Source organism: Diospyros lotus, chromosome 11 (assembly GCF_014633365.1).
Source record: "Diospyros lotus cultivar Yz01 chromosome 11, ASM1463336v1, whole genome shotgun sequence".
NCBI classification, from domain to species: Eukaryota; Viridiplantae; Streptophyta; class Magnoliopsida; order Ericales; family Ebenaceae; genus Diospyros; species Diospyros lotus.
The window spans coordinates 4,219,614-4,507,971 of NC_068348.1; the positions used below are offsets into that span (position 1 = coordinate 4,219,614).

A 288,358-nucleotide genomic window follows, 5' to 3' on the forward strand; every position below is an offset into this window, starting at 1 on the left:
ATTAACTTCAACACTAAAGACTCATGCATAGTGATAATTAATAGACTTCTTAATTGTAGATTCCCTCCAAATACTACATAATGTTAAGATTAACATGGAATTTTGAACAATACAAATCACAAATCACAAATCATATTAGCATGCACAATCAAGCATATTTTATATATAATTATGGCATACCTTAAGCCATTGATTGAAGATAAAATTATGTTATTTAAGAATTTGAATATTCTTATTTATTTTAATCCTCCACGTACGTCACCAATTTGATAAGGGTTTGATGTTCTCACTTTTAATTATCTCTTTTATATTTGCTCTAATAAGTGATGGTATGGTACGAATTTAGGTTGATAAAATAGATAAAGTGCCAATGTTGTGTTTCATATTGTACTTGTTGGTTTCACCATGTCAACTAAGTTATGGAACACAACTATATCAATTATTTTCATTCACCACCATCTCATGAAACTTCTCCATGTGAAGATGGTGTTCAAACTTCATTTCATCATTACTCCGCCAGGGGATATTATTCACTGCCAGTCCCAAGTCCGGATAAAGAAGGAGGGTTGCGTTAGGTAATTGACAGTCAACGTAAAACCTAGTCGGATCCAAATATGAACTCTAGACAAACTATCTATTGGGATGTAATCCACATAGAAATCTAGAATTCATGTAGCCAACCCCACATAGTGGGACAACGGCTAGATATGTTGTTGTTGTTGTTGTAAAACAGATAAAGTACCCTTTATATATGTAAATGCTTAAGTAATGGATATGGGCGATGTTATTCTGAATTGAATTCACTATAGATACTATCTAGTGGTTAAAATTTTGTAATTAAATGCATGCATGTACCTTGATATTTAAAACTATATATGCAAAATAGAAGATTTTTTTTCAAAAATAATAGCATTTAAATAAATTATCAAATACTATTAATTCCAAATTATTTTTCAATGTTCTAGCCTTCGGGTACTAGCCAAAACCCTATCTTGAAAAGGAAAGTTTGAGCATCAAAAAATACTCATGAGAAAGGTCCGATTAAAGTGATGAGAATAAGGTCCTTTACTATATGTTATTTTGATATATATATATATATTATTCAATTATGTAAATAAACATACATTAAAAAATCTAAATCAAAAATATTCTCACAAACTATAAATCTAATCTAGTCATGATCTCTACCGTCTCTTGTACTTGCCATCAATAATCTAAGGTGGTATCTTTTTATTACCTAATATATTGTAGTTTAAAACATAACAACTATTGCTTTTTAGTTTTTTCTTGCACCAACTATTTCTTTGTTATTAAATTATTGTGATGTTATTTAAAATATAAATATGAAATTATTATAATGTTATATATCAAGTATATGAATATCGACCGACTACCTATTATCTTATAAGTATAGAGATAAAGGGTTAAATAAAATATTTTTAAAATACAAATTTAAATACAAGGAAAATAATAGAAATGTGGCTAGAATAATCCCTTACCCATACCCCCTCATTATCATCCTTACTAACTAAAATTTAGATATCGATATAGTTAGCTATTTGCATTCTTTCTTTTAGTTGAAAGATTTAATAGTCCTTTGGATAATAGTTTGGGATTAGCGGTATTTTGAGAATTTTCTACAAAAAAAATTTAAAATAAAACTTACATTCCCAATATGAGATTTTTTATTAGATTATTACTTTTTAGAACAATGTACAACTGTTCCATGAATAAGTAATTTTTTTTGGGTACAAAATAAGTAACCTTTTAACAAAATGTAAAAAACCCTAAGATAAAGGAATCTGCCTCAATTTTTATAAATTACAATAATATTTTTTGAAATTAAAAATTAAAATATTTTTCTCACACAGTTAAATAACTATTGTTAAATCTTTTAAAAAATCCCAAAATATCCCTTCTATCTCAAATTTATCTTTCTCTTTTCTTCCCTCCATATCTTGCGACATTTTTTGGAATATTCCATCCCTCTCCCTTTATTCCTTTATTTCTCTCAAGCCATACAAAAACTCAATTATCATTGAGTTCGACCCAACCATCCATCTCTTTCTTTAAAAATAAAAAAAAGTTAATTAAAAAAAAAACTAGTAATGGCTAGTAGCTATATAAATAACCCTTGTGATGTTGGGGTTCAACCGTCAACCACCATTTTTCTTATTTTTCAACTTTTTTAAAAATTATAAGATGAGAGTATGAATAGTTAAAATTCGTAAGGGTGGTCAGTGGTATTAGTTAAAACTAACGAATTTGTGCAAAATATTTTATGATGCATTGGTAATAGGCCACATGTTTCCTATGGTTGAATCCTTGGCATACATTTGGCATTATGTCTTGGCGGGGTGTTTGTCTTGTCTACCTCTATTTCTATAGCCCTGGGACTACCTCATGAATTAAGGGTTAGTGTCATTAGAGTAACGCTACTTGCAGAATAATGTTACTTATATATTTAAGTTGATATCTTATTAATTCTTCATTTAAATTATTTAAATTATTTAAATGAAGAATGTATTAGTAATTCATTCAAGTATTTATATTTATTGCTTGAATGAATTATCAATACACTTCTCATTAAAATTATTTAAGTGAGGGATATATTAATACAATAAATCTATTTGAAAAGAATTTATCCAGATAGAATTATTTTTTTTATCATCATTTCAATTATTGATATTAGGATAATTATATCATTTATTATTTTATTTACCAATAATACCCTTTTCAGTCACACCTCAAAATTTTATTCTCTCTTCTTTGTTAATTTAAAATTTAAATTTTATTCTCTCATCTTATTTAATGAATTTTTAAAATCCCAAGAGTCACAATGACTTTCTCTAAGAAGCTATTATGTGCTTATTCTTCTTTTAAGTCAAAATTTCATTCTCTCTCTCTTCCTTGTTAATTTACAAATTTAAATTTCAGTCACTCACTTTATTTAATGAATTTTTAGAATATCAATATTAACAATAACCTTCTCCAAAAAGCTATTATGTGCTTCTTCTTCGTCCAAGTCCAACCTATATGCATAAAAAAAAAAAAAGGTATTGTTGGGTTGAATTATGATTTTGTATAACTTTACAAAATCATATTCTTTTTACAACAACATATTTAGTCTTTATCTCATTAAATATATTTTTTTAAATTAAAAATATATTATTCAAAATCATCTAAACCAGAATGAACTCATTTTGTAACTTTAAAATTTTTTTGGCAAGCATAGTTTGTCTTGCTATTTTTAAAAAATCATTTTGTGGTTTTGTTTCAATTTTTAAGTTATGAAATGAAAATCAAATTATAAATCATAATATTATAATATTTATTTTTAATAAAAAATATATTCATATATCCATCATAATATAATTATATTTCTTTTTTTTTATCATTCATACAAAACATAAAATTTTATGTATTTTGTAATTATCTTATGTGTAAATAATTAAATATATTTTTATGTTATTTTTATTTATATTATGTTGTTCACCAAATATAAATTTTATACTTTAATTTAAATTCATAAGCAATCAAGATATATCAATTCTTATTCTTAATAAATTACATTATAGTAAATTACATTTTAGGGGCATATCTGTAGCGCCCGTAAATGGCAATTTAATTTAATTTTGGAATAATTGGATTTAAAAGAAATATTAAAATAAATTGTAGCGATTAAATAAAAATAATAATAATAATAGTAAGTAGAAGAATAATAAGATTTAACTATAATTAATATATATGAGTTTAGGAGTGTATAAGGATTAAGAGGTTAAATATATATATATATATATATATAGGTTATAGGAAGAAATTGGTGGCAGCGTGAGGTTCTGGAATGGTCAATTAAATAGCAAGCAAGCTCAAATTATTATCTAAGACTAAATAAATGGACTAAATTAAATGAAGATGCAGCCAGCGCAGGTGGCACGCGGGCGTGTGAAGGCGGGTGCAGATGCGGGTTCGAGTCGCAGGAGGGGGGTTGCGCATGCGAGGCTGAAAATTGGCTTACTTTTTAATCAGCCAATTAAAGTTCAAAACGGCATCGTTTCGAAGGAGGTGGTGGCCTCCCCCAGCGGCCTGCCGCGCGCTGCCACGTGGCGCCCCACTCCCTCGCTTCTTTTTAGCCGATTTCGGGCGTGAATTCGAGCAGTACAAAAAATACATCAGCGTGCGCGAGGAAATTTTGAGAGATTTTGGCTTCTAAAATCGGATTAAACTCTCTTTAATCCCTGATTTAATTATTCAGGTATGTAGAGCAACTAGTAATTAATAATCTCTGTGGTTGAAATTTTATTTGGAGCTCAATTTTATTAATTTTGTCAATAACTAGAATATTACAGTTTGTATAACGTTGACCGCGTTTGGTCAAATTGAGTCTAAGGCTATCTTCGGAAAGGCAAGTTCTCTATACCCTCGTTGTCGATTCTTTCGTTATCAATTTATTTGACCTCCCTTCGTTGGATTTGGCTGTTAATAAATTATAAAATTTAAACGGTGTGTTTAATAATTTAATTTATTAACCTGATTTCGAGGGTATTATTTGTTGGTTGCCTACGGGGGTTTGTATCACCCCCAATCCTATGAGAATGATGTTGTACTCACCCAGGGCTAGGTTCTTAGCTGTCAGGTATTATTATGAATTTTCAGTTATTTATTGGCTAGAGCGGTTGGGCAGTGGGGGCAAGGGTTAGCCGTTTGGTGACGGTGAGACTGTTGTATGGTCTATTTTAGGCCGTCAGATGGTCTCTCCTGGTCACTAATCACTGACCGGTGTCAGACACTGCTGATTAGCTCTGCCGTTATGTGATTATAGCATGCCTGGTTTTATTTTATTTTATTTTTGTCGTATGGTTTGGTATGCACATGGGTACGGGCAACATGATGGGATTATCATGATTTGGTTATGCTTGATCACGGACATTTTAGATTAGTCAGGTTGCATCCAGCACGGGCATATGCATCGCGTGTGATTTACTACGTGGGCGGAGCATGGCCTGATGCCTAGATGTATGGGCGCCTTGTATCACGTTGATGCTCATTACGCCTTGCATTTTATATGCATTGCATGATTACTAGTAGTTATTAGTTCTCGGACGGGAGTACCGTTTCGAGGGAGCCTTTGGCCCGGTTGTCGGGAGTACCGACGGATACGGGTGACAGGAGTACCGACTCGGGATTGCGAGCGCAGGATCTACTGAGATACCCTCACCTGAGACCACGTGTCCCAAGAATACCATTCGGGTCTGCCAAAACTCACATTTCGAAAACTTGGCATACAACTGCTCCTCTCTGAACTTCTGCAGAACCACGCTCAGATGCGCCTCGTGTATCTCAGGGCTCGATGAGTAAATTAGGATGTCGTCAATGAAAACTATGACAAGAGAATCCAAATATTCCTTGAATACCCTATTCATCAGATCCATAAATACTGCAGGTGCATTGGTCAGCCCAAATGGCATGACCACAAACTCGTAATGGCCGTAACGTGTACGAAATGCGGTCTTCGCAATGTCCTCATCTCTGACTCGCACTTGATGATAACCTGACCGCAAATCTATCTTGGAAAACATCGATGCACATCGCAACTGATCCAGTAAGTCATCCACACGAGGTAAGGGGTACTTATTCTTAATTGTTACCTGATTAAGCTGTCGGTAGTCTATACACAGTCGCATAGACCTATCTTTCTTACGCACAAATAATACTGGAGCCCCCCATGGCGATGTGCTCGGTCGAATAAACCCCCTCTCCAAAAGATCTTGCAACTGCACCTTGAGTTCTTTTAATTCATTAGCAGCCATACGGTAAGGAGTCTTGGAAATAGGCTACGTACCTGGTATCAGATCGACTGCAACAGGATATGGAGCTTGACGCGATTATGGCTGATATAGAGAGATTTGGTCCATTGGGGTACAGCTAGAGGGATGATGGCTTGCTATTGTTCCGTGGGCGGATTTGTGTGCCGAGTGACAGTGATATCAGGCAGAGGATCCTAGAGGGAGCTCATCATTCTCCCTATACTATCCACCCAGGGGCGACGAAGATGTATCAGGGCTTACGGCGTTAATATTGGTGGAGCGGCATGAAGAGGAACGTAGCAGAGTTTGTATCCCGATGTTTAGTGTGCCAGCAAGTCAAAACTGAGCACCAGAGGCTCGCGGGATTGTTACGACCTTTATCTATGCCGGAGTGGAAATGAGAGCGCATAGCTATGGATTTTGTCTTAGGATTGCCACGATCTAGTCGGGGATTCGATTCGATATGGGTGATTATCGACCGATTGACTAAATCAGCGCACTTCCTACCTGTCAAGAAGACCTATCCTATTCATCGACTGGCCATGTTATACATTGACGAGGTGGTGAGACTACACGGAGTCCCAGCTAGGATTGTGTCAAATAGGGATCCTCGATTTACCTCACGATTTTGGGAGGCGTTACAGAGTGCTATGGGGATCTAATTGACTTTCAGTACAGCCTTCCACCCTCAGACTGACGGGCAGTCGGAACGGACCATACGGACTTTGGAGGACATGCTCCGTGCCTGTGTACTGGATTTCTATGAGAGCTGGGATGACCATTTGTCGCTAGTGGAGTTTGCCTACAATAATAGCTTCCAGGCTAGTATTGGGATGGCACCTTTTGAGGCGCTGTACGGGCGACCGTGTAGATCACCGCTTTGTTGGATCGAGATTGGGGAGCGAGCATTGCTTGGACCGGAGTTGGTAGAGCAGACATCAGAGAAGATCCAATTGATTCGGGCTAGGATGAAGGCAGCTCAGGACCTTCAGAAGAGTTACGCAGACAGACGACGCTGGGATTTGGAGTTTAAGGTGGGTGATCATGTTTTTCTTCGGGTTATGCCGATGAGGGGTGTTTGACGCTTTGGAGTATCTGGCAAGTTGAGTCCTTGTTTTGTGGGACCGTTTGAGATATTTGAGCGAGTCGGACCATTGGCTTACCGGTTAGCCTTACCCTCTCAGTTAGCCCACGTACATGATGTCTTTCACGTTTCTATGCTTCGCAAGTACGTGGCAGATCCCGGGCATGTTATTGACTACCATCCGCTCGTGGTGCAAGAGGATACATTATATACCGAGTTGCCTGCTAGCATTGTGGATCAGAAAGAGAAAGTGCTCCGTAACTGTACGATTCCCTATGTGAAGGTCTAGTGGCAGCGACATACCCCTGAGGAGGCTACTTGGGAGCTAGAGGAGAACATGAGGTGACTTCACCCTCAGTTATTTTCCTAGCCAGATACGAATTTCGGAGACAAAATTCTTTTAAGGGGGAGGATTTATAGCGCCCGTAAATGGCAATTTAATTTAATTTTGGGATAATTGAATTTAAAAGAAATATTAAAATAAATTGTAGCGATTAAATAAAAATAATAATAATAGTAAGTAGAAGAATAATAAGATTTAACTATAATTAATATATATGAGTTTAGGAGTGTATAAGGATTAAGAGGTTAAATATATATATATATATATATAGGTTATAGGAAGAAATTGGTGGCAGCGTGAGGTTCTGGAATGGTCAATTAAATAGCAAGCAAGCTCAAGTTATTACGTAAGACTAAATAAATGGACTAAATTAAATGAAGATGCAGCCAGCGCAGGTGGCAGGCGGGCGTGTGAAGGCGGGCGCAGATGCGGGTTCGAGTTGCAGGGGGGAGTTGCGCATGCGAGGCTGGAAATTGGCTTATTTTTTTATCAGCCAATTAAAGTTCACAACGGCATCGTTTCGAAGGAGGTGGTGGCCTCCCCCAGCGGCCTGCCGCGCGCTGCCACGTGGCGCCCCACTCCCTTGCTTCTTTTTAGCCGATTTCGGGCGTGAATTCGAGCAGTACTAACAGTAAAATTTTACAGAAAATACAGCAGCGTGCGCGAGGAAATTTTGAGAGATTTTGGGTTCAAAAATTGGATTAAACTCCGTTTAATCCCTGATTTAATTATCCAGGTATGTAGAGCAATTAGTAATTAATAATCTTTGTGATTGAAATTTTATTTGGAGCCCAATTTTATTAATTTTGTCAATAACTGGAATATTACAGTTTGTATAACGTTGACCGCGTTTGGTCAAATTGAGCCTAAGGCTATCTTCGGAAATGCAAGTTCTCTATACCCTCGTTGTCGATTCTTTCATTATCAATTTATTTGACCTCCCTTCGTTGGATTTGGCTGTTAATAAATTATGAAATTTAAACGGTGTGTTTAATAATTTAATTTATTAAACTGGTTTCGAGGGTATTATTCGTTGGTTGCCTACGGGGGTTTGTATCACCCCCAATCCTATGAGAATGATGTTGTACTCACCTGGGGCTAGATTCTTAGCTGTCGGGTATTATTATGAATTTTCGGTTATTTATTGGCTAGAGCGGTTGAGCAGTGGGAGCAAGGGTTAGCCGTTTGGTGACTGTGAGACTGTTGTATGGTCTATTTTAGGCCGTCAGATAGTCTCTCCTGGTCACTAACCACTGACCAGTGTCAGACACTGCTGACTAGCTCTGCCGTTATGTGATTATAGCATGCCTGATTATATTTTATTTTATTTTTGTCGCATAGTTTGGTATGCACATGGGTACGGGCAGCATGATGGGATCATTATGATTTGGTTATGCTTGATCATGGACATTTTAGATTGGTCAGGTTGCATCCAGCACAGGCATATGCATCGCGTGTGATTTACTACGTAGGCGGAGCATGGCCTGATGCCTGGATGTATGGGCGCCTTGTATCATGTTGATGCTCATTACGCCTTGCATTTTATATGCATTGCATGGTTACTAGTAGTTATTAGTTCTCGGACGGGAGTACCATTCCGAGAGAGCCTTTGGCTCGGCTGTAGGGAGTACCGGCAGGGATACGGGTGACGGGAGTACCGACCTGAGACAGTGCGCACAGGTTTGTGGTGATTTATGTTGCCTTTCAGGGTAGCGGCAGGTTGGTATGGGACTTGGGTGCCAAGTGTTTTATGTGGACCCCAAGGACTGGTATATGTTTTATTATGCGGCACTGTTGCGTTGTTGCGTCACATGACTTGTGTGTACATGTGGGTTTATATTTGGGATGATCTCCTCTTCTGTTTCATTTACAGCCTTCCTTTTCACATAAACTTACTGAGTCTTGCGACTCACCTTACTTTCCATCATTTCAGGCAAGGGTAAAGCTAAAGTCGAGGGCGAGGACCGCGTCACCTAGCATCCAGCAGTGTCGGTAGGGTGTACAGTTAGCTGTCCCCGTTTTCTCTGATGTTTTGTTAGGAGTTCTGACTCTCATTTTTGACTGTGCCCGGTTGTCCCTGGTATCTTTTATTTATTGGCACAGGTGTCTGTATATTTTTATATACTCCTTGACTGTTGTTCCAGCAGGGTACTTATGGGCGTGCATGTATATTGTTTTGTTTCCGCTATTGTATTTATCGTATGTATGCATGCCAGGGTATTTTTGTTTTGTGTTTCTTTCTCTTCTCTTATGTAGGTGCTCTCGTTCGGATTGACCGAGCGGTTGAGATATCCGGGCGGGGGTGCTTACAATATCAGTCCCTAAAGTATTATTTGTTACTAATATGTCATTATGAAATGTTGTTGTAACTTATAATTTAGTTATTAATTTATTGTTTTAAGCGATTGGGCCACTGTGAGATATAATTTTTTGAGTATTTTTAATTATTTAAATTAATATTTTGATTTATTTATATATTATGAATATAATTATATCATTTTTTATAGTCGTAAAATGATTTATGAGCTGTTTTTTATCTAGATCTATCAAGTAGTTATTACATAGAATTATGTCGAAACGAAAAAGGTGTAGTATTGATTTGATCAAATTTATAGATTTTTTGCATGATCAAGTAGTAATTACATAGAATTATGTTTAATTGACAATAATCTAGTACTTATTATATAGATTTATGTGAAATTACAAAGGAACTAGTAGTAGTTTTATTGAATTTGTACATATTTGATCATTTATTCAACCTATGTGTTATTTGTACTTAGATGATTTATGTGTTATTTTCTAACAATTGATTTTGTCCACCAAACTTAAAGTTTATATTTATTATAAATTTTATACTTTAATTTATATTCATAAACAACCAAGATATATCAATTATATACAAGCAACCACAATATATCAACTCTTATTTTTAATAGATTACATTATAAGTTTGATATGTTATATAATATGGATAGTATTAATTACAAATAATATACATTATTAAATTTATCATTTATTGTCTAACCGAACTCAAAATTTAAAAGTCCCTCCTAACCAAATTGCATGCAATGGGAATCGAACGATGGTCAACAAACAATAGTCAAGTGATACTTACACCAAACACAAGCCTTATTATTGTCCTTTTTATTCATTATTTATAATAATAATTTATTCCATTTTTCACTATACAACTCCTTATTTTACTGTTAATCAATTTTCATAACTAATTTTTTTGCTTTGGTGCAGCTTTAATGTGTTGGATAATAATTTTAGGGGGGAGTTTTAGGAGGGAAGCATATAAGTGGAAAATGTTTAATATGTGTTTTGAATTTTTTATAAGGTTAAAATTATCTTTTTATTTTATTAAATATCATTAAAATATTATAAAATAATAAAAAATAAGTATTAAATGACTTTCTATTTGAACAAATTTTAATTATTTAACAAATTTCATTTTAATAATTGATTAATAGAGTGCCAATATAGATGTCAATCTGAATATACAAATAACATTAGTCAATGTGATTATTTATGGTTTGGCGACTTTATTTGTGATGGCTCATGACTTAGTGGTGTGGCTGTTTTGGTATGGCAGTGGCCTTTCATTCTGTCTCATGTCTTTCTTTTTTGGCTTATGATTACAGAGCGAATAGCTATTGATGATAGTTTGATTACATTTTTTTTTTTTTTAATTATGCGCCATCACTCGTGTCTCTCGCCGAATCCGTTCTTAGGTCATCACGAGGGAAATAAATTGAGGAATATGTCCAAATAGTCCGGGTTTGAGGCTGCGTCTACTAACACTTACCAATGACTATCCCCCCAAAAAAATTACTTCTTTCAAGAATCAATCCCACACTAATAACTTTTAGTATGACTGCATCTTTACAACCCCTCATTTACCACTTGGCTGTGCCCCTAGCGGTGTTTGATTACATTTCTTCCTCAGCCTAAACATGTGTTCATAATTTCATTGCTTAGTTGAGTAATTACCTCTATTTTGGATACACTCCCCAATTGGTAGATATTTCTTGTATTTCAAAATTCTATCAAGAATAGGACTCTAGTTAACAAATGATGACTCTTGGAATCTTGCTTGAAGTTGTAGATATTCTAATCGTTCTGTATTTGTTTAGTTTCGATGGAGATATGCCTTGGTGTGGTCTTTTGGCCAATTTTTGTATCTTAATATCTTTTAAGATATTATCACTTTAAAAAAAATACAATAAAGAGAAAAAAAAAATGATCTCATGAACTTAGCTTATCCCATTGGGTTTCTCCTCTTTGTCACGGGAAAACCCATTGTAGACCTATGATGTAGGAAAATATATAGAGCGCTATGTTTTAACGTTTTTGGAACGTTTTTATTTTTAAAATGTCAAAAAAGATTCAAAAAAATGTTTTATAATATTAAAAAAATATCATAAATATAATTTTAGTTTAGAAACGCTTTTTCATTCTCAAAAAGGTTAGAGATGGAAAGACTTTCATCTCAAAAATTTTAACATTTCTTATTTTAGAATAATAATTTTTGCACGACTCTCAGTGCTCGTACCTTCAATTACGTTAGGAGAGATAAATTACAGATTGAGTCTTTGACCCTTGCATAGGGCGAGAATCAAACTTGCAACCCACTGAATTGACACTAATATATTATTCATCCGATCCCTCGACCTATACTAATATTTTTTGTTTTCATTTGCATGCAACTTAGTTACAGGCCATTTCGGGAGGGCAATGCTGAGAAGGGAAATGGATGTTATTTGAAGAGTGCGATTTTGTTCACCCCCTTAACAGTTGTTAAGGGGGTGAATAAAACCCTTGCTACTTTGAGGGTTAAAAATCACTTTCTTCTAGCGGAGTTTAGAGTTTAGTAAAAAGGGCAGCCTTAAATATTACCCCCTCACTAAGTGGAGTCTTCAGGGTCTCTCTTTCTCTCTCAACCTCCACCCCTCTATTAGTATTTTTCTCTCTCTCTCCAACAGCAACACCGACGTCGATCCTCCGGCGTCTCTCTCTCCACCGTTACTATCTCTCTCCACCACGTCTCCTCTCCATCCATGACGTCTCTTTGTTCTTGCCTTTTCCTGCCTTTCGTTCAACTATCGTTGTCATCGCTTCCTCCCAATCCAGAGTTCGCTGTCGACATCTGCCACCATCACCACCTTCAGCGATGTCTCTCTGTTCTTGCCCTTTATCATGAGCTCACATCACATGTATTCTCTATTCTTGCCCTTTATCATAAGTAGTGGAAGAGTGTATCCATATGTAATTTTGTGTTTGAATGTATTTTATGTGGCTTTTGTTTCTGTAAAAGAGATTATACTTCCTACTGTGAGAAGAATGTAATTATGTTTAATTTAATTTGATTTGAATTATGTTTAATTTGACTTTTCTATATATTTTGATTTGCCATCTCTATAGAGCTTGAATATTAATAGTTCATCAAAATGCTTGAAATTTTTGTTTGCATGTATAAAGTGAAAATCCATAGTTATGAGTTATGACCATAAATTGTAGTTCTGAATATAAATTATGCATTGTTGAATTTGGCTTAATAGAAAAAATTACGTATGTAACTTGGTTGTTCTTAATTAACTATAAAAAAATTGAAATCCTATTCAGCATTTTAGTTTACAACTAAGAACATTGATTCAATTGGTTTATTAGTACAATGGAAAATGCTACTTGTACAAATAAGTGGGTTACCAAAAAGAATGACCGAATGTGTCAAATCATAAAAATGCCCTCACCCAATTTATAGATTCACCACCCTTGTTCTTGGTTGTCTCCTCTTTTCTCAGCCATGGTCACCTTCAGCAAGCTCCGCCCACCTTGCATCGCCTTATCGTCGCCTCACGACATTCCTCGCCGCCTTCACGTTACCTTTCGACGCGCCTCGTTTCTTTCATCTCACCTTGCGTCACCTTGTGATACACCTTGCCGACCGTTGATGCATCATGTCATCGTCCCGTTACAGCCCCTCATGCTATCACTGCTACATCCTGTCATCGCCTCGCTATAGCACCTTACGCTGACCGCCGCTGCACCATCTCGTCACCTCGTCGCTGCTGCCTCTGGATGAAGCCCAAACTTTATCCTGGATGAAGCCTGGTTACACTTAATTCGTGGATTATGCCCGATCAAGGTTCATGATGAAATTCGAATAGGATAAAGTCCAGGCAAAGAAGTTCAACCTTCATCATCAAATGAAGTCCGATTCGGTCATTGAATTTATATATATTCTAGGTACATGTAGCACTTCTTTTCTGTTTGACAAATTTTTTGGTTATTACGATGAAATATGATATGTACCCTTAAAATTTTTAATTAATATTTATTTAATAAGCATCAACTAGTTAAGTAGATCTTTTAAATATTTAATAGCAATAAAGTTATACGTTATTTTATAACATATATATGTGTATATATATAACTTACAACAATAACTCTGTAATAGGAAATATGATGTTACAATTAAGACCCCAACCATATAAAACAAAAAAAATATAGAGGAAGTAGAGGTTTTTGTTTTTTTGATAATTATTGAGAGAATAGCTAGGGAGAAAATTGGAAGTTGGAAGTTAGAAGCCTCTTGATCAAGCCTCAGAAGAGGCGACGACGGTGGATCAAGCCTCAGAAGAGGCGGCGACGGTGGCAAATGTCAACAACTGTCGCAGGATTGAGAGGAAGCGATGGCGACGATAGTAGAATGCGAGGCAGGAAGCGGTGAGAACAGAGAGACGTCGCGGATGGAGAGGAGACGCGGTGGAGAGAGAGAGACGCCGTTGCTGGGGGGATGCCGGAGAACCGACGTCGGTGCTGCAGCTGGCGAAGACGACGGTGCTGCTGCTGGTGAGAGAGATAGAGAGAGAGAGAGAGAAACACTAATAGAGGGGGTGGAGGTTGACAGAGAAAGAGACCCAAAAGACTCCACTGTGGGGTTATACTACAAGGCCAAACAGCCTTACAAAAAGGCTTACAGAAGATGGTCGAAAAGACCAAAACACCCTCGCCCAAAATACAAATTTTCAATGGATGCCACTTTCAGCCCTCGCCTCTCTGCTCTTCTCCTTCTCCCATGGCCGCCGACAGCCGACTGTCGCGCCTCGCCTCATATCGCCGCACCGCCTCGCCGCCAGCATTGTCTCGTCGCCCATCGTTGGATGCAGCGATGGGCGGTGAGGCGAGGCGTTGCGAGGCGATGATGCTGGCAACGAGGCGCGGCAGTCGGCGGTCGGCGACCATGGGAGAAGGAGAAGAGCAGAGAGGCGAAGGCTGAGCAGGGGCAATTTTGTCTTTTTATCCTTTTTCGAAAACCCCGTCGATCATTTTCTTTGACTTTTAAGACTTATCCCTCCACCGGGGGAAGTGATTTTTAACCCTTAAAGCTAGGAGGGTTATGTTCACCCCGTCTGGGTGGGGGAACAAAATCGCACTCCTATTTGGAGAAGTAAATATACCGTGCTTCTGTTAATTGCGTAAAATGATTGGTCAAAGCACAATTGAGCTGCCAATTGACCTAGTTGTTAGTTTTGCTAGAACCTTGTATCGTCTCTGAATTGAGCTGCCGAAGATACCTCGAGGGAAGAGAGAGAGAGAGAGATGGGCGGAGCGCAGGCGATGAAGAGAATACCCCTCATCAAGTTTCCCCAGAGACACCCAAAAACCTCCGGTTCGTTCTTTCTGTTCCTCGTCCCCGTACATGTTCGTGCATATATCTAGGTGCCTTGATCTGGGTTTTTTTATATGTTTTCTTGCTGAAGTGGTTTATATAATCTGATTATTGTTTGCTTTCTTCCTTTTTTTGTTTCAAAGACCAATCTGTGAATGCAGTATTATGTTTGTAGGTCTTGCATATATTTTGAGATTGGCTTTGAATACAATCAAAATCATGTATTTATAGGTTAAACTCAATTTATTTAAGGTGTTAATGTAATTGTCTAACTGATGGGGGCAGATGAGGATTAAGCAAAAGGAGAAGAGTCTTGAAAGCAATCCAGTTTTTGAGCTTGCTGGTTTATTTTGCATTCTTCATCTACATGAGGGATTTTGTTCCATAATTTAGCGTTTGCATTTCTGTCCGTGATCAACTTCTGCAGTTATTTTGGAACTTATCGTCTGCTCTTTTATTTATTTATTTTTGGCTATGAAAGGAACTCTTTGGGTGTGCACTAGATAAACTCACTAGTTATGTGCAATAGTTAACTAATCATGGTTACTGGTAAGCACAAGGGATCTGGGTATGGGTTCAACCCCAGGGAGATTTGAACCCTGGTCACAGAAGCGGCCACCATAGCCTCTTACCACCAGGCCAACAAGAAGCACAAGCCTTAATTCCACCAGGAGGATCCGCTAACATCAATGCTTCTTGTAGTTTTCTAGACATAAAACTCTTTGATGTGTTAAGCTATTATTCTTTGAAAATGCCATCAGGGGGTACTGTGATTTTCTATATAAGGACGTGCTGATTTTCTCTAGAAGGGCGTGCATGGATATGATTTGATTAACAGAGAATAGAAGTTTGCACTTATTTTGCTTTATTTTTCTGAATTTTGGTTCACGAGACTTCTGTTAACTGGTGCTAGTATCATTAGGTGTTCATAGAAATGGCAAGGAGGTCCCTTTGAGAAAATACATTTGTCTTCTGGATGTAAGAACTTCTATGCATTTGTAGCTAACTGTAGTGACTAACTGACTATAGAATATGACAGGCCAAGCACAAGTATGAAGGTGGTTGTAGTTTGATACAAAGTACTGGAAGTTCATTGGCATGGTGCTGTCAGACGGCAACTCTCTGGAATTCGGTGAAGAATTCTAGGGAATTATAAAAGAATGATAGAAACAGGGGGACAAAGAAGGAGAGATTGAGGGAGAGTTGAGAAAAGAGGGAAACAGTAATGAGAGAGAGAATGGTAGAATGATTCAATTCAATATTCTCGATAGTTCCTTACATGTTCTCGGGTCCTTTATATATAGGATCCCACAAATACATTCCCGCCACCAAGCTTATTTACATATGTACCCCCTTCTAGAATTAGCTAACCGCTTCCCTAACTGCCCACACGTGTATGCTAGGCCCCCTTTACATAGTATATTCTACTTTTACATATTAAGGCTGTGACAGGTGCTTTGACGATCATTCAAATAACAAGTGAAGCTTTCAATGTGAATATTATTTATCTCATTGATAACATTTTTTCTATTTAGATAGTTTATTTGCATGCCTGTTTGCACACAGAGTCAGGTGCTTTAATTTATATGTTGAATTCCTAATGCCACCTAACTGTTGAGATAAGGTTTCTGCAGGTTCCATATCCCAACCTCAAACAACAAATACAACTGACCAGGCCCAGCATTTTTCATTTTCAAAATTTGCCAGTTCAAGCATGCCCCCAGGAGGAAGAGCTTCTCTGCAGCCCAAACGAACACCCGTCTCTGAAGATGAGATTGAGACTATTTTGGTACATAGGACCTCCTCACCATCTTCCTTTGAAATTTATGCATTTGATTATGTAACTATTACCTCTATTACATTATGTGCTTTTGTCATTGGATTTCGATCTTGTTCTTGATTTGCTGATATTTATACTACTCCTAGAAGTTAGAACCATCAGCATTTTTTAGGTGCTTTCAGATTTTTGTTGCACCAAAACTGTCCATAACAATTTCTAAATTTACCATTCTAACAAATTCAACATCTATTAGTTGTAAGGAGAAAAATAATAAAACACACGTAAAACTTCCCACATCTAACTACCTCAATAATTTGAACAACTTCAAAAGGACCCTCATTTTCTCCTCCCACTCATTCATGCTTACATCTGATGAGATTTTAGCACTGAATGCTTGATTTATGAGATGGCTAATTTAATTCAAAACATGACAAATACTGTTCTAGGAGAGCAAATAGGAAAAGTTTGGAACTAAAAAGAGTCATAATCGTGGTTTGAGGAGGTGCAAGAAAAGAATTACAACCTATAAAACTTGCTACAATAATTTATCTACATGCCTTAATGAGAAAATTTTGAAGATATAAATTTTGGCAAAAATAGAAGTAAAGAAGGTTGTCGATATGTTAAGGTCAAAGGCTTATAAAAAATTGTACAACTAACTTGACTAAAACAACTTATCAAGCCTTAATCCCCTAGTTGGTGTCGCTACATAAATTTTAGCTCGCTAACCATTTTTAACTATGGTCATATCTACAAGGATCTTATAACTCCTACCATACCTACAGTTTCCCACAGTTTTTCTTAATCTCCCTCTATCTCTTTTGCTAGTTACTTGTTCCATTTCGTTCACTCTCCTTAGAGGAGCTCTATCCATCTTCTTCTTACATCACCAAACCATCTTGATCTTATCTCACTCATCTTGTCTTCAATAAGAGCCAAGAACCACTTTGATCTGATTACAAATAATTTTATGTAAAAATAACAACAACTAGGCTTTGAAACTATAGGCAAAGACACCTTGCCCCTTTGGATTATTCTCTATTTATAACATCATAATTTACAACTCAAGAATCTTAAACAAAAGGAAAAAATACAAAAAGGAAAGGATATACAAGAATCATCCTAATTACAACTCATATACAGTCACGATTTTTTAGATCTAATTGCTTTGTTGTCTTCCTTAATTGCCTCCATAGAATCTGTCATTTACAGTCTTGCATCACAAAGGTTAACATTTCCATAATAGCCATTTACAACTGTAATAGCTATCTTGCCACCCTCTTTTACCCGAGATTCCAACACTTACCCTCAAGATGATGTATGAATGTCCTCCGTACCCATCTTGGATATCATAGTCATGAGGTCCTTGCTGTGTAAAGCTTTGGTGAAGATGCCTTGATTGAACAAATGAGATGCATAGTTGTCCATTAACTAGTTTCTCCTTTATGAAGTGTCTATCAATCTCAATGTGTTTAGTCTTATTATGTTGAACAGGATTGTTAGCAATGCTGATTGTAGCTTTACTATAACTATATAGTAAAAGTGGCTCCTTTTGAGGCAATCTTAGCTCTGTCATAACCTTATTCACCTATAATAATTCACATACGCCTAGAGCCATTTCCCTATACTTAGCTTCAGCACTTGACCTAGTCACCACCGATTGTTTCTTACTCCTCCATGTGACCAGGTTACCTCCAACAAAAGTGCAGTAATCTGAGGTTGATCTTCTATCATCTAGGGATCCAACCCAATCTATATTTGTGTATCCCTTTACATTCAGATGGTTATGGTTAAAAAACAGTAAACCCTTCCCTGTAGCTATTTTCAAATACATTAAAATCCTATAAACAATCTCCATATGAATTGACTTAGGGTTCTTCTTAAATTGGCTTACAACCCCTACTGCATATGCAATATTTGGCCTTGTATGGGACAAGTATATCAGTTTCCCGACTAGTCTTTGATACCTGCCCTTGTCAGCCTTTTCTTCTTCATCAGCTCTAAATCTGTGATTTACTTTAATGGGTGAATCTACAAGCTTACATCCTAGCATACTTGTTTCCGTCAATAAATCTAAAACATATTTTCTTTGGGAAATCAAATGCCTTTATCTGATCTGGCTACTTCAATTCCAAAAAGTACCTTAGCTGCCCAAGATCCTTAATCTCAAATTCTTCCCCTAAGTTTTCCTTCAATTGGCATATTCTTTCATGGTCATTCCTTGTCACCACTATGTCATCAACATAAACAATAAAAATAGTTAGCTTGTGTTCCTTTCTTTTAAAGAACATTGGTGTGATCGGCATTACTTTGCTGGTAACCAAGTCTTATTACAGCCCTGCTAAATGTAACATCTCGGTATTTTGGAGTAAATTTCTGTATTTGAAATGATTTATTTACAATATATGGAATATTTGTGGTTTGGGTAAATTAATGGATGATATTAAATTTATTGTATTTTTGAATGGGGAAGTAATTGGAAGTTAATGAAATTTTTGGGGGTCTAAGTGTGATTTCTGAAATTGAGTGCCGAGATTAGAATAAAATTAATTGGCGCACATATAATAGTGAGGATGCTTGTAGGTGAAGCGGTCACGCGTGCACGCATAGGTGCTTGGGCAGCTAGAGGACACAGGTTCGATCCATAGGGCAAGCAGACGCATAATTTTGCTGGAATTAATTTTCCAATTGAAGGCTGGTAGAAACATCGCCATTTGGTGCTCCACTTGGAGGCCATGTTGTTGCTTCAGGTGCCTCAACTCCATAAAGTCTCGTTTCTTCTAGAGTTGCCAATCATGTGGATAATATTTCTCGTTGAAGACTTATTTGAATTGGTTCCAGCTAATTGGATGTGAAGCAGTAGCATGGCCTCCAAGTGGCGCGCCAAACGGCGTTGTTTCTGCCTACCTTCAGTTGCAAAATTAATTCCAGCAAAATCGCGCATCCACTTGCCCCATGGATTGAACCCACGTCCTCTAGCCGCCCAGGCACCTATGCGCGCATGCGTGACCGCTTCACCTGCAAGCATCCTCACTATTATATGTGCGCCAATTAATTTTATTCTAATCCCGGCTCCCAGTTTCGGAAATCACACTTAGACCCCCAAAAAATCCATTAACTTCCAATTACTTCTCCATTCAAAAATAAAATAAATTTAATATCATGCATTAATTTACTCAAACCACGAATATTCCATATATCATAAATAAATCATTTCGAATACAGAAATTTACTCCAAAATACCGGGATTTTACACTAAACCCTATCAAACCATGCTTTGGGGGATTGCTTAAGACCATATAGGGCTTTCTGTTACTATCACAACCTCAGCCTGACAATAAGAATTCCTCCTAATCCGGTGGGGATTGAGAAGCGATTCAGAGAAGTAGAATAGAGAAATTGAGAGAGAAAGAGAATTAGAGGGAGAGAGAATAAAGAATGGAAGGAGAAAAAATAGAATTATGATATTCTAATTCATTGTTTTCCATCATGTGAATGGAGCGGATATATAGGCCGTTTGAAGGAGATATTCTCCTGTCAGAGGTGGGCCCACACCTGGTATAATTCTAACAAACTATATTCCTTTTGCCTCCCATACACATGGTCCAACCTTACTCTAATATCGCTAATACAAAAATAAACGAAATAAGTAAATGCATAGCCCACTAACTGTTACTGGAATAAGATAAATGCAGAATTTAATATGGGACAGAATTAAGGTGTTGAATAACGGATCATTTCGTGACAGTAACTTGCAAACTCTCCCTTGCTTCTCCGAATTGTTGAAACTTGATGGGATTTCCATGTATACCTCTTCTTCCAACTCTCCATGTAGAAATGCATTCTTTACATCCAATTGATGTAAGTCCCAGTCTAGAATAGCTACACATGATAGAGGAATTCGTATTGTGTTCATTTTTGCTATCGGGGTAAAAGTTTTTTTATAGTCCACTCCATGGGTTTGAGTAAACCCCTTAGCCACTAGCCTTGCCTTGTTTTTTTCAATTGTTCCATCTGCCTTATACTTAATAGTGAAAACCCACTTACGGCCAACTGGTTTCTTATCAGATGGTAGTTCAGTGATTTCCCACGTGTTATTTTTCATTAAGGCTCTCATTTCCTTATCCATAGCAAGTTTCCAGCGTGGTTTACTGATAGCATGCTTCCAATCTGTGGATACTGTTACAAATTCTAAAAAGGATAGAAAATTCTTATAGGTGGTAGACAGAGAATCATAAGTACCAGATTTGGAGATAGGATGTTGTGTACAACTCCTAACTCATTTTCTAATAGCTATAGGAAGGTACAAATCAAAGAGTTTAAATGAAGAGTTAGAAATAGGTTTAGCTTCAGAAATTGTGGCATCAAGATTAGCAAGATCAAGGTTAGTTATTGGAAATTGGAAGTTGTTCAGATTCAATAGAGTGTTTACCTAGATCAGTGAAGTCCTAGGAATCAAGACCTTCTTGGCTAGGTAGACTTTGTTGATGGGCTTGTTTCCTCCGGAAATAAGTTAAACACTTCCCATTCCCAGGTCTGTTTGGTCTTTATTGTTGATCAACATTTCCTGAATCTTCCTCCTGCCTGGGTTTATCAAAATTAGCTGAATTATAAGAACCGTCAGCAACCTCTCCTCCTTTTGCCCTCAAATCATCAATAGTTTCTCCACTTTCTGGCCTCAAATCAACAACAGTATTAGTCTACTGCACGAACACCTCTTCCTGTACCTTGGGACTGATATTCTCCCCCTGAAGAGGTGAGATGTTGGACTGAAAATAAGCCTCATCCTCTCTAAATGCGGCATCCATACTGACAAAGAACTTTCGAGTAGGTGGATGGTAGCACTTGTACCATTTCTGTGTAGTAGAATACCCAATGAATATACATTTGAGAGCTCGAGAGTCTAATTTGTTGATTGTAGGAAAGTGGTTTCGTACATAGTAGGTGCAGCTAAACACCTTGGGAGGGATAGTCTAGGAAGAAATTCTTATTAAAGGTTCCAAAGGAAGAAACTCCTATTAAAAGTTCCAAAGGTGTTTTGAAATTGAGAGTTGTAAGTGGCATCTTATTGATTAAATAGGCAATAGTAAGAACTTCATCACCCCATTAAATTTTGGGAACATGCATGGCAAAGAGCATAGACTTGGCAACCTCCAAAAGATGTTTGTTTTTCCTTTCTGCTACACTATTTTGAGCAGGGGTATCAACACAGCTGGTTTGATTTATGATTCATTGATCTCAAAGGTAGTCTTGGAAAGTAGCATCCTTATATTCTAAACTATTATCACTTCTAAGAACCTGGATTGTATTGAACTGAATAGTTACCATCTTGTGAAGTGACTTGAAACAATGACCAGCCTCACTTTTATGTGTCATAAGATAAACCCAAGTTGTTCGACTAAAACAATCTATAAAGGTAATGAACCACTTGTATCCAACAATTGTTTTAACCCTACTAGGTCCCCAAACATCTGAATGGACAATCATGAAGGCTTAGACTCCTTTTATTAAGTGTAGGGTAAGTACTTCTTGTGTGTTTACCGAACTCACAAGATTCACAAAATATACTGGTATTACTACATTGTTTACTCATACTGGGAATAATCTTCCTATCATTGAAAAAGAAGGATGACCTAATCTTTGATGCCATTGCATTAGCTCCTTCTCTACTGATGTTAGTTGGTTAACCTTTACGATTTGATCTTCAGGCTGAGAGAATGATTTATTGTCTATCAAGTATAAGCCATCAACCAGTCTACCAGAGCCAATCGTTTTCCCTGTGCTCACCTCCTAGAAAACACAATGGGTAGGAAAAAAGGTAATTTTACAGTTTAGGGAATTTGTGATAGAACTTACAAATAACAAGTTGTTTGCAAAATTAGGAACATGGAGGACATATGACAGGTTGAGGTTTTTGTTGCAATTAATAGTCCCTTTTCTAGAAATATGAGAGAGTACCATCTGCAATTCTAACATTTTTCCTGTCGGAACATGGGTTGTAGGTCAAGTAGGAATTAGATAAATCAGTCATGTGGGCTGAAGCGCCAGAATCTATGATCCAAGTTGGTTGTTCTGCAAAATTTGAGGAATAGAATGCTATAACTATACCTTGAGTAGGAGCACTACCAGCTGTATCTACTTGGGCATAGTATGATGTAGAAGGGGTATTTGAGTCCATCTTCATTTTATTCTTCAACTGCTGTATGAAAACTAGTTCTTCCCTTGAGAGACTAGCCTTTTCAGGTTCTGGTTGTAGCCCCCCATCAGTTTGGATAACTTCTGACAAATGACCTTGAAGATGTCCCTCCTGCCTTTTATCCTTTCCCTTAGTAGGTCTACCATGCTGTTGAAAAAAAATAATAAAGGAAGGTATTGCTGAAGCAATAGTAAAGCCTCAATGTTATGTTAAACAAATGGACAGAAAAAAGAAAATGTGAGAAGAAGAAAACCAAAACTAGAAGAAAGATAACTTCTTCTTATTGAATCGAAAGCTCACATTAAAACTCACACACTTCTACAAAAGATAGAAATGAAGTCCTATTTATACAGAACTTAAATACATAACATCCATCAAATAAAAACTGAAAAGCTATAAGTAAAACTTTAAATATGGGATGTTTTGCATTCCAAATTTGAAGGCCAAACTTCAGTTGCAGATGGAGAATATAATAGTGGAGACATAAATGAAAAACATAAAATTAAACCAACTTTAATTAGAGAAAAATATCACAAATCTCAACACTCCTCCTTGAGATTTTTCTTTGTCAAACCCAACTTGTTGCGTAAAAATTCAAATTGTCCACACGGTAGAGCTTTTGTGAGGATGTCAGCAAGTTGAAATTCTAAATTACAATGAGTGAGCTTAATCTCACCTTCTTTCTCTGCTTCCCTCAACAAATGAAATTTGACTTTAATGTGTTTTGTTTTACCATGCTGTATTGGATTGGAGGCGATATCAATAGTAGACTTGTTATCACAAAACAATTTTGTAGGCTCCTTTTGTTCATATCCTAAATCACCAAGCAATTTGTGAGGCCATATTGCTTGATTTGCAACACCTGTTGCTGCTGAAGTATATTTAGCTTCAGCGGTGAATTGAGCCACAACTTCCTGCTTCTTTGAGTTCCAAGAGAAAACCCCAGTGCCAAGAGAAAAAAATATAACTTGAAATGCTTTTAGAATCATCAACACAACGAGCGCAATCATTATCAGCATATCCAATCAATTTCAAGTCACCAATGGACTCAAACCAAATTCCAAAATCAGGAGTACCCTTTAAGTTTCTAAGCACCCTTTTAGCAATACCAAAATGAACTTCACTAGGAGAATTCATATATCTTTAGAGCATACTTGCAGCAAACATTAACCCAGCTTGGATGCCGTCAAATACAGCAAACTTCCTACCAAACTTCTAAAATTTGTAGGATTTGAGAGTTTCTCACCATCATTTTTAGAGACTTTTAAATTCAAAGCTAGTGGAGTGGAAACTGCTTTGCATGTGTCCATCTTGAAATTTTTCAGAATGTCTTGGGCATACTTCTTTTGAGAAATGAAAATACCATTTTCTTCTTGATGAATCTCCATGCCAAGAAAATAATGCATGTAACCTAGATCTGGCATCTCAAACATCTTTTCCATCTCAACTTTAAATTTTTGTAGCATTTGATGACCATTCCCAGTTACAAGCATATCATCAACATAAAGAGAGAGAATGAGTTGCTTAGAATTATCACCAACCTTCATGTAGAGAGTAGTTTCACTCATACTCCTCCTGAATCCTTGATGAATCAAGTAAGAATCAATTTTGTTGTACCAAACTTGTTGTGCTTGCTTCAATCCATAGAGAGCTTTTTTCATATGATACACTTTGTCTTCTTTGCCTTCTTCTATGAACCCTTAAAGTTGGCTTACATAGATCTCCTCCTCAAGATTAGCATTCAAAAAACTTGATTTGACATCCAAGTGGAATATTTTTCACCCCAACTGTGCAGCTAAAGCAATAATCAACCTTACGGTATCATGCTGTGCAACCGGCGCAAATATGTCTCCATAATCAACTCCAGGCTGTTGTGCATACCCTTTTACCACCAATCTCGCTTCGTATTTATTGATAGAGCCATCAGAATTATACTTCACCCTGAACACCCATTCCACACCAATGATGTTCTTGCCTTGAGGTTGCTCTACAAGCTCCCATGTATCATTTTTATTGATCATCTCCATTTTAGCTTCCATAGTAGCAATCCAGTCGGCAGATTGTGAAGCTTCATAATAGCTGTTAGATTCAACAACAAGATTGCATCTTTCATATACATCAGCAAATGATCATACCTTATAATTTGGACCGTCTCCAGTGGCTTCAACTAAGGCATCATCATCAAAGGGAGGATCTTGGATACTAGAACCACTAGAATCAATTGAGTCAAAAGAAGACTCAACTAATTCCAAACCTTCACTGTTGGTGGGGGAATCTCTCACAACTTTTTGTTGTTCAAAATCCCAATAAGAGTCTTCGTCGATGATGACATCATGACGCAAGATAACTTCTTCGGTTTTCATATAAAAAATTTATACCCCTTGGAATTATGAGCAGAACCAATAAAGATTCATTTGATTGCCTTCTCGTCAAGTTTGGACCTCTTCACAGAAGGAACAAAAGAATAACAAATAGATTCAAAAATCTTCAGGTTTTTAACATAAGGTTTTATACCTAACTAAGCTTCATAAGGAGTCTTGCCCTCTACTGCCTTTGTGGGAAGGGTAGTCTGTGTCGTGACCCAAGATTCCATAAAAGAGCATTATAGTAATAGACTTAGCAAGTTGTTATGAGATATTTTGTAACGTTGTTACAGCACATGGATGCTGTTATTTTTGTTAGAGGAAGCCTATAAAAGGCTGTTGGTAGGAAAAGGGAAGAGGTTGTTGAATGAATAAAAATCTTATTTCTATCTCTCTCTCTCTCTCTTAATTCTCCTTCCCTTCTCCCGTCTCTCCCTCTCGTTCTTCTTTCCCCTCTCTTCTGTTCTTTTGTTTCTTCCCTCTTCTTCTTTTGATTTTTCCCCCTCATTCTTCTCACCCCCCCCCCCCCCCCAAACCAAGCAATTCTTGGTTCTAAACCTATCAGATCCTTCTGATTTCCGATCTAATCCTAGAGTAAACCCTAGGATCATGACAAATGGTATTAAAGCAGTCGATCTTCGGTTGTGGATTTGATTCCAGTTGAAGGCGACTACTGTGGTGAGTGATTTTCCTTGGCAATTGCGGTAAGGCAGATTTCGGCGGCGTGTGGATTTGATTCTAGTTGATTGGAACTTTCAGACGAGCAAGCAAGCCCAACCCAGATGGTGAGAAGCGATTCTGGGTGAGGCAAAGCCTTGCGAACAGACAATGCTTGCGATTGGTGAGGGAGTCCGTCAAATGCGTTCTCGAAAGCTCGTGGCCTACCATTTGCGCATCATCTGGCAAAGTCAAGTAGCAGTGTCGGAGGCGAGTCAGGTTGCTTAAGACGAGGACGAGACTCACTTTAGAGGCGACTTTGAAGTACGGTAACAGAACCGACCTCGGCCATCCAAGCAAGCTTAGGGAATGACAGCAGTGACGCGAGTTGGTCAAATGATTGGAGTGGGTGACCAGAGGGTGACACGAACGGCCAAGAGGTCGCGATTTGGACTTGGGAGTGTCGTGACCGTCCAAGGCAAGCGTAAGCCCGTTGGAGGTGAAGCGGATGGCACAGACCGTTATGACCCAGACCGGTAAGCTTCCTATAGGTGTGGTTGTGACAGTTTTGATCGAGAATTCCGTTCGGAATTCTGTGGGTGTGGCTGTTGGATTGAAAGGCACGGTGGTGCTGCAATTTTTTGGGTTGAGAAGCAATTTTGACCGTTCGGGTGAAGCAAGCTGCCCACCCTGATCGGAAGGAGATTCCGACCATTATAGAAGAATCAACCCAGAGAGAACCGAGCCCATAACCAGCGACTGAAGCAACGAGCAAGGTAGGTTGTTCTAACTGATCCTTGATGGAATTCCTTAGTCTCGTCTGACAGCGAGTAGTGATTTTCGTTGGTGATTTGGAGGCGACTACTAAGAGGAAGATGGCCATTGATTCTTGTGGTTAGATTTTGATTGCGATTTTCGGCTGGGAGTTGGATGCTTTAGGAGACAGATCAAGTCACAAGAGTCTTGGTTCAGATTGTGGAGGAAAAGCAGAAGTTGAACGCTTTGTGGTAGTCATTTATAGAAACAGAATTCAGTGTTGAAGCGCTGGTGACTTTGGAAGCTGCGAGTAAGGCTTAAGGTGACTTGTTCGTGGCTTCGGTGAAGGGATTGAGCAGCGAATCAGTGAAGAGGAATTTCGCAGATGGTAATTCCAATAAAAAATCTAAGCTGTAAGTAAGGGGAAATAAGAGGCAAATTTTGGCTGTGAATTATTGTTGACCTCTTTCGAATGCCTTGGCTATTGAATTGTGTTGAGGCTGTGAGCAAAGGGAAACCAAGGTTAATTTTGGCTTTGAATTTTGGTTTAACTTGTTTGAAGAAGGGCAGTATGTATTGGTCTTCCAAGTGTCATGTCTGTGAGATGTTGACCATGGGAAGCAGGGCGCACATGAAACAAAAGGGGTCTTAATTGCAACCGAATGATGCTGCATTTTCAGTGGCTAATTTTCAAGCAAGAGAGCAGCCTCAATTGCAGCGAAACAGTGCTGCATTTTCAGTGGGGAGTCCTACTCGTGAAGCTAGGGGCGACAGTGCATACATGAAGCAGAATGCTTCACTTTCAGCTAGAATGGAACCTTAATGGCAGGCAAAGAAGGCTGCATTTTTAGTTGGCAGCAACAAGGGACAGAAGAAGGTGATCAACCAAGTTGACAAGGAAACAAGAAGTGTAATACATGAAGAGTGCAAGGAATTCGGTCGAATGTTTCGTGAAAAGTTGCAAGAGTTTGCAATGATACTATCTAAGGAGTATCATTACAATTTTCCTGCCGATTACTTTGATGACTATCATGAAAGTTTTAACAAGGAGGAGTTTCTTAAAATAGAGAAGCCAAAGGAGAAGACAAGAATGTGGGAAACTGATTCATCATTGACTTTTGAGTATGTGCTTGGGTATTTTGAATTAGGCAGCAATATCAAGAAGGATGTTGGCAGCATCAGAGATGATATTGGTGATGGATTACATCTTTCAAGAGGAACCTATAATGAACAGATTGATAGGGCGGCCAATGCAGAGGGATCATATGATATTTGCTGAAAAAGAAGTCCAAATAGAGGGGACTTGTAGCCAACAAAAGGGAAAAGAAGTTGTTGAATTACTTGCAGGGAATCAAGAGATCATAACTGAAACTGCAATCATCATTAAGGATGTTCTAGATGATAATCGAGGAGGTCCAAACCAAGAAATGATTGGGGAAGTCAATCAAAAAACAATACTGATGGGAGCCAGCAAGAAATTGGGAGACTTGGACATGAATTCGACCACAGTTGCTTTGCAACAATGGAAAGAGCTAATACCTCATCAGAACTGGCAGTTAAAAAATGAAGGATTATTGAAGGAAGAGGAAGCGGAGGATTTAGTTGATAAGCAAGCTATAAATCGTGTGGGAAAAGATGGAAAGGATGAAGTATATATGGCAGCCGCTGAGAAATCATTGGCAGGGATTAAAGTGGCAGCGGATTCTAATTCTAAGACTCACAAAGAACCTAGGACTGCGTATCCAAGGCAAGTCTACAGTTTCCCAATGCTGTATGTACAGGGTGTGGTGGATATTGCTGAAATAGAGAAAGACCATGGGATGAATGGGAATAGAGTAGAGGTTGCTATGGAGGTAGGTATGTCATCCTTCCTTGTATTGGATAGGGGGATTGAGTGTAATTGGACAGCCATTGCAGGACTTGGGTGTATCGAACTTGAACTTGATAAAGTTTCTTCCGCTAGAGTCTTGCGCCAACTTAGTTTTGAAATTAATCTTGAGAACCTACAAACGAAAAAGAAGAAGCCTAGAAGAAAAAAGAAGGAAAGAGGCATGACAGGGATTGAGAAAGCTAGAATTGGTTAGTAGCAGTGACCAATTGTTGAAGTTCTTGGGGACAAGAACTCTCTCAATGGGAGAGGAATTGTCATGACCCAAAATTCCATAAAAGGGCATTATAGTAATAGACTTAGCAAGTTGTTAGGAGATATTTTGTAATACTGTTATTTTTGTTAGAGGAAGCTTATAAAAGGTTGTTGGTAGAAAAAGGGAAGAGGTTGTTGAATAAATGAAAATCTTATTTCTATCTCTCTCGTTCTCTTAATTCTCCTTTTCCTCTCCCGTCTCTCCCTCTCGTTCTTCTTTCCCCTCTCGTCTGTTCTTCTGTTTCTTCCCCCTTCTTCTTCTGATTTTTCCCCCTCATTCTTCTCATTTCCTCCCCCAAACCAGGCAATTCTTGATTCTAAACCTATCAGATCCTTCCGATTTCCGATCTAATCCTAAAGTAAACCCTAGGATCATGATAGTCTGTTGAGCAAGTAAATAGCAGTACAAACAGCTTCTGCCCAGAAATTCTTTGGCAATTTCTTTTCAAAGAGTAAACATCTCGCCATCTCCATCACATTTCTATTCTTCCTTTCATATACACTATTTTGCTGTGGTATGTAGACAATGGACAGTTGGTGCTGAATTCCGAAATCTTCACAAAAACTTGTCAAATTCCTTGGAAGTATATTCCTTCCCATTATCAGATCTCAAAGTTTTGATCTTGCAACCACTTTAAGTTTCAACCAAATTCACAAACTTCTTAAAGATGTAAAAAACTTAAGCTTTCTCGCTCAAAAAATAAATCATAGTCATCCTTGTCAAATCATCAATAAAAAGGATGAAATATTTATTGTTGCCAAAAGAAGTGATATGCATAGGACCACAAACATCAGTGTGCACCAATTCAAGCTTCTCCTTAGCTCTCAAACCACCACCTTTTGGAAAAGGTAGCTTGTGCATCTTCCCTTCTTGGCAACTTTCCCAAATCTGGCCAAAGGAATCAAAACCAGGAAAATCTTCAACCATGTTAGAAGAACGCAAAATTTTCAAAGTTTTGTTGTTGTAGTGTCCAAAGCATTGATGACACTTTTTGCTTTCTTCAACTTTGGCATTTAGAGCATGATGACATAAAGAGTCGCCATTCAAAAAGAATGTGTTGTCAACCATATTGACCCTTGCAATCTCTGCTCCTTGTGGGTCATAAATAGTACAAACATGATCTTTGAAAAACACAGAAAGTTTGCTATGCATCAACTAAGCAATACCAAGCAAGTTTTGAGATAATCTCAGAACAAATAAAATATTAGAGATTTTCTTTTCACCTTGCTTAGTATGCATAATGACATTACCTTTACCTTCAGCTAGTACCATCTCTCCATGTCCAAGGACCACCTTTGTCCTTATAGATTTGTCAATCTAGCTAAAAAGACTGCTATCTTTAGCCATGTGGGTGGTGCAGCCGCTATCAATAAGCGATGAGTTTATATATGTTTCAACAACATGAGAAGCCATAAACAAGAAAGCTATTTCTTTCTTTTGATCATCTGCACGATTTGCTTGTTGTGGGGGTTGTTGGGATGTTTGGTTTTGCTTGTCACAACAAAACCTTTTAGTATGACCATTCTTATCACAATAATCACAATGGTAGACTTGCTTGTTTTTGGACCAACAATTTTTCTCAGCATGATTGGTCTTTTTGCAAAAACGACAAGGAGGAAATTTTCCCCTCCTTGATGCTCCTCCTTTTCCCTTGCTCCCCTGATCTTCGGTTGCCTTTTTATCATCCCTTGCAACAGGTTTCTTGCCTTTGAATTTGGCATTAAAGGCACCTTCAACATGCTCCTTATTACGGATTGCATCCCTTTGCTCTTGGGCTTGTAATTTGCTTATTAACTCAGCTATAGAGAAAGTAGTCAAGTCACAGGACTGCTCTATGGTTGAGATCTTCGACTCAAATCTGTCAGGGACACTTATCATTATTTTTTCCACAACCCTTTGATTTGAAAAATCTTCACCAGCTAATCTGATTTGGTTCACAATAGTCATCACTTTGGTAGTGTACTCCTTCACAGAGTCTGAATCCTTCATCTTTAGCATTTCAAACTCTCTTTTGAGAGTTATTAATTTAACAGCCTTCACCCTTGTGCTTCCTTCAAACTCCTCTTTCAACTTATCCCAAGCTTTCTTGGCCGTGTCACATTCAATAATCCTTGTAAAAATGGGATCTGATAAAGCAACATGAATACAAGAGGGCTTCTTTGACTTCTCCTCCTCATGCTATCTTATTTGATTCAAGGTTGGATTTGCTCCCAATGGTGGAGGATCAACATCATTCAAACGGATTCCCAAAGGCCAAGTGCTTTGAGATAGGATTGCATTTTAATAACCCAAAATTGGTAGTTGTCACCATTAAATTGTGGGGAGGTGGAAACACCAAAATTAGAAGACATGTTGTAAAGTATAAAATTGGAATTCTCTTCTCTCAAACAAAATCACAGCCTTTTAGGCTCTGATACCACTGTTGAAAAAAAATAATAAAGGAAGGTATTGTGGAAGCAATAGTAAAGCCTCAATGTTATGTTAAACAAAGAGAAAAAAAAAAAAAAAGAAAATGTAAGAAGAAGAAAACTAGAACTAGAAGAAAGATAACTTCTTCTTATTGAATTGAAAGCTCACGTTAAAACTCACATTTCTACAAAAGATAGAAATGAAGTCCTATTTATACAAGACTCAAATACATAACATCTATCAAATAAAAACTAAAAAGCTATAAATAAAACTTTAAATGCTTAATGTTTTGCATTCCAAATTTGAATGCCAAACTTCAGTTGTAGATGGAGAATATAACAATGGAGACATAAATGAAAAACAGAAAATTAAACCAACTTTAATTAAAGAAAAATATCACAAATCTCAACACATATAAAGACCAGCAAGTCTCCTTTGTATGCCTAGGTTTTTCACAATATTCACACCTTAGCTGATTCTTATTGATACTTCCATGGTTGGTAGGGGTTCTATCAAGTGATGGTTTAACCATCATGGCTGATATGTTTGTTGCAGCAAGCTAGAGCATAACACTCATTCTGCTCTCTTCTTGATGAACATAGGAATAAGCTTGCTTCAAGGTAGGAAAAGGCTCCCTTCCTAATATCTGAACCCTTATTTGATCAAACTCTATATTTGACCCAACTAAAAAATCAAATGCCCTCTCTTTATCAATCATTTTTTTGGATCTTAGAGGCATCAATAGAACATTCCATGTGGAAATCTTGATAATAATCCAACTCTTGCCATAAACTGTTTAATTCAACATAGTATTGAGAAATTGATCACTCACCTTGTTTAGTTTCATGTACCTTTTTCTGGATCTTGTAAATTTGTACATCATGTCCGACTTGAGAGTAGGTTTGTGATGCAGCATTCTAGATCTTCCTTCTTGTATCTAGTAGTAGATACCCCTTGGCAATGTTTAGCTGCATTGAATTTGTGAAATTAGGAGCATTGGAAATCACTCGTTCTTGCCAATTTACAGTCACACGCACACACTAATTTGATCCCAAAATAGAAAATACAAGAAGAACATAATTAAAGTAAGAGAAGAAACATGCAAACCATATGAGTACACAAGGATATATCTTGGTTCAGATCATCAATGATGATCCTACATCTAGCCTCTTGTTCTGAGAGCCAATTCACTAGAATCTTAAATGAAATCAGTACAAGAATCCCTCTCACGCGAGTATAATCACAACTAAGATTACAAAGGCTAATTGCTTCTAGGCTTTTCTCTCAATTTCACATCACTTGTAAAATGTAGAATGAATGATGCCAAGCGACTGCTCTATGCCTTATATTTATAAGCATTTGGGTGGACAATAGAAGGATTATAAAAAACTACACAATGTCTAATATACCCCTCATATATTAAGTTACCTTTAAACTCAAATTAACTATAACACACTACCGCTTGAATCAATTTGACTTCACTAACTTCTTCTAGGCTAGACTCGATGCAAACACATAACAATTCTCCACCATTTGCATGAGTGTCGTCTGAAACAGATTCCACAACCTGCTCTCCTTTAGGACCTACTTACAAGACCTGATCATTCACACTCATTCACACACAAAAACCTGGAAAAGCCTTAAACAATGATGCAATTTAGATTTAGGGATTGTTTTAGTGAATATATCAGCTGCATTTTCTTCACTTGCAACCGTAATCAGATCTATTTCCTTCTTTTCAAGTACTTATCTGATAAAATGGTACCTTACATCAATATGTTTTGTTCTCTCTTGGTGGGCTTGATTCTCAGCTAGGTGTGGCACTTTAGCTATCACACATTAGGACAACCTTAACATCTTTCCCTAGTAATTCACTCACTAATCCTTTCAACCATAGAGCCTCTTTTATAGCTTCAGTAATAGCTATATACTCGGTCTCGGTGGTTGAAAGAGCCACCACAGATTACAAATTTGTTTTCCAATTAATAGTTGAGTTTCATAGCTTGAAAACATACCCTGTAGATGACCTTTTGTTTAAATTTGCTACATAATCAGCATCTATGAATTCTAGAATGTTAGGCTCTTCTACAATTGCTCCACCATAAACTTAAGCCATATTGATTGTTCCTTTAAGATATCTGAAAATCCACTTTACAGCAGCCCAATGATCCTTTCTTGGATTAGCAAGCCCATAAACTATTGAAGGTTTGTTAAGGACTATGACATCATTAGCAAGCCCTTAATTGAATTGTTGAAGAAGGAAGGGTTTCATTGGGGTAAGGAGGCTAAGGTAGCTTTTGAAAGATGACTAAAGAGGGCCACGTGTGAGGTCCCCACATTAAGCCTTCTGGATTTCAACCAACCTTTTGTGTTGGAGACTGATGCAAGTAACTAAGGGGTGGGGGCAGTACTGATGCAAGGGGGCAGACCCTTAGCTTTTATTAGTCAAGCATTGACCCCTAAACACTTGGTCCTTGGTGTGTATGAAAAGAAACTCCTGGTTGTCCTAGTAGCGGTAGAGAAGTTGAGGCATTATTTGGAAAGGGGTAAATTCATTATCTGGACTAACCACGAAAGCCTAAAGTTTCTATTGCAGCAGAAACTTCATACACACCTCCAGAGGAAAGGTATGTCAAAGCTAATGGGTCTTGATTATGTTATTTAGTACAAGAAAAGGTATGAGAACAAAGCAGTTGATGCCCTCTCACGATGCATGGAAGAAGGGACTTCAGCTGCCATGACTTCCTTTACTCCTGAGTGGTACCTGGAAGTGACATCAAGCTATGGGAAGGGGGATTGGACAAAGGAGCTCATGGAGCAATTAACCATTGATCCAACTAGCAGGCCTGGCTATACATTAAGGAATGGGCTGCTAAGGTACAAGGAGAGATTGGTGATTGGAGATGATGAGTCACTCAAGAAGAAGGTGTTGGTAGCCCTACATGACTCCCCTGTTGGGGGACACTTGGGGGTCCAGAATACATTTGGTAGGATCAAACAATTGTTTTATTGGCTAGGATTAAGGAAGGAAGTGAGGGTGAAGAGCTGTGACATTTGCAACAGGTGTAAACATGAAAATGTTCACCCCCGAGTTTGTTGCAATCCTTACCCATCCCTGATTAGGCATAGACCAATATCAGCATGGACTTTGTGGAGGGTTTACCTAAGTCAGAAAGCAAAGATTGCATTCTGGTGGTAGTGGACAGACTAACAAAGTACGCTCACTTTTTAAGCCTAGCTCATCCCCTCATCGCTCGAGAGGTAGTAAGGGTGTTTCTAGACCAAGTGGGAAAATTATATGGGCCGCCTTAGGTAATTGTTTCTGACAGGGACAATTTTTACAAGCCTACTTTGGAAGGAGCTAATGAAGTCCCTAGGAACCCAACTACATATGACTTCTTCTTACCATTTGTGAAATGGATGGACAGACATAACAGATCAATCAATGCTTGGAGATTTATCTCAGTGTGTGCTTAGTGCATTCCACATGGTGGCACAAATGGCTACCCTTAGCACAATAGTGGTACAACACCAACCACCATACCGCTTTGAAGATGACCCATTTTGAGGCACTTTTCGGGTATAAGCCACCACTGTTACCCATCAATGGGAACCATAACCTGATGGCCATTGTAGACAATTACTTGGCTCGGAGATAGCAAGTAGTACAGACCTTAAAGGAGTTGGCTAATGCACAAAATCAGATGAAACAGTATGCAGATAAGAAAAGGAACGAGTAGTCTTTTCGATGGGGGATAAGATGTATTTGAAGCTGAGGGAAGCCCAATTGAAGGCTCTATCACCCCGGACAATGACCAAGTTCAGCTCAAAATTTTATGGTTCTTATGAGATAATAGCTCAGGTGGGCAAGGCTTCTTATAGACTACAATTACCAGAAGGCTCTTACATCCATTCCGTATTTTGTGTGTCCCTCCTTAAGCCTTCTTCAGGCAGTAACCATGTCAGTTCTGATCTACCCCTAGTAGCTCAAGTCCAACAAGTGTCTGAATCTATAGCCATTGTGGGCAAAAGAGTTATCTACAAGCATAAAATACCTATCACATAGGTGCTCGTCCGTTGGTCTAACCTCCACCTTGAAAACAACACATGGGAGTATTTGCTCCATCTATTGATGGAGTTTCCTAAGGCATAAGGCAATTGGATTACTCTGAACCTTCTTGAGGACAAGAAAGGCTCTCATGGGGGGCGCGGGGGGGGGGGGGCGAAATTGTCACATGATCGAAGGAGGGACTTAGGCGTGGGAAAGAGTCATGGTATTTTTGTAATAAAAGGGGAAGGGTGGTTATGGATAGGAGGATGTAGAAGATATGACAGTTAGAAAGAAGGATGTAGAAGCTTGTAATTCAAATGTCGACGCCAATCCACAAAGGATTGGTATATAAGCTAGTAGCCGCGGACCTTAGCAGTAGGATTGAATACAATTGAATTCATTTTCCCTCTCAACTTTCTCTCTCTTGTTCTTCTCTCTCTGCATCCTTCTACTTTGCCAATCCAGCACAATTTCCACTGAATTGCGAGCGAATTATCCTTGTCAGAATTGGATTCTGACATTCCAGTCCTTCAAAATCTTCTCAAAATTTTGGACTATATATATAAGTTGGTTAAAGTAAGAGAAAAAGGAAAAAATAATGAAGTGATTGGACTAAAATGAAAAAACTAAAAGGTATTGTTAAATGAGGTGGCAATCAATGAGAGATGAAAGGAGTATTTCTCAAAACTATTCAATGAATGTGGAGAAACAAGTATTACTTTTGGACATCTTAATAATTTTGAAAAATATAAGAATCATATATTCTGTAGACATATTTATCAAAAACAAAAATGAAGCAAGTCATCAAGAAAATGAAAAATAATGAAGTGATTGGGGCGGATAATATTCCAATAGAAGCATAATAATGCATGAGAGAAGAAGTCATTTTATGTTTAATGAAATTATTCAATATGATTAACGAATGGAGAAAAAATAGTGTAATATCTATTTACAAGAACAAATGAGATGTTCACAATTGCGACAAAGGGATCAAACCAATTAGCCAAATTATGAAACTTTGGAACAGCTTGATTATTAAGAAAATAAACCAAGGTATTTGTTTGAAAATTAATTTGTGGCTTCATGCCAAGTAAGTCAACATAAAAGGTACATATTTGTTGAGGTGTCTAATGGAAAGGTCTAGATATATATACGTATATAAAAGATTTAAAAGTGATATTTATAGATTAAAAATAATTATGATGAATCCCCAACCCCTCCCCAATCACCACGCAAGCAAACAAAAAGAATTTTATGGAGGGTTTTAGAGAATGAGATAGTTTGAATTGCTTATGTAGTAGTTACTAAAAATGTGTATCATGAAGCAACAATATGTGTTGGATTTGTAGAAAAGATATTGAGGTTTTTCCAAGTATAATTGGACTGCCTCAAGGATTTGCATGGAGTGCTTATTTCTTTGTCCTAGTGAAGGATGAACTCTTTAAGCGTATGCAAGAAGAGGTGCCTTGGTGATATTATTTGTAGATGTTGTTGTCTTGGTGAATGAGATCAAAGAAAGCGTGAATACTAAGTTCACCTCAGAATCTAAAGGCTTCTAGTTGAGTAATAAAAAACCAAATAGATGACATGTTAATTTAGCAAAAATAAGTGTCAATGTTGCTATCATGAGAGTTGAAGGTTAAGTCATCTCAATGAAAGAAAAGTTCAACTATCTTTGCTCAATTATTCAAAAGTTAAGGCATGATTGTTAAGAACGAGGAGTGTTGTCAATGTTTTATGCAAGTAAAATTCTTTCAAAGCTAAAAGAAGGTTTATCAGATGACTATAAGACCAACTCTATTATATGGTACATGATATTGGGAAATAAAGGGCCAACTTGTGCAAATATGAGCATAAATGAAATGAGAATATTATGGTAAATGTGCTCCCATTCCAGAAAAAACATAATTAAACTGAGGTTATTTGCCAAAAGGTCAACAACATAAGCTCCTAAAGATAGTTTGGTCATAGAACAACATATCAAGCCATAGTCCTATAATGTGTGGTCAGCAACATTAATTCTAGCTCTTTCCAGACATTGTTATCTATGGGATATCTTCTGGGAGGTCGTTATAACTCTTGAGAAACAGACCAATAGATGGTCATGTGAAGAGTGTGTGAAATGCAAGAAGTTGGTAGTGAAAGAGGTAATGGCATTCCAAGACAAACATGGTGAAAAGCTGTTAGGGATGACATGGATTATATTGGATGTGGAGAGGATATGATCATAGATAAAGATAATTAATGAGTTAGAATCCACATTGTCAACTTGACCTAGTTGTAATAAGGCTTAATGTGCTGTTGTGTTTCCACTTACCATTCCTTTGCTTCTATTTGTGACTAGCAATTGAATAGACTGATTAATATTTTGCTTGACAATACAATTACTTTAATCTATGTGAGGAATTTAGGTTTAAAAAAAGGAGCAACATTGTTCTTGCAAGATTTGCATACAAAAGCAAGCATTTCACTTCCCTTTTTTTTTTTCGTTCTCTTCTATCTTTCCTTGGAAAAAGTCTATGGGAATTTTTTCATTGATTTTAATGCTTCAATTTTCTTATGGTGAAATGAAATCCTTCTCTATGTGTTAACTACGAATGTGGTGTATGAACGGTATTTTCACCTTTCTTTGCAAGTTTGGCTTCCCAATATGATTTCTTTTGATTGATGGGTGTTTAAAATCATATATTCATTTGAGTGATATGCCATCAGAATTCATGGCCTGAATGTGTACCTGTATACTCTACTACAGTCTTCAATACTCAAGGATTATAATTTGATTTCATCTAACTTCCTTTCTTTCTCATGATAAGATGAGTGACATTTATATTGTTTAACTGTCCTTTAGAGATTGGAATTTCTGTTCAAGGGTCTTGCTTAATCTGCAATTTTTTTTTAGATATCATTGAGTATACCGAGTGTATAATTCAACCACATTTGTGGACTGATCATCTGACATGTGTCACTTAGAACACATAATGAGTCTATAATGGCGGAAGCATCAAATTAGCATTTCAATATCGAACTAAAGGAAAATATGAAATTTGCTCTATATGTAAATTGATCGCAACTAACCCACCTGTTACCCAGCAAAGCTAAGTTGAACTCTAGAGCTAGCCTTAAAACTCAGAGATCTTGGTTTTTATTGGTTCACCTTGGGATTATTAACTTGTACGGGTCGGCAAAAAGAAAGGGGAAGAAAACAAAGAAAATGAACAAGGTTGAATGAGCTATGTCTTACCATGAATGGTGGATGGTGGGAGCCGCTGAGGATTCTATTCTTCACTTTGAGCAAATTTACCACAAAATTCTGCATTCTTTGGTGGTGATTTATTGGAATGTAAATCTAGCAATTCTTTTCACAACATGTTGCCTCAAAAGAATATGTACGTGTGTGTATATATTTTGTATATATTGATTGATTGATTCCTATTATCTGTATATTTGTATCTTGCAGTTGGGTGGCTCAAACTGATTCTTACATGGAGCGGCTTGAAGCGAGAACAGTGCTTGATAATTTTTGGTTTCCTTATCCGATTTTTCTTGTTTTGGTTGATTTCATCAAATACTGAAAGTCTAGAGAATAACTGATTTACTTAGCTGAAAAAAAGAAAAGAAAAAGTCCAGACAAGAACTGTTGTATTGCACAAGGATTATGACTAACTGTTACCTTAACTGCCCGAACCGCTTAAAAGGAAAGGAAATTGAAATATTGTATCACAATTGGCTTCCCCAACTTACATATAATTGTTGAAGTATTGAAACATTGAAATATTACTATTATCTGTTGCCCATCCAAGTTTATTGTTGAAGACAGTATTTCTTTATCTTGGATATAATTCTACTTCTAGAGATTTTTTACTTGTTTGTTAGCTGCTCTTTAATTGTCTATTCTTTATCTGAATGAAACATGGAGTTGTCTTTATCAGATGGGGGCATATATTATTATGGCCATTTTGTGTGTTTCTGTAGCTGTTTTGAGGAGCTTTTGGTGTTGTATTTCTTCCTACTTGCTGATTTGTTAATTCAGGGAGCATATTAAATCTAGAAGGATCGATGGATCAAGCAGAATTGCTATTTTAAGATGGTTTTGGGATTGCGAGAAGAAAATCCATAGACAAATATGTTATAGGCGTGTAAATGAAATAAAGAAAATATATAGCAAAAAGAGAAGACGAAAACAGCTTTAGGGGAAGCTTTTAAATGTGAAATAGAATATGATAGCCTTATAGAACTAAGATGTGTTTTAAATATTTAAATGGGTAAATAGGCAACCTATTGCCAAATCTTTCTCTATGAGGAGATCTTAAGGAAGCCTATACTGGGTTAAAAGACGTTTAACAACGTCTACACGGGCATGGCACAGTAATAAAACATTAGAAGGATAAATTAGAGCATTAGAGATTCGAATCTTTGTGGAGATAGGGTTATGGTGTATTTTATCATCTTTTTGGAAGTTCTATTCCCGTGACATAAAAGGAGGGTCATGGGGAGAATAGTCGTTTCTTAAAAATTCATTCCGAGTGTATATAGGTTGTGATCGTATCTAGATTTACTCAAAGAGGAATGCTACTCTCTCCAAAATTAGTCATGGACTAGTCAAGTGAACCTCGAAACTTGAGTTATAAAAAAAAAATAAAAGTCATTTAACAATTAATTATTCACAAAGTTAATAGTAAATTTAAGGTGTATTTTTTCAATTATCCCGCTTTAAATCTATAAATAATATTACCAAATCCTTTTAATTCATGTTCCTATAGGTGCCTCTGGCAAAAGTATACCATTGTTAAGTTGTTAACCTAGTAGTCTTCAAAGAGTATCATACTTTTGAGGGGTTGTTTAGTTACAAAGATGTTTTTCGATTTTCTATTGTCAGTTTTCTAATTCAGCTCCATTTTTTATCAAAAATTTGAAAAACTGTTCAATTGTTAAATATTAAGAATATATTTTCATCTTGAAAATTGGAAGAAAAAAAAAAACAAACAGCTATATAAAACATGTTTTTAACTGTTATACAATGTAATATATAGTTATTAATAATATTATCATAATATTAAGATATTAGTAATTGGATTATTATTATTATTATAGGATTAATATGATTGATATAATATTCAGGATATTGGTAATAGTATACTTTTTATTATATAATTTATTAGTAGCATTATTTTGTTAATTAAAAATAAATTAGATTGATAATATTATTAATTAGGATTACCATACAACATTCATAATTTTATTAATATATGGTATTAATGATAGTAATAAATGATGATATTATTTATAGTTTTTATTATTTTTTAAAAATTAGAAATTTTATAATAGTAATATTGTTGTTATTAATATTTTGACTGCTTATTATTAGAAAATATACTATTTACTGATATTTTAATTATTTATAATACTCATTTTATATTAATATTGTTGCTATTGATATTTTGACTATTTACTTATACTTTTTATCATATTAACATTTTTGGTATCATTAATACCATAATATTTATTTATTAGTAATCAATTTTAAAATTCTACTGTTGTAGTGTAATTCACATTTTTATTACTATATTGATATTATTATTATAATTACAATTGAAGTACCTAAGAAAATGGGCCCAAGTCTAGAATAAGCCCAATAAAGCAAGCCCAAAGAAAAAGGCTAAGGGTCTTCTCGAGTGTCTCTCTCAAGTCCTATAAATATTGTCTTTGAGAGGGACCCTTTGAGTTATAGATCATCAATAATGTGTTAACTCACTTCTCAAGTTCGACTAAAAATTTGGTACAGATGAATTCAAAAGATATAGATATTATTTCATATATTGATATTCAACCTTTATAAATAAGAAGTAATCTATCGAATTGATGTAAAAACTTTTACATAAGATACTTGAATATTTATTTGTCTTTCGACATAAACTAATTTAAGTATTGGAGAGATCGCACAGGAGACAATCCGTGTCCCTGGCTATATTTTATTTTATAAATCTTCATGAGACTAAAGATTAAAGACAAATACTCTCTCACAACTATAAATTTATTTTTATATCTCGACAACAATAAAAATTAATATTGATTTTTATCAATATAAAAAAAATTGTTGAAAATTGTTTTTCATTTTGTTGAAAATTAGTGAAGAAAATTTAAAAAACAATTTTGAGTAGTTTTCTAACTTCAGTCTAAATTTTGAAAATTATAAAATTGATTTTTTTTTATTTCCCACTTTATGGAATTTTTATCTTTCAACATGTTCTCTAACTTTTGTTCTTTTATGATGTAAGTTCTCAAAAAATTAAAATTATTTTCCACAAACTACATCGCAATATCCACTTTAATATCAATTGATAATAATCCTATTCAAAATTATGAATTATGAATTTTAGATAAAATTATTACAAATTTTATTAATTTATGAAAATAATTTATCAAATTTATTTGTTGGTATAATATTTTTAATTTTTTATTTAAATTTAGGCTTGAACTTACTCTAAATCCCATTTGGGCCTAATTAAAGGGTTAAATTCGGGCTGGCTCCAACTAGCCCATTGCCCTTTACTATTCTGGGCTTCCCATGGCCCATTGCCCACTTTTGACTCGATTTAGGTCCAAATTGAACCTATTTTTTTCTACCACGAACCACTTGTCTTGAGTATTATATATACCTGTTTCCTCTTAAATTGTCTTTCTCAACCTTATTTGTCTCAAAAATTTCCCAAATTTTTCCATAACCCTTTGGATACTTTGAAAGGATTTAGTGTATGTTTAATATTATTGTTGTTGTAATCGAAATATAATAATAAAATTTTTAGTTAGAAATTGTCTTTTTGTTTTTTAGAGTTTACAAGATAGAAGATAGTCAAGGGTGTAAGGTGTCTCTTGTGTGAGTCTTCTAATGCTTAAGTCAGTTTAGTCAAAAGAGTATATAATGAATTTCTAAAAAAATTTTGACATACTTGAATAAGAGAAGTTACCTTTTATTTAGAGAGGTGATGATAACACATGGCAAAATTTTCATTCCTTTCGAAGTTTTGAATTTAATCTATCAATCTTTTTTGCTCCAACTTTCCTGACAAAACTTCGAAGGTTAGTTGGGAAGTTCCAATTAAGAATGCATGTGAAGGGATCTTTCTGAAGACATTCAGGCCTCCTAGAGTACACTATTAATGCTTAGGAACAATATTTTAAAAATCAGACCGAATAGCGAATCGGTTTATTAATTGAGTCACGGGTCAATTGGTCTAATCGGTTAAATCAGAGTGATCTGACCAGATGATATGGAGGCATCAAATCCTCTCTACCTGCAAGTCATGTGGAGGCATCAAATCATCTTTCCCCTTTTCATAATGTATATATCCTGCAAGTCATGTGGAGGCAACCCTATATTTTCTCCACACAGTATTTACAGTGAAGGCATCTCTTCCAGCTCTCACTCTTGGCCAATTCTCTCACCATCAAATGCTCTTTCCCCCTTTCATCTTTGTTCAATCCCTGAAACTCCTCGCACACGATCTCATCGTGCCAAGGCACGTAGCACTACGTGCAGAACAATCTATGGCAAATTGGACACTCTGATTGCTTTATCATTGCCCCCTCATCGTTCACCCACATTGTAGAACAGTCACGAGCAATAGAACTTCTCAAAGGTCGGAATCACAAATTCGCACAACTACTCATCCCAATGCGCTGCCATTTCTGCAAACACCCTTGGTTGGCACTCGTCGAGTTCCAGCATGTTACTGCACACCAGGCTTGTTTTATACCCTGCAATAAAAACTAGGGTCAACCCAGTTTCAATTCTGATTCGATTTGCTGGGTTACCCTGATTTTGACCGGTTTAAATGAAAGTCAATAATATATATATATATATATAATCGGATTAGATGGCAAACCGGTTCTTGATTTAACTGATCGAACCGGCTGTCCAATTTTTAAAACATTGCTTAGGAAAGAGAGTTATTGGAGGGTCTGGGAGACTTTTTTTGAAAGGTCCCCAATCCTCTGTGGCTTTCTCTTTTGTCCTTTAAACTCTTTTGGACTTGCTTTTTTGAGCTTATTTTTAATTATATTTTTAAAGTACAATTATTTCTTACAAAAATTATAAAAAAATGATGTTTAGTTAAAGTAAAAACTAAGAAGCCCTATGTTTAAAATAAAAAACACATCATTGTCAAAAGTAAATGTCTATATAAAGTGGAAAAGAGTTATTTAATATGCATTTAATAGCACTTTAACTTTTTAGTTCTCAATTTTAATTTTCATAAGAAATGGGTTATTTAATAGTGCTTCAAGTTATTCATTATCACTTTCTATTGATTTTTTTATTTAAAAAATATTATTTGGTGTTTTTGAATTATTTAATTTATTTTTTATTTTATGTAATTTTTTATATTTGTATGAAAAAATATTTTTTATATATGAAAATTTTCATAAAAATATAGGTATATAATTTTTATTAAAATTATTTTATATCATAACAAATGAGATTTTAATTTAAAATATTTGTTCCAAATACTTATTCAATATACTAGTGTTTTTTTTAATTAATTTTGCATATCTATAGTATGATGATAGATTGTTAATCAAATTATTGGTTACTTTTAACATTAATAAATACAATATCAAACTTCGACACCAAACATGATTTTTATCGATACTATTTTTATGAACACAATATAGTAATACCAAATAAGCCGTTAAAATAACTTATGTTTCTCTTCATGTTGCAACCTATCTACGAAATCTTGTAACTATGATAGTCCATAAAACCAAGCTCGTTTAGGACCAAAACAATGACATATGGGTCTATTGGCTCTATTAGGTGAAAACCTAATTTTACCCTTGCTTTGAAAGAAATAAGGCCTCGCTCAACTCGTCCATGTCGAGTAATTTGAGTTAAACAAACTCTCTCAAATAAGATTAATCAAACTTTTTGGAGTCGACGCGATTGGCTTTGGTTAAATGGGTTTGACCATTCTAGGATCAACAACCCCAACTTATTTAAGGAGTGTGTATAACTTAATAGTTTGCGTAATTTATACAATTTCAATTATATAACAATTAGTAATCACCAATAAGAAAAGTAAGAAATATACCAACAACAATAATTTCTTTTTTTTTTAATTTTTGGTTGGGAGTGTGGTAAACAAAGTTGATGATATTTTAATTATTTTAAAGATTTTATTCTAAATCATTAAACAAAATTGTGAATTTTGTATCTTCACAATGAACTAAAATTCTTAGTTTTTTGTGACTAAAGAAAAAACACAAAATATAAAAAACTTGGTTTTTGCAGTTAGTCAGTTTAGTGGTTTATTAATAGTCAAAACCCAAAGCAAATGACTTTAAGAGATTTTTAAAATTGTCAAACTATAATTGACTATTTCTTTTGCGATATGACAATTTGATAGTTTAGGTTGGTTTTGTTGGGTTAGTTTGAACGGTTTAAATTTTTTGGCAAAATACATATTTCACTCTTTGTATTTGTATTTGTTTTTTTCATTTAGATACTTGAACTTTTTGTTATTTTAATTATACTCATAAACTATGTTTAATTTATTATCCTCAACAAATTTATTGAGGTATGTAATTAACTTGAAATTACATAATTAAGAGATATAATTAAAATAACAAAAAGTTCAGAGGTACAATTGAGTCGAAATTATATAATTTAGGAGTGTAATTGAAATAATAAAAAATTTGAGTGTCTAAATAAAAAAAAACATACAAATACAAGGATTAAAATATGTATTTGATCATTTTTTCTTGCTCGTTTTTAGCTCATTCCATCTGGGTAATAAATGCCTCATCCTCTAGGCACTTTTCCTCAAGCATAACCTAGACCTCTTTTAAGGCAACTATCTGGCCCTCGTAAGAATTCTTGTCATTTATTAACTCTTCAATCTTCTCCGACACCATCTCTGGTTTGGTAGCACAATTCTAGTTGCCTCCTATAACAAAAACAAATGAAATGTTATAACATAAAAGTAAAAAATTAAAAGCAATTTAAGAAAATAGGGTTACTTGACAATAAAGACAAATGATCTTACTAAAAAGAAATAGTTTATCAAAGGTTCTAGTACTAAGGGCCAAAGCATTGAAATGCTTACTAACTCGAAGTACTCTACTAAAAGAAAGACAAACTCACTATAATAAGAATAAAGAGGTACAAATGTAGAAAAAAAGAAAAAGAAAAAATATATATAAAGCAAATGAATCCCACAAGTGTACTTCACTATCACTCCATATAAAGGTATTATTATTCAAAAGGATTTGTAAGAAAGGTTTCTTGGTTGGAGAATCAAGTATCCAATGCTTTTCTATAATGGAGAATGCTTACCTATATATGAAAAGAAGGTGTGGCATGGACAATGTCACACATGTATGATTTCTTAGAGGATACACAGTGTGACAATGGTTTGTCATAGTGGTTAAGCCTTTCATTTTCTAACAAATTGGTGTAATGAACTAACTTAAGCCATGAATGATGCTTGAAAAGAACTTGTTGGGTTCAACCAATCCCCTTCACTTGAGATACACATATGTTGTAAACTCATATTCTACTTGAAGGATAAGCCAAGAAAACCCAACACTTGGCAACCTATGAGACAAAGAAAAATAGGTTGATTTGGCTTTACAAGAGGCCATGACAAATATAACACCTAAGGATGGCATTGCATACAATTATTTATTTAAACAAATATCATATTTCTATACATGTCTCTTGTTAAACCATTATATGCGAGCAAATATAAAGATTCAATAAGAGACCATAACCTAAGATGGTCTTACAGGAGTTCTAGGTCTAAAGACAAGTTCCATAAGATACCCATATACTCGCTACACTCAAAGTTATCACATGTGCTCATGTACACACAAAATTACGAATAAATGCAATCTATGTTATGATGTTTTGCTTTTGATATGATTTTGATAATAAAAATAATTATATTTTGATGAAAAAATTATTTTATTAATAGTTAGTGCTCCAAATTATTTTTATATATTTTATTAAGTATCAAAATGAAAATTAATTTTATTAATAAGCAAATCTAATGCCAAAATATTGAGCCAACTTCCTCTATTTAATTAGCAATTAATTTTTTAAAATTAAAAAAAATATTTTGAATAAATATACAAATTTTAATACCTAATTATTTTAAGATTAATTTATAAAATATTTTTGTATGTATTTTCAAAAATGTTATTTTCACTAAAATTATTTTTCAAGTAATTTTAAAATACATAAAGATTTATTTTTTAAAAAAAAATCGACGTTACAGTACCTGCAAACAATAACCATGAATAGTAAATTCAACCGTTGTAAATAGTAAATTCGACCTTTGTGAATAGTAAATTCGATATTTGTGAACAATAATGTTATAGTATTTTTTGAATGCTTATAAATAGCTCCAAACTCATTTTGGAGATCATTGAATTTCACATCCAAAGCACTACAAAGCTCTCAAACACTCTTAAACTAATTTTTAAGCATTCTAAGGCTCTCGAAATTTCATCATCAATCTATCAAAGAGTCACAAGGTAAGAGGATAAAGGCATTTCAAGTATATTCTAAATTTTCTCCATCAAAGGTTAAAAATTTATATATTTATATTTTATTGTCTTAAATATTTGTACTTAATTGTTCTATTTATTTCTCTCTCACAAAGGCTTTACATTAATATTGTATTAAATTGTTATCAAGTCTTGTAATTATTTTAAGAGATTCTATATCTAAGAGATTTATCTCTTAGAATTTATTTGTTGTATAATCTCTTGTATTTACCTTGCTCATATAGCTAAAAGGAATATATTACTTATAGGATGATTGTTATTCCTAATTTGTTAGTAGAGGGTTTGCTTGTTTAACCGAAATGTTGTAAATTCCTAACTTATTGCTAAAGAGCCTATTTGGAGAAGCAGAAGAATTAGAGTGGATTAGACTTGAGTTAAACTGAATCACGATAAATTACTTTTATCTTTCTCTTGCTTTTGTTCTTGTTTTATTTATTGTACCAAGAAATTCCTTATTTGCTTTAGAATCTCATTTTTCATCAAAAATGATTTCAAATTCAATCAAATTTTTAAATAATCCAATTCACCCCTTTGAGTTATGGGCCATTGCTATATAATTATAACATATTAAAGATATAAGCTCCAATGTCTAGTGCACACTACAAAACCCTTGACATATTACAACAAAAGTCTTTTATGTTTAGTGTGACCTATCCCTTTGGCATCTTGTGGACATGGATGCATAAGTCCTTGATGTCTATAATGGCCACGCCCCAAGCATGTTGTGAACACACAAAAGTTCAAACCCCTAATGTTCCCCTTAGCTTAACCCTTAGCTTCTTGCGAATATGAAGACATAAGTCCTTGATGTTTTATCACTACTTGGCCCTTTGCATCATGCATGCATGAATGAATGTATAAATTTGATGTTTCAGTGTTACCTGGCCCTTAACATCCTGTAGGCATGAAGATATAAGTCCCTAATCCTTAATGGGCATAGCACAACCCTCAACATGTTATGCGCATGAAGAAATAAGTCCCTGATGTTCTAGTGTGGTCTAGCACTTGGTACCTTGTAATATGAAGACATAAGTTTTAGATGTTTCCCCCAAGCATTTTGTGGGGATGAAGACATATGCCCTCCATATTTTGACATAACCTACCCTTACACATCATGTGGGCATGAAGGCACGAGAGACTAATGTTTAGCATGCACAACCCTACCCTTGGCATGTCGCTAGCATGAAGACTTATGTACTCAATATTTGCACAACCTAACCCCCAACATCCCATGAGCATAAGTAGAGACCTGTCCATAGTCCAACAAGGGACATAAGTCCTTAATGTCCATTACATGCCTATTGGCATAAAGACATAAGTTTTTTATGTCTAGAGTGTATAACACAACCCCAATATCTAATATTCACGAAGACATTAAGTTTTTTATGTTTTGGCGTAGATTAACCTCCAACATTATATAAACATGAAGATACGTGTCTTTATTATTTTAGTGTTACTTAATTCCCAACATTTTGTGATCATAAAAACATAAGGTCCTTACATTTGATGCACACAAAATAACCCCTTACATAAATAAATATGAAAAACATAAGTTCTTAAAGTTATAGCCTAGATTATAGTACTGTATAACATGAAAACATAAAGTGAAGGGTCGAGAGGCACTCTAGCCAAAAAAAAAAAAAAAAAACCATGCCTTTCCCAATCTCCTCGATGAAATATACACAAACATGAAATACTTGTAATTCATCTAGTTAAGTCACATAAAGACAACATGAAAATTTTATATTCTAAAATACGTGTTATGGAAATATTCTATAAAATATAAAATAAAAGAACGAATGAAAGGGAAAAAGAGCATCATCCATCCATCTAGGTTGTCTATTTACTAGGGCATAAAAAAATTTGTTATAAGTTGTCTATTTATTAAGGTGTCAAACCTAGTAATAACTTTATTAAAAGATAAAATATTTATAATATAAAATAATTTTTCTCGTAAGTATAAATACAATTTGTTTTAAGAAGTTAAGACTGTGTTCTCTTTACTTTTTAATTTTTAGTTTTGAGTTTTGAATTTATTTTCAATTTTCTGTTTTGATAGTTTATTTTTAAAAAATTGAAAACGTGTTCTCTTTGTTATTTTGAAAAACTATTTTTCAAAACAAAAAATTAAAAAACGCATTCTTTTTGAAATTTTGAAAATGTTTTTTTAATGATATTTTATTCAATAAATTTGACTATTCAGTAAATTATAAATATTTAATGTTAATATATTATTAAAAATATATATACATTTTAAAGTTAATGAATTTTGTAATATTTTTTTCCATTATAATAATAAAATATGAATACATAAATGTGTTTTGAGTTTAGAGTTTGTTTGGATAAAAACACTCAAAATAACTTTTTGTTATTTTGAGTTGTCTTTATAATTTTTTTTTATTTTCAAAAATGTATTTTTAAAAACAGTAAAGAGAACGTATTTTCATTATTTTAAAAAATTAAAAATTAAAAATGACTTGAAAACAGTAAAGAGAACGCAATTTAAATTTTTGCCAAGACACGTGAATATAGAAAAAGACGAGTAAAGAGTAAAACGGATTTTTTACTTTTTAACACCCTTGTAAATATTAAGGTCATTAATTATTTTTTTTTCCACGACAATAAGGTTTGTTTGGTATTGTTACAATGTGAAAGTGATATTAATGAAAACAATGTTTAGTAAGTAAGTGTAATGTTGTGTTTATTTATATTAAAAATGAATAATAAGCATTTAATTAGTATTCCAGTATTATACAATTTTTACTAAATTTTATTTTTTAAAAAGAAATGTAATTTAACTGTAGCAAAAACGTGCTTTGCTACCAAACGCCGTACAAACATCCAAAACGAAATATATGTGAAATTGAAAATCCACAAATTCAGCAATATGGGAGTGGGATTGACGACACTGTATCCAATCCCATTTAAAAGAATGAAGTAACCCACCAAAACCGTAATTAGGGCAACCGCCGAGGGGCACACTTGTCATTTCATCATCGGCTATCCGTATACGAATCCCATCTTAATTTCGAAGCAACGATGGGTCGCCTCCGATTTCTCTCTATCGACTCCTCCAAAAATTTCCAGGTCTCATCGCGATTTCCTCTCTCTCTCTCTCTCTCTTCTCTCTCTCTGCGCTGTCTGTTTTCTGTGTCTGTAGTTCAACATCCTTCGTAGACTCACTCGTCGTTGATCGCGCTTGAACTTACCGATCGGATCGGAACTGTCGGATTGTCGGTGACATCATCGGCGGCGGTTTTCAGGTTCCGGCGGGGTACTTGACCGGCGGCATCTGTTGGCGGCGAAGTCTGTTTGATTGTTCTCGTTTTGAGGTCGAGGTTGCGAACTAGGGTTTTGGATTTCCGGTTTTTGGTTTTTGGAATTCGTTCTGGTTGTAGCAGTTATGCCTCGGAGTTCGCGGCACAAATCGCACAAGCAGAGCAAGCACAGTTCCAGGGACGCCAGAGAGCACTCGGACTCGGACTCGGATGTGAAGATGAAGGATAGGAGCGGGAAAGAGGAGGGTTCAGTTAGGGTTTCTAGGGATTCGGGCTCCAGTGAGAAGCGGAAGCTGTCGTTGGTTGAGGATCCGTCTGGTTACCATAATGGCGATTCGCCTGAGGAATACGAGGGTTCGAAGCGGCGCAAAGAGAAGATCGATGTTGGTGTGGCGTCAGATAGGTGGAATGGCGGTGGGGATGGTGTGGCGGTGGAAAAGGAAATTAAAGGGGAGAGTTCAAGGATTGACGGAGAGAAAACCTCAAAGTCGAAAGCCTTGGGTGATTCAAAGAGCAAAAGTAGTAGAAGGCACGATGGTGCGAGCGAGAAGAAAGACGAGAGTGTGGATATAGTGGTGGAGAAAGAGGAGGGTAAGAATTCCGGCAGAGTGGATTCGAAGCGGAAGTCTGAAAAAGATTCTGGGCGAAAAGAGGGTCAACAGTACAAGGATTCGAAGGAGGCAAGCAAGGAACGTGAGAGGAAGATTCAGGACATCAAACAAGAATCTCATTCAGTGGATATTGGTGAAGAGCGACAAGTCAAGCGTGGTAGAGAAAATACTGGTAAGGTAACAACTAGTTGTATTTTCAATATATGTTTTTCAAGTTGACATTTCCGTGGTAAGTCTTCTGGTTTGCTGAAGTTGGATAGCAACTGAAATGCTCTTCATATGAAGTTGGGAAGACCAAAAACTTTACACATAATTTAAGAATCCAGTAACAGGGTTTTTTTGTTGGTCTATGAGAAGATATGGGTAGAGGAAGAGAATGCATCAAGAATTTACTCTCAACTGGGCATCTACCACGGGTAAAACCGTGTATTTGAGAAATTCTAATTTGTTTTATGATTCTCCATGATGCACGCACATGTGATGCAATTTCTGATACTCGAGTGTGAAAAATCTGGAGGAGACCCATGAGTTCATGGGCAATATTGATTTTTACTATATGAGGTAACAATTTTGCTAGGCCAAAAATTTTATTTATCTATAGAAGAACTGCCTTCCAATTGACGGAAGTTAGTTCTAGTAATGAAGGATCTTCTGATGGTAAATTGGTTCTAGCATGGTTGTAGTTGTCTTCAGAACTCAAGAGGTGTACTCTGACACAGTTAAATATAAGAGAAGAAAGAAGATAAACGTGAAAAAGTTGAGCTCATTGAATGCATGACATGGTTCCTCTCACAAGTAGTTCTTTTTTTTTTTTCTTTTCTTTTCAAGCATTATGTAGAACCAGCTTTATGTTCATGTTTTTCCCTTTCTGCAGTTACCTTTTTCTTTAGTATTTATTCAGCTATTAGGATCTTTATTTCCTTGTTGGATTCTGTAAAAGAATATCCTAATTGTGTCATAAGTAGTATATATAAATTGGTCTTGAATTTAGTGATTTATATTTTCATTAACTATATTTGACAAGTTGGCAAGTTTGAAATGGTGGGAGGGTCATATGATTTAAGTTTGGGTCAATGTGGTAAGATGGAGGTTATACTCAATTGTTGGATTCCCTGCTTAAGTTTATGCATTTTATCCCAGTATATTTAATTTCATTTGCACATTAAAAGGTTTCATGTTTTTAAGGCTGCATCATTTCTTAATATTAGATTAGTTGCATTGCTAGACAACTGATACTGTCTCAAGCTTGTAGCAGCTTTAAATATCTATACTCTAACAAGCTGCTTTTTCTCCTTCCCTACTTTTCATTCACAGTTGTTATTGCTAATGATGGCTATCTGCAAGTCTAAGTCATGTTATGTGATTGCTTTATTGCATGCTACATATTGTACTGCTAATATTATTCAAAATTAAGATTTTATCAAGCTACTTTGCTCCAAAGTTTTGGTGTTTATATTGCTGTTTGGTTTACAGTACAAGATGATGTTGTTGTGGTTTGGTTGTCTGTAATATTTTTGCTAATCAATCATCTGATTTTGTTTCCTTTCTTAGAATGGCATATACAAGATGAATTACGAAATCCTGAGTTGGAGAAGGAACTTGAGAAACGGATGAGGAGGAGAAGAGATGGCTCTAGTGACAAGGATAAATGTCAAGATGATGTAAAAGAAAGTGAAGATAGGAGACTATCTTCACGGGGTGAGCGTTCCAAGGATGGAAGACACAAGGATGAGAAGCATAAGGATGGAAGATCTGGTGATAAGCATCGTGAAGATGGTGATAGAGCTAATAGACAGAGAGATGATAAGTACCGGGATGATACTGAGACAGATAGTAGACACAGGGATGGTGATAGAGATAATAGACACAGGGAGGACAAATACCGAGAAGATGGTGAGAGAGATAATAGGCGCAGGGATGACAAGTACCGTGAAGATGGTGACAGAGATAATAGGCGCAGGGATGACAAGTACCGTGGAGATGGTGACAGAGATGCTAGGCACAGGAATGACAAGTACCGAGAAGACAGTGACAAAGGTAATAGGCACAAGGAGGATAAGTATCGAGAAGATGGTGATAGAGACAATAGACACAGAGATGATAAATACCATAAAGATGGTGAGAGGGATTATAGACACAGGGATGATAAATATCATGAAGATGGTGACAGGGATGATAGACTGAGAGAACTTAGCTATCTTGAAGATGGCAACAGTGATGGTAGTAGGAGGCCAGAGAAGAATAGGGAAGATGTCAGCAATGATAGTAGACACAGGGAAGGGAAGCAAAAAGATGATGGTGAAAAAAATAAGAGATTCCGGGATGTCAAGTATCGGGATGAACGGTCCTCAAGAGATCATGGAAGTGATAAGTCTGATATCAAAAGTTTGAGGGAGGAAAGTAATGATGCACAATTTCATCAGATGAAATCAAATAACCGTGATGCTAGTCCAATTTTTGATGATCGGGGTACCAGATACAAAGATGACAAAGGGAGGAGAAGAACAAGTGATAAAGATGACCACAGTGATATTAGATCCCGGAGTACCAAAGAGCAACATCTTGACTCTGAAAAGAAATCTATGAGCACTGCTAGAGTAGAGTCAGTCAGTGATAGGGGAAGGTCTTACTCTCGAAATGTTGATGTGGAAATTGCTCAAAACCACAGCAGACGACGGAGTTCCCCTAGCTCTAGTTCTCATACTGCAAAAGAACATTACAGGTATTTTTTACTCACTCCTGTAACACTGAAAATGTATCAACTGTGAGTTTGTTTTGTACCACCCTACCAAATATATATTGTTTTGTAGGTATGGGTGATAATGGTGGTTTAATTTTTTCTGTACAGCTTTTCTTTCTCTTTTGGTCTTTGTTAAACCCTGCTTGCTTGCGTTTTGATTCATTTGAAGACAGAACAATGTTCATATCATTTTATTTTTCTGAGGGCAACCCTCTGAACATGACATTCACTTGTTTCCTGAAATTGTGCTATTATTAGACAATTTTCTTGAAAACAAACACATTCTTCGGGTTGATTCTAGCAACCAAAACAGTGAATGGTTCAATAAACCCAACCAAACCGTGAATATCATAGCCAAAACATGAACATGGTTCAGAGTGCTCCCCTATGAACATGATACATTTCATAGCCAAAACATGAAAAAGGACTATTAAAAAAAACTTATCTTTGTATTTCCCATCCTTGTTCCTGCTGATGTGTTGGGAGTGTTTGCACACACAGTACAGTTCAATTGTCCTATGGCAATCCTTGGGTAATCATTTGTCCTCTGGAGACCTGGATTTGCCATATGCTGTTTTGGATGAAGCTCTTTCATGTAGTTGAGCCATTTACATAATTTAGATTTGACATTAGAGTAATTGAGAAGCTACTTATTTAATTTTTTCTTGTTGCTACTATTTTTTTTCTTTGGGGGGTGGGTATCAGCTATGTTTGATGAAGGATATACTTTGGCTGGCATTTTGATAGCTGTGTGGCACTCACAACCCAGCGATCCCCCCCACCCATGTTGCAAGAGTGTTTGCACATAATTCGTGAATTATTACTTAATGACCTTCCTTGGTCACACAGTGACCTTGATACTTGGATTGACTATATTGTGCTTTGTAGAAGCTCTCTTGAATACTTGAGGCATTTATGTGAAATCGATTTTTACTTAACAGTCACAATTAAGCTATGTATTTGGTTAAGGAGGGGAGGGGTTTGGCAAACTTTCATGATGTCAGGGTAGTTAGTTTTAGTATGATGTTTGGTGAAAATGCCTTTAACTTCTGTAGAAGTTTGTGTATATATGTATACCATATTGGGGTTCAATGAGTTGTGTGGACAAGCATAATGCCCAAGTCATTCTCTTTTTTGTTGTTAATTATTTTTTGGTGTTTGTCTTGCAGGCACTCAAAGCATGAAGAATCCAAATATAGGGAGTATGCACATGAGGAGAGAGATAGACATAATGGAAATAAAGAATATACTGGTGCTGCTGGAGCAACTGAGAAGGCTTCTCTACCTCGCTCAATTGAGAAACCCTTTCAAAAAGATGATGGCCATTTGGTTGAGTTCTCTGCTGAGAGGCGTTCAAGGGATGATGCTCGAACTTCACCATTGCCGATGGTTGATAAATCACCATCTTCAACGAGTACTGACCGGAGATATTTGAAGCGATCTAATGTTCGCAGAAGTCTTGATATTGAGGACTCCGGCCAGAGGAGTGGTGGTTCAATGGATGCGAAGGACTATTCTGGTAGGGATGGCAGGGGAAGTCGTGAGTTGCCTATGGATACCCTTCCAGGAGATGAGCTATCTCAAGCAGATGGAGACACTTTGTCTGTCTCTTCTCCTTTTAGTAGAACTGGTCACTTGTCTGGCAGGTCCCTTCTACCTCCTCCACCCCCTTTCAGGATGGACAGTCCTCATGGTTTGGGCTCTTTGGATGATGACAATAGAGGTAAGTCAGGCAATCGTCATAGGAGGATTGGTGATCCAAACATTGGAAGATCTCATGGAAGTGCTTGGAGAGGTGTCCCAAATTGGCCACCTCCCATGGCAAATGGTTTCCTACCATTTCAACATGGTCCGCCTCCTGTAGGTTATCATCCGGTTATGCCACAATTTCCTGCTCCAATTTTTCCTGTTAGAGGCTCGATGGAACTAAACCAATCCGGGGTTCCTTACCATGTCCATGATGGTGACAGATTTTCTGGCCGTGGGCATTCACTTGGTTGGCGGAATCCAGTGGATGATCCACGCCCTCCAATTCATGGATGGGATCCAAACAATGCTGTTTTTGGGGATGAATCTCACATTTATCGGAGGCTGGATTGGGATCATAATAGAAGTGGTGGGCAGGTATGGGAGACCAGTGGAGACATGTGGAAGGGGAAAAGTGGTGGTGTGAGCCCTGAGTTGCCAGCTGCAACTCAGAAAGAGGATTATCCAGCTCGTAGACTGGGAGATGAAGTTTGGCCTAGGAAAGAACAGCAAGAACTGAATGATAATGAACAACTCGGTGTTCAAGTTGAGAGTATTGATATTAACAGGTCTGGTGATGCTCTTGAAAGGAATACTCCTGAAGCTCCCAAAACTATTCCTGATGAGAGACCTAACCTTCCAAGAAAAGATGACACACTTACTTCAACTTTTTATCTTTCCATGCTTGACATTTCAGCAGATCTTACGCATCCTGAGTTGTATGGCCAGTATACAAAGTTGATTGGCATGGATCAGAACACAAATACCGAGGATGATGATTCCAAATTTTTACTTGTAGAGGTAGAATTGATTACTCTTTTAACTAGTATTCATTTCATTTCTAGCTGATAATTAATTTCTGTTAGTTGTCTAGTTCTAATAAGGTTCTATGTTCCATGTGACAGGAGTCTGTAGATGCCACAATGAAGATCTCAAATGAAACTTCAAGGGCTTCACTTTTTCCTATGACAAATGATTCTGTTTTGCAGGTATATCTTTATTGATGGTCTTGTAAAATGTTTTGAAATGAGAAGTCCAAGATGCTAAGTTGCCAATTGTGTTTGAAAATAAAGGGAGTACTAGATGTGTAAACTAATTCATAGCAGTCATTCTCTGTGTTACTGTTGCTGGATGATTCAGTTTGGTAGTGCTTGTAATATTATATTGATGAGAGAAGTGCTGGTATTATTAATATGTTATCATTCATACTTAGTAGAAAACATGATGCTGTTTTACTCATCTGTACATTGTAGATGTGTTGGCCTTGAGCAACTTTCTTGTCAAATAGAATAAACAAAACGCTTGAGTGATTTCTTATCATCCTAACAAATAATGTTTTCCTTCTTGAGTATGCTAATAACTTCCGACCAAAAATATTGTTTATACGGTACTGTTAGGTTTCAGGGTGTTAATAATTATAAACTCGTGGTCAATATGTTTGTCCTTGAATAGTCCTAAATTTCTAGTAGTCCTATCTTGGAGCTTATGTCTTGGGATTGAATAATGGAGTATGGTTTGGAAATGACCATTTTTATATATTAGAAGATTAAATCTTTGGGTGACTCGGCGGATTTATGAGTACCACCACCTCTAGTGCACTTCTTTCAGATGAAAGTTAACTCCTAATGGCAGTCTCTCCATTGGCCAAAAAGTAGGTGTGTGACTAGCAAACATAGGTACTTGTGCATGTACATGGTCTGTTGGTTTTTGTCCTTGTTTTGTGAGTTTGTGTGGGTTTCAACATTCAACTTCTTATATTTGCTGCTGAATTACTTCAGGCTGTTGAACTTATTTTTTTGATGTTCTAAAAGATATAAAATCTTTAATTTGCTCTTCTTTGGTTGGATCTCAACTTCAAACAAAGTAACAAGTAGGATGTTTCTCTGGTTGAAAAAAGCTAACTTCATGATTATGATTGACTTGCAGAAAGCAATGTTCCTGTACAAGAAGACAAGGGAAGATGTCACGGCTGTACATGGAGATAAAGTAGCATTTCCTAATGTGGAGAAAATCACGTCTTCTCTGACATTATTGGTTCAGGAGGGAGTTGGTTCAGATAATGACAAAATAGGGAAGGTGGTACCATCTTCGGATCAACAAGAAGCAGAAGGTGTAGTTTCAGCTTTAAACAAAGTGAAAATAGAAGACTCTCCTGCAATCACCGGTGAGAAGATAGATATACCAGTTTTGGGTGACGGCCAGGAGGAACCACCAGACTCATCAATTGCGGCTCTAAATGAAGTGAAACTTCCAATGGATTCAGTGTCAAAGCAGGAGGGGACACTGGATTATGCTGTTGAAAACAACGCATCGTCCCCAAAAGCTGTAGAAAGCCAAAATGTCCATTCACCTATTAAGGTTGAAGATATGCACGGGGCAACTGCAGCTGAAGGTGCCACTGACAATGAGACACAGAAGCTGCATGAGGGTAAATGCGGTACCCTGGTTTTTCCTGATTTGTCTACTACTACTGGGTCATGTGAGGCAGTAATGATGCCGGAGTCGATTGAGTCTGGGTCAGTAAATTTAAGTCGGATACATCAATCTCCTGAAAGTACACATTGAGACAATTTATTTTCCATGAGTTTTTGAAATGCCTCTCTTATTTGAAATAATGCTTTCTATCATTTTATCTACTTGCATACTGCTTTATCTTAACTCATCAAATATAGTCTCCATCACCTTTCATGTGATTTCCTTTTCGAGATGGATGAGGTGGTGATTGGGGTTCCTGGGACAGGGCTATGTTCAGCCTTTTCCCTTCTTAGAAAACAATACGTGCAAGTCTCTGCTGACTATTTTGGCTGTGAGGTTTATACCACGAGTATTGCAGGTAACCTTTTCTTCTCGAACTTCGCAGTTTTTGAGCTATTGCTTGGTTACCAATTTTGAACTTGATGTGGCTTCTAAGAAGTTTGCATTTATGCATTTATCTTTTTGCAGGCTCTTTAGAAAATGTTGTTTTAGTTCATGTTGGAGGGGCTGGGAGATGTCCACAGTTAGGTATGCCCCTTTCATATTAATCAACTCAGGAAATTACAACAACATTCTCTATAAAAGCTATCAGTAACTCTTATACCAATATTATTAACTAAAACGTCAAATTGCAGCATTTTCAAGATTTATTCTTTTAATTGGGAATGAATACATGAATTTTCCTTCACCAACCATGTCTCCTTTTTATGTTCCTATTTTTTACAATTCCTATTTATTTCACGTCATACCCAATAGCTTGTTACCAAGTTTTCTATGGTCTTCTGCTTACTTATTTAATAAATTTCTTCTATCTATTAGCACTTTCACAATGCTTCATTGATTTTTTGCATGTTTGAACTATTTTAAAACCCCCGTGTCGCTTGTCATGTTTTTGATAAGCACATTTCAAACTTTATTATAGCTAATCTTATTTTTAATTTTTTTATTTTCTTTTTTGCATGGCCTTACCTTATTTCTGCACATCCTAGTGTAACAGCCCAGTATTCTGCATGAATAACAGAGCAAGTGTTGCAGTCATTTATAAAATTTACCTACTAGCTTTAAGGGGATTTTATTTATTATACACGAAATATTAGAAGTGTACTTTATTTTAACCTTGGAACATCCTGAATAATCTTTTGGTCTTTCTGGGTAATATCACACATCATCCATGTTGTTTTTATTGAATTTACCTTCCACATGATCGGTTCTAAACCCAGACCATCTGTTTTTAGTACCCTCCTGTGTAATATGAAGGCACCGATGTATTATGAGATGCCTTTATATTGAACAGAATACTACTCCGGTGAGTTTGGGTACCATATAATTTTCATACCAACATTCGTACGGTTTTCGAAGCATAATAATTCTGAAGTGTTTTTTCACATCTTTTATGCAAGTCTTTGTCTCTTTATCATGGAAGCGATGCTATTTTTAGATAATGTTCACAGGCCCACCTCTTCTTAATGTCCGGTCCAATCTTTTCTAAAAGGAATTCACAATAATTTTATCATTTTTTATTATATATATATATATATACATATTTGATTTTATGATGATTACATGAAAGAAAAAAAATTCAAAAAAAAAGAAAAATTCTAAACCTTGGCACATGTTTTTGCTGCAAGTAGGGGTGGATAAATGCTCAGTTCGGTTATAAAATTAATTAAAATGTATTAACTGATTAAATCGAATTTGAGGAGTACAATTAAATTAAATTGATTGATTAATGTAAAAAATTAAATTAATAGATAATTTAAAAATTCAAACTAAAATTGTATAAATTGAATCGTGTGGATTAAATTAAAAAATATAAAAAATTTTGAAGAAAAGCAAGGATGAGCAAAAGTTTGGTTAAATCAAATTAATCAAATCGAACCGATAAATTCGATCAATTTGGTTCGATTTGTTAAAAGGAGCTGTTTGATTCAATTTGGTTATATCTTTTCTTAAAAAATGGTTATTCGGTTCGGTTTGGTTATTTTGGTAAAAATAGTCAAAAAATTAAATCAGATCGCGTAGAAATAAACCCCCTCGAGGCGACTTGAAATGTGCCCTCGACGCAACACCCCATGTCTGGTCTACTATCTTCTCTAGTTCTCTTCGTTCTTCTCTCTATCTGTCTTTCTCTTGTCATTTTGTTGTCCTCTTTAAGTTTTCATGGATCTGACTGGCGGCACTATCTCCTCATCTCTTCGTCCCTTCTCTCTTCCTCTACTATTTCTCACCGTCGCCGATGGCGAAAACAAAGACGAAGGCTCTTCGAGAATTCGTAGATCAGGCATTGGCCGGTGGCCAGTATCTTTATGGAGGCTACCAAGTTTATAACATGGCTACCCCGGCCAAGCTAAAGGCTAAATACACATTTTAGTATTGGGATTTGTAAGTTTTTTTATTTAGATATTTAAATATTTTATTATATTAATTATATTTTTAAACTATATAATTTTAATTTAATTACACTTTAAAACTTTTCATTTGATTCAATTATATTCTTAAATTATGAAAAATTATTTATCTAGTTGTATAATTAATTTGAAATTGTATAATTTAGAGATATAATTAAAATAATAAAATATTTAAATAAAAAAAGGTATAAATAAAGAGGTTAAAATATAGATTTGGTAAAGCTAAAGGATGATTCTTAATTGATGAATGGTGAGCAACGAGTAACAACCCCATCATCTAAACCCACCCGGGGGGTCCCTTGTGATTTGACCTGGGCTTTGGTGGAAGGGATAAAAGGGTTAATAAAATGATTATTTATTTATTTATTTATTTTATTATTTTGGGTATTAAGTTAGATTTAATGTCTTTTGTGTTAATCATTTTTTTATAACTCTGACTCATCGGTGACGTTTTTTATTTTTTATTTTTACTCAATTCCGTTAAATCTTCTGTAATTTTAATTTTAAATGCATTTGTAAAATCTTTTTGAATTTTTAATAAAATATTTAACTTATTTTTTGCTATTTGAATATAAAAAAGATTAAAGTGATTTTTGGCGACGATGGGCGTTTGGTGAATGGTGATGAATGATGATGATGATAATGGATTTAGGCCCACCATGAATGGATAAGAAGCGAGGCTTCCTTGGCTCTTGCTTTCTACTTTCTAAATTAGTTCAAGTATTTTTGTGGCTTCAGTTGAATTCAAGTGTTTTATTAAATAATAATAATAATAATAATAATAATAATAATTGAAACTTATTATTATAATTTGAATGATTTATATAAATATTTTTATATAATTAAACCTCATTATTATTTTATCTGAATTCCAAAGAGAATCGTAATGGCTATAAGGTTATAATAATAAATAGGATAAATTATAATAACTAGTCCTAACATTTACCTTAACTATTAAATACTATTTATGTTTTAAAAATAATATTAAAAATTATGACTAATGATATATCGTATTCTCATTAGATCAGGTGTGTATAAACTATTTGTTTTTAAATAAATTATATTTATATTTATATTGATATTTATATTTACAAAATTTAATTCTAAACCAAAAATATATATTTGATTGATGCATTCAAAAATATTGAAAATAAGTTTATAACTTACAAAAAATATAAACTTATTTATAAAAATATTTTGTAAATGTTTTTCTATAAACCATGTTTGCATATATAAGTATTATATATTTATGAAATATTGTATCCATATATATATATTTAAATTAAAAAAATAAGAACAAAGCTCATCGGGAGTTCAACCCCCACCTATCTGTTACAATAACACTTTATGGATGGCTATAGTGGTAAAAATAGATAGTGGACATGTCTAAGATCTCGGATTTAAAGTTTTTTAAAATTATTATATGAAAATTATATCATGATTTACCTACCTAAGGTGTGGGTTAAGATGAAGTCCATCTCTCCTAAAAACTAGTTGAGCAAAACTTAAGATACCCTAATTTAATCAAAACTATTTGTTACCCCAAATTAATCAAAACTATTTGTTACTACTGGAACAAAATTAAAAAAAAAAAATAGAAGATAAGGGTATTTTGGTTATTGTAAAAAAATTAATTGATATTAATTAATGATAAAAATATTTAATGCAATAAAATATATAAATTTGAGGGAGATTATCGTAATTGTCCTTGGAACTGTCCAAACGTAACAACTTAGGGTAATTCTATTTGCAACCATATAATTTGCTCTTTGTAACCATTCTAACTAAAATATTTAATTTTACTATTTGCAGCCACACTTATTCCTTTTTGCAACCATTTACATGCCAAATATACCCTCCACACACTCAACCCTCAAAAACTACACCCACGCGCATCAAACCCTATTCTTCTCCTCCTCCTTCTCCTCTCCTTCTTCTTCTTCTTCTGTGACAGTGCCACCAACTTAGCCTCGCCCACTTTGTTTGCCTCATCCAGCCTGTTGGAGTCCCCCAAATTGCATAAATAGGTAAACATTTTGATTTATATTGTTTATTGTTCATTTTGATTTGGCAGAGTTGGGCGTTTGAGGGATGGGTTCCCCCGAACTGGGTTTGTCGGGGGAAAATTTTTCCCCCGAACTGGGTTGTTCGGGAGAAAATTTCCCCCAAACAACGCTGTTCGGGAGAAATCTTTTCTCCCGAACATCGTTGTTCGGGGGGAAAAATCCCCATGTTCGGGGAAAAAATTTCCCCCGAACAGCGATGTTCCCGAACAACAGGGTTCGGGGGAGCCCCAACCCCCGAAACTCGTTGTTTGGGGAAAAATTTTTCCCCCGAAGAACGATGTTCGGGGGGGGTGCGAGTTCCCCCGAACCTATTGTTTGAGTAACCCCAACCCCTGAAACTTGCTTAATTAATTTTTTTAATTAATTTTGTGTTTTAGAAAAATATTAATAATTTGTGTGTTATATTGTATAGATATGGTACGCGGCAGAAGAAATAAAGAAGAACGAGCTCTTTCTTCTTCCTCTCGACAGCGTCCCACTGCATCGAGGAGAAGGAGAAGAGTAGAGGGTACTAGTGAGCCACTAGATGTATCAGAAGCAATAGATCCATCTCTTTCAGAGCCACATGCCTCACCATCTGTTGCCATTGCTACTGAGGCTAGTCAGCAAAAGCAACCATCCGATCACGATGATATTTCTGTTGGACCATTACCTGGAGGCCCCGAGGATCCATCCATTCTGAAAAGCTTTAAAAATCATGTTGCGTTTGCAATATAGTCAGGAGAGGTAAGTTATATTATTTTTTTGTTACACCAATGTTATTATTATAATTGAAATAATTAAGTGATTTTTTATTTTAACAAGAAAGAGGTGTATTAAAATGTAGAAGTCATGGATTAAAAATTCTCAAATGGCCATTAAATAATCAACGTGTTCGTGATATCGTTATGGCCTCTAGTTTATCACATTTGATAGATTGCACGTATCGTTTTATAATCCTACGATTGTGTCAGCATTTACAGAAAGATGGCAGCCAAAGACGAATACATTTCATTTACCATTTGGAGAGCTGAGTATAACATTATATGATGTGTCATCTATTTTGAAGATTCCAGTCACTGGAAGGCCCGTATCTATCCCTTATCATTTGAGTGGTAACGAAGCTCGTGATTTATTATCTAGTTTACTTGGGATTTCAATAGATATAGCAGCCCAACAGATAGCAGAAAATAGAGGACCATTTGTAAAGTTAGATTGGTTAAGAAAAACATTCATGCATGTACCAGATTCAGCTTCCAACGAAGAAATCCAACATGTCAATAGAGCATATCTGTTATTTTTATTAGGCTGTAGCTTATTTGTAGGTAAGAGCAGTACATTAATTCCAGTGGCCTATTTGACATTGTTGGATGATTTGAGTATGATTGGTAGTTATGCATGGGGAGCTGCATGCCTAGCATATTTATATAGACAGCTTGGCATTGCGAGTAGACGAGAGGTGAAGAGCATCAGTGGATATCTTACTTTACTTAAGGTAATTATTTTAATTTCATAACTCTATATTATGTATGTACATATATTTAACATATATTAATAATTATTTATATGAAATTTATAGGCATGGGTATATGAACATTTTCAATTTAGTAGAAATAAATACAATTTGTTATATAGTGATGAACAACCACGGGCTCTTCGTTAGTTACCTGTTCGTGATAATGATACTTTACAATCTGTGAGGGAGCAGATTGATGATTTATCACCAGACGAGGTATTTTATTTTCGTGTTATGATTTTATAAATTAATTAATATATTTTAAAATTAATGTTTACATTAAAAAAACAATTGCAGGTAATTTGGATGCCGTATTGGAGGGCTCGTGCACATCACCCATTACCAGAGATTACATTTTTCTCGGGTTGTTTGAAATGTGGAAGTATTATCGAACCATACCATCCTGAGAGGGTATTACGACAGTTTGGGTATGTACAAACTATTCCTCCACCTCCATTATCACCTATTGAAGCTAAGCGGGGTGCAGGTACGGCATCATATCGAGTAATTTATGCATTTATTGACGATAGTTGGAATCGGTGGGATATTCATTTATTACCACCACATCGACGCGGTAGACCTTGTGAATTTCCGTGGCACTTTACATATGAATACTTACCGTGGTATGGATCTATTACTCATGCTAGAGCTGGCAATTTTGGACACGACCCGATTACACGACACGACACGACACGGAGTTAAGCGGGTTAGGGTTGGGGTTAATCGAGTTCGTGTCATAAACGGGTCAACCCGTTTATGACACGATTATTTTCGTGTCTTAGGCGGGTCAACCCGTCTAACCCGTTTAGACACGAAATGACACGTTTAATTAAACGTGTTAACGGGTTGACCCGAACACGTTAACACGATTATATACGAAATGGCACGTTTAATTAAAAGGGTTAGTGGGTTGATCTAACACGTTAACACGATTATACACGAAATAACACGTTTAAAATTAAATAACATGTTTAACAGGTGACACAACACGACCCATTTAAATTAAACGGGTTAAACAGGTTAACAGGTGACACGACACGACACGACACGTTTAGTTAAACGGGTTAAACGGGTCGTGTCGTGTTACACGTTTAATAAACGTGTCGTGTTCGGGTTTAAGGAATTTGACACGATTATTAAACGGGTCGTGTTCGGGTTAGCTTGACACGTGTTATACGTGTGTCTCGACACGACACGATTACGACCCGCCAACACGAATTGCCACCCCTAACTCATGCATTGATACAAAATCCTGAACGTAGATCAGGGTTCGATAGAGGTGGCCAAGATCTACTTAGTCTTGCTGAAGCAGTAAGATTTTAAGTTTATGTTTAAGTTATTATTGAATATAGTTTATTTAAATCAAAAACATTGATATTTTTTTTTCCAGCGTAATGATGTTGCATTACGGGCTCTCAACTTACCATGTCAAGTGTTGAACCCGTATCCTCAGATGCATGGAGAGAGACGTGTATCCACGTAAACCGTATTCTATCATCTTCTACAAGCTTCAATCCATCGCCCCCGTGTGATGCTGCCGGACCCTCCACATCTCGTACTTCTCAACCCCCCAATCAAGATGAGCAAGACTAATTCAAGCATGATGAGTACGTCTAATTCAAGCACTAGTAGGATGGAACATTGAATCAATTAATTATTTTTATTAGTACTTTTATTGGCTGTATTTCTAAAATAGATCAAGTTATTTAAGTGATTTGTAATAATATTTTATTGTTAGTTTTAATTTAATGTCATTTATTTAATTTTTCTTTCTCTTTTATATTTAACTAAACAAATTAAATTTTAAGCGGTTGAAGATAAAAAAACAAAAGAAAATATGAATTTTGATGTAACTTTTAAAAAAATTTAAGAAAACTCAAATTAAAACAACTAAAAAAAATTATAAATATAAATGTTGATTTAACTTTTAAAATTACTAAAATTAAAGGAACTAAACAAATTAAAAGTAAAGAAATATAAATTTAATATAATGTATCTTAAGAAATATAAATTTAATATACTTAAAAATGCTGGCAGAGAGGTATCGACGTGCAGCCTTCGGGAATCACTCAAATTCCAGAATCTCTCGCTTCGGTGATTGGGGATGGCCCTGAATCTTTAACTTCGAGATTTTCAAATACTTTTGAATTTATGAGTTCGGTGATTGAGAATTTTCCCGAACCCTCGAGTTCGGAATTTACAAATCCTCCCGAATCTCTAGATTCAGTGATTGAGGATGACCCCGAACTTAGAGGTTCGGGAATGCTGCGGGTTCCCGAATCACAGGATTCGGATATATCGACTCCCCCCGAATATTGAAGTTCGGAGAGTTTTAATTTAATTTTTGTTAAAATTAAGCAATGGAAAAGAAATTAAAACAAAATGAATATAAATTTTGATGTAATTTCAAAAAAATTAAATAAACTAAATTAAAGCAACTGAAAAAAAAAAATAACTAAACAAATATTAATTTTGATATAACTTTAAAAAAAACTTAACAAATTAAAATATTAAAATTAAAGAAATATAAATAAAATATTAAAAACCTAAATTTAAGCAACTGAAACATATCAATTGTACTTGCATACAAATCACATTTTATAAAAACATGACATATTTAATACACAATAACAACTATAACTAATACAATTATAATTTTATAAAAATAAAACTTGATAAACAAATTACCACATAATTTTCTTATCCATCACTTAAATCAATAACATTACATTCATATTTTTGTCAACCATCACTTAAATCAATAATATCTTTAGTTGCCATATTTTTGTCAATCATAGACAAAAATGCTTCAATTCTAGCTATATATGGTGTTTCCCATTCTCGTGCACTATCAGCTCGATATCTATGCCACTTGAGAGTACAACAGGAGGTATTGGCGAATTTGGTTTAAGAAACACCTGAAAAATAATAATATGTATTATTAATAACAATTTAATAACTATATAATAATCCAAATACACAACATAATAACAAATAAGAATACCTAAACAAAATGACAATCATTCACAAAACCAATACTAATAATTCTGTGTTGTAGTGATGGAGAAGGTACTGATCTCAGCGGAAGATAGGTAAGACATTGAAGTTTAGACAAATGGATCAAGACCACATTATACTTTGAGGCGATCAAATGTCCCATGTCAGGTAATGTCATCCAGTGCTGGGGAGGTGCAACAGACTCAAAGCAAGAGAGTGCATGCATTAACTCATCTACACGCATATTAAATCCATATAATTGTGAATACTCAGCACGAAAAACATGTAACTCTTCAATCAGGTTAAGACGAATATCTCCCTAATTTTGCTCACTCATGCCGAGTAATGCCGCAATGGCACGAAACCCACAATGTTCATCACAATCTACATTCACAATATTGTGTATGAAATATTGTACGTTTGGTGGAAAAGAATCATCATAACCTCGCAATCTATATTTCACATTCACACGAGATTTTGAATGCTTACATTCCTTCCCTATCTTACTTGAACTCTGTATTACTGGGGTTGTATTATCATGAGAAGACTGTACTATTTCAAAATAAGATGGATCACGCTTGGTAGAACTATCAAAGTGATATTTTTTCTTTGAGGATGGCTTACCTTTTGTTTTAACTTTAACACTTGGCGCCATCAATGAAGTTGTAGCAGGATCAACTAATTCTCTCAACTTTTGTTTCAATACCAATTTACCTGCCTCTGTTTCTAATTGAAACTTCTTATATATGGTATCTATCTCTGGCTCAATCATCAGTAGAGATGAGATATCTTCATCACAAGTAGTCTGCATCAAATGTAACTTTCTCCAATGAGAATGCACAACTGATAAGGGAATTGGTCGTCCTTAAATGATGAACTCTGCAATTTCATGTACACAAGGCAAACCATGTGTACTTCTTATCACACATCCACATGAAATCTTATCCACCCCAATTTTCTAAGCTATCTATGTTTCCTTTAACACCATATTCATTGCATTTCTAGAGATAATACCTCGTAATTCTCTGAAAATTTCTGGTTTGAAATTATGTTGCACCAATGTTAAGCTCTTCTCAAACGATCCTTTGATCTCAGTATGCTATAACTCAATAAGAGAGTTGATGATTGTCCATGATGACTCAAAATCACCTTGAGATGATCCAAGATGTCTTTTCAGCTTCGCATGCGCACTCTCAGCCCTTGAACAAAATCATATTGATATATCAGATATCATAATTTTTGAGTATATTATAATATAAATAATAAGTAAAGATATATAAGATCTGAGTTTTATAAATAGTACCTGTTAGTAGTAACATTCCCAAAATGCATTATCTTATTTGTCCACGCTACAACAAACTTTTCCTTATAATTATTCAACCATGCATTTCTCACATAATCAAGTGCATTGTCATATATATGATACTCAACTGTTAAGTCATGAAGCCGACGTTCATATTCATTTTCAGTTGAGGCAAACATAACAAGCTGCCAACCTAATATAAACTTCTCCCATGTCTCTTTTCTATCGAAGAACTTCTTACAATTAGCGAGTACATTTTTTGATATATGCCACCTGCACAATAAAGTGGTAGCATTTGGAAACACTTTATGTATTGCATTTATCAATGCTAATTCTCTGTCCGTAACAACTACTCTCGGAAATATATTAGATCCCATCAAACTCTGTAATCTTTCCATTGCCCATGTATAGTTATCCTCGTATTCATGATCCATGAATGCAAATGCAACAGGAAAAGTTAATTCAGTGGATGTTACACCAACAATCTGAAGCATTGGATATCTGTACCTATTAGTTTTGTATGTACAATCCATTATTAAAACATGGGGGAATACCTTTAATAACTCTATAGCCATCGGATGAGCCCAAAATAAATCTGTAATACAATCTGTTGATCTCTCACATCTATGCCATTCCACATAATTACATTCTCCTAATTTCTTCATCAACTGTTGCATTTGTGATCGACCACCTTTCTCTATAAGTCTATATCTTTGACGTGCATTATATATAGTTTTGATAGTAGTTACGTTTCTATGGTCCTGTGCCTTTATAGCCATCAAAATATTTCTAGGCTTCACAAGATTATTAGACATTGTATTCAATATTTTTTTCTCTTCTTCTGTAAGCCGCCCTGCATATGAATGACCCTCAAGTTGAGTTGATGGTGCATGATTGTGAAATCCACATGTAATCTTCAACTTCCATTTTTCGTCTAAAACTTTGAGGCCAACTAATTGAAATGGACAATCACATTTCTTTGAACCCATACACTTACGTTTTAATTCTTCCCCTGATTCTTCTCTCTTTTTTGATGGTCTATATTTTCCACCTCTTTCGCAAGCAAAACGAACTCTAAATGGCCTTCCGGGACCTCTATATTCAGAACCCTTTATCACGATAACAATTCCATTTTCTTTTCCAACTTGTCTAACCCATCCAATAAGTTCTTCTTTATTGCTAAACAACTGATAAAAAAATAGAATTCAAATATTGTTCAAATAATAATGAAATAAAAATTTAATAAAAATATATGATACCTCATTGGTAGTAAATGGTTCAATAGCATCAAATGACTGTTGAAATGAAAAAAAAAGTATGTAAATAGAAAACATAAATAATTTAGAAACATTGTTCACATAATAACTAAATGAAAGTTTAATAATGTATAATACCTGATTGTTGGTAAACGGTTCAACAGCTGACTGATGAAATATGAACAAAAAATAAAAATTATGTAAATAAAAAATATAAATAATTTAAAGTAATGAAATATCCGAATCATTAGATTCGGGGTTACTTGACTCCCCCGAACCGAAGGATTCGGGACATCATCGAGTTCCCGAATCCTTCGGTTCGGGTACTCAAAGAGTCCCCGAATGAAAGGATTCGGGGCACACTGATTCCCCCTGAGGATTTGGGGTATCTTTCAGAGTTTCCCAACTCTTGCTTATAAATAAATTTAGAAATACAATAAATTTTCAAATACCTTATGTATTTCATCATCTTCTTTCTCGCCAGAACATGAATAGTTATTATCTTCTTTGTAAAACTCCGTAAACATTTGTTTATGATAATCTTCCATGCATAACTTGCCTATCACGAGCTGAACTGTGCTTAGCAATCTTTCGTGTTGAGTGAGTAATAGTTGTTCTGTAATGCTTGTTGTATGTTGAATAACAATGACTGCGCGGCGTGGGTGAGTAGAAGTGTTTAGATATGATGATATAGTGAATAAAGTGGCTGTAGCAACGATGGGTGAGAAATTACGTACACGCGCGCTTGAAAAAGTAAATGCTGAGTGGTTGAACATATAACATTTATTAAGGGTAAATATGAGATTTTATGTGAGGATTTTTTAAGAATATTAAAAATAGGTTATGGAGAGCAAAATTGATGGTCGTAAATAGAATTTCCAAACAACTTATCCTAATATATAATGTCCCAAGGTCCAGGGTTAAATTCGTCATTTCGTAAAAACACCATGAATAAAAGAACAACGTGCCAACCAGTCCAATCATGTTCAATGAAGAAGACAAGACGAGAAGTTCCTTCCACCACAGCACAGCTCTTCCTCTCCCAATTCTCTCCTTACCGGTCCAAGCAAATCCTATTTGTTCATTCATTTATATTCGTTTAATTCATGTTTTTCATTTCCGTGTTCTTGCTATAATCTACATGTGATGATTCGTCAGTATTGTGCTCGTTTATGATGCACATCTGGTTTTGGATGAATGGATCTTTTTCTCTTCCAACCTTCTCTCTAGCAAGTTCGTGTAGAGTTGGGTGTTTTCGTATCAGCTGATCCAGTAAGGAAATTTCTGGGTTTTGCAGTGAATTCTTTTCAAGCAAGCAATAGTTTCAGGTTTGATTTTCTTATGGTGCCTCTGATCTCCAATTTAGGATGCCTACCTCAGTTATTAAATTGGTGCAAAATTTGTGAACCTTTGTGGGGCATGGTCTTGATATTCGAAAATTAAGCTTGTTCAGTCAAGCCTTGTTTGGTAAGTAACCCTGAAGGTTTGTAATTGAAACTAATATGCAGTAGAGTAGCAGTGGAGGTTGGAGTCCTGAAACATTAAAAGCCCCCAGTGGCATGGAAGTCTGGATAGAGTTACCCTAGTTTTTCATGATTTTATCCCGAATTTTGCTTACAGAACTGGGATGGGCTCAAGAGTTCACATTTTGGCTCGATAGCTGGTGTGGTCATGGACACCTTAGCTAAGTTTTCCCCAACATTTTTTGTTGGTTAAGCATAGAAATGTCTCTGCAGAGGATTCTTTCATTTGGTCTTAGGAGGCTATGGTGGGGCTTTCATGTGTAATCTCCAAAACTGGGAAATTGATTCCTCAACTGCTACTTTTTTTATGCTTGAGCTTCAGAACATTACTGGGGAGAAGAGGACTGTTTGAGATGGCACCCAACGAGGGGAAGAGATCTTTACTGTTTAATCCTTTTTTTGATGCTCAAATGGCCTGTGATTCTTGTTGTTAGTGGTGGTGGGGAATTGGTTTCCCTTGAAAGGGTGGTTCGCAAATCGAGACATAACCTAAGATGGCCTTTCTTGTTTTGACTACCTGTCTTGGTGTCATCCTCCCGATTGACAATCTGTGAGGTAGGCCTTTTAGCTAACTAGTGTTACATGTGCAAGGATTGCAGGGAATCGCTGGACTGCCTTTTCTTACATTGCCCACTGGCAAGTCAGTTGTGGTGCCTTATCTTTGCTTGTTAAAGGTTAGCTGGGTGGTATTGGCCGGAGTTTCAGATCTGTGACTTTCTTGGACATGAAGTTGTCCAAGGTGAAGTATGGGAAGTGTGTAGAATATCATCCCTTTATGGGTGATTTGGAGCACTTGGAGAGAGTGAAATAATAGACTTTTTGAGAGTCTGATTTATTTTCTTTAGGACACACTCTTCATTTCCCTTTTTTGTGGTTAAAAGAAGATTCTACTTTTTGTCTATCAGATGAGTTTTCTTGTATATAGATAGTTTTATATTTTCTTTTTCCTTTTTTTTTCCCCTCTTTTTTATGGTGTTCTTTGGCACTTCTTAAATGAAATTTATTTATCATAAAGATCAATAAAAGTATGTATCACAGAGCTCTCCCTCAGGCATAGTTGCAAGTTTAAACTAGCTTGCAGAATTAAATCTTCTGCTTAGCAACTGTATGGTTACTTGCATCCTTGGTGGGTAGGGGCACAATTATAGTTGAAAGCCATCATGGGATCTCAAGTGGATTGTAGGCTGCTGCAGTCACATGGATTATTATTACAATTCGTCGGAATCAAGTCAGAAATTGCCTGAGACTCGCCTCTAGCTTAGCTTCCAGAGAACCGAATGGATCTGCTCCGCTAGGGCCACTTATGATCAGCAATTCGCTGATGTTCAGCAGTCACACAGGAGATTGCCTCCCGCAGTTGCCTTCCTGATTTGCTTCGGTAGCCATGGAATGATCAGTTTGGATCCAAAGCCGGAATTCGTCTCCAAATTCTATGAGTTTGCCGGAATCACAATGGAGGATTGACTGCCTTTGATGCCAATTGTTACAACCTAGGAGGGCTAGGGTTTAGAAAGGAAATTGAGAAGTATTCGGAAGAGAGAGAGCAGAATTGGAGGGAGAGACTGAACACAAACAGAGAGAATAGAGGGAAAACAGGGGAGATTGAGAGAGAAATGTAGGGAGAGAAGTCTGAATTCCAAATATCCCTTCACAATACCATTCTCTACACACTATAGCCTATTTATAGTTTCCTATTTATAGTCTCTCTAAGTGAAAGCCGATTCTAGAAACAGCACTCAACAGAATTAAAAATATCTCCTAACAAACAATTGTAGCTCAATTACATTATTGCCCCTCTATTGCCCTTGGGAATGTGACATAAGTGTCTTTAAACTAGACCTAAACTAGGTTTTTAACCTTAACCTATCTTGTCTAGTTGAGGCAAATAATATTAATGCTTCTCTTAGTCATCACATCTACCACCTTCATAGATAATGGATTTTCTTTCAACATTCTAATATTTCATGATCCAAAAATCCTAAGCCTCTGGTCTTAGGCTAAGTTTATGAAAATGCAAAAATCTTTGCAAATTTAGAAGTATATCTAGGCACCAATTTAGCGTGGATTTAGCCCATTTTTAGGTGCACTCAAGTGGTACAGCACAGAATCACACTCTTTAACAGATGTGGTTCTGTTTAGAATCCATGTTAGAAGATCTGATAGTTTTTACCCTTGGATATTGACCTACTTATATACCCTCTTTCATCTGGACTTGGGGCCAACTATGATAGGAAGTAATATCTTCAACGCTAAAAGTGTCAAGTGAATGCTCAATCCACATGTAAAGTTATAAGATGAATGTAACATACTCTGTAGAATTTTTAGTTGGTTATGAGAAGTCTTGTGCTTGATTTCTTTTTAATTCAACAGTGTTTGAAAAAAGGTGTGATATTGAATCTGTGTGCAAGTCCAAATAACGTTGTCAAGATAAAAACTTATGGGCCAACGCCAAATTTTATTGTTACTTGGAGCCTGATGAATTTAATCCATCAATTACAGATATATATATATATATAGTTATCTATTCTATCCTGCAACAATTGAATGGTGCTCACTTAATAAATGCTTCTAGCTTGTATAGGACAAAGTAGTGGCAAATGACATTCTGAGTAGAGGGGAAATTGGCAGTTTTAATGTTAACTCTTGTTATAGATATATGAAGGTGAATGATCTAATCAGACTTGTAATTTGATTTTTTCTGATTGTAGATTTTCAAAGTGGGAGTAAGCTTCATGGGTGATGGTCCTCGTGGAATAGAAGTTTTTCCAGATCATTTTGAAGCTTCAACATCTAGTATGGATTATATTCAAACTAATACTTCCTCTATTTCGCATCAGACTACAGATGACCCTTTGAGGTATTTCTTCTTTCAAGGAGCAAGGGAAGAAAAAATACACCTTGAATTGATTTCATTTTTATTCTTTGTTCTCAATTAGCATAGGTCCAATAGTAGTACGTGGGCTCGAAGAAAATTAAGAAGTGCTGTAGCCATGCTAAATTTGTTTGGTCTGAGGGGACTTCCATGGGGATCTGGCAATGATCAGGAAAAGGTTGATAGAATTACCTTGTAGTGCTCAATTATTTTACTCATTTCTTATAATTCCTGACAACTGCAGCAATTTTGTCTTGCAGGTTGTGTTAAGTGCTGCGGAAGTTGAATCCCTTAGAGCAGGCCTTGCTGAATTAGAAGAAAGAGATGCTTACTTGAAAGCACAGTAAGCAATTTGATGCTTGATTTTGGATCTCCGGAACAGTGATATGCTTTTTCCTGTGCAGTGTTTTTTTTTTTTTGGTTAACTTTTGCAAGGATACAGTTTCTTATTATTACTATTTTTTTTAATATATAGTTCCATGAGATATAATTCTTGTCATTTAAAACACATGGCAAGGCATGGAGTTGGAGTCACATGTTTAATTTATACTTTTTGACATTTGTAGTATATTCAGATGATTGATCATTCCTGGCCTGATAAAGGGCATCTGGCATCCCTAGTGCACCCTGTTTTGTGATGGTTGGGCACCTCACTCTTTTTTTTTTCTTTACTCAGAGTGGTTGTAACCATAACTCAAATTTGTCACCTCCCAGTCACAAGGTTCCTGGCCTGATAACTGATGAAATTTCTGTGAGGTCAATTTAGATGTTTAGACAGTTTCCACAATCAAATTTAGAGCCAGTCTAGAACTTCTATAAGTTTATCTGTGGTGTTTATATAAAATGTATGGAATCTACTATTGTAGTCACTTTCAACATCAATAAATTGTATTTTATTGGGCCTCACATTAAACTCGAACTACAAACTTTGTGCATGTTAAAGAACAGAGTAGAAGATTTTTTACCTCAAAATCTGAAAGTTGGTCAAGACTCGAGATGCAAGAAAACATGGGGTTTGAGGCATCACCCCACCAGCATTACCTCATCATTTCCAAATAAAAGGTTTTAAGAAGGGTTTTTTTTTTTTTCAAGGAAGACTCAATTAGTCTATTTCCTAAAGACATTGTGATCCAATACACCAGATAAGTATGTATAGGCTGCAAAGGGGGAGAAGCAATAGGCCTAGGAACTCTCTCTTTCTCTCTCTCTCTCTCTCTCTCACACACACACACTTTTTTCACATGCATCCATATTTCTATTTTATTTTGATTACTATATTCTGTTGTTCTTTGGCTTATTTGGGGGGCGATACATTAAGTTGAACATACTCTGCATCAATTATCATAACATAGATTCTTTTTGTTCCATGCAGGTTGGAACATGTTGATGAAATTTTGAGATCTGCTCGTCTTTCAGGCTATCTGTACATTCGGACTGTATTATCTCCATCTTGCTTTCAATTTTGTTTTTGTGTTTGGAATGCTTTATGTCTTTAAATTGTTAATTTCATTGATTTCCTTCTGCTCCTTTTGTTTGGTAGAGATGGGCAGCATTACCTGGAGAACCTCCTCCGCTTGATGATACTGAAGTCGATGATTGGCTTCCGCGCTTTCTTGTTCTCCATGGATCATGCATCTTCTTCTATCTGTTGTCAACAGGTAGCTGATTGGAAATTTCGGCCATAATTTTGTTTTTGGTTTAGTATGCATTTAAACATTCTTTAGTAATTATGCACAAGAGATCTTGCTTGCTTAATGCTATTCACTGGATCCCTGATAAGACTATCAGGAGGGTGCTACTTCCCTTAGAAGCAATGTTAAACATGTCTAGCATTTTTCTAAAGCTAAAAAGTCAAGCAAAGTCTGCAGATATTGTTTGAATCTCAACATTCTCTATGACTACTTTGTTGCACTGTTATATGGTTGTGATTGTTAATGGACGTTGCTAATTTAGCATAGAAGCTTATTTTACTGGCTCTTTGGCCAGTGCAGCTCTGGAATGTGACCCAAATATTATAGCCAGATTTGGTGCTCTTGACTTCATTTTTTCGTACATTGAGGATATTAGGGAAAGTAAGCAATGAGAAACCTGTTTGTACAAGAAAAAATCTTGCTTTGTTTGTTCTAGGGTTAGGCGCTAAATGTTACCTCAAGTCAGCATTATTGTCACTTAGAGTTGTTTGTTTCTGTCCCAAAGCATCTCATGCCAATTTGTAGGTGAACAGTATAAAATGAAATCAACTATCGCATATCCAAACTTTCTGCGTGCATATTTACATGTTCTATTACAGTGAGAGAGCACAAAAATTGCTTGCTAATAAGCTTGAAATAAATATTTTACAGATTTAAGTCCTCAGGACTCCACCTTATTATCTGATGTCACCGAAATAGGTCCTTTGCCATGCTTTACACGAGAAGATGGGGAAACTCGTTATTGCTTTTACATTTTAACTCATCACGGGCTGCGGTTCGAGTGTTCAAGTGCTTCCAAAGTACAGGTAAACCAAATAATTTGATATCTAGTGGGTGCGGTTATCAGGTGCTCATTTATGTCTTGAAATGCGGTTCTCAATGCATGACTTTCTAGTATTAGTCATGCCTCTGTCTTGAAAGTTGAAACCCGGGACACTTGTTTTTGAGTTGTAAAATGGAGGGTTCTCTATTTTGCAGGAATCGGTTGATAGTTATTTTGGTTAGTAGAGTGTGTTAACTCTTTGGTTTTGTTAACTCTTTGTTCATCCTTCTCGTCATCATTTTGTTTGCTTCTCTTCAACAACAATAACAAGCCTTAATTCCACTAGTTGGGGTCAGTTACACGAATTCTAAACTTTTAGTCATTTCTGTCCAAACTGGTATCATCTTTAAGACTATTATTATAACTTATATCATGTTTAAATTTCCCAGCCATCTATTCGAAAGGTTTTACATGAACCTCTGCTTATCTTACACTTGCACTCAGTCTCCATTCTTCATCCTTTCTGTTCCTCTCCCAGGTGGACTCTTGGTTGAGGGCATTGCAGACTGACTCTGAGGTTGGCCCTGACAGAGCAGCTTCTGCTGATTCTGGGGAACCGTGACATCGTTTAAGCATCAGTTGCAGCAAGTTGTAAATAGGTCGAAAATCAAAATTAACTTCTTCTATTAGCAGATGTGTAAATTAGGATTGATTCCATGAAATTCATCCCTTATGCTCTGTACATAACACAGACATTGTGGTGGAATAACTTGCAGCTGTGTTGAGTTGCACTCATTTTGATCATTCATGTAACTGACTTTACATAGTGAGATATGGTTGACAATCTTTATTAAGAGTCTGGAAAAATAGACTCTTCTGTGGGAAGAAAGGGAAAACAAAGTGTGAAAATGATTCTCTCTTCATTGATCTCAGAAGATATAATGGTACAGTTGTTGTTCTACTTTTGGTTTGATATGTGTCCCTTTATTCCAAACTAGCAGGAACCCATCAGCCATCACAATCTCGTGTATCTTTCAGTTGTGGATCATCATGTCATGATGTGCCCTTTTGGTACAAAAGCTTGCAAGAGATTACACAAGGGAAGCTTCCTCCAAACAAGGACTTGGATCAAAATATAAAGCAATGGGGCACTTAATTCATGACACAATCATATTTTATGATTTTGGTATATGCATTTATTATAATTTATCCAACATGATTAAGCCAAATTAGCAAGTAATTTACATTTATGTTGAACTTCTATACCAAACTAATGACTCTATTTTAATTTTTGTTATAATTTAGTTCATTTTTTTATTAATATATAATAATTTAAACCCATAAAACGCTTAATGTTAAAATTAACAAATCTTACAACTAAGTGACTTATATATACCATGTAAATTTGACAAAAAAATAAAAAAGAGACTGAATTATAATAAAAATTAAAATTTAGTGACTGTAAAGACAAATATTAAAATATAATAATCAATTTATTACACGTATAAAATTAAAAATTAACAATATAATTTACTCATTATTCTAGTCTCCAATTATTCAATAAAAAGGCAATGGATGTGTGTGTGTACCTCTTTTGTACACTGTCTTGTGTGGGAGACTAAAAGCTCCCAAAAGAAAGGAACCTTCCTTTAAGATGCCATTTCTAATGGCGTGATCAACATTGTTCAATTGGATTTAAATTGTAAATTAGTTGGACAATTTTAATTATTTTAATTTAATTTAATTTTTGTATTAAAAATAAAACAAAATAACTAAATAAAAACATCATTTTTACATTTTATTATTTTTTTCAATTTTTTTGATTTGAAAATATATTCGATCGATTCAGTTTTTAACACAACTTCGATCTATTCAATTTGACTGAATACTCGCTCTTAATTCCTACCAATGATTTGTTGCCCAACTTAAACTTTTTTCTTCTTTTTAACTTACAATTTTTACTCTTTTAATGTGCATAAAATAAATACATTTATTAGACACTAGCAATAACTTATGAATTAAATTAATTAAATAAGTATATAAAATTTTATACGTAAACTCATTTTAAAAAAATATTAAAACTTTAGTTATAAATAAAATTATTAGAATCTCTTATTATTGAATCAATCGCATCTAATAATAAAATAATTTTTGTTATTAAATTAAATTAATTAGTGAATCCAAAACTCACTCAGATAGAGATATTGGTTATATTCATGAGATGAGAGTAAGCTATATTTATTTTATTAAGAAATAATAATAAATGAATTAAACGTGCAACGTCAGCATTGGGCCAGAATCACGGAGAGACGGCGTCGTTTTCGGATTTTGAGTAACGAATAGGGTTCAACCAAAACGCATTCCCATTCAACCACGACAAGCACGCTTATCTCTCCTATCGCCTCCTCTCCGACTCCTCTGAGTTCTCTCTCTCTCTCTCTCTCTCTCTCTGGCCAAAGTTTCCAACGAAAGAGATTTTCTCGAGAGCGCCGAAGATGAGTTCTCAAATCTGCAGATCTGCTTCTCGAGCTGCGAGGTCTCTGCTCTCTGCTTCGCGCCGGAGCTCTCATTCTTTTGCCGGTAAGCTCTATTTCTATCTGTTTCTCGAGTCTTCCGCCTGCAATTTGCCTGATTGATCGTGCTTCAATTTAAATTTATTCTGTTTTGGTTGGTTTTCGATTAGTATTGGCGTTTCGTTGGTGATATGTAGTTCAAGTGTTCTAAGCCTGATTCTTGCCTATGTAATTAGATCTTATATCGATGCGGTTAGGATGAAGCGTCGATGTTCGGCGAGATTTGTTTCCTCAAAATTAAATTCTCGTTTTCTCATTTCTCCGGCAATTGATGCAATCTGTTCCATCGGCGCTTTCCTGATGAATCAACCAATAATTTCCGTTTTTTCTTTGATTTTGTTGTAACATGTTACAGTGTGACTGCCACATGGCAGTTGATTGAGATGTTTGGTGTCATCTCTGGTTTATGCGTAGCGCATTCATCTGTGTGCATGGAATACTCGTACTGACATTTGTTGGAAAATTTGATATATTCATATCTCCAAATTAATAAATAGGTGATTAAAAAATTATTTTCAAAACATATGTAATATAATGTATAATTTATGTTATTATAAAAGTAAAAGAAAAAAATTAAGTGTAATATGTATGTGTACTATACAGATACACTATATGATGATTAATTGATTTTAATTATAAGATACTATGCGGTTACCATTTGATCAATATAATATGAGATATTATATTATATTTAAAAAAAAAAAAGCAGCCACCTCGTAGCTGCCTCTCCCTTTTTCTTCTTTATTTTTGCTTCTCCTTTTCTTCTTTCATTCTTCTTCTTTCTTTTCTATAAACAAAAAGTTTTTCCTTGAAAAAGTATGACAGAATTCTTAGGCAAATTATTTTATAAAATTCTCATATTCTTTCAATTTTAATAATATTTAACTAGTGTTCTAATTTATTATTAGACTCTGAAATTTGTGCTAACTTTTTAATCTATAAACTGTTATACTATGGGAAACGAACGCCAATTAACTTCTAGTACTTTCGGTGAGGCGACGAATTTATATAAAAAAAATTATATATTACACATGTCTCGATTTTATTATTCTTCTATATATTGTTGTGCTTTTATTTTCTTTTATGCAATATTATATTATTTTAATATTTTTATATTACTAGTTTATATATAATATTATAATAATTATATTTTTGAACAATAATTATAATATTATAAATATTATTATTATTTAACTAATAATATAATTATTTTATTGTGATTCCCTAACAATCTTATAACAGAGAATGGAAAGTCAGAGAGAGTAGGGGAAGAAAAATTTTATTATATTTTTCTAACAACATTACGATCGATCTATATGTAGATGTATTTTGTGTTAGTTGTACTCACGGTTCCATGCATGATATTTATGGAATATGGATTCAGTGCTAAGAACCCATTGCCTTGAAATTCTTTTTGATTCAATTGCTACTTCATCGAATTTATCCTTTGCACCTCAAAACCATTGCAAGTACATTTCATATATATACACGCACACACATATATATATCAGGTGCAGATGTCATTTGCATGGACAACGCAGTATGCGTAATAACTTGTGCATAAATATGTTTTCTATGACTGCAGAGGGTAGAGCTGCAGGAGTCTTACTCAGACGCCAGGTGTCCTCGTTAGCTTCATACGGAAGGCATGACTCTGGAAATGCAAACAGGGGATGGATTTCTGGGGCCTTTGCCCTTCCTGCTGCAGGTTGGGATATAAACTTTTCCTGTTCTGCAATAATTCTGTTCGAATTTCTTATAAATTGCTTTTAGGCAGCCAGGATCTTGTGGAACTTTTAGTTGATTTTTAAAATATTATGTACTCAAATCATATTATAACTGTCTGTATGTCTTATTATGTACTAACCTTTTGTCATCATTTACCTAATACTGTTTCGTTTGTAAGAATGAAGGCATACCTGTTCTTGTATGTTTGCAATCAAGCTTCCTGGTTTTGGAAGATGAAGATAATTGTTTCTGAAAATAAGCTGGATTTCTCCACAGATTTTGTAGATCTGGATTCTGAATAAGTGAATTGATGGAAAACATAGTTACATGAATTTTTTAACGTTTTCTAGTCTGCATTTCTCTACTTTTGTAACCCATCATATCTTTAATACTGTTTACTTAAACAAATGGGTAAATTGCAATCAGACCCCTTGTGGTTTAGAAATGGCTTTAAAGATCCTTGTGATTTTAAATTTTTTGCATAGACACCCCTTCCATCACAAACAACGTGAATTAGACATTAATTAAGTTAAAATAAACTAATTTGACTGAAATTAACCAATAATAAAATTAAAAATTAAATAAGAAAATTAAAAAACTTGTTTGGTTGATGGATTCCTTCCCACTGCCGGAACTCATCGGTGATGGCCAATGGGTTTCCCATAGAAGCCATTGACGAACGAGAGAAGCTCATTGCCAAACAACCGTTATCTTCAACCTCACCGTCTCGCTGTTGGGTCCCTGGGTTCAAAGCATGCTGCATCAGCAACCACCGTTGGGTCCTTGCCGTCTCTGACTCCAGATCTTGTCGCCGTCTCAAACAAGGGGTTTGAGTGCAATTTACCCTAAACAAGTAGTATCCTTACACTTTACTAATTCTGTATCATCATGGTGAGAATATGGTAGCTTGGGAGTGGAACCTAGCTTAGAACTAGTTCTCTTTGTTGAATAATAAAGGAAGAGGAGCCTTGTCTCTTGTTGAAGATTAACATTGCTGGCATCCGTGACCTCTTCCACATCAATCACTCCATGCTTATGTGTGGTAACGGGTTGAAACAATTGACTGGGCTTGTTTAAAATTTGAACTTGTCCCATGTTTCTCCCAACATTACATCTTGATTCCTACCTTCCCAAGTCTGTTGTGTGGTCTCGCACTTCCTACAGTAATCACATCTTGTGCTTATCCTTTGTGGTGTTTTTTCAATGCTATAATCTCATCAAACAGTTGGAACACACCTTACTTGAATTTGCTCTACCTGTATATGATTTTTAACAAAGCTGGGTTGCAGTGGATATCAATTTTGCCTATACTAGTTTAGAAGATGGGATGGTTATTGCAGATAGTGTAATTATCCATGCGATACCTTGGTTCACTCAGGGTCTTGATTGCATGTTCTTATCACTTGAAAGCTTGTCAATCTATGAATCCTCATTTTATGTCCTTTATGTGTGCTGCAGCCTACATGCTTCAGGAGCAAGAGGCACATGCTGCAGAGGTACTTTAGTTGGCATTTTACTCTATATTTTTCCCATTATCAGTGACACGACATTATTTTCTTGCTTTTCATCTATCTTTTTGATGAAATTTTATCCGCGCCTCAACTGATCAGATGGAGCGCACTTTCATTGCTATCAAGCCTGATGGGGTGCAGAGAGGGCTGGTAAGATTAACTACCACAGTAGTGATATGCCTGTGTGCGCTATTGGCAAGGGATGTGGAAATGAATCATTGCACCTTCTCTTTGTTATCCTATTTAGTGTGAGTACATTATTAACAGCATTTTTTTTATAACCAGATTTCAGAAATCATATCCCGTTTTGAGAGAAAAGGTTTCAAGCTTGTGGCGATCAAAATAGTGGTTCCTTCTAAGGAATTCGCCCAGAAGCACTATCATGATCTCAAGGAAAGGCCTTTCTTCAACGGTCTGTGTGACTTCCTTAGCTCTGGCCCTGTTGTAGCAATGGTCAGTTACATCTCTCCTCCTATGTCTCTGTCTGACAACTTAAGAACCAGCTGAATTCAATCTTTTTTACTTGTATAGGTCTGGGAAGGCGAAGGAGTGGTAAGATATGGGAGAAAGCTCATTGGAGCCACAGACCCTCAAAAATCAGAACCCGGAACCATCAGAGGCGACCTGGCTGTCGTCGTCGGAAGGTAATGTTCTAAATCAGTGCTGATTTTTCATTCTCTTTGCCCCTGCAGTTGCAGAGGTGGTAATTAAAAATCCACATCCTGAATTGCCTTTCTTTTAGATTTACAGCCAGTAATCTAGATGTTTTCAGCTGTTGTGTTGGTTCTAAATAGGCAGGACATGGGTCAATTGTGATGCAATTGTAATCTGGATGTTTTGTTGCGTTTCAGAAATATCATCCATGGAAGCGATGGCCCTGAGACAGCCAAGGATGAAATTAACTTGTGGTTCAAACCAGAAGAGTTGGTTAACTACACAGGCAATGCAGAGAAATGGATTTATGGATCCAACTGATAAGTTTTTTGGTATTTTCTTCTCGGCTACGCAGGTCCCACGCGAAGAGGGAGGGCACAATTTATCAGAATAAGGTCATTTTTCTTGAGGTGACTTGTAACATTGCGTCGCTTCATGCTGGTAGCAAAATAATAAATCACTATGATTATTATCCATCTTCTTATTTATTACGATTTAACCTAATGCTGTAAAGTTTTACAGCTTCCCCAAATATATCAATGGGCATACGGTACTTTGGGCTGTTTTGGTATTTGCCACCCTTTCTAAGCATAATAGTTTGGCATTAATTTATCACGGGAATCTTTAAGGGAGGGACCAATGGCATAAATGATAAACATCCTCGATTGCAAAAGTGAGTAGCCAACCTATGGGGACTACAACATGTCAACATCTACAATTAATGCAAACTTTTGGGGCGGTTATTGAAATTTTTTTAACTTTATGTGTTCAGTTCTATTTGTTTTGCGTTTGTTTTTATCTTTTGTTAAAAATAAAAATAAAACATTGTGTTTGGTAATATTGTAGTTTTTCAAAATTTTAACATAAAAGCAAGCAATAGTGATTGATAAAATAAGGTTGTTGTGTACTTATTAGATGATTAGATGTGTGTGGGAAATTATTTATACTGACAAATGGGCATATTTTTTACCCAAAAAAAACATTAGTTTTTTTGAAAATTAAAAAATACATGAAATGCCATTTTTTTAAAATAAGAATACATTACAGCTTACACCAAATGTCATTTAAAATTTGACATAACTATAGAAATCACTCTTCTAATTTAGAAAATTACAAGATCACCCATACTTAGAAAAAAATTTCAGTCACTTATTTTACTTTCTTTAATTACCTTTTACAATTGCATAATTATTTTTCAAAAATTCCCTTATACACAATCTTCCCATTTACATTGCTTATCATCATAGGCCATCATCACACCCAACTATCATTGCTAATAGTCACGAAGAACGTGGCCGCCCATCATCATAGAGTTTTCACTAGCTATTGCATTGCCTATCATCGTAGGCAATTGCGAGGAACGTAACTGCCATCATCGCACCTAAACCTTGGTTAAGAAAAACATTGGCGAAAGAGAGATATGGGAAGAAAGTGGGTGCAATGATAGATGGAAGGTGGAAGCTGATAGTAGTTGCGTTCATCTTGGTTGACAATGATAATGGGTGGTTGTAAGTAAGGTGCGATAATAGGTGGTTGCACGTAATGGTGAAAATGACTTTTCCCCTTAGGTGTTTTTTAATGTTGTTGTAGAGAGTAAAAACAGTGATACATATAAAATTCTTTTATCATTTAAAAATAAAAATACAAATAGACAATTTGATCCCAATAAAAATTATAACATTGTTTGACATTAAAATTCATTCCAGTGATGGTTGGGACTCAAATCTAGCCATGACTATGACTTTTTTGAGCTATTTTTAGGATTATTGTTGCGATTTAATCTTAGTATCATGGGATTGAAAAATTCCAACACCATTAGGATTAAAATCCAATGTGGGTTAGGATTATAACTCAATGATCATTTTGAGAAAAAAAAATAAATAAAAAAATAAAAAAAAATCAATATTGTTGCTTCAAGAAGGAGTCATGCTACATGTACATCATTTTTGTACATCTTGGACTACACAAGGTGTATTAATGACAAAAATGCCCTGCGCCTCTCCATGCGCCTCACGCGCCTCTATGCACCTCAGAGGGATATTTTTATCATTGATACACCTTTGTGTAGCTCAAAGTGTACACAAAGGTGTACCAATAGCATTTTTTTTCAAGAAGTTCTTTTTATTGCTAATACCATTGAAGAAAAAAAAATAGACAAAGAAAATTAAATATGGGAATATTTTTAACATTCTACAAAATTTAATAATCATTAGTTATGGATTATGATATTGGTTGACATAAATTTTAAACTTTAAGAGAGATTGTTGTAATTTGTCAAATTAGAGGGGATGTTTTCTAATTATGCCAAATTTCAAGGGACAATTAATGTAATTTACTTTAAAAATTAAAAACAATAACAAAATCAAACTTACCTTAACAAACCTAACTTTAAATTATTATATTTTTAAAATTATCGTCATCCTTCGTAACTTGTACCCTTAATTTCGAGTAAATGGCAGGTGGATATCGGATTATTACATTCTTACCTTTGCCGAGGCTTAGTGCAAGCTGGAAACCACTTTGGCTTTGCCACGTTGCGAATCATTATTGGGTAACAGAGAAACATTAGCTGCGCAACGAAGCCGCTGATTCCACCTCTAAAATTTTCAGTCTAGATGAGGTGGGGCTAAAAAACAACTCATTGTTTACGCGCGGACTTGAAATCCGATTGAAACGGGAAATTAAATTTGCTTGATTGGGAATTTGAAATCCAGAAATAATATAATATCAATAAAAATAGGGTTCCGCCTCTTTATATACGCGCTCCCCACATCTCGTTCAACGCGCTTTGTCGTTGCTTATTGACGAAGCTCTCGTGTTACCTGAGCACCGCCGTTGTCTGCGTTCGTTCTCCGCTCGAAACCCTAACCCTAATTTTTCCATCTCTCCGTCGCTCTGGTTCTCTTGGCTTCATCAAGTCTCTGCCTCCGCAAAACGGTAACAGTCTCCATCCCTTTCCTTTTGCCGAAATCTATGTTTCTTTCTGTGAATATTAACGTATAGACGTACGTCGGTTCATGTTTTTGGTATATTTGTCGAAATCGGGTGGATTAATTTCTTCTTCTTGATGGAAGCCGTGTTCGCCTGTATTGTGCTGGCGAATTTCTGAGATTCGGCTGTTAAAATTTGTAGGTTTGAAGTATTGTTTGTTTATGGTTCTTTTGGTTTCGATTCGATGGACATAAGAGCATACTTGCTTGTGGTGGCCGTGGATTTGTTTTCCTGCCGTTCTATTATGACAAATCTACCTTTTATATGAAAGTTGGTGATTTGTTCTGTGTGGATGGTTGGTGGCATGATTCTTGAATTTCCTAGAGGTCAATGAGCAGGTGAAGGTGATGCTGTAACGTGCTGTAGCCATAGGTTTCTGCAACGACATGGATTGGATATATGTAAATTTAAAAATTGAAATATTTGGTGGTGTGTAGTGCACTTTTTCTGCTTGAGTCTGTAATTTCGAGCAAGCCTGAGGTGGAAAAAGAGCTTTTCTAATTTTCTGTTTGAAGCTTTAGTTTAGGTTTCCACTTAGAATGCTTTTGATTATGTTCGTGTCTTCTTGTTAAACTAGCTAGGACCAGAATTTTTTATATCCCTTCTGTTCTTACGACCTTGTTTTGTTATGTTGAAGAATAAATTCAAAATTATTTTTAGACCTTACTTTTTCTTGGTACCTGTGGTTATTCATTTTGGTCTAGGGGTACTTCGGCTTATTTACTTTGGAACCATGTTGATAAGAAAATGCTGTGCTTATTATTATCTTGGTGGAACTTCATGTTATGTTTTAATCCCATCAAAGAAGTGTAAATTTAATGTTTTTCCCACCATTCATGACCATGGTCTCATTATTTCTTCTTTTCCTGTACTAGCCTTATGTTCATCCTTATTAGAGTGAGTACATCTTCTTTCATAATAAAATTTTTTTTGTGCAATCATGGATAGAGTTGATCGGTGAGCTAGAATATATATCGTTTATCCTATTGAGTGGGATTAATGATTAACGTTGTTGTTGTACCTTCCATGCAAATGTTGGTAGTTGGAAGACGTATTTACTTATCCATGTCATGTACATTGTGTACGATAAATTCAACTTATTTATGCTTTCAATTTTAATCTGACTATTTTTTGTCTTTTAGATGGCGGCTAAACCACTTTCAAGTGAGGCAATAGCCATGACAGAGAAGAAAATGGACATGACACTAGGTGTGTACACCAGTTTTCTGTGTGTTTCACCACTATTCTGTGCAGGCCCTAGATTACTAATGTATGCTTTTCCTGTTATTTTTTAAGCAGATGATATCATCAAAATGTCCAAAAACAATACATCAAAAGCTAAGAAGCAAAGAGTTTCAGTAAGACATTTCCTCTTGGACCTACATCAATGCATCTGGTTCCTTTTTGTGTTTCACTTTTATCTATAGTATCGATTACTTGACCTGACACTATTAGTTTATCCTTTTCAGAATAGAAGCCAAAAATTTAATAACGCTGCCCAAGAAAAGTCTAATAAAGTACTAAGGTTTATGGAGACAAGGTCCTCACTCAGACAGGTATGCTTTTAAAGGCATGCCAGCATATGTTGGAACTATTCTCATTTGGGATGCGTAGATAGAACTATATGCATTTAGTACTGTGATTCTCATTCTTTCCCTTTGTTTTTTCATTGATAGGGCACTCTTGCTAGGAGGAGGTCAAATTTCCAGGGAAATCAATTTCCCTTGGCAGCTGAGGCTGCACGAAAGGCTGCGGTTGCTCCTATTCGCAACAGAGCCTTTAATCGAGGCAGGGGGTATAATGTGAATAAACCAAGGTACTCAATTTTTACTGTGGTAAAATCGTATAGTGAAAAATTGTCAGAATTGTATTTGATGCTGTTGTTAATGATCAATGAGATTGTGTTCGGCCGTTACTAGTAGGATTTTTACAATTAAATGCTTTTTTGTTGACTTCTTGCAGGTAAACAATGGCCCTTCTTTATTGTTGATGGCTAGCAATATGGTTGGTTAATAGTTGTTAAGTTGCATTATTGTTCGGGGAACTATTGTATTTGGTTTGAGCTGCAAGCTTAAGATGTGGGATTCTTTCAATTGCTTGCTGTGCATACTCCATGCATAAAGAATGTCTGCATCAAGCTTTATTTGTGGTTTATATGGTTGGGAAATTAAGTTGAGCAAGTGCATATTGCATTAGAATATGGCTGTCCAACGTGAGTTGGGGTGTTACTGTTTGCATTGGCTTTTGAGGCAGAGCAAGATCTTCAAAGGAAAGGGATTTGAATAAATGATGGTTAAGCAAGCGTGGCTGAAAGTTATCATAACTTCCATTTAAGTGGCTCACTTTATGGTTTGCTAAGTGCTTTCCTGTTTTGTGGTTGTTAACCGGATAGTACAGTAGAGGCCCAGTGGGGAAGGTTATAATTGCTAGCAGTAGAGGTGGGGTTATTATTTGTTTTCCTGGCATGGAGTTATTGTTCCATGTGTTGTTGATGCTCAAGGAAGCATTTCTTTCTGCTCAGTGACGTATTTGGCTTTTTTGTTGTGACAGTAGGCTGCCTATTTTTCTGGCACGTGAAAGTCCAGTGGACTGCACTCACTTAAATTTTTACTCCAAGTGACCTATCTGGCATACAGTCCTCCATTGGTGGAGTGTGTTTTGTTTCCTGAATTTGAAGTTACTGATGTTGGAATAACATGGCTTCTCTCTTTTAACATTTTACTGTATCATGCTGCACGTTCATTTTGAATTTGCCCAGTCTTAGTACCAGCAACCACCTGAGAATATCTTGCTGCAGTTCAGTTTCTGTTGCCAAGCATGTAGATAAACTGTTCACCTGCTTTGAAGTGCCTTCAAGTGGAATTGTTACCCTTTCCTTGGTTGATCGTGTGGGTTTCTTTGAGTTGTTACTGACCGTGAGCTTAAGATCTGTAATCTACATATGTTGCCACTGTGCTCGATATGATTAAGGTTAAATTTTGGGGTTGGATGAGGGTAAAAATAATACACTATCACATTCCTTTGATTTACTGGACGCTACTGGTTGGCAGCTGCAGCTGTGTTGCTTTGATACATACTTTTAGTTGAGGTAATCGTAATTGAAGATGTTATGTCTTTGGCCCGTCAAAGCAGTTTTGGCTTATGTGGGTCATGTTTGGAAGTTGTTCGGGAGTTCCTGAACATGAGCTTACATATCTAATGGTCACTGTGCTCGAGATGATAAGGGGGAAAACTTTGGGGGTTGGATGAGGGTAAATAGTAATATACAGTGTTTCACATTCTTGGTTTACAGTATATCACTGGTTGGCAGCCACAGCCGTAGTGCCTTGTTATATACTTCTATACAAGTTAATCTTAATTGAAGATTTTACATCACTAGCCTGTCATAGCTGATGTGGCTTATGCGGGTATGTGTTTTGGTTTGTGCTTGTTGGCTTGTTTTGGATGGGGTTCAGGAGTGCATCTCCTGTTAAATTGGATTGCTGAAGGGAAAATGAGCTTATTGTTTTCCTTGGTTCTGTTGCTCCGGAGAAGTTTTTGTTCTCCAAGCTTTAGTTCCAGTGGAATCATTTTGGCACGACTAACTTCGGATTACACATTCAATTAGAGGGGGATGAATTATAGCAAACTGTCTGAAGATATCCAATTTCCCTTTATGTTCTTGAAATGGTTTGTCTTGTCTTTCAGTTGGAATTAAATAGAATATGCAGTGGTAAGCATCTCAGTCGCTCTTTTACATGCTGATATGGTCTTGAACAACTACATAATAGCTTATGATTGGGTATTTGGATGGTGCTCATTCCTATACAAGAGGTTCTGTATTTCAAGATACTTATATGTTGTCTCATTTAGTTGTAGTTAACTCTCTCTTTGCAGGTTTGTTGGTCGACCGGTGCAGAGGAATGTCTCAAATGGGAGCTTTACAATAAAGGTATCATTTTTTATGATGTTTTCATTATTATATGTCAAAAATCTAGTTGTTAATTGGTCATAATATGCCAACAGCGTTTTGTTAATTAAAAGGGACACTTGGGGGTTAGACTGGCTGTCTAGGGTTCCATGATCTGATTGGTAATTTATATACATAATGTGATTGGCAATCTTGTTTAGTATTTACGCGGTGTCACACTCAAGGTGCCACTTAAGTCCCAATGATACCCTTCTAGGCTTTCATGACGATGCCATTAGTTCCTTAACCCCTTGAACCCGTAAAACTCATGGTGGGAGACCACGCATGCCCGATGGGAAAACATTTGGAGTACTCAAGATTTGAACTCGAGATCTCTGAAGGCTTATCTCTGGTTGATGAGAAGATATGATAGAACCTGTGGGTTAAAATGTCTGGCTAAGCCTCTTGAGATAGAGTTGGACCTGTTAGAATTTAGCTTGATGTCTCTATTGCATATTTGTTTTGTTCCCTTTGAACTTTCAGTATATCATTTTTGTTTTTTGGCAAGATGTTGCCATTAGTTAATCAAAATAAAATAGTAAAGTCTGACAGCTGGTTTGATTTTGTAAAGCAGCACCCTCAGCCACAAGTGAACATGACCCCTAAGCAGAGACCCCAAACTCTGGACTCGCTATTTGCAAACATGAAGGAGCAGAGGATGAGAGTTTTTTCTCAACAAAACAATGCTGGAAGAAGAATCGGAGGTGGCCAGCGAAGACAGCAGTGGGGAAGAGGCCGCTATGGCAATTGATACCAGCTTTTATCTCAGGGGTTTGGCCGGCCTCTAATAGGCAAGAAGATTATGGCATAAAAACTTAGCTTGTGCTGTGTGTTGCTCTGGAAGTTGAAGGGCGAGAGGGGCATTGGGAAAACAGTTTGGTGTTTTATATTTCTGATCTTTTTTTTTTTTCCTGCTGTTGCATTGCTTACGTTTAGTAGCTTCCTTTCTACAAAGTACATTTGCAAAGGCACTGTATAGTTGCCTGTCAATATGAGATTATGGTTATTTTCATGCTTTATACCCTCCATATTTAGTGACTAGTGAACGGTGGAAAGAAACGATTCCGCTGTGTTCCTCTCTCTACCTTGAGTTGGTTCCAGTGCTTGATCTATGTGCTGGCATTGAAATTTAATAAATGATGTTGGTTCGGAGTCTTAGGACATCAAGTCACAATGCGACTATCATTGAAAAATGCGGGCTCCTTTTGGGTTTTGTTTGGTATATGCAAGAAAATTTTAAAGTGTTAGGTGTATAACACTTAAAAGCTGATTTTTTTTTTTTTTTAAAAAAATTAGAACTTTATCCCATCTTTTTTACAATTAATAAATAAACACTCAAACGGGTTTTGTATAAGTTAAGGTCTTAAAAAATGTGCCAACTCTCCTATAAGTAATGCCAAACAAAGCTTTAGTTTGATTATGAATCGGCATTAGCATAGGTTATGCTGTTGGGTAAGGTTTGGTTTTATGCACAGTTGAGTTGATGCTTCTATATGCTGTACTTTATTTGGCAAAAATTAGTAATTTGGGAGCCGTTCTCCGCACATCCATTTGTATTTTGTCTCCAAGGTAGGTTTAAGTGGGGATATACAGTTATATTTTGCGGAAACTATAAAGTTGTGACAAGTATTTAAGTTATTTTTTATATTTTATGATAAAGTACAAAGTTACGAATTCAGATCTAAATTTGAAGCTGGTTTTATTGTATTACTAATTTTGGAACCAAATTTAGTAAAAAATTAAATTAAATTAATTGATCTGAGTTCAAACTTTTAGTTTTAATTTTAACCTAAATAATGTTTACAGCCAAATTTAATTAATTCAGATTAATTTATTTGAGTTGAAAATTTTGGTTTTATGTAAATAATAATTTAGCTTATGAACCCATGCATGTGCCAGTATTTATTTATTTATTTTTTATAATATATTTTATATACATCAATGTTGACAATATAGTTTTTATAATTGTAAGAAAAAATAGTATTTTAATTCCTCTTATTAAACTTAAATACTTTAAATAAAATGAAGAGAATCTCCATTACACCATAAATAAAATATAAATATTATATAATATTTAGGAAGTCTTTCTTTGCGGGATTTTCGTCGCTCGATTTTACGATTTTTGATATAAGAGATAAATCTGAGTCTGATTCACAGTGACTACGTAGAAAATGGATTCGAACGTAAGAATCAAGACCGCCCATCACTTTCTATTGACCAAACAATTCTTGGGGACATAAATATTATATGATAGTTAACATTTGCTGTGCTTGGAATAGCAATACCCAATACGCTTGCACTTTATATGGTGGGATATAATAAATGTTGCTAATCAGCATTTTATTACAGGTTTTTAATCAAACTAAAGAGAGAGAGAGAGAGAGAGAGGGGTTTATGTGAAATTACAAGATAATGCCACTCCTTCAATATAATTGTCACGTCTAAGTTTAAGAGCAATTTAGTGTCCCCTGGCCTTACAAATTCCTTATTTTTATAATATATATTAAACTCAAATATCAATGAATACAATCATCTATATATTAAAAATTACCCAACAATTTGATATAATGTTCCCAGCAACATTTAGTTTCAATAAATAAATAAATTAAGAACAGCAATCTTAGATATACCAACAGCGATAGGCGATTAGGACAATTAAAAAAAAAAAAAAACATAGTGATAAGACACAGCCCACAAATAGGTAATGACTTGTTAACTCTACATATAGTAATATTATATGAAATTATTGTAAATATGTTTAGAAAAAAAGAAATGACAATTTCAACAAATTCATCGTAGTTGAATCTGACAATATTTCTGTTTTTTTTGGGTACAAAACGGGGGTGATCGGATGTGAGCTTGCCACGGCAAAGAATATAATCCAAGAGGTGATTGGTACTTGTAAACACTCCGACATTCAAGTAAATAAGAGAGTAAATTGACAAGGTATTAATAGATTAGAAAGAACATATCTTGACTTTGAAGAGAGTTGACTTATATAAAAGGAGGAGAGGTCCTTCTTATACATGCGTCGTGCATTTACAGGGTGATGGGACTAGATATCCTATAATGACGGGACTCCCTGATAATGGCATGGTGCCGACGAAATCTTCATTAATATGAATGAGATCTACCATTAATAAAGATGAGATCTTAAACAGGTGTGAGAATACCCAACACGTGATTATAATAATTCTGTTGCAGATTGGCACATGACCAAGATCGAGTTAAGATTGAGTTGAGATAGAGTTGGATTGGGCCCAAGGCTCCATTTGGGTCGGTATGGTCTAGTTTCAAAGTCAATCACGACTCAATGTGTTTAGTAGTAGTGTTCATGATTGATTTTGTTTGGTCCTAGAGGGTTCTTTGTTTTCCTCGAGTTTGACCTTATTCAATATTAGCTTGACCTGTAAGAAAATAATGGGACTTAATCTCTTGATTTGTCATCTAGTCCTTAGTCACCGTTTGTTAAATGCAAACTTTTCATTCACTGTTAGGTCTTAAAAAGGGTATAAGGAAGAAAACTGGGTTTGAGGGAGTCCATTTATGGGCTTGTTTGTTATTTAAATTAAAACAAAAATGAGAAGAGAGAATGGTTTGATTTATATATATATATAATTAAGGGTGAAAATGTCCATACCATCCAAATATTTAATTCCATCAATGTTGGATTATTTTAAAATTAACTAAATTTGTCACATGTTAAATTAGATATCAAATTAGGAAAATGCTAGAAAGTTTAGCGGGTTTATCGAAAGGGGGTAAAAAGATAATTTTGCTTCCACGCCCTGCTTTCTCCCTCCCCTTCCCATGGATTCCCCCATACTCTGTGCGTCTCCTTTGCCATGGCAACCGCCTAACCTAGCCTTGCCTCTTAGCCATCGCTGATAGTTGTTATATCGACTGTCGGCGAGGCGAGGCGGTGGCCATGACAGGGGAGACGCATAAAGTAGGGGGGACAGCGGTCTATTTTGCAAATTTGTAAAATGAGAGAGCAAAATCGTTTTTTTGCCCTCTTTTTGTGAGTTGCTTGGTAGGCTAGTTGGTCCAGTAGAAACTCACAAAATAATTGGACTCTTTATAAATTATTACAAATAATAGAAAGTAATAGGAAACGGATTGTCGCGGGGGTGTAGCTCATATGGTAGAGCGCTCGCTTCGCATGCGAGAGGCACGGGGTTCGATTCCCCGCACCTCCATTTCCATTTTGCTTTTAACTTCCATTCCCGTTTCCATTTGCTTTCCCCTAAATCGACCAATCAGCCAGCGGCTCTCCGAGACAGATCAATCGGACGGCTGTAATTTTGGGGCCCCGTGGACTTGCCTGCGCAGCAGAACATTTTGCCATCTTTCTTTCCCTCCTCATTATCCATCCGCAACCGCTCGTTTCTAATCTTCTCATCACCATTGCAGAGGACGAAGCAAGAGAGAGAGAGAGAGGAATGACTCTGAACTTATGCTCTCCTTCTTTGCCTCGCCTCTCGCCGCAACTCTCCAATTCCAAGCTATATCCGACGACCAGCGCCACCACCAAGGCCACCGCCTCTCTCTTCCTTTTCCTCCTCAACGCTGCTTCCCCGACCTATTTTTCTACTTCTACGATCAGGCCTCTAGCACTCGGCTTCTCTGCTCCAAAGAAGAGGCTCAGGACCGCCACGGCCTCGTTGAGTGACGGCGACAACGGCGTCGGCGTCGCGGAGGCGGCAGCCTCTCTTCTGCTGGACGATGGATTGCTCAACCGAATCTCTGCCGCGAAGGACGCGAGCGAAGCCCTAGACATGATCGCCGAGCACTCGAAGCGGCCCTCCGGCGTCGTGAGTAGCTACGACTGCTGTTCGATTATATCTGCCGCGGTTGATCGCGGCAATATCGACTTGGCGCTGTCCGTTTTCTCTGCCATGCGTTCCACTTTTGATCCTGGTAGGTGTGTAAATGTAATGTTGTATTTGGAATGAGTTCATGCATATCTTGGCTTGTAGTGTGAGGATTGTGCGCCTTTGTTCCGTAAATTTGAAGTTAAAGAAGGGAATACAACTAGGATTTAAGCTTAGAGGACCTGGGCTCGTGAATTTTTGCTTTTTTATGCTGTAATTGTATTATTATCCCTATTAATCTGCATATATGCCCACTGAACAGCTCTAACGCGTAACTTGTCTTTCTTTGAATTCTTTCCATGTTTAGATATATACTGTGAGAATTGTGGGCTTCTATTTCTTAATTTTGGAGGAAAAAGACAAGAGAATCATGACCTGTTGAAGTTTAAATGGCCCCATATTTGATGCTTTCTAGGCTGTGATAGCAATTTTTGCCTGTAATGGGATCAGGTTGGGATCTTGGTAGGTGCACATACATTATAGTTTTTTATAATCTATGTATGTTTGCTTGTAACATTAGAATTATGTGCTTTTGTTTGGAAAATTTGGAAGTAAAAGACAAGAATACAACAAGGATTTATGCCTATAAAACCAAGAATTGGTGTTTTCATTAGGTGAATACTTACTGTTTTATGCTGTAATACATCTAAGTGCTGCATAGTTCTAGCATGTAGTGCTTGTTTCTTTCCATATTTGGATATAATGTAAGAATTCTGGGCTTTGGTTATCTCATCATCCTCACAGGCCGTAATCTCACTGAGTGAGATCATTTTCATGAATTTTAGTTTTCTAATAATTTTTATTTATGGCAGTATCTTTTCTGAAGTTATTATATCCATGTTGTATTTTAGGATTCTCTACCATGGTTTTTTTGGTCTTTCTTTTACCACTTTTATTACAAACTTTTTCTATTTGATCATCACAGCTCAACAGGTGTGCTTGCTGGTCTTTTTTCTACATGTTCAAACCATCCTAGTCGTGTCACATATATATCTTTTCTATTTCATCGACTCACATTATTGATACCTTTCCATTTCATCCACTCATCTTATAGGTACTTTTTTGTTTCAAATTTTGTCTATTTCATCCACTCTCCTTATAGGCATTTGTTGGTCCTTTTCCTTTGTGGTGTTTGATTCAAGAAGGTAGTGAATCAAGTCAATAGAACTTTTTAATGATTTTAGTTAATTTTGCTCGTTTAATTTGCCATGTGTATGCAAAATAAATATCAATTGAGAAAAACACATTAGTTGCACAAGGAGATTTATAGTGGTTTAGTGCCGACTTGCACATACGTCCACTCTACAAGATCCAACCAATCTTGTGTTCCACTTTCAATTCATTGAGGTTTGTTCTTCAAGACTACCTCATCAACTTTTTACAATCACCCCTGATATTTTCAGGCTCTAGGTAAGCATTAACCACAATGACAAATTTTTATTTGCCTACTACACAACAATATTGGTTTCTATAAGTGTTCTAGAAATTTTTCCGCACTTGGATCAAATAAATGAATAGACTTTAAAATTCAGAGTAAGGTAAAAGAAAGATAATACTTCATAGCTCTTTGAAAAGACAAGAAGTTCTCCTCTTCTGTAACTGATGGTGTCTTTGAGCTTCTGTAGTCTTCTTGTTTGCTATTGCTTGATGAGACTTATCATGCTTCTTGGGAGTGTTTAGCTTTAAGTACACTTGGTCATTGGCTTACTTTTGTCTTTGTGAGATCTTCTTTATATTGCAACAACCTCAATGGTAAATCTGCAAAAATTCACATAGTATTGAAACTACCTGTTATAGCCTGACATTTGACTGAGAATTGATTATTGGATTGACTGTCCAGCTCTTTGACCGACTATCCTTATGGACAATCACTTATAGTGTCGACTTAAGCAATAAATGAAGTAAAAAGCAAAAATAGAAGGTCAAGGAGATTGACTGTCACTTTGGACAATCAACTCTTTCATTGACTGTTGAAGCTCGAACAAGAACAGCCTTACCTAGAAGGTTGATTGCTGACATCTTACAATCAACTGTAAAGTCGCTTGTCAATTAGATTGACCAAATTCCCGCAGCTAGTTTGGAGGATTCATAGAATTGACAAGATTATTACAGTGGAAGTAACTCTTGTAACTTGTGCAATTGTTAGTTCACTTTAAGGCTTGTGATGTTCTTAAGATCTCTTTAAAGTTAGAAGGAATGTTATATCAGATGGCTATAAGGCCAACTCTATTGTATCAAGTTGTGTTGGGTGATTAAGCAAAAATATATGAAAAACATGAGCATAATTGATTTAAGAGTGTTATGGTGGGTGTGAAGCCATACAAGAAAAAAAAAACATTAATTATAAGGTTATACATAATAAGGCTAGATGGAACCTATTGAAGATACGTTGTGCAAGATGCTTTTAAGATGTTCTGCACATGTGAGAAGAAGATTAATGGATTTATCCATTATGAGAGTGGATAGAAATAGAATCGTACCAAAATATGTACAGGAAGACCAAAGGAAAATATTAGAAAACTCTTAGGCATGAGTCATAATGTAATAGCTTTATAGAAAATATGATAATGGCTAGAGATGTTTGACCAATGTTCTAAAAGGCGTTAGGCGCTAGTCGGGGGTCAGGCTAGGGCATAGCGCCTAGGGCGCTTAGGCGGGGCCTAGGAAAACTACTGTTTTTTTTTTTTTTAAACTTTGTGATGTAATTTGATGTTATTTTCAATTAAATCAAAGTTGAAATGCATCAATAATGCAACAATAATAGAATAACAAGTGAAATATGGAATTAAGCATGAGAAAACAAATTGTTGTAGATCAGTTCTAGGTTCAATAAGACAAAAGCAACAATAATACAACATAAACCATACTTGAAGAATCTAAGTATCTAACTATCTAATTGGACTTCTTTCTCTCCATATTCTTCCAAGACACGATCTTCATCAGACTCAAAATCAAATTCATTAAGCTTTTGCTCATCTTCTTCTGATTGAAAATCATCTTCATGAAGCTCTCTCATCCTGGAACTTTTTCGAGGTTGAAGCATCTCGTCTGCTTCGGATGCTTCACCAACCATTTCCCAAGTGAGCCCCGTACTAGGCTCAACTTCTTCATCATCTCCTCCATCAACGATCTATCCTTGTGCATTACTAGCATCACTAGCAAGTAGCACATCAACATTCTTTTCCTTCTCTCTTTTTTGCTTGTTCATTAATTTCGCATTAAATTGGACAAAGACTAAATTGTTCAATCGATTCACATCCAGTCTATTTCTTTTCTTCATATGTATCTACATAAATAAAATAAAAGCAATATCAATATGAATGATAGGGATAATGAAATTAAAGTATTAAAAACGTTTTAAAGTATACACTAACCCCTTCAAAAGTGCTCCAATTTCTTTCACAACTAGACGAACTACTGGTTAATGAGAGTATCCTTCTCGCCATTCATTGCAAATTTGGAGTGTGATTTCCATAAGTTATCCACCATTTAACTACATAAGTCAAACAAGTATAAAGTAAATAAACTTACACACAATAGAAACTAAGAAAATGATTAAATAAATTTTATACCTGAATTATAATTGTCATCATTTTTTGCACACTCTTGAGTTGCCCACGATTTTCCAAAAGTTCCTTCTTTATGAGTATATTTTGGCAACTCAATATTTACAACATGATCTTGCAATTCACCATCGGCATCATAAAACATCTCCACACAGTTAAAAAATCCATCAATGACTTCATGATCAAGTTGTATATCCATATCCTTAAAAAAGTAATAGGGATTCAAAAGGTAAGTCGCAAAATGTAGTGGACTATCTAGCCTATCTTTCACCCTTGCTTCAATAATCTCTATAATAGGTTGGTAGTTATTCTCAAGATTATTTAGGGTTTCCTTAATAGCTTCCTTTGCATACTTAATCTCTCCATATAAAAAGCCCATAGAAGGCTTTTTATCTGCATTAGCAATTCGAAACACTTTTACCAAAGGTGCAAAAACCTTAAGCCATAAATTTACACCATTCCAAAAAGCAATGCTTATCACAATAGCATATGATGCTTTACCTTTAACAGTCTTTGACCATTTGCACTCATTCCATTCAGAGCTAGTAAACATTGTCCTCATTTGAGCTTTTTTCTCTATCAAACTTTGCAGAGTAAGGAAAGAAGAAGCAAATCTAGTGACTCCTGGTCTCACAATATCCCTTTTTTTTGTAAATGACCTCATTAAGGACAAGGTCTAATGGTGTGCATAAATGAAAATTGTCAAACTCTTGGCTCGATCAATGACTTTTTTAAACCTTGGTAGTTTTCCTATACTTTGAAGCATCAAATTGATGGTGTGAGTAGCACATGATGTCCAAAAGATATTTGGCCTCTTCAACTTCAATAATTTTGCCGTTCTCATGTTGTTGGCAGCATTGTCTGTTACTACTTGAGTGACATTTTGTGGCCCAACTTGCTCAATGCACTTGTCCACATACTCAAAAATGAATTCACTTGTATGTGCTTCGTCTGAAGACTCTCTGGAAGACAAAAAAGCAGTACCTGTATTAGAATTAACACATAAGTTCATGATGCTCCTTCTTTTTCTGTCTGTCCAAGCATCTGCCATAATGGAACACCCATTTCGTGCCCACTCTTCTTCATGCTTCTTCAGTAATTCTTTAGTTCTATCCACTTCTCCTTTTAATAATGGTTCCCTCAACTGGTACTGACTGGGAGGTTTGAATCTCGGGCCAAATTGACCAACCGCTTCAACAAACAATTTGAAGCTATCATGATCTATAACATTAAAAGGTATACCAGCTTCGTACACCCATTTAGCACTATACTCACGAACAGTCTGTGTTCTTTCTTTAAAGAGCGTTTCGTTGATATTTTGTTGCCTTTTCGTCATTCCCCTAGTCAAACAAGTTTCAAGACTGATCAAAGTTGCAAACTTATCCATAGGGCTAAGAGTTTGGGACGCTTTTTCGCTACCTAACTCTTGCAATTCATGTTCATCATCCCTCCCTTCAGAAATATTAACAGAAGATCTCATCAAATCTTCCTCCTTCTTCTTATTCTTCTTCTTACTCTTTGCCTCGTCAATAGCATTCTTGCATTTGGCTTTATCATTCGAAGAAGATTTTGAACATGCAGAAACATTTCCGAAAATGTGGCTTATGTGTTCTTTTATAATATAAATTCCGGCCGATATAATTTTACCACACAACTTACATTTAACTTTATTCATATTTTTTGGATCAATTAATATTCCATACTCCCATCCGATATCATTGGACTTCCTTTTAAGAACTGAAGTTGCATCGGATGATGCTCCCGTACTCCGAGTTCCATCCGACATTTTTTAATTTAATCGAAGAAACTTGCAATAGAAACCTATATATATAACCAATAACCTCACTTAAATATTAAAAAAAACAATAACATATCATGCCATAATTACAAAATAACTACAAAATAATCAAATTAAGACAATAAAATAGCAAAATAACTTTTATTTTACAATATAATAAAAACAGAAATTATTTTCTACAAAATAACCAATAACTTCATAGAATTTTATGTTTTCAATCTTCTTCATGTAAAAATACATATATTATGTATAGTTAATAATAGAAATTAAATAGTAAATATATATCTAATATATAAATAGAAAAGAAAAAAAAAAAAAAACAGAAACAGAAACATGTTGAGGCGGCAGTGTAAGTAGAAGAATAAGAGAGAGAGAGAGAGGGGTTACGCGACGGAGATGGAGCTTGACGGCGAGGACGCGGCGGTGACGACGAAGTTGAAGCAACGAGGAGGATGCAGCGAGAAGGTGAGGTACCGGCGGGCCGGCGGCGTCGACCTTGGGGTGAGAGGAGTATGAACGGGGGAGACGGCTGAGAGTGAGAGGAGTATGAGAGGCAGCGTTTAGGGTTTTAGAAATGAAAAAGCCGCTGATATTTAAAGCAAGAAATTGGGCGGCCCAGGCGGCGCGGGCCGACTAGGCGCCCAAGCCGGCCGATTAATCGTGCCGGCGCCTAGGAGGCCCGACTAGGGCATATTCGCCTCGGCTAGCGGCCGCCTAGGCCGATTTTTGGAACACTATATTAATTGTCAAGCTAAAACCCATGTACTTTAACCCACCTAATAGGATTAAGGCTTTGATTTATTGTTGTTGTCCTTCAGTGCTCTTCTCCCAATGGCTGGTTGAGATGTAGACTTCATATGCCATGTGATAGTTGGATGATTAGGCACCTCAGCAATCTTTTAGCCCCAACCTCTAGTCTACAAGTCCCAATAGTCTTCCAAAGAGCTAATGACCACCTAGGTTCTGTCTCAAACCCAAGGTCTTTACTCCTTAGGGAATTGTTTGGACATAATGCTGCGAGGTCTGCACTGAGAGAATGAAACGGAGGGGCTAGTGTTGGGGAGTATGAAGGAATTAATGGGTGTTATCAAGTGGAGATGCTGAGAACAAACCATTACATGGAGATATCTTGAGGTAAATTACTGAAGGGGCTTGTGAGGAAGTGGTCCTTGGCAAAAATGGGGGCACTATATATGTATCTTTGGTCAAGGCAATTTTAGCCAACAAGGGTATGAATGTCCCTTTTGACCCAGCACATAGGCATAAATCCATAGGACTCTGTGGAGATCTTCAGGCCATGTCAGATGGAGTTTTGGTCTCTGTCAGAAGATTGTGAATACTGCATTGTAGTTTTAGAAAGTAACTCATGGCAGAGCCTGATATGTGCTCACAGTCATCAAATAGCACAATATTCTGGGAATTGATGTTTTCTTGCATTTTGATTAACATTCTTTTGCTTTATGATATATAAGCGATGAATTGGATAATTAATAGACTGACATAGCTGATGAACTTGTTTAACAAACAGTTGCTTGATGTTTTTACTTTTCTTGCTTTTTTGGGGGATACTTTCTTGCTTTTTTCTTTTGGTAATGGGTTCCAACTGACATCTATAAGATTAAATGCTTTTCTAATTGGCTTTCTAAGTATTATACTGTTAGATATATGCCCCTGTTTAAATGCACTTTATGAATGACCTTTCATTGTATATTTCTTATTTAGTTATCTTATGTTTCACTTGTTGCTATTTATGAATTTCATAGTTTTCTTTGTCTTGTTCATGTGAAACTAATGAATAGACATTCTCAAAAAAATGATTACAGGGGCTGCTGATGGTGAAACCACTTCATTTGTTCAGAGATGGAAGTGGTCCAGGCCAGATGTACACACTTACACATTATTAATTCAGGGCCTAGCAGCATCACTGAGAGTTTCAGATGCCCTTGAGATGATTGGTGCTGTTAGTAGAGTAGGAGTTTCTCCTGGTGAAGAGGTATGGATGCAATCGTTGTTTACTTATTCTGTCAACAGCCAACATGTTTTAAACTTGTTTTTCCTATCTGGATAATGCAATGGTTTTTGCTCTTACATTTCTGTCTTTTAAAGCAACACTTCTTTAATTTACTTACTCTTGCTTGGTCTTATTCTCACTGAAGTAGATATCTCAATACTCATGTATAATGAACTCCAGTTAACTTTTATTTACATAAAGTTTATCTTTGAGCAACTATTTATGCACATCTAATTATGTGAACTTTTTGGTGCTCTAAGTTAAAACAGTTAAACTTTGGTTTTAAACTATGCTTTTCAGTGTGGACATTTGTTCTGCTTTGATTGGGAAGTGATTACTTATTGGGTTTTATATGTAGTTTCTCTGGCTCCTATTCTTATATTGATATAGAGGTCCTCCAGGAAATCTTTAACACAACCTCCCCCCCCCAATTCTTTTATTGAATAGGGGATAGGATTATTATGGTGAATGTTAGTCTAGGAAGAATGATTATGAATATCTTTAGTACATATGCATCACAAGCAGGGTTAGGTGATGAGATAAAAGCAAAATTCTGGGAGGACCTAAAGGGACTTATACAAATGATACCAAGAGGAGAAAAAGTGATTATAGGAGGTGACTTAAATGGACACGTGGGTAGAGACGGAAGCGGTTACAGAGAGGTACATGGAGGGTATGGATTCGGGGAAATTAATAATGAGGGTAAGTCTATTCTAGATTTTGCTATGGCATATGGGCTCATCATAACCAATGCTAGGTTCAAAAAACGGGACGAACACTTACTCACATATAAAAATAGCACATCAAGGACCCAAATAGATTACTTCCTCATGAGACAAGAGAATTGGTTATGTTGTAGGGATTGTAAGGGGATATCAGGAGACTGTTTGACTACTCAACATAGACTTCTAGTACTTGACGTCCAAGTAAGAAATTGGAAGAGAAAAAATCACATAAAACCAAATCCAAAAATCAGGTGGTGGGATTTAAAAGGGGAGAAACAACTAATCTCCAAAGAAAAATTAAGGGGTAGAAGGGAATGGAATGGAGAAGGACAGACAAACCAAATGTGGAAAGAAATGGCTAACGCCCTGAGAAGCACGGCAAAAGTAGTCCTTGGAGAGACAAATGATAGAGCCCCTAACCTTAAGGAGTCTTGGTGGTGGAATGAAGAGCTACAATTGAAAATTAAAAATAAGAAAACTTGTTATAAGGCTATATATCAATGCAACAATGAAGAAAATCAAAAAAATTATAAAGAAACAAAAAAGGTAGCAAAAAGAGCTGTTATTGAAGCAAGGTCAAAAGCATATGAGAATCTATATAAACGACTTGATACAAAAGATGGGGAAAGAGATATATATAAATTAGCTAAAGCAAGAGAAAGAAAAACACGGGATTTAAATCAAGTGAAATGCATAAAAGATGAAAATCAAAATGTATTAGTGAATGAGGGAGCGATTAAGGAGAGATGGAAAGAGTATTTCACAAAATTATTCAATGATAGTGGCGACACAAGAGTTAGGTTGGGACACCTTAGTAACTCCAAAAGGAACGTGAGCTATACATTTTATCAACACATAAGTTCAAATGAAATAAGACAAGCATTAAAAAAGATGAAAAATCATAAGGTGGTGAGACCAGGTAATATACCAATAGAAGCATGGAAATGCATGGGAGAAGAGGGCATCTCTTGGCTAACGCAATTATTTAACGCAATCCTTAAATAAAAAAAGATGCCAGATGAGTGGAGGAAGAGTACTTTGGTTCCTATATACAAGAACAAATGAGATGTTCAAAATTGTGAAAATTACAGAGGAATTAAGTTAATGAGTCATACCATGAAACTCTGGGAGAGAGTAATAGAGCAGAGGTTCAGAAAAAAAACAAAAGTCTCGGAAAATCAGTTTGGTTTTATGCTTGGTAGGTCAACAATGAAAGCTATATACCTACTGAGGCGCCTAATGTAAAGGTATCGGGATCACCAGAGGGACCTACATATGATGTTTATAGATCTAGAAAAGGCCTATGATAAGGTTCCTAGAGAAGTATTATGGAGGGTTTTAGAGAAGAAAGGAGTCAGAATAGCCTATATACAAGCCCTTAAGGACATGTATCACGGTGTAGAGACAAGGGTTAGAACATGTAGAGGGGATACTGAACCGTTTACAACTACAATAGGACTGCATCAAGGTTCTGCACTAAGTCCATACTTATTTGCTCTAGTAATGGATGAACTCACTAAAATTATTCAGACAGAGGTGCCATGGTGTATGCTATTTGCAGACGACATAGTGTTGGTGGATGAAACAAAAGGAGTGAACACTAAGCTTGAGTTGTGTAGAAATAATTTAGAATATAAGGGATTTAAATTAAGTAGAAAGAAAACATGAATATATGGAATGTAAATTTAGTAAGAATGCAAGAGTGGATGATGTTATAATAAAACTAGAAGACTAAATCTTACAAAGAAAAGACCATTTTCGATATTTGGGATCAGTGATTCAAAAAGATGGAGAAATTCACGAGGATGTCGCACATAGAATTAAGGCAGGTTGGCTAAAATGGAGAAATGCATCGGGGGTGTTATGTGATGGTAAAATCCCATTAAAATTGAAAGGAAAATTCTATAGGACAGCTATAAGACCAGTCTTACTGTATGGCTCAGAATGTTGGGCAGTCAAATACCAGCATGAGCAAAAGACGAGTATAGCGGAGATGAGGATGTTAAGATGGATGAGCAGCTATACAAGAAATGATAAAATTAGAAATGAAGTTATTCGTAATAAGGTAGGAGTAGTGCCAATCGAGGAGAAGATGAGAGAGACTAGACTAAGATGGTTTGGTCATGTGAGAAGGAGACCAAGAGACGCTTCTGTGAGGAGAGTTGATGAAATGAAACAATTAGTCAAAAAAAGAGGAAGAGGCAGACTCAAGAAGACTTTGGGAGAGACATTAAAGTTCGATATGAAGTGTATGGATTTAAATGAAGATATGACAAAAGACAGAAATACATGGAAGTTTAGAATTCATGTAGCCGACCCCACATAGTGGGATAAAGGCTGGATATGTTGTTTTTATATTTCAAAACTACGCAGATAATTATTGTGGAAGAAATCTTTACAAAACCAGAATGGAAAATTACCGACATCGACAGAGCAGCAATTAAATAAGAGATGAATTGGATACTAAGTGTAAGTGAACATGGTGCACTTGATCACTTGATTTGTTGAGGTATTATACTGGAAAAAGAAAATGCATGATGTTTAACATAATTAGACATCCTGCAATATACCACCCATTGTTTTCACAAACTTTTTTAGTTTCTTCCATATTCCACTGCCCAGTATCCAACACGCCACCTTATGCTCCCTGAAGGACTGGTTTCTTAATTCCACCATTTTATACTGGCATCCTTGAGCCTTGCTGTATTGGTCTTTTTGAAATTGAGGCTTATTTCTTTTGCTGTTCTTCTTTGGTGTGCCTAAATTTTGATGCCCCTTTTTACTGGCCTGACACTTATCTGCATACCAGCACTGCCATTGTCTCAACTCTAATGCAATTTCTTTGATTTTATACAGGTTCCTTTTGGTAAGATCGTGAAGTGTCCTACTTGTTTGATAGCGGTCACTGTTGCTCAGCCTCAACATGGTATTCAGGCATGCACATTTGCTTTGATGATATTTTCAACCATTTCGATCTTTGTTTGGCCCCTAGGTGAGTACGCAGGTAGTGGTAGTTGGAGAATTGCTAGTGAATACTTATGGCTGTTTGTAGAGGAATGGCAAAATATGGACTAGTTGTCTAGTAACTGAGGAAGGGCTTAGTTGAGTTGGAGAGTAATGCCAATCATGTATGATGTAGCTTTGTTATCTTCTTCATCATTGCAGAAATGCATGGGAAGCATATACTAATTCCATATTTCTTTTTCTTTGAGGTGCTATTCCATATCACTTTTCTTGTTGGGTGACTTAAGTTTTCAGCTTGGCTCTTATATACTTTGTTCCCTTGGATTTTTAGAGCTCTCTTCATTTTAAAACTTCACCACTATAATTTAAGAACCCTTTTCTTATGTTCCAGTCACTACTAGATGCTAGTGTCTGATTGGTCCTTTAAGGATTTTGAATGGATGATATGATGGGACACAAGAAACTATTTGTTCATTTGCCTTGACATTTACTTTTCAGATTGTATGACGATGAGAGTTTCATTTCTTCTGCAGATTGTCTCCTGTTCAAAATGTCGCTACCAATATGAGCTAGTTTCGGGCAACATTATCAGTATTGAGTCGGAAGAAATCAGGTTGGTTGATTTACTTTAATTTGTCTGCATTTGAGCAATCAAGCCTTGTCTTGTTTTCTTGTAAGGTCACACACAAATTGGTGTACTCTCAATCTATTGCAATGCCGTCATCCTCTAAACGATTTGATTTATGCCTAGTAAAATATTTCCCAAAATATTTGCTTCTATGCTCTCCATCACACAATTATATTGCATTGTGAAAAGGGTTTATTTCTATTTCCTTGTGCTTTATTGTTTTTCACAAGATTGTGTTTGTTTATGGCATTGATTCTGGGATATTCACTTTTTCTAAGGATTCCATACTGCCGAACGCAGCATGGAGGTGCCTGCTTGGAAAAGGGGGCTAAGATTCCTGCAAATAAAGAAGCTAAGCATTCCTGCTGCAGTTCACTCTATTGTGGTATAATTTTACCGTCTTCAAGAAACTTTGAACATCCGTTTGATGTTCCTATCATTTTCATTAACTATCAAAAGAGTCTGCATCTTTTAAGATTTTCTTCTTTTATGTCTCATTGAGTCATTGCAGCACCTGGTGCAGCTTTATAAATTTGTTGCAAATGTTACCTTATATTCTTTTCTTCGCTTTTTTGCTGATTTGTACATTATATTCAAGAAACCAAACTTATTTTTTGACTTTTGTCTTCAAGAAATTTCATAAATTGTTCTTTTTGTCAGCATCTCTCTTGCAGCAAATTTACTGAAATTGTACCTCATATGAGCAAAATAGATGGGTTTCCTTAAAGGTCCACCCATAAAGATATCTTAGTCAATGTGCTGTGGCTCATATGTGTACTTGCATTCTTTTATACTGCATACTAAAACCTATACCTTTTTCCCTGTTGGCCTGCTAATTAATTCTTTCCATTTCGCTTGCAGGTTGAGACTCCATCTGGGATGGCACGCACCCACCGATTTGCTACTGAAACAGTTGATCTCCCTGCACTGGTAGGAGAAAGAGTAACCATTGCTGTAGCTGCTCCAGAAAACGTTTACAGAGAGGTTGGTCCCTTAAAGTTTAGTCCAAAACCTCCCAACTTCTATCCAGGAGAGCCTATTTTCTTGACAAACCATAGAGATGGCCGAGAATCTTTGTTATTGAGAGCACCCATAAAAAATGAAGGCTCATCCTTACTTAACCCCTCTGTACTCATTCCCCTATTGGCTGTGCTGGCTACTGGAGATGCTGCTTCCGGAATCATTGATCCCAGCTTGCCCCAGTTCATTTCAGTGGCTGTAGTTTCATCTTTTGCTCTTGGGGCCACTTTGAATGCTTTGGTTTTCCCCCAGTTAGGCCGGGTAAGTTGGTCATAGTATTTCATTAAGAATTTGCATGCCTTCCTTTTCCTTGCCTAAATTTTATTGAAAAGGTCTCTTACTTCTTGAGACCATCTACAGGCTCTTATTTACTATTTATGGCATTGAGATTTCAGTTTTATTCATTTGCAAATTTGTTATATTCATCACAATCTTCTAGTTGAGAATTCTGGATCCTATCGGTTATGGACCTGCGGGAAAGCACATTAGTACAGTTGCTACGACTTATTCCAACACTGATTATCTTAATGGAGAGGAGGGAGGACAAAATAAACAGTATTTCTTTTTCTTTCTAAAGAAAAATCACATAATCTTCTGAAAATGGCCCAACTGCAACCAAGAACCTTAGAATCAGTCCATTACACAATAAGTTTACTCCAACAATTTCTGTGGGCCTAGTGTACCACAACAGCAAAAAAATTGCCATTCTTTTTCTTTTTGAGTTTTTCAGAGCCATGGACCTAAGATCAACCAAAAATACGAAACTTGTCACTTATTTTAGTAGTTAGGCAGTTTTCTGACACTTTACATGCTTCAGAATAGTTGCAGCCTAATAGAATCAGTTGTTTTCATTCTCTCAATGATGTGATTTCACCATCTTTGGGGAATTCCTTAGGAGAATTTGTGGACATACATTACCCAAATGACCCAAATGCATCTAGTGTTTATGCTAGTTCTTATTTTGGCAGCTGCCTCAGGGGTTGGTGGATGTAATTGCCATCAGGCAGCAACTTCTAGCACAGTATGACCGACTTCAATCTCGCATCAAGGATTTGAAAGAAGCTGCTGAGAATGAGGTACATTGCCATAGTAAATGTGACTTTGTGTTCAATTATTGTCTGCACTTGGAATCAAATAATTCCTGCATCCTTGAGTTCCTGCACGCCTAATATAGTTGCATGGCATGATATTTTTTTGTTTCCTTCTGATGGTAGTGACAGGAATTGTTCTTTACATTTATTCACATAAAACTTTCATCCCGTCATGTCAGAACACAAGCTGGCAAAAGTTGTGATTGATTACCAGTGACTTGTTCAATTAGATCAACCTTTCAGGAAATAAGCAAGAAAAATTCTGGATATCAAGTTTGGTCACAAAAGATCTAGTGATGCTTCCAATTCATTATTCAGAAAAGTTACACTTCAAATTTATGCACTTTTTTTTTTAACTTACAGCTTATTTATGTATATTTATGGTGGCAGTGGAAGTTAATGGTGAGGAAATTAAATTCATTCTAGGATCTGAATTTTAACTACTTCTCTGCATGCAATCTTCTATGTTTTCACATTTTTTAAAGACGTGATGAACTAGAAGGGTAAGTCCAGCCCCAATTGTTGCGTTTAACTGGGATTAATTTAAATGTGCTTTTCATATCCTGCATGCTCAGGATCATATCATTATAATTATTTTTCAACCTTAATATTATGTACCTATCATTCCCTTTGTCATATAAACTGCAAAATGTGTGGTTTCCTTTGCAAAGTTAATTTTATTTTTGTACAGGTATGGATGCTGGCTCGCATGTGCCAATTGGAGAACAAAATCTTTGCTGTGGGAGAAGATTCTTATCGGTCAAAACTTCTACACATTTTTTAGAATCCTTTCTTAATGGGTAAATGACAAAAATGCAAACTTTGACCTGTGTAGCAGATTTGTTCTGAACTTTTGATCTTATCAATTAACTACAACCTTCAAAAATTGTTTCAATCGTGGTCTGCCATCAGCATTCTGCTAAAAAAATTATAAAACCATTAAATTGTGGTGGAGTGTGCAAGAGGGAGATGATGTATCAGCCTCAAAATCTTGCCCAACTCAACCAAAATCAATGCCCATTATCCCCCTCTTGCACACGCTGGATTTCTATTCAACAATTTAACGGTTGTGTAACTTTTTTAATGTAATGTCGGTGATAGAACACAATTGAATGATTTTAAAGTTTCAGTAGTTAATTGATTTTAAAGTTCAGAATAAATCTTTAACTCAGGTCAAAGTTTGCCATTTTTTTGTCATTTACCCTATAAGCATTGACATGATTGTTACCTTCTATTTTGATAGAAAAATTATTACTATCTGATGAGCGTGTTGTTCAAAGATCGCTATAACTGTTTTATGATTATTTTGCTCCTGCAGTGCTCGGAGGAATAGAATCAAAAGAGTACGTGAAGGCTTGGATAGTTCTCTGAGGAAACGAATTGAACTCATAGACAGCTATGCAAGGGTATGTTTCCTACACCATGAAACCGGGAGCAGAAGTTCAATGGAAATAACTGTCATTTCTCAAATCCTTTCAACATAAGTCAACTTGGTTTGCATTGATGAATCTTCTTTTCTTTATTTTCATCCCAGATTTCTTCTATGATTGAAATTGAGGTTGAGATGGATTCTAATGTTCTTGCTGCTGAATCATCTAGCAATGCAGTATGCACCACTTCATTACGTTATAATGCACATATGCGAACAAATTCCAATTAACTGTGGCAGCTTCTGTAATTTTAGAAAACTGAGAATAAGCAGCACTTGATTTGAGTTTGTTATTCTCCTTTGGCAGGAAAATATTGCTGAACAGATACGACAGACAATGGAGCTTGAAAATCTCGAAGAGGCATGTTCTTACATCTCAAAGCATTTTCTCTGACATCTCACACGCTCAAACTATAGTAATTTGCTTATTTTTTCCTGAAGAACTGAACAAAGGGAAGGAGAAACTAAATGTAGTTAGAAATGACAAACTCTTAAAAGCAGAAATCTGAAACTCTGTATCTTTATGGGTTTTGTGTTTGTTTTGGTTTTTCTTTGTGGTTAATTACTAGCAAATTTTGGTTAGTTGGGTTTGTTACTAAGCTCTTCTGAAACTTACTGTTTCTTTTGACTCATTAGCAGCATCTCTTCGGATTTTTTGATGGGGATGGGTAGAAAGGGATCTCCTTAAATAGGTTTGAAACAAGAAGTTGCAGTTTTCATTGACTTGTCATTCTCTGCAGAGATGGAGACTCCAAGCTGCCGCAAACGATGAGGTTGAAAGACTTCTAAGTTCAGAACCCACATCCGATGAACAGGTTTTAGATGTGTAATTATTGGTAATATACTTGATCGAACCATCCTAAATTTCTTCTTCTAGTTCTAGGTTTGTTCCCATCACTGTCAATATTATCCGATATCATGTTGTATTCTAAATGCTGCCCTCCTTGTGATTGAAAAATGTATTCCTTCTTCTGTAAAGCAGAATCTTATTCTTGACACTAAGATTGAGTTAATTCACTTCCAGTGCTGCACCATCTAGAAATCTTTATATAAATGGATGTTATCACTCTCTTCTTTATTTTGTTTCAACAGTATTCACATGAACTTCTCCAATGATGAATAAACAACAAAGGCTCCTTCGAAGATGTATTTGTGTGGGGTTTTAAGACAGGAATGATGAGCAGCTGCCACCTCTAGATATGCAATTGGGTAAGAGTCGTTCTACAGGGCCCGACAGGTTTACTGAGCCCCTTACAGAAAGGGGCCAAAAAGACAATTTTGCCCCCGCCCACTTTGCAAAATTTGCAAAGTGGGTCACTGTTGTTTTCTCCCTGCTCGCTCGTCTCCCTTTCATGGCTGTCGCCTCGCTGCCCTCGCCTCGCCGATCGCCAGCGAGGTGGCAAGGCGCGACGGTAGCGACAAGGCGGTGGCCATGGAAGGGAGTCGAGAGAGCAGCAATGGCCCATTTTGCAAATTTGTAAAGTGGGCGGGGGCAAAATTGTCTTTTTGCCCTCTTTCGATAAGGCGGTCGGTAAGCTTATCGGGTTCTCTAGACTTTTCATTAGGTAAACTTGAGCATTTGATACTTGTTGGTAGTCACACTTTTTAAGATATTTTTAAATATTTTGTTATATAATGTCACCTTACTATTAACGGGTTAATTAACACCAATAATCACTCAACTTTGTATTCTGTTACTATTTGGTCACTGAATTTTGAAATATTACTTGTTAGTCACTAATATTTTAAAACTGTTACTGTTTAGTAATTGAACTTTAAAATGTTACCTATTAGTCATAAATATTTTAAAATTGTTTCTCATCCGTCACTCGTGAACTTAAAGTTCAGTGACTAACGAGTGACGGGTAAGAAAATATTTTGAAATATTAATGATTAGTATGTAACATTTTAAAATTCAGTACTTAAGCAGTAACAGTTTTGAAATATTAGTAATATTAGTGACTAACAGGTAATATTTCAAAGTTTAGTAACCAAATAGTAACAGAATGTAAAATTGAGTAATTATTGGTATAATTAACCTTACTATTAACTGGGGTTATTTTTGTAAAAAATTCAAATTAAACTTTATTTTTGTAAAAAATAAAATGGGCTCATCTTTGTAAGACTTGATTGCTTGCTTGGTGGCAAAAATAATCTATCTTGATTGCTTGGTGGCAAGTATGTTTAAGAAGGTATGTTAGTTATGTCATCTTTCTCCCTTTTTTTTAGAAAGTTTTTCTTATTGTTAGGGCGGGAGCGAAACACTTCACAATTAGAATCATATTTTCTAGCTCTACAAACTGTCCAAATTTACTCATGCATATTCATTTCGAAACAATAAATTAAATGGTACTGGTAAGTTACTAAAGAGCCCTTTAGACTTTAATCAGGAGACCTAAATGACAAGTTATATTTCAAATTACCCGAACATGGTTTACCTGTCAGTCTATGGCATCAATAAAAGTTAATTGAATGCAATAAAATACAATGCTTAATTAAGTTATTTCTTTTGTTTAAAATACAATGCATGTTCTTGATTGATCAAATAATTGTTATAATTTAATTAGTTAAATTAAAGCCTTTTATTGTAATTTTTAGTTACATCCATTGCTAAAAAGAGACTATTAATGACTAATGTGTTATTTTCAATTAAATGACGTAATTTTAAGAGAGATGAATTGATCGAATAAGATGACTTGAAATGTTATCTCACTTTCTTTCAATCTCTTACATGTTAAAGATGATGGGTTCGAATTAGACATTTAAGTGATGTCTTCAAAATTGATGATGCTTAATCAAATTGATTGATCAAGCAATGAATATTGTTGTATATAACAATTAAAAATGTATTCTATATATACAACCATTTGAGACAAATTTTTTAATTTTTAATATTTAATTGACTTTGTGAAAATTTAACTTGAAGAGAGACCAAGACAAATTTTATACAAAGCCCAAGTTAGGCATAATGATAGGTTCGAGCCAATAAATATTTAAGGTTCACTTTAAAACCTAACTTAAATCTATTATCTCTGAACTCTCTATTCTTTTCTTCCCTTCTATTCTTTTCCTTGGCAACTTAGCCCTGCCTTCGTTCATATTCACTTAGGCATTGGGGGCCCTTCTAAGGATGACATAGACCTAACCTTTTGTTTTGTAAGTTTGGCAAGAAGATCCAATCATTCCAATAATTAATCAAAATTCACTAATCGATTAAATCAATTCAAAGAGTAAAATCGAATCGAACTGACTAATTAGCCCGGAAAATTGAACTTACTTGTAATAGAAAAAATAAAACTCAAACTATATAAATTGAACCAAATCGATTTAAATCAAAGAAACATCAAAAAAATTGATAGAAAAAACACAAAATTAAAGAAAATGACATCATTTTATAAACATAAAAAATGACATTATTTTAAAATTTGGTCAGTTCAATTAATTTAGTTCTTCCAACCAAAAAATCAAATCAAAAATTGAAAATTAAATTTTTGAAAAAAATTAACCTAACCAAATCAAATCGATATAAGAAAAGAACCAAACTTTTGGTTCAATTAGTTTGAATAAACCAAACTTTTGCTCTTCCTTAATCCTTGTAGGCATTTGATGATGGTCTATAAATCCATCCTAACTTGAACTAACACCACATTTCATGAAACACATTCACATATCCTACATATTCATGTAAATACATTCCCTGCTCCTCCTAAAATGGCCCACTAAAGGCCTATAGATAGTCATGTAAACACATTTAATACAATTCATGAATGTAAAAGAACATCATTCACACTTTTGGAATTTTTAAAATAAATTCACAAAAAATTATAATTAGTTAACTACAAACACTTTGGTGTTTCGATATTTAAATTCGCATTATTTGTCAAGGTAGTATTTATTAAAATGAGTAAGACAAACTTATATTAAGATAACTTATCTGTAAAGTCTAAGATAACTTATTTGAACAGGGAAGAGAGATAAATTTATTTAGAAAGTTTAAAATAAGAAGTCATATAACTTATTTTTAGATAAATTTAACGAATACAATAAAAAATATTTTTGTTTTGAATACTTTTCATATATCATTTTTTCTAATCTATATCTTAGTTAGCAAACACTATCCAAATAAATAAGATTTGAATTCATAACCTCTTATGTCAAATATAAAATTAATTATGCCACTACATCAAAATTCTTCTTGATGCAAAGATTGTTTAAAACATTTAATTAATAAATTGACTTCGACTATCAAATATATTTTTTGACTTGTACATGCATAACACGGGCCATATCTTCTGTGTATCTAAAACACATAGCCCGCACATCACAATCCCTTCCCTATCAAATTTATTTTAATTAATCACAATTAATTAAATAAATTTTAAAATTAAGGGTACCCTTAATAGGCCCAAACAAAAGACCCTTATGGTCCAAAACCCAATTGATTAATCACATTTAACCATAATTAATCTAACAATTTGATTAAAAATTAATTCACAAAACAAATTCAAACATTACTATGTATAACATGCAATATGCCTTGTAGTCACACATTTAGGGCATAAAGTTTTGTGACTTCTTTTGAATCAAATTGTTATAAAGAAAGAATACAACAATGCTTTAATTTAATCTTGATGAATATTCATAGCTCACTTCCCCAAAAGAAAAAATCAAATTACCCTTTCATGAGTAAACATAAAATACTCAATCCAAAACCCAAAGTATGCAAACTTAGGACTCTACCTAATAGCTAGTTACTATCTCAAAAATTTATAAAATGCTAAATAGATGCTAAGTTGTGACATTTTTGGTGACACATATTTATTGATGTGACACAAAATTTTAAAAAATAATGCTTGCCTAGAAGGTGTCGACTACCACTAGAGAAAGATAGCATAACTAATTAACACCACCCCCTCTCTTATGATGCATGAAAACGTAGTGTTGTTTTGGCGTTTATGAAATGTTTCTGTTTTTGAAATGCCAAAAAATGCTAAACACATTTTCGGGTTATTTTTATAATTTTAAAATATTTTGGGACAATTTTGTAATATGATAAAAATTTCAGAAACATGTTTCCAATTTAAAAATGGATTTCCATCCACGAAACCAAGTTAGAAACGGTATGATTTCCTCTCTAACTTGAATTTTATTTATTTTTTTAAAATTTATTGGAATGCATTATGAAATTTATGTTTATTTTAAATTAAAATTATTTTTATAATTTTTTATACTAAAAATTATATTTACAAAAAAATTCGTAATTTTTTATGCGTTTCCCCCACATTTTCGTTTCTTACTTTTTTTGAAAAATATTATTTCTTCATTTTCATTTCGAATCATATCCATTTCTTATTTCCATTTCTGTACAACTTAACTTTTCTCACTATAAGAAAACAATTGTTTAGAGACGGATTTTTGGTTTGAGACGGATTTTGATCTGTCGCAAAAATGCTCGTCACAAAATTTGAGACGGATTTGAGACGAATTTTGAGACGAATTTTTCCGTCTCAAATTTGAGAAGGATTTTGAGATTGCCATTTCCATCTCAAATTTGAGACGGATTTAAAGATGCATTTTTTCCGTCTAAAATTTGAGACTCATTTTTTCATCTCGAAATCCATCTAAAATTTGAGAGGGACATTGAGACGAATTTTCCATCTCAAATTTGACACGGATTTAGAGATGGATTTTTTCGTCTCAAATTTGATAAGAATTTTTTCGTCTCGAAATCCATCTCAAATTTGAGAGAGATTTTGAGACGGATTTTCCATCTCAAATTTGAGACGAATTTTTTCGTCTTCAAATCCGTCTCAAATTTTAGAGGGATTTTTAGACAAATTTTCCATCTCAAATTTGAGACAAATTTTTTTCTCTCAAATTCCGTCTCAATTTTGAGAGGGGTTATGAGATGGATTTTTTTATCTCAAATTTGAGAGGGATTTTTCCGTCTCTAAATCTATCTGAAATTTAGAGACGAAAAAATATCTCTCAAATTTGAGACAAATTTTTCCATTCTGTCAATTTTTAAGAGGGATTTTGAGATTGATTTTTCGGTCTCTAAATCTGGCTCAAATTTAAATATAATTAAAAAATAATAATTTAATTTTCTTTTAAAAATTTTAAAATTCAACATGATAAACACATATACGAATTAAAAAAATTCATCCATACCATACAATAAATCCATAGAGTAATACACATTATCCATAAATATTAAAAATACATCATAAAATCATTCATACTAATAACACGTCCATAAATAGTAAATATATATAATAAATTCTATCATCTATACAAATAACGGATCTTTTTAATGATCCGAATGATCCGGGGGCGGTGATGATGAAGATTGCGGCAGGAGAGGCAAACTACCTTCAAGGGCTGACAGACGATCATGAAAGGGTTCAATAGCTGTCCTAACAGCTTCTTGAATTTGCTCTGCCAATGAGCTCGACGACGGTGGTGGTGGCGGTGGCGATAGTAGGTAGTAGGAACCAGGGATGACATACGCTTCTGACCCCATCCCATAGACGTGACCTTTTTTCTTGCCGCTCGCAACCTCCAACCATATTGATCTCTCGTCAATAGCTGGCTGCGAGGGTTGGACAACGTCATTATCTTCTGACTGGCCAAATGCCAATGCCTGTGATAATGCCTCGTGTTGTCGTGTTTGGAAGTCAGCCTGCAAGCATCATAGATACATAAAATAAGTTGTATTATCAAAAGATCAGTTAATCATAATAGAATAATATAAAAAGACACAAATAATGTATACTTACATAAGTACTCGAATCTCCTATCAACAAATCCTGAACTGTCTCTCTTTTTATGTGTCGCGAGAAACAACTCAGCCTGCGTGGGTAGACGACCAAATTCCTTTGACTGCAAAGAAAAAAAAAAGATGTTCATGCAAAAATTGTTATTTCTTAAAAAATGATTATGTAAAATAAATATAATAAAAATATCAAATATTACCAGTATTTTCTTATGCTCCGACATAGGAATGGAACCACATGTATGTAAACTACCCCCGACATCTGAAGCTTGATTTTTCTTTGCCTTTTCAGACTTATTCTTGAATTCTATAGAATTCCAATACTCTTTTAGGGCTTCAAATACAGACGAACACATCCAACCTGGTTTTTTAGTCAAATCTTTACGGACACGGAACAATATGTCCGTCATACGGTCGGAGGCAGTCTTTTCAAAATTAGTCCTGATTTGATGTTCCAATTCACTATCCCAATACCAGTTCTTCTGTAATGTTAAGATAAAGTAAAAGTTATAGATAATAATAAAACATTCAAATATTGCATACTACCAACAGTATGAAAAAACATAGCAACGCATTACCTTAAACTCGCCAAACCACATTTCTCTGATAGCAGGGTTTGTTTTTTTCCAACTTGGGTACGGCCCCTCAAACTTACTTTGGATGATTCGGGAAATATCTCGTTTGCACAAATTGTTATCAAACCTGTTAAAACACATGTTTGTGAACTCATGTGCTAAAATGAAAATTTCTTTGTTGAAGTAAGAATTGATTAGTAAAATAAGGAATACTTACGAGAAACCCAACGGACGTATCATGTGACGGTTTTGAGGGGTAATCGTGGGCGTGGAAGAAGGCCCATCATTGCTGGGGTGGGGTGTCTGTGGGCTAGGGGAATTAAATCTCATATCGGTCGACAGAGATGAATGTCCCTCTGCAAAAAGAAAAATTGTTAAAAAAAAAATATGATTGTGAGAGGTTCGACATGCAAAGTAATAAATAAGCTAAAGAAAGAGTGTAGGGTATACCAATGTGGTCCTCGCCATCACTCTCTCTGAATTGACGAAGTCGCATAGACTGACCTCTGTGTGTCATATTCTGTCATACAAGGCAAAAAATAATTAATAGGCATGTGATAACAACTTTAAATTCTTGAGTTGATTTAGTTATTAGTTCATAATAAATAAAGAGTAACATAATCATAATAAAATATTCCATTCTTGGGTTATTGGAGCTAGGCCCATTATATGAGCAAGGGCTCATTTTCATGTTCCAGCCCAATTACATGACATACCTTTCGGTTTTAGATCACTGAAGTCGGGAAAATGGTGTTTTTTTTTTTTTTTTTTTTCTTTTGAGTGGGATAGTGGTTGTGTTCCTAAAACCGTATTCTTTTATGGATTAAAAATTGTTATTTTTAAACATAAAAGAAATACAATTTTTGCAATCAATTTTTAAGACAAGAACAATGAAATAAAGATGTATGATGGAAAGCTTATGTGGTTGGCCCCAAGTGCCATTGTTTATATGTATACATATACATACACACAAACACTGTGCCAAGTGCCAGTGTGCCAATTATGGTTCCATGCTTTATGGGCTGGATCTAGGTTTCATTGCCAGGCCATTGTTTAATTACTTATGGATGCATTTTTTTTTTCTTTCATCAATTCTGGTTACAAATTACATAAGGAAAATAACAAGGATATATGGTTCAATTAATCATTCTCTTAATGGCAAACCAGCTTTCTCTCTCTGTAACTCTCTAGTCTCTCCTCCTTCCTTGTGAGAGTGTAATGATCTTTAATACTCTTTTATATCCTATTCTTAGGATTTTAAAACTATGTACGGTTCTTATATCATTGGGACCAGTTCTTTCCTAGTTAATGAATTTGTCATTTGGAGTAGAAGGTCTTTTCCCATTGGGCCATCTTGAACTCTTTATTTGGTTCCTTTAATTTATTGATGAAATGAGATTTTATATGTAAAACCACTTTTTGCTACAGAATTAATCTCCATCAAGCAATTAATGTTGGTGTGTTTTGGAATTTTTTTATTTCTCTTAAATACTTTTTTGATTTTGGTTAATTAGCCTTTAATTCTCAAGTTTAGAGTTTTTGGTTCCAATACTTATTTGGTTCAAAATTAAGGGGAGCATGGAGTGCTGGAGAATTAAGAACCACAACATATTCCTGTCTTCCTCAAATTCTTATCAGGTAATATAAGGAAAAAATTTCAAATTTGAATTACTAAACATTAAAAATTCATTTGGTCCATAGATCTAGTGAAGTGATAGTGACATGTCATAAATATGTAGTCACCACATAAATAATTAACTGATGAATAAGAACACTTGTAACTAAGATGAATAAGAGTACCTGAGTTGGTCAGCAAAGCTGGAGATGGAGGCAACGACGGATGCGCGAGAGAGAGAGAGAGATAGAGAGAAAGAGAGAGCAACAAGGGTGAATTCACGAAGAGAAAGAGAGATGGAGGTAGAAGGCAACCCAATGTTATAAGAAGAAAAAAAATGAAGGCAGAGAGAGAGAGCAGCAAGGGTGAATCCATGAAGAGAAAGAGAAATGGAGGTAGAAGGCAACCCAATGTTATAAGAAGAAAAAAAATGAAGGTAGAGAGAGAGAGCAGCAAGGGTGAATCCATGAAGAGAAAGAGAAATGGAGGTAGAAGGCAATCCAATATTATAAGAAGAAAAAAAATGAAGGCAGAAAGAGAGAGCAACAAGGGTGAATCCACGAAGTGAAAGAGAAATGGAGGTAGAAGGCAACCCAATGTTATAAGAAGAAAAAAAATAAAGGCAAAAAGAATAAGAAAAATAAAAACTAATGATGACCAATGAAAGTAACGAATGATTTTGGTCATCATTACGAGCAAAGAGGCGGGAATGAGAATTTGGGGGGGGGGTTATTTCAGATTTGCATTTTTATTTTTTTTAATATTTAGTTATTAAATAAAAAATAAAAAGACAAACAACAACAACTTTCACTTGCAACTTTCACTTCTTTTACCCAAAAACAAAACTATAAATAGATAAACAAATTCAATCCAAGCTTTTTGACTTGGTAATGATCACAACTCTCAGCCCATCCCCTCACTTGCCTTTTTCATTCTTTTTTCAATTCTTTTAATATTAAATTATCAATTCTTTTAATATTATCATTGTTATTAATATTAAAATATATTAATGCTATGGCCCTAGCGAGAAGATTCTCAACAATGCCTATTGCCAAATCAAAAGTTGCCTTATTTTAATTAGAGTTAATTATATAAATTTAGTAATATGCCAATATATAAAAATTAAAATATATAAAGAAATAATGTTTTATTCCTTCAAATTAAATGACTAAATAATATCAATTTTATAAAAATTAATCTTATAAAAATATTAACATTATATTAAAAATATTTATTATAAACAATTTCTAATAAATATAAAATCATTCCCGTGTCTTCTCTCCTTCAAGATACTTAATATCAACTAGGTTAGAAAAATGCCTAATATCAACTATCTCTCAAAATACTTAAATTGCAACACATTCGTAAGATATGTACTCGCTAATCATTTCGACCATAGATCCAATATTACATATCATCTGAGAAAGAAATCATAGAATATTCAAGGGGTACAATATCATTATATAATCCTCAAATCTAATTTACCTTCATAATGCTCAATGTTGATGTCTGCCGAACACAATTGGTCCAAGTTCATCAATATCTTCGGCGATGCTCGGATCCAGTTTTGGAATAGGATTGGTTTCAGGGGGAATTTGATTTTAAATATGTTGAAGGTTTGCATAAGAGTCTACAAACTCCTTAAAAAATGCTCGATAAATTTGCAGATTGATAACCTAAAAAAAAAAAAAAAATCACACATAATTAGCAAATTAAGTCCAGAACTCAAAAAGATTAAGGATTTAGGGTTCATCATACCTGCTGTTGGAGCATAAGAATTTTAGATACACAGCCGTAAGTCAGATCTTGAATCCTAGCTTGAGCCTCATATATCATTGTAGCAACAGCCTCATTACGGTCTTTTACCGAAAGATGGCTCAGGAGATTGAAGGCATTTTTGGAACCAAAAACTTTGTGGATAACTTCAAAATCAGTATTTCCTGCTTCATTGCAGAAATAAGGGGCAAAGATGCACCATTCAATACATCTTCTTCTCAAGTACTTGCAAGCACCGCATGGAAAATCGATTCTTGACATGATCTTCTAGTTGTTTCTAAAGAAAAGGAGAAAGGATAAAAATTTCAGTCAAATCAAATAATACATATATATGAATACATCATAGATGGGTGCGAGACTTACCTCTTTGTAGATCGGAGTAATACTTGCAAGCAACGGACGGGAGAGATAGATAGAGGGTTGGAGCGAGCCTAAGAGACGCTGGAGATGGAGTTACACGAGTGATAGATCGAGAGAGAGAGAGACAACCAAAAGTAGAGCATCTGGTTGTGCGCAGCAATTCCGCGATAACATCTAGACTCACGCAGCAAATTTCGGAAAGCTGTTTGGAGACGTGCTGAGGAAAATCCGAAAAGTTGTTCGGATATTAAAGAAAATAATATATAATCTTTAACTTAAATAAATAAATAAATAATATATATTATATATAAATAATAAATATAAATAAATAAATAAATAAATAATAAATATATATTTTGTTAATATATATTTTTTTATTACTAAATGAATAAATTTTGTGATGATTATAAGAATGTTAATAACTATTACAAATAGTGCGATCATTTTATATATATTTACTAGCTGCAATCATTGTTTTGTTGTCATTCTAGTTAAATTGAAATAAATATATATTTTTAAAAATTTTGAAATAAATTAATTGATTAAAAAATAAAAAGAAGATTTGTATTTATTTTAAAAAAATTAATAATATTCTATATTTAATGTTTATTTTATAAATTTATATTTATTAATTAATATTTAATATTTATTAAATTAATTAAAAAGTAAAATGTGATGGCAAGCTTCGTAGATTTGTAAACTTAATTAATATAATAATAACTTAAAATTTTAATATATAAATTGGTTTAATATATAAATTTATATATTTGCTCACCCTAGCTGTATATAGTTTAGCTGGGACAGTAATATTAATGTTATTTTAATTTTTTTTCTTAATTCTAAATTTTTTAATAAAAATTAAAATATTATTTTATTTAAATTTTTAAACATAATATTTTTAATTAAAATTTAAAATTACCAAAAAATAAACATTATTGTATTATTTTTCAATATTTCCAATCAATATTGACACCAAAAATTTGGCATTAATATTTTATGACAAAATATCTTAATATTAAACAAAAGTCAAATTTTTAAAGTTTGATTCATATTTTATTATTGTAATGAGAAAAAGTATTACAAAATTCATTAGCCTCCATCTTATAGTTAATTATTATATAACATTTGTAGTGGTTGTTTATTACCAATTGTGTGGGTAATTGTTTAAAAAATTAAATTAAAATTTTAATAAAAAAATAAAAAAATAATGGAATAAATTAATTGATTAAAAATAAAAAGAAGAGTTAATATATATATTTTTAATTTTTTAATACATTTTCTAAAATTTTGCCATGGCTAAATTTATTTTTTTATTATTGAATGAATAATTTTTTTGATAATTTATAAATTTTTATATATATTAGTTTACATGTATATATACTTTATTTTATATTTTATGCACATAAAATATATTAATTTATATGTTTAGAATTTAAGTTCTATATCTATAAATAAAAATTTTATATTTTATAAATTAATATTTTAATATTTTACATTTTATAAATTAATTTTATATTTTATAAATTTGAGAGGGATTTTTAGACGGAAAAATATCCATCACAAATTAAGAAGGATTAATTTACGTCTCTAAAATTCCTCTTAAATTGAGACGGAGTTAGAGATGGAAAAAATCCGTTCCTACATTCGTCTCAAATTAAGACAAATTTTGAGAGAAAAAAATTTCGTCCCTAATTTGAGACGAAAAAATGTTCATCTCAAATTGAGACGGATTTAGGGATGGAAATAAACTCGTCTCTAATTTGAGACGGATTAATTTTCATCTTGAAATCCGTCTCAAATTTGAGACGGAATTTAGAGACATAAGTTTTTCCTTCTCAAATTAGAGACGAATTTTTTTTCGTCTCTAAATCCGTCTCAAATTAAAGAAGGATTATTTTTGGTCTCTAAATGGGTCTCAAATTAGAGACAGATTTTTTCTCGTCTGAAACAAATCCGTCTCTAAATTCGTCTCTAATTTGAGACTGAAAAATCCGTCTCTAAACTGCTGTTTTCTTGTAGTGGATCTCTTCCTTTATCACCATTGTCAATTGCCTATCTCTTGATGGCAACACAATTAAAGGACTCCATTGATAATGTGAGGAAGACCAAGCTACCCTCCGAAAATGGCTACTGCCATCATTGTTCTTCTTCTTAATGTCATTGTCATTGGTTGTGGCCACCACCATCACTCACCTTATCATGGTAAGAACTGGTTTTAGGGTCATCTTTATGAGGCTTAACTCAGTTGCAATATAAAGGATTATATAGTGTGTTAATCTAATCTTAGCTCCATGGAGTCATAGTCGAGCTTGTAAACAGATAATGTAGCTATGATCACTGAGGAGCATAATTTGAGAACCCTATTGGAAGCAAATCTTGTTTGAAAGCCCAAGCAACCGATCATGAGTGTCACGAGCTATTCTTTGACCACAAGCATTGAAAGAGGGCTATAGAGTCCCTCCTTAATATCCATTTCTCAAGCACTAAGACCCTTCTTGGTGGTTAGGCTTAAAGAATTGGCTCGAGAGAATCGAGCTGCAAATATAATACTAGTTATAATATGTGTGTTTATTGTTTCTATATCTTTTATTATACACACCATGATGTGTACTTAAAAGGGGAAAAGTCCACCTCCTTATATGATTAGGTAACATTTGTTAAATAAGTAAGATAAGATTTTATCAAATAAGGTTAGAATGTTTTTCGAACTAAAATATAGAATGATCAAGATAAGACTGAGAAATATTTCAAGATTTTTATTAAACTGTTTGTTAAATTGTTTGAAATGCACTAGAGGACATATGCTTTATTTTTTCTTACTTGTAAGGTCAAATATATGCTTATTTTGAGGGAGGGGAGAGGAGAGAGGGGGGATGGGGGAGATAAGTATATCTGGAAAATGACAGATAAGAAGTCACGTGATTTCTTTTTTAAGAGTTGTCAGATAAGTTTAACAAACATATTAGAAAGAACAAAAGTCTAGAATACTTTTCATATCTTATATTTTTTTAGTCCATATATTGATTAACAAACACTATTGTAATACCCCGAGAGCCCAGAGAAGTTAGAATATATCGAGGATAGTGTAAGAAAGGAAACAACACTAGCTGGATACCTTTTGGGCTGAATGTTAGCAAAGAACTCCCAAGTTAAGCGTGCTTGACCTGGGGTAATCCAGGGATGGGTGACCCCCCTGGGAAGTTCGTGTAGGCCCATCATGGTAAGTTGTTCCGGTCCTTCCTATCGCTCGAACGGGATGTTACAAATGGTATCAGAGCCGACCCCCGAGCCTCTGAGCGGGGTGGTGGGGCAAACCTCAGCGAGGAGGCTGAGTCCCGAGTGGGGTGTGAGGCCCCTATGGGGGGTGCGTGTAGGCACCTTAGGCGAATCCCACATCGGCCATGCACGGGGGGAGATCTGGGACCGGTTGTAAGGTCGCATGACGAGGACGTCATGTGCTTAAGGGGGGGAGAATGTAATACCCCGAGAGCCCAGAGAAGTTAGAATATATCGAGGATAGTGTAAGAAAGGAAACAACACCAGCTGGATACCTTTTGGGCTGAATGTTGGCAAAGAACTCCCAAGTTAAGCGTGCTTGACCTGGGGTAATCTAGGGATGGGTGACCCCCCTGGGAAGTTCGTGTAGGCCCATCATGGTAAGTTGTTCCGGTCCTTCCTATCGCTCGAACGGGATGTTACAACTATCTTAGGGGATAGTTATTTATCACATATGATAAATACAAGACTATTGAATCTAGTTGCAATTAAGTCACAATGAAGTCCAAATTCAAGATAATTTCTATCCCACAAGAAAATTAAAAGTGGGTCACTTGAGAGGCATAATCTGAGAACCTTTGCGGAAACAAATCATGTTTGAAAACCCAAGCAACTGATCAAGAATGTTAAGAACAAATCTTTAATCATAAGCATTATAGGAGGGTTACGGATATAGAATCCCCCTTAACATCCATGTCAAGTCTACAGAGAGCTAGATGAAAAGAATCTAGGAGCATGCATAATATTGATTATATGTGTGTTTTTGTATATATCATAAAACACATCATGATGTGAATATTTAAAAGGGAAGAGTCCACCCCCCTAATTGGAGTTCTTCTATGATTAAGGAATAAGTATTTATCACACGTGATAAATACAAAACTCTTGAATCTAGTCACAATTAATTTTGGATTCAAGATAACTTGTGTCCAACAAGATAACAGATATCATGTTCCATGTAGATTCAATTTAGGACAAAAACAAATGTTTGGCGAGCCTTGACTTCTAGATTACCTTTAATTATCTTGTAATAAATACAAGACTCTCGAATCTAGTCATAATTAATTTTGGATTCAAGATAACTTGTGTCCAACAAGATAACAGATATCATGTTCCATGTAGATTCAATTTAGGACAAAAACAAATGTTTGGCGAGCCTTGACTTCTAGATTACCTTTAATTATCTTGTAAATGTGCATCATATAGCCAGTGCCATACCTGAGTTTTTGGGGCCCTGAGGCGAAATGTAAAAATGGGCTCCCGAAATGTAAACGCTGAAAGTTGAAACAGATTTGAAAGACTGAATCTAATGAGCCAATCGACAATCGAGAGGCAGCGAGCCAGCAGAGATAGTGAGCGACGGAGCAAGAGATAATGAGCCACCGGCCACAACCCACAAGGGTGAGCTGTAACACCCCGCCTTCCAGGGCATGAAAATATATGCTAGGATTTTTTTTTCCATTTAAACATAAATCAACAATAAATCCTCAACATAACCTTTATATATAACACTCCAAAACATAACGAATGAATGATACATTTTTAACATAAGCGGAAGTAAGATCAGAACCTGCATGAAACCTCGAAAACATAATATACTTGGGTACATACATATTGTCCACCCAACATGATATTACAATTATTGATAAAATCTAAACAATACAACTGAATGTAATAGATGATCCTGACCTCACATGGGGCCCACAAAATTTTCGTCGTGATTAAGCCTCGATCACCTCCATGCCCTTCCGACCGCTTGTCTCGCCTGGAATGTGGAACATTCCAGGGACAAAGTCCAATATTAGAAGATGAAATCTTCTAAGTGAGGGTTAGATAAGCATGAATGAATGAATGATGCATGGACATTTATAAACAGACACCCTAGTGTAACTTCCCTGGCCCACCAGCCCGACATGGAACTTTGGGTAGAATCCCGAACCTCTGTAGGATAATCCTAACGTTGTTCTATCAATTTTCCTTGAGAAATTACAGCTACACTCTTAGGGCGACATCCCTATCCCATGCATGAGTTTCAATATGACAATAATAGCGTGTCATGTGAATATCATAACTTTCCATGCAATAGAATATGGACAAATATGACGAAGATGACCATAACATATATAAATATCATGCATAGAGAGGTATTCATGTCGTTTACGGGTTATAAGGACAAAACCACTCACCTTTCTCAAAAATTGGGATACCTCAAAAAGCGTGCAACTTGCCTCGTTTTTCGTACCAACTTCAAAAATTGCACCAATTGTTTCACCTCAAATCACAAGACACCCTAGGCAAGATATTCATTTAAATAATCAATAAAAACTATTTCCCCTTAATTTTCTTGCCTTTTTTTTCTCTATTTTTCTCCAATTATTTTCATTAACAATCCAAAATAAGTACCTACATCACTTTTTTTTCCAAATCTTTTTTCACAAAAAATCCTAAAATAATTTTCCAAGAATATTAAAAAAAATTTCAAAAATTAAAAAGTCCTACGCGCTCGCATGCTATAGCATGTGATAGGGAGAGTGAGACTAGCGCGTGAGCTTCACGCGCCGGTCATCTTCTTTGGTGACGGTACACCGAAAAATTGAGATTTTTGCATCTCGATGAAGTCCAGACCAAATCGATCACGATGGTACCTGAGATGGCTTGAAAAGAGGTCAGGAAGTCGGTCAACTTGAAGCTCGAAGACTCGGCCAGGTGGTCCGCCTAGGTTTCCGACGAAGCCTCGGATCTCATTTGTTCTTGCTCCGTTGCTCACGAAATTCTCCAGAAATGATCTCCAACTCATGGGTAACAAAAGCCCTCTATCATTGCCTCTCAATTCGTTCAAAAATGGCTTCGATTTGAGCTTCAATCTTCTGAAATTTTTGGCCAACACAAGCTCTATTTATAGGCAAAGTTGAAGCTCGAAATGGCCTTGGCCGCCTTACCCATTGCCTTAGACATCCTTACCTCCCCTGGATCAACCTAAAGACATCAATAATCGACTGAAAAAGTGAGTTGCAGGGTTCATCATCGTGGCCAGCTTTCTTGGCCGAATTTTTCAAAAATTCGGCCACTCCGGTGACCATTGTCGGTACATCATCGCTCCTTGGCCTTCCCTGACCATTGCCCATGCAAACCCAAAGGCTTTCGGTGACCCCTCGTGGCTTGGTCAGATTCCATGGCCAAGATTTTCATTTTTTGCACTTTTGCTCCACTGCTTTGGTTTTTTTCTGTTTTGACCCTTCTTCACAAAACCCCCTCAACTTTTGAATATTTCCATTAGGTCCCTAAAATCCTAATCTTTCCATTTCTCCCTTGAAACTTTCAAAAAATGTCATTTTGACCCCTTTCGGAAATTTTGAAAAATTACACTGAGGCCCCAATTTTCGTTTTGGCTTTAAACCTCTTGATTTCTTCCCGAAACTTTTGAAGGGTTGTCCTACTCGATGAACTAGAGCTTCCCAATACTTCCGATACCCTCTCGGAAGTCTCCTACGACAATTCAGTTTTTCAGTCCGATCCATAGCTGTACCAAAAATAGTTTTTGATTCGATTTATTTTGGTCTTAAAAATCATGCCTCGATATGCTCATTAAAGGCATTCCTATATCCTTAGGAATTTAAGCTTCAGGGTTCTCCTTTCGGCTGATTCGGTAAATTTTTTGGGCTTTTTAGATACCTATTTTTTCCCGAATTTTCATTTTTCCCTTAAAATAACAACCCAAAGTTCTTGGGTATTACACAAGCGATTGAGAAGAGCAGCGAAAGACGATGCTTACTGGGCAAACGATGGAGGGCGAGCGATTGAGTAGCGAGCCACCGGCCACGAGGGCGAGGTGAGCTGGTGAGGACGAGTGACCGTCGACCGAGCAACAAGAGGTGAGAAAGCAAGGGCAAGAGCGAGAGCGAGAGCGAGAGCGAGAGGGTGAGGGCAAAGGGCAACAGATCAGTAAGAGGAGAGAGAGGTAGCGAGCGACCGACGACGGAGCAACAACGAGAGGAGAGAGCGAGGGCAAGACACGATGGAGCGAGAGAGGTAGGGCTAGGGCAGCGAGCGAAAGAAAAGGAAGGAGAAGGGTCGCGAACTTTGCAGACAGGAAATGGGTGGGCGACTAGGCTAAGCTGGGCAATGTGCCCTTACAAATGGGGATGTTTTCAATTTATGGGCCCTTAAGTAGTGAAATTTCCATGGGCCCTGAGGCAGCTGCCTCATGGGCCTCATGAAAGGTTCGACCCTGCATATAGCACAAAGATAACTTTTGAAATTATCAGTTGTTAAAGATTATTCATTAGGGATGGCAATGGGGAAGGTATGGGTAGGAGATCCCTCTACTTGTCCTCATACCTACATCTCTATGCTTGCCCCCATATCGTACTCATATCCTTACAATATTTTTTTAAGACCCCTCAATCCCTATATCTATAAGGTAATGGATACCCTATGGGTACTCACATACCCGATATATATCATTCTAACAAATTCATATTTATAATTTAAACAACTTCACAACAATTTGAATCTAACATTAGTATAAGCAAAAAGGTAAAAAACAATTATTGCAATATTTTAAATTATTTCAATAAATTAAGTAATAAAAAATACCACCTTAGTTTGTTAATGGCATGGGTGAGAGGCAAGAGGGATCATAATTAGGATAAGTTTGAGAAAATAAGCATGATTTTGGTTTTTTTTTTAAATATATGAATTAACATATATAATTATATCAAGGTAAGGTAGGGATAGGCAATCCTATCTTAGTCACTCTACTTGTACTCGATAAGAATTGTAAATGGCTCACCCGTACCCTTCTCATAGGTATTTCTTTGATACCCAAATCATTTTCATTTGGTAGGGTATTCATTGCCATCCTTAATCTTCATACTCACTCTTTTATAATTAAACCCATTAAATTTCTCAAGCCTCTACACATCTTGCATGTGAGCCTTTACCATTGTACTTTCCATTGGAATATTACCATCATTAAATTTTTATATAATACATTGTGATAAACTAAATGTAGTAAAAAATATGTTGTTAGGCAAGGCACAAATTCTAACCCTAGGATACAAATATTGACCACTAAGATCAATTAATATTGCATTTTTTCAAATATCTTTGATCAGAATCCAACCCAACATAAAATAAAAAAGTAAATCAAGTGTAAATGTGCGAAGGAGGAGAAGAAATTTTGTTCTATATTTGTTAGTGTTGTATGTCCTAATACTAGATTTAAATGACATCTAGTATGTAATAGGGATACTTAATGTTTTTTCTATAATCATAGCTCTCCAATTGTGTATGAATGAGTCCATATATTTCCTAATGATCTCATTCTTAAACTGTTAAGAATGTGTGACAAAGATATATTATATATGATTTCTTAAAGTTTTTTCCAGTTCTAAGATTTCTTGAAAGGGGACTATGACTAATCGATTATGGATTAGCAATTGCCTCATCACTGCAAGAATGATGTTGTCACGATTGTACTACAAATAAGGTCCATAGTTGAAGGAAGGATGCAAGTTGTTAGTGAAAAAACCTCACTGGAAAGCTTGATGATTGGGTTCAACCATTGGAGGAGGCTAATTGTTAATGTGATTTGAGTATGTGTGACCTCATCTATTTGTTGTGTAATTTTGGTCTGTAATTTATGTTCGACTTTAGTTGTTGGGTATGTTTGAGAATTTGAGTCCAGGGAAAAATTGTGAAATAACTCCTGAAATTTTGATTTGTTTGGGATATAATATTATCTCATTTGATAAGATTAATATGAAGAAGAATAAGTTTCTTAGATTGTGATTTTGATTAGGGGATTAAGATAGGTTTGAGAAATCTAATTTTGTTATAATTGTGATTTAGAGCCTATAAATAAGGAATATTAGTTTAGTTTCGATGGATCACTCTCAATAATATATGGAATGATATATATATCTAGATTATTGTGATTTTACATCGTTTGTTCCATAACTTGATAACTAGAGTCTCACTATGTAAAGTGATTTGAACTTGTGAAGTTAGTATGTTTTGTTTGTTTGATTAGTGGTTTATCTCCTTGTGGTGAGATAAAAAAATGTATATATTGTTGAGATGAACTATGTTAAATTTTCTATGTCATTATTTTCACATTTGATTTTGTGTTGGTTTATGCAATATGATCCTATTACACTATCCTTTCATACTTTACAAAACTTGGGTATATATATCTCGCTCTCTACCTCTAAGGTTTCAGAAAATATGCACAAGACATTCTTTTATATCCCAAATTTACCAAAAAGGGATTCTTGCAAACCTAGTTATATTTTCAATGTTTTTTTTTTATCTTTTCTTGAATTCTTGCTTTCTTTTTGTTCATATTGCTAAAGACACAAGGTTTACAAAACTTTTTTTTTCCTACTAGTTTAAAGTGTTGTTTTGCTCTTTGTTTTACTTTTGATGATAAAAAAACCATATTGTATTAACTTATAAGTTATTTATCCTCAATGAAAAGTAATTTCAAATCATCTTAAAATACAAATAATTTCTTTTTATCTTGATGGAGTTTGGAAAAACAAAGTTTTATGTTCAAAACGAATCTCCTAAATCTACTTCAAAAATTAGTTTTAAAAGAGTTGGAGAAAATGGAGCAAAATCTTTTAATAAGCAAAGTCCAAGCTGTCGATCGGTTCTAAGAAATTGTCAACCGCTTTGTTTCTTGTTGTTGACTTGCCCTCATAAGCTCTCAACCGATAAATTGTTGACTCTCAGTAGAGTTCAGTTGACATCCATTGTGTCAAAAGTGTCAACTGTTTTTTTATCATGTCGACCGTTTTATCTCCTCATGTTGATCAATTTTTAAATTTATGCATTAACCTGTTGATTGATGCTTAGAATTTGTTGACTGTTTTTCTCTCAGACTTCTCCAATGGCTAGTTTAGCAGTTCATTAAATGTTCCCAACGACCATATTTTTGGGAGCACTCGTCAAACACTATAAATTGAGAGCTAGTGGTTCATTTAAAGAGTTTAGAGAATTTATTACAAGCATTCATTATCTCATCTACTCTAAGTGCTCAAAAGTGTTCATAATTTTTCTTTCTTTAAGGTTTTGATCTTTCATTGTATTTATTATTTTCAAATCTTATAAATTTTGAGAGAATTTGTAATTGTCAGATCATCTCTTACTGTAATTTTGTTATATTTTCCTAGTAAGTGTGCTAGAGGGTCTACTTTGATGGTAGGAGAATGTATTTCCTAGTTTTGGATATTAAATGTCCCACTTGTGATCAAGTAAGAGTATTTAGTAAAAGATTTGAAATCCTTAGTGAATTTCAAAGAATTTAAGCCATTTGGCTAAATCACTATAAATTTTTCTTGCGCCTTTATTGCTTTCATTTTTCATTTCATTTACTTTGTCAATCTTTCCTATCAATCACCATTTTATTTACTAAATCTTCAATTTTATTAAAAAGATTTCAAGTTTAATTAATTTTTTAATTAATTCAATTCACCCCCTCTTTGGTTGACGTGCCATTGTTAGACATTTCTATTCTATCATAAAAAATATTAGGTTTCTCCCTCATTATTACTATGTTTTTAGTACAAGAAGTGGTTTAAAGTGTTAAGCTGAAAGATTTAGTTATATGTTGAGGTGAAAGATTTAGTTATATCATGGAAAAGATGTTAACACCCTTTCTCCCAACTTGATGGTCATATCGAGTTCTGTGCTTAACTCTATCTTGGCATAACTTTTCGATATTATAAATTTAATTATTATATTTTGATAACAATCCTAAACAACTGATCATGAGTTTCACAGAGATTCAGACTTATAGTGCAATTCAAGAGTCCATTGTCTCAGGGCCCACAAATTATGTTAATTTAAGGGGGCCCATAAAATTGAGAGAAAATGACTTATTTGTCCTTGTGTCTAAATGACAATTTTACCCCTATATAAATCACTCCCCCAATCCAAAATCTGCAGAATGAACTCTCTCTCTTCTTTGTGTCTAAATGAATATTTGTTTATTTGTTTATATTTTATTATAAAAATAAAATTTAAATGTGATTCGAGGGTCCATTTTTACATTTCGACTCAGGGTCCCAAAATCTCAAGTATGGCACTGGTTTCACATATAAATCTTTGATCATGAGCATTGGAAAGGGTTACTGAAATATCCTAGTATTTTGAGAATAATAATAATAATAATAATTATTTTTTTTTTATTTTTTGTTTGTATTTAAAATATTTTCACTTCCATTGGAGATTATAATTGAGAAAACTAATGGACTAAGTTGAAAAAAAAAAAAAGAATGGCTAAGTAAATGGGCTTATAGTTAGTGGGTTAAGTTGAGAAATGAAAGATTAAGTAAATGAGCTTAGAGTTAGTAGGTTAAGTTAAAAAGAAAAAGAAAAAGAAAAAGAAATGTTAAGTAAATGAGCTTAGAATTAATGGGCTAAATTGAAAAAAAAAAGGCTAAGTAAATGGACTTATAGTTAGTGGGCTAAGTTGAGAAATGAAAGGCTAAGTAAGTGGGCTTAGAGTTAGTAGAGTGGGCTTAAATTTATGGACTAAATGAAAAAATAGTCCATTCAAAAAAAGATTTAGTTGAAAAATAATTAAAGTAAAAAATAATTAAAGATAGTTGGTGAAATAATGGAGAAATGTGGAGACAAAGTAGAGTGTGGACAAATAATCAAAGATAATGGGTGAATTAATGGAGAATGTGGGAGACAAAATATAGTGTGAATAAATAATCAAAGATAATGGGTGAATTAATGGAGAAATGTGGAAGATAAAGTAGTGTATGGACAAATAATTAAAGATTATGAGTGAGATTTAGTGGAAAATTAAAAAAAAAAAAATAAAATAATAAAAGATGGTGGATCACTAAAATTAAACTAAACTTAATTCAACCTCTATAAATAGAGAAAACTTGAAAGGTTGGAAGACTTGAATTAGAAAGAGAAAAGTTGTAAGAAAGAAGGATTTGAGAGTAAGAGAGAGATTTGAAAAAGAAAGAAAGAAAGAAAGAGATTGTGAGAAAAATTGAGCTTGTGAAAGAGATTTGGGAGGAAGGAGTAAGGAAGAGGAATTTGGGCACATCAAAGACAAACTTGAGGAAAATGTTACAAGGTAAGTGTAAAATATCTCAAATAGATGGAAGTTGATAATATTTTCTTTTATCTTATTATGTTTAATTTTTTAAAAAATTTCAAAAAATAAAATCAAGTGTTTTATTTTATGAATTATTATGGAAGAAATTTATGGAAAATATGGAAAGAAATATTTACTTGGTAATTTTTGGGATAAAGGGAATTCTTGGAAAATAGAAGAAAAATAGGAAAAAATTATGAAAAATTCCCATAAAATTTTAGAAGATTAGAAATGTTGTTTTATGAATTTTCGTGAAGAAAATTAAAAAAAAAAAAAATGCTTGGGGAAATATTTATTTTGAAATTATTGAGGAAATAATGGGGAGAAATTTAAGCAATTGAGGAAAATTTGAGGAAAATAAGTTTTAATACCCCTTGAATAAATATGATGTCCAGGGATCATTGAGACTAAAGTTTGAGTATAACTAGAAGTCTAGTGTGAAAGTCGAGGCGAGCATGTTTTTGAGATTAAAGCACATTTCTCGAGACTCAAGCCGATTTTCAAAGGTAAGCTAGTATTTCTCAAACCTAATTTGTCTATGAAAGGTAATTTCTAAAATGTGTCATATGATTTGATAGTATGCTTATATGTTAAATACGATGTATGTTTCAATGTATGTTTCGGCATGTTGACATGAAATTATGTGTGCGTATGTCACGTAGATGCATTTACATAATATGATGATGATATGCATATGTTCACATGTAATCCATCATTGCTCATGCATCGCATATGTTTGAGAGTACGGGTGGGCATCGCTACTTTACCAAGGGTGCATCTATACACCTCGGCCTGGAAAGAGTTGGTCGTAAAAATGGTAAGTGGCATATGAAGTATGGATGCCCATCGGCTCAAACAAGCCAAATGTCAGGACATTATGCATTTACATTCATTCATGAATATTATACTCTTACTTAGATGGACGATCATCTAATTGGGCGATGCCCCTGGAATACTTAATGTTCCAGATGGAAGTCATAGAAGAAACGAAGGAAATGAAGGCATGTGATGGCACTCGTTGAAGTGTGTAACTGTATCGGTTATGCATATAACCTGTCATGTTTATGTCCTGCTATGTTATCCATGAAGTTGATTATGATATTTTGGCATGTAATATTAAGGGATGATCATGATTATGTTTAAACACTAGTACGTTTGAGAATGATGTTATGATTTTATTATGAATATGAATCTACGATTCTGATGTTAAAAGCTTGTTAAGTAGTAGGTTACGATCTATTATGTTTCCGCTATTAGCTATGGTTACCCTAATGAGGAGAATGAGAGAAAGAAAAAAAAAATATATATATGAGATAGAATTGATAAAGAAATTATTAATTAATAAACATTGGGGTAAGTAACGCTTCGAGAGGAATGGGGCGTTACAGCTACAGAGTCCCCTTAATATCCATTTCTCAAGTACCATGACCTTTCTTAATGGTTGGGCTTAAAGCTTTAGCGAAGCACATATAATAATACTAGATATATGACAAAATTAGGAGTGTTCGTGGTTCAGTTTGGTTGGTTTTAAACTGGTTTAAAACACTAAATCGCAAATTCGGTTTTGTACCAAATCAAACCGAGCGATTTGATTTGGTGCGAAAAATCGAACCGAACCAAACCGCAGTTTGCGGTTCGGTTCGGTTCGATTTTCGCGGGTTCCATTTTTTTCATTTGGCCCGGTCCGGGCCGGTTTGGTCCGGTTCGGGCCAGTTCGGTTCGAACCGAACCGGTACTAAATTCCCTGTTTTTGCTGCAAATTCCCTGTTTACACTGATCTGACTTAATTTAATCCATATGGTCAATGTGAGTACCTTATAATGCAGTTAAAAATAGAATTTAACTCATAATTTAATCCCTGTTTACCAGTAACAAATTCCTAATTTACAAACAACACTATTCAATATTCATACCAGGCTACCATCAACAAAATGGACAACTCATTCTAACACCAGGTTTTGATACATCCGTCCATAAGTACGCATAGGACCACCATAACCCACGTATGGTTCTGTATTATCCAACAAATCTCCACTGGGCCAGCATCATCAATAGGTGCAGCAGAATCTATTGCAACCTACAAAAGCAAATTGCCAGTAAGATAGGGGAATAGAAAATGGCAATGCCATTCATTAATTAATGGAGAAGACAAATATCATAATAAGTTTTATATCTGGAACATCTACAAAAAGATGAAAAAGACCTAGTTTTGGCTATTGTATTGCCTAAATCTTCAAGTTACCAAACAGCCTCCAGCCTAGTATCAAAAATGAAAGTGGCCTGTTCCAGCCTAGTATTAATACCATGAGGATTCGGGATGGTCGAAGAAAACAATCAAACCTACTCGATTGTTTAAGAAATGCTGGGTTAACACCCAAATCTCCAAGGCTTTCATGAACTTAACACACCTCATGTTTCTGGGATCCCTAGCTTCCCATTCCTGCTATTCTGAAATATTAATTAACACATCTCATGCATACCCAAGTGAGCCACACAATGTCGTCCAAAATAATTATTAAAAAAGGTCTGATTTCCATAAACTTTAGGGAAATGTTTTGACAAATGGTATTGGGTTAGATCCATGAAAATGTAAACTATGGATGCCAAATTAAACACCATACGGGGTCTCAAAGAAATCATGATTTCCTTTGACAGTATGTCAAAGAGGTAATGGAAACTTTTGAAAGGTTTGAAGCTTGAAAATATGACAAATAAAAATTGAAACTTCCCCTCTCCAACTATTTGAATAATTAAAAAGACTCTAAAAAACACACCCCTAACCCTCCCAAAGAAAATCAAGATAGAATCCTATAGTCAATTCCTCCAAGGAGTTCTATTATCAACAATAAAATCTAGATGACTAACAACAATAATAAACCATATATCAATACCTGCTCCAAAGTCTTCAACTTCATCACTAATCAAGGTTGAGAATTTTTTTTGTCATAACGGACTTATCTGCAATATTAAGGAGAACAATAAAATTAGAAAATTAAAATGTTAAAGTTAATAGTTAATACAAATAAAACAATAAACATGTTTGATGAGTAGATAAAAACTTACCAGATTCAATAGATTCATTAGCATGCTCTTCTAATACTGGGCTCATATCCAATGGTAAAGATGTAGCTCTCAACCAATTCTGGCAACAAATCAACGCTTCTACCATGGATGGACTCAACGAACTTCAAAAGCAATCAAGCGCCCTACCTCCAGTGCTAAAAGCTGACTCAGAAGCTACTGTTGACACTTGAATGGCAAGAACATCTCTAGCAATCAGTGATAGGACATGGAACTTTGTCGAAGATACCTTCCACCATGCCAATATATCAAAAGTTTTGTTTCTTATATCCTCATTTGGCTCAGCTAGGTATCTTTCAAGCTCATTTTTCATTTCAGTAGCATTATCTTGAAAACATTCTTTCTCAAAATCGGATTTAAACATGTTAACAGTATCATCCTCATCAGGATCCACAACTGGAAACCTTGGTCTAGAAGTTATCCCACCTTGTTCATCTGATTCAATTGATGCCTAAAAATTCACTAACTTCCCTAGAGTGCTCTTGATAGAATCCATAATGGTTTGAACTTCATCTTCAGAATAAAGTTTGTGCAAACAAAATGCCACATATTTCATTTTGTACCTAGGATAAAGTACAACCGCTACATAAAGAATCATATTTTGATTTTCAATGTTGCCCCAATACTTATCAAATTTTCTCTTCATGCTAGAAGCCATATCTTTCAAGATTGATTTCGTAACATGAACTCCATTTGTTTAGTTTACCAAGCACATTACAAATTTCATGGAAATAATTATTTGCAGTAACATTCAAGGAAGCACTAAACGTGAGGGTAGCATCATAAAAAATCTTCAAAAACTTACAAAATATTGCACAATTCTCCCAATTCGTAGAATTTGGTGGCCCAATATGTTTTTTTTCCATTTCTATCCTCTTCACAAAAATATTGAGAATAAAGCAAATCTTCTTCTTCCAACAAGTTAAATGCATCAACATATTTTAGTGCATGATCCAACATTAAATAGGTGGAGTTCCACCTTGTTGGCACATCCAAACACACAAGAACCTTCTCTTCTTTACATGTATTCTTCACACAAGTTTTGAATCTTTCCAATCTTGAAGGAAAAGCTCTAACATACCTAACTGCATTACGTACAACCATAATAGAGTAATCCAATTCCTTTAAGCCATCACCCACTATCAAATTCAAAATATGAGCCAAACACCTCACGTGTAAAAATTCCCCATCACAAATAGCACTCTTCCAAATCTGTAATCTTTTTCTCATGTGCCCAATAGCCCCATTGTTAAAAGCAGCATTGTCAACTGTGATTGTAAAAACCTTCTCAATCCCCCATTCTTTCAAACATGCCTCAATTGTTTTACCAATTGTCTCTCCCTTATGATTTGAAATTTGACAAAAATTCAATATTCTTTTTTGCATTTTCCATTCAGAATCTATAAAATGAGCTGTAAGCACCATATAATTAACATTTTGAATGGAAGTCCATGTATCAGTGGTAAGAGAGACTCTTTGTGAATTCTTAACAAAAAATGACTTCAATTTTTTCTTCTCTTCATTGTAGAGACTAATTATATCCCTAGCAATTGTAATGCGTGAAGGAGGATCAAACTTAGGGCATGCAGTACTACAAAATGATCTAAACCCTTCCTGCTCCACAAACCGAAATGGAAATTTATCAATGACAATCATTTTGGCACATGCCATCCTACAAGCTACCTGACTAAATCCTGTAGCTACAAGATTACTACCTGATCCACTTCCATCCTCACTGTCACTCTTCTTTAGAAAATGTAAAATCTTTTGCTTCTTATCTTCTAATTTGAAAGGATTCTTCTTACACTGATTGTTTATATGGTTCCAAAGAGTACTTGTCCCATTTCTTCTAGTATCACTTGCATAATCTTTGCCACAATAGTTGCACACAACTCTAAGCTCAGAATAATCATCCTCATTTTTAGTAAAATGTTCCCATATTTCAGATTGCTGCCTAGGTTTCCTTTTTACAGCTTTGTCCTTAGAGTCCTTAGGTGGCAACGGAGGTTTAGAGCCATTACTTGATTCAATGGTCGTATTAGTCATTTGATTTTCATTGATGTTTCTCACACATTCAGGATCAGTATTACTAGCTGATTCCATCTGCCATTGAAGCAATCAAAAATTTGAGATATTTTCTTGAAAATAAATTATTTGAAATTCACATTAACTAAACCTTAGCTAGCTACAAGTCAACTAAGCAACTTGGATTCATTGATCGACTAAGCAACTCTTCGAACTCAACTGTTAGAGACAAAGGAACAATTGAGATAAGTAGATAAGTCTCTGTTGATCTCATGAGAGTAGAGACTTCTTCTTACTAGGGTATGCATGTATTCAAAAATCAAGAACTTAAGAGAAAATTAGTTACGCTGGAAATTGAAGACATCCAATTTAAAGACGTCAAACTTAAGAGTAGAGATTTCTTCTGTTAATACTGCCAATAAACTATCAACCATTTTAAAGTTAAAGACATCCTTTAGAAGCTCATTTTCTATTAATTCAATCAACTGAATACTTTTTAGATCTTAAATTTTGGATGGTTTTAATTTGTCTCAATTTCTTCGGCTATCTTACACATATTAATTAAAATTACACTAAAATTATTTGTTATTGAAACATAATAGCCATCTCCCCTAGTTCTGGTCTTGGACAAAGATGGGCCCTCCAACCCAACTTTTGTCGGCCCAAGACTTATGAACAATCCTCTAGCAATTGCCAAGATTCTCCTTTAATGGGTGCCAACTTATTCTAGTAAAGAGCAAACACTCAAGAATCTATTTTCTCAATATCTCTCATTAATCAATCTCTCATCTTTCCCATGCGGCCATGCCACTAAAGAGTTATTGACCTATATTCTCCATGGAATCACCTGAATACTAATCATTTAATCTACCTAAGATCCTTAGGTGCCTATTATAATTCCCCAAAACATTCAATATAATGTGGAGAGAGTCTACCTCAACCGGCAAATCGGCGATCAAAAAGGGGGAAGAAGGCGACGGGACTGCTGCAAGGCAACAACGGTGTCAAGAGGTGATACTAGCAATCGGCGAATCGGCTATCAAAAATGATGGGGGAAGAAGGAGATGGGATGCTCGGAGTCGAACTGCTGTGAGGCAATGGTGGCGATGTCAAGATGAGCGTCTGGTCTGCTACGAAGTGCGACCAGAGCCTGCGACGTGGGGGTCGCCGGTGGGTTGGCGCCAATTGCCGATGATCCGAAGGTCCAAGAGGAGAGAGACTGTGGCGGGTGGGTGGGCTCGGGTTAGGGTTTGGGGGAAAGGGGAGAGAAAGATGAGAGGAAGGAAGGAGGCCGATGATGCCCTAAGCCATTTTATATTTTTATTTTTTAATTTTTATTTTTTTAATTATATTATATATATACGCGGGCGGTTCGGTTTTAAACCGAACCGTCGGTCTGCCAAACCACAAACCGCGCGGTTTGGCAGATTTCCAAATCGAACCGAACCATACATTCAAAAAACCGACCGGTTCGATTCGGTTCGGTTCGGCCGAAAACTGCGGTCCAACGGATTTTTTGAACACTCCTAGACAAAATTAGTATAAAAATAAGGATATAGGTAATTGTTAGAGTGCAAAATATTGCACCTTGTTTTTTGCTTAAAAATACTCTTATTGATTGATAATAATTACATCGTGTTCTATAATCTTTTATTAATTAATAAAAATTTTTAAAACAAAAAATAAAGTGTAAATATACCTTATCTCAAAATAAAATGTTGTTAGTGCACCAATGCACCTTAACTGATCTCTATGCATTATCCAAATAAAAAATAAACATTACTTGCAAAATTAAAAATTTCAAACAATTTTAATGCCAAAAAATGGACAGTTCTTGTCACTAGATTATAATTAGTATTTACCTCATTAAAAAAGTAAATATCTATTACATCAATGAAAATATTTTTAAAATATATTTAAGAAATTTATATATGTGGTAAATTGGTCATATACTCATGAAGTTTGGTTATTTGATTCGAGCACTCCTTGTGTTAGGGCCCGCACTCGAATTTTCCTGCTAGTATAGGAAATCTAAGAGAATGTCCATTTAAAATGAACACAGATACAAAAATCACTCAAAATTGTCAATTTTTTTTTTCATTTCCATATTTGCTCATTATTAATAGGTGCCATAATAAATATTATAACATCCTTTAAATCATCATCTCGGATTTACCACCCATACATTTTCAAAATAAAAAGGCACTAAGACTTTAAGTACATAATGAAGTACTCTACTCATTAAGGCTAGCAATAAGCCGAGTTGAGCCGACTTAGGCCTAGCTCGAGCTCAAATTGATTGATTTTAGTTTGGCTCATAACTCGACTCGAGCTTGATATGAGCTGATTTTTTTAGCTTGAGGTTAACTCGATGATGACTACGAGCTGGCTCGGCTCAACTCGAAACTGACTATCACCTTACTTTTATGTATATATATATATTTAAATAATATATGCGATATATACAATACATATTTAAATAATATATTTATAAAATTATTAAGTATATATTTATATTATTGAGTATTAAGTAATAAATATTTTTTTATTTAATAAATTTATAAAATTAATATATAAGTATATCGAGTTGGTTCGTGAGCCAAATAAGTCGAACTAATGGTAGCTCAAGCTCGGCTTATTTACTAAATGAGCCAAATATTTGAGTTCAAACTTGGCTCATTTGTATCACGAGCTAGCTTATTGAACCAATTATCGAGTCGAGTCTTGAGCCAGCTCACGAGTAGTTCGGCTTGTTGCTAGCCCTACTACTTATGTCCTTAATACTATACCTATGGATCTTAAAGCCGGGACATCTCTGTACACATCTAGGCAGGGCTTGCCCCAAATAACTATCTTTCCTTTTCTTGGAATGACAAAAGAAGCAAGGGTGAGCCACAAGGCTCAGCAAGTATATAGCAAAGGGAATCAATAATATATCGATATATGAAGACATGAACAACTCAGAGCCAAAGGAAAATCACTACCCGACATCTAGACATTAATTGGATTCATGCTTTCTACACTTGACAACAAATCCTCAAAGAAATACAATTTCTTATATTGTATCAAAATACATTTTTCAAGGTGAGCCATAGGACTCGACAAGTATATAGAAACAACGAGAAATTGATATGATCGGACTTTCCCTGAACATCATGCATATCATGCCGTATATGGAAACACACGTTAATCTCATATACATAAATGACACAATCCATGCCGTGTGGTTATATAACACGATATCAAGTTATAACATAAATGCATAAATGCACACATAGGGTCCTTGGGACCCACATATAATGCAGACACTGGTACCCATGAATCGGTATACAAACCTATTAGCAACTAAGGACATGCTACCAGGGCTGGCCCTGACATTTTAAGGGCCCTAAGCGAAATTTGATTTTAGGGGCCTACAAGAAATTTTATATGAAATTCTCAACATTTAAAAATAAAATTACATGTACCAAATATGAATAAAATTTTTTATTATATAAAAACATTCAAAATTATCAAAATAATAGTTTAAAATTCATAATATTTCACTTTAAATTTATTCTTCTAACATTTTTAGATGAAAAATCAACAATTAAACTATTACAATCAATTTGTTCCAACATATGTTTTTCAATAGACACCATCGCCAATCCATTCAACCTTTCTTGTGACATTATTGATCGAAGTTAAGATTTTATCAATTTCAACTTTGAGAAACTTTGTTCTGCAGAAGCAATTGTAACTGGTATGGTCAGAAGTATTCTATACGCGATCCACACATTCGGAAAACAACAATCCATTGTCTTCATGTAGTCTAACACTTCAATTGCCTTCTTGGTCTCTTTTGGCAAACATCTCACAACTTTCATCTCAGAGAATAACTCTTGTCCATCAATATCTGAATCTGTCTTGTATCTTAAAAATTCTTCTAACTTATCACATGATCTCTTTAAACAATCATCATCTGTAGAATATAATTTTTTCAAATCAAATAGAAATCTAAAAATATTTTCAAACCTACAATTAAGCGAAAAAAGAGCTTGATCAACTACATATAAGAAATAATCAACTCTAAAAGATTCTTCAACTGAATGTGTTATCTCATCATTGGCATTTTCATCAAATTGTTTCTTTCTACGAATAATACGTTTTTCTTGAAAAATAGGTTCAATTTCCATTTGAGTAGCAATTTCTTTAACAATAATCATATCAGATTCAAATTCAATTTCTCTATATGTTTCAAAAAAAGAATAAGTGCTTTCAAGTGACTTATAGCAACATCAATGACCATGTCGTTACTTTGTAACATTTTGCTTACTCTATTAATAGCAAACAATATATTATACCAAATAATCATACCAAATAAGAACTCAAAATCCATAATGTCTTCTAATAGACTTTTAACATCTCGAAATGCCTTAGGGTCATCACATGTTTCCATCAAATGAGTTAAAGCATTTTTTATTTGTAGAGCTTGGAATCTTATTGCTTTAATACTTTCAACTCGGCTTTCCCAACGAGTTTGTGATAGTTGTTTAAGTGTTAGGCCTTCCACATTATCTTGCAAAACTTTCCATCGCTTTGTAGAAGATGAAAACAATATATATAAGCATTGCACAATTCCAAAAAAAGATTTAGCCTTTATGCATGAATTTTCCATATCACATACTGCAAGATTAAGACTATGACAACTACACGGAGTGTAAAAAGCCCTTGGATTTACTTCTAATACTCTTTTCTACACACCTTTATGCTTTCCTATCATATTAGAACCATTATCATAACCTTGACCTCTTAAATCACCAATATCAACTTCAAGTGTTTGTAGAGCATTTATTAATTCCTCAAACAGTCCTTGCCCTGAAGTATCGTCTACCTTAAGGAATCCTAAAAAAAACTCTTCTACTTTAACTGGACTTGTTGAGACATTTACACATCATATGATTAGAGACATTTGTTCTTCATGACTTATATCGGGTGTACAGTTAAGTATCACTGAAAAATATTTTGCTTCTTTAACTGTTTTAATTATTGCACTTTTGATCTCACCTGCCAACATGAGTATGAATTCATTTTGAATTTTGTGACTTAGATAATGATAGTGAATTTGCTTTTCTTGAATACGTCAAACGTGTTCTTTCATAATTGGATCAAATTCAGCGATCATTTCAATCAAACCTAGAAAATTTTGATTATCTTCTTCATATAATTTTTCATTACTTCCACGAAATGCCAAATTATTCTTACTAAGAAAGATAACAATTGAAATTATTCTCGCAAAAACTTCTTTCCGTTGTTTTATATCTTTGTTGATTTGATCGTGCAAAGCTTTATCAATTGTTAAATTCTTTTGTAATTGTTTTTCTAATTCAATCCATTTTCTCATATTATCCATATGCCCACTACTTGTTTCATGGCTTTTCAGTTTAGAATTAAGATTTTTCTAATCACTTGTCCCTTCATTAGCTAATTGAATATTGTTTTGTTCTTGTTTAAATAATTTACAACAAAAGCAAAATACTTTATCTAATGAAATGGAGTATATCAACCATTTTCTATCACTCTTCTCACCATTTGATAAATGACGAGTGTAATATGTAGAAGAGAAATGCCTATTTTCTGAATTTTTAGGAAAATCAACCACTTGAACTCTTATAGGACCTTTTTCTACAAACAAGTCTATAAAATTTTGATCAATATTTTTTCAATTTTTTGGATCAGTTATGTCCATAGGGTAAGTTGAGCATTCTGTATCTAAATCTTTAGATTCTTACTTATTTCTATTTTCAGCATCTCCTAATTTATGTTGTTCTTGCATGTCGTTTTGAACCTCTTTATCTATCAAATTATCACACTCTTTATTTACTATTGTATTACTAATGTTCCTAGTAACAAATTTATCCAATGCTTCTGCTTGAGATAGAATAAACTCTTGAGTTTTTTTTTTTTGTTTTTTTCTTTTTTCATTTCCAGACAAATATTTTTTAGTGGACATAATAAATCAATTTAAATGCAAAAATTAATATAATATCAAATTCAAATGCAACTGAGCAATTTAAATATGAAAATCAATATAATATCAAATTCAAATGAAATTGAACGAAAAACAATAGGACTTGATTAGATTTGATATTCGAATTGAAATCTGCAAAACAAATTAATAGAAAAACACAAGAGAAAGAATTCAAGAAATAATATGCAAATATTCTGTGTATCAATATATATATATAATCAGATTATTTTCACTCCCTCTTCTGCAAAGTAAATGAGGCACGTGTGCTTGGTACTGGTAGCTGTTGTGTGCTACTGACAGAATAGAAGAAGAAAAACTAAAGAAGAGAGCTGAGACTTGAGAGGGACCACGCAATGCAAATAGACAATAAAAGTCACAGAATAAGAAAGAAGATGAGAGGAATGCACACAGACGAGAGGCAAAGCACTGGAGTTTGGAGTTTGGAGTTTGGAGTTTGGAGTTTGGAGGAAAAGTGAAGTTTTGTTGCATTAATGCTTGCTTTTACTTTAATTATAAAATATTATATATATATATATATCTACATAGGCAAGCAGCCCACTCCTAGATGCCAACTGCCAATTCAATTTTAAATTTATTTCTTGTGCACTTGGAGCACACTGCCCTATGTGCAGCTCATTGCAAGTCTGCAATGCATTAATTGCCACTATGCACAGTTCAATCTAATGTATTAATTGCCACTTTCTCACGCCAAAATAATGTTTTACTGCTAATTTTTTATATTAATTAAATTTGACATTGCAACTTTCTCATGTTAAAATCATTTTTTTTATATTAATTGAATTTGAGCTTACTTGAAAGGCCCCTAACCATTGGATTTGAGGAGGAGGGCCCTAGGCGGCTGCCTAGGCAGCCTATGCCCAGGGCCGGCACTGCGTGCTACCAAATCAACCACATGAGCCCAAGACTCTCATACTGCATCCATAGATATCATATCCATCATCATTGTCACCATGTGCCACAACATTCACAATCTCATCAATGTCACAAGTTGCTGTGGGCCTCCACCCACAGTCTTACGCATTATAAGATCCAGCTGCTATGATTCTCCACCCACAATTTTATGCATCACAAGATTTAATTGTTGTGGTCCTCTACCCACAGTCTTACGCATCACAAGATCCAGCTACTGTAGGCTTCTACCCAGAGTTTTACGCATCACAGGATCGAGCTGTTGTGGGCCTCCACCCACAGTCTTACGCATCATAGGATCTAACTCCTGTGGGCCTCCACTCACAATCTTACGCATCACAGTCACAAGCCAATTTCCACCACCATTTCCACCATGTAATGCAGCATATAAGGAATGCAATGGCTCTTGCACATTAACGTGATGGCAAGACCCCCATAAGTCAAGAATCAAGCCATGCTACGCCCATATAGGAATTTACACACACAAATGCTCTAATGCATATGCTCACCTAACATACACAAGTTAACACTCACAAGCCAATTGTGTCATGTCAATGCTCACGTTCCTTGTTGAGCCAACTTGCTCATATTAATTAAGTTTTGATGATTAACAAAAAAAAATTTATAATATAAATGTATTTCTTTCTCATATAAAAAAAATAAATTTTGAATTAAAAGTAGATACAAAGAGTAAATTTATTTTGAATTAAAGGTGGATTGTCTTTAGACATGTTTTCTTCTTTTGATTATTTATGTCTTAAAAGTTTACGTTTGAATTTATATTTATTGATAAATGTTTTTATTACTTATGCAAAAAGTATATTTATTTTGAATTAAAAGAAAATTACTTTTAGACATATTTTCTCTTTTTCATATAAAAAGTAAATTTATTTTGAATTAAAAAGAATTGGTTTTAGACATGTTTTCTCTTACTCATGCAAAAAGTAAATTTATTTTAAATTAAAGGAGATTGCTTTTAGACATGTTTTATTGTTTTAATCATTTATGTCTCAAAAGCTTATATTTGAATTTTCAAATCTTGATTCCTTATGCAAAAAGTAAATTTATTTTGAATTAAAGGTGAGACATATTTTTTTATTGTTTGAGAAAACCTAAACATTTTTTGAATTTTAAATTTCATATTAACCCTTTGTTTAGTGGCTAAAATGCTTATAAATACCCCCAAACTCATTTTTTGAATATCCATTGCACATATTACACATCCAAAGCTCCTAAAAGCTCTCAAGCTAATTTCCAAACATTCCAAGGTTCTCAAAGATTCATTGTTCATCCACCGAAAAGTCACAAGGCAAGAGAAGAAAAGTTCTTTAAGTCTTTTACGACAAATCCGAACTTCTCCATTTAATATTACAAATTTATTTATTTATTTAAATATTATTACCTTGTATAATTTGTTCTTAATTGTTTATTTGTATCCAAGTGTAGATAAATTATTTGTAAACATTTAAATTATTATTGAGGATTGTATAAGTTTCCTAGATTCGTTAAAATATAGGTGAATCTAGTTTTTAAGGTAAGTTAGGGAGAAAACCTTAATGTAGTGGTTGCCTAGAACTCATTATAATCTAGGTGTGTATCTAGTTTCCAATGTGAGCTAGTGTGGAAACCTTGGTGATCTTGATTTAGTGGAATCCCAAGAGTGATTAGACTTTGGGAGAGTGGATTTGGTGTATGTGAAGACACCGAACCACTATAAATTGTCTTGTGCCTCATTGTATTTATTTTTATTATATCTTGTGGTTTACATTTATTATTAATCTCAAATATAATTTATTATATTTATCAAATATATATATTTTCAATAAAATTATTAATCAAGAATATTTATTAAAATTGAGAAAAATTTTAATCACCCAATTCACCCCCCTCTTGAATGGCCATACCCTAAGAGACCAATAATTGGTATCAGAGTAGGTCGTAAAATATTTGTATTTCAAATCTCAAATCTTATGATAAGATCTCCTAATGGCCTCTTATTTTAGCCAATCCCTAGGTGATGTTTCAATCCCTTCTAGTCCTCCAATGCTCATTAGAAAGGATTATGTTTTTTGGAAGATTAGAATGGAATCCTATATCATTTCCAAAAGCTATCTTTTATGGAGACTTATTAGGGATGAATTTGATTTGTCCTCTCAATATGAGGAAAAATGGTCAAAGAAAGATCTAAGAAAAATATAATTGGACCATATGGCACGGTTTAATTCTTAGTTCTTTAATGCCTAGTGAGTGTGAAAAATTATTTTCATGCTCTACATCTCATGAATTATGGAAAGAATTAGAGAGAATTCATAAAGGAACCAATAATTCTAAAATGAGTTTTCTTATGTCTCAATATCAAAGATTTAAGTTATCCCTTAGTAAGACAATTAGTAATTTGAATGGATGGTTCAAAAAAATCTCAAATATTTTTAGAATGCTAAGGAAAATGAATGAAGATGCTAAAGAGTATAATAAAAAGAAAACATTAGCATTCAAATGTGAGGAGAAAAAGAAAAAGAAGAAGGAAGAAAAAAAGAGCCAAGAAATCAAAAGAAATGCCATTCTTGCATGGGATATGGATGATTCTAGTAAGTCATTCCAATCCAATAAAGAAAAGGCACATGTATCCTTTATGGCTATAGAAGAAGATGAAGAAGAGGAAGATAACTTAGAATTATAAGAATTACAAAAAGCATATAAAGAAGTATATATAAAATATATATCCATTAAGAAAGAAGTAAAAACAATCAAGAAGAATCATAAAGAAGAAAATGAAAAATTAAAGAGTGAAATAAAGAATTTAAAAGAAAAATCACAAGAATTCAAGAAAGAAAATGAAGATAAATTAAAAGATCAATTAATTAATCTTGAAGAAGAAAACAAAATATTAAAAACTCAAAATAATAAACTATTAGTGGAAAAGAATGCAATTGAGAAAAGTTTAGCCACATTAATTTCAAAGAAAAATTCAAAACCCAAACCAAGGTACAAAACACCTAAGAGAGAATGAAAACAACTTAGATGGAGACCCCAAGCTAAGAGAAACAATATAGTTCAAATGTAGATATCCAAAGGGATAATACAAACAATAAATGAGTTAGATCATAAAATCTTAAATGTTGCTCCTCATCCACATATATCGAGAATAATTAAATCATTTGATCCCAATAAAGAAAGATTCAAGGGACCCGTCTATAGATGGGTACCCAAACCTAAAATATGATCTCATCAAATATGTAGACGTGCGCGAGAACCACAATGTGAAGCAAATTGTATATGAATAGTGGATGCTCACCGCACATGACTAGTGGGAGAGATCTATAGATCTCATTCCCAAAGAAAGAAGGTATGTCCCTTTCTAGAGATAATGTCTAATAGTAAAGAATGACAATATTCTTTTTGTGGCATAAAAGATATATTAAGTTATGCAAATCTAAATCTAATCAAGGAAGTTTTGATTTAGTTGTTAGGCTTTCTAAGAATGAAATATCAACCAATAAGCCTCTACAACTATTGCACTTAGATCTATTTGAACCCACACAAACTAGAAGTTTGGGTGGAAATCATTATATGTTGTAGTAGAAAATTTCTCTAGAATTACTTGGTTGTGCTTTTGTTTTCAAATGATAAAAATTTTCAAATCTTTAGAAAGAAAGCTAAGAGAATTAGATGATAAAATTATCTCTCTAAGACGAGGATGATTTGGGTATGCTTTCCAATAATTATAAATTTGTACAAAATCATCCAATAGATCAAATAATTGGAGAACCAAGTCAAGGTGTAAGGATTAGAGCATCCTTGTATCAATATTGCAACAATATAGCCTTCATATCTAAAGTTGAGCCAATTTCCATAGATCAAGTATTAGAAGATGAATTTTGGATCAATGTTGTGCAAGAAAAATGAAGATTGAAAATTAGTTTCAAGACCAAAAGATTTTTTCTATATTTGGAACACAATAATTTTTCAAGAATAAATTAGAAGGGAATTAGGGATAATAAATCTCTTTTGCTAGCTTAAAATATTGAAATAGAGAAATTTGTGCAAATTTCGTTTATGTACTTAAAAAAAAATAAATGAATAAAATAAAATAAATAAATAGACTAAAAAAAAATAAAATCAAACCTTTATCTCTCTCACCCGAATCCTCTCTCAACTCTTTTTTTTTTTCTCTCTCTCTCTCTCTTTCTCTCGTAGCCCTCGCCGTCTCTAGAGTCCTCTTGTTTGCAATCTTACTGTCGCCCTCGTCGAAACCCATTTGTTCTCTTTCTCTCTCTCACTCTTTGTCACTTGAACCCTCTCCGACTAACTCTCTTTCTTGTCGCCCTCATTGCCGCGTGTCCATCGTTTTCTTCGTCCATTGCCTCTCATTTGAACCCTCTTCGTCGTTGCAGCCTTCAAATCCGCACCGTCCGTCGCTTCTCTGTCATTACGGCCTTCAGATCTGCCAAGATTCAGTGAGTCTCCCTCCAGATCCGCGACCACTACTTGTTGCTGCCGCCCAAATCTAGGCCGACCGCATCTGTTGCCGTGTCCTTCGTTCGCTAATAGCCACCTAGATCTGCGTTTTCCACTACCTCTCCTCCTTTGGTATCTCGCTCCTTCATCATCACCTCTTCGTTGTGCAGCCAATCGGATCCACGTGTCCCGAGTCTCCCTCATTCGACTTCAGTGAGCTCCATTTCATTTGCATTTTCTCTGTCTTTGTGATTGTTCTTATTAGGGTTTCATAGTTATTCGTTGTTCCAGCCAGATTTATCCAGATTCGGCCTCCAAGTTTGTCCATCTGTCTATTTGACCAACTCGATCTATCCAGATCCAGCTAGATCTATCAAGATCTATCCAGATTCGTCAGATCTACCAATTACCCAAATTTAGCTAAATCTACCTAGATCTACCCAGTCTTAAAAAAAATTAAAATTAAAATAAAATAAAATTAAAAAAAAAACATTTAGAAGATCATGTTAGGACCTGGTTTTTCGTGCGATGCCTGCAAAGTTTTAAGAAGAAGATGTACTCAATCATGCATTTTTGCCCCATACTTCTACCATGAAGAAGGAGCTACTGATTTTGTAGCTATCCATAAGGTTTTTGGTGCCAGTAATGCCTTAAAGCTACTGGACCAACTTCCGGTTAGTGACCGTTATGGAGCTGCCACTACACTTTTATATGAAGGTCAAACTAGGCTTCATGATCCTATTTATGGTTGTGTATCCTACATTTTTTCCCTCTAATAGCAAGTCGCCGATCTTCAATTTCATCTAACTTTATTAGAGCAATTATTATTTGCAAATTCTTATACAAACCATCTCAATGTTCAAAATTGGTTTCACCCAGAAACCAATTCAAATCCATATTATGATAATAGATCCTTTCTCATGGATGATCCAAACCTTATTTGGAATTTTGAAAACCCAGTCATCCAAGAAGAAAATATGTCGTTTCCTTATTTCCAAGAGGCTAGTTTACAACCTTATCCAAACGAAACTAGGAGCAGCCAATAGCCATTCCCAGGTGATATAGATGAACTTGGATCCGTCGTGTTCGACAATCATCATCAGCGCTGAGCATTAGCGAAATCCAAAGCTATCAATGTGGGTGCCTTAGATTACTGCTTTGTAAATTTTGTAATGCTACTATATTCCTTGACTATACTATGATTACTTTATTTGATGTTGTGTAATCTTGAATTATACTCGATATTGTGGATTATGCTTGATATATTTCTCTCATGAGCTATATTGTTTATATATCTTTATTTTCTTCGTTAACAATATTTTTTTGATTATGACAAAAAGGGGGAGAAGAATAAGATGTTATGAGATGAGAGATTGTATGAGAGTGTGAATTATATATTATTTTTATGTGGGGGAAGAAAAATATATTATGATATTTTTTCGTGTATGTGAGGAAATAGTATATATAAGAGATAGAACATCAAGCAGATGCAATCAAGACAATCAGATTTGGCAATCACGTTTGGTCTTTAAAATTCTTAAAAATTATTTTATCTATTACAGTATATCCAAAATATTTTTATGCTATTAGTATTTTTGCAAGGGGGAGCTCATAATATAAAATTAAGGGAGAATTCAAAAATATTTTATCACATTAATCACCTCATAAATTATTTTTTTGTTATCATAAAAAAGGAGGAGAATGTTGAGCCATCTTGCTCATATTAATTAAGTTTTGATGATTAACAAAAATATTTTTTTGATATAAATGTATTTCTTTCTCATATAAAAAAAATAAATTTATTTTGAATTAAAAATAGGTACAAAGAGTAAATTTATTTTGAATTAAATGTGAATTGTCTTTAGACATATTTTCTTCTTTTGATCATTTATGTCTCAAAAGTTTATGTTTGAATTTTTATTTATTGATAAATATTTTTATTACTTAAGCAAAAAATATATTTATTTTGAATTAAAAGAGAATTACTTTTAAACATGTTTTCTCTTTTTCATATAAAAAGTAAATTTATTTTGAATTAAAGAGAATTGATTTTAGACATGTTTTCTCTTACTCATGCAAAAAGTAAATTTATTTTGAATTAAATGAGATTGCTTTTAGACATATTTTCTTTTTTTAATCATTTATGTCTTAAAAGTTTATATTTAAATTTTTAAATCTTGATTTTTTATGCAATAAGTCAATTTATTTTAAAGTAAAGGTGATACATGTTTTCTTATTGTTTAAGAATGTCTAACCATTTTTTGAATTTCAAATTTCATATTAACCATTTTTTTAGTGGCTAAAATGCTTATAAATATCTCCAAACTCATTTTTTGAATATCCATTGCACATATTGCACATCCAAACCTCCCAAAAGTTCTCAAGCTAATTTTCAAGCATTCAAAGACTCTCAAAGATTCATTATTCATCAACCGAAGAGCCATAAGGCAAGAGGAGAAAAGTTCTTCAAGTCTTCTACGATAAATCCGAACTTCTCTACTTGAGATTATAAATTTATTTAAATATTATTACCTTGTATAATTTGTTCTTAATTGTTTATTTGTGTCCAAGTGTGGACAAATTATTTGTAAACATTTAAATTATTATTGAGGATTATATAGGTTTCATAGATCCGTTAAAATCTAGGTGAATTTAGTTTCCAATGTAAGTTAGGGAGAAAACCTTAGTGTACTGGTTGCCTAGAACTCATTATAATCCAGGTGTGTATCTAGTTTCCAATGTGAGATAGTGTGGAAACCTTGGTGATTTTGATTTAGTGGAACCCCAAGAGTGGTTAGACCTTGAGAGAATGGACTAGGTGTATGTGAAGAAAACAAGCCCCATAAAAATTAAAACAAGACACGAAGATATCTTTGAAGGAAATTCATAAGATTTGAGAAAAATACAAAATTAATGCATTTAATTACAATCTTTAAAAAACCATCATTGAAGAGATGATAACAAGAGTTTTGATTAATTATAAGGATATACCTTGTACTAAAAGATAGAGAAAAGGAGAATGAAACTTGCATAATCAAATAAAAAAGGGTGCAAGGAGAACTTGCTATATAAGCAAAGGGTAAGAACTTGCCTTTTTCATGAAACCAATATGAGAAGAAAAAGCATCCCTTGAGTCTTGCAATCCACTTATTTTATCTCCAATACAAAGTACAATGGGAGGAAAAGAACAAGAAAAATAAAGAATAAGGATAAGAAACCAATTGGGAGAGAAGGAAAGAAAGAGAAAGCAAGGAGACAATAAAAAATGAGAGGAATGGGGGGAGAAGTAGTTTGCTGCCCACTCTCCAACTACCCTCTTAAATTTTTACTATTTTGCCCCTCACCATGTATGCACACACAAACTTTAAGAGATGTCCCTTATGGTAATTTTGCTTTTTTTCTTTTTCATTTCTTCTTTTTACTCCATAATACACTCCAAATTAATTATAATAAATATCTATTTATGAAATTTTCATTTTACCCTTAACTTTATCACATTCAACATATAAGATAAGCCTTCTTTCGACTTTTCATAATTTATTCTTTTTGATTAAATAAAATACACAAATTTTATACACATGGGTCCAATGCCCATTCCCCTGGCCCAATTCAACGGCTCAAACATATCCTTGGGCCCAATAGACTTTACAACTTCACTTCAAATAAAACACAACAAAATTTACACTTGGCCTCAACCCAAATTTCAAAACCCAATCCATTAGAGATGGGTTTATTTTAAATCTTCCAACAATCCATTACATTAGATCTTTCAACTCTTGGCCCAAATTCAATTTAACCTACTAAGTTGAACTTTTCAACTATTTTTCATTTCCTTTCTTCATTTTCTTTATTCCACATCTTTTCACAAAATATAATAATAACATTTATAATTTATCCACATATTTTGCTTACATAAAAATATTTTTCAACATTTCATTTAATAGGAGAAAAATTTTCAATGCTTAAAAATAAAATAATAATAAATACCTAGACCCACTAAGGTTAGTTACACCTTGCACTTTAAGTTTAACCCAACTAGTCTCTAAACATTATAAAAAAAATAATACTATTTATCTAAACTGAATATGAATATTCAATCTAATTAACACATTTTCATTGAAAATATGGAAAAAATGCATCTTCTCATTTTTCAATGAAAAAGTGCCAACAATCTAGATAAATAATATTACTTTTTTAAAAATTATCATAATACCTCGTTGGTACTAAAGAGATTAAGTAAATTAATCATATTTGTTCTGAACATTGGTTGAATTTTTATTTTTTTGTCATTTTAATTTCTTATTTATTTAAAAAAAAGTCAAGATTAATTTAATAAAAAAATAAAAATTTAAAGAGTGTACTGTCAAGTCTTAATAATAGAGGAATTATTGTCTAATTTTAAAAAGTTTACATACTAATCGGTAGAGCTGGCAATTTTGGACACGACCCGATTACACGACACGACACGACACGGAGTTAAGCGGGTTAGGGTTGGGCTTAATCGGGTTCGGGTCATAAACGGGTCAACCCGTTTATGACACGATTATTTTCGTGTCTTAGGCGGGTCAACCCGTCTAACCCGTTTAGACACGAAATGACACGTTTAATTAAACGTGTTAACGGGTTGACCCGAACACGTTAACACGATTATATACGAAATGACACGTTTAATTAAAAGGGTTAGTGGGTTGATCTGAACACGTTAACACGATTATACACGAAATAACACGTTTAAAACTAAATAACACGTTTAACAGGTGACACAACATGACCCGTTTAAATTAAACGGGTTAAACAGGTTAACAGGTGACACGACACGATACGACACGTTTAGTTAAACGGGTTAAACGGGTCGTGTCGTGTTACACGTTTAATAAACGTGTCGTGTTCGGGTTTAAGGAATTTGACACGATTATTAAACGGGTCGTGTTCGGGTTAACCTGACACGTGTTATACGTGTGTCTCGACACGACACGATTACGACCCGCCAACACGAATTGCCACCCCTACTAATCGGATCAATAAAGGTGAAAATATTATTATTATTATTATTATTATTATGGAAGTGGGTTGAAGTTGTAAATCAGATGAGACCAGACCGCTGGCTGGTTGCCGGCTTGCTTTCTTCCATTTCCCCTAACTTTGCCCTGAAAGAGAAAACATAGCCGCATTTGTGAATGAATCTATATAACACACTGTGATCAGAGCCCTCCTCAGCCGCCTTTGGATCCATTTCTGAATCTATACTTACACACATATATAAATATATCTCTTTCTCTCTCTCTCTCTCTCTCCGTGCGTATATCTGTATATATATGCTATGGCGGTGGGGAGCATTATGGTTACGGGCGGCGCCGGTTACATTGGAAGCCACACCGTGCTTCAACTCCTCCTCGACGGTTACCAGGTCGCCGTGATCGACAATCTCGACAATTCCTCCGCAACCGCGATCCAGCGCGTTCGCGAACTCGCCGCTCATCACGGCCCCAGCGTTACGTTTCATCAGGTCAGCGAATCAGTTGATTTGGCGTTTTGTTGAGTTTTGATTTGTCGTATTTGATCGAAATGTGTTTGTGATTCGGTGGTTGGTTGATGTTATTGGATGATATTATGCCAACATTGCGTCAAGTTTGTAAATGTGGAAACCGGGTGATTGCAATAGCCTTTTATTTTTTCAGAATCATGAAAATGAGTAAAAAATGGAATTAGCTATTAACTCTTGAGTTTAGGTAATTGGATTGTTCGGTTCTGCGTCCATCTCTTTTAGTTTTTAGTTCAAATCCGAGGGGTTTCAGTTTGAATTTATTAATCGTTTTAAACTTCCGGGACCATTTGATTTGGCATTTTAAACTGTACTTGGATTGTGTATATACTTTAGGGCTTAGTCATGGCATCTGTCTTTTAGTTGGCGGTCCTGATAAATTGCCATTTTTCTTTCACCTGCAGATGGACCTCCGAGATAAGCCTGCTCTCGACAAGCTTTTTGCGTCGACAAAGTAAGTTTTGCCCGTATGTTTCAAATTGAAATTGGTTTATATTATGGTTGTTCCCATTGCTCAACTATATGAGCTCTGACTCTTTCGCTTTCTCCCCCCTGTAGATTTGATGCTGTTATACATTTTGCTGGACTTAAAGCAGTTGGTGAGAGTGTGGAGAAACCATTAATGTATTATGACAACAATGTTGTTGGTACAATCACTTTGTTGGAAGTCATGGCTACCCATGGATGCAAAAAGGTATTTTGTCTTATCTCCTTGCAGCCTAGTTTCTAATTCTGTTTTTCCTTCTATGGCCGCACATCTACTATAACATCTTCGTTTCAATTACATTCATATTTTGCTCTTGTTGGTATTTAATTGCCAAAAATTCGGAGCCATAAAAGAGATAAACACTAGTGAAATTCATGTAATTTAGAAGATTGGACTTCCGTAAATTTATTGGACATTTGGTGAAATTCATGTAGTCATCAGGTTCGTTCATCGAGGCATTGTTGTGTGTATTTCTGAATTTAGAAGGTTGATAATTTATGCCTTGAACGCTATTCTGTCCACATATTGCCTTTCTGTGTTGACAATTTGTTTTCTGCAATTAAGATTTACACGTCTATATATATATAGTTTTCAGTTTCAGTTAAATTTTTTCTTTCCTCTTCTGGTCCAGTTTGGTTGATTGAGTTGACTAAAGTTGTTCCCTGTATACATGGTTGTTCTTCAGCTTGTATTTTCATCTTCGGCTGCAGTTTATGGCTGGCCAAAGGTGGTGCCATGCACAGAGGAGTACCCCCTCTCTGCTGCAAACCCATATGGAAGAACCAAGGTATTTTGTGGCAATGATATCATGGACCTGACCCTAGAGCTGGATTACTAAGCAAAATGCTTGTTATTGAAAAATAAACAACTTTTGGGCACCTATTATTAAGTCAAACTTTGGACCTATTTTTCTTTCTGCTTCTTCAGTTTGTGGGTCAGAGGCGAATTTGTGTTTTATCTTCCCCATTTGTTAAAATCTTCACTTGTAATATATTCTGGGTTTCTTAAGCTGCTTGTTGCTCCCAGCTCTTCATTGAAGAAATATGCCGTGATATCCACCGCATAGATAGTGAATGGAAAATCATAATGCTCCGATACTTCAATCCTGTTGGTGCCCATCCAAGTGGCTATATTGGTGAAGATCCTCGTGGGATCCCAAACAATCTCATGCCATTTATGCAACAAGTAGCTGTTGGTAGACGACCTGCCCTCACGGTATTTGGAAGCGATTACTCGACAAGGGATGGTACAGGGGTATGCGATCTTTATTCTCAGAATTTCAATTTCCAACGTGTGACTTGGTTGTTTACTTGGCTTAGACTGCCAACATGGTAGATTTAGTATTCATTATAATATTAATATTGTTAATACTGATATTATAACATTAGTAATATCATGAATATTGTATTATAGTATTAATTTTATATCAATGATAATATAATTATTAACATTTTAATAATGTTATTAATAACACGACATTGCATTATTTAACAAAATCATGTTTTGTGTGATCGTTTTGATTACATTTTCCAGTTTTGAAGTTAAGAAAATGGTTTTCTATATTTAACAACTGAAGAGAAAAATAGGAAATATAATTTTTATTTATTTATTTTGTAATTAAAGGGGCTCTATGTGCCCTAGAATGTGGACTGGCAGACCAAATAGCATGTTAAAGCGTGCTCCACAAATCTGGTATCGGGTTCACATGTGGCTGCGAAGCGGTGAACTGATTCAATTAATTGCTGTAAAATGCATTTGCTTTACAAATTTGGCTGGCTTACTGTGTTTCACGACTAAGTTGCTTATTTGCAAACTTAACTTCGACAATTTTGCAAAAGAAAATGAAAACTACATATAGTTGTACGATGTAGTCACGTGGATCTTGGCTTCCAGAATGCATCTAATCATGGCTGTAGTTTGTTGATGCTTATTTTGTTTCACTGTTCAGGTTCGTGACTACATTCATGTCGTGGATTTAGCAGACGGACACATTGCCGCCCTGAACAAGTTATCTGATCCCTCTATAGGTCTGTGCGCTGGGATTGCCATCTTCTCTTTGGTTCCAATGGATGAAATTGTTCTATTTTTATTAGTCTGTAGAATAAATATTTGTTATGGTCGGTATGTCCAAGATCTATTGGTGTATAGAATATTAGTGCCCATTTCTTATTGTACAGGCATATTGATTGCAAAGCATACTTGTTAAGAGAATCGATGCATGCCCTAGTCATTAAACTTCTGTAGCATGCTGGAGTTGTATGGTAGAACATGTGGGACAGCGTTCAAATTGTCTGGCAGACGTTTGAATATTTAAAACATGAAAAGGAAACTTCTAAATTGCTGTAGAAGCATGATTACTTCTCTGCGGAACTGTTATCTAAAACATGGTTATTTAACTTATTTCTCAAAGAACAAATGGCCGGACCATTATTCAGATATTTAAATTAGTAGACTGAATGCAGTGAATGCCCCGAAGCAAATAGTAAGTTTGTCTGTTCTTGAAATTTTTACTTCTTTTGCGGCCATGCTTGTAGGGGGGTTGGGGGGGGGGGGGGGGGGGGGGGGGGGCGGGGGCTGGGCTTAATTTCAAAGAAGTTATCCTTTTTAAGTGATTTTTCCAGAACCTTATCTTTACTCATATCTCCTTGCCCAATTTCCTCATGGCCCTTTCATTGTCTTTTCTGAATTTCCCAAAGCCACGGAATCTTATTTGGGCCTTGTTATGCAAACAAAAAGACAACAAAATTATGGGCTTTTTTAAGAAGTTAAGGTGAAGTATTTGAGAAGCCATTACTTTGCAAATTCGCATGCAGAAATTCTAAAGAAAACTTTTATATTCTCAAACGTTACATTAAGATTAAAAAAAAGAAAGTTGTTTATTGCATGCTTAACATGCCATTTATGGAAGTTTTTGATTAAAAAACAAATTGCTTAGGACTATACACATGTAACAAGCTGTTGGTTAAATTATTGAATGAAATGATTAGGTACCATTGTTCTTGTCATTGCAGGTTGTGAAGTCTACAATCTTGGAACTGGAAAAGGTACATCTGTTTTGGAAATGGTAGCAGCCTTCGAAAAGGCTTCTGGAAAGGTATTGATTTCTTGAACTTGTTATGATAAAATCTTCCCCTTTGGCATCTCTCAAAAAAGGGACCAACTTATATTGGTCTTGATTTATATTCTAGTTAGTAAGCCACACAGAAAAGAAAGAAAAACCATATTTTCTGGTTCGCTGTTAGTTTGATGCAAGTATTCTTTCTTCTTATTTTTAAGTTAGCAAATACTTGTAGATATAATTGGAGTTTCTCCTAGTTACATCATGACTTGAGCTTCATAAAGGTTGGTTGTAGGGTCACCAAATTCATATTGCAATGTTTAGTGGGCCATCTATTCGGTTGATGGATTCCCAATTTAATTAGGTGGGATGTCAAAGCAGCAATGTGCCAGTGCCACTTTAATTGTTGTACTTCATTTGGTAGGAGGCTGGTCCCACTCCTAATGGTTTTAATTCCCGGGTCTCCTTTCCAATATCAACTTGACTTAAAGTGCAGCAGTACAACAATAGCAAGAAGCCTTATCCCTCTAGGTAGAGTCCGCCAAGTAAATTCCAGCTCTTAACTTGTGTATCTCTAGAAATTGATTGTTAATGGTGACGAAGAGGAAATAAAAGTAAATAGAATGTTGCACTGGACATGATGATAGGCATTGATCACACCACCCCTCTTATCTCTTGCTCCCATGTACATTCCACCCTACCACCAAAAAGGAAAATACATTTCCATAAATAAAAGTTGACATTTTTCCATTCAAGCAAAATCAACCATATAATATTTCTTTTTTATTGTGTGTAACAGGAAATTCCTGTTGTGTTTTCTGGGCGAAGACCTGGGGATGCAGAGATTCTTTATGCATCAACAAAGAAGGCTGAACTTGAGTTGAACTGGAAGTAAGTGCTAACCTCTTTCCAATCCATTAAGCATATGATAATTCTATAATTGTTGTTTTCATGCAAGGAGGGAAAAACAACCTCTATGCAAGGTAAGGCTGGCTAACACTGTGTAGAAAGACGACCCTCTTGCGAGGTTTAGGGCCTCGTGCACTAGAGACACTTTTTTGTTTTTTTTGCAAAGCAGGGTAGCGACTTGAACCAGGATGCCATTTTAGATTGAAGTCTCTTGAAAACGCCACTATATTTGTAATGGTTGATTTAGAGAATTTGCTTATCAGTTGCACTGAAAACAGAAAAAACCCTTTGAACAGTCTATTTCATAATCAAATTTGCACTAGTTGGAAAAGTCCCCAAGAATATTTTTTATTGTTCTCTGCACTAGCTGGAAAAGTCCCCAATAAACAATTTGTTTTCCATTTTAAAAACATAAGTTTCTAGACAAATGACTTTTTGGCATAGGAAAAATCAGCCTTAATGAATTATGATAGCTCTTACTATGAACCGTTTATGCACATTATCTTGTCTCCTAATTAAATTAGCCCTAAGTAATTTTCTTTTCTCAATTTCCATTACTTGTCCATCTCTATCTTACATAACCAGTTTGAACATATTTCCAGCTTCCAAGAAAAGAAAATAGTTTTTTTAATACATATTCACCATTTATGTGTTTTATAATTTTTCGATGGAAAAGGCAAGACTCCACCTAGAGATGAAAATTGTGTAACATTTGTTCTTCAACTAAGCATACCTTCATCTTTAAGGTTTATTCTATCAAAAAACATATTGGAGAATGCTACTCTGAAATATAAGAAGGATGATAGTAATGAATCCTAGTCCTTGCGCATTGGATAAAATTAGTATAAAAAATAATAATAACAGGAAATAACTCATCATCTTTCTCTCATATTTAAATTTTCACGTTCTATTTGCTGTGGCCTTTGCAGGGCGAAATATGACATTAATGAGATGTGTAGTCACCAGTGGAACTGGGCCAGCAAGAACCCTTATGGCTATAAACCTTCGGAATCCAAATCTTGACCGTAGGGACTTTTAATTTGTGCGTCTTGTTTTTGGATTAACTTTAGTTCAGTATTTCTCTTGTATTTAGGGGTTTTAGCTAAATTTATTAAGATTTGGTGCAATTTTGCCCTTAGTTGATTGTTTGGTTTTGCTCAATAATTGCTAGGCATCTTGTAAAAGACTGGTGGTTATGTAGATATATGACTGGGAATCCTCTAAACAAAATGGCTTGAAAACAGACTTCCAAACGTTTGTTGTGTCCTCTTCCTTCTTCTGGCGGTTGCCTTAAATGGGGGGAGAAACAAACCTGCATTGGAATCGGCCAGAAGAATAGACGCGACAATCTTCAACAGAATGAAGAGACTAGGTTAAGATAAGTATATGTATGGTGGGCTTAGGATAAGGCATTGTGGGCTTAGACCAATGGGCTTGGTCCTTGGTTTGAGCAGCTGGGCTAAGCCCAGCTTTCCTCAAACACAAGGTAAATGTATTTGGGCCATCTCTTTGTTAGGCCACTAATTTGTGAGATTGGACTTCTTTATAAAAAAAAAAAAAAAAAACTATCAATCTTGGGCTGAAGCCTATGATAAATAACTTACCCAACAACATCATCACCTTTGATTTGTTGGGTATCATACCTCAACAAATCTCTACCTTGATACCTAACAAGGCCTACATAGAAGCAAATAAATTTATTAGTTGACAAAAGTACCAAATAAATTGGAATGTTCACTTACCTTTACCAATGTTTAAAAGTGTAAGACAACTTCTAAACTTGGCCAACGTGTGGACCTTAGTTCCCATATTTGAAGGATTATACTCAAACAATATTTTCTCAAGCCTAACAATATCTTGAAACATAATGTTACATATAAAATGAAGTCTGACATTTATGTGCTTAGTGCGTTCGTGAAACACATGATTTTTGCACAAATGAATAGCAGATTGACTATCTGAATATACAATCACATCATTACTTAAAACACTTAGTTCTTTAAGTAAGCTCTTAAACCACAGTGTTTTTTTAATTGCTTCAGTGGCAACTATATATTCAGACTCGGTGGTAGAAAATGCAACTATGTGTTCAAGTTATGACTTCCAACTAATGCAAGCATCACATAAAGTAAACATATAGAACGGCATAGACTTTCTATTATCCCTATCACTAGCATAGTTAGAATCTGTAAATCCTTTTAGTTCCACTCCTTCAATTTTATGTTTATACACTAAGCCAATATCACAGGAACTTTCAGATATCATAACAACAATTTCAGTGCTTCCCAATGTTTACGACCAGGATTAGACATAAATCTGCTAAGTGTACTAACTACATGAGCTAAGCTAGGTCTAGTACACACCATTAGATACATTATAGATCCAATGACATTAGAGTAAGGTATTTTACTCATGTATTCTTTTTCTTCTTCATTAGCAGGTGACTGTTCTTTAGATAATATGAAATAGCTAGCTAAAGGTAAGGAAACATGTTTACAATCATGCATGCCAACTTTTTTCAATATTTTCAAAACATAAGATGATTGGTGTAGAAATAAACACGAATTTGACCTATCCCTCTCAATTTTCATGCCTAGGATTTTTCTAGCATTTTTTAGGTCTTTCATGTTAAATTCTTTATGTAGAGTTATTTTTATTTCATTTATTATCTTCAAATTTGGGTTAATTAAAAGCATGTCATCAACATATAACAATAAGTACACACAGTTATTATCATGTTGTTGAAAGTATAGACAGTGATCAAATTCACTTATTTTAAACCCAATGGAGTGCACAAAAGAGTCAAAACATTTGTACCATTGTCTAGGGGACTGTTTCAAACCATATAAAGATTTCTTAAGGTAACAAACATGATTAGGTTTATCTTTATCTTCAAAACCCTTAGGTTTGAGACATATAAATATTTTCTTCAAGGTCCCATGCAAGAATGCACTTTAGTTGTTCAAGTTCTCAATTAAAATGTGCAACTAAGACAAACATTACTCGTATAGTGGTATACTTGACAATGAGAGAAAATATGTCATTATAGTCTACCCCCTCCTTTTGCGTGAACCCCTTAGCTACCAACATAGTTTTAAATCTTATTGGTTCATCCCTACTAGTACCATTTTTAACTTTATAAATTCATTTGCAACCCACTAAGGATTTGTTTTTTGGCTTAAGCACTAATTCCCAAGTTTAATTTTTATGAAGATAATTCATTTCTTCTTTCATTACTTTGACCTATTCCTTAGAGTTTTCACTTTTAATTGTCTCATTATATGTATTTGGCTCTTTATCAACTAAGTCTTGATAACTGGCATGAGCAAGACTATAGTCGGTTCCTAATCTTTGAGGAATCCTATGTGATATTCTCTTCCTATCTCTAGTCAATTGGTAATCGATTAAAGGGTCTTAGTTAATAGGATGTTCTTCTACCACATCCTACTCTCTTCCTCAGTAATGGGTTGATCTTGAGTATTATTCTCCACCTTACTAGGGGTAACGAGAATGTGGGAACTCACTTTTTTCACCTCAACCTCAGGCTCTTCACTATTTTGTTGTTTCTCACTCACTAAATCAGACTCATCCTTAAGACATGACATATCTAATTCATTAAATGTGACATCTCGACTAATAATGATTTTAACACCCTTTTGGCTTCTATCCCATAATTTGTATCCCTTAACACCTTCAAGATAACCTAAGAAAGCACACTTCCTAGCTCTAGGATCTAGTTTTCCCTCACTTTGATGAGAGAAAGAGGCACAACCAAAGATTCTCAATACAGAATAGTTAGCACATTTACCATACCAACGTTTATAAAGAGTATCACCATTCAAAACAACAGGAGGAGTCAAATTGGTCAAATAGCAAGTAGTTATAATAGCTTCACCCTAGAATGACTTAGGCACACTTGAACTCAACATCATACACCTAACTTTGTCAAGTAAAACGTATTTATTCTCTCAGTGACTCCATTCTATTGTGAAATATAAGGGACTATTTTATGTCCAGTGATGCCACTCTCAATGCACATATTGTCAAAATCAGCATTACAAAACTCAAGACCATTATCTGTTCTCAAAAATTTTATTTTATTGCCAGTTTGATTTTCAAATTGAATTTTTTAATTTTTAAATTTTTGAAAAGTATTAGATTTTTCTTTTAACAAATAAACCCATACGTGCCTAGAGAAGTCATCAATAATGGACAAAAAATACTTATTGTCTCCAAGAGTGGGATTGTTTTCAGGACCCCACAAGTCCGTATGAATATGCTCCAAAACTCTAGACGTCTTATGATTGCTAGATGAGAAAGAAAGCCTATAGTTTTTTCCAAGCACGTAGTGGTCACAAAATGGCAAATCTGACACCTGATCCTTACCAAACACACCCTTGTCGTTAAGAAATTAAAGTCCCTTAACACTTACGTGGGCTAACCTATTATGCCACTTTTGTGTGATCAGTTTCAACTGATGTAATAATGGGAGTAGTGCCACTAACTACTTCAACATAGGTGATATATATGCCATTTTTCCTAACTGCCTGAAAGGCTCTAAGTGCTCTTTTAAACATTTTAATCATGCCATTGCCGGCCCATCTGTGAAACCTATCTTTTGTAATTCCCCTATAGAAATTAGGTTTCTACCCATTTGTGGAATGTACCTAACTCCATTTAGTGTATGCACAAAGCTATTTTCAAATTTAAAAGTTATGTCACAAACACCAACAACTTTATAAGCAACATTATCACACGTAATGACATGCCCATGATTAGACTCATGCAAGTTTTCAAACCAGTGTTTATGAGATGTGATATGGAAAGATGCACCAGAGTCTAAAATCCACTCATGCATATGGGAGTTCATAGATAGTTTAATGTTAGAGGGTTCTGTTGAGCTAACTTGCTCATATTAATTAAATTTTGATGATTAACAAAACTATTTTTATGATATAAATATTTTTTTTTACTCATGCAAAAAGAAAATTTATTTTGAATTAAAAGAGAATTACTTTTAAACATGTTTTCTTATTTTAATCATTTATGTCTCAAAAACTTATATTTGAATTTTTAAATTTTGAATTAAAGGAGAATTATTTTTAGACATGTTTTCTCTTATTTATACAAAAAGTAAATTTTTTTTGAATTAAAGGAGATTGCTTTTAGACATGTTTTCTTGTTTTAATCATTTATGTCTCAAAATCTTATATTTAAATTTTTAAATCTTAATTTCTCATGCAAAAAGTAAATTTATTTTGAATTAAAACTGAGTCATGTTTTCTTATTGTTTGAAAGACTAAAATTTTTTTGAATTTCAAACTTCATATTAACTTTTTCTTTAGTGGCTAAAATGCTTACAAATACCCCTAAGCTTATTTTTTTGAGCATCCAAATATTTCCATTGTATATCTAAATCACTCGAAAGCTCTCAAACACTCTCAAGCAAAGCATCCAAGCAATCCAAGGCTCTCAAAATATTATTGCACATCCACCGTGTTGGTCCCTTAGGTATGGCCACTCAAGAGGGGGGGTGAATTGAGTGCTCAAACAAAATTTAATTATTTTAATTCCAAGCAGTAATTACGATTACTAAGATCAGAACATTAAGCCCACTCCAATAATAAATAGAAAAACAAATATGGACAATGGAGAGAACGACGATATATAGTGGTTCGGTGTCAATACACACACCTACTCCACTCTCCCAAGGTCTTAACCACCCCTAGGGTTCCACTAACTCAAACACCAAGGTTTCCACACTAGTTCACCTTGGAAACTAAAACCACATACACACCTAGATTCAAAATGGTTCTAGGTAACCACAACCATCCACGAGAATGTTTAAGAGTTACAAAGATTTCAACTTGTCCGCACTTGGACTAAATATAAAACAATGAAAGCGCAATAACAGAAAGCAGTAAAACAGAATAGATATACCCTCGATCTGATGACCGAAAGATGACAAGTAAACGATCGTTGCTTTGATGACTTGCTGAAAGGATATCAGTGCGCTCAGAAGCCATTCGGTATTTTTTGGATTTTGCGGGAACGCGTTGAGTAAACTTTTGTATGTTGTATTCTCTCAAAATTGCATTAGTGTTGTTTTCTGGTTGAAGAGAGGAGGCTTAAAACGACGACCTGCAGAATAACATACCAAAAGAGCGTCCACAAAACCTGTCGAGTCGACTTGGCAAAACCTTGAGTCGACTCAGTTTGAATTCGAGTCGACTCGGCTACACATCGAGTCGACTCGGCTGGCACTCAAGTCGACTCGGGTGGCACTCGAGTCGACTCGGCTAAAAAACGAGTCGACTCGGCTGACCGAGCATCAAACCTGTGGAAAACAATCTTCTCGGCCGAGTCGACTCAATCAGAGCAAAAAGCTATTTTATGATTTAAAACAAGGAAAATATATTAATACTTCTTAAGAGAACTTTGAAGAATACTCTAAAACCATAATATCAATTAAAAGACATTTTGGCAACTCAAAATATTTTATACAAGAATTTAGGGGCACTGTTTTATATGAGGGATGAAAGTTTTTATAATCATCAAAATTCAACTGAAATACGAAGTTGGCTCAACATACCGAAGAGCCACAAGACAAAAGGAGAAAAGTTCTTCAAGTCTTCTACGACAAATCCAAACTTCTCCATTTGAGATTACAAATTTATTTATTTATTTAAATATTATTGTCTTGTATAATTTATTTTTAATTACTTATTTGTATCCAAGTGTGGACAAATTATTTGTAACATTTAAATTACTATTGTGAATTGTATAGGTTTTCTAGAACCATTAAAATCTAGATGAATCTAGTTTTCAAGGTAAGACAAGAAGAAAACCTTGGTGTAGTGGTTGTCTAGACCCATTGTAATCTAGATATGTATCTAGTTTTTAATGTGAGCTAGTGTGAAAACCTTAGTGAAACTATTTTAGTGGAACCCCAAGGGTGATTATATTTTGGGAGAGTGGATTAGGTGTGTGTGAAGACACCGAACCACTATAAATTGTGTTGTGCCTCATTATATTTATTTTTGTTATATCTTGTGGCTTACATTTATTATTAATCTCAAATATAATATATTATATTTATTAAATATATATTTTTCAATAAAATTATTAATCAAGAATATTTATTAAAATTGAGAAAAATTTTAATCACTCAATTCACCTCCCTCTTGAGTGGCCATACCCTAAGGGACCAACAATTGGTATTAGAACAAACTTTTAAAATAGTTAAACTCTTAGTTTACACTTTAACTTAGAAGAAACCTAGATGGCCACATTCACCAACCAAGCTATAACTGAAGGACCCTCACCCTCTAGACTACCATTATTTGATGTCACAAATTTTGCTTATTGAAAAATGAGGATGGAGTCATATTTATTTTCAATAGATTATTATTTGTGAAAAATATTTATAGATGGTTTTGTCACAATTTCAACTAAAGAAGATAAATGAACCAAATAAGATATTAAAAAAATACCAAATGGATTATAAAGCTAAATACATAATTTTTTGTTCAATTCTTCCTAGGGAATATGAAAAATTATCTGTTTGTTCTAAATCACATGAAATTTGGAGAAAATTAGAAGTAGTATATGAAGGTATCTATCAAGTAAAAGATACTAAGATTAATCTCTTAATGTCACAATATGAAGAATTTAAACTACTTCAAAATGAAAATATTAGTAATATGAATGGTAGATTCTAAAAGATTATAGACGATCTTAAAAATAGAAGAATTAATAGGAACATTTCTAACTCATGAATTAATATTAAGTAAAATAAATGAAGACATGAAGGATGAGAAAGATAAGAAAATCTCAGCTCTAAGAGTAAATGAAAAGAAATGTTTTATGGCTATAGAAAAAGAGGAAGATAACTTAGAGTTAGAAGAATTACAAAAATATATGAAGAACTATATATAAAATATATATCTATTAAGAAAGAAGTAAAATAATCAAGAATAATCATAAAGAAGAAAATGAAAAATTAAAGAGTGAAATAAAGAACTTAAAAGAAAAATCACAAGAACTCAAGAAAAAAAATGAAGATAAATTAAAAAATTAATTAATTAATCTTGAAAAAAATATATTAAAAACTCAAAACGATAAATTATTAATAGAAAGGAAAGCCATAGAAAAAAGTTTAGCGACATTAATTTTAAAGAAAATTTCAAAACCTAAACCAAGGTACAAAATACCTAAGAGAGAATGAAAACAACATAGATGGAGACCCCAAGCTAAGAGAAACAACATAGTACAAATGTGGATACCCAAAGGGGTAATACAAACAATAAATGAGTTAGATCAGAAAATCTTAAATGTTGCTCCTCATCCACATACATTAAGAATAATTAAATCATTTGATCCCAATGAAGAAAGATTCAAGGGACCCGTCTATAGATGTGTGTCTAAACCTAAAACGTAATCTTATCAAATATGTAGATGTGCGTGAGGACCACAATGGGAAACAAATTGTATATGGATAGTGGATACTCATCGCACATGACTAGTGTGAGAGATCTATAGATCTCACTGCCAAAGAAAGAAAATATGTCACATTTTAGAAATAATGCCTAATAGTAAAAAATGAGGATATTCTTTTTATGGCATAAAAGATATATTAGGTCATGCAAATCCAAACTTAATCAAGAAAATTTTGATCTAGTTGTCAGGCTTCTTAAAATGAAAATTAGTGAAGAAATTTTTGTGATACTTGCTATTAAAGTAAGCAAACTAAAGTCTAAATCTAAGAATAAAATATCAATAAGTAAGCATCTATAACTTTTACACTTAGATCTATTTGGACCAATGCAAACTAAAAGTTTAATGGAAAAAACATTATATGTTGTAGTAGATAATTTCTCTAGAATTACTTAGGTTATGCTCTTGATTTCAATAGATGAAGTTTTTTTTTCTAAAACTTTGTGAAGAAAGCTAAAAGAGTTGAAAGAGAACAAAATGATAAAATTGTCGCTATTAGAAGCGATCATGGTGGAAAATTTGAGAATAGTCATTTTATGGAGTTTTGTGAAGCAAATGATATTTTTTACCAATTCTCCATACCTAGAACCCCACAGCAAAATGGTGTTGTTGAAAGGAAAAATATTCTTCACCAATCTCTTGAGATAAATAGAAAATGTAAAGATGAAGAGTCGATAGATCCATCTAAGGAAATTAAAAGTTTACATATACAAGAAGAAGCTAAGGATGATCAATCTAGAATCCAAAAGAAACCATTAGCTAAAGATGATTTAGGTAAACTTTTCAAGAGTTATAAATTTGTGCAAGATCATCCAATATATCAAATAATTGGAGAACCAAGTCAAGGTGTAAGGACTATATGTTTTACAATGTGGCCTTCATATCTAATGATTGAGTCAACTTGCATGGATCAAACCTTAGAAGATGAATTTTGGATTAATGTTGTGCAAGAAAAATGAAAATTGGAAATTAGTTCCAAAACTAAAAGATTTTTCTATATTTGGAAGACAATGAGTTTTCAAAAATAAATTAGAAGGGAATTAGGGATAATAAATCCCTTTGGGTAGCTTAAAATATTGAAGTGAGAAAATTTCTTGTGCAAATTTTGTTTCTTTTTAAAATAATAATAATAAATTAAATTAAATTTAAAAAACACAAAAAATAATAAATAAATAAATAAAATAAAAAAAGTCGACCCAGATAAGATCGAACCCCCTCTCTATTATCTCTCTCACTCGAACACTTCTCTATCACGTTCTTGCTCCTCTCAACTGAATACCTCTCTCTCTCTCTCACTCTTTCGTTCACTCTCTTGTTACCAGCGTTGTCTTCGCTGGTTGCCGCCGCTGTCATCACCTCTATTCTTCAAGCGCCGTTCCATCTCCGATCTCCTTTTTCGGGCTCAGTGGTTCACTATATTTTCAACGCCTCTCCGTTATCCCACCGATCGGATTCACAGTGAGTTTCTATTTTCAACACCTCTTGTTCGTCTTGTTGCTTTCTCAGTGCCCTGATCGGATGTTTGTTTGCTTTCCCTCTATGATCTTCCCCTTTCATTCGAAGCTGCTGTATCTTGGGGTCATCATACTATTCTCGCAGGGAAAGAAAAACGAGTAGTTTACGCTTTAGTAGTAACCATTTCATGTCTTATATTCGGTAGATCTCTTAGAAGTTTCATTCTGGTTTTCAAAGTAAGTTTGAATCAGCACCTATCTAGTTTTTCGATGTAGGTTTGATTCACCTAGAGCAATTTTCCTACTTATTTCGTGGTTACTTAGATATACCATCTGAATAGCAGTGTCAGATCTAGTTGAATGAGATGCTAATATGAACTGTAGGGGTTAAATCTATATGAGCGAGGTGTAGATCTGATCATTGGCGGCACGGATCTAAATAGCAGTGTTTCAGCCTTTCATCACCTCCAGCCTTTCGTCTGTCTGTCTGTTTGTCCATCGGTCGGTCCATTTGTTTTGTCTGTTTAGCCAGATCTACTCAAATTCGATAATCTACCCAGTCTCCCACAGCCGTTCATCCGCAGCTTGCTCACCAGCGAAAAGTAAATAAATAACTAAATAAATAATAATTAGAAGATTATGTCAGGACTCGGTTCTCCGTGCGGTGCCTACAAAGTATTAAGAAGAAAATGTACCCAATCATGCGCCTTTACCCCCTTACTTCTGCCATGAAGAAGGACATACTAATTTTGCAGCTATTCACACGATTTTTGGTGCCAGTAATGCCTCCAAACTCCTGGCTAGCTTCTGGTAAGTGATCATTATGGGGCTGCCACTAGACTCTTGTATGAAGCTCAAGTTAGGCTTCAAGATCCTATTTATGGCTGTATCTCCTACATTTTTTCACTTCAACAGTAGGTCGTCGATCTTCAATTTCATCTAACTTTATTGGAGCAATTAGTATTTGCAAACTCTTATGCAAACCCTCTCAATGTTCAAAATTGGTTTCACCTAGAAACCAATTCAAACCCATATTATGACAATGGATCTTTCCTCATGGATGATCCAAACCCTATTTGAAATTTTGAAAACCCAATTATCCAGAAGAAAATGTATCGTTTCCTTGTGGCTAGTTTGCAACATTACCTAGTCGAAACTAGTAGTAACCAGTGGTCATTCCCAAGTGATATCGATGAACTTGGATCCATTGTATTCAACAACCATCATCAACTCTGAGTATCGGCGAAATCCAAAACTATCAATGTGGGTGACTTAGATTATTGCTTTGTAGATTCTGTAATGCTACTATACCCCTTGACTATTCTATGATTGCTTTATTTGTAGATATATTATATGTTGTGTATTCTTAAATCTATGGTTAGAATGATTAACGTCCAATTCCATGATCAATATGTTGTACTATTTTTAATACCCCTTAACGTTACATCTATATTGTCAGTACTTTCTGTTTATCATCCATCATATTATTTATGTGAATTATTCTGAGTAAATTATTCGCATGGACTGTATTATTTAAATCTTTATTTTATTCATTAACAATGTCTTTTTGATTATGACAAAAAGGGGGAGAAAAATAAGATGTTATGAGATGAGAGATTGTATGTATGAGAGTGTGAATTATATATTATTTTTGTATGGTGGAGAAAAATGTATTATGATATTTTTTCGTGTATGTGAGGAAATAGTATATCTGAGAGATAGGACATCAAGCAGGTGCAATCAAGACAATCAGATTTGGTCTTTAAAACTCTTAAAAATTATTTTATCTATTAAGCTATATCCAAAACATTTTTATGCTATTAATATTTTTGAAATGCAAAGCTTATAGTATAAAATTAAGGGGGAGTTCAAAAATATTTTATCATATTAATCATTTCATAAATCATGTTTTTTGTCATCATAAAAGATGGGGAGAATGTTGAGCCAACTTGCTCATATTAATTAAGTTTTGATGATTAACAAAAATATTTTTATGATATAAATATTTTTTTTACTCATGCAAAAAGTAAATTTATTTTGAATTAAAAAAGAATTGTTTTAGACATATTTTCTTGTTTTAATCATTTATGTGTCAAAAGTTTATATTTGAATTTTTAAATTTTGAATTAAAGGATAATTGTTTTTAGACATGTTTTCTCTTACTCATACAAAAAGTAAATTTATTTTGAATTAAAGGAGATTGTTTTTAGATATGTTTTCTTATTTTAATAATTTATGTCTCAAAAGCTTATATTTGAATTTTTAAATCTTGATTTCTCATGCAAAAAATAAATTTATTTTAAATTAAAGATGATACATGTTTTTTTATTATTTGAAAAAATTTAAATATTTTTTGAATTTCAAACTTTATAGTAACCCTTTCTTTAATGGCTAAAATGCTTATAAATACCTCCCAAACTCATTTTTTTGGGCATCCAAATACTTCAATTGCATATCTAAAGCACCCAAAAGCTCTCAAACACTCTCAAGCAAAGCATCCAAGCAATCCGAGACTCTGGAAATATTATTGCACATCCACCGAAAAGCCACAATGCATGAAGAGAAAAATTCTTCAAGTCTTTTACGATAAATCCAAATTTCTTCATTTGAGATTACAAATTTATTTATTTAAATATTATTACCTTGTATAATTTGTTCTGAATTGCTTATTTATATCCAAGTGTGGATAAATTATTTGTAACATTTAAATTACTATTGTGGATTGTATAGGTTTCCTAAAATCATTAAAATCTAGGTGAATTTAGTTTTCAAGATAAGTTAGGAAGAAAACCTTAGTATAGTGATTGTCTAGAACCCGTTGTAACCTAGGTGTGTATCTAGTTTCCAAGGTGAGTTAGTGTGAAAATTTTGGTGAAATTATTTTAGTGGAACCCTAAGAGTGATTAGACCTTGGAAGAGTGAATTAGGTGTGTGTGAAGACACCAAATTACTATAAATTATGTCGTGTCTCATTATATTTATTTTTGTTATATCTTATGGCTTACATTTATTATTAATCTCAAATATAATTTATTATATTTATTAAATATATATTTTCAATAAAATCATTAACCAAGAATATTTATTAAAATTAAGAAAAATTTTAATCACTCAATTTACCTCCCTCTTGAGTGGCCTTACCCAAAGGGACCAATAGGTTCATGGTTCATGAACATATATATCTCCCTAATATCACATTGAGAAGATATAACATTGGCCTCACTCTTTTCTTTCTCTTTTTGTTTGTTTTTCTCTGCATAATAGTCTTTTATAAAATGCCCTAGTTTTTCATAACCATAACATTTTTTTACCTTTCGCATTCCCCTGTGACTTAAACCTATTTCTATCATTTTTCTTGGCACTCTTGTTGTCGGGGCCCACTTTCAAATATGCCCGCTAGCATAGGACATCCGAAAGAGAGTCCATCCAAAATGGAATTATAGAAGCAACCATAACTAAAATCTCCATAAAATAAACGGCTCACTTCTACTAGGAGTGATAATCTTTTTTACAATATTTCTTTGGGCTTACAAGGCATACAATTCCCAAAATAAACAAAGGGTTCATAACATACACAAGAAATAACCTTCAACATTGGCCCTCCTCACAAGTCCCAAAAATCTTTAGGTCGGGAGAGATCTCTATATACTACTGAACTCAACTTTAAGCCCTACTAGATTCCCCTTTTGCTATCGATTTTCCCTTACCTGGAATGACAACAAGCAAACAAGTGAGTCACAAGGCTCAACAAGCATAAATATAGTAAAGGAAAAAAATATAGATGGATCCCTGAAGGCATGCGTAAGATAAGAGTCAATGGAAGACTTCTACTCGATATTTAGAACAAAGCTTTAGATTATGCCTTTATATTATTAAAACCTCAATAATTGGAATCATTACTTAGAAACAAAGCACACATGCAACTCATAGAGTGATATTTGCAGAACTTAAACGATGGCATAAAACCCATTTATTTCCATATGTGACTCTTAACAGATGAAGCCACTAATACATGCTCATGCAATTTTTATATAATGATAGAAATACATGCGCCACATTGGCCCTCTAGGCCTCCACATCCATGACTAGAATGCATACACATGTGTTAAAATCCATCAGCCACCATAGTGGCAAGAGCATCACCTGCTGGGTTTATGGCCACCTCACCCGTGTTAGGCGCTCATTGGGATATCCCGTCTCACACTTGTGGAGCTTAGCCATCGTGCCAAAATAATAACAAGAGGTGCTAAGATAATGATAGCAATGCATCACACAAGATAAGAGATTTCCGCGAACATACCAACCAAAAACATAATATAACAACTTCCCAAAACATGATCGTTATGGCTAATATAGATTTAGGAAAGCCTTAACCGACTCAAACCATATCCAAAATGTATCATATTATATATCAAATTAAATTCCTTGAATTATAGTTTTTGACGCTTTAAACGGATCGCAATTCTGAGTTTTACATCAAAAGTTATGATCAAAATAGTGCAACATGCGCAGTGTTGAAAAAATGTTGATTAGTCGACTTTTGGGAGGGAATAGTCGACTAAAGCTTAGTCGACTGATGCTTAGTCGACTCATGAACACCCATTAGTCGACTGGGCCGAGGCTGGCACTGAAAACATGAGAAAATAGGCTTCCAATGAGTCGAGTAAACCCCAAAAATAATCGACTCATCGCACACAACACATGAAATGACCCCAAAACAATCCTCACTAGCTTCCTAACCCACAAATGCCATTCCTTGAATGAAAAATGGGATGAACAAGCCCCATGAAGACCAAAAACAAGACTCTATGATCTTTTGAAGGACACCCTTATTTTTGGAAAAAGATAGAAATAAGCCATTTAACTCAAGCTTTAAGAACACCACTTAGAGATTTGAGAGTATAAACTTGGTTACACATGAGAACATAATCTTGCATTAAAAACAAAGAAGAGAAGATGGATGCTTGCTTTAAAAGGAAGAGACCAAGAGAATGAATAATCTTGTCCCTAGGTTGAAGACCTACCACTTAATTTGCTTCCAAATCAACAATGGAAGTAGAAGGAATGAAGAAGATGAAGAAAAGGAAGTAAGAGGCTGCTGAGAGAAAGAGAGAGAGAGAGAGGGAGAGGAAAATTGGAGAAGAAGCAAGAAGGCATGGCTTGCCTTCTCGCCAGCCACCAAACCTACCAAATTCCTTCTTTTTTTCCCTCATTTGCCCCTTACACCACACACACACACACAACTTTATGAAGCCCATTTTGGGCTTTTGCCTTTATTTCCATTTTCTTATTCCTTTTCTCTAATCACTCATTTACACACACAAAATACACATATATATATAATTATGCCAAGGCCATTTTTATTTATGGCCCAAGCCCACTCCAAAAGCCCATCCATGCTAGGCCCATGAAACTATTTAACCCATCACTTCCATTGGGCTACAAACCCTTGGTCCAAGCCCACTTCAAAACACATTTATACCTTAATTTTACACACTCAAAAATAATTTACTTTTAAGAAAATTTTACCCAAAACATTATTATTTGTTTAATTACAACTAACAATTAAGGCCCATATGACATGCTCTATACCACAATGCAAATATCATCTAAGACCCATTAAACGGGTCGTTACACTTGATTTTGTCCCTCACCACCCTTAGTTTGAGGCTGTAATACCCCGAGAGCCCAGAGAAGTTAGGATATATCGAAGATAGTGTAAGAAAGGAAACAACACCAGCTGGATACTTTTTGGGCTGAATGTTGGTAAAGAACTCCCAAGTTAAGCGTGCTTAATCTGGGGTAATCCAGGGATGGGTGACCCCCCTGGGAAGTTCGTGTAGGCCCATCAGGGTAAGTTGTTCCGGTTCTTCCTATCGCTCGAACGAGATGTTACAAATGGTATCAGAGCCGACCCTTGGCGAAGGCGGTCCGATGAGGGCGGGGAGTGGCGCCGGGGCTTGAGGGCCTGTACAAGGAGCGGCTTCTGGCAGGCTTCTAGGATGGCAGCCCCCAAGGGGAGAAGGTCTGGGACCAGTTGTAAGGTCGCATGACGAGAACGTCATGTGCTCAAGGGGGGGAAAATGTAATACCCCGAGAGCCCAGAGAAGTTAGGATATATCGAAGATAGTGTAAGAAAGGAAATAACACCAGCTGGATACCTTTTGGGCTGAATGTTGGCAAAGAACTCCCAAGTTAAGCATGCTTAACCTGGGGTAATCCAGGGATGGGTGACCCCCCTGGGAAGTTTGTGTAGGCCCATCAGGGTAAGTTGTTCCGGTTCTTCCTATCGCTCGAGCGGGATGTTACAGAGGCCTTCCCCTCACAAGATGTATTTCTCCACATCTTCTCTCGTTTCTTTCAGTTTTAATTTCGTTCTCCTTACACTTAAGAGATTGAACTACAATATCTGGGGTAAGGGTCTCCCTCCCATATTTAATAGCATTCTTGACCTCCTTATATATGTCGGGAATAACATTTAAAAGAATGATAGCTTTATATTCTTCGATAATTTTTTCACTACAATTAGTGATATCTTGAACATGTTTATTGAAAATATCAAGATTATCATCTATATCTTTCGAGGGGTTAATTTTAAAACTAAAGAAACTTTCAAGTAAGAAGAGTTTGTTAAGAGTGGACTAGGTTAAATAGAGTTTCTCTCGTTTTTTCTAAAGTTCTTGAGTAGTATCATGTTTACCAACTTTGCATGAAACTGAGTCAGATAAATCCAAGATAACAAAAGTATATGCTAATTCATCACTTTCTTGTTTTTCTTCTTTAGTGATAAATTTATCAAAAGAATTGTCAATAGCTTTTGAGACCTTTTGCTGAACCAAAATTCCTTTCATTTTTTGTTGCCAAGTTACAAAATCACATTTTCCATTAAACACACCTAACTCAAAGTGGTGTGTACCCATTAGATTCACACAACACACAAGAAACAAATTCAAGACTGCAAATACTCACTGCTTCTAGACCCTCTAGATGCTAACAAAAACTAATTCTTAGGTTAAGGAAGAGAACTAATGCAGGTATGGTTTCAATGTGCAATTTTAATAGTAGCAAAACAAACAAGAAATCAACAAAGAACAACAACCACACAAAGGATTAAATCACAGTTAATAAAGACAAGTAATCACATATATAACCCTAGTTTTAACAACACGTATTGGTTACCACCATAGGGTAACCCCCAATCTAATGACCACCCTCACTCGATGGCTTGCTAGTTGTTGGAAATTTAAATTTGGGTTATGAAATTTCTAACAAAGCGGGCTAACAAATCAGTCCGTAAATGAAAAAGAGATTCTGGAAAAACCGACTACGCAGGAGTGATGTGCTTGTCGGTCTGAGCATGTTGTTCGAAGTTATAGTCGTTGGAGTCGCCACTCGCCGTCGCCGGAGTCACCATGCACCACCGCTGCCAGTGCTGTTGAGTAACACGCGCTACACCCAATGGTGCGCCTTAACGTCGAGAAACCTACAGAGGGTCTCACACGCCGAGATCTGAACGGAGCAAGGAGATTTAGGTTGATATTCAAATTTGGGTTAAGTTTTTGCAAAACGTCCCATATTTGAAATCAGCCAAGAAATTGCTAATTTCTTCCACCCACGAAGCCACCAAGGCTTTGATACCACTTTGTAGGGATTATACCTCGCAAAATAGCCACAAGATCTGAATGTTAGAGTAAAGAAATCACAAAATCAGTAAGAAAGAAAAAGTAAAGAACAATAAACTCCCTGTTGATGCTTGGTAATGGAAAAGAAGAAGGTGGATTTGCAAGGCTCAGTGTTGATCGGTTTGACACCCATGGAAGGTAACCTAGAATCGGTTCCAAGCACAACCTAAGAACTGCATTCAATCAACACCCAAAACTGCCTTAATTGTAAAACCCCCAACCGAGAATTACACACCCACACATGGACGAAGAAAACCCACCAAGAAGAACACTCTTCTCACTCTCGGCTTTTTCTCTCTCTTCTCGCATTTGCTGCCTGCATTTGGCACCCCCTATCTCCAATAATAAGAAGATAACCTCCCAAGAACCAGATAGAAATCTCTAAAAATGAGGATAACCATAGGGTTATCTGATAGGTTAAGATAAGATAGGGGGAGAAACAAATCTGCGCTGGAATTGACCAACACAACAATCTTCAACAGAATAAAGAGACTAAGTCAAGATAAGTATATGTATGGTGGGCTTAGGATAAGGCATTGTGGGCTTAGATCAATGGGCTTGGTCCTTGATTTGAGCAGCTATGCCAAGCCCAGCTTTACATAAGATAATTGTACTTGGACCATCTCTTTGTCGGGCCACCTATCTGTGGAATTAGAACTCTCTATAAAAAAAACCTATCAATGTTGGACTGAAACCTATGATAGATAACTTACCCAACAATAACATTATTGCCTTGGACTTGTTGAGTATTACACCTCAACACCACCAAATGCAATTATTAGCAAATAATGGCAAAAATTATGACTTTAATGATAAATTTAGTGAGGTCAAACAGGTTAGGCTAAGTTGGCATGCCCTATGACTGCCATTTGGCCCAAAGTTTCCGAACCAAGTTGACCTACCTTGTTAACAAAACAGGTTGGGATTGGACCTTCAAGGCTTGACTGGTCCATGAACATGCCCCATGTTAGGCTTTCTGGTTTTGTCAAGTCTACGCTTGTAAGCCTCTGAACCATTTTTAAAATAAATTTTGAAATAATATATTTATTTAATTAAAAACTAAGATATAAAAATATTTTCACTTTTAAAATAAAAATTTAAAACTTAGAACTTAAAAGATTTGAAAACTAAAAATATAAAAATATTTTGGCATCTTAAGAATTTTGAAAACCCATATTTCAAAATCCCATTGATTTTCCTTTACACGTACCCCTCAATATTTTTCCTAGGCCTTAAAATGAGACTTGTGCAAACTATGCATTTCATAAATTAAACTTTCAGTTTTCGATATCTTCCTATGGTCCTATCACATAAATCTAAAAAGACTTTCACAGTCACCCAAGGATCTAACCGTACTAACTATTAAATAAAGGGGTAGCATAGAAAAATATTATTGGTATATTATGAGTTGCATCTCGAGTTATATAATGTAGCTAAAATATCTAAATTACCCATCGCTTAAGATGGTGAACTGAGATGGTGAGGTGACGTGAAGTAGTGAGGCACATGACTAAAATATCTTTTACCTAAGACGATGATCAAACGGCACGAGATGGTGAGGTGAGACGAGGTGGTGAAATGTCAGGGGTATTTTTATCATTTGTGATACATTATATATTTATATGTCAAGGAGTACCAATTGCATGGTCAAGTAGAATATCCACCCAATATTTTTTAAACGTAGCCTCCGTCGGTGCAAGAAATGACATGCAAGTTTTGTGCATTCTATATTCATTAAAACATTGTACTATGTTGTATATTTTTTCTAAAAATATTTTAGTTGTCGGATATTATAAAATTGAGATAATATATAGATTAGTATACCCAATATGACCAATCTCATTCATTGATGCGAAGGGGGCAACTTATTATCCCATATGAATTTGTTCCAAAACATTTGTATTTGTTACTTATATTTTGTGGTTGATTGCAAGATTGTTAAAATTGAAATTTTAAGTGGAATTGAATAATGATCTATAAAATTGAATCGTAAATTTTACTCATAAAATTATAAAATTTTAGAGATAATTAAAAATATAATTTAATGTATATAACTATATGTTCAGAATGACATAATTTTATGAAAAATTAATTAATGTTGTCTAATAACATGATTATTACAATTTATAATTATATTCTTTATGAATAAAATACATGTATGAACCTATTTTAAAATAACTTCGTCTATTAATTTTAGAAATACTAAATAATATGAAATTTTCAAATATTAAATCCATCATTTGTTATTATTTATCCATAAGTAAAATTTTAAATATTAATTTATATATAATATAAATTTCAAAGTTCACCGAATTTATCTTATTATCGAGTTTACAATATTGAATAGCAAGTCAATTCCAATTTTATGAAAATTCAAGTTTATAAGTGAATTGATTCATTTAATTTTAAACATGACTTGTAAACTTGGATGAATTGACTTGTGAATTCAACAATAATAATTGATTATATTAATAAATAAATAGAATTCTAACAGTTCTAACATGTTGGGGACATTCTATATGAAAGTTGGTAAGGCAGAATGAACGCCTTTCATTCTCGTATCCATTTACAAGTTTTGAATAGGTTATTACACACATTGATGCTGAAGCTTGGAAAGTTTGGGGAGAAGGCTTCGAACTTGTAAAATGAAATTAATATTAAAATCAAAAGTAAATCCACCCATATCACAGTTAAGGAGACTGGGATTACAGAATTATATATATGATTGGCTGACGATGTTACAGTAACGATAATTAAACACATCTCGTCTGCATCATTTTTTCTCTTCATTTCCTATATATTCATGGTTTGAACATCAAGTTCAAGTTCAACAGTTGGAAATAATTAAATGTGTAAAGAAGAGAAATATATATATATATATATATGGGTTAAACAATAAAATTCAGTTGGGCTTGTAGTGTACGGGTTGGAAATCAAACCTATTTTATTGAAGTCTTTGTCGAGACCTGTCCTTACCCACTTCGTATAAATCAACCACTAGCCTAAGTGGTGGTAGAAAGTTCAAAAGTTTGAAACTTTCAAAATGGGCATCACATCCGGATGCACAAATATCATCAATCAACCAGATATTTTTAAGTGGAAGAAATATACCTTTCTATATTTTCTATTGCTGTTTGTTTAACAGACAAAGAACTCCGGGCGTATTACATTACAGACTACATATTTTGTTGCTCCTAAATATATTACAAATTTTACTTCAATAATACATTGGCACTGCCTAAGTTTTCTGTCTTTCTTTTCGTGGTCATACACATGCACTTGAAACCCTAAAAGATTTGAAAACTAAAAATATAAAAATATTTTTGCATCTTAAGAATTTTGAAAACCCATATTTCAAAATCCCATTTGATTTTCCTTTATGTATACGTACCCTCAATATCTTTTCCAGGCCTTAAAACGAGACTTGTGCAAACTATACATATTTCATAAATTAAATCTTTAGTTTTCGTCTTTGTATCATCGATATCTTCTCGCGGTCCCATCGTAGAAATCTCAAAACACTTTCACACCCACCCACTTTTGTACAGGATCTAACGCACTAACTATTAAATAAAGGGGTAGAATATCCACCCAATATTTTTTAAACATAGTCTCCATCGGTGTAAGAAATGACATGCAAGTTTTGTGCATTCTATGTTGATTAAAACATTGTATTATGTTGTATATTTTTCCTAAAAATATTTTAGTTGTCGGATATTTATAATTGAAGAATGTAACTTTGGTATTATAAAATTGAGATAATATATAGATTAGTATACCCAATATGACCAATCTAATTTATTGATGCGAAGGGGGCAACTCATTGTCCCATATGAATTTGTTCCAAGACATTTGTATTTGTTACTTATATTTTGTGGTTGATTGCAAGGTTGTTAAAATTGAAATTTTAAGTGGGATCGAAAAATAATTTATAAAATCGAATCGTAAATTCGGATCATAAAATTATAAAATTTTAGAAATAATTAAAAATATTATTTAATATATGTAACTATATATTCAGAATTATATAATTTTATGAAAAATTAATTAATATTGTCTAATAACATGATTATTATAATTTATAACCATATTCCTTATAAATAAAATACATGTATAAACCTATTTCAAAATAATTTTATCTAGTGATCTTAAAAATACTAAATAATATGAAATTTTCAAATATTAAAATCGATCATTTGTCATCTTTTATTCATATTCAAAATTTTAAATATTAATTTATATATAATATAAATTTCAAAGTTAACCAAGTTTATCGAATTTATTATCGAGTACAGGATTGAACTGCGAGTCAACTCCGATTATATGAAAATTCAAGTTCATAAGCGAGTTGACCCGTTTAAAATTGCATAACTCATAAATTCATACGAATTGACTCGTGAATTTGACAACAATAGTTAATTTTATTAATAAATAAATAGAATTCCATTAGTCCTAACATTTGTTGGAGACATTCTATATGAAAGTTGGTAAGGCACAATGAACGCCTTTCATTCTCGCATCCATTTACAAGTTTTCAATAGGTTATTACACACATTGATGCTCAAGCTTGGAAAGTTTCGGGAGAAGGCTTCCAAGTTGTAAAATGAAATTAATATTAAAATCAAAAGTAAATCCACCCATATATATCACAGTTAAGGAGACTGGGATTACAGAATTAATTATATGATTAATTAATTGGTTGACGATGTTACAGTAACGATAATTAAACACGTCTCGTCTGCATTATTTTTTCTATCTATTTCCTATTCATGGTTTGAACATCAAGTTCAAGTTCAACAGTTGGAAATAATTAAATGTGAAAAGAAGACAAATATATATATATATATATATATATGGGTTAAACAATAAAATTCAGTTGGGCGTGTAGTGTACGTGTTGGAAATCGAACCCATTTGATTGAAGTCTCTGTCTGGACCTGTCCTTACCCACTTTGTATAAATCAACCACTAGCCTAATTGGTGGTAGAAAGTTGAAAACTTTGAAACGTTTAAAGTGGGTATCACATCCAGAACCGAAGTCCAAACCCATGATTTTCATTTAAATTAATTCATCTTTGTTCTTTTCAATACATACGAAAAAAATAAAAATGTGCTCTGGACACACCCAATCTTCTTTTTTACTCACATTCTCCTTACTCTTGTTCCTCTCGCCGTTTCTCAGCCCAAGTTTGTGTTTCATTTTTGCGTCCGAACAGCCGGCAACTCCACCGCGTACCTGAAGAATCTCGAAACCCTCTTGCCCTCTCTCTCCTCCAACGTTGACAATTATGGCTTCTACAGTGCCTCCATCGGTGATAACTCTGATAGATCTTACGCCATTGTTCTCTGCCGAGGAGACGTTGAGATTGATGTATGCTGAAGCTGCATCGATGACTCTACTAGAAAGCTGCCCCAGCTTTGTTCGAATTACGCGGAAGCAATCGGCTGGTACGATTACTGTATGCTCCGATACTCGAACAGGTACATGGAATTCATTTTGAGCATGCCGGAAACTCAGATGTTCTTTTTGGGGAATTCAGCAAATATGTCTGGCGGAGCGGGCGAGTTCAACCAGACAAGGGAGAACTTGCTTGGCAGTGTCCGAAAAGAGGCCACGTCCGGTGACGACCGTCGCAAATTTGCCACGAAGATCGCCACTGTTCCGGACTCTGGCCAGAGTATATATGGGCTTATGCAGTGCATGCCAGATTTGTCCGAACAGGATTGCGTGGATTGCTTGGTTAAGGTGTCCGTGAGAAAAGATTGTTGCGCCGGGATGATGGGAGGGAGAGGTTTTGGACCCAGCTGTAATTACCAGTTTGAGACCTACCTGTTCTATAGTGACACATCGGTGGTAGTTACTCCACCGCTAGTTGGTGCGTTGCCATCTTTGCCATCTTCACCAGGTATATCTGATCATTATGAGATAAGAAAATGATTTTGAGGTCCCCTGATCAATCGATTTAAGATAAATTGTAATTATGCCCCTACAAGTGGACTCCATTGGCAGACACAAAATTTCGGTCCGATGAGATAATATAATATATATAGAAACTTGTGATGAATTGATTTGAGAGAATTTTGCCTACTAGGCCCAGCAGCATTACTCAACTTAGACATATATAAATATACTGCAAAAGTTTCGTTGAGGAATGTTTTTCCTTTTTAAGTCCAGAAATTAAATTATAGAATTAGTGATTTAATTAAAAAGTAGTTTTTGGGTGGTTTGAAAGGAGAAACACTTGTTATGTGATTGTCATTTTGTTTTATTTTTGGTGAGGAGATAACTGCACAATTAGATAAAGAGAACACTCTAAAACCCAGCACTTGAAGTGATATGATGAGAAGGACTAATTTTTGGTTCTGCAGGAAAAGATGATAAAACAGTAGTTATTATTGTTGTTACTTCAACTGTTGCTTTATTGGTAATGCTCATATTTGGAATACTCATCCTAAGGAAGAAGAAGCAGAGGAAGTCAAAGAAGAGGCTTGGAAGTAAGTTAAAAATATAAAGATTGTGAAATTTGAACCGTATATGGACTTATGCCTCTCTTTTTGACACATTCCATTGACATAATCTAGTAACATTTTTTTGTTTGTTTGTGAAATTTTGGGTGAATCTATATTTACAGATGAACTCAATGTCCTGGAATCCTTGCAATACGACTTTGATACTCTTTGCATTGCAACGAATAACTTTTCTGATACTAATAAGCTTGGTCAAGGTGGTTTTGGAGTGGTTTACAAGGTAATTTAAGATTCAAACTCTATAGGATTTTATTTATTTTCAAAAACTCTTTCAAAAACAATTGATCTGGTTGTCATTTATATTGTTGATATTTAGGGTCAGCTTCCTAATGGACAAGAAATAGCAGTGAAGAGGCTCTCTTCGAGTTCTGGACAAGGAGAAGTAGAATTTAAAAATGAGATTATAGTGGTGGCTAGACTTCAACATCGGAATTTAGTTAGACTTCTTGGATTTTGTTTGCAAGATAGAGAAATGATCCTTGTCTACGAGTTCGTGATTAATTCAAGCTTGGATCACCTATTATTTGGTATGATTGCCATAGTGAATGTTTGCAAAAGATTTTTTTTTTTTTTTTTTTTTTGTTATCAACTTAAACTATCATGACTTTTTGCCAATGAAAATTATTATAGATTTAAAAAACAAATTTGGAGGTTACTTAATCTGTTTCAAACTATAATTCAACTCTATGCATGGATAATTTTGTAGATCCTGTCAACCGTGCCAATTTGGATTGGGAAAGACGTTACAAAATCATAAGAGGCATTGCTTGAGGACTTTTATACCTCCATGAAGATTCAAGATTTAGAATTATTCATCGTGATCTCAAAGCTAGTAATATTTTGTTAGATGCTGAGATGAACCCGAGAATTTCAGATTTTGGCATGGCAAGATTATTTACAATGGATGAAACTCGAGGATATACAAGCAGAGTTGTAGGGACCTAGTAAAATTTTTAACTCCATCTCCACTACTTTATTACTCTAAAAATATAATGTTTAGGGCATTATTTTATTTTTACTAATTATTTTATTAATCACATTAATTCTTTAACCGTTACAGCGGATACATGTCTCCAGAATATGCAAGGTATGGACAATTTTCAATAAAGTCGGATGTCTATAGTTTTGGAGTTTTAGTTTTGGAGAATGTTAGTGGTCATAAAATCTCTTGTTTTCAAAATGACGAGAACGAAGAGGACCTATTAAGCCATGTAAGTATGAATATTGATGGGAGGTTAACAAATACCATTTTCAAGATGTGAGAGCTTATAGAAAGTGTTGAATGATTACAGGCTTGGAAGAGTTGGCGAAACGGAACAATTTCAGATTTGATAGATCCCATGTTAAAGTCCGATTCAATACCAATGAGTGAAATAATGAGATGCATCCATATCGGATTGTTGTGCATTCAAAACAATGTAGTTGATAGGCCAACAATGGGTGACATAGTCTTCATGATCAACAACTTCTCTCACACTCTTCCACTTCCTTCAAAACCTGAATTTTTTCAATAGCATATTAGCCTCAACCAAGACATGCCATTGTTTCAGGGGCGTAATCTTGAAGCAATTGATGAGTCCAGTAATTCGAAAAGTACTTCAACTCATGCATCAATTCACGAGGCTTCAATGATTGAGTTATATTCTTGATAATCATTGAGAATGGTACGATCATAGTATATACGATTTCATATGTTTTGATTGATTCCTTGCTGGACTTATTTTTTATTTATTATACATCTTGCAAAACACTTGTTATTTAGTTAACGTGCATTATAATGAACCTGTTAGTGCATGCCCAAATGTGAATAGATTACTTGGTAATGTTCAAAGCAGTTTGTTTGTTAAATAATGATGTTAAATTGTGAGGTCTGTAGAATTTAAACCCCTAAATTAAGAATAATTGGCTCAATTTTCACTATAAATATAACCAATACAATCCATGCCTACTTTGGCTTCCATTATGAGATTTTTCATTTTACTTAGAGATTGAAAACTAAAATTTAATGAAATAAGAAATAATTGTCTTACACTAACAATCATTTTCACTCCTGATCTTTGATTTTTTTTTACGTCAATTCCTACTATTGCTTTAACTCTTTGTGAATAGGCTTTAAGTTTCTAAAATACCCCTGACTCAATGCTAAGCAATCTGATTTGAACATTTCTATTAGCTGATGGGTGATGTAATACCCTGCTTTTCCAAGCGTCTTATTAAATCAAGAACTGGGATTTTTAAAAGAAAAAATAATTAACTCAATCTCTCATGTTAGATTAATTTCTTCTACCTTGTCTTATCCATGAATGGCTTAATCAATTTTCATCTAATTAAGTAAATTCACATAATGAACACTAGAATATCTTTCTTTATTTATTTGAAAAATACCATAATTCATTATTGTTGTTGCCTGAATACAATAATAATTTTTTTTTTTTTTTTTGTGAGAGACCATCTTGCTAAAGTATGCATGTAACCCTCTATCACGTGACTTGGTGATGGGAGCGTGTCTTGATGGCAAGGGAGTCTCAAGAGGAGTTGTGTCTCTTAGGATGGCACGAGGGTTGTGACTCTCAAGATGGAATGTGAGTTCTGACTCTCTTAAGATGGCATGTGGGAGTCTAGAAATGTTCTAGGAGTGAGTCCCACGAACTGAATGACTCTCATAGTAATGAATGAATCTCAAGATAACCAATGACCCCCAAAGTGATGAATGAGCTGCCGAGAAATAAGCAAGTTTGGGGCGTGGGTGAGATCTCTTGTTAACCTTTTGATACTTGAGACAGTTTTAACCCAAAGAGAAATTAGAATTCAAATGATGTGGTGAGCATACCTGAATGAGGAGGAGGCTAACAAGTGACGCCCTGCCCACGTTTTTAGGTGGGAATCTTGGTGTTATGTTTGGGGCATCTTGAGAGCATTTTAGATTGAGTCTTTTGGAGTTTGAGGCCTCCTGAGAACGTCTCTTGGCGATGAGTCGAGAGAGGCTCCCGGGAGTCATTCGATCATGCAATCATTCGGTCATGTCTTGGCTTGCACACACACAAACACAAGGCAAATAGGACTTAAACTCTTTGGGCCGTGACTTATTCACACCCCCAATCGGCCACCTGCACACACTACTTCGCACACCCAATCAGCCAAATGCACTCATTCGGTCATGGCCTAGCCGCAAGCCTTCTCATCGCGCAAGCACCCATAGTCCTTCGACCACCTAGGATCCATCCGGCCATGCCTCATTCGGCCATTCATTCGGCCCTTTTAACTCCGAGACTTTAGATTAACTAATTGATTCCAAGGCTTCAGGACTTCACTTGATTCCCAAGATCCACACAAGACTCAATTAATTAATTATTTCCAATGCCAGCACTTCCTCCTCACAGCCATGCTTGCGTCCTTTATATCCACGGCAAGCCTTGCTTCCACACACTCCAATTGTTTATTAATTTATTCATCCCCACTACTCATTAATTTATACTTATCATGGCCATGCCGTGTTAGGTTGGACTCCCTTCCTACGTGCAGAAAAGCCTAAATTTGATAGACAAAAGCTCATTTTAGAAGCTCTTTTCTTGCTCTAATTCTGTGCTATATATATATATATATATCATCTTTGCTGCAATTAGGGTTGTAGAGAAGAAAAAGAGAAAAAAAATGCAGTTGTAACCAACACAGTCGATCCAAAGTATCGCATGATTCGATCTTCACGATTTTTGAACTAAATGCTCTATTCTCCTAAAGCTTTAATCTGAACAGTTAGATATTGATTTTAAATTTTATAGACATACTATTTTTACTTGAAACAATACTTTGTTTTGGGGAGAAAGCTATTTTTTTGTAAATGTTTCCAACTTCATGTAGTTGTGATCATTTTGACGATCTGAAGCGATCCATGGTCCGATCAATCTGATTTTTGGGCAGGAGCTTCTAGAATCGTTGTTCTTCAATCTCAACGGTGGGATTGGGATTTGGAGATTTGCAGATATTGAATGATTGGTCAGAACAAAAACTGTGGTTTTTGGTGATTTATTCTCCAATTCATTCTATTATTTTGTTGATTGTTGCTATTGAATCCCTTTTTTCTCATGAAGTTATTGTTGTTGGTTTGTAAAAGTCTACCAAGGATATTTGTGTACAATCGATTGATTATAGTGAAGGTTCTTTGATGGTCCTTTGGTTCCGTGATTTTTACTCCTCGATTTGAAAGGGTTTTTCATGTAAATTTTTTTGTCTCATGTGTGATTGGTTTTTTGTTCAGTTTGGATATTTATTTACATATTTAGCTTCCTTAAAAATTCTTACAAATTGGAGATATTTTCTTCATTGACTGAAATTGATGAAATTTTATTGTAGAAGTTTTGGTAAATTTGTTTCGTTCCCCCTAACATGCCTTGATTCGCTTTCATTCTTAAGTTGCAAATCTATTTTCTCACACCTTGACCGATTATTTGGCACAACACATCTAGTTAAGTAAATTCACATAATGATCATTAGAGAATATATTCCTTAATTCATTTGGAAAAGACCACCATTCATTATTATGTCGTGACTAATTAAGTCTGATAGTCAAAATTTTAACACACCTAAATGTGTTTCGATTGAATTTTATTGATATTATTATTTTATATTTTTCAATTTATCTTTAGTTAAGCCGACTTTTAGGTTTAAGAAATTCTTTTAATTTGATTTATTGATAATTTCTAAAACATTTTGAAATATTCTTATGTTTGATAATTTTATGCTCAAGTATATTTTCTAAATAATCGTGTGTTTCATAAAGCTCGTGAGTGTCAATAGAGTAACTTCATTGTGTTAATCGAGTTAACATTTAGAAAATATTTTTCAATTGAGTATGCTTTAAATCTAATCAAGTAATGCTTAGTTTGTTTTTCAAATCAGTCAATTGCTTGTATCAGTTTAATAAAGTAAAAATATTTTATAATTGACTATGAAAATCCTATACTCAAGTGCATTATGCAACTCTTTGTTACCTTAAATTTAATTGAGTAAGGAGTTCTTCTTAGTGGAAATTGCAAAAAAATAACCCACCACAAATACAAAATTCGTTTCTAGCCTCTTTTTTACAAAAAAACGTTTTTACCCTACAAACAAATACTTGCAAAAAATAGTCACTTTACCACTTTTCATCCCAACCTTTGACTTTTTAACACACCACTTTAATTAAAAATTAAGAACAAAAATAAAGACAATAAATTACCAAACTACCCTCAATACAAAACAAACAAAAGGGTTAAATTTCTATTTAACGCTACAGGCAAACCCGAGAAACCCCTCATAATTATAATAATAAATTTTTAACTATTAAAGTATTATTATTATTTCTCAATATTAATTCTTATTTTTTAATAATTTAATAATTGGGTGGGTCTTGAACCCACGGTGGGTCCCCCACCCCTTTTTATTATTAAATATATATGTATTATTACATATAAATAAAATTAATTAAATAATAATAATTGAAAATTTTAAATATGTATGTATTATTAAATAAATAATTGAAAAATTGTTATTCAATGATTATTATTTTATTTTTCAATTGTAATAATAATTGCAAATCATAATTATAATAATAAATTTTCTATTATTATTATTTTCTAATAATTACTATTATTTTTTTAATAATTATTATTTTTAGTAATTATTATATTTTTAATTTTTAGTGCCAATGGAACGCACTAATTAGAAAAAAAATCAAGAAAAAGAAAAAAAAATTATTTTCAGATTTTGTGGGCCACAAAACCCGATGGCGGACTTTGTGGGACATAAAGCCCTTTTTTTTTTTTTTTTTTTGCAATGGGATTTTTTCAAGTTGCCCACAAGTAGAGTCAAAAAAATAAATTATTGTTAAGAAATTAAACTTTCACTACAAGAGTTTCAATTTTTTTAAGCGGTGAAAAAATCATCAGAAAAAGTAAAAAAACTGCCAGTAAAAGTTTTACCAGCGGTAATTATAACTGTCGGAAATACCTCTATCGGAAAAGCTTTCCGCCAGTTGAAAATCGTCGAAAAATACTATTTACCGGCGGTATTTATAAACCGCGGGTAAAGTTTTTACTTTTCCCAGCGATTCTTAAACCATCGGGAAAGTTATTGCCGGCAGTTAAAAAATCGCCGGGAAAGTTATTGCCGACGGTTTTTTAACCGCCAACAAAGTCAAATAACAAAGTAATAAAATTGCCGACAGTTTTCACAACCGCCGGGAAAGTTATTGCCGGCAGTTAAAAAATCGCCGGCAAAGTCAAATAACAAAGTAAAAAAATTGCCGGCGGTTTTCACAACCGTCGGCAAAGATCAACCCTTTTTTTTTAAATATATTCCTTGTTGGTTGATGCAGCAACCTAGATGGGTGAATGAAAAATAGATTATTTGACTCTATGATCAGTTCTATTTCACCAATCCCCACTTCAATAAAACTATAATGGCTAAACACAAACACTCAACAGCTTAAACTAGAAAAAAAAAATTAGATATTTGTGATAACACTTGAAGAAATCACTAGATTTTTATCATAAATGAACAAAAAAAAAAAAAGAACCAGATAGAAGTACAACTATATATGTATGGTCATCAACCATTTTAGCCAAATACTTCATAAGGATAAGCATAGAAATTAAGAAAAAAATGTTGAATTCAAATATGCAACCAGCCATTGATCACCCCAAACATTAAGATCTTAAAAGTGGATAGCAGATAATTCAAGCTTTTCATATGACTAAGGCTAATCAGAGATTAGGCCAAGCTTAACTTATATTTATACTGCTAACGTGTTACGCTAACGTGTATTAACGAGGATAGTTTTCAGTGTTTTCATGAAGCCAAACTGTATTAACGAGGATAGAAATTCACCTGTTCCTTCCGCTGCTCCGCCAATGCCACATCCTCATCCATTGGCGTTGGCAAATGAGTAGTATACAGGAGGCTCTGCCTTAGTCCTGCAAGAAACAAGCCCACAAAAAAATGAAAAGGTGAATCATGAACATACAAAATGCCACATAGGCCAAACTACGGTCCTGCAGAGCAGGAAACTTCCAGTCATCCATCTGCCTCAACTCTATGCACATGAAAAAGAAACTTATCTTGGTTTCAATAAAATTGTGAATATGGATTCGTGGGACCAAAATTAGAGATAACCTGTGGCGCAAAGAACTCGGTAAGATGATAAGAAAAATAAAGCTCAACATCACAATTCACCATTTCAGACATAGTGAGGAAACAACTAAACATGGCATACAATCATATTGAAAAGTTGGACCTTAAAAAGTTGCCAAGTTTTCTTTGGTGCCCACTCCACCGAAGGAACAGCAACTCCAATCTCTTTTCCTCCGCCTTTGCGGCAACACGAGCCCTAAGAGTCTGGTATTAAAAACAAGCAGTGCTATCAATAGATTGAATAAGAGAAATCAGCAAAGTTCTTCACAGAGAAAAACTCATCCTGAACTTCAGAATAGAGATGCACAGTATAAATAACAATATACAAACCAAATCCCTTCTCCTTTTCTCTGCAATTTGTTCACGCTCCTGTTGCCTCAGCCTCTCACTTTCTTCTCGAGCCCTTTGCTCAGCCTAGATACAGATTAGAAGAATTAATGCACATAAATATACCATTCGTTTGATACAAGTAGCAAATGCACGAAAAGAGCTGACAAGATAAAGACATCAAACATGCCAAAAAACCAAAGACACGTCTAAAAGCAACTCTAGATATATCAAACAAGCTAAATGCACTCTTATCTTCTGAAAACAGCTGCCTAACACAAAACATGCAGCCTAGTTGTTGTGAAATCTATATATATCGTTATGAAGGGAAAACAACATAAGATAAAATTTCTGTGCCACTGTTCACTGGTCCTCCCTGTGTAACCCGATATGTACCAGGAAGGCTTTAAAACAGCATATCTCCAAATATAAATGGAGGGACGACAGAGCCGTGAATTATTCACCTACACCCCCCTAGTGTTGCTTACTAGTGCACAGAAATTAGAGTGGTCCCTTTCATAAAAACTTCCAACCAAGTAAATGGCATCATAGCAAGGATTAGCAAATCGGGGTCCATCACATGATAACTTCACATGATCAGCGAAAGAAAGAAACATCACAAGTTTTATATGAATTTATGGGGAAACTTAAGGCTTTGTCCTTTTGAAAAGGTTAATTAACACTTGCATGCTAATGCTAGCTAATTAAGCAGCATGCCACTATTTGTGTGGTGGTTTTCGTCTTTGCTTAATTAGCTATTATTAAAATTAATTAATATTTAACACTATCCCAACTGATCACTCTAATAGGCCTAATTAACAGCATCTATATATATTTATATGGTTTGTGGCTGCTCAGTGTGTACAAGAGGCACGCTGAGCAACAGGCAAATTCACACACTAATCACTTAGCCCTCTTCTTCCCCATGAAACTGAACAAAAAGAGAGCATCTTACCCTCTCGTTATCAATTTTTTTTTTCTTGGGAAACACACTACAAAAAAATTGATTTTTTATGACGATTTTTTTGCGGCGGTTCTAAAAACCGCCGCAAAACATGGTATTTTGCGGCGGTTTCAAAAAACCGTCGCAAAATTCAGTAAAATATGTTTTTTTGCGATGATTTTTAAAAAATTGTCGCTAAATTTAAAAAATAATTAAATAATAAAAAAATTAAATTCTTTTTCGCGGCGATTTTTGAAAAACCGCACTAAATTAAAAAATAATAATAATTTAAAATTAAAATTAAATTAACATTTGCGGCGGTTTTCAAAAACTGCCGCAAAATTAAAAAAAAAAAATTTAGCGGCAATTTTTAGCTAAATGTAAAAAAATTAAATAATTTAAAATTAAATTTAAATTAATATTTGCGACAGTTTTCAAAAAATGCCGCAAAATTCAAAAGAAAATAAATTTGGCTGCGGTTTTTCAAAAACCGCCGCTAAATTTAACCGCCGCTAACTTGAAAAAAAAATTAAAATTAAAATTAAATAAAAATCTGAAATATTAAAATTCATTATTTTCATTAAAAAAAATAAATTTTTCTTAAGAAAATAATTAAAAATTAAATAAATATAAAATCTTAAAAATAAATATAAAATTGCATTTAAATTAATAGCAAAATTCATTAAAAATATAATTTAAAAAATAAAAATAAATTTAAAAACATTTTAATAGATAAAATTTTAATAATTTTTAAAAAATATATAAAATCTTCTTTTTTATTTTTAATCAATTAATTTATTTAATTTAACTCAATTAATTTATTTTTAATTTATTCTATTATTCTTTTAAAAATAATCAAATAATAAATATTTTAATATATATTAAAAAATATAAAATATAATTCTGAAAATTAGTTGTTAGATTAGTATATAATATATATATATATGCATATAAGTTAAGGATTCCCTCGCAGATCAGGTGGTTCGTGCGCGCGCGTGCTCATAAGCGGTCTCGGGTTCGAAACTTGGGGAGAGCATGGTTGGATTTAATTTCCAGCATCGCCACATGGCACGCGCACAAGCAGCCACATGGCGCGAGGCGGGTGGGTCGGGCACGGGGCAGGCTGGCTTGTGCAGGCCGTAAAAAAATAATATTTTAATTTTAGTGGCGGTTTCAAAACCGCCGCTAAAATTAATAATTTAATTTTTTTATTAATTTTAGCGGCGGTTTTAAAACCACCGCTAAATATTACAGAAACCGTCGCTAAATGACATATTTAGCGGCGGTTTTTAAAACCGCCACAAAATTTAAAATTAGCGGCGGTTATTCCAGCGGTTGCTGAAAACCGCCGCTAAAAGCTCCACGACGGCTGACTTAGCGGCGGCGGTCCGCTAAAATATTTAACGGTGGTTAAAAACCGTCGCTAAATGCAAAAAAAAATCGCCACTAAATGCTGATTTTTTTGTAGTGACAAAACCAGCATACGTCCGAGACAAACACAGAATTGCCTGTCTGAACCAAAGACAAGCGAGAAAGGCAATCATGAATACTTAATATATAACTTCCAAGGTCTCTCCCTCTTACAGTTTCAAATCTAGGTTCCAATCCAAATAACATTACTACTTTAATTAAGTATTCTCTAATTAGATGTGTCAAATATTTGATTTTATGTGAATTACGAATATATGTTATAAAAATGTGTAATAATGAAAAAATATTTTATATAATAACTAGTATTTCTCACCAATCAATTATTTCCAACCATTTAATTGTTGTATAAACAGTTCAATAACATCTAGTAATTTCTCAAATAGCATAAATAGTTCAATTGTAATTTAAATTAACAGTGTCCAAATGAATAAGTAATTTCTCAATAGCATAAACAATTCAATGAGACAATGACATTGAGAAAACCGAATCAGAGATACAACATCAAGTAATTTCTCAAATAGCATAACAGTTCGATGATAAAACATCGAGTAATTTCTGTAATGGCATAAACAGTTCTCACGTAATTTCTGTAATGGAATAAACATCGAGTAATTTCTGTAATTTCAAATGAACAATCCGAGAAATCCAAATGGATACTTGAGGCAGAGATCAAATCTTGTCATGTCCTCGTCGGAAATGTTCATAGGCGGAGTTCTCGGGCTTTGTCAGTGCTAGAGATCTCTGGGAGAGGAAATTAAATGACTGGAAACAGAGAGAGAAAGAGATAGCGAAGCTAGATGAAATGAAATGACTAAAAATGATAGATGTGAAATAACAGTCAGAGAGAGAGAAGCAAGAGTGATCGAGAGGCAGTCAGGCAGCGAGGGCGAGCTCGACTGAGAGTGAGCAAGCGAGGGCAAGGACGAGAGCGAGGGCAAAAGCGACTAAGAGTAAGTGAGCGAGGGCGAGGGCGAGCGAAATGCAGCAGCGAGAGTGAGCGAGAAAGACACAGCGAGGCGCGAGCGAGAGAAGGTTAGGGTTTGCAAAGGGGAATTTTAGAAGAGAAAGTGTGAGGGAAAAATTTGGGCGCGGGCGGGGGGGAATTATATATAAGTCGTATCCCCGGTGGTTTTCAAACCGCCGAGGATGAATCTAAATCACCGGCGGTTCTAAAACTGCTGGGGATGGGTTAACATCATCGGCGATTTTTAAAAACCGTCGGAGAAGTGTATGGTATAACCGGCGGTTTTCAGGTTTTGAAAACCGCCGGCTATTGTGTTAAATCCCCGGCGATTTTGTAAATCGCCAGGGATTGTGCTGTTTTCCCGACACTTGCTCAAACCGCCGGGAAAATTTTGCCAGCAATACCACTTCTTCTTGTAGTGTTTTATTCTTGAGTAAGTTTATTATCGTAGCATTATCTTTGCTTTGTCCAATATTAATTAGAATAATTGATTATATATTGATTGTATTGATAGTGGATGGACATCCTTACACAAAATGAAAGATAATGATGTTTGTTGTGATATATACATTCAATTAACTCAATAAACGTAAAAATACATCATTTTAGTACTAATAGTACACACTAATTTGAAGGAAAAGTTAAAAAAATTCATTTTCTGATTTTGTGGACCACAAAACCCGATGGCAGACTTTGTGGGCCACAAAGCCCGACTTTTTTTTTTTTTTTTTTTTTTTGTAATGGGATTTTTTCAAGTTGATCACTAATAGTCTCAAAAAATAAATTATTGTTAAGAAATTACACTTTTATTCTTAAGTAAGTTTATTATCATAGCATTATCTTTGCTTTGTCCAATATAAGTTTATTATCATAGCATTATCTTTGCTTTGTCCAATATTAGCTAAAGTAATTGATCATGTATTGGTTGTTGTTAAGCTCAAGAGTAAGTAAATATTATTTTGATGATAACAAAAATATTTTTATGATATAAATATATTTCTTTCTTATATGAAAAGTAAATTTATTTTGAATTAAAAGTGGGTACAAAGAGTAAATTTATTTTGAATTAAAGGTGAATTGTCTTTAGACATATTTTCTTGTTTTAATCATTTATGTCTCAAAAGTTTATGTTTGAATTTTTATTTATTAATAAATGTATTTCTTAATTATGCAAAAAAAAAAAAACATATGAATTTATTTTGAATTAAAGGAGAATTACTTTTAGACATGCTTTCTCTTTTTTCATAAAAAAGTAAATTTATTTTGAATTAAAGAGAATTGGTTTTAAACATGTTTTATCTTACTTATGTAAAAAGTAAATTTATTTTAAATTAAAAGAGAATTGCTTTTAGACATGTTTTATTGTTTTAATCATTTATGTCTCGAAAACTTATATTTGAATTTTCAAATCTTGATTTCTTATGCAAAAAGTAAATTTATTTTGAATTAAATGTGAGACACGTTTTCTAATTGTTTAAGAAATCCTAAACATTTTTTGAATTTCAAATTTTATAGTAACTTTTTCTTTAATGACTAGTGTGTTTGGAAGATGTATATATATAGGGTAAGTATGGAGGCACTACAAGAAATTGAGGGATTTACCCGCACACGTAAATGTGGGTAAAAATCACCTTATGTGTCAATTATAATTTTTCTTCACACATAATGCAAATGTCAAGATGTGTGGGCAAATGGGGGTTAGAAAATAACTTTTACCCACACATATATTCATGTGTGGGTAAATCTTAATATATTACCCGCACATATATGTGTAGGTAAATATTTCTGTATGTGTAGGTATTTTTATGTCAAGAAGTTGTAATTGTGACGTGGCTGATGACATGGCTAATGATGTGGCTTTAATTGGATAATGATGTGGCATTACACATGTATTTGTTTATGTGTAAGTAAAGTTAAGATTATGTGTGGGTAATAATATTAAAAATAATTTTTTATGTGGGTAAAAACGTTCTGTGTAGGTAAAAAAAATATTATGTGCGAGTAATAATTAAAAAGATTTTGAATATGCGTGGCTAAAAAAAATATAATGTGTGGACAAAGCTAAAATATTATATTTAAAATTTCAATTGTTACACATAAAAAGTCACAAAATAAAAAGTCATCTATTACAATTTAGATCAAACATAAACGCATATAAAAAGTCATAAAGTCACAAAATAAGCATAAAATCATAAAGTCACCTAAAAAGTTCAAACATTCTTGAAAAAAAAAAGCATAAAACAAATTATTAAATCTCGTCGCCAAACTCCTCTTCAGTAGAATGGAGGGAAGGGCTAAAGCTGGATGGGTCAAGGCGGGATGGATTGAGGCGAGATTGTCCTGAACTATGATTTGATGGTACATGTGCAGTAGACAAAGAAGGCATAATATTCTTTTCAATCAATACTTGCCGCAACATGTTCACGTCTCCCTGGAGCTCTTGAAAAAGAGACTTGTACTGGTTCAAATCATCAACCAATTGTAAGTTGGACGACTAAACTCCTCACTAGTGCATGTTGTCCCGGAAGTACTAGGAGATCGCCCCCAACCAAACAAGCAAACAAATTGTCGTCCAAGAACCTTTTCTAAGATATCCTTATCAGTTATTTTATCTGGAGGATTATCTCGCCTCAACTGCATCATTTGTTCTTGTAAAAAAATACAATATATTCTTAATCAATTATTTTTAAATTAAAAATATAGTCTCAATTATGCCAATATAAAGCAGTTGAATCATCAAAATCGACTATGATTTTTCACAAGCATACCCACTCAATGCTATTTATGCCACTGACAAAGAAATATGATGGAAAATCCAACAAATGTTTTTACTTAAGTAACAACTAGCAACAACTAGATCTCCACAATATGATAAAATTCTATATTATTCAAATTCATTCAGAGTTACAAAGAAAAACTAATCAATCCCTTCACACATCAAATTCTTTTTGCATAAGTAATGTATATGTGGGTAAAACCCTCAAATTCTTATAGTTAGGCTCAAGGTAGAACAAACTTGATAGAGCATTCTGTTGTTGCCAAAATATAACAATTAAAATTTGTGATGTGGGGTCCACTCGACCTCGATGTAAGGTGAAGTTAGGTTGCCGTAAGAGATGTTGCCTCAAGGGAGATTGCCGCTAGGATACTCGCCCTAAGGATTCGCCACTAGCTCTTGCCACTAGCTCTCGTCACAAGCTCTTGCCACTAGCTCTTGCCACAACCTCTCGCCACTAGCTCTTGCCACAAGCTCTTGCCTTCGTCGCTAGGTTCGTCGTAAGCTTTTTGACTTCGCCACGAGGTCTCGCCGCAGGGTTTTGCCTTCGCCGTGAGGTCTAGTCGTAAAATTTTGACCCTATTGATGCTCAGCAAATGGGTTAGAAGGCTCACGGGAATCTTCCCCCGTGAAGACCCTCTGATGCCTAAGTCAGTTCTGAATCTCAATGACTATTCACGAAAACAGTATATGTGCATTCAAAGTGTCTAGATTTTACCAAAATTGGAAGTCCTTTTCAATGTCCTGTAGCTGGGTATTTATAGGGCACAATTCTCAAGAATGTTTGGTACTGACACGTGTCACTTGTTGAATGAACCATGTTAAAGGTGTGTGGCTGCAATCAAGTCTTTGCCGCAAGGCCTTGCGGCACACTGCCACAAGGTTTTTTTTTCACAAGCAACTTCGCCACAAGGATTTGCCACTAGCTTTTCTGCCACAAGGCTTTGCCACTACCTCTTCTGCCACAAGGCTTTGCCATAAGGCTTCACCACTAGCTCTTGCCACAAGCATTTTTGCCACAAGGTTTCACCGCAAGTCTTTAACTTCGCCGCTAGGTCTAGCCGCAAGGATTTGCCTTTGCCACAAGGTCTCGCTACAAGATTTTTCCACAAGGTTTCGCCTTCGCTCTTTCGCCACAAGGCTTCGTTTCGCCACAAGCTCATTTTCCACAAGGCTTCGCCACTGGCTCCCGCCACAAGATTTTGCTACAAGGCTTCTCCACTAGCTCTTTCGCCACAAGGCTTTGCCACTAGCTCTTCTGCCACAAGGTTTCGCCACTAACTCTTTCGTCATAAGGCTTCGCCACTAGCTCTTCCGCCACAAGGCTTTGCCACTAACTCTCGCCATAAGGTTTTTGCCACAAGGCTTCGCCACTAGCTCTTGCCACAAGGTTCTGCCATAAAGGAGGCTCGTGGCACACTGTCGCGAGCCTTTTTATTTTTTCTTTAAAAATTCTCATTTTTTTATCAAACTATTTTTCATTGCACAACACATTCAAACAAGAGTGAGAAGGTTCGAAATGTTGTGCTGGCTGGTGGAATTCTCAACCGTTGGTGACTTGTTTGTAATTGTCTATGGTTGTAAGTTTGTTATTTTTACTCACTTGTTGTGTGAGGGGATTGTATTTGCTAGTAGTGTGCTAGTGGTTCTTACTTAGACAATGGATTGTATGTTGGTTCTAGCTCCAATTAAAACCTAGTGTTGATTTTTTCTAGTGGAACCTCAAGCTAAGTCTTGAGAGAAAGGAGTAGGCTCTTTAGAGCCGAACCTTTATAAATTTCTCTTGTTCTGTGTAGTTGTGCGATTTTACTGTTTCCAATTCTACTACAATCACCATATATTAAGATCACAAATTTAAGAGTTTTCAAAAGAGATAAAATTATTAATTTTTGAAAAACCAAATTCACCTCCCTCTTGGGTATTTTTCTAGGCAACAGTTGTGTTGATACTGGATGGATATCCTCACACAAAGTGAAAGATAATGATGTTTGTTGTAATATATACATTCAATTAACCCAATAAACATAAAAAGACATCATTTTATTGCTAATGGAACACACTAATTTGAAGGAAAAATCAAGAAAAATTAAAAAAATTCATTTTTAGGCTTTGTGGGCCATAAAACCCGATGGCGGACTTTGTGGGCCACAAAGCCCTATAGTCGGGTTTTGTGGCCCACAAAGCCCCTTTTTTATTTTTATTTTTTGCAATGGGACTTTTTCAAGTTGCCCACTAGTAGTCTCAAAAAATAAATTATTGTTAAGAAATTACACTTTTATTCTTGAGTAAGTTTATTATCATAACATTATCTTTGTTTTATCTAATATTAACTAGAACAATTGATCATATATTGGTTGTGTTTATACTGGATGGACATCCTCAGACAAAGTGAACGATAATGATGTTTGTTGTGATATATACATTCAATTAACCCAATAAATGTAAAAGGCATCATTTTAGTGCTAATGGAATACACTAATTTGAAGGAAAAATCAAGAAAAATTAAAAAATTTCATTTCCGGGTTTTGTGGCCCACAAAACCTGATGGCCTGATTTTGTGACCCACAAAGCTTGATGGCCTGGTTTTGTGGGCCACAAGGCCCGATCAGGCTTTGTGGGCCACAAAGCCCAATGGCATGCTTGTTCATAGTTATGAACTTTTTAAGATGAAATCTGATGAGTCTATTTCTGAAATGTTTACTAGATTTACTGATATTATTAATAATCTTAAATCTCTTGGCAAAACTTATCCTAACCATGAAATTGTTAGAAATATCTTAAAGTGTTTGCCAAAGGAATGAAAGCCCAAAGTCACTGCCATTCAAGAGTCAAAGAATTTCAAGACTCTTGCCCTTGATGAGCTAATAGGATCTCTTATTACCTATGAAATGGAGCTTAAAGAAGAGGAAGAAGAGAACAACAACATCAAAAAGGAAAGAACTATTGCGTTGAAGTCCATTTAAGAGGAAGATGAAAGGGATGACAGTGATGGGGATGATGAGCTTGTCCTCATCACAAGAAGATACAACATGTTGATGAAGAGGAAGTTACTAAATAAGAAACCTCAAAAGAAAATGAAGGAGTCTCAAAAGAAAGAGTCAATTATTTGCTATGAGTGCAATAAACCAGGCCATATTAAGCCCAAATGTCCATTGCTCAGAAAATCAAAGAAGAAGGCAATGGTGGCAGCATGGCCCGACAGTGAAGAAAGTGAGCAAGATGATGAGGCTCAAGATGAGATTGCAAGTGTAGTTCTCATGGCTTTTGAGGATGAGGTAAAACCAAACTCTTCTTCTTTAGATTTAACATATGAACAACTTCTTTATGAATTTTATGATGTTTTTGATAAACTTGAAAAAGTTTCTACAAAAAATTCCACTTTAAAAAATGAAATGACTTTTTTAAGAAAAGAAAATGATGCTATGAAAATAAAAATTGAAAAATTTGAAATAGAAAGTGTTTCTCTAATATTAAAAAATGAAAGTCTTGAAAAAGAAAATGAAATCTCGAAAAAGAAAATGAAAGTTTGAAAAATCAAGTAAAAGAGAAAATAAATTTTGTCAAAAATAAGCAAAATAAAGATAATAAAACAAAGAAAAATATTTTTTATAATCCTAACCAAAAGATCTATAGAAATATGTTTTGGCCAAAATCTAAAGACAAATCAACTCATGCCCATATAAAAGAAAATTAATTAAAAAAATATGGGTGCCTAAAAATATGCTTCCAGAATTTTCTAATCAAGTCGGACCCAAAGAAATTTGGGTACCAAAAATAAGTGCTTGAAATGTTTGTAGGAAAAATCAAAGTCTCAATGGAGTGTAAAGTGGTTCTTGGATAGCGGATGCTCAAGGCATATGACTGGAGATCCAAACAATTTCCTTGAACTCCAACCAAAGGATGGAGACTTTGTAACTTTTGGGGATAATGCCAAAGGTAAAATAATTGGTATTGGAAAAATACGTAATGCTCATTCCATTATCATTGAAAATGTGCTACTTGTTGATGGATTAAAGCATAACTTACTTAGCATAAGTCAACTATGTGATAAAGGATATATTGTAATATTTGAATCATCTAAATGCATAGTTAAACATGAGTTCAATATCATATTTGTTGGTCAAACGCATGAATATATATATATATATAGTTGATTTAGATGACCTTTTAGCAAATAATGTAAGATGTCTATATGCAACTAATAAAGATTGTTGGATTTGACATAAGAAACTAGGTCATGCTATCTAGTATGGATTTACTCTCAAAATTAGTAAGACTTGACTTAGCAAAAGGTTTGCCTAAAATAAAGTTTGAAAAAGATAAAATGTGTGATGCATGTCAACAAGGCAAACAAATAAGAATTTCATTTAAATCTAAGGATATAGTATCAACAACTAAATCTCTTGAATTACTTCACATGGATCTATTTAGCCCAACTAGGACACTTAGCTTGGGAGGAAAGAGGTATGGTCTTGTCATTGTTGATGATTATTCTAGATATACATGGGTTATGTTCTTAGCCTCAAAAGATGAAACATATGATTACTTTTCAGAATTCCATAGAAAAATACAAAACAAAAGTAATCTCAAAGTAATTAGTATTAGAAGTGATAGAGGTAAGGAATTTGATAATCAGGATATGGAACTCTTTTGTAACATAAATGGCATTAATCATAATTTTTCAGCTCCTAGAACACCCCAACAAAATGGGGTAGTAGAAAGGAAGAATAGAACTCTAGAAAATATGGCTAGGACCATGCTATGTGATAGTAATCTACCTAAATATTTTTGGGCAGAAGCTGTAAACACTGCTTGTTATATCTTAAATAGAGCTCTTATAAGACCAATTTTAAAGAAAATACCATATGAACTTCTTAGGAATAGAAAGCCTAAAGTCAGTCATTTTCACGTATTTGGATGTAAATGTTTTGTGTTAAATAATAACAAAGATGCCCAAAGATGTTAGTATTTTATTCTTTGTTTTCCCTCGACCTCTTTTTCGTGCATTAGATGATGATGATCCTATACAATAAATATATGATAAATAAAAAATAATAATTATTTTATCATTTTACAGATGAGAAAACCAAACTATTAAAACATAGCTAATTATTTCTTACCAGCGCAACTTTGTCTTGTAGATGGATCAAAATTAGGTGGTGTGACAAGAGTTTGTTCGTTTGTTTCAGCTATACCCTATATTGGTTACAACATAGACTTATATATAGAAAGTGACTAAAGAAAAAAGAAACACTGAAATACACTAAGCTTTAGAAAAATAGAGGGAAAAAAAAATATCAAAACTAAGTAAGCAAAACACATACAATCAATCATCGTCGCTTAAAACTGGTTTTTGTTTCCTTCTTCCTCTAGTCTTTTTCTTTCTCTTAACTGAATGATACATTCTTTTCCTTCGTTGTCTTGATGTCCCTTCTTCAAATGCAATCTCTAGCTGAATGTCACTTATATGGCATGAAAACTCATAGTCATTTAGATCCGCATCTTGGGTTGAACATTGGCCAATGTTTGACAGATCATTTTGTTGAAAAGGTTCATCACTAGTGGCTTCATAGGCATCCATATCATAATATTCTCGAGGTTGTGATCGTTGATGTAAGCAACCCCACCCGAATATCCCAACCACCCAGACTACCCGAACGGGAGCACTTACGGAAGGAGAAAGAATGAAATACAAGACAGGAACTACCCTGGCATGCATACACAAGAATTAATACAGCGAAAACTAAGCCACACACGTGCATGCACTACAGGTGCTCCGCACAATGGTCACATGATAAACAAATACAAACAAAAAATAATAGAGTAAATCCTACTCAGACATCAGAGTTGACGAGGACTGACGGGACAGCCTGTACACCATACCGACTCTACCGCTAAAAGCTGACTCCCTTGCCCATGGCCCACGCTGTTACTATCTGGAATGATGGAAAGTAAAGTGAGTCGAGAGACTCAGCAAGCATAAGGAAAGAAAGGCTGAAGGCTGAGCATAACCAATAAACTCTCCCAAGAACACCAACCCCCAAGCACACACAAGCCATGAGACGCACAACACAGTATAAAAGCATAAATAAAACACGTATCGGTCCTTGGGGCTCGCATAAGACACACGGCACCCAAGTCCCATACCAACATGTTGCTGCCTTGAAAGGCAACAAATACCTCCAACAAACTTGTGCGTGCCTTCCCGGGTCGATGCTCCCTTTACCCGAATGCTCACGTCGGTCCTCCCGACACCCGAGCGATAGAATAATTGAGCCATAGGGTCCCTCGGAACGGTTCTCCCGTCCGAGATCTATGTACAACTAGTAACCATGCAATGCACGTAAAATGCAATGGCGTAGTAAGCATTAACATGATACACTGGCGCCCATACATCCAGGCATCAGGCTATGCTCCGCCCACATAGTAAACCACACGCGATGCATATGCCCGTGCTGAATGCAACCTAACCAAGCTAGAATGTCTGTGTCCAAGCATACTCAATAAATGAAAATCCCAATATGCATCCCGTACCCATGTGCATATCAAACCATGAACGATAAAACAATATATCCAATCATGTAGTAAGTCACATAATGGCAGAGCTAATCAGTAGTGTTTGGCACCAGTCAACGGTCAGTAACTAGGAGTGTCTGCCCGATGGTCTACATCAGGGCCGTACGATAGTCTACTCCAACGTCACCAAACAGCCGACCAGTGCCCCACTGCTCGATATCCCTAGCCAAACCATAAATAAACCCGAGAAATCGATAAATAAACCCCTACATCTAGGAACCTAATCCCCAAGTTAGATTCGGCATCATTCCTAAAGGAATGGGGATGGTGCAAACCCTCGTAGGCTTTCAACAATTAAAATACTAGAAGTCTTGGATTTGATTTAAATTAAAACAAATGAATAATAACTCAATAAATAATGCTAGGCATCGAATTAGAGTAAAATAGGGGATAAAATAAAAGAAACTATGGAGTCTCTCACAAGAATTAAAGAACAAGAGGAGAGGGTTAGGAGCTTGCCTTTTAATAGCAGATTCCCACCTCCTTGCTTTGTCGCTGGACAAATTAATAAATTTTACTAATCACACAAAGCTTCAATTCAAAGCTTATATGCGTATCTTCAATAATCTAGTTAAATCGGTATAAAATCGAGGCTATTACGGGTATAAGAGGCAACTAAAAATTAGAGAGTGAAGAGAGCTTGCCTTAATTCACAGATTTTTGGCCTTAAATGCCCGCGCACTGCAAAATAATAATAACACTAAAATAAGTCAAAATACAGTCTAAAAATAAGATTTAATTCATATAAAACTAATATCTCTATGTATATAATACTCTAATAATTTATTTAACTTACCTGGATACTTAAAACGCGGACTAAACCAGAATTTCTCCCTTATTTTCTTGGATTTTCTCCATTTTCTCGCGCTGCCCTAGCTTCTCTTCTCCTCCCTCATTTTTCTCTCTATTTTTTGCTAGTTGGAGACGCCCGAAATGGGCTTAAAATGGGTGCAAAAATAGTGGCTGAGGGAGAGCCACGTGGCGGCCGCTAGAAGGTACCACTGCCTCCCCCAAACAACGTCGTTTCAGGGAGGAATTTGCTGAAAAATCAGCAAATCTCTTCTAGCCTCGCGCACACGCCCGCAGAATCAATCCCGCGTCCAGCCCTTGGTCGCCTCGCGCGTGACCGCTAGTGTCACACGCCACCTTCAACCTATATATGCCTTCAATTAAATTTAAAGTGACTTCCGGTCACTTTCTAGCTTTTACACCAACACCCACAACTTTCCATTAATTACACATGCGCCCCCTTAATAATTTTCCTTACACCCGAACTTCCATAAATTGACACTTGCACCCCACATACAATTTTTCTCTTATTACACTTTCACCCCAAATTTTCAGAAAATCTAATAAATTAATTTGTTTCACTATTTTCATAAATACTCCCAATTAACTTAATTATTTTTTTCAAAATAATATCAATAAACATTTTCTTAAATCTCCATATACCCAAATAAATTAATATTTCATTTTAACCCACAAATATACAATAATCACCACAAATACGATAATTAATAATGATTAACCATTCCCAAATAATTCAATTAATTACTCTTGATTTCTTATTTTCTCAAACAACATAAATTATTATTTTCTCTTAATTCCTAAAATATTCCATAATGACTTCAAAAACCAAAATTAATAATCATTGTTTGTTCCCCTAATTTTGGGATGTTATAGTTGAACAACATACCGATTAGGTTCCCTCATTTCCTTTGCATAAAACATTTGTTCAGCTTGACAAGCAAGTATAAATAGTTCATTAGTCTGCAATGATCTATCAAAAATTAAGGAAGTGAACCCGTAATTATCTGTCTTGATTCCTCTTCCTTTATTGCATACATCTCTCCAATCACACTTGAATAGTACTACTCATAAACCACCAAGATATTGTAATTCGATAATATTCATTAACACGTAATCTACATTACCAAGGGTTGGGTTATCATTTCTCACAGTTACAAAACTATTAGTTTCTCTTCTTACGAAAACTCCACTATTCTGAGTTTTCAATTCTTTCTCTCGATCTTGGGTGTGGAACCGAAAACCATTAACAATGTAGCCTTTGTATGACAATGCACTATGATTTGGCTCTCGAGCAAGAGATAACAAAATATAAAATATATTATTAAAAATTAATTATAAAAATTAGTATATTATTAATAATTATAATTATTATTAATAATATACTTATTCAAGCTTCCCCGTGGCTTATAGCAAACGTTTTTTTATTTATAATTAATTATAAGAATAAGTATATTATTAATAATTAATTATAAAAATATATTGAAATAAAAAATATACTTCTTAAGAATATTAAAAGAAGGATGAGTTCTATTATGAAATAAAAACATATTAAAATATACTTTTTAATAAAATATTTTTTTATTAATTATTAATTATATTTTATATGATATTTTATATTAAAATATTATTATACTTTTTTTTATTAATAATTCACTTTTAGTGACAGTCAAAGTTAGCCGTCACAAATAAGTATAGCTTGACAGCTATATTAATTTGGTTTTCATAAATAATCCACTTTTAATGGCCGCCATACTTGGCCGTCACAAATAGTCATCTTTTAGTGGCCACCCACGCTAACCCTCACAAATAAGTAATACTCCATTTTTAGTGGCCGCCACTTGTGGCTGTCACTAATAATGCACCTTTTGTGGCCTCCTAGGCTGACTGTCACAAATAAGCATACTTATGTTGGGCACCAAAGTGGTGGGTACCATGTAATATCCTAGTATTTTGAGAATAAGAATAATTAATTTTGTATTTAAAATATTTTTGACATTAATTAGAGATTATAATTGAGAAAACTAATGGGGTTAGAGTTAGTTGGTTAAATTGAAAAAAAATAAAGGCTAAGTAAATGGGCTTAGAGTTAATAGGCTAAAAAAGTGGGTTTAAAATTAATGAACTAAATAATAATCTATTTAAAAGAAGATTTAGTGAAAAAATAATTAAGGTGACAAAATAATTAAAAATAGTGTGTGAAATAATTGAGAAATGTGGGAGACAAAGTAGGGTGTGGACAAATAATTAAAAATTATGGGTGAGATTTAGTGGGAAATAATTAAGAAATGTGACAAAATAATTAAAGATAATGGGTGAAATAATTGAGAAATGTGGGAGACAAAATAGGGTGTGGACAAATAATCAAAGATAATGAGTGAAATAATTAAGAAATGTGGGAGACAATGTAAGGCCCGCTTCCGAATACTCGAAAGAAGGTCCTTACATGGATGATATAGAACAAAACTGAACTCAACTCATTTCATTTCTAGCAGCGAAATTTAATAAGATTTAATTACATTCCCAATATCTCATAACTCTAGGCTCGATGGCCATACAAAATAATGTGAGGCTCAAATGCCATAACATAATAAATTTTCACTATTACAAACCTCACCAAATCACTAACTAAGATCTTTAAAGTTAGGACGCGTCTCCGTACACCACTATCCCTGGGTTGCAGTCCTATTGGACTCGCCCCCAATAACCGTCTTTCCTTTACCTGGAATGGCAAAGAGATCAAGTGAGCCACAAGGCTCAGCAAGTTCGAGAAACAAGGAACAATATATATGATTCAAGAACACGATGACACCAAGAAGAGTAATCAAGGACTCCACAATATATACAAGATTCATAATTCATGAATTATCAATTCAACTCAATATATCATCTCACCATGTATCCCTATGCAAATGTGCATAAAATTTCAATGTCATTATAAATTCTCACAGGCTCGCAAGCCATCAATCAATACATGCAAGAGTGCATCATTTCATTATCAATATCAATTTTCCCGACTCTCAAGCCATAATTCAATGCATGCAAAAGTGCATAATTTCATTATCAATATCAATTTTCCCGGCTCTCAAGCCATAATTCAATGCATGCAAAAGTGCATAATTTCATTATCAATATCAATTTCCCTGGCTCTCAAGCCATAAATCAATGCATGCAAAAGTGCATAAGTTTCATAGAACCTCACAAATAAATATGGAGCCAACCTGCCGGGCTATGGCCACCTCGTCCCGTGCCAAGTGCTCTAGGGTACCCTTTCTCCCTCCGCGCAAAATAATAGGTGCGCAAAACATATATATATGAAACCTGTACATGTATGCATCATGTATGCATTTGCCAACCACATGTATTTAAATTCCTGATTCTGCAATATTCATGCTGTTAACATCACTTACCCATACCGGGTATTTCCCCCATCATCAAATAAATTCAACATATCTTACTTCATAATGTTTACCACATTCAAGATGTAATTTATGACACAAAAATGCTTAATGTAATTTACAACACAAGAATACTTCTTTGAGAGATGCTATTTAATATTAAATCTCGATTCACCAGTTGAGGAGTATTATAAATTTAATAACTATTATTCCCATCATATGATTGTTGTGATTTCATTTAACCAGTGATAGTATGCATTTACTTGCATTCATGCTCATAGCGCAAATTCATTATTCGACCCCATGCAATCAAATGACCACACCACGTGAAATTGCTGACCAAACATAATCCTGAAATTTTTCTAAGGTAATGGACCAAATAGAACATTTTTTGAAAATGTCTTCATCTTGAAAAACCAACTCCTGGTAATTTGATTACTAGCATTTATTATTGTAAAAATGATTTTTAATGAATTTTTCAAGAAACGGAAACTATGTATTTCGATGGCGGTAAAATTACAAATTCATGGATTTGTACTTGTTGTTACACGATTACAACAATAAAATTTATAAAATGGGAAACCACCGATGGATGACCCTCGTATGGCTTATCTGAGCGATGGATGAGTCTCCCGGGGTAATGTGACAGCGATGGGTGAGTCTCGTAGGGCGTTTCTGAGCGATGGATGAGTCTCCGGAGGTGTTTCCGAGCAATGGATGACCTATTAGAGAAAGAATCGGTTAGGAGCGCGGGCGAAAATCCCCGCGCGGACCCTCCAATGCTTAAGTTAGATCACCGTAGAAATTGAGTATTCGAAAGTAAGAGAGTAAATGCGAGAGCCAGAGATTGCATACCGAATGAGAGAAAGTGACCTCCTATTTATAGCAACAAGATGGGCATCCATGTGTCGCTTACTCCGAGTTTTGTGGCAAGAATCTCGGAGGGGCTTTGACCGGGTTTCACGGGAATAGCCTTAGGCCGACTTTCTTGGAGGCGGTTGAGTAAGAATGGGAGGCCCGCGGAGGCGAGTGTGGATCCCTGGGTGACCCTCACTCGGGGGTATCTGTTAGCATGGAAAAAAGAGCGTGAGGGGCCGTGCACGGGCGGCCGCGGCCTTACGCGGGCAGCCATATGCTGCCAGCCGCGCGCGCGGCTAGCTGCGCGCGAGGCCTTGCGTGCGTGGCTGCGCGGGAACAGCCGCGCGCGAGGCCTTGCGCGCGTGGCCGCGCGCGAACAGCCGCGCGCGCGGCCTTGCGCGGGCAACCGCGCGCGAGCAGCCGTGCGCGCGGTTGCCTTCCCCCGAGTGGGGTCACTCGGGGGTACTGTTCCCCCGAGTGACGTCCACTCGGGGGAGGGGGCGCTCCCCCCTGGCACAGGGGCGCGGCCCCCACCAGGTAGCCGCGTGCTGCCTGGCAGCGCAAGCGGCTGCCCATGGGGGCCGCGCCTGCCACCCCCGAGTGACCTCACTCGGGGGTGGTTCCCCCTGTGTGGCCTTCTTTGGCCACCCAGGGGCTGCCACGTGGCGCTCTCTTGGGGTGCCACGTGGCGTTCTCTCGGGGGGCCATGGGGCGCTTTCTTGACCCGATTTCTTCGGCACTCACTCTGCTTTTATTTATTTTATACATAACAATTGCTCCCTACTCTTTCTGTCGGGAGTACTGGGAGGAAGAGTATTTTGTTTATGCTGTAACTCCATTTTCTTGAGGCCGTTTTCATTCTGAAATGTTTTCTTTCTGCATCTATCTCCTTCATCTTCAGGTTTCTCTTGCTTTATCCTTTCTACAATGTCTCCCATGACCGCTATAAAAAGGGGAGATTTGGCCTTTCATTTCTTTATTACTCAACCACTCTTCCGTGAGAATTCTCTCAGCATTCCAGGTTTTGACACGGTATACTTCTTCATCCATGGGTCCAATTGCTGGTCGTAGCCTCTTGTAACCCTCATCCATGGGTCTTGTTATTTATCTCATCCATGCGTGAGTCTATTCGTGGTTTTCTTCATTATCTAAGCGTGACCCTCACCCATGGGTCTTGCTTTTAGTCTTATGTGACCTCATCCATGGGTCTTGCCCTTAGCCTTTCGTGACCTCACCCATAGGTTTAATTATTGACCTTAACCATGCGCGAGTCTTCTCATGGGTCCCTTTACCATCTAAGCGTGACCCTCACCCATGGGAAAACTACTAGTCTTTCGTGACCTCACCCATAGGTTTAATTATTGGCCTTAACCATGCGCGAGTCTTCTCATGGGTCTCTTTACCATCTAAGCGTGACCCTCATCCATGGGTCCTGCCCTTAGTCTTTTGTGACCCCCAGGAGTCATAACTCGCTCAAAAAATTTGCTTTTCGCAGCCGCGCCTTAGGATTTAAGCACTTAACATGGGCCGTTTTAAGAATGCTTTACCACCTCCACCTCCTGCTCCCAATGTATATATATCTTTGGGACGACGGTCTTCGGTGAAGGGGAGAGAATTAGCTGGGATACAGTCTCGCTTTCATATCCCAATTGATCATCATATTAGACTTCCTACGCCTGAGGAGACAAGTACCGCTATGGTAGGGGGACATGGCTTCGGGGTATATTTAGCTTCTTTAAGAGCAGGTCTTCGTTTCCCCTTGTCTAGCTTTGGCATGGAGTGGCTCGATTATCATTGCATTGTCCCTGCTCAACTTCATCCTAACGGTTGGGGTCAGTTAGTTGGATTCACCATCCTTTGCCATATGATCCAAGTGCCTCCTTCCGTAGAGTTGTTCGGTTGCTTCTATAGGTTGAGGAGGGTCGAACGGAGGGGCGTCTTTTTCACACTTCAAGGATTGTGGGTTTATCTCTTCTCTTTCAAAAGCTCCAAAATAAGGTGGACTTCGAGTCCCGATGGATTGTGGTCGAGCCTCCTCCTAGCTGGAAAGCACCGCTTCGTTGGTGTTGGGATAACGAGCGGGACTTTTGGTCGGAGAAGCTTGATGACATCGGGATTTCTCGGGCTGTCTATCGCCGAGTAATTGAGAGATTATGTGCCCTTGGCACTTGTAATCTACCCGACCTGCTTACCTCAGAGAATATTGCTGCCGCAGGGTGGGGTGTTCGGCTTGAAGACATGCCCGGGACCTCTACTCTCGCTTTTGTGCCACCACTGGCTATGCCCGAGGACGCCTTACAAGTTGAGGAGGAAGAGGGCGGCGAGGAAGAGGACGAGGGCCCCGAGGAAGAGGGAAGATCTCTAGGGAGTATGGTCTTTCTTGGTTATTCTTCTTCTGATGGTAGACCCCCAAAATTGTAGAGATTATCCATGCAAGTGGTTGACTTTTATCTCTTGTTTTGCAGACGATATGAACATATTCAAGGAACAAATGCTCAGACGACGTGGTAGGAATTCTCAACAGGCTGGTGAGCAAGATCAACAATCTCCTCCTCAAGCGCTCCATGACTTGTCGCAGGGGCCTCCGTCTGACATTCCCGATCCTAGCCTTCTTCCTCCGCCAGTTCCTAGCTCGTCTCGAAGGCGTCTAAAAGTGAAGAGGTCCGAGGTGAGTGTCTTGCCCAGCCTTTCTTGTCCGGAACCCTCGGTTCCCACTTCAGGCCTTTCCATGTCAGACCTTTCTGTCCCCGAAGTCGCCCTCGGGGAACCACATCTAACCGATGCCTCTGGCTCACGAAGGAAGGGGACCGGCAGCTCTCGCTCTTCTTTTGGCAGCGAGCTTGATAGAATCAGGGAGGAGAGTCGCCAACCTTTTGTCCCTTTTCGTAGGGAACGACGAAAGCTAAAGGCTGAGCTCCCAGACTTTAGGCCTATTCTTCCTCCCATCGCTGACCCTAGACGGAATTCCGTGCCAATTCCTAACAGCACTAGAGTGAGGGGTGACCACTTCCAGGTGCAGCCCGGGCTGATTGATTCAGACTCTATAAGGGACCCGGGGGTGGGCGCCAGGATGATGTATGCTACCGTGCTCCCTCAAGATGAGCAGAATTTTTTTGGCAATTGGCCTAGCGTTGCCAACTCTCCTGAGCAAAAGATTATTGAGGTAGGATGCCTTTATTGTGCCTATATGTTGTATTTGCCGTCTGACTTGGTTGTTGGTCTTCTAATACATTGCTTGCACCCAGGGGGTTCAGGGGTTGGTGATATCCAACGCCATCGGGAGAGCTTATCATCATCGAGCAGAACAGGAGAAAGCGGAGGCAAGAGAAAACGCGATAAAGTGGAGGGATCACGAGCGTTGCTATCAAGCCGATATCAGAAAGCTGAACCGAGAGGTAGAAGACATGCGTTCCAAGCTGGCGGAAGCTGATGGTGAATCGTCAAGCATAAAGGGGGAGATAGTGGATCTCCGGAATAGCAAAGAATCGCTGACGAGAGAGCTTTTAGGAGTTAAGGAAACTCATGAAAACCTTTTGCAAGAGCATTCTTTGAGGGTAGACGAGCTTGCTCGTCAGAAGAAGCAATATAGGTCGCTCAAGGACCGAAGGAAGGAAGAGATTATAGCAGCACAGGAGAAGGCTGTGAGGGACTATCGCCTTTCAACGGACTGTCAAGAGAGAAAGATCAGTTATGGGGGCTGCTTTACGAAGTATGGATTCTATCTCGCACGCTCGTATCTGGAATTAAAACGCCCCGGAGAACAGTTCCCTGAATTGGTCTATACTGATGAGGTTGAGGAGTCTGATGTTCCTGACTGGCGAAGATATAATGATCCTGACCCCACTAGTCCCAGGGCTTATTTGAATGCTCGTTTAGTTGATAATCTGGAGAACTTGTCGGGGCCGTGGGAGCCGTATGCCTTCGCCTCAGAGGAAGTGGAGATGACAGATGCCCTACCCATAGCTGATGACACAGTTATTGCATCCTCGGGCCAAGGAGAAGGGGAGGCCCCATCTGCTCCGAGTAGCGGTGCTCCCAGTTCTGGCAGGAGGAAGCGGACTTAGAATAGACCCATTTTTTTTTTTTTTTTTTTTTTTTTTTTTTTTTAAGTGTAGTAGCTTTTTCTCTGTTGAGTGAAGTATCTTTTATTTGTATGAATAAGATTCATCTTTTTTCTTAAACAGTAGTTACAGCTTGCTGATTTTTACTATTATCTCCCATCGAAAGTCTGGTTCTGACCTTAGGGTTTTAGACTCTTCATGCCACAAGGTGGACTATGGGCGCTTCAGCCCATAGTGGTCCTTTGGCCATTCCTTTTTCCTGTTATCGAGCCAGGCCAGTTGAGTAGGCTAGCGGGATAACCTTTTGATTTCAATGTTGAGGGGGTGCTGTGGACATATTTGTCACTTCGCTAGACCGGGCCACTTGGCTTTGAGGCAGGACGGCTATCGTAGTCGTCGGGCCTATTGAGCCGTGCTTTTCTCATAGCGTATTATGCGGCAGGGCCTTTTGCATTGTTATCGGGCTTAGTAAAATATCTTACTAGCGGGACATTAATTTGCTTGCTAATGCCATTTGATTTTTTCACCTCCGGGCAAGACTTGTCTTATTATTCTGCGGGGAAGCAACAAAAAAGGCCCCTTTTTTTTTTTTTTTTTGGTGCGAGAAGGGACCCATAGCGGGTCGTTCTCTTTCCTTTGCCTTGAATAATAAAGAAAGGGAAAACACAAGCATTTTACGTGGTTCGGCAAAATGTGCCTACGTCCACGGTCCCTCTTCGGGTTCATATTATTATTGCGTTACATGTCCGAAGGGGAATATAATTTCAGGTGGTTTGTGCTCCAAGTTTTACCCATGGTTTCACCCTGGAGCGTTTGGAGGATACAGGTACTAGGACCTATCATTTCTTGAATGCGGTACGGCCCTTCCCAATTTGCTCGAAATTTTCCATCCTCTCGGTGTGCATTGGTGATGGCTGATTTCCTGAGGATCAAATCTCCCTTCTTGAGAGGTCGGCTCCTTACACGAGAGTTGTAATAGTTGGCGACCCTTTTATGATAGGCAGCGATTCGCACAGCCGCCCTGTCTCTCTGTTCCTCGATGAGATCAAGACTCTCTTTTAATGAATCAGAGTTTTTCGAACCGTCACATTTATCAAAAGCATCCAATCGGGGTGATCTGCACGAGATTTCCACAGGGATCAAAGCTTCTGTTCCATACACTAGGTTAAATGGCGTTTCACCTGTTGAGACCCGACTGGTTGTTCGGTAGGCCCACAAGACGGTAGGCAATTCATCCACCCATGCTCCCTTTGCGCCTTCTAGCCGAGTTTTCAAGCCATGTAAAATTGTTCTGTTGCTGACTTCTGCTTGTCCGTTAGCTTGGGGATATGCTACTGAAGAAATCCTTAGCTGAATGTCCAAGCCTTTGCAAAAATTTCGGAAAGAATCACAGTCAAACTGCTTTCCATGATCGGTGTTAATGACTCGTGGGATTCCAAATCGGCATACAATGTCTTTCCATACCATGGCCTCTACTTTCCTCGCACTGATGGTGGCTAGGGCTTCGGCTTCAATCCACTTGGTAAAATAATCTGTTGCCACTAAAAGGAATTTCCTTTGCCCTGTAGCTTGCGGAAATGGGCCGAGAATATCCAAGCCCCATTGAGCGAATGGAATGGGCTGGAATGTGGGTTGTAGTTGCGATATCGGAGCAGAATGAATCGGGGCGTGCCTCTGACATTTATCACACTCTTTGACCTTTGCTTGAGCATCATGTTGTAATGTGGGCCAGAAAAAGCCTGCTCTTAGGATTTTGGCCGCAAGGGCCCTTCCTCCCAGATGCTCACCGCATACTCCACTGTGAACCTCAGTCAAAGCATAATTGGTTTCTCGAGGGCCTAAGCATTTGAGGAGTGGCATAGTGTGCGCTCGCTTGTATAGCATCCCATCTATTATTGTGAAACGAGCTCCTCTAAACTTAATTTTCTTAGCCTCTCTTGGGTCTGCCGGTAATTCTCCCGTGGTCAAATATTTGTAGAAAGGGGTTCTCCAGTCGTTACTATTCTCAATACATGCTACTTCAGATTCTTCGATACTTGGTTGTTGAAGGACTTCCACATATACTGTTCTCCCAGTAGTTTCTTTAGTGGATGCTAATTTGGATAAAGCGTCTGCATGGCCATTAAGGGATCTGTTGATCTGTACTAGCCGGAAACTTTCGAACAACTGTGCGAGTGCCTTGACTTTCTGGAGATACTGTCCCATGGCCGGCTCTCTAGTCTCGTACTGCCCGTAGTATTGCTGAACGATCAGTTGAGAATCACTGTGGGCTATCAATTGTGCTACCTCAAGTTTTCGGGCTAACCTCAAACCAGCGATTAGTGCCTCATACTCGGCCATATTATTCGAACTTGGAAAAGCGAATCTTAGAGAGTATTCAAGGGATTCTCCTTCTGGTGGGATAAGCACTATTCCCGCTCCACTCCCTTGGGAACTGGCAGCCCCATCAACAAACAGTAACCACTCTGTTATGCTCTTTTCCTTGGCCTCCTTGGAGGGTGTACATTCGACAATAAAGTCTGCCAATGCTTGCCCTTTTATAGCCTGCCTAGGATGATATTGTATGTCATATTCACTCAACTCAATGGACCATTTGGTGAGACGACCGGAACACTCAGGCTTTTGTAAAATGCTCCGTAATGGTTGGTCTGTTAGTACGCTAATGGAGTGAGCTTGGAAATATGGCCTCAACTTTCTGGAGGCGTTCAATAGGGCCAGTGCCACCTTTTCTGTGAAGGGATAACGCGTTTCCGGCCCTTGTAGAACCTTACTGACGTAGTACACTGGTCGATCCACCTGCCCTTCTTTTTTAATCAGTACTGCACTTACTGCTTTGTCACTTACACCCAAGTACAAATATAACATTTCCCCAGTTTCAGGTCGAGTCAATAAAGGGACTTCCTTCAAGTACTCTTTTAATGCCTCAAATGACTTTTGGCATTGCTCCGTCCACTCAAACTTTTTTCCTGTCCTTAACGTCTGAAGAAACGGGAGTTCCCTTTCGGCCGATTTGGAGAGGAAACGCCCAAGAGCCGCCATTCGACCTGTCAGCCGCTGCACTTCCTTAATTGATGTTGGGGGTTCCATATCCAGTATCGCTTGTATCTTTTCGGGGTTCGCCTCGATGCCCCTTTGTGTGATCATATATCCTAAGAATTTTCCAGACTGAACGCCAAATGCACATTTTGCTGGGTTTAGGCGCATTTTGTATTGCCTAAAGACTTCAAGCACTCGTGCCAGCTTTTTAACATGCGATTCCTTCTCCCGACTTTTCACGATCATATCATCGACATATGCTTCCATTGTATCACCCAATAATTCCTTAAAAACTTTATTCACCATGCGTTGATAAGTGGCCCCCGCGTTCTTGAGCCCGAATGGCATAACTCGGTAACAATATGTCCCTTTTTCTGTAATGAATGATGTTTTCTCCTGATCTGGAGGATACATCATTATCTGATGATACCCTGAGAAAGCATCTAAGAAGCTCATTAGATGATACCCAGATGTTTCATCCACCAGACGATCAATCCGAGGTAATGGGTAGGAATCTTTAGGACACGCCTTGTTGAGGCCAGTGAAGTCTATACACACGCGCCATTTTCCGTTGGGTTTTTTAATCATAACCACATTGGCCAACCACTCTGGATATAACACCTCTCGAATGAAACCTGCCTTTAGTAGCTTATCAATTTCTTCTTCTAACGCCGGTAGCCTATCAGGGGCGATATTCCTTTTTTTTTGTCGAACAGGCTTGAACTGAGGATCCACGTTCAAATGGTGACATATCACGTCGGGACTAATCCCTGGCATATCCCTTGGTGTCCAAGCAAAGACATCCAAATTTTCTCTAAGGCACCCCATGATTTCATCTTTTACTGGTTTCGGAAGCTTCATGCCCACATACACTAACTTCTCGGGATCTGTGTCACTTAATCGCACTGCTTCTAACTCTTCCACTGGTTGGGGCTTGCGAGCAGTCTCTTCTTCCAGGGATTTGTGTATGGCTTTTTCAGCGATAGATAAAGTCTCTTCTGCCTTTTTTCCTTTTGTGGACGATACATAACAGGATCTAGCCTTCCTCTGATCTCCACGAACTTGCCCTACTCCTGAGAGTGTGGGGAATTTCATTAATAAGTAGCAAGAGGACACTACAGCCCTCATATCATTGAGGAGCGGTCGGCCTAAAATCATGTTGTATGCTGCAGAAGGGGCTTTGACCACCATGAAATTCGCCTGTCGAGTCACACTTTGTGGGTCGGCGCCTAATGTGACAGGTAGTTGAACAGATCCTGCTACCGAGATAGGTTCTCCAGTGAAGCTGTACAGGGGAGAGGACACTTTTCTCAACCGGTCTTGGGATATGTTCATTTGTTCGAAACAATTCCAATAGATTAGATTAACAGAGCTGCCGCTATCCACCAAAATTCTACTGATGGGGTGTTTGGCGATAACTGCAGAAATTACCATTGGATCATCATGTGGAAGCATTATATCACCTCTATCAGCAGGGGTGAACGTGATTGGCTCCTCGTCCTCTCTCACCTCCATCACAGAGTTGACTTGGTAGGCCTGACGGGCATAGGCCTTTCGAGAAGAAGAAGTATTCCCAGCTAAGGTCTCGCCCCCAGAGATAACATGAATAGCTTGATGAGTTGGCTCATTGTCAGGGGGGGCCACCATTCTGTCATCCCTTATCCCTTCATTCTGCCGTAAATTTTGTCTATCTTGACCTTCGGGCCTTTCTTCCCTTCTTTGACGGTCTCTGTCATTTCTACCTTCAGTCCTTACGTATCTTTGCAAGTGCCCTTCACAAATGAGTGCTTCTATCTGATTTTTTAGCTCCCTACACTGATCGGTAGAGTGTCCCCGAGTTCGGTGATACCTGCAGTACTCTTCTTGATTTCTCCCCATGGGGCGATCTGCCTTTTTCGGAAGCTGGAGGAGACCAGACCCCTCTACTGTCGCCAATATAGCTGATCGGGGTTGATTGAGCCTAGTGTAATGATGAAATTGTGGCCCCACGGTATCCGACCTCCTGGTCCGTTCTTTTCGCTGGTTTGATCCTTCTTCAATATCTCGTTCTTTCCTCTTTCTTTCTCCGTCTTCACTTCCCCCTATCGTTCTCATCATTTCCGCATGGAGTATGTACCTGTTAGCCCGGACGAACAGGTTTGCCAGAGATTTCGGAGGGTCTAGGGATAATGATTCTTGCAAAGGGGTTAGTCGTGTCCCTTGGAACATGGCAGACACCGCCATTTCAATCGGTAAATTACAGATCTCAAGTGTGGCATTTCGAAATCTGTCCACGTAGTGCCGTAGGGTCTTTTTATTCCCTTGTCGAATGCTAAGCAGATATGTCGCATCCTTCTTTCTCTGACTGTTAATAATGAATGCTTTGATAAATTCTGTTTTTAGCTGCCCGAATGAGGAGATAGATGCCTCGGGTAAGCCGTTAAACCAGGCTCGAGCATGCCCAGTTAGGGTTAAAGGAAATGCCCTGCACATTATCTCGTCATCCCATCCATGAAGCATCATTAAAGATTCATAATTTTGCACGTGATCGTACGGGTCGTCCTTTCCTGAATAAGGATTTATTTGAGGCATCTTGAACTTCCTCGGCAAAGGTTTCTCCATTACCTCAGCCACGAATGGTAACTTTCCTCTGGATTGTTCCTCCGAGGTAGGTAATAACTTATTCTGTTGTAGGACCCGCTCAATCATCTTTTTCATATCGGCGGCCTCTCGTGCACTAAATGCAGTAAGGTTATCCTCAGGCCCATCATTTTGCTTGGTTATGGGTTTTGCCTCCCGGCCTCTTTCCATCGGAGTGCTGGCTACTGTTTCCGAATATCTTCCTCGTTGTGGGCTTCGTCTTTCTGTCTTTCGACGGTCAGTTCCTCCTTGATTTCCTCGAAGAGGAGATGTTTGGCTGTGATCTTCCCTTAAAGGAGACCTTGGTTGATTGTTTCGAGTTTGGACAGGTTGGACGTGGGTTTCAGGGCTTGCGTCTCGATAGGAGTCGTTCCCTGGTACCTCTTGACGAGCCCTGTGAGATGGAACTATCCCCGGGATGAACTTTCTCAATGCAGCTGGGATTGTCCCGTGGGGGACCAGACTTTGCAAAATACCAGCCATTTCCCTCAGAGCTTGTATTCCTTCAGCGTGTTGCTGTCGTAGGGCTTCGTACTCAGCCCAAGGTACGACGGATGGGATCTGCATACCTGAGTAGGGTCCCGAGTGAATATGTGGGGCGGTAAGAGGAGGCACCTGAAGTTGGGCCCCCAGTGGGTGAGAGGGCTCTGGAAGGGGCGGCTGCTGGTGTGTGAGGGACGGGTGACCCTCACGAGGGGATTGATGGGTGAGGGACGGTTGGCCACCATGAGTGAGGGGAGGCTGTCCCTCATGGGAGAGGGGCGGATGGCCCCCATGGACGAGGGGTAACGGGCCATCGCGAGTAGACTGATGCTGATCTTCCGCTCGAGGGAGGGTTTCTCGTCGAGGCGATTGGGCCCCACGGGAGAGGGTCTGGCGATTGCTTCGAGTTTGAGCCATGATGAGAGAAGAGTGTTGCAGCTTTTTGTTTGCGTTTCCCACAGACGGCGCCAATTGTTGTTACACGATTACAACAATAAAATTTATAAAATGGGAAACCACCGATGGATGACCCTCGTATGGCTTATCTGAGCGATGGATGAGTCTCCCGGGGTAATGTGGCAGCGATGGGTGAGTCTCGTAGGGCGTTTCTGAGCGATGGATGAGTCTCCGGAGGTGTTTCCGAGCAATGGATGACCTATTAGAGAAAGAATCGGTTAGGAGCGCGGGCGAAAATCCCCGCGCGGACCCTCCGATGCTTAAGTTAGATCACCGTAGAAATTGAGTATTCGAAAGTAAGAGAGTAAATGCGAGAGCCAGAGATTGCATACCGAATGAGAGAAAGTGACCTCCTATTTATAGCAACAAGATGGGCATCCATGTGTCGCTTACTCCGAGTTTTGTGGCAAGAATCTCGGAGGGGCTTTGACCGGGTTTCACGGGAATAGCCTTAGGCCGACTTTCTTGGAGGCGGTTGAGTAAGAATGGGAGGCCCGCGGAGGCGAGTGTGGATCCCTGGGTGACCCTCACTCGGGGGTATCTGTTAGCATGGAAAAAAGAGCGTGAGGGGCCGTGCACGGGCGGCCGCGGCCTTACGCGGGCAGCCATATGCTGCCAGCCGCGCGCGCGGCTAGCTGCGCGCGAGGCCTTGCGCGCGTGGCTGCGCGGGAACAGCCGCGCGCGGGCAACCGCGCGCGAGGCCTTGCGCGGGCAACCGCGCGCGAGCAGCCGTGCGCGCGAGCAGCCGTGCGCGCGGTTGCCTTCCCCCGAGTGGGGTCACTCGGGGGTACTGTTCCCCCGAGTGACGTCCACTCGGGGGAGGGGGCGCTCCCCCCTGGCACAGGGGCGCGGCCCCCACCAGGTAGCCGCGTGCTACCTGGCAGCGCACGCGGCTGCCCATGGGGGCCGCGCCTGCCACCCCCGAGTGACCTCACTCGGGGGTGGTTCCCCCTGTGTGGCCTTCTTTGGCCACCCAGGGGCTGCCACGTGGCGCTCTCTTGGGGTGCCACGTGGCGTTCTCTCGGGGGGCCATGGGGCGCTTTCTTGACCCGATTTCTTCGGCACTCACTCTGCTTTTATTTATTTTATACATAACAGTACTAAAACCAAAATTCTAACTTTTTATTTTTATGGATTTTGATTTTTTTGATATTTTTATTGAATCCAAATGGGGGGTACTTTCTTATTTACATTTATGTATTAAAGTAAAGGAAAGTAAAATATAAATTAAGGAAAATGCAAACATTTACTTGAGGCATATGGGACGAGCTGATAGCTCTCATTCAAAGGCATATGGGACGAGCTCGGGAACAGCTCGGTCTTGAGGTCGCAGTTTACGGAGAGAGCTCAAGAGACCTCGCGGGAAGGACAAGCGAACGAGCTCGGGGTCATGAGGTGAACGAGCTCGCGGTCAAGGGGTTAAGCAAGAGCTCGCTGGAAGAGCTTGAGGTCAGGCGCGCGGCAAGAGCTCGCGGCCAAGAGCTTGACAGATGAGCTCGCGATTAAGCGGCCAGGGAGCTTATGGGTGTGAGCTCGTGGCAAAGAGCTGGAACGAGCTCGCGGAAAGAACTGGAACGAGCTCGCTAGAACATTAATGAAGCTGAACGTGTATATATATATAACTGGGTTTGCTGAACAGAACAGAACAGGGGCATTCGAATGACTGTTTAAGCATAATATATTGTGGATTAGCTAGGTAGGGCATGCTTTAATAAGCTTTTCAAATCTTTGGGGGGTATCAGCTCGTTACGCATATTGAATATAAGTATTTACAAGTGGGTCTCATATGTATAGGCGAACAGTTTATATATATATTTTCAATTGAGGCTTTTGCTGTTTGCTCCAAATACCTTAATGAAATCATTTGAATGGACTGAGCATTTTACATTCAAACACAACACATATACATATAAGAAGCATTTGGATCAGTGAGCTCATTCAGGGGGGTGATACACACAAATATATATATATATATATACATTGAACACTGCTTCTTTGGATGCAGAACGAACAGAGGTTCTCATCCTCACCTAGCTATATAAAATGCCATTCACGAAGAAAGCTTGGGGTGAACACAAACCCCATTTTGAGATCGCAAGAAGACCCACAGAGAGATACAAAAGCAAAAGGTTGAACACAATGAGATAAAATGAACACAGTGAGCTAAATGAGCTAAAATGGACACAGCAAGCCAACACGTACGCATTAATCATATTGGCAGAAGGAGATATGTGAAGGAACTTGCACTGAAAATCAAATGGGAGTGCAAGAAGAACTTGCCTGATAACTTTGCTATGCAGAAAAATCCTCCATTCCTGAAGCTGCTATCAACCCAGACGAAAATACCAGCAACCAGGAGGGAAAATGAAAGATAAGGAGAAGAAGTCTTAGATAGGAAAGGAGAGTACGCACAAGAGAAAAGGTCTCCACTGCAGATGAAACATGAAGAGGGCAATGCGCAGTTTGCACCTGCAACTTTGTCCAAATGACTTGATTGCCCTTCACCTTTACAATGGTCAAATGGAAGACCAAGGGCACTATTGACATTTGATGGCTAATTTATTTTATTATGACTTTCTTTCAAAAATTTCAAATCTCATTCCCCAATTGGGCTCAGCCCATACCTTGGGCCATTCCATGGCCCAACTCATTAATCCAAATGAATTATCATAATCCAAACCAATTCATAATATAATTAAAAATTTTGAACACATCACAATGGCCCAATTTATTTGGACTTTTCCCACATTGATGGATCCCAATTAAATAGGCTACAAAATTCTTATTTCCACTTACTCTTTATTCCAATAAACAAGGGAGAATATTTTCAACCCTCAATTAATTAAAGCAAAAATTTTTGAACCCAAAATAAAATACCCAAAAACGTCTAGACCCCTTGACGGGTCGTTACAGACAAAGTAGGGTGTGGACAAATAATTAAATATTATGAGTGAGATTTAGTGAAAAATAATTAAGAAAGATGACAAAATAATTAAAGATGATGGGTGAAATAATTGAGAAATGTGGGAGACAAAGTAAGATGTGAACAAATAATCAAAGATGATGGGTGAAATAATTGAGAAATGTGAGAGACAAAGTAAGGTGTGAACAAATAATTAAAGATAATGGGTGAAATAATTGAGAAATGTGGGAGACAAAGTAGGGTGTGAATAAATAATTAAAGATTATGAGTGAGATTTAGTGAAAAATAATTAAGAACGGTGACAAAATAATTAAAGATAGTGGGTCACTACAATTATGTTAAACTTAACTCAACCCTCTATAAATAGAGAAAACTTGGAAGGTTTGAGGATTTAGATTAGAAAAAGAAATATTGTAAGAAAAAAAAATTTGAGAGTGAGAGAGAGATTTGAAAAAGAGAAAGAAAAAAAAAATAGAGAGAGAAAAATACCAAAAAAATTCTAGAAAAATTCTATAGGCTAAGTTTAGTAGTTTGTGTGAAAATTTGTGGCAGAAGGCGTTGTTGGATACGCAAATCGAGGTTTCATCGCAATATTGAAGAATACCCAATCGCTCCGCGGGAAGGTGAGTTATCTTCAAAAATTTCTTGAAAAATTTCAGAAATATGAGAATGATATTTTAGAATTTTTGATAATGAAATTGGAATAGAAATACATGATTGGTATTTATTATGCATTTTTTGATGCAATAGATGCTTGAAAATCAAAGAGAAAATGAGAAATAAATAGAATATGGATTCTAAAAATTATGAGGAAATTTATAGGATTTAGGAATATTGTTTTAGGAATTATTGAGATGACAAATTGAGAAAATTTTATGAGAAAGTATTTATTTCATAATCTTGAGGAAATAATAGGAGGAAATGGGAGAAATTAAGAAAATTAGATAAAATTAGAAATTTAATTTTCTTAAATAATTATGATGCCTAGGGTACGCCAAGGTTCATAATTGAGTACAATTGGAAGTACGACGTAAATTTTGAGGCAAAATTACGCAAGGAGCAAAATTATCTTTTTGCAAGGTAAGTGGTACTTCCCAACTGGATTTAATTTTACGAAAATGCTTGTATTGTAAGTTGTTTGACCCAAAATTCGATTTTATGTAAAATGATTTTATCATGTTATCATGTCTTAATGTGAGTATGTCATGTAGATTGCACTTACATATTTTGATTTATGAAATATGCATATGAGCATGATGAGATTCATGGTCATACGTTGCGTGGGTTTGGGATTAGGTACTGGTGTCGTTGCTTTTGCTAAGGGTGCACCCATACACCTCGGTCTGGCAAGGAGACTGTAAAAATGGCAAGTAATCTTAAGATGCAGTCGATCCAAACATGAGAGTTATGATGTTATGCGCATTTCATACATACATGAGGATTAAATGTTTTGTTCTCTTATTTAGATGATTCATCATCTAATTTGGGCTTTGCCCCTAGAATATTCAAACGTTTCAGATGAAAATTGTAGCAGAAACGATGATGAATGAGGCATGAAATAACACTTATCAAAGTGCATGATGAGTTGAATGTATGTTATGTAGCTCATGTACTAATGTTCTGCTACTTCGAATTCTGAACGTTTTTAGGAATGATGATGTAGAACCCTATTTAGGGTTAATACTAGTTGAGAACTTATGTTATGTACTAAGTCATGTTGAGAAGTTTATGTTCCGGTGATGTAAGAACTGATTTATGATTAATGTTATGGTGTAGGTTTGATTCTAGCTTCCGCATTTGATATTTATGATGATTCTCCTTGGAGATAAATGAATGGAAATTTTGGGATGGATAAGAGCAAAGATATGATTAAGTCTTAGTTTTAGTAGTATTAAAAAAAAATATTATCCCAGAATTGTCCTAAGTTTTAACGCGCTCGAAAAATGGGGTGTTACATACCAACACTCTACCTTTCATGGTCGCCACTCATGGCAATCACTAATAATGTTCTTTTTGTGGTCGCCTCGGCCGACCGTCACTAATAATGAGCTTTTTGTGGCTGCTAACACCGACTATCACAAATAAGCATGTTAGTACCCAAACAAGCACAAGTTACAAATACTACATCTTTAGTGGCCGCCACCTATGGTCGTCACTAATAGTGTACTTTTAGTGGCCGCCCAAGCCAACCCTCACAAATAAGCTTACTTTTAGTGGCCGTCACGTTCAATTTGTCACAATAATGTACCTTTAGTGGCCACAAATTGCAGCAGTCACAAATAATGAACTCTTTAGTGGCGAATTTTTTTAGCAACATGCCTCTTTAGTGACAAACAGTTTTTGGCCGCCACTAATAGTTGTATTTGTGACAAATATCTTCTGGCTGCCACTAAAAGCTACTTTTCTTGTAGTGATATTATCCATGAGAAAAATCATAATTAATTATAAAAAAAAGTCCTTTCTTGATTATTCTTGTACCAAAAGTTTAGAAACACATCCTAATTATCTCTTTTAATTTATTAGAATTTTATTATTTTAAAACATGAATTTATCTTTTTATTTATTAATAAAAAGTCCTTTAAATAAAATTTTAAGTGATAAAACTTTGCAAATTCCTTTAAATTTTTGTTTTGAATAATGAAAAATAGAAAAATAAAATAAAAATGATCTAATTATTTCAATTTAACTTAGTAGCCCTAATGTAATTTAATAAAAATTTATTTCAATAAAATAAATAAAAAAAAGAGCACTCATTTAAATATTTTTAAAGTAATTACTTAATAGTAAAATTGAAACAAATATTTCTTAGTTTTTTGTTGTTCATCCTCTTATTTATTAATTTAATTTTTTTTAAATAATTTTTTAATTGATAAATATTTTCAAAGTCCTTTAAATTTATTTAAGTGTTTGTGATTTTATGTGACCCATGAATAAGACGCAAGTATACACGGTCAAAACAAACAAAATGACGAGTAAAGATAGTTCCCACGGAGAATGGTAACTAAACCTTTTAATTATTAAAATTAGTCACAATTAACTATATTTGGACAATCAATTACTCAAAGAAATTAAACCCTAAATTGTGCAACTAGAAAAAAAAAATTAAACAACTAACAATCACTTAAATTCTAAAGAATTAAAATTCAATTGATTAAAATCTAGGGTTTTCTAAATTTATTTACCAAATCCACTTTATTGAATTACTTCAATCTTGGTTGATTAGGTTACAAATTATGTCAATCAAACACTCTAATTTATTTATTAGCCTATGTTTCGGTCTAACAAATTTATTCAACTAACCTAACTCACTATATGTTTAAGTGAATTATAATTAAAGAACACATTAAGTATAAGTACTCATAACATGAAAATATTCATCACAAATATAATCAAAGATTGCACATGTAATCAAGTAAATGTCTTCCCCAATTAACACATGTTATTTTGTCCAAGAGCCTATTCCTTACTTATCTATCTCTAGCATCATAAAAAATCTTAAATCATGTAATTAGTGATCAAGTAATTATAAACATTAAGTTTAGAATAAAATAAACATAGTCAAAGTAACAACGCCACAAGAAAACAACTATTTATAGACGGATTTTGGTCCGTCGCAAAAATGATCATCGCAAGACTTGAGATGGATTTTGAGACTGATTTTTTCGTCTCAAATTTGAGACGGATTTTTTCATCTGGAAATTCATCTCAAATTTGAGAGGGATTTTGAGACAGATTTTCCATCTCAAATTTGAGATGGATTTAGAGACAAATTTGTTTTGTCTCAAATTTGAGAGGAATTTTGAGATGGATTTAGAGACGAATTTGTTTTGTCTCAAATTTGAGACAAATGTTTTTGTCTCGAAATCCGTCTCAATTTTGAGAGGGGTTTTGAGACGAATTTTTTCGTCTTAAATTTAAGAAGGATTTTTTTGTCTCAAATTTGAGAGGGATTCTAAGACAGATTTTTTCTGTCTCAAATTTGAGAGAGATTTTTTTGTCTCTAAATCTGTCTGAAATTTAGAAACAAAAAAATTCCTCTCAAATTTAAGACAAATTTTTCCATTCTGTCGATTTTTAAGAGGGATTTTGAGATAGATTTTTTCGTCTCTAAATATGTCTCAAATTTAAATATAATTAAAAATTTTAATTTTATTTTTTTTAAAAAAATTCAAAATTCAACCTGATAAGCACATATACGAACTGAAAAAAAATTATCCATACCATATAATAAATCTATAAAGTAATACACATTATCCATAAATATTAGAAATACATCGTAAAATCTATCATCTATACTAATACACGTCCATAAATAGTAAAAATACATAATAAATTCTATCATCCATACAAATAACAAATCTTTTTAATGATCCGAAGGATCCGAGGGCAGTGATGATGAAGATGTCGACGGGGGAGGCAACCTATCTTCAAGGGTTAACAGGCGATCGTGAAAAGGTTCAATAGCTGTCCTAATAGCTTCTTGAATCTACTCTGCCAATGAGCTCGATGACGGCGACGGTGGCAATGACAGTGGTAGGTAGTAGGAACCAGGGATGACATACGCTTCTGACCCCATCGATCCCTTTTTCTTGCCACCCGCAACCTCCAACCATATTGATCTCTCTTTAATAGCTGGCTGCAAGGGATGGACAATGTCATTATCTTCTGACTGACCAAATGCCGATGCCTGTGATAATGCCTTGTGTTGTCGCGTTTGAAAGTTAGCCTGTAAGCATCATAGATATATGAAATAAGTTATATTATCAAAAGGTCAGTTAACCATTGTAACGACCCGTTAATGGGCCTAGACGTTATGGCTATTTTATTTTTGAGCATTGGAAGTTTTTGCCCTATTAAATTAAATGTTAAGAAATATTTTTATATGACAAAAATTTATGTAAATAAATTAAGAATTAAATTGATGGATTGGGCTTTGGAAGCTTGGGTTGAGCCTAAGGGGAGATTTTGTATATGTTAATTGTTGTAATGTTGTGAAGCCCATTGGGGCTTATGATGGAGAATGGGCCATTATTTTTAATTGGGCTAATAAATTGGGCTTGGGCCATGTATATATGTATGAGTGGAAGGAAATAAATGGAAAAGAAAAGAAAATGAGAAAATGCAAAATGTCCTCAAGGGGCATGAGATTTTTTGGTGTGTGTGTGTTTATGTGGGGGGTAATTTGGTAAAAGCAAGGGGGAGAGTGGTTGGCAAGCCATTCCCTCCCCCTCACCTCTCCATGCCACCTTAATTGCTTTCTTCTTCATCTCTTTCTCCCTCTCTCTCATGGCTTCCTTTTCTCCTTCTTCTTCTCATTTTTTTCCTTTTTCTTCATCTCCATTTTTGATATCTACTGAGGCTTGAAGAGAAATTGCAGCTGGGTGCATTCATTTTTCTTGAATTTTTCTTCATCAAAGGAAAGTTCTTCTTGCACCTCTTTTCCTTGCTTGTGCAAGTCTTCCTCTTCTCTTGTTCTCTCCATTTGATGCAAGATCTTTGTGTTTCTTGTTATTTTGTTGGGTCCATTTTGGTGAAAACGGGTCTCTCTCTCTATTGGTTGTAAAAGCTGTATAATTATCTTGTATTAGTTTTCTAAATTGTGGGTTTTCATTTTATTGTCGTTGGGTGTCTTGTAAATGGTTTCGTTGGGGCTTGTTCACCCCATTTTTCATTCAAGGAATGACATTTGTGGTTTAGGAAGCTAGTGGTGTTTGTTTTGGGGTGTTTTGGGGTCATTTCTTGTGTTTGTGGGTGATGAGTCAACTTTTTTTGGGGTTTAGTCGACTCATCGGAAGTCTATTTTCTCAGTTTTTCGGTGCCAGCCTCGGCCTAGTTGACTAATGGGGGTTCATGAGTCGACTCATCAAAATTTGACTAATGCCTGCCCAAAAGTCGACTATTGCTTGCCCGAAAGTCGACTAATGCCTGCCCAAAAGTCGACTAACCAGCATTTTTTCAACACTGCGTAGTTTGCGCTATTTTGACCATAACTTTTGATATAAAACTAGGAATTACGATCTGTTTGAAGCATTATAAACTAGACGTCGAGGGCTTTAATTTGATATATAATACATATATTTTGGTGGTAATTTAAGTGAGCCAAGGCTTTCCTTAATTCAAATTGAGCATAATTGTTAACCTAAGTTGTTAATTGCTTTCTCTAGCATCACTCAACCCTCTAAAATGCTAGGATGTGATTGAAGATATGCATATGATCATGGATGGGCTCATGAGTGAATATGTTATTGACATGTTTAAATGTGCATGATGTGTACATTTCTATAAAGGAACATGTATGTTATATTTTATGTGAGCTTCCATGAGCATGGCATGGCATTATGATTTGCGCCTTATTTTTATTATTTTGGCGCGACAGCTATGTTTCGCAAATGGAGAAAGAAAAGGATATTCTAAAGAGCGTCTGACGCGGGTGAGGTGGCCATAAACCCGATAGGCGATGCTCGAGCCAATAAGTGGCAAATTGATTTTGTATATATATGTATGCATCCATGCATGTGAATAAATAGCTTTGAGAGCTAATGTGAATAAAGGGCTTGAGAGCCAATGTGAAGTATGAAGATTTATATATTTATGAGAAATGAATTGATGCATAAAATGCATAATGGCAATGGCATGGGAATGATTTTATTGATGGGAACTAAATAGGAAATGCTACCCGTACTTTGAGAGTAGGGTTTATTTCACTTTGAGTTATCCATGCCTTATTGCTTCATTTGTTGTAGCATATGGTTGCTTATATAATGGTTTTATAAATGAGAATTGAAGAATGGGTTTAAATTGTATTGGTGAGTCGGGTGTACTCTATTTTGTTATCCATCCATTCATTTGTGTTTCCAGTATTATATATATGTTTTTGTTGAGCCTTATGGCTCACTTTGAAATATGGGTTGATGAACCAAAAATGGAAGTATATTTATTTGAGGATGTTGTTGTCCAGTCTAGAAGGCATGAACCCAATGGGTATCTGGATGTTGGGTGGTTTTTCTTTGGCTCTAAATTATTCATTCCTTCAGGTATCGTGCTATGGTTACTTCCTTTGCTATATACTTGGTGAGTCTCGTGACTCACGTTGTTTCTTTCGTCATTCCAAGTAATGGAATATAGATATTTTTTTGGGGCGAGTTCAGATTAGATATGTACAGAGATGTCCCGGCCTCAAAGATTCATGGGTGTATGTTGAGGGCAAGAAATAGAGGTTTATTTTATTTCTAAAATCTTGTTGCACTTTATTTTCAAAATGTATGGGCAGTAAGCCCAAGATGATAGTGTAATGTATGTTGAGTAATTTATTCTGGTTCCTATTATAATACACGTGCTAAGAAAAATTCTCGAATAGAATATGTTTCTAAGCACTGACACAGTTAGGCATAAAAAAATGGATACAAGAATTAGAAAAAACATAGATACATATAATAAAAAAATATTCAAATATTGCATATTACCAACAGTATGAAGATGAAACATTAAATCTATACTACTAATGACAAGAGTTTTGTTTTATTATGAATATGAATAATTTTTTTACAAGTCATAACCATATCCATATCATGCCTGTTGCTCACGTATATCCATGATCTGTAATAGATTCGCATAAGTTCTTAGTCCACATCAAAACTCTCAACCCCTATGGCTAATGTGGCCAAGTCATCTTAGAACTCAAAATAATTACTTGGGTTGATTTAGTTATTAGTTCAACCAACATTTCCCTTTCTTGCTCTCACAAGCACTCCCAATATATCTCATTAATTAAACACATCTAATTAACTCTCTTCTCTTTATCTTATTAATTAAACACATCAAATTAATTAAATATTTAAATCATAAAAGTAAATAATAATATATTTATAATACATGTTCTGTGTTAGTGATATTAAATTTTTGTAACTTAATAAATTAAATTATTTGATCAATCTTCATTTGATGCTATGTTTTACTCCATTATTTTAGAACAAACAAATTACATATTTGAAAAGAATAAATTTTAAATTTTCATTAACAGTTTTGTAATATCCCGGTAATTCAGAAATAATTAATGATTATTAATTAAATCAAGAGCAGCTGATAATTATTAAATTAAATTGGGAGCGGTTGGTAGTTAATAATTATGTTATTTGTGGTGACTATTGAATATTTGTGAGTTCAAAAGAAGTATTGATTTAATTTTTATTTTTCGTGATTATTGAGTGTTTATTGTTTAAAGAGAATAATTATTTATTGGGGAGTATTTAGGAAAATAATAAAATAAATTGAATTACGGGATTTTTGGAAATTATGGGTGAAAGTGAAATAAGGGGTAACTGTGAAGTGGGGGCAAGAGTGTCAATTGCTGGAAGTTTTGGGCACTGGAATAATTTTCAAAAATGAGGTCGTGGGTCACCTTAAAAGCAGCAACGTGCATATATATGTTGAAGGCATGTGTGGCACGGGTGAGGGCGACCAGGGGCTGGACGTGGGTTCGATTCTGCCCGCGCGCGAGAGAGGAAAATGCTGATTTTTAATCAACAAGGATGCCCAAAACAGCGTCGTTTCACTTGAGGCGGTGGTGCCTCCAGCGGCTTCCTCCGCTGCTGCCACGTGGCCTCTTCCCAACCACTCTTTTTGTTCCATTTTTAAGCCCAATTCGGGCGTCTCTGAGCAGCAATTCCAGTGAGCAAATTGGGAGAAGAAGATGCGCGCATAGTGATGAAAATGGATGAAATTTGAGAGAAATTGGGGATTAAATCAAGGTTTAATTGGGTTTTAATTAGCCAAGTAAGTAGAGAAATGAGTATTAATCATTCTGTACGATTGGAATTTTATTTGGGTCCAATTTTTTTAATTTTGGGAGTTTATGTTAATTTGCAGCGTGTATTAATTTAGTGGTGTTCAAGCATGAAAACACTGTAATCAGCTAAATAGAGGCAAGCTCTTTACCCCCTTTGTGACTCTCATTCGATTTATGAATTTTTTATCCTCTTTTAACTCTATTTGGTTCCATAAATTAATTACATTCGTTATACACGGTTATTGTGCGAATTTTGCTTAATTAATTTAATTAGGAGACTTCTGGGGTTAAATATCTTTGTGAGCTCCTTTCATTTTCTGAACCCTACGCCTTTCCTTAATTCGTTAGGGTTTTATTTGTTACGTACCTACGGGATATTGTGTGCCGCCCCTATTCTTTTCGGAATGATGTTGAACCCAACTTGAGAACTAGGTTCTTAGAGGTATGGGTTTATTTATGGTTTTCTCGGGTATAGATTGGCTAGGGCTATCGAGCAGTGGGGCAGGGGTCGGTTGTCTGGTGACGTTGGAGTAGACTATCGTACAGCCCTAATGTGGACCGTCGGGTGGACACTCTTGGTCACTGACCGTTGACCCGTACCGGACACTGCTGACTAGCCCTGCCATTATGTGGTTTATGTGATTTACTACATGATTTGGTATATTGTATTACCATTCATGGTTTGATATGCCCATGGGTACGGGTTGCATGATGGGGTATTCATTTACTGAGTATGCTTGGACACGGACATCCTAGCATGGTTAGATTGCATTTGGCACGAGTATATGCATCGCGTGTGGTTTACTATGTGGGCGAAGCATGGCCTGATGCCTGGATGTATGGGTGCCAATGTATCACGTCGATACTCATTACGTCACTGCATGGTTATCGACAGCTCACAGATCTCGGACGGGAGGATCCTTCCGAGGAAGCCTATAGCTAGGCTATTCTACAGCTCGGGTGTCGGGAGGACTGACGCGAGCACACGGGTGACAAGAGTGCCAACCTGGGATAGTGCGCATAGGTTTGTTGGAGGTATATGTTGCCTTTTAGGGCAGCGGCAGGTTGGTATGAGACTTGGGTGCTATGTGTCTTGTGTGGGCCCCAATGACTGATACATGCTTTTATTTACGCTTTTTTATTGTGTTGGGCGTCTCATGGCTTGTGTGTGCTTGGGGGTTAGTGTTCTGGGGAGAGTTTACTGAATATGTTCAGCCTAAAGCCTTTTTTTCTTTATGCTTGCTGAGTCTCTCGACTCACCTTACTTTCCATGATTCCAGGTAATGACAGCGTGGGTCAAGGGCAAAGGAGTCAGCATCTAGCGGCAGAGTCAATATGGTGTACAGGCAGTTCCATCAGTCCCCGTCAACTATGATGTTTAAGAGGGATTTTTCCTATTATTTTTTATTGTGCCAGGTCATTCCTCATGTTTCATGTATGTTGGCACAGGAATCTGTATTCTTTCATTTATCATGTGACCGCTGTGCTAGCGGAGTATACGTAGTGCATACTTGTGTATAGCTTAATACGTAGTGCATACTTGTGTATAGCTTAGCTTTTGCTGTATTAATTCTTGTGTATGCATGCCAGGATAGTTCCTGTTTTGTGTTTCATTCTTTCTCCTTCCATAGGTGCTTCCGTTTAGTACTCCAGGTGGGGGTGCTTACATATTTTCATTGATCAATCTTCTTGATATGATTATTTTATATGGAAAGCTGTTTCGGATAAAAGAAAAATAAAATTAAGGTGGAATTTATAAGTAATGTCAAATATTTTTTTTTTGTATTAAAATAGAACTTGTATTTACATTAAGGTGGGATTTATAAGTAATGTCAAATATTTTTTTTTTACGATAAAAAAAATCTGAATTCTAAATATAGCTCAAGAATCCCAAATTCCTATTCCCTTTCCTAGTTTTCCCTTCAAAAATGGGAAGGCTATCGTTGTGATATTAACACCCTCAACCTCAACTTCATTTTGATACAGGGCGTTCATTTGTATTAATATAATAACAACAAATTGAGAGGCTTGACAAAATTAATTTAATGTTTTCTTTCAATATTTCAGCTTTTTGGAGGAGCAAAAAAAATATATTTTCTAAAATATGCTTGATGGGTTTTGCAATTAATAATTATATTATGCCCATAGATACAGCTTAAAGAAGTCAAAAAGTGATGTTCAGTGCATTATAATATTGGATCAACTGTTGGCTAGATTTGTATACGGTTTCATGGATGAGGTCTACCTTTGTGTTCATTCTTTAGTTGGGAGTAACCACCATATGCCAGCCACCAGATAATTAAATCTCAACACTTGCTATTTCTATTCAATCTTCTGTGGCTATATATATATATATATATATCTATTGCTATCATCATCATATGTATGTGAATGCACTCTTGCATCCAGCCGCCCCCATCATAATGCCCATATCATCTACATCAGAAGAACTTTTTTTTTATTGTACTAAATAATTAAGCTGCACCTAATTAGGATGATTAATATTCATCTATCATTCTCTACACTAAATTAAAATTGCTAATTAATTGATTAATGCTTGGGTATATATCCATGAATTTTAATATATATATATATATATGTAGCCACCACATAAATAATTAACTGATAAATAAGAACACTTGAAAATCTCTCAGAAAAAGAGAACAGAAAAATCTAGGGAACAAATGAAATTACGAATAAGAAAGAGAGTACCTAAAAATCGATTGGCAAAGTTGGAGATGAAGGTGGCGATGGATGAGCGAGAGAGAGAGCAGCGAGGGTGACTCCACAGAGAGAAATAGAGAGTGAGGTAGAAGGCAACCCGATGTATTTTGTCCGTCCGTCCAATGTAATTGAGTATTGCTATTATCTCCATGAGATGAGGAGCATGAAGAAAAAATGTAAAGGCAGAAAGAACAACAAAAAGAGAGAATAATAATGAGCAAAGAGAGTAATGATGATTTTTTTCATAATGATGAGCAAAGAGTCGGGGAAATTCCCGCATCTTTCTTATTTTTATTTAATAATATTATATTTTATGTTATATTAACATAATATTACTCATATATCTATAGATAAAAATTTTACATTTGAGACAAAAATTTTAGAGACAAAAAAAAAATTCGTCTCAAATATACATATATATAAATAATATAATATATTATAATATATAATAATTAATAATAACTTTAATTATATATGATATGCCCAACAAATATCGATAAGTAAATGCGGATTAAATGCTAGAGGAAAAGGAAAAATTAAAAGAAAAATTTTAAGAAGCAAGTGAAGGCGAGACCCACCTAATTTTGGTGGTGAATACCGAGTGAGTCCAACTCGGTTCTTAGCCCCATGCTATCTCAAAATCCCAAGTGGAATATGCCCAAAATATGCCATCCAGGAAGCTCCAAATGGTTACCACACATCCCCCCAGGAAGCTCGGGATGATTACCACGTGTCCCTCTCTCCTTCCTCTATAAATAGGAGGCTTGCCTCTTTATTGATGGAGGGATTCATTTTTTGGAGGGACAAGGAGTCTATTTTTCTGTCAAGCATTTAAAGGGTCAGTTGGTTCTTTGGAGCCAGTCAGTTCTTGGGGCACTTGATTTTAAAGAGGCACCCAATTTTTGAGGCACTCGGTTATTGCTACAGTGTCGATTTTTGGAGGCACTCAATTCTAAGGAAGACCCAGTCAGTTCTTAGGCCAATCAGTTTTAACCAAGACCCAATCGATTTTAATCAAAACTTAGTCGATTCTTAGGCCAATTGGTTTTAATCAGAACCCAGTCGGTTCTTGCTACAATGTCGGTTATTGCTACAGTGTTGGTTTTTGGAGGCACTCAATTCTAAGGAAGACCCAGTCGATTCTTAGGCCAATCAGTTTTAATCAAGACCCAATCAGTTCTAATGAAAACCCACTCGATTCTTGGGCCAATCAGTTTTAATCAAAACTCAGTCGGTTCATAGGCCAGTCGATTTTAATCAGAACCCAGTCGGTTATTGCTACAGTGTAGATTTTTGGAGGCACTCAATTTTAATCAAGACCCAATCGGTTCTAATGAAAACCCACTTGGTTCTTGGGCCAGTCAGTTTTAACCAAGACCCAGTAGGTTATAATCAGCAACTAGTCAGTTCTTCAGCCAATTGATTATAATCATCAACTAGTCTATTCTTCAGCCAGTTGGTTATAATCAGCAGCCAATTGGTTATAATCAGCAACTAGCCGGTTCTTCAGCCAGTTGGTTATAATAAGCAACCAGTCGGTTATAATCATCAACTAGTCAATTATAATCATCAACTAGTCGATTCTTCAGCCAGTCGGTTATAATCAGCAGCTAGTCAGTTATAATTAGCAACTAGTTGGTTCAAGCCAATCGATTATAATCAGCACCCAGTCAGTTATTTGAACAATACTATTCATGAAAGAGCAACTATTCATTAGCATAAACATGAACATTTATGCACATATCAGTAATGTCATGCATAATATTTGCGATATGCATTGGACATATTTCTCATAATATTGTCTGACTTGGCCGTCGAAGGGCCTGCGCGAGGAATTCCCTCGCGTGGCCTTCTAACTATTGTTGTGCTCACAGGTTAAATTCTGGACGACTTTCCTTTAACCTTGGAAGACCAATCTATTGAAGGCCTCATCAAGGTCCCACGTCGCTTGTCACACTAAGACCCCTTCGAGTACCTTGCAGAGAAGATTCTAAAGACTATTCCAGGCCCAAGTCTTATTGAATTCCAACTTTGACCTAATCCAGACCCGTTGACGCCTTGCGAATGACACCCTGGACCCTTTACATTGATGGATACTTTTACTCAGACTGATTTTTAGATAAATAAATATTATTGTTGTAACTTGACAACAACAATATAATAATATTAATTATTCAAAATATTTTTTTAATATTTTTTTTCCTTTTCTTTTTCTTTTCCTTATTTTTTTTTCTCCTCCTTTTTCTTTCTTCTTCTCATTCTTTTTCCTTCTCCCTTCTTTTCTGCGCTTCTTTTGCACGCACGAACACCGTGCACCTTTCAGATCCACTGGTTGCTCCTGGTCACCGCACACCTTCCACATCTGCACCACCTTCCAGATCCACTAGTAGCCGCGCACCTTTCAGATCTCACTAGATCTTCCTCGTCGACCCGACCAGGTCTGACCCTTCCAGATCTGCACTGCACATCTTCCACATCCACCGGTCACTCCCGGTTTGCACCGCGCACCTTCCAGATCCACCAGTAGCTCTTGATCTGCACTGCGCACCTTCCAAATTTGCATCATGACCATTGCTACCTCCGCCGACCATCAACGCCGCTACTGCCGGATCTAAAGTTAGATATGGGTCGGCCCGACCCGATTCAAGTTAACCCATCCAATTAGATCTGATTCATATTTGATTCGACCCATCCAATTAGATCTGACTCATACCTGATTTGCTTAGATTTAGCTAGAACTCAGATCTATCATGCCAAGGTTCGACCCGTTTCGATGCGGTGCCTATAGAGTTTTGAAAAGACAGTGTATCCCAATGTGCATCTTTACTTCTTATTTTTGTCATAAGGAATGATCCATTTATTTTACTGCCATCCACCGCATTTTTGGTGTCAGAAATGCCTCAATCCTCCTGGCTCATCTTCCGGTAAGTGACCGGCTTGGAGCTAGTATGACACTCTTATTTGAAGCTCAAGCTCGGCTTCAGGATCTCGTTTATGGTTGTCTCTCATATTCTTGCCATTCAACAACATGTTAGTGATCTGCAAACTTATCGAGCTCTATTGCATGATTTACTATTTGCACACTATTTTGCACATCCTCAACCTATTCCACAACTTGATACAAACCCAAACTGGAGCCCTGATCTTCCCATCATTCCAGAAAATACCTCGCTCCCTAGTTTCCCCGAGACTACTTCTCTACCTTACCCTGATGACACTAGCAATAGCCAGATGCCACTCCGAGACGACATCGATGAGTTAAGACCCGTCGTGTTTGGCAACCATCATCGTCACTGAGCATCGACAACATTACAAGTTCTATGGTTTGACTATTTCTTTTGAATAATTGTATGGCTTGATCTCCTATAACTGTATTGAATATATGAAATTAATATTGTGTTTTGAGTACTTTAACGTCTCATTCCATTTGTAGTGTTTGTTTATTACCAATTGTGTGGGTAATTGTTTAAAAAAATAAATTAAAATTTTAATAATAAAATAAAAAATAATGGAATAAATTAGAATAAATTAATTAATTAAAAAAATAAAAAGAAGAGTTAATATATATTTTTTTAAATTTTTTATACATTTTGTATGGTAATTATCACAATTGGCAACCCATCCCCTCACTTGCCTTTCTCATTCTTTTATCAATTGAAATTGTCAATTTTTTAATATTAAATTATTTTTATTAATCTTCAATTCCTCAAGGGGTGAAACGTTGAGGCCCAAGCATTAAGCCATTACTTAAAGTGTCTTTTAGGGTGTAAAGCCATCCAGTAGGCAGGCAGTGACCATGCATTGGAGCGTGCCATGTGATCAACATAAATGGCAATTATCAATGCCAATCACTCACCTTCTTTTATTTATCTTTACATGTGCCCACTTAATTTCATTTTAAATAGTATGTTGCGTGGATGGGTGTTTATCAAGTAGATAATATCCTCAACCAGATCTAATTTAGCTTCACACACAATCCAATCCAAATTCATTTTAGAAAATACCTCATTCCATAGTTTCTCAGAGACTTACCCTGCCGATACTAGTAGTAGTCAGAGCCCACTCCGAGATGACAATCATCGTTGACACTGAGCATCGACAACATTATCAATTTTTATGATTTGACTTCTTTTTTTTTTTTTTTTGCATTACCTCAATAGTTGGTCTCTTGTAAATGTATTGAACATATGAAATGAATGTTATATTTTGAGTATTCTAACGTCTCATTCTCTTATCTTACCCTTAATTGCATATCAATCTTACTCTCACACGCAAAGCCATCTATATATATATATACATATGACACTATGTATTACATCAATAATAAAAAAATTGCACATTTTAATCTCAATTTTTGTCTCTGTTTCACCTATGAAATTCCCTAATTTCAAATTACATCTTTAAACATCAAATTAATTTACATTATGATACTGAAAATTTAAAATTAATAACTCATGGTTTACTTGATAAGGATAATTTCGTCCATGCACCATTTACCGGACCTTTGTTTTGTCCCGAAATCACTTCAGAGTTGATCCTTATAAAAAATCGAAACTCCCTTAGGGTTCCGTTGATTTTCCGGGAGTCCCCTATAATGATTCGGTTTTTCAACCTGAATCGAAGTTGTATTTTAGCTATACCGAAAACAGTCTCAATTCTGATTTCTTTTAATACCTTAAATCCTCTCTCGGAATGCTCGTCGAGACCATATTTGTTTTCTTAAGCAATTACACTCCGAGGCATTACTTGCAGTCGATTCGGTACTTTATAACTATAAAAAAATGTACCCAATTATGCGTCTTTGCCCCTTACCTCTGTCATGAAGAAGGACCTACTAATTTTGCAGCCATTCACACAGTTTTTGGTGCTAGTAATGCCTCCAAGCTCCTGACATAGCTTCTAGTAAGTGACCATTATGGGGCTGCCGCTACACTATTGTATGAAACTCAAGTTAGACTTCAAGATCGTATTTACGGCTGTGTATCCTACATTTTTGCTCTCCAACAGTAGGTCGTCGATCTTCAATTTTATCTAACTTTATTGGAGAAATTACTATTTACAAACTCTTATGCAAACTCCCTTAATGTTCAAAGTTGATTTCACCGAGAAACCAATTAAAACACATATTATGACAATAGATCTTTTCTCATGAATGATCCAAACCTTAATTGAAATTTTGAAAATTCAGTCATCCAAGAAGAAAATATGTCATTTCCTTATTTTCAAGAGGGTAGTTCGCAACCTTACCTAGTGGAAACTAGTAGCAGCCAATGGCCATTTTCAGATAATCTTTTATATTTTCATAATACCTTTGATCTTATAGTTAATTATTATATAACATTTGTAGTGTTTGTTTATTACCAATTGTGTGGGTAATTGTTTAAAAAATTAAATTAAAATTTTAATAATAAAATAAAAAATAATGGAATAAATTAATTGATTAAAAAATAAAAAGAAGAGTTAATATATATATTTTTAATTTTTTTTATACATTTTCTAAAATTTTGCCATGGCTAAATTTATTTTTTTATTATTAAATGAATAAATTTTTCGATAATTAAGAATGTTAATAACTATTATAAATAGTGCGATCATTTTGTATATATTTAATAACTATTATAAATAGTTAATTATTATACATTTAACATTTTTTTTAATCTATAAATTTATATATATATTAGTTTACATGTATATATACTTTATTTTATATTTTATGCACATGAAATATATTAATTTATATATTTATTATTTAATTTCTATATCTATAAATAAAAATTTTACATTTTATAAATTAATATTTTAATACTTTACATTTTATAAATTAATTTTACATTTTATAAATTTGAGAGGGAAAAATATCCGTCACAAATTGAGACAGATTAATTTTCATCTCCAAAATCCCTCTCAAATTGAGATAGATTTTAAGATAAAAAAAAAAAATCTGTCTCTAATTTGAGACGAAAAAATTTTCAATCTCAAAATCCCTCTCAAATTGAGACGAATTTAGAGATGGAAAAAAATCCATTCCTACATCCGTCTCAAATTGAGATAGATTAGTTTCTGTCTCCAAAATCTGTCTCAAATTGAGACAGACTTTGAGATAAAAAAAATTTCGTCCCTAATTTGAAACGAAAAAATTTTCTTCTCAAAATCCCTCTCAAATTGAGACGGATTTAGAGATGGAAAAAAATTCGTCTCAAATTTGAGATGAATTTTAGAGACAGAAATTTATCCCTCTCAAATTAGAGACGCATTTTTTTCCGTCTCTAAATACATCTTAATTTGAGAGGGATTAGCTTTAGTCTCTAAATCCGTTTTAAATTAGAGAGATTATTTTCTGTCTCTAAATCTGTTTCAAAATAATCCGTCTCAAATCTGTCTTTAATTTGAGACAGAAAAATTCATCTCAAAAAGTCCATCTCTAAACTGCTATTTTCTTGTAGTGCAATCACAACCAAAAATTAAGTAAACTAATAAAGTTTCAATGCATAGGATATTTTAAAAACTCTAGACAATTAATTAGTCACTCATAATGAATAATATATCCTCAAAATCATTCAAAAGTTGCTACATAATTGAGATCTTAAATAATCAAAGAAAATTTGAATTTAAAAAATAAAATCAATTTTCTTTGATGATGCCTTAACTCCTTTTTGATGAAACACCACTCTTTGTTGAACCTTTTGCCTCCAAAACCTTGCTTTTGGTCCCTCTAGGTTGCTGCAGAAGTTAGGAATAAGTGGACGAGTGATTGAAACAAAAAACTCAAAAGAAGAATGAAGGGCTTCATAAAACATATAGATAATTGTCTTAACTTTTCAACTCATATAAGAACACCCAAATTCAATATATGTGGAAGAAGTTAGGGCCCAAAAACTTAGTAGAGGTCCAGGTTGGAATTTCAGTCCTTGTGCATGTAAGATTCCAATTTGACCCCAACTTTTTTTTCTATATTAAATAAGAATTTTGACCTTCAATTAGCCTCTTAATTCCTCTTCCAACTATATCACATAATAAATTAAATATTAATGTAATATTAATTGAAAAATAAATTAATTAACACACTAATTATCTAAAATTGACAAAATTAGGCATTTAATTTGTGGAAAAATTTCAGCTTATCATCAAGCCATTCGAAATGAAAAATGAAACAACAATTATTTAAATTATTTTAGTAGTTTAAAAGATATAAATTTAATATGATTTAAATATAATATAATTTAATGTGATATAAATGCTCAAGGTTGAGCTATATATAAATTATCTATTTTTATTTATGTTGAATCAATTGCATGATTCTCAATGATATTCTTGAAGTTTTTGATGTTTAAAAAACAAATTTAAGGGCTATCAAATGAATTTTCAAATGTTAAAGATCATGTACAAAATCTAAACAAATGAAATAATTGAGCACCAAAACTCTAGTAAGTATTATTTGAGTATTTGCTCAAGTTAAATTATGTCACTTGACTAATTAATTTAGACAAATTCTAAGACAAGTGTTATATAAACAAGTCTTACTCGAGTATTGAAAAGTATTGTTTGAGTATTTTACTAAAAAACTGAGGAAGTTAAAAATTTAATTGAATATCAGAATGTATTACTCGAGTAACAACTAAAAGAATTAAATATACTTTTGTTGAACTCAGTCTTACTCGATTATTAGGTTTGTTACTCGACTAATTCTTTAATAAATAAGGAGTTTCAAAGTCTTACTCGAGTAACATTAAGTATTACTTGAGTAATAAACAAAGAAATAGAGAGCTTCTAAGTCTTACTCGAGTAACATTAAGTATTATTCGAGTAATAAATAAAGAAACACAGAGTTTCAAAGTTTTACTCAAGTAATGTTAAATATTACTTGACTAATATATAGAGAAATAAAGAGTTTTAAAAGATTATTCGAGTAACTAAGGGATGAATTTCAAATCTAAAATAACAAATAGATTGTTACTAGACAAACAATATATGATATTATTTGAGTAACACAATCCACACGCACCTTAAAAATTTGAATTTATAACCGTTGGATCACATTTAATATAGTTTGAAATAGTATTTAATACTCTTGAATCAAATCTCTTATACATTTCTTTTTAATATACCTTTGATTTCTTTGAGATTACATGTACTAACATGTTTTATTTGCAAAATGAAAAGTTTTCTCTCTGATTATCCACGGGAAGATGAGCTAGCTTTACTGAAATATGCCCTGAAGAGCTAAGAATATCTATATATACACACATCAATTTTGAACGAAAAAGAAGATGAGTGCTTGAGTCAAATAGTCTGAAAGAACAAGAGATTCACATTCATTCTTCTCCTATAATTTTTCTGCAATCGTCACTATATACCCAGAAAATAGAGCTTAGATACAAATTAGAGAATCTTCTTCCTCATGTGCTTATTGTAAAACATTTCAAGTGTTGTCCTTAGTGAAGTTTTCTTATACTGTAAGTATATCTCTCAAATCCTCTTTTCAAACTATAAATATGAGGGGTTACTACTTTAGCCCTAAAAAACATTCGCAAAGTTAGCTGCTTGAACCTGTGAAAAAAACACAAAGAAGATTAGGTGCTTAAGTCTGAAAAAGCACAAAGAAGGTAAATGCTTAACCCTGTGTAAAAAATATAAAATTTCTAAAAAAATGATTGTATAGAAGAAAGTGTTTGCCTCTTTAAAAAGAATTCCAATAGTGTATTTACAAAATTCTTGGAGAGGGGTCAAAGTAATAGACGTAAACAAGTTATCGAACCACTATAAAAATCGGGCCATTTCCATTTGCTTTCTTCATTCTCGTTCATCTTCATTATATACCTTAATCTTACAAAATTTTGTAAAGCGTATTTCACCTTTTTTTTAACTTGAATTCTTGATGTTTGTACTTGATATTATTACTTCCGTATTTTACTCACTACACATAATTCACACTGCTATTTGAGAGAAAAATAAATATTTTCAAAAACACAATTAAACTCCCCTCTTAGATTGGCTCATTACTTGGGCCAATAATTTATATTTTTATATAATTATATATTTAAAAATATATTTATAATTTATGAATATGTTTATAAATATATTTCTTGAAAAATATATAAAATTAAATAAAAATATATTTGTTATAAATATAAAATTTAGAAAATATATTGTTAACATATTTTAGTAATTAAAAATATGATAAATTTCACAAAATCACTGCTTAAAGTTTGCCTAACTTATATTAATCATATAAATTAACCATTTCATCGCTATTTAAAAAATGTGTCCTCAGTTTTTCTCTTCTCCCTTCCTATCTCTTTTTTCATCATCCCTGTGTTGTTTTTTTACTTTATGGCATGCACATCTGTTATAGAACAATTTCTCATCTAGAATTGAAAGCAACCTTAAGTTTTTATCATTCAATTGGGACCCTATTATTATAGGATTAATATAGACGGTGGCTCCTCAACAATTAGAAACTATAGCATTTGATGCTTGAAGTGCAATACGTCAAGATTTGATATCTCAACTATTAAAAATTATTTTAAATTTTTACCGTGAGTAAGAATAAACGGAGCTGTTATTTATGCCACATAGAAAATCACGTTACATAAAAAAAAAAAGCCATGTTAACGAGATACATCAAATTAGATTTAATACATAAATATGATATTTAATTTTTTAATAATTAAAAAATTTGACATTTGATCCCTGATATGAAAAGGTGAAAGTTTGATAAAAAAAAAATCAAAATTTCATAAAAAAAAAACTAATGTTTGCTCATGCATACACCTATTCTAGCAACATGGGTCCTAAAAATATAAAAAAGAATGATTTTGGTCAACGAATCAACCATCATGCTTTCTATAAGTATACGAGTTAGGATGTTTTCTTTATTTGCAAATACCTCTCAAATGTAAGGGAAATTTTCAAAACTAGGACCCCCGGTACTAAAATTTGCAAAAATAAGATACTTTGAAAATCTTTGCAAAACTAGGACTTTTGTGAGTTGAATGGACAAAAATGCCCCCACTTTTAATAACCCCGTTATAGGATCCTGTCTCTTAGGGATGGTCTTCTCCCTCTCTTCCGTCACTCCCATTCTGACTCGGCCGCCATCAATCTCTCACGCTCGTCTTTCTCAAAGCCATTGTTATTGTTATTCACTTGCCAAAGTGTTGTTGCTTCTTCATCAAGCGTCTTATTCGCGCCCATTGTTGTTATTCCTTAAGCGTTGTTGCGCTCGCACATCAATCGACTTCTCTCGATCTAGGTATTTAGTTATTTTTCAATCTTCGACAAGATAGTTTATCCTCTTTTCCAAAGTTATGAGTGAAAAATTATGCATTTCGCTAGTTTGGACATATATTGGTTGATATATTGGCAATTTACGTCATGATATATTTCAACCGATATAGGTTTAAACACAAAAGTATAATGAAAATGATATATCGGTTTCATTATCGGTCGAGGTCTTATGTTAACCGATATGACCTCTTACAACCAACATTTAGAAACCGATAATACATTGCAAACCAATGATATCACATATAAATGATGTCTTACAGGTCGCCAAACTTGCTGTAATCTAATAATTTTGAAAGTTAAGAAATTAGTTATGGGGAAAATAATATCGGTGAATTCATATCGGTTAACTAACCGATGAGGAAGTCAACATCTCGGTCAAATGGTATCGGTTTATATCCGATGAATCAGAACCGATATAATTATAAAGGACACCTGTAACCGATACCATTTCCTCTAATAGAAAGATGTCAAACTAATGAGGACATTATGGATGCATATTAACAGTTAAAACATATATATTGGTACGATATAATTTACAATATTACTAAGATTATATACATTACAATAGTTCAGCATGCTCCTAGGTTATCTCGTTTATTGACACATTGTGGGCCATGAATTCCATCCATTTGAGAACAAATATCCCACAATCACCACCCCTGCCAATTGTAAGCAAATAACATTTATAGCCATCATAATCCAAAAACTCCAAATAAACAATGTGCTGAATAACCTTAACCTTACCCAATTTCCTGAGGACCTTTTTGAACCTTGAAGTCCCATTTAGGCTTCAACTTAAATCCAGGTGTTAAGACATCGTAATTACAATCTTTTAGAAGCTTTGGAACCATATGTACAAGATACTCAAACTTAGTTTTGTAGTTTTTTGGTGTGGTCGAGGTATATACATAAACACATTGAACCGCGAATTCCAACACTACCAAAACCCAATGTTTATCATCTACATTTGCAGGGCATAGCACGGCCTCAACATTTAAGAATCCGTTGGTATCTGTTGTCTCTCCCCAAAAATATTGGCAAGAAATATCATGCTCCGTGAAGTTTCCCCACTTTCCTGCCTTCAATTGATCCCACGCACTCTTCAATTGCTGTGTGAGGTCAAAATCACAAATGATTAGTTACTTTGAGAAGAAGTAAATTCCAGTCCAGATAATATATATGGTTACGACACTTACACTAAATATGCTTGGAACCAATGCTAATTTTGTATTGGTTGTCTTTGATTGTTTCATTCTTTTATTCAACATGTACACGTAGCTATCCATGTGCTGCAAAGATTTAAACAAAAAAGATCATAAGCAAACACGGTTATAAATATCGGTTCGTAACTTTCATACGACACCGATACATGACAATGTATATATATCAGCTATATATATCGGTTCAAGATCGATATAGGAAGCTGACTAATTAACATATAACCGATAAAGTGTAACCGACGTATCTATACAGCAAAGGATATATGTAGGTAAGTCTCGGCTCTTAACAGATAATTATAACCCGATGTCATACACAATAGAACATATATAGTTAGATAATGACTTACATCAGATCGGAGCCATTGGTATTTTTTTTATAGGATCTCAAAAAATTCCTTATCCATATAATAGCAAGAAGCTTTGATAACTGCTGTTGTATTTGGATCGTTGAGAAATTTATGTAAGTCCTCCACCCAATCACCACTTGGAGCACTTGTGGGTTTGGGATTTAGCTTTGGGAGTTTGGAGGTGAATGATGTTACTCCTGAGTCCTCCTCCTTATTTCCCTCGGGGGGATTCATAATTGATTCAATGGCTTTTCTTTTATGCCCCATCTGCATACCCGTCCTTTGGAATGTCTCCTTAATAGGAGTATCTGCTTTTATTTCATCTAATGACGGGTTTATTGATTCTGTTTGTGTCTCCTTTATCAATTTCTCAACCACAGCCACAGCTTGAGCAACATCGCCTTCCGTCGTCTCCCCCTCCCCGTCCTCCTCCACCGAAACCTCACCTTCAACATCTTTCCTCTCCCCATCCCCCTCCACCTCACGGTCATTCCTCTCGTCCTCCCCCTCAGGTACCGGTGGCTTGATTGACAATCGCTGTCAGATGAAAGTAAAAATATTCTTCACGTCGGTGTTCTCTTCCTTATCTCAGCTCAACATGTGCCTAAGTGCACCGCGCTCATTTTTCACTTCCCTTAGCTCGTTTCTCACTTCACTGAGCTCGTTTTTCACTTTCCTTAGCTCGTTTCTCACTTCACCGAGCTCGTTGCTCACTTCCTTCCTTTCCTCCCAAATTTCCTTCATTAAACCATCTAAATAGTTCTTTATATATTTTTTTTCCTTTAGTTCAACACTCCTTCCTCCCTGGTTTATTGAGTCAACCTCCATTACATTTGCACTCCCTTCAACTCCTTCACCTTTATTTACTTCTTCTTCTTCTTCTTCCAATACACCATGTGGCTTAATAAAATAATCTTCCCTCATCTCCTGTTCTATTGGCACAATGGGGATAACTTCCCCATCATCAAATAAACGCCCCTACAAAATTTGTTCTTGGTTGATTTTTTTAGGTAAAAGTATCCATTTCTTCATCCTTGGAGCTTGAGGGCCTGATTCAATTCTTTTAACAATTCCCAGCTTAACCAAATATGGCATGACCTCAAATAAAAAAATTTGCATATGATATAAAATTAAGAAAATAAGTATTAGATAATGTGACTTCTACTACTTTATAATACAAATATTAGAATAAGACATACGGGTACATATATTGGTTCTAATAAGACATGTCGGTTAATATAATCGGTCAGATACCGATATGGTATAATCGATACGATGATCCACCGATATCGATCAACTAAGAGATATTGTATAACCGATATCATATTCGCATCGGTTTATCCATATCAATGATCTATCGATATATATTTGTAAGGTAATTGGGAAACCTCCAATGTTGTATGTCTTGTTATCGTTCTTCTGTCTGAACCCATTCAAGATGCCTCGTCTGGCACTATTTGTGGTAGAACGAATTTAAATTTAGAGGATTTAGTATATTAAAATGGGAACAGTATATTGTATAGCCCGGTAGTAAATTCGTTATTTATGTATTCAGACAGCATTGTGTTTGTCAATTAATTCGTCCCATCGAAACAGTACTCGATTGATTCCATCTTAATGCGTCCGATTGGATCGTGTAAGTGTGAAGTGTGAATTATCCGATCAAGATACTTCACATGAAGAGTCCGATCGGACTATTTGTAGTATAGCCTAGCCCGAACTGTCCGCATAAAGTGTGAAGTGTGAATTGTCCCTTCGGACTACACATGAAGAGTCTGATCGGATTATTCTTATGTGTTAGAGCTCGATCGGACATGTGTCTGATCGGATTATTCACGGTCCGCGTAAGTGTGAAGTGTGAATTGTCCCATCCATCGGATTGATCCTTCCACATGATAATGTGTAGAGCCTGATCGGCTTCTTCATGTGTCTGATCGGACTATTCACGGTCCACGAAGTGTGAATTGTCCCTTCGGACTTCACATGAAGAGTCCGATCGGACTATTGTTATGTGTAGAGCCCGATTGGCCTCTTCATGTGTTCGATCAGACTATTCATCAAACTATTCACGATCCGCGTAAGTGTGAAGTGTGAATTGTCCGATCAGACTAATCCTTCCACATGAAGAGTCCGATCGGACTATTAACGTTCCGCATTGTACGACAGGTAACGCATACAAATAAGTGTCCATTGAGATTGTAATCACTTATCAAAATAATCAGTAGCTTATCAATATTGAGTTTAATACATCCCATTTACATAAAACAACAATTTCATAAAATCGATTACTATGTATCCATATCAACTGGATTACTATTTCTATACAAGAAAAAGGCAATGAACTTCCGGAGTTTACAAGTGTCCTCTTTCGTATGGTGCATCTCCCATGTATGCTCCCTATGCTGCAATATGTCATCCACGTACTTGATTACAAAGCACCAGTAGCTAGTCCTATAAATTATCAATTAATGAATTAATTTAATTTTTTTGGAATCATTTAAATAAATGCAGTACCCGTCTTGTTGCTGAGGGATCGGCCTCTGCACCGAATCAGGAATATCCACCTCCCATTTTTCGTATGAACGACCAATTGCCGTACAGTGCTTATAATAATCACTCTAAAATAGGAGAATGGGTAGGAGTATGGACAATGGCCTCAATTCCTTAAGTCTTTTCTGCCTGCTTTCAATGGACATTGACCTAGGGTCGTATACAATGATTATCCTATCTTTGAAGCAGATTTTCGCCAGGACCCAGTGCTCATTTTCTACAACACATCGGAGCAATGCCTGCTTGTAACATGAACACATTAGTTATGTTAAATAAAAGAAAACCAAATAATATGCAATACACTTACGTGGTCTACTGCCCACCAGGGGAAACCTTTGTCATTCTCCCCTGAGACATAACGGGACCATTCCTTGGGGAGCTTCACCTCATCAGGCACGAAGTGTTTTTTTCCCTTCTCGAATTCGGTATCCCATACATATTGCATATACCCCTGTGAAGAAAAAAACAAGTTTAACTTTACTAACGAATAACAAAAAAGGAATAATAATATAATTTGAGTTCAACACTAACGAAAAGCGATGACGGCACAACAACGTAGTTTTCATCATAGATAGAACCAGGCGGTGACTGCATATCTCTAATTCATCGGATGCAACACAAGTAGTTATCAATGTGTTGCCCTTCCAACCAGGTCGTCTCTCCCTCTATCTGGCGGAGCATACTTAGCACAATGTGGTATATGTTCCCAATGGTACGCCTACAATGAGCATGAATTAATATGGGTACTCATATTACTGATGTATATAGAAAGGTAGATACTTTTTTTGACTTATTGTATCTCATCTTTTGAGCTTACGTACTGGATGTATCCCGAGGGGGGTATAGGACCAACATCATCCTCTCTCTCAGCCCCAAGGTGTTGTTTGGTTGCTTCATGGGCGATCAAGTTTGTCTCCGCCGCCACTGCATTTTTCTTTCTATTCTTCTGTGGAATGGGATCAGTGAATGGTGTTCGACAAAATTTGGATGGATTCCGCTTTCATACTGTTCGTTCGTCTACCTCCTCCTCTAAATTAACAAAATTACGTGTCAATTCGGTAGAGTTGACTAATATGTAGTCATATAGAAATTTATATTCTTTTCTTACGATAGAAGGAGATGTTTGATCCGCCTCATGCATCTGAACAAAAAATTCACAGTTAACAGATATATAATCACATGCAAGTGTATCAAAGTTAATTGCATCTTACGACTTACATTACATGGATTGTCCTCCTCGTGCATATGATCAGGCTAGATGTGATCACCACCATCTGGCTCTTCCTACAACTCAATAGAAATTAATCGTTACAATGTGCTAGGTTTTAACATATACAAGTTAATTTGTATCTTACAACATAAGGAGGTGTCTGATCCTCATTGACATGAACATGATGGAGCTGATCTCCACCAACTAGCTGATCATAATCGTCTTGATACTGATTGTCATCATGATCGACGTGTTGCTGGAAAGTTGGACTGGCCGGGGCGCGTATAATAGTTAACACTGATTCAACCATCGTCTCCAACCGCTCCAAATGTGTGTCGAATTGGCCAACCCGTGTCTCCAACCACCCCACCTGTGAATCCAATTGGCCCAACCGTTTGTCCAATTGGCCAACCCGTGTGTCCAACCAGTCCACCTATGTATCCAATTGGCCCACCTGTGCATCCAGACTCCTCAACAATTGTAGTGCCTCAATAAGCATCTCAGTCACCTGTATAAGGTTAAAATTCGAAACCGAAAACAATTACAAACAAACAAATTGTATGCGTACAAGTGAAACATTATGATAATAATCATACCATAGGCTACGTGATGGAAAGGAGTCCCCTATCGACGGACTCCTCCTCATCCTCCTTGTCTGCTCCCTCCCCTCTCTCCATCCCACCAGGCTCCTCTTCATCTTTAAATCCTTCCCTGCATCCATCAGCCTCCTCCTCACCCTTAAATCCCTCCCTGCATCCATCACGCTCCTCCTCAACCCCACCCTCCATAACACCAGCAATCTCCACCGCATCCTCCCCCCCACCCCCATGCTTGAAGACGCCAGGTCCAACCAAGTGCAGAGGGTTAAAAGACCTCCAAAAATCAGTGTCTCACTCTGTATCTATTGGCTCGATCGTCGAATTAGGTTTAAGTGACTGTAATATTGACATATTTACATAGCTATTTCCGTAAACAAAACAACAATAAAAAAAAAGAGATACACAGAGACACATTCATGGGAATTTACGTCAACCACTTACTAACTTGGAAAGACATTCATCATAACTTATTTGTTTGGGCCTCTTTTTTGATAACCACTTCATGCATCTAGGGATTTTGAATGTGCCTTTTATTGGTACAGCCAACGTACTTGCCACCCATGGGGTTGTTTCGATCAACCACCACTGTCAAATGTGAAAGAATTATAATAAAAAAATTCAACTAAACAAAATAAAAAATGTTTGTATATACAAATAAAGTGAGGATTGAACCTGGAACGCCCAAAAAAATCCATAGATGTTGACTTTCTTCCCAACCTAAGCATTCAACTTCCACCCGATGGTTGCTAGACGAAAGTAATGTAGTCCCTGACTATATACGTATGTTCCCCTAGGGAACGACCTAAATGATTCTAAATCCTCCACCAAGCTCTAATGGAAATCTTCTACACTTGCCCGCTCGTTGTGGCCCATTAATAGCATGTTGACCACAGCAAGGTATCCCATCTTCAACGCATCATCTTTATCCAGGTCAGCCTTCGTTTCAAGTAGTTCCTTTATGTCTTCAAGATAAACGACCTCTTTATGTGGGAATAAACGTGCCCGTAGTCTACCATCCTTGGCAGGCCTCGCATGCAAGATTTCCCCGTCAATTGGGCCGAATCTAAGTTCAGTAATGAGGGTGAACTCCTGCTTCCCATATTGACATGCCACGCTGCCCAACTCGAACCATATCTCATCGGGGTGGGCACCGGGAAGTTTCACCTCCCTTAGAAGCACGTGAAGAATTAATTGTGGTGTAGTAGCTTGAGAGGAGTGGGGGATCTGCATGAAATGTCCTAGTGGGCCCCGAATGAAATCCTCCAACACACCATACTTCACAAGGGACTCATAAACTAGGGCAAGATTATTGATGCAACAGTGAGTAGTTGCTTGGATATCGGGAGGTGGTACCCGGCTAGCATGGACATAAGTAAATGTCTGCTTCTTCTTTTGAACATCCATCTGTAAAAAAAAAAAAAAAAACACACACACAAAAAATCAACGAGATTGACATCGGAGTATTCATCATCTCAATCGGACTGATGAATACTTTAGAAATTAAATGAGAAATAAAAAGAAATCAACTTCACTTAAAGGTTCGATCGGACTATTCATCAGCCCAATCAGACTCTTGATGAATCATTTTCGATCAGGATTTAACCAGTGTCGCCACAAATTCTAATGTTAAACCACACTTTAACAACAACAACAACGATACAACAATTTAGAAATTAAATGAGAACAAAAATATTCAACAACTCAACAAATATTCACACTTCACTTAAAGGGCCGGTCGGGTCCGATCGGACTATTGATAAATAAGGCTGATCGGACTATTGTTGTCGGACTCCTGATGAATGAGTTTCAGCCACTTTAACAACAACAATACAAGAGTTTAGAGAAAAAACAAATTCATTAAAAAAAACTCAAACAAAAATCAGCCTGATCGGACTATTAATAGGCCGGTCGGACTATTTTCAATGGATTACTCTTTTCTATCGGGTCTATCCATCAGCTTGATCGGACTATAAAAAATAACTTTCAGATCTAGATATTTTTGTTCTATTCATTTCGGTATTTTCGGTTTCATCAGTTTCATCCTACATTTCTCAAAAACACTCCAACTAAAACAACTTCAACAAAAGTGAAATCTCATCCCACATTCAAAAGGAAATATTGTATAAAGTTTTTTACAAATTTAGCGTAACAAAAATGGACAAGTCCGATTGGACTCTTCTTTGGACGAAGATCAAAATAACGAAAAAGTCCCGATGATCAATAGTTTGATGAATAGTACCACTTATGTTTCATCTCCTTCCTCCACCTTGTTAAGAAATATGTTTTCTAGAGAGATCTGGAAAATTGTTTCAAAATTGTCGATCTCACTCCTCGGTCTCGTTCCCTTCGTCCTTGGATTGCTTCCTCAAGGACGTCGCTGTCGGCCTCTGATTCCTCTTTACGTTGATCGACTCTTCGAGCTATTTCTCTTCCTTGGTTTGGTTTAAATGTTCCGATTCCCTGTGGGTTTAACTGCGGTTAACCCATGTGATTTTTATTTGACTTTTGTTTTTACTTTATAAACGTGGTTTTATAAAGCCACGTGGCGTGCCACCTGTGCAAAGGCACACGCCCGGGGATTTGATTTCGAGAGCTGGCCAAAATTGCAACTAATTTCATAAAATCGGTACTTTTTGCCAAAATTGAAACGATTGGATATAATCACAAAAACCAAAAAATGTTTGATTTTTTGGTGCTAATTGGCCTTTTTAATTCATTTTTTAGTTTTTTATTTTGGTAGTCTATTTTTATAATATTAAAAATGCCTTCTCTTTGTCAATTTGAAAAACTATTGTTGAAAACATAAAACTATAAAACACCCTATTTTTAAAATTTTTACAACCATTTTAAAAATGGCATTGTACATAATGTGAATATAAATTATAAGATTGCATCATTACAAAACACGTTTACTTTAGAATTTTAATAAATATTATTTTATAATATTTTATTTAATTCATTTAATTATGAAATGATAAAAATAACTTTTTATCATAATCTTATTTTCTGGAATTAATTAATGGTAGACTTCTTATTATACATGTGATTACATTTTATATTAAAATTATCTACTGGCTTCTCGACTATAAGATCACATATCTCAACAACCCATCATCACCCTTGATTGTGTAAAAATGTCAAAAATACCCTGCTTGCTATTTTGTATAAGTAACATATTTGCCTCATTTACAGACATTCACTCTTGAAAACACATGCATTGTGGGAAAATAGGGATCTTTTGATGTGATAGAATGTTACCCCAAAATGATCATGGCATTTATATACAATAATTTATTGGTATGAAAGATACATTGCGCAATGTACATGTTACATAATTCCCATTGTAACATGGTGTGGTTTAGAAATCATCTGATCAGCCTTGCTGCAGCAAAATGCCTTGAAGGCAGCAGAGTCGCATAGGAGATATAATGTGTGGGAGCAAGTTGACTTCCCGCATCACTTCAATTCGATAAGCCTTGATGCAGCAAATTGGCTTGAAGGAGGAGATGCCATCAAGCTCCAAATCATGCCAGGAAGGACAATCACTATTCATGGTGTCTTGCCTTGCATGATCTAGAGTTTGATGGCATCTCCTTGTACAATGCAATTCACTGCATCAAGGCTTATCTAATTGAAGTGATGGTGGAAGTGAACTTGCTACTGTGACTCCAGATAGATGCTTGAAGCTAATAATGAATCTAGATTGTCTGCAGGAAATTTGCATATTACAAAGTTACAACACAATTAGATTTTTTCAATTAGACATATTACATATGCATAGGAGTAAAATATATATAGCATAGACGAACTTATAAGCATAAACAACTAATTCACAATGAAATTAAATTGTGTTTAATTCCAATAATGAACATATCACTATAGTGATGGAAAATTGAAATCAAATCAAATTAATTGGAATCGAACAAAAACGTGCCCTTAAACCTGACCTTCTCATACCCCCCTATCATTTGCAAATTACAGCAAATTAAGTAGTCCTTCCACAACCACCGCAACATATGGCATACAAAATTGTTTCCATACAGATGTTGCATACAAATGTTTGCATTAGAACACCGCATGCTTTTAAGTTTGTACAAAATATTGTATGGCATATGTTGAGCAATTACAAATGGCTCAATAATCCATTAGGTTTTGCACAAAATAGTTTAAACATGACAACTAATTAAATGAAAATTTAAGAACAGTTTGATTTGTAAAAACGTTATACCCACATGATCTAAAGCTCGATGGCATCTCCTTCTTTAAAGTCATTTGCTGCAGAAGGTTCCCCCTGGATCTGGCCGCAGGCCGGTCATAATTGCCGCAGCCAGCGGTCGCCAGCATCCACCTCCATCCAGACATTCCCACAATCCGAGCCTACCATAACAAATGCAAAGCCATCCAAGTTAACATACAAAACAATGCGCTAGGTTGATTGGCTCTGATTTATTGATTTTTATTATAAATGAACAACACACATATTCTGTCCGGCTACCATGGGCACGAGTTTCTGACCCATCATAGGCGCCGACCCGAAACCCTTATCCCCATAGACCAACATACCCCAACACCAGCAAGATCCAATGGCAGAATCTTCATATATCTAATGTAAAAACTGTCGTCCATACCCAACCCCGCGTATATACGAAAATAAATCATGCATGAATGCTAAATCGTATTACATACATGTTCTTCGGGTGATTCGACCGTGAAAATATGTTGGGATTGAAGATCAAACGGTTGGAATTCTCAAAATCTTTGATTTACCGAAGCTGTCTAGGAAGAGAGAGCACGATCGGTCATGGGGCCTATCATACTTGTTCACCGTCGTATATTCCATATGGGTTTATCAGTTTACAATATCGGTTAGGGCGGAGGAATGGCCAAGTCGTGAGAGAGACGGCAATAGCGATTTATAACCTTTTAACAAATAAGAGGGAGTTACCATTTATTTATGTTATAAAGCTGTAGTGGCTGAACCAATAATAAAATGCATACCAGACGTTCGTAGCGCAGTTAATACGAGCACATTTTACGAAGAGATATTTGGCCTCATCAGATCTCAGCCGGGCCGAACCGATGTGTTGTTGCACCACCTAATTGGATGCGTTGGGAGGTAATCACATTCCATGGTCTCATTTGCCTCGGGATGGGTCCACGGATTGACCAAAGTGATAGGTCCAATCACATCGGTTATGTAAACAATGTATGTTACAACCGAGGATAAAGACCCTCCTCTTCTCTAGGGCATGCCCCTGTCGCGCTTTCTCTTCCTAGACAACTATAAATCAAGAAATCCTATAATTCCAATCGTTTGCTGTTAAATCCAAACGTATATCCACCGTCTAAGCACCCGAATAACAGGTAGGTAAGTCTAAAGATCTTTTCAGTGACAGATTTAGCATGCATGGATGATATCTATGTTGGTATTTGGGGATAAGGGTTTTGGGTGGTCGACTATGATGGTCGAAAACTCCTGACTAGACTTAGTTGGAGGTACTGTGTGTGCCTTAAGAAATTAGACTTGGTTAACTGGCGCATTGTTTTCTATGTTGATGGCTTTGCATTTGTAATGGTAGGATTTGATCGTGGGAATGTGTGGAGGGAGGTGGTTGCTGGCGACTGATGCAGCAGCGGTTGTGGCCGGCGGCGGTTGCTAGATCCAGGAGGAGCCTTCTGCAGCAAATGGCTTTAACAAAGGAAGAGATGCCATCAAGTTTCAGATCATATCGATATAACATTTTTACCACAGAAACTGTGTTTTAAAATTTCATTAAATCAATAGTCACCAATTAAATTGTTTTGTGCAAAGCTACTTGATACATTGGATAGAAATCACTACCATTCCGTCGAGCTCCACCACCCCAACTAGTTTTAATCGGTTAATACACATCGGTTAGTTAACCGATATGAATGACCCGATATGAACCGATATCGATCCTTTGACCGATTTCCACTTCCTCAGTTTTAATCGGTGAACACACATCAATTATGTAACCGATATGTATTCATCAATATTGAATGGAATTAAACCCAATTTCATTGTGAATTAGTTGTTTACGCTTATAAGTTCTTCTCTTCCATGTATATATTAATTCCCCAGTAATTATATGCATGTGTTTTATGTTTGTTTTAAAAAATGTAATTGTGTTATAACTTTGTAATATGAAATTTTTTTGCAGACAATCCACATTAGAGTATGCAGTTAACATACTCTAACGTTAGGAAATGGTCTTGAGAGGAACCTTGCATTTCCATTGCATACCTTACCAGGTGGAAATACTCCTCCAAGTTTTATAAGGTATGCAGTTAACATGATGAACCTCGGCTTCCAATCATATCTATACAAGCATTGCAGTGTGACCATCATAGATGGAGGACAGCAGGAAGATTCGCTGAGGAGATATAAGGTGTGGCAGCAAGTTCACTTCCACAATGATTTAGAGATAAGCCTTGTTGCATCGAATTGCCTTGAAAAATGAGATGCCATCAAGCTCCAGTTCATGCGAGGCAGTATGCCATGAATGGTGACCGTCCTTCCTGGCATGATCTTTAGCTTGATGGCATCTCATTCTTCAATGCAATTTACTGCAGAAAGTCTTATCTAAGTCATGCTGGAAGTCAACTCACCCCCAGTTATGTAACATGTATATTGCATACTGTATCGTTCAATTTAAAAATATTGTATATGATTCTGATGATAATTTTGGGGTGAAATTCTATTACAGCAGAAGTCAACATCAAACAATGCATGTGTTTACAAGAGCGAATGTCTATAAATGATGCTTACTTCAGATCAGTAGAAATAACTAATGGGTAAATGTGTGATTACAATTGTTCTTGTATATTCACAACTTAACTAATGGGTATATTCACAACTTAACGATACACTATTTAACTACCTTGGACTACGATGACACTATTACCCATGCAAATGTATTTATTACAGAACATTAAATCAAATTTGTTAAGAACAATAATCAGGAACACCATTCTCGCCCCCGCCCCCTCGAAACACAACCAAAGTTTTCATAGTGGTCTGACTGATTGATGATAATGGCCAGGTTTAATTGAACATTTAAACCAGATGTTCTCTAAAGTCAACTCGGGATGCGAATGCCCCGGGTCATTACCCTGAACCGTGCCATGGTCAACTTCCCTTCGGGTAGACTGCCTTTCGGGTGTCATACCGCGATTATGCCCATGAGTCAAATATTCTGGGTTTACTCGGTATATAAATCCTGCTGCCGTTTAGTACCCGACAAACTACGGGCTTTATTTTCTGATAACGCCTGGTAGTAAATTCAATGGGGATAATAATTTGATAAAACCCAGTATCCGGGTTTACTCACGCGATGAAGGCCAAATCTGGTGGAGTCTTCATGGTTCGACGATCACCACACTCATAACCATTTTACACAGCTATGTATATACAACAAACATTTCAACCTAACATATATATTATGTATCAGCATAATAAACATATTACATGTGATGAAAATACATATACCAACTAGACTTAAATGTCTATAGAAATACATATTAATTTTACTAATAACATATACACTCAACTATCAACTACATTGCTATGTCTATACAAAAATATCGCAAACTTCTGACGGAGACATATCATATCACCCATGCTGTGATTGCTCACCCACTGGTCCTCGTTGTGCCGTAAGATATCCATAACGTACACTCCGCAAGAGTGCCTGTAGTAGACAAAATTCAAAATCCGTAAAACATTCAATGTTAACAATATTAAATTGAATCCATAATAAATGAATTTAATGTAAATAACATAAGTACCCGTCGGGTTGCTGCGGCACTGGCACCTTCCCAGGATCAAGAATCTGCAACACCTATTTTTTGTAAGCAGGCGTAGCTTTGGATAGATGCTCATAATATCCACTGCGCACCTGGAGAATGGGGAGGAGGCTGACCAATGCTTGCATGGCCCTTACCCTGGACTTCCTGCTATCTACTGACTTCGCAAGGGAGTCATATACAATAACTTTCCCCTCCTTCAGGCAAATATTCGCAAGGACCCAGTGACCATTATTTATACTGCATGGGAGCAACACCTGTATATAATATAACGTTATATTTTGTAAGGCAGTAACTCCATAAATAAGTTCAAATAACACATACGAAGTCCACTATCCACCATGGGCGTTCATCATCATCAGTATGGCCTTAGACAAAATTCAGCCAACTGTCTGGGACAATCGCCTTACCAGGCATGAACCGCTTCCCGGCATATGTATTGTTCAAGTGCAATACCATAAGTACCTAGATGGAATATATGATCATGGATAAAATATATATCCAATAAAGAAGTAATATAAGATTTCTGTATAGCACTCACAAACAGTGATGACGACATCAGTGCGTAATTGGTGTCATATACACCACTAGACTGCATCTTCATTATTCGTCGGAGGCAACACATATAACTGTCGATGTGCGCCGCCTCTACCCAGTTAGGCGATTCCGCTATGCACCGAAGGTCATTGGGTACTAGATGGATAATGTACCCTGTGTCCCGCCTACAACAACGAATTAAGAGTTTGACTAGACATATGTAAATAGAAATAGCAAGTTAAAAATGCTTAAACCTTTGAATACTCATGCAATCTCTTTATCAGGCCGTATGTAATCACCGTAACCCTCGGGGGGGTTAGGATTATCCTCATCATGTGGGTCCAAGTGGCAATGCGCTACTTCAGCTGCTATCTGCATGACCACCTCGGCAGCATCAATGGGTGATAGATTTTGAGGGACTTCATCACCTGTCCCCTCTAGCTCCAGGTGGTATTCCACAACATGAGCCGGATTATCCATCACATTGACTGCCTTTCTGTCCAGCTGAGGAATAGGAACATCCTCCACTGTCCCAACCGATTTGGATTGTGGCACTGTATCCGCATCAAATGCATCGTCGGTCCTGTCCATCGTGACAGCATCCCTTACCCGCTTAAGTCTGGTGGGATCGGTGTATTGTGGCCGACAACACTGCGATTGCAACTGTATAATCACTAACCCTTATAATAAGGTATTGCAGACTGAAATATAATACAAACTCAAAGTGAAGTTCGGGCATACTCTACCTAGTGATGTCTGGTAATCCACTTCATCGTTAACTGGAGGTGTATGTTGACCATTTGGTTCCTCATCATAACCACCATCCATGTCAGTTGGGGAATGCATAACAGGCGGGACGCATAGATGGGCAAGCAGTGATGCTTGTCGCATTTCCACTTGCCTCAACCTCCACTCCACATGGCCCAACCTCCTCTCAGTGAGCGTCATGCGTGAGCTCATTAGATCGATTTACTGGTCCAAATGTGTGCTCATCTCACTGAGTTCACCGTTCATGGACAACAACATCTCCAGCGTCAGATTCAGCTTATCGGTGATCTGCAACAGGCAATGCCAACTATTAGATGTGTACATATACAATATGAACAATTTATCATATATCAAATTTACATCACACGAACAATTTTATTAGCAATATCATACCTCTTCTTGGTGCTGTTCACGATGCGTAGTAGGAGGGAGTCCTGTCTTCGCCCTACACGTTGACATTGTATCTGTACGAGGAGCACCATCAGCCACATTTACCTCTTCCTCCTCCTCCGCCACCTCATCCTCCTTTACCACCTGGTCGAACCAGACCGCATCCTCCAGATTATGGTCAATCCCTCCGTCGCCTAATTTGTATACGTTCACACCAACCCAGTACAGAGGGTTAAAGGACCTCCAAAAGTCAATGTCACGCTCTGCATTGGTTGGCTCAAGCATCGCACTCGTACCCCGAACCTACGATATGATTTTATCATTTATTTAGTTTACTAAAAATATTCAAAAAGTTACTCAATTTAATTTGAGGTTTCAAACATACATTCCTAAGGCCTTCTACGTAGTTGATTTATGTCGCCTTTTTTTAGAGCACCACTTCCGACATCTGGGAATGGAGACCAGAACGGATAGTCTGATCGCTCACTTATTCTCCACCCATGGGAATGTTTCGATCATCCACCACTGTATAAATCAAATAATTTCAATAATAAGCCGATAAAACAATTCAAGTCAAACAAAAGTGTAGTTGGCATCGACAAATATTACACAAATAATGTAATGTTCATTTTCGACAGACCGATGTCACTATACTGAATTTAGTACCTGAAACGCCCAAACAAAACCATAAATATTGACTTTCTTGCCAAGCTCCCCACTTAGCTTGCCATCTGCAGTGGCCATCCGGAGGTAATGCAGGCTCTTACTATAGATGTACGTACCCCAAGGGAACGACTGAAATGCATGTAAGTCCTCGGCCATAGTCCACAGAAAGTCCTCCACCGGTGCGCGTTCATCGTGGCTAAGCAACAAAATTATCACAACAGCAATATAACTTAGCTTAAGGACATCATCTGCAGGGAGGTCATGTCTGGAATCAAGAGCTACTTTGATGTCGCGCCAATACACCTCCCATTGTAGTGGGAAAAGCCGCGCGCGTAAACTGTTCGCTTGCAGTGGCCTTGCTTCACATTGTTCTTTATCAATTATGCCAAACCGGAGTCCACTTATTAGAATGAATTCTTGCTTCCCGTACCTATATGGCACGCCCCCAAGCTCCAACCACATCTCATCCTCCCGGGCTCCAGGAAAGGTGACCTCCCTAACCAGGACTTCTGCAACCAATTGTGGTGCAGAATACTGATCGTGCAGAGGGATCTGAATAAAATGTGTCCCAGCAGCCCATTGGTGAATGTTTCCAAGAGGCGATAACGGCTTAATGCCTCATGAACAATTGTAAGGTGGTGCACGCCACAATGAGTTGTGAACCGTGTAGTCGGCGGGATTACCCGATTAGCGTGAACGTACATAAATTTCAACATCTGGTTAACATCCATCTGATAGTGATCGACCAAAATAAAAAAAGAAAAACCATTATGAAATAACAGGAACGCGATATCTTTTTAAATAATGGGGTACATGAACATGTTTTATTTACCGGGCCTAAGGTTGTTTTTAAGCCCTGAAACGGGCTTAAATTAGATATTAAGCCCGTAAATAAAGGACAATCTAGCTTTTGTCCGGAGTGGCGAGGAGGCATGGCGTCAATGCCACGATGATGCCCGGTTGGCGTGAAATTACATATTAAGCCCGGGACCCACGTTCGCGGGCTGCCCAGCTTTATCAGGCTACAAGGAGGCCAACTAGCCATGAATGCAGACGGTCATCATCGCCAACGGGGCTTCATCATGACGAAGCACCGTCAGCAAGAAAGTCGGCCCGCATTCCATCCCTCATCAATAGACATAGCTGGGCCATGATACGGATTGCGTTTAAGTCCATAGCGTCCGACAAAAATAACACAAAAGAACAACATGACTCACCTCTTCACTATGGGCGGTTAGGGTTTGGCGGTGACGTTAAACGCTAATACGGTGGATGTGGGGTTTAGGAAGAGATAGCAAGTTGGGCTTAACGAAGATAGTCATAGGGAGCGATCGGGTGAGTGAAAGGCAAGTCGGGTTTAATTAGTACGGGTGTTTTAAATTTTAAGGGTAAAATGGAAGTAGCAGGGGTATATGTAACGGTATGCAATAAAGACTAATAATCAGGTATTCGTTGAATTTAGGTTTGTTTTAGTTTTCAAGAGCGGGGAGATCGTAATCAATTAAGAGGCAGACAATAAATAACCCCCAATTTGATGTTGGCTCTGAAGGATTCGTCGGTAAAATGAACAACCAAATTAAAAAGTATACCCATAGGGTTTATTATAGCTATAAACTCGATACGGGTTTCTTCAGGCAATAAAACTCGTCCATGCCGGTGAATTGATGTACGACCCAAAAAGGGATATTAAGCCCGTAAAATGAACTTACGGGCTTTATACACATATTAGGCGCGGTGGGGTAAATTTATTTAAAACAATAAATATACTTTTCTCCGAATGTGAAAGGGTTTGCCATTATATATAAAGACGGTTAAAATCCAATGCATCATCGTTATTGAATACCATAACATTTACATTGGTACCTATTCCACTGTTATTACAAGAATAATAATATAAATAACCTCAAATAAATTAAAATTCAGTAAAAAAATTTCCATCTCTTCCTCGTACGTTTGGGAGCTTCTTTCGCTTTCTCTATATGGGCAACTTCTTTATCTTTATCTAATTTGGCAACCCTTTGGGCTACATAATCCTTTGCATCCATGACTACAAAAGAATAAAGCTCCATAGCCATTTCTTTTCTGAAATGTGCAGCTCGTTCTTGGGTCTCCTCCTGTATTGAGATACCGTGGGCCATGAATTCCATCCATTTGAGCACAAAAATCCCACAATCACCACCCATGTCAATTATAACACCAAAAAACAATCACCATCCATTAATAGGACTAACACCAAAAACACTAACTACAATTTTTTAAAAAATAACATATACTAACCAAGTTTGCTGTGAACCTTCTTCAATACAAAACCTACACTTGTCAATCAAAATAATATCGGGTTTAAATATGGGGTATTTGCAACTTATTAGGAGTTTGAGAATCATATCAACCATATACTGGAACTTATTTTCATAGTCTATAGGTTTGGTTGAGGTGTAAACACGAACAATCTGATATTGCAATTCTATCCTTACCAAAACCCAATGTTTATCATCTATATTTGCGGGGCATAGCACACTATCCACATTCAAAAATCCGTTGGAAGCAAGTGCATCTCCCCAAAACATTTGCACAGGTAAATCTGGTTCTCTGAAACGCTCCTAACTGCCTTTCTGAAATTCCAACCACGAACCTTGCAATGATTGCTGTATGGGGCCAAAATGACAAAGTGTTCATAATGTTAAACACAATTAATTCCACGAAATAATTTACAGATATACTAATTGCGTCGGAACTTACAGTAAATGTGCTTGGCACAAATGATAATTTATCATTGGTTGTCCGTGATTCTTTCATTCTTTTATTAATCATGTATACGTAGCTATCAATGTGCTGTAATGATTCAAAGAAACTTGAATAAGAATTATTAAATTAATAATGTAATAGGAAAATAATGCATCAGATTGAAAACTATCGATTTGCTATATCGGGTAACACCCGATATACAAAATCGATAGGATAAAATGAATAATATGTCGGTTATCTATATTGGATATTAACCGATATCATGTTTACGTAGCTATCCATGTGTAGTTTTGATTTAAATATTAAATCAAAACTGACATACGCAACCGAGTAAGACCTGATATACAGATCCGATATGATATTTTGAAATACTTACATTAGATAGGAGCCAATTGTCCGGTGTGGACAATAACTCAAAAAATGCCTTGTCGATATCACAACAGCTAGCTCTAATAATGGTTGGATTTTTTAAGAAATTTTGGTAGTCCTAATGCCAATCCCCGTTAGGAGGACCTTGCAGTTTCAACTTCGGAAGGGCGGATATGAATGTTTGTACTCCGTCGCCCTTATTTTCACCGGGGGCCTTCATTATTGATTCATTGACTGTTTTCTTTGCTTACCCCGTTCTGTGCATCTCCTTTTGAATGTCTCCTTAATAGGAGTTATTGCTTCTATTAATTCTAATGACATATTTGTTGAGTCGGAGGCCTTTGTTTCCTCTTTCACCTTCACCTCCCCATCCTTGTTCGCCTCGGCATCAATTGTCTCCGCCAGCCTCTTCACCTCCCCTTCCTTCGTATCCTCCATCATATCCACCTCCCCTTCCTTCGTATCCTCCATCATATCCACCTCCCCATCCTTATCATTCGTCCTCTCCACCGCCCCCTCCTTATTATCCTCCGTCCTCTCTGCCTCCCTCTTATCCTGTATCCTTTCCCCCTCGTCCTCCATCCTCTCCCCCTCGACATCGTCATGGTTCTCATGTATCCTATCCACCTCACCCTCCTTATCCTCCACCTTCTCCCCGTCGCCATCCTTCAGCTCATGCTCATCCTTGGTGACTGTTGATTTGATTGAAAAATGATGGAAGATTAAATTAAGCATATGCTTTATGTCACCCAACTCGTTTCTCAATTCCCTCTTAACTTCCCTTTTCACAACTTCCCCAATTTCTATCCTTAAACCATGAAGATAGTTCTTGACAGTCATCTTTTTCTGTGGGTCTTCACGCTTACCCCTCGCTTGGTTTAATGACTCCATCTCCACAACATTTTCACCTCTTCCTTCACCTCCAACTTCATTTTCTTCGTCTTCTTCTTCTTCTTCATCCTCCGATTCTTCTTCTTCTACCAAAACACAATGTGAGTTCTTGTAATAATCTTCACCCATCTCCTCCTCTGTTGGCACAATAGGGGTAACATATCCTTTATTCTTCTCATCGAAAATTCCCGACTCCAAAATCTGGTCTTGGGTGAATTTTGAATCATAAAGTCTCTATTTCTTTATTCTTGGAGATTAACGGCCTTCTTGATTTCTTTCCACAAGTTGGAGGTCAACCAAATGTGGCATGACCTTAAACATAAAAATCTGCATAAAGAAACAAAGTATATATTAGATGTCTTGTAATGTATTAAATTATACATATTGGTTGTACATATCGGTTCATAGAAATGATGTCGGTTAAATTAATCGGCTGTATACCGAAATGATATAACCGATATAATTGCCAATTATCTGATTCTCCACCGATATATAATAAACTTAACAAATCAGTTCAGAAAACATGTCGGTTAAAATATCAGTTAAAATATTCGCCAAAATATGATATAATTCCCATTGAACTTATGCTCCACCGATAATATATAATAAACTGCACATATCGGTTCACATTAAAAAGGTCGGTGAATATAAACGGATAAATACTGATATGATAAAATCGATATACTTCGCAATGAACACCGATATATAGTAACCAATGCAATTATTAAAAAAATATACCTGTAATGTAATTGGGAAACCTCCCATGTCATATGTCTTCATCTTCTGGTACTTTTGATTGAACGCATTCAGAATGCGATTTCTGGCACCATTTGTGGTACAAATAAAGGAGTCGTTTGCCCAAGGGAAACTGTTGGCCTCTTCCCAATGGGAGGCTAGGTGAAAATATCTCCTATCTACCTTCTTTGAATGAGACTTGGAATTGATTTCATTGATGATCATGAGATATGACAAAGAGAGAAGATCTTCATCAGAACATTTAACCTTGCCGCTAGCAATGTCCTTCCTGAATAACTCTCTCAACCTGGCCCCTAAAACACCTTTCTTCGGGTCACAGTCAGGGAAAAACTTGGTAAACAGTTTAGGAGTTCCCACCACCTTGATTTTCCTCTTTGCTGATTCGCTGTTGCCAAACTTCAACCCTGTTATCAGAGCAAACTCCTCCCTGCCAAATTTTACATCCTTCCCACATATTCTAAAGCACAGGGAGCCTTCCTCATCATTGTCTTCCCTCTTCAACAGTCTTAACAGTAGACTATGGACTAATTGATTGCTCCATGTTACTCCATCCAAATCGTATACTAGGTGGCCAAAAACAGAATTCTTAAACTGTTCCTCTAGTCCAGGCTTCTTCTTTAGTGCCTTCCTAATTAAATCAACAGTGGCATCAAAATGATCAAGTCTAGTTATTCTAGCGTTGAAAAACTTCTTGATCTCCAATTTAGCATCTAATATCTATAGCAAATAGAGAAAACAATAATAATTAAACAAACATATAGGATGTCTTACAGCCGAAATGTTAACAAAACATGTCGGTTAAAACCGAAATGTTAACAAATCAGCATTTCACAGTAGCCCCATGTCGACATACGTCGGTGGAGTATTTCAAAACATGACAAAATAAAGAAATATTGTTCTAACATTCTTTCTTGTCTTCTTCTCGCTCTTGTGAATGGCCTTCTTCTCCGCCTTCTTTCTTGTGTTCTTATAAAACGACGCATGTGAACAAGCCATTTTTAGTAATAAGGACCTGGGACAGTAATGAGGGAATCGCAATGAGAATACAGAGCAGTTAGACAGATACACGGCCGAACCAAACCAACATGGAAAAGGGAAGGGAAAGTCAAAGTACATGTGGTGGGCGGGAAAGGCATTGTTGTCCAAAGGATAAAAAAGTCAAATCAGTGCAGACATTGGGAACTGCAAAGTAAAGATTTGAAGCGAAAAAATAAAAAAATAATATAAAACAGGTCTCATTGCATTATTAAGAGTAATTTTAAGCTATAAGATATTCGTGATTTGTGAGGTAGCACCACTTTTGGTTTGTTTAAAGGAAATAGGAAAAACATATCAGTTATCACCGATATAACATAACAGATATTGTTCCGATTATGTTGTATCAGTTATAGAACCGATATAACAGAAGCGATCGATAACATCTACATGTGTTGTGCGGGAAGGGCATTGTCGTCCGAAGGATGAAAGGTCATATCGGTGCAGACATTGGAAACTGCAAAAGAAATATTTTAAATAGAAAAACACGTCTCATTGCATTATTAATAGTATTTTTCCGTGATAAGATAATGCTTATTTCCAATTTGGTTGCACGACTTTTAGTTTGTTTAAAGGATATCGGGGAAACATATTGGCCATAAACCGATTTCCAGCTGAGTTATTTCTGGAAATAACCATTATCTTATCATGGAAAAATACTATTAATAATGCAATGAGACGTGTTTTTCTATTTAAAATATTTCTTTTGCAGTTTCCAATGTCTGCACCGATATGACCTTTCATCATTCGGACGACAATGCCCTTCCCGCACAACACATGTAGATGTTATCGATCGCTTTTGTTATATCGGTTCTATAACCGATACAACATAACTGAAACAGTATCTGTTATGTTATATTGGTTATAACTGATATGTTTTTCCTATTTCCTTTAAACAAACCAAAAGTGGTGCTACCTCACAAATCACGAATATCTTATAGCTTAAAATTACTCCTAATAATGTAATGAGACTTGTTTTATATTCTTTTTTTATTTTTTTGCTTCAAATCTTTACTTTGCAGTTCCCAATGTCTACACCGATTTGACTTTTTTATCCTTTGGACAACAATGCCTTTCCCGCCCACCACATGTACTTTGACTTTCCCTTCCCTTTTCCATGTTGGTTTGGTTCAGCCGTGTATCTGTCTAACTACTCTGTATTCTCGTTGCGATTCCCTTATTACTATCCTAGGTCCTTATTACTGAAAATGGCTTACTCACATGCGTCGTTTGATAAGAACGCAGGCGAGAAGGCAGAGAAGAAGGCCATTCACAAGAGCAAGAAAAAGACGAGAAAGAATGTTAGAACAATATTTCTTTATTTTGTCATGTTTTGAAATACTCCACCGACGTATGTCGACATATGGCTACCATGAAATGCTGATTTGTTAACATTTCAGTTTTAACCGACATGTTTTGTTAACATATTGGCTATAAGACATCCTATATGTTTGTTTAATTATTATTGTTTTCTTTATTTGCTACAGATATTAGATGCTAAATTGGAGATCAAGAAGTTTTTCAATGCTAGAATAACTAGACTTGATCATTTTGATGCCATTGTTGATTTAATTAGGAAGGCACTGAATAAGAAGCTTGAACTAGAGGAACAGTTTAAGAATTCTGCTTTTGGCCACCTAGTATATGATTTGGATGGAATAACATGGAGCAATCAATTAGTCCATAGTCTACTGTTAAGACTGTTGAAAAGGGAAGACAATAACGAGGAAGGCTCCCTGTGCTTCAGAATATGTGGGAAGGATGTAAAATTTGGCAGGGAGGAGTTTACTTTGGTAATAGGGTTGAAGTTTGGCAACAGCGAATTAGCAAAGAGGAAAATCAAGGTGGTGGGAACTCCTAAACTGTTTACCAAGTTTTTCCCTGACTGTGACCCAAAGAAAGGTGTTTCAGGAGCCAGGTTGAGAGAGTTATTCAGGACGGACATTGCTAGCGGCAAGGTTAAATGTTCTGATGAAGATCTTCTCTCTTTGTCATATCTCATGATCATCAATGAAATCAATTCCAAGTCTCATTCAAAGAAGGTGGATATGAGATATTTTCACCTAGCCTCCCATTGGGAAGAGGCCAATAGTTTACCTTAGGCAAACGACTCCTTTATTTGTACTACAGATGGTGCCAGAAATCGCATTCTGAATGCATTCAATTAGAAGCACCAAAAGATGAAGACATATGACATGGGAGGTTTCCCAATTACATTACAAGTATATTTCTTTAATAATTGCATTGGTTACTATATATCGGTGTTCATTGCGAAGTATATCGGTTTTATCATATTGGTATTTATCTGTTTATATTCATCGACCTTTTTAATGTGAACCGATATGTGCAGTTTATTATATATTATCGGTGGAGCATAGGTTCAATGGGAATTATATCATATTTTGGCGAATATTTTAACCGATATTTTAACCGACATGTTTTTGAACCGATTTGTAAAGTTTATTATATATCGGTGGAGAATTGGATAATTGGAAATTATATCGGTTATATCATTTTGGTATACAGCCGATTAATTTAACTAACATCGTTTCTATGAACCGATATGTACAACCGATATGTATAATTTAAAACATTATAAGACATCTAATATATACTTTGTTTCTTTATGCAGATTTTTATGTTTAAGGTCATGCCACATTTGGTTGACCTCCAACTTGTGTAAAGAAATCAAGAAGGCAGTTAAGCTCCAAGAATAAAGAAATGGAGACTTTATGATTCAAAATTCACCCAAGACCAGATTTTAGAGTTGGGAATTTTCGATGAGAAGAATGAAGGGTATGTTACCCCTATTGTGCCAACAAAGGAGGAGATGGGTGAAGATTATTACAAGAACTCACATTGTGTTTTGGTAGATGAAGAAGAAGAAGACGAAGAAAAGGAAGAATGAAGGGTAAGCGAGGGGTAAGCGTGAAGACCCACAGAAAAAGAGGACTATCAAGAACTATCTTCATGGTTTAAAGATAGAAATTGGGGAAGTTGTGAAAAGGGAAGTTAGGAGGGAATTGAGAAATGAGTTGGGTGACATAAAACGTATGCTTAATTTAATTTTCCATCATTTTTTAATCAAATCAACAGTCACTGAGGATGAGCATAAGTTGAAGGATGGCGACGGGGAGAAGGTAGAGGATAAGGAGGGTGAGGTGGATATGATATATGAGAACCATGATGAGGACGAGGGGGAAAGGATGGAGGATGAGGGGGAGGCGGAGAGGACGAAGGATAATAAGGAGGGGGTGGTGGAGAGGACGGATGATAAGGATGGGGAGGTGGATATGATGGAGGACACGAAGGAAAGGGAGGTGAAGAGGCTAGCAGAGACGATTGATGCCGAGGCGAACAAGGAAGGGGAGGTGGAGGTGAAAGAGGAGACAAAGGCCTCCGACTAAACAAATATGTCATTAGAATTAATAGAAGCAATAACTCTTGTTAAGGAGACATTCAAAAGGAGACGCACAGAACGGGGCAAGCAAAGAAAAACAGTCATTGAATCAATAATGAAGGCCCCGGTGAAAATAAGGGCGACGGAGTATAAACATTTATATCCACCCTTCCGAAGCTGAAACCGCAAGGTCCTCCTAACGGGGATTGGCATCAGGAGTACCAAAATTTCTTAAAAAATCCAACCATTATTAGAGCTAGCTGCTGTGATATGGACAAGGCATTTTTTGAGATACTGTCCACACCTGACAGTTGGCTTTTATCTGATGTAAGTATTTCAAAATATTATATCGGATCTGTATATCGGGTCTTACTCAGTTGCGTATGTCAGTTTTGATTTAATATTTAAAATCAAAACTGCACATGGATAGCTACGTAAACATGATATCGGTTAATATTCGATATAGATAACCGACATATTATTCATTTTATCCTATCGGTTTTGTATATCGGGTGTTACCCGATATAGCGAACTGATATTTTTCAATTTGATGCATCATTTTCCTATTGCATTATTAATTTAATAATTCTTATTCAAGTTTCTTTGAATCATTGCAGCACATTGATAGCTACGTATACATGATTAATAAAAGAATGAAAGAATCACGGACAACCAATGATAAATTATCATTGGTGCCAAGCACATTTGTTGTAAGTTCCGACGCAATTAATATATTTGTAAATTATTTCCTGGAATTAACTGTGTTTAACATTATGAACACTTTGTCATTTTGGCCCCATACAACAATCATTGCAAGGTTCGTGGTTGGAATATCAGAAAGGCAGTCGGGAGCCTTTCGGAGAACTAGATTTACCTGTGCAAATGTTTTGGGGAGATGCACTTGCTTTCAACGGATTTTTGAACGTGGACAGCGTGCTATACCCCACAAATATAGATGATAAACATTGGGTTTTGGTAAGGATAGAATTGCAATCTCAGATTGTTCATGTTTACACCTCAACCAAACCTGTAGACTATGAAAATAAGTTCTAGTATATGCTAGATATGACTCCCAAACTCCTAATAAGTTGCAAATACCCCATATTTAAACCCAATATTATTTTGATTGACAAGTGGAGGTTTTGTGTTGAAGAAGGTCCGCAGCAAACCAGGTTAGTATATGTTATTTTTTAAAAATTTGTAGTTAGTGTTTTTTGGTGTTACAATTGATAGGGGTGGTGATTGTGGGATTTTTGTGCTCAAATGGATGGAATTCATGGCCCATGGTATCTCAATACAGGAGATGACCCAAGAACGAGCTGCACATTTCAGAAAAGAAATGGTTGTGGAACTTTATTCTTTTGCAATCATGGATGCAAAGGATTATGCAGCCCAAAGGGCTGCCAAATTAGATAAAGATAAAGAAGCTGCCCATATAGAGAAAGAGAGAGAAGCTCCCAAACGTAAGAAGAAGAGACGGAATTTTTTTTACTGAATTTGAATTTATTTGAGGTCATTTATATTATTATTCTTGTAATAACACTGGAACAGGTATCAATATAAATGTTGCAGTATTCAATAATGATGATGCATTGGATTTTAACCGTCTTTATATACAATGGCAAACCCTTTCACATTCGGAGAAAAGTATATTTATTGTTTTAAATAAATTTACCCCACCGCACCTAATATGTGTATAAAGCCCGTAAGTTTATTTTACGGGCTTAATATTCCTTTTTGGGCTGTACATCAATTCACCGGCATGGACGAGCTTTATTGCCCGAAGAAACTCGTATCGGGTTTATAGCTATAATAAACCCGATAGGTATACTTTTTAATTTGGTTGTTCATTTTACCGACGAATCCTTCAGAGCCAACATCAAATTGGGGGTTATTTATTGTCTGCCTCTTAGTTGATTACGATCCCCCCGCTCCCGAAAACTAAAACAAACCCAAATTCAACGAATACCTGATTATTAGTCTTTATTGCATACTGTTACGTATACCTTGCTACTTCCATTTTACCCCTGAAATTTAAAACACCCGTACTAATTAAACCTGACTTGCCTTTCACTCACCCGATCGCTCCCTGTGACTGTCTTCGTTAAGCCCAACTCGCTATCTCTTCTTAAACCCCACATCCGCCCTAGAACAAGCGAGCAACCGCCATATTAGCGTTTAACGTCACCGCCGAACCCTAACTGCCCACAGTGAAGAGGTGAGTCATGTTATTCTTTTGTGTTATTTTTGTCAGACACTATGGACTTAAACGCAATCTGTATCATGACCCAGCTATGTCTATCAATGAGGGACGGATTGCGGGCCAACTTTCTTGCCGACAGCGCTTCGTCGTGATGAAGCCCGTTGGTGATGATGACTATCTGCATTCGTGGCCAGTTGGCCTCCTTGTAGCCTGATGAAGCTGGGTAGCCCACGAACATGGGTCCCGGGCTTAATATGTAATTTTAGACCAATCAGGCGTCATCGTGGCATTGACACCGTGCCTCCTCGCCACTCTTGACAAAAGCTAGATCGTCCTTCATTTACGGGCTTAATATGTAATTTAAGCTGGTTTCAGGGGCTTAAAAACAACTTTAGGCCTAGTAAATAGAACATGTTCATGTACCCCCATTATTTAAAAAGATATCAGGTTCCTGTTATTTCATAATGGTTTTCCCTTTTTTATTTTGGTCAATCACTGTCAGATGGATGTCAACCAGATGTTGAAATTTACATGCGTTCATGCTAATCGGGTAATCCCGCCGACTACGCGGTTCACAACTCACTGTGGCCTGCACCACCTTACAATTGTTCGTGAGGAATTAGACCGTTATCGCCTCTTAGAAACATTCACCGATAGGCCGTTGGGACATTTTATTCAGATCCCTCTACACGATCAGTATTCTGCACCACAATTGGTTGCAGAAGTCCTGGTTAGGGAGGTCATCTTTCCTGGAGCCCGGGAGGATGAGATGTGGTTGGAGCTTAGGGGCGTGCCATATAGGTACAGGAAGCAAGAATTCATTCTAATAAGTGGACTCCAATTTGGTATAATTGATAAAGAACAATGTGAAGCAAGGCTGCTACAGGCGGACAGTTTACGCGAGCGGCTTTTCCCACAACAACGGGAGGTGTATTGGCACGACATCAAAGTAGCCCTTGATTCCAGACATGACCTCCCTATAGATGATGTCCTCAAGCTAAGTTATATTGTTGTTGTGACAATTTTGTTGCTTGGCCACGATGAACGCGCACCGGTGGAGGACTTTTTGTGGACTATGGCCGAGGACATACATGCATTTCAGTCGTTCCCTTGGGGTACGTACATCTACAGTAAGAGCCTGCATTACCTCCGGATGGCCACTGCAAATGGCAAGCTGAGTGGGGAGCTTGGCAAGAAAGTCAATATTTACGATTTTGTTTGGGCGCTTCAGGTACTAAATTCAGTATAGTGACATCGGTTTGTCGACAATGAACATTACATTATTTGTGTAATATTTGTCGATGCCAACTACACTTTTGTTTGACTTGAATTGTTTTATCGACTTATTATTGAAATTATTTGATTTATACAGTGGTGGCTGATCGAAACATTCCCATGGGTGGAGAATAAGTGGGCCATTAGACTATCCATTTCGGTCTCCATTCCCAGATGTTGGAAGTGGTGCTCTAAAAGAAGGCCACATAAAATCAACTACGTAGAAGGCCTTAGGAATGTATGTTCGAAACCTCAAATTAAATTGAATAACTTTTTGAATATTTTTAGTAAACTGAATAAATGATAAAATCATGTCGTAGGTTTGGGGTACGAGTGCGACGCTCGAGCCAACCGATGTAGAGCAGGACACTGACTTCTGGAGGTCCTTTAACCCTCTGTACTGGGTTGGTGTGGACGTATACAAATTAGGCAGCGGAGGGATTGACCATAACCTGGAGGATGCGGTCCAGTCCGATCAGGTGGCAGAAGAGGATGAGGTGCCGGAGGAGGCCGAGGCGGATGTGACTGATGGTGCTCCTCGTACAGATACGATGTCAACGTGTAGGGTGGAGATAGGACTCCCTCCTACTATGCACCACGGACAGCACCAAGAAGAGGTATGATATTGCTAATAAAATTATTCATGTAATATAAATTTGATATATGATAAATTGTTCATATTGTATATGTACACATCTAATAGTTGACATTGCCTTTTGTAGATCACCGATAAGCTGAATCTGACACTGGAGATGTTGTGGTCCATGAACGGTGAACTTAGCGAGATGAGCACACGTTTGGACCGAGAAATTGGTCTAGTGGGCTCACGCATGATGCTCACTGAGAAGAGGTTGGGCCATGTGGAGTGGAGGTTGAGGCAAGTGGAAATGGGGAAAGCATCACTGCTTACCCATCTACGCGTCCTGCCTGTTATGCATTCCCCAACTGACGTGGACAGTGGTTATGATGAGGAACCAGATGCTCAACATACACCTCCAGTTGGCGATGAAATGGATTACCAGACATCACCAGGTAGAGTATGCCCGAACTTCACTTTGAATTTGTATTATATTCCAATCCGCAATACCTTATTGTAAGGGTTAGTGATTATACAGTTGCAATCGCAGTGTCGTCGGCCACAATACACCGATCCCACCAGACTTAAGCGGGTAAGGGATGCTGTCGCGGTGGATAGGACCAACGATGCATTTGATGCGGATACAGTGCCGTAGTCCAAATCGGTTGGGAGAGTGGAGGATGTTCCTGTTCCTCAGCCGGACAGAGGGGCAGTCATTGTGATGGATAATGCAGCTCATGTTGTGAAACACCACCTGGAGCTAGAGGGGACAGGTGATGAAGTCCCTTAAAATCTATCACCCGCTGATGCTGCCGAGGTGGTTATGCAGATAGCAGCTGAAGTCGCGCATTGCCATTTGGACCCACATGATGAGGATAATCCTAACCCCCCTGAGGGCTACGGTGATTACATATGGTCAGATAAAGAGATTGCAAGAGTATTCAAAGGCTTAAGCATTTTTGACTTGCTATTTCTATTTACATATGCACAGTCTAACTCTTAATTCGTTGCTGTAGGCAGGACACAGGGTACATTGTCCATCTAATACCCAATGACCTTCGGTGCATAGCGGAATCGTCTAACTGGGTAGAGGCGACGCACATCGATAGTTATATGTGTTACCTCCGACGAATAATGAAGACGCAGTCTAGTGGTGTATATGACACCGATTACGCATTGATGTCGTCATCACTTTTTGTGAGTGCTATATAGAAATCTTATATTACTTCTTTGTTGGATATATATTTTGTCCATGATCATATATTCCATTCAGGTACTTATGGTATTGCACTGGAACAATACATATGCCGGGAAGCAATTCATGCCTGGTAAGGCGATTATCCCAGACAGTTGGCTGAATTTTGTCCAAGGCCATACTGATGATGATGAACGACCATGGTGGAAAGTGGACTTCGTATGTGTTATTTGAACTTATTTATGGAGTTACTACCTTACAAAATCTAACGTTATATTATATACAGGTGTTACTCCCATGCAGTATAAATAATGGTCACTGGGTCCTTGCGAATATTTGCCTGAAAGAGGGGAAAGTTGTTGTATATGACTCCCTTACAAAGTCAGCAAATAGCAGGAAGTCCAGGGTGACGGCCATGTAGGCATTGGTCAACCTCCTCCCCATTCTCCTGGTGCACAGTGGATATTATGAGCATTTATCCAAAGCTGCGCCTACTTACAAAAAATGGGCGTTGCAGATTCTTGATCCGGGGAAGGTGTCGATGCCGCAGCAACCCGACGGGTACTTAAGTTATTTACATTAAATTCATTTATTATGGATTCAATTTAATATTGTTGACATTGAATGTTTTACTGATTTTGAATTTTGTCTACTACAGGCACTCCTGCAGAGTGTACGTTATGAAGTACATTATGGACATCTTGCGGCACAGCGAGAACCAGTGGGTGAGCAATCACAGCATGGGTGATATGACAAATCTTCGCCAGAAGTTTGCAATGTTTTTGTATAGACATAGCAGTGTAGTTGATATTGAGTGTATATGTTATTAGTAAAATTAATATGTATTTCTATAAACATTTAAGTCTAGTTGGTATATGTATTTTCCTCACATGTAATATGTATATTATGTTGATACGTAATATATATGTTATGTTGAAATGTTTGTTGTATATACATAGCTGTGTAAAATGGTTATGAGTGTGGTGATCGTCGGACCATGAAGACTCTACCAAATCCAACCTTCATCGCGTGAGTAAACCCGAATATCGGGTTTTATCAAATTATTATCCCCATTGAATTTACTACCGGGCGTTATCGGGAAATAAAGCCCGTAGTTTGTCGTGTACTAAACAACAACAAGATTTATATGCCGATTAAACCCGGAATATTTGACTCACAGGCATAATCGTGGTATGACGCCCGGAAGGCAGTCTACCTGAAGGGAAGTTGACTATGGCGCTGTTCAAGGCGATGACCCGGGGCATTCGCATCCTGGGTTGACTTTAGAGGACATCTGGTTTAAATGTTCAATTAAACCCGGCTATTATCGTCAATCAGTCAAACTACTATGAAAACTTTGGTTGTGTTTCGAAGGGGCAGGGCCGGGAATGGTGTTCCTGATTATTGTTCTTAACAAATTTGATTTAGTGTTCTGTAATAAATACATTTGCATGGGTAATAGTGTCATCGTAGTCCAAGGTAGTTAAATAGTGTATCGTTAAGTTGTGAATATACAAGAACAATTGTAATCACACATTTACCCATTAATAGCATGCGGTGTTCTAATGCAAACATCTGTATGGAAACAATTTTGTATGCCATATGTTGCAGTCGTTGTGGAAGGACTACTTAATTTGCTGTAATTTGCAAATGGTTGGGGGGTATGAGAAGGTCAAGTTTAAGGGCACGTTTTTGTTCGGTTTCAATTAATTTGATTTGATTTCAATTTTTCATCACTGTAGTGATATGTTCATTACTGGAATTAAACACAATTTAATTTCATTGTGAATTAGTTGTTTATGCTTATAAGTTCGTCTATGCTATGTATATTTTACTGCTATGCATGTGTGATATGTCTAATTGAAAAAATATAATTGTGTTGTAACTTTGTAATATGCAAATTTCCTGCAGACAATCTAGATTCATTATTGGCTTCAAGCATCTATCTGGAGTCACGGTAGCAAGTTCACTTCCATCATCACTTCAATTAGATAAGCCTTGATGTAGTGAATTGCATTGTACAAGGAGATGCCATCAAACTCTAGATCATGCGAGGCAGGATGCCATGAATGGTGATCATCCTTCCTGGCATGATCTGGAACTTGATGGCATCTCCTCCTTCAAGCCAATTCGCTGCATCAAGACTTATCGAATTGAAGTGATGCGGGAAGTCAACTTGCTCCCACACCTTATATCTCCTATGCGACTCTGTCGCCTTCAAGGCATTTTGCTGCAGTAAGGCTAATCTAATGATTTCTAAACCACACCATGTTACAATGGGAATTACATAACATGTACATTGCACAATGTATCTTTCATACTAATAAATTATTGTATATGAATGCCATGATCATTTTGGGGTGACATTCTATCACAGTAAAAGATCCCTATTTTCCCACAATGCATGTGTTTTCAAGAGTGAATGTCTATAAATGAGGCAAATATGCTACTTATACAAAATAACAAGCAGGGTATTTTTGACATTTTTACACAATCAAGGGTGATGATGGGTTGTTGAGATATGTGATCTTGTAGTCGAGAAGCAAGTAGATAATTTTAATATAAAATGTAATCACATGTATAATAAGAAGTCTACCATTAATTAATTTCAGAAAATAAAATTATGATAAAAAGTTATCATTTCATAATTAAATGAATTAAATAAAATATTATAAAATAATGTTTATTAAAATTCTAAAGTAAACATGTTTTGTAATGATGCAATCTTATAATTTATATTCACATTATGTACAATGTCATTTTTAAAATTGTTGTAAAAATTTTAAAAATAAGGTGTTTTATAGTTTTATGTTTTCAGCAATAATTTTTCAAATTGACAAAGAGAAGGCATTTTCAATATTATAAAAATAGACTTCCAAATAAAAAACTAAAAAATGAATTAAAAAGGCCAATTAGTACCAAAAAACCAAACGTTTTCTAGTTTTTGCGATTATATCCAATCGTTTCAATTTTGGCAAAAAGTACCGATTTTATGAAATTAGTTGCAATTTTGGCTAGCTCTCAAAATCAAACCCCTGGGCATGTGCCTTTGCACAGGTGGCACGCCATGTGGCTTTATAAAACCACGTTGATGAAGTAAAAACAAAAGTCAAATAAAAACCACGTGAGTTAACCGCGGTTAAACCCACAGGGAATCGAAACATTCAAACCAAACCTTGGAAGAGAAATAGCCCGAAGAGTCGATCGACGTGAAGAGGAATCAGAGGCCTACGACGACGTCCTTGACGAAACAATCCAAGGACGAAGGGAACGAGACCAAGGAATGAGATCAACGGTTTTGAAACAGTTTTCCAGAGCTCTCAAGAAAATAGATTTCTTAACAAGGTGGAGGAAGGAGATGAAACATAAGTGGTACTATTCATCAGACTATTGATCATTGGGACTCTTCCGTCATTTTGATCTTCGTTCGAAGAAGAGTCCGATCAGACTTATCCATTTTTGTTACACTAAATTTGTAAAAAACTTTATTCAATATTTCCTTTTGAATGTGGGATGAGATTTCACTTTTGTTGAAGTTGTTTTGGTTGGAGTGTTTTTGAGAAATGTAGGATGAAACTGATGAAACCAAAAATACCGAAATGAATCGAACAAAAACATCTGGATTTGAAAGTTATTTTTTATAGTCTGATCAAGTTGATGGACAGTCCCGATAGAAAAGAGTAATCCATTGAAAATAGTCCGACCGACCTATTAATAGTCCGATCAGGCTGATTTTTGTTTGAGTTTTTTTTTAATGAATTTGTTTTTTCTCTAAACTCTTGTATTGTTGTTGTTAAAGTGGCTGAAACCCATTCATCGGGAGTCCGACGACAATAGTCCGATCGGCCTTGTTTATCAATAGTCCGATCGGGGTTTGAATAGTCCGATCGGACCCGACCGGCCCTTTAAGTGAAATGTGAATATTTGTTGAGTTGTTGAATATTTTTGTTCTCATTTAATTTCTAAACTGTTGTATCATCGTTGTTGTTGTTGTTGTTAAAGTGTGGTTTAACATTAGAATTTGTGGCTAACACTGGTTAAATCCTAATCGAAAATGATTCATCAAGAGTCTGATCAGGCTGATGAATAGTCCGATCGGACCTTTAAGTGAAGTTGATTTCTTTTTATTTCTCATTTAATTTCTAAAGTATTCATCATTCCGATCGGAATGATGAATACTCCGATATCAATCTCGTTGATTTTTTGTGTTTTATTTATTTATTTATTTTTTTACAGATGGATGTTCAAAAGAAGAAATAGACATTTACTTATGTCCATGCTAGTCGGGTACCACCTCCCGGTACGCCTCCCGGTACGCGAGCAACTACTCACTGTTGCATCAATAATCTTGCCCTAGTTCGTGAGTCCCTTGTGAAGTATGGTGTGTTGGAGAATTTCATTCGGGGCCCACTAGGACATTTCATGCAGATCCCCCACTCCTCCTAAGCTACTGCACCATAATTGATTCTTCACGTGCTTCTAAGGGAGGTGAAACTTCCCGGTGCCCGCCCTGATGAGATATGGTTCGAGCTGGGCGGCGTGGCATGTCGATATGGGAAGTAGGAGTTCACCCTCATTACTGGACTTAGATTCGGCCCAATTGACAGGGAAATCTTGCATGCGAGGCCTGCCAAGGATAGTAGCTTACGGACACATTTATTCCCACATAAAAAGGTCGTTTATCTGGAAGACATAAAGGAACTACTTGATATGAAGACTGACCTGGATAAAGATGATGCGCTGAAGATGGGATACCTTGCCGTGGTCAACATGCTATTAATGGGCCACGATGAGCGGGCAAGTGTAGAAGACTTCCATTGGAGCTTGGTGGAAGATTTAGAATCATTTACATCGTTCCCTTGGGGAACGTACGTATATAGTTAGGGACTATATTACTTTCATCTAGCTACCATTGGGTGGAAGTTGAATGCTCAGGTTGGGAAGAAAGTCAACATCTATGGATTTGTTTAGGCATTCCAGGTTCAATCCTTACTTTATTTGTATATACAAACATTTTTTGTTTTGTTTAGTTGAATTTTTTGATTATAATTCCTTCACATTTGATAGTATTGGTTGATCGAAACAACCCCATGGGTGGCGAGTACGTGGGCTGTACCAATAAAAGGCACATTCAAAATCCCTAGATCCATGAAGTGGTTATCAAAAAAGAGGCCCAAACAAATAAGTTACGATGAATGTCTTTCCATGTTGGTAAGTGGTTGACGTAAATTCCCATGAATGTGTCTCTGTGTATCTCTTTTTTTTATTGTTGTTTTGTTTACGGAAATAGCTATGTAAATATGTTAATATTACAGTCACTTAAACCTAGTTCGACGATCGAGCCAACAGATACAAAGGGAGACACTAATTTTTGGAGGTCTTTTAACCCTCTACACTTGGTTGGACCTGACGTCTTCAAGCATGGGGGTGGGGGGGAGGATGCGGTGGAGACTGTTTTTTTTATGGAGGGTGGGGTTAAGGAGGAGCGTGATGGATGTAGGGAGGGATTTAAGGGTGAGGAGGAGGCTGATGGATGTAGGGAAGGATTTAAGGATGAGGAAGAGCCTGGTGGGATGAAGAGAGGGGAGGGAGTGGACAAGGAGGATGAGGAGGAGTCCGTTGATATGGGACTCCTTTCCAGCATGCAGCCTATCCACAACGAGCCTATGGTATGATTATTATCATAATGTTTCACTTGTACGCATACAATTCGTTTGTTTGTAATTGTTTTTGGTTTCGACTTTTAACCTTGTATAGGTGACTGAGATGCTCATTGAGGCGCTACAATTGTTGAGGAGTCTGGACGCACGGATGGGCCAATTGGATACACGGGTGGACTGGTTGGACACACGGGTTGGCCAATTAGACAAATGGGTGGGCCAATTGGATTCACGGGTGGGGTGGTTGGAGACACGGGTTGGCCAATTTAACACATGTTTGGAGCAGTTGGAGACGATGGTTGAATTAGTGTTAACTATTATACGCGCCCCAGCCAGTCCAGCTTTCCAGCAACACGTCGATCATGATGACAATCAGTATCGAGACGGTTATGATCAGCCAGTTGGTGGAGATCAGCTCCATCATGTTCATGTCAATGAGGACCAGAAACCTCCTTATGTTATAAGATACAAATTAACTTGTATATGTTAAAACCTGGCGCATTGTAATGATTAATTTCTGTTGAGTTGTAGGAGAACCAGATGATGGTGATCACATCCAGCCTGATCGTATGCACGAGGAGGACAATCCATGTAATGTAAGTCGTAAGATGCAATTAACTTTGATACACTTGCATGTGATTATATATTTGTTAACTGTGAATTTTTTGTTCAAATGCATGAGGTGGATCAAACATCTCCTTCTATCATAAGAAAAGAATATAAATTTCTATATGACTATATATTAGTCAACTTTACCGAATTGACATGTAATTTTGTTAATTTGCAGGAGGAGGTGGAGGAACGAACAGTACGAAAGCGGAATTCATCCAAATTTTTTCGAACACCATTCACTGATCTCATTCCATGGAATAAGAGAAAGAAAAATGCAGTGGCGGGGGAGACAAACTTGATCGCCCATGAAGCAGCCAAACAACACCTTGGGGCTGAGGGAAAGGATGATGTTGGTCCTATACCCCCCTCGGGATACATCTAGTACGTAGGCTCAAAAGATGAGATACAGTAAGTCAAAAAAAGTATCTACCTTTCTATATACATCAGTAATATGAGTACCCATATTAATTCATGCTCATTGTAGGCGTACCACTGGGCACATATACCACATTGTGCCATGTATGCTCCGCCAGATAGAGGGAGAGATGACCTGGTTGGAAGGGCAACACATTGACAACTACTTGTGTTGCATCCGACGGATTAGAGATACGCAGTCATCGCCTGGTTCTATCTATGATGAAAACTACGTCATTGTGTCGTCATCGCTTTTCGTTAGTGTTGAACTCAAATTATATTACTATTTTTCCTTTTTTGTTATTCGTTAGTAAAGTTAAACTTGTTTTTTTCTTCACAGGGGTATATGCAATATGTATGGGATACCGAATTCGAGAAAGGAAAGAAACACTTCATGCCTGATGAGGTGAAGCTCCCCAAGGAATGGTCCTGTTATGTCTCAGGGGAGAATGACAAATGTTTCCCCTGGTGGGCAGTAGACCACGTAAGTGTATTGCATATTATTTGGTTTTCTTTTATTTAGCATAACTAATGTGTTCATGTTACAAGCAGACATTGCTCCCATGTGCTGTAGAAAACGAGCACTGGGTCCTGGCGAAAATCTGCTTCAAAGATAGGATAATCATTGTATACGACCCTAGGTCAATGTCCATTGAAAGTAGGAAGAAAAGACTTAAGGAATTGAGGCCATTGTCCATACTCCTACCCATTCTCCTATTTCAAAGTGATTATTATAAGCATTGTACGGCAATTGGTCATTCATATGAAAAATGGGAGGTGAATATTCTTGATCCGGTGCAGAGGCCGATCCCTCAGCAATAGGACGGGTACTGCATTTATTTAAATGATTCCCAAGAAAATTAAATTAATTCGTTAATTGATAATTTACAGGACTAGCTGCAGGTTCTGTGTAATCAAGTACGTGGATGACATATTGCAACATAGGGAGCATACATGGGAGATGCACCATACGAAAGAGGACACTTGTAAACTCCGAAAGTTCATTGCCTTTTACTTGTACAGACATAGTAATCCAGTTGATGGGGATACATAGTAATCGATTTTATAAAATTGTTGTTCTGTGTAAACGGGATGTATTGAACTCAATATTGATAAGCTACTGATTATTTTGATAAGTGATTACAATCTTAATGGACACTTATTTGTATGCGTTACCTGTCGTACAATGCGGAACGTTAATAATCCGATCGGACTCTTCATGTGGAAGGATCAGTTCGATCGGACAATTCACACTTCACATTTACACGGACCGTGAATAGTCCGATTGGACACATGAAGAGGCCGATCGGGCTCTACACATAACAATAGTCCGATCGGACTCTTCATGTGGAAGGATCAGTTCGATCGGACAATTCACACTTCACATTTACACGGACCGTGAATAGTTCGATGAATAGTCCGATTGGACACATGAAGAGGCCGATCGGGCTCTACACATAACAATAGTCCGATCGGACTCTTCATGTGAAGTCCGAAGGGACAATTCACACTTTACGGAGCATGAATAGTCCGATCAGACACATGAAGAGGCCGATTGGGCTCTACACATTATCATATGGAAGGATCAGTTCGATGGATGGCACAATTCACACTTCACACTTACGCAGACCGTGAATAGTCCGATCGGACACATGTCCGATCAGGCTCTTAACACATAAGAATAGTCCGATCGGACTCTTCATGTGTAGTCTAAAGGGACAATTCACACTTCACACTTTACGCGGACAGTTTGGGCTGGGCTATACTATAAATAGTCCGATCAGACTCTTCATGTGAAGTATCCTGATCGGACAATTCACACTTCACACTTCACACTTATGCGGTCCGATCAGACGCATTAAGATGGAATCAATCGGGTACTGTTCTGATGGGACGAATTAATTGACAAACACAATGCTGTCTGAATACATAAATAACAAATTTACTATCGGGCTATACAATATACTGTTCCCATTTCAATATACTAAATCCTCTAAATTTAAATTCGCTCTACCATAGATAGTGCCAGACGAGGCATCTTGAATGGGTGGTTCAAACAGAAGAACGATAACAAGACATATGACACTGGAGGTTTCCCAATTACCTTACAGGTATATATCGGTGGATCATCGATATGGATAAACCGATGCGAATATGATATAGGTTATACAATATCTCTTAGTTGATCGATATCGGTGGATCATCGAATCGATTATACCATATCAGTATCTGACCGATTATATTAATCAACATGTCTTATTAGAACCGATATATGTACCTGTATGTCTTATTATAATATTTGTATTATAAAGTAGTAGAAGTCACATTATCTAATACTTATTTTCTTAATTTTGTATCATATACAGATTTTTTTATTTGAGGTTATGCCACATTTGGTTAAGCTAGGAATTGTTAAAAGAATTGAATCAGGCCCTCAAGCTCCAAGGATGAAGAAATGGATACTTTTACCTAAAAAAATCAACCAAGAACAAATTTTGCAGGAGCGTTTATTTGATGATGGGGAAGTTATCCCCATTGTGCCAACAGAACAAGAAATGAGGGAAGATTATTTTATTAAGCCACATAGTGTATTGGAAGAAGAAGAAGAAGAAGAAATAAATAATGGTGAAGGAGTCGGAGGGAGTGCAAATGTAATGGAGGTTGACTCAATAAACCAGGGAGGAAGGAGTGTTGAACCGAAGGAAAAAATATATATAAAGAACTATTTAGATGGTTTAATGAAGGAAATTCGGGAGGAAAGGAAGGAAGTGGGCAATGAGCTCGGTGAAGTGAGAAGCGAGCTAAGGGAAGTGAAAAACAAGCTCGGTGAAGTGAGAAACGAGCTCGGTGCATTTAGGCACATGTTGAGCCAAGATAAGAAAGAGAGCACCGACGTGAAGAATATGTTTACTTTCATCTGCCAGCGATTGTCAATCAAGCCACCGGTACCTGAGGGGGAGGACGAGAGGAATGACCGTGAGGTGGAGGGGGATGGGGAGAGGAAAGATGTTGAAGGTGAGGTTTCGGTGGAGGAGGACGGGGAGGGGGAGACGACGGAAGGTGATGTTGCTAAGGCTGTGGTTGAGAAATTGATAGAGGAGACACAAACATAATCAATAAACCCGTCATTAGATGAAATAAAAGCAGATACTCCTATTAAGGAGACATTCGAAAAGACGGGTGTGCAGATGGGGCACAAAAGAAGAGCCATTGAATCAATTATGAATCCCCTCGAGGGAAATAAGGAGGACTCGGGAGTAACATCATTCACCTCCAAACTCCCAAAGCTGAATCCCAAACCCACAAGTACTCCAAGCAGTGATTGGGTGGAGGACTTACATAAATTTCTCAACGATCCAAATACAACAGAAGTTATCAAAGCTTCCTGTTGTTATATGGATAAGGAATTTTTTGAGATCCTATCAAAAAAAGACCAATGGCTCCGATCTGATGTAAGTCATTATCTAACTATATATGTTTTGTTGTGTATAACATCGGGTTATAATTATCTGTTAAGAGCCGAGACTTACCTACATATATCCTTTGCTATATAGATACGTCAGTTACACTTTATCGGTTATATGTTAATTAGTCGGTTTCCTATATTGATCTTGAACCAATATATATAGTCGATATATATACATTGTCATGTATCGGTTTCATATGAAAGTTACGAACCGATACTTATAACCGTGTTTGCTTATGATCTTTTTTGTTTAAATCTTTGCAGCACATGGATAGCTACCTGTACATGTTGAATAAAAGAATGAAACAATCAAAGACAACCAATACAAAATTAGCATTGGTTCCAAGCACATTTAGTGTAAGTGTCATAACCATATATATTATTTGGATCGGAATTTACTTCTTCTCAAAATAACTAATCATTTTTTATTTTGACCGCACGCAGCAATTGAAGAGTGCGTGGGATCAATTGAAGGCAGGAAAGTAGGGAAACTTCACGGAGCATGATATTCCTTGCCAATATTTTTGGGGAGAGACAACAGATACCAACGGATTCTTAAATGTTGAGGTCGTGCTATGCCCTGCAAATGTAGATGATAAACATTGGGTTTTGGTAGCACTGGAATTCGAGGTTCAATGTGTTCATGTATATACCTCGACCACACCAAAAAACTACAAAATTAAGTTCAAGTATCTTGTACATATGGTTCCAAAGCTCTAAATGATTGTAATTACGACGTCTTAACACTTGGATTTAAGTTGAAGCCTAAATGGGACTTCAAGGTTCAAAAAGGTCCTCAAGAAATTAGGTAAGGTTAAGGTTATTCAGCACATTGTTTATTTGGAGTTTTTGGATTATGATGGCTATAAATGTTATTTGCTTACAATTGACAGGGGTGGTGATTGTGGGATATTTGTTCTCAAATGGATGGAATTCATGGCCCACAATGTGTCAATAAACGAGATGACCCAGGAGCATGCTGAACTATTGTAATGTATATAATCTTAGCAATATTGTAAATTATATCGTGCCAATATATATGTTTTAACTGTTAATATGCATCCATAATGTCCTCATTAGTTTGACATCTTTCTATTAGAGGAAACGGTATCGGTTACAAGTGTCCTTTATAATTATATCCGTTCTGATTCATCAAATATAAACCGATACCATTTGACCGAGATGCCGACTTCCTCATCGGTTAGTTAACCGATATGAATTCACCGATATTGTTTTCCCAATGACTAATTTCTTAACTTTCAAAATTATTGGATTACAGCAAGTTTGGCAACCTGTAAGACATCCTTTATATGTGATATCATTAGTTTGCAATGTATTATCAGTTTCTAAATGTCAATTGTAAGAGGTCATATCGGTTAATATATATCAGTTAACATAAGACCTCAACCGATAATGAAACCGATAGATTATTTTCATGACGCTTCTGTGTTTAAACCTATATCGGTTGAAATATATCATGACGTAAATTGCCGATATATCAACCGATATATGTCCAAACTAGCAAAATGCATAATTTTTCACTCATAATTTTGGAAAAGAGGATAAACTATCTTGTCGAAGATTGGAAAATAACTAAATACCTAGATCGAGAGAAGCCGATTAATGTGTAAGGTCAACAACGCTTAAGGAATAACAACAATGGGCGCGAATAAGACTCTTGATGAAGAAGCAGCAACACTTTGGCAAGTGAATAACAACAACAATGGCTTTGAGAAAGACGAGCATGAGAGATTGACGGTGACCGAGTCAGAATGGGAGTGACGGAAGAGAGGGAGAAGACCATCCCTAAGAGACAGGATCCTATAACGGGGTTATTAAAAGTGGGGGCATTTTTGTCCATTCAACTCACAAAAGTCCTAGTTTTGCAAAGATTTTTAAAGTGTCCTATTTTTGCAAATTTTAGTACCGGGGGTCCTAGTTTTGAAAATTCTCGCAAATGTAATTGTACTTGATGTCCACATGTTTACTCTTGCTATGGTACTTGGATCTTTAATATATCCCAAGGCAGCCTTGCAATCACAATAAATTGTGACATGTGCCTCAATAGCAATAGAGGCATCCAAGTTCTTGAATAATCTCTTCAACCAAACAGCCTTTTGAGCAGTTGCAAAGTATGTTATAAACTTTGCTTTCATGGTGGATAATGCTGCACATGATTGCTTCTTGCTACTCTATGTAATAGCACCATTTCCTTGCAAGAAGACATGTCTTGAGATAGATTTTCATTGATCCAAATCCCCTCCCCAACTCTATATCATTATAACCGGTCAACCTCAAGTTTGAATCTTCAATGGTGAGCATATAATCTGTGGTCCCATGAAAATAGTGAAAAATTCTCTAAACCTATTGGCTAAGCTAATTGTGAAGCTAATGTTTGGTCGAGTTGTTAAGCTCACAAATCTAGGCCCTTAACCTGGAAGCCTAAGGCTAGCACTTTCATTATAAGAAAATCGGGATTTAGGGCAGAAAGATTTTCGTCGCTAAAGCACAAAATTTCGTCGCTAAATTAATTTAGCGATGAATTAGTTTAGAGACGAATTAGCAACATAACATATTCGTCGCTGAAGTGTTCGTCACTAAATTTTAGCAGCAATGGATCCTTCGCCAATTTAGCGACGGATCAGCAATGAAAATTTTTCGTTGCTAAAATTAAATTTTTTCAAGTTTAGAGAGAGAAATTTTCGTAGCTAAAATTAATTTTTTTCAAATTTAGCGACGGAAATTTCCATCGCCATTCTGTCTCTAATTCAGTCATCTGCTATGACAACCAAAATTAACAGCGACGAAAAATTTCATCGCTATTTTTTGTGATGGAATAATTCATCACTAAATATATATATATATAAATAAATAAATTAAAATTAAATTTTAGCGATGGAATTTTGTGTCGCTAAAATTAAATTTTAATATTTTTAATTTATATATTTTATTTTTTAGGCATAGAAAAAATCTGTCACTAAAAAATAAATAAATTATTTTTTTAATCAATTATTAAAATAATCTAAAATAATTTTAATTCTAATATAATTTAAAACAAAAATTATTATAAAAATTATAAAATTAATAGTCAAACAAAATATTCATAAAAATTAAAATATCATCCTAACTTTTACATAAAAATAACTACGAAACATAACCATCTAGATAACAGAATATTAATATCATACTGACATTTACATCAAAATAACTACGAAACATAATCGTTTGAATCATCACCAGCATTAGGCAAGTTAAGTTGGTGAGTCGACTGTAGATGAGAAAAAGAAAAAGGAAAC

At 35.8% G+C, this 288,358-nt stretch overlaps 8 protein-coding genes, 1 long non-coding RNA gene, 1 other non-coding gene and 1 pseudogene across 18 annotated transcripts; 8 read left to right on the top strand and 3 right to left on the bottom strand.

Annotated features, from left to right (window-relative positions):
• The first annotated feature begins 49,859 nt into the window (after positions 1-49,859).
• LOC127812594 (uncharacterized) lies at positions 49,860-57,832 on the top strand. Of its 2 annotated transcripts, none has more exons than XM_052353028.1 (5): positions 49,860-50,891; positions 52,271-53,441; positions 54,629-56,006; positions 56,111-56,194; positions 57,132-57,832. In XM_052353028.1, the coding sequence occupies exons 1-5, from the start codon at positions 50,234-50,236 to the stop codon at positions 57,768-57,770; spliced, it is 3,930 nt and encodes a 1,309-aa protein (XP_052208988.1). In that variant the 5' UTR covers positions 49,860-50,233; the 3' UTR covers positions 57,771-57,832. The 2 variants fall into 2 exon arrangements, with proteins under 2 accessions (XP_052208988.1, XP_052208990.1); XM_052353030.1 differs by having other exon boundaries at positions 50,750-50,896.
• Positions 57,833-57,899: 67 nt separating this feature from the next.
• Positions 57,900-154,579, top strand: LOC127812600 (uncharacterized). Its single transcript, XM_052353036.1, has 4 exons — positions 57,900-58,038; positions 58,149-58,208; positions 62,567-64,668; positions 154,373-154,579. The coding sequence occupies exons 1-3, from the start codon at positions 57,912-57,914 to the stop codon at positions 62,869-62,871; spliced, it is 492 nt and encodes a 163-aa protein (XP_052208996.1). The 5' UTR covers positions 57,900-57,911; the 3' UTR covers positions 62,872-64,668; positions 154,373-154,579.
• Positions 70,191-83,091, top strand: LOC127812601 (nucleoside diphosphate kinase IV, chloroplastic/mitochondrial-like). Its single transcript, XM_052353037.1, has 15 exons — positions 70,191-70,533; positions 73,437-73,585; positions 73,670-73,778; positions 73,861-73,943; positions 74,973-75,036; positions 75,141-75,258; positions 75,943-76,097; positions 76,593-76,631; positions 78,550-78,634; positions 80,213-80,335; positions 81,814-81,851; positions 81,966-82,016; positions 82,152-82,319; positions 82,398-82,510; positions 82,718-83,091. Exons 2-15 carry the CDS (start codon positions 73,461-73,463, stop codon positions 82,839-82,841), a joined length of 1,395 nt encoding a protein of 464 aa, XP_052208997.1. The 5' UTR covers positions 70,191-70,533; positions 73,437-73,460; the 3' UTR covers positions 82,842-83,091.
• LOC127812598 (uncharacterized) lies at positions 85,291-90,477 on the top strand. 6 transcript variants are annotated; one of them, XR_008025958.1, is made up of 8 exons: positions 85,291-85,457; positions 86,654-86,720; positions 86,811-86,869; positions 86,981-87,067; positions 87,188-87,327; positions 87,474-89,223; positions 89,388-89,442; positions 90,032-90,184. XR_008025958.1 is itself a non-coding variant. In XM_052353034.1 (7 exons), the coding sequence occupies exons 2-7, from the start codon at positions 86,654-86,656 to the stop codon at positions 90,209-90,211; spliced, it is 588 nt and encodes a 195-aa protein (XP_052208994.1). In that variant the 5' UTR covers positions 85,291-85,457; the 3' UTR covers positions 90,212-90,477. The 6 variants fall into 6 exon arrangements, 2 of the variants coding, with proteins under 2 accessions (XP_052208994.1, XP_052208995.1); XR_008025957.1 differs by having other exon boundaries at positions 90,035-90,184; XR_008025956.1 differs by having other exon boundaries at positions 87,474-89,442.
• On the top strand, positions 93,587-93,659 carry TRNAA-CGC (transfer RNA alanine (anticodon CGC)). Its single transcript has one exon. It is a non-coding gene; the product is annotated as a tRNA-Ala (tRNA).
• On the top strand, positions 93,827-110,632 carry LOC127812595 (uncharacterized). 3 transcript variants are annotated; one of them, XM_052353031.1, is made up of 12 exons: positions 93,830-94,380; positions 101,522-101,691; positions 105,291-105,368; positions 105,932-106,011; positions 106,327-106,411; positions 106,888-107,307; positions 108,015-108,122; positions 108,829-108,896; positions 109,456-109,543; positions 109,672-109,743; positions 109,874-109,927; positions 110,307-110,632. In XM_052353031.1, exons 1-12 carry the CDS (start codon positions 93,903-93,905, stop codon positions 110,394-110,396), a joined length of 1,791 nt encoding a protein of 596 aa, XP_052208991.1. In that variant the 5' UTR covers positions 93,830-93,902; the 3' UTR covers positions 110,397-110,632. The 3 variants fall into 3 exon arrangements, 1 of the variants encoding a protein (XP_052208991.1); XR_008025953.1 differs by lacking the exons at positions 109,874-109,927; positions 110,307-110,632 and having other exon boundaries at positions 93,827-94,380; positions 108,829-108,937; positions 109,672-109,744; XR_008025954.1 differs by lacking the exons at positions 108,829-108,896; positions 109,874-109,927; positions 110,307-110,632 and having other exon boundaries at positions 93,827-94,380; positions 109,672-109,744.
• Positions 96,984-98,753, bottom strand: LOC127812597 (uncharacterized). The gene has a single exon (XM_052353033.1). It carries the CDS (start codon positions 98,562-98,564, stop codon positions 97,890-97,892), a length of 675 nt encoding a protein of 224 aa, XP_052208993.1. The 5' UTR covers positions 98,565-98,753; the 3' UTR covers positions 96,984-97,889.
• A 19-nt stretch (positions 154,580-154,598) lies between the features above and the next one.
• On the top strand, positions 154,599-160,862 carry LOC127812596 (UDP-glucose 4-epimerase GEPI48-like). Its single transcript, XM_052353032.1, has 9 exons — positions 154,599-155,080; positions 155,521-155,570; positions 155,675-155,810; positions 156,289-156,390; positions 156,630-156,857; positions 157,552-157,630; positions 158,615-158,697; positions 159,461-159,552; positions 160,500-160,862. Exons 1-9 carry the CDS (start codon positions 154,895-154,897, stop codon positions 160,591-160,593), a joined length of 1,050 nt encoding a protein of 349 aa, XP_052208992.1. The 5' UTR covers positions 154,599-154,894; the 3' UTR covers positions 160,594-160,862.
• Positions 160,863-182,268: 21,406 nt separating this feature from the next.
• LOC127812500 (cysteine-rich receptor-like protein kinase 44) lies at positions 182,269-185,969 on the top strand (annotated as a pseudogene).
• Positions 185,970-186,074: 105 nt separating this feature from the next.
• LOC127812501 (uncharacterized) lies at positions 186,075-187,141 on the bottom strand. The gene is made up of 2 exons (XR_008025933.1): positions 186,560-187,141; positions 186,075-186,444 (listed from the first exon to the last, which is right to left on the bottom strand). It is a non-coding gene; the product is annotated as an uncharacterized LOC127812501 (long non-coding RNA).
• Positions 187,142-257,798: 70,657 nt separating this feature from the next.
• Positions 257,799-260,760, bottom strand: LOC127812860 (uncharacterized). Its single transcript, XM_052353382.1, has 3 exons — positions 259,802-260,760; positions 258,086-259,696; positions 257,799-257,988 (listed from the first exon to the last, which is right to left on the bottom strand). Exons 1-2 carry the CDS (start codon positions 260,081-260,083, stop codon positions 259,610-259,612), a joined length of 369 nt encoding a protein of 122 aa, XP_052209342.1. The 5' UTR covers positions 260,084-260,760; the 3' UTR covers positions 257,799-257,988; positions 258,086-259,609.
• Between the last annotated feature and the right edge of the window lie 27,598 nt (positions 260,761-288,358).

What these genes read in the sequence shown, in the direction of transcription:
- LOC127812600 (XM_052353036.1), top strand. Translation starts at nt 57,912, where the DNA reads ATGGATGAGGTGGTGATTGGGGTTCCTGGGACAGGGCTATGTTCAGCC. An exon ending in TTATACCACGAGTATTGCAG is followed by an intron (nt 58,039 to 58,148) that starts GTAACCTTTTCT and finishes ATCTTTTTGCAG; the next exon opens with GCTCTTTAGAAAATGTTGTT. An exon ending in TGGGAGATGTCCACAGTTAG is followed by an intron (nt 58,209 to 62,566) that starts GTATGCCCCTTT and finishes TATATTGTATAG; the next exon opens with ATATGGTACGCGGCAGAAGA.
- LOC127812597 (XM_052353033.1), bottom strand. Translation starts at nt 98,564, where the DNA reads ATGAGGTCATTTACAAAAAAAAGGGATATTGTGAGACCAGGAGTCACT.
- LOC127812595 (XM_052353031.1), top strand. Translation starts at nt 93,903, where the DNA reads ATGACTCTGAACTTATGCTCTCCTTCTTTGCCTCGCCTCTCGCCGCAA. An exon ending in CTGCAGTTCACTCTATTGTG is followed by an intron (nt 106,412 to 106,887) that starts GTATAATTTTAC and finishes TTTCGCTTGCAG; the next exon opens with GTTGAGACTCCATCTGGGAT. An exon ending in AGCTTGAAAATCTCGAAGAG is followed by an intron (nt 109,928 to 110,306) that starts GCATGTTCTTAC and finishes CATTCTCTGCAG; the next exon opens with AGATGGAGACTCCAAGCTGC.
- LOC127812860 (XM_052353382.1), bottom strand. Translation starts at nt 260,083, where the DNA reads ATGCTTGAGCCAACCAATGCAGAGCGTGACATTGACTTTTGGAGGTCC. An exon ending in GTGAACAGCACCAAGAAGAG is followed by an intron (nt 259,697 to 259,801) that starts GTATGATATTGC and finishes TGCCTGTTGCAG; the next exon opens with ATCACCGATAAGCTGAATCT.
- LOC127812598 (XM_052353034.1), top strand. Translation starts at nt 86,654, where the DNA reads ATGGCGGCTAAACCACTTTCAAGTGAGGCAATAGCCATGACAGAGAAG. An exon ending in GAAAATGGACATGACACTAG is followed by an intron (nt 86,721 to 86,810) that starts GTGTGTACACCA and finishes TTTTTTAAGCAG; the next exon opens with ATGATATCATCAAAATGTCC. An exon ending in CAAGGTCCTCACTCAGACAG is followed by an intron (nt 87,068 to 87,187) that starts GTATGCTTTTAA and finishes TTTCATTGATAG; the next exon opens with GGCACTCTTGCTAGGAGGAG.
- LOC127812601 (XM_052353037.1), top strand. Translation starts at nt 73,461, where the DNA reads ATGGGTGATGGTCCTCGTGGAATAGAAGTTTTTCCAGATCATTTTGAA. An exon ending in ACTACAGATGACCCTTTGAG is followed by an intron (nt 73,586 to 73,669) that starts GTATTTCTTCTT and finishes CAATTAGCATAG; the next exon opens with GTCCAATAGTAGTACGTGGG. An exon ending in ATGGGGTGCAGAGAGGGCTG is followed by an intron (nt 82,017 to 82,151) that starts GTAAGATTAACT and finishes TTTTATAACCAG; the next exon opens with ATTTCAGAAATCATATCCCG.
- LOC127812596 (XM_052353032.1), top strand. Translation starts at nt 154,895, where the DNA reads ATGGCGGTGGGGAGCATTATGGTTACGGGCGGCGCCGGTTACATTGGA. An exon ending in AAGCTTTTTGCGTCGACAAA is followed by an intron (nt 155,571 to 155,674) that starts GTAAGTTTTGCC and finishes TCCCCCCTGTAG; the next exon opens with ATTTGATGCTGTTATACATT. An exon ending in GTTATCTGATCCCTCTATAG is followed by an intron (nt 157,631 to 158,614) that starts GTCTGTGCGCTG and finishes TTGTCATTGCAG; the next exon opens with GTTGTGAAGTCTACAATCTT.
- LOC127812594 (XM_052353028.1), top strand. Translation starts at nt 50,234, where the DNA reads ATGCCTCGGAGTTCGCGGCACAAATCGCACAAGCAGAGCAAGCACAGT. An exon ending in GCGTGGTAGAGAAAATACTG is followed by an intron (nt 50,892 to 52,270) that starts GTAAGGTAACAA and finishes TTCCTTTCTTAG; the next exon opens with AATGGCATATACAAGATGAA. An exon ending in CCAAATTTTTACTTGTAGAG is followed by an intron (nt 56,007 to 56,110) that starts GTAGAATTGATT and finishes TCCATGTGACAG; the next exon opens with GAGTCTGTAGATGCCACAAT.